Source organism: Synchiropus splendidus, chromosome 5 (assembly GCF_027744825.2).
Source record: "Synchiropus splendidus isolate RoL2022-P1 chromosome 5, RoL_Sspl_1.0, whole genome shotgun sequence".
Taxonomy (NCBI): Eukaryota; Metazoa; Chordata; class Actinopteri; order Syngnathiformes; family Callionymidae; genus Synchiropus; species Synchiropus splendidus.
In genome coordinates this window covers 31,965,291-32,220,000 of record NC_071338.1, presented here as the reverse complement: position 1 = coordinate 32,220,000, position 254,710 = coordinate 31,965,291, and the positions used below count along the sequence as shown (strand labels likewise).

Genomic DNA, 254,710 nt, shown 5'->3' with positions numbered 1-254,710 from the left:
AGTCATGTTCTTTGAGTCGCCGCCTGGAGCTTGTGACCACAGGTGAGAGAAGCCACCAACTTTTTACCCCTGGAAATAGTTTTCCATTTCGTCATAAATATTGTAATATATCAGCCAATTCCGGGTCACAGCCGCTGTCAGAAGGGGGAGAAGGGGGAAGACTAAAGCCGAGCACGTTGTCTGGACCTCCTTAAGGTTCTTTCAAGGTCCACCTCAAACTCCTACTGGTCTGACGGTGCTGGGGCGCTGATATCTCCAGTCACTTTTCACCTCATGACGGCGAAACAAGCGCAGGGGGCCCCTAATGAACCTAAAGCGCCGGGGAGAACCCTGGTACCGTCCACCTCTAAATCATATCTGCTTTATAAAAGCGATGACCAGTCGAAGGACAAGCATCACGAGTGCAACCCTCTGCTTTCAGCTCGACCAACATCTGACTTACACAAGCTAAAGGCGGTCAGGTGCACATGACTCGACCCCCCCCCCCTGCACGGAGCCCACGCTCAAGTGTATATTCTAATGGTGCTACATGTCGGAACAGCAGTCAAAGCCCCTCGTACTGGGCCCATCAGGGGCCACAGACGTGGATGTGTTGCTCTGGTTCAAGCACTGCTAATTGGCCCGGTTGCCACGGTGACGCTTTAGTGTCAAGTCGAAGTACATATGAGGAGACAGTGATTTACTTTATGTTGCCCTTTCATCTTCTGAAGCCACATTCCTGCTAATTATCCCGTCCAGCCTGACCTGTGTCGGGGGGGAGGAGGAGGGCGACGGGAGTCAGACTCTCCACAGGCACCTCCGCTCTAGTGCAGGACTGATAGGACTCCTTATTGTGACCTTGAGGTGTCCTTCTCCGTCAGATCAGAGCGACGGCGTCTTTATGCTGAAGGGTTGACGCTTGTGTCTCCAGTTCTTTGATGAAACCTGATCGATCGACCGATCAATGGTATTTTAAATGCTAATGCTCCGTAAACTAAAGTAGACAAATCACAGTGTGAGGTGGAAATGAGTCAGTTATTGGAGACTTGCGCTGACTGACTGACTGTGTTAATAAGGAGCCAATAATGATCCCAAACCGGGTTCCTGGCTAACTGGGACAGGAGGAGGAATAAGTCCTGAATTAATTACAAACTCACCATGCAAACATTGTTGGAATGAACAGAGCAGACGCAGGAATAAAACAGGGAGCACTAGCAAAGCGAGATGAGTGAAATGTAGACCTCCCGGTTACAGCACACTTTCATTAAAATATGAACGTTTGGACTCCGGACAGCTGCACAGTGATGGAGTTTCTTTCTGCATAACACGGGAGGATGAGGCGACGGTGTGTTTTTAGAGTATAATTCATTCAGAACAACAGGGTGAAGCTGACACACGAGAGGAAACCCAGAAAGATGGCGCCTGCTGGGAGAAACGTGGGAGAGCCGCCGCGACTGTCGCTCAGGGAAAGTGAGAGTTTGAACCGCAGACTGTTTGTTTTGGTCCGGTCTAGTGTTTCCAGGACGAGCAGCGTTTGTGTTTGCACTCAGAGGGAGAGTGTTCAGGTGCTCCCATCATGTGCTCCCTCTTCCCCCCAGCAGGACTCCGTGGTTCTTGAGCTCCGACTGGGTCGTCCTGTTCTGAAGTCCTTCTCATCATGTAACAGAGGCTCAGTCTTATCATCGGTCCTTCATCACATACGCAGTCAATTCTCCTGTAGATTTCAGGTCCTAGGTCGGCCCGTGGGCCTGTTTCAGCCCGTAATATAATTTCATGTGGACCTCATGTGATGAGGCTTCATGAAACAGTGTCCCCCTTTTCAGAGCTCAGTAGGTGGCACGCTCAGTTTTGAAATGATGTGAGGTTCAAACCCAATGATTTTAGAGAGGAGTGCGCCCTCTAGTGGCTCTGAAAATGAGGTTTTGTGAAGCCTCATCAGCGCATCGTGACCCTCAGCCTCTGTGATCCAATATATTATTTGAGTCTTTTAGATTGGAACACAACTTCTCCTCTACTGAATCCCAACAGCTCAGCCACAATGGTTCCTATGCCCATCTCAACATGTTGTGATGCTTCTTTCGCAGCGATTTTATCTGACCCACCATAGGCCCCGGGGCCAAATCTGGCCCTCAGAGTCATTCTACACGACCGGCCAGAGTTATTCTCGTAACTGGAAACTAAATAAACACGAACCACTCGATCAACCAAAAACTAGATGACCACAGATGTGTGTCAGTGTTGCTCATTATGGTTTGTGTTCAAGCTTCTCACTCTGACAGACCAGTGGAGGCTCCAAATGACTCAAATGAACCTGGAAATTAGTTTAAAAAATGAAGAATAAAGAAAGAAAAACAAAGCAGAATAGAGTGGAAGAGTTGTGAGTGGGTGGTGATGACAGTTTACACAGTGAGAGGCAGCACAAGCTAAACTTAGCCTTCAGCGTCGGGATGTTAACATCACACTCTGTGTAGCTGAAGTCAGTACCAGATCTGAAGGACGATGCGTCATGGAGACCTGTCGGAACAAGGCTCTCTCCGAGTGAAATCCAGGCTCGATTCTGAGTCCTGGGCCCTGGGCCCCTCTGCGTCTGGACTGTGTTGTGCCACTGAACCCGTTTGCGCCACGTAACTGAACCGCTGACGTAATTCTTCACAGACACGAGTCGCTGCTACTGACGCAGCATGTGCAGCAGCAGGGACCTGAAGAGTCTCCACGCTTCCTGTGAGCAGTCCAGGTCACCGCAGATCAGGGACGGATCCCGGACGGGAATCACGAGACACAATGACTCCAAACAATAGAGAGTCTTATTTGTTTGTCAGTGGCAACTTTTCTGCTGTTTTAAATGTTTCTCAATCAAACACAGACTTGCCGGCTCTTTGGAGTCGGCTCTCCTTTCTTACCACCAGAGGGCGCCATGTTCTGACTCTGACTGATGCCGGCAAAGACTAGAAAATCCATTCTGTTGTGACCAGAGGGCGCTCTCATACAAGTAGTCTGCCATATTTGTTGGAGTTTTTGGAAACCAAATCCAAATTCTGCAAATAATGAGGAGGTTCTTCTCACCGAAGCAGCAGCTGAACGCAACCTTTTGATACTTGACTTTAGTTTTGTGTGTTTTGTTCTATCCTGGTGTGAATGGGCCTCTCTAGTTTCAACAACTCTGTCCTGTCAGAGGTTCCATGACTGTAGTTTGGCCCTCGACTGGTTTGTGTTTGAACTTTGAGAGCCTGATTTTTACCTGAAGAGAGCGCCCTCTCTTGGCAAGTGGGTCCTGAGAGACGCGCGGGAGTTTGTTTCTCAAGACCCTGCCTCAGCCAGAACACATCTGATTCACCAAGTCGCATGAAGACCGTGACAAACGTCCGCCCGGAGGAGCTGTTGAAGCAGAGAGGCTCGCGACTCGCCGCCTGCGGCTTGGGACGTGTGATGGCAGAAGTGACTCAGTGACTCGGTTGCTGAAATAATTAGCGCTTGTTTTGGTGCTTGTGAGGGAAACGTGGGAACAGTCTTGCTTGTTCGTGTCAGTGGAGAGAGGCACGTTGTTTATCAAATGTCCATGATGAGAAGGACGAAACAGACTGTGTCTGAAGTGAATCTCCAGATTGTGAGTCAGTGACTCAGATGAGGCCAACCAAGATCATGGAAGTGAAATGATGAGAAGGCCTCTGCTTGTTTGGCCTCACCGCGGCCGCTCATGTCCCTGATGTCATCAAGGAAGAGTCCGACGGCTCAGCAGGAAGCAGAGATCGCGCTGACCTCAAACCTTCTGTCACCTTGGCCTCGATTGTTATGTGCCTGTCGAGTCGTGCGATTCAGCAAAGTCAGAGTGTGGTGCAAATGATCGGAGGCTCTGAACCAAATCCATAATTTTACATGTCATTTGTGGAGGTTGGATGAAAGAGGCCGATGAGTCAGATGGAATAGTAAAGCAGTGAATCATTCATTTTACGTTCTTTCCTGCAGAGTTCCTCTTAAATGACCGGAGTAAGAGTGTTGAACGTTAATGTGACGAAACAAGTGAGTCAGCAGACACCGTGGAAGTATGGAGGAGTGGTACAGATGAGGAGTCTGTAGCTTCGCTGCGCTAGCTGTGGCTGCGCTAGCTGTGGCTGCGCTAGCTGTGGCTGCGCTAGGCTCAGCATGTGCTGCGCGACAGTTGTCCTTGGAACTGGGAGATTCCCGCATATATATCTAGAAGTTGCTTGTATTCGGCTTGAGAATAGCTTTCATGTCAAGTCGCCATCTTTCTTTCTGACCACAAGCATTCCCCCAGCCTTCCAACTTCCAACCAACGCAGCATTAGCAGTGCAGTGGTGCCTCGGTTTGCGAACGTCCCAGAATTCGAACAAATCGGAGTTCGAACAAAAATTTCGAGATTTTTTTGCTTCTGATTTCCAACGAAAATCCAGAACTCGAACGTCCCCAAAAAAAGCCGGAAAATACATAACGACCAGCTGACCCACGATGCGCTTTGTTATTGTGTATAACGCAGCCTCTGTATGCAGACGTGTCCCGTTAGCTACATTTACTGACTGTTTCTTCATCATATTGAGGTGTAAAACCTTTCCTGTCTCCACACTGGAGCGTGGTAGAGTGTCACAGGGGAGGTGCTCGCTCTCCACACCTCCGAGGCTGGAGCACCTCCACTGTGAAGCTCCCTCCACTATGAAGCTCCCTCCACTGTGTAGCTCCCTCCACTATGAAGCTCCATCCACTATGAAGCTCCCTCCACTGTGAAGCTCCCTCCACTATGAAGCTCCCTCCACTGTGAAGCTCCCTCCACTATGAAGCTCCCTCCACTGTGAAGCTCCCTCCACTGTGAAGCTCCCTCCACTGTGAAGCTCCCTCTACTATGAAGCTCCCTCCACTGTGAAGCTCCCTCCACTGTGAAGCTCCCTCTACTATGAAGCTCCCTCCACTGTGAAGCTCCCTCCACTGTGAAGCTCCCTCCACTGTGAAGCTCCCTCCACTGTGAAGCTCCCTCCACTATGAAGCTCCCTCCACTGTGAAGCTCCCTCCACTATGAAGCTCCCTCCACTGTGAAGCTCCCTCCACTATGAAGCTCCCTCCACTGTGAAGCTCCCTCCACTATGAAGCTCCCTCCACTGTGAAGCTCCCTCCACTATGAAGCTCCCTCCACTGTGAAGCTCCCTCCAGTGTGAAGCTCCCTCCACTGTGAAGCTCCCTCCACTATGAAGCTCCCTCCACTGTGAAGCTCCCTCCACTATGAAGCTCCCTCCACTATGAAGCTCCCTCCACTGTGAAGCTCCACTATGAAGCTCCCTCCACTGTGAAGCTCCCTCCACTGTGAAGCTCCCTCCACTGTGAAGCTCCCTCCACTATGAAGCTCCCTCCACTGTGAAGCTCCACTATGAAGCTCCCTCCACTGTGAAGCTCCCTCCACTGTGAAGCTCCACTATGAAGCTCCCTCCACTGTGAAGCTCCCTCCACTGTGAAGCTCCCTCCACTATGAAGCTCCCTCCACTGTGAAGCTCCCTCCACTATGAAGCTCCCTCCACTGTGAAGCTCCCTCCACTATGAAGCTCCCTCCACTGTGAAGCTCCCTCCAGTGTGAAGCTCCCTCCACTGTGAAGCTCCCTCCACTATGAAGCTCCCTCCACTGTGAAGCTCCCTCCACTATGAAGCTCCCTCCACTATGAAGCTCCCTCCACTGTGAAGCTCCACTATGAAGCTCCCTCCACTGTGAAGCTCCCTCCACTGTGAAGCTCCCTCCACTGTGAAGCTCCCTCCACTATGAAGCTCCCTCCACTGTGAAGCTCCACTATGAAGCTCCCTCCACTGTGAAGCTCCCTCCACTGTGAAGCTCCCTCCACTGTGAAGCTCCCTCCACTATGAAGCTCCCTCCACTGTGAAGCTCCTTCCACTATGAAGCTCCCTCCACTGTGAAGCTCCCTCCACTGTGAAGCTCCCTCCACTATGAAGCTCCCTCCACTGTGAAGCTCCCTCCACTATGAAGCTCCCTCCACTGTGAAGCTCCCTCCACTATGAAGCTCCACTATGAAGCTCCCTCCACTGTGAAGCTCCCTCCACTGTGAAGCGCCCTCCACTGTGAAGCTCCCTCCACTATGAAGCTCCACTATGAAGCTCCCTCCACTGTGAAGCTCCCTCCACTATGAAGCTCCCTCCACTGTGAAGCTCCCTCCACTGTGAAGCTCCCTCCACTATGAAGCTCCCTCCACTGTGAAGCTCCCTCCACTATGAAGCTCCCTCCACTGTGAAGCTCCCTCCACTATGAAGCTCCCTCCACTGTGAAGCTCCCTCCACTATGAAGCTCCCTCCACTGTGAAGCTCCCTCCAGTGTGAAGCTCCCTCCACTGTGAAGCTCCCTCCACTATGAAGCTCCCTCCACTGTGAAGCTCCCTCCACTGTGAAGCTCCCTCCACTATGAAGCTCCCTCCACTGTGAAGCTCCACTATGAAGCTCCCTCCACTGTGAAGCTCCCTCCACTGTGAAGCTCCCTCCACTGTGAAGCTCCCTCCACTGTGAAGCTCCCTCCACTATGAAGCTCCCTCCACTGTGAAGCTCCTTCCACTATGAAGCTCCCTCCACTGTGAAGCTCCCTCCACTGTGAAGCTCCCTCCTCTATGAAGCTCCCTCCACTGTGAAGCTCCCTCCACTGTGAAGCTCCCTCCACTGTGAAGCTCCCTCCACTATGAAGCTCCACTATGAAGCTCCACTATGAAGCTCCACTATGAAGCAGATCCAGTGTTGGAGACAATGTTTGAACATGCCTTTGTCATCCACCCGCACCGCAGGGTGGCAAATGTGGCGCAGCTGAAAACAGCACGATTGAAGCTCCAAAACTCACAATCAGACCCACTAACACTGGGAGACCTCATCAAGTCATCTGCTCGGCGGCGCCCCCGTCAGCTCCGGACGCTGTCATTAAGTGGAGAGAATATCCAGCAGAGGGCAGCCAGGCCGTCAGGCCATTCATTATGAGTGATGTGTTGATGGCTCCTCAGAAGCTGTGTGAGTGCTTGGCAGGGCCTCATCACGCCACACCTCTGGGTCGAGCTTCCAGACACTCCGTCAAATGAAAAGGGATTTATTGCCATTTCTTCCATGTTTATCGTCTGGCACCATCGGTAGCTGTCGATCAAAGTCAGAAGCTGGAGCTGTTCTGGAGTCGCTCAGATGCACCAGGAGAAATGAGAAGCCTCATTCGGACATGATTCATGCATTAAAGGAACATGTTTAATAGTGCGATTCAAGAGGAAGCAGCTTCTTGATGTCAGAAGAGAATCCTCACATGACTCTGTGGGGACACAGAGACACGTCGGGACGCCCTCTGGACTGATGTCGTCTGACGCTTTTGCACATCACGTGCAACAGTGGGAACAGCGGGATCCAGAGTCAGAGTGAAGCTTCAAGCCAGACACGTTTGTGCCAGTGTTCGGGCACCAGGGTTCTGGAGTACAGAGCACGGCCCAGTAGAAAAGACCAAGTGTTGGAATCGTGACCACCTTACCCGAGAGAAGAGCCAGGTCTGAGACCAAACTGACTGCCGAACAATCTACTAGCAACATTTCTGTTCGTGATTTATTTTGAAAAAAATAAATACACTCTTCTATTGTCTGTGTCCACACCCGCCCTGGAAGTGACCTTATTTTTTATTTTATCTTGAGATCATTTTTATCTTGTGATAATTTATATCTTGAACTGTTATCTCAGCATAAAAATAATAACAATAATAATAATATAATGATGCTAAAAAAAAAGCTTTGCGGGAGAGACAGTTAGGCATGTGCTGAGATAAAAATTATCTCGAGGTACGAATTATTATGAGATAACAGTTATCTCCAGATAAAAAGAATAAAGTTATGCATGTCACATCCAAGAAATAACCAAATAGTCCTCTGGGGAATTTAATTCTTATCCACATTATTATGCTTCAGAAGTGTTTCCCTCGTTGAAACCCATCCTCACTCCCATGGTGCGACATGTTGATGTTGGCAAAAGTGGACTTTTGCGTCCTAGACTGACGCCGAGGGCAGCATTCAGCGCTGGATGTTGACACCCCCAAACCCCCCCACCATCAAGCTGTAGACCAAAATGTTCCTGTGCGAATCCTTCTCAAGTGAGAGCCCAACAACGACAGCACAACACAGCTTCCTTTGGTGGCCGCGAACACACTCTGTGTCTCTCACTGTCCCAGAAAAAGTTGTTGATGCTAAATCATGGCAACAGAATCCAGACACATCAGCAGCAACAAAGAAAGCCACACAGATTCCATCTGGCAGTGTGTGTGAGCGCATGGTGAGATAAGGCAGAAATTGAAGTCCATCCTCAGCAGCTCCAGCAACCTCGGAAGGACAGATTAGGATTATGAATTGGCCGAGGCTGCGTCATATCTCGTCCCCCAGACCCCCTGAGGGGACCAGCGACTGTATGTTGGGAGGATATCTGCACATTATAACAATGTTTGAGGTGAAACTCACTCGAGTGTTTGTCTGGAGCAACTTTCTGAAGAGATCATTTGGATTGAAACCTGGACTGCAGTTCGGTTCCCTGGCTCTTTTAGCCATAAACTTTGGTCCAGTGTTTGGTTTCATATGTTGACGTCTTCTCTGGTGATGGCAGGACGCGTTCTTTATGAAAGATCACGAACGGACGATCTTCTTCCTTCTCCTCTGTGAGTTCTCCATCACGTCCTCTGCCTTCACCTTCATCCTCCGCTGGTCACGCCTCCATGTCCTCCTCCTTCATCATCAACTTCACTCTCCCTCTTCTCCATCTCCAGCATCCTTGGTCCAACTCTGTCTCTCCTCTCCACAAACCATCTGTTTTCCCTAACTTTTTCTCCAAACTTCTCCTCATGTCCTCCTGATCTTCTTCTTCCTTCCATTGACAGTATCTTTTGAGTCTTACTCTGGATTCTAGTGACCTCGACTGTCCTTGTAAAGTCGTCCTCACCTGACCTGCACTCTCTTCTTCACCTCCTTCATCTGTCCATTGACCCTGACCTTCATGAGCGCCTCCCTTTGCTCTTCCAAGCCGGTGCCAGACCTGGCACCTCAGGTCTGTTGAGGAGTATTGACGAAGCCTGATAGGAGCAGAGAAGATGAGGGATGATCATGACAATGTAAGGGCAGGATCACAGTGAGGTGTTCAGGGACCGTCACCCTGGAGATGAGTGTCAGTTGGCAGGTGATGAGGAAACGGCCGGATGTTTTTGAAGTCTGGAGCAGGGCTTTGACTGAAGAGATCTGCCTGTGGCAACATGGACGTTTGATAGATGCTTCTATTCTGCATTCCAGAAGCATCTTCATTTCTGAAAAGGAACATTTTTGTCTGCTATTTTAATGCCCTGAAAATGTCAGATTTTCACATTTCCTTCAGGTTTTTTTGCATAAAACTGTAACTCCACTTCTCTGATTTTAACTTCTCAGAAACTTTAGAAGATTTAACCCCTTAGGTGCCACTGAGAACTTAGAATAAGCACAGCTGATAATATTTTAGTTGCTGATAATGTTGACTGAAGGGAATTCAAAGTCCATGTCGTTTCTCATCAAATAAATAACCATCCTAAAATATTTTTCTCCAGTTATTAAATAAACCTTTAACTCCGCTCCACCACCACTATGTACGCAATCCTTTTCAAATATTTCTATATACGTTTTAGCGCTTTGGCGCCTTTATTCATCCCAATGCTGGTGACCACGGTGTAGCAGTAGCAACGTAGAAAATCAAGAGCTTGTTTTTCTTGGAATCACTGCTTGGTCCAGTGTTCATTGACTATCACAATGAGCTTTTTCCTTCATCATTACAACCATTCTCTTCTGCATTCATGGGGAGAGGCGCCCATATCTCCCTCATCCCAGGAACCTCCCGCTCTACTGAGACTCCACTGAGGTGTCCCAGGTCAACTGAGGGACATCATCTCTTGAGTGTGTCCTGGGTCTGACCTCCTGAGAAGATGCCTGAGTCACCTCACATCATTTTTAAACATACAGCGCCACCTACTGAGCTCTGAAAATGAGGACGCTGTTTCATGAAGCCTCATCAGCCCATCACTTTTTCAAAGGAAGGACCCCCTGCAGGACCGCCGTCCTTCTCCTGACCCTTTTGGCTCAGCTCTGTCCTTCCATCTGACTGACCCCTCCCCCTGGGGGCGGAGCTGATCTCCCACCTGTACAAGTTCCACTGAACACAGCTGAGACTTCTCGAAATCAGTGGTTCACAACTTTCAAAATAGTTTTCTTGTGAGTGTTTTAATCTGGATTTATGGGTTGTTTTGCTGCCCTGTGTTTTTTGTGCAAGTCAGCTGAGACACTGTGGCTATTTAGCATTTGAAAATGTCTCTGGAGCCGTTATCTGGACCCACAGCGCAGCTGCTGGACTTTGTTTGGACGGCAGCGGTGAGATATAAAATCCTTGAAGATTTAAGGCAGAAAATAAAGCCCCTCCCGTTCGGCTGCTGGGGTCGGACGAGGCAGCTGCTGTTTCAGTTCGGCCGGTGAAGCTCCGAGGCAGTGAGTCAGACGCTCTCTGACCATATGTTTAAATCTGTGACCAAACCAAGCATGAGATGGTGCACGACATCAAGCCCTGCCGCAGCCTCCCTGCCCAACTCATGCGCTCTGTCACGGAGTCAAATGAGGCGGTCGCCATGGTAGCGTGACGGCCCTGATCCCAGCGCTTCCTGACACATGTCCACTCCTGATCCAACCGTCTCACCGTTGGTTCCTGATCAGCACTTGAGCTAATTGTTCATTTAGACTATCTGATTGCATCTCGCTCAACAGAAAGCCTCTTAGCTAATTGTCCCCCGTGAATCTCCCTGTGACATCTTTGCTCTCACATGATCCCGACGGCCGATACACACGGCAATTGGATCAGTTTGGAGAGGCCTCACAGGGTGGTCACTAATGCCATTCAGTGAAAACAGGACAAATATCAACGGCAGTTTCAGCTGCCAATGGCTCCGATCTGACGGCTGCGATTTACTCCCGACGTGATCCGACTGGACAAGGTCTTGTTCGTGAGTTTAAAGATAACAGGAAGTGGGGGTTTTTTTTGTCTGGGCTCCTGTCATCCAGCAGAGACTCAGTGAAAAGTCCAGGTGAGATTATACTCCTCTGGCATGAGAACGTACTGTGACCCCTCAGTACAACATTGGCCAAGTAGAATTCCTGTCCTGTTTAGCATCTTCACACACTGTTAATATTTGTCATTCTCACCCAGACTGGTGTCACCTGTTCCGCCCTGCACCCGCCTCATCTCCTCCTCTTTATATTTCTGCTCATTACTCTAAGATTAATGATGAAAAATAGGGATTAGTGAATGTACAATGGTGTCTCTTGTTATTTTGTAAAAATTGTGGCAGGTACTTTGATGAAAAAGATTATATTCCCGTTTCATTTATCGTTTTTTATACGATTGAAGTGATGTGAAACGTAAGGGTTAAATGAGAGCCAATCCTGTAGGGGGCAGCATTGCGCCGGCGCGTGTGTTCAACCAGGCAAACACGACGAAGAAGAAGCCAGGCGCCCAACTTCAAAACACAGTTGTTTCCGTGAGGAGAGCGTGAGTCTCTTTCACCTCTTCCAGTAGTCTGAAAGTGCTACTTCTCGAAGATAATGCTGCCGCAGCACAGCGGGTAAGTTTGTTGTGGCGTGGTCGAGGTTGAAGCTGACTCGCCCGCCGCTGCAGGATGAGTGTCGGGCGGACTCTGCTGGACTGTACCGTTCTCTCTCTCCGGGACTCCTCCGTCTATTATCCCTGCTGCAGAGGCTGCTTCTGCAGAATCAAGCCAGACTTGCGGGACACGACCAGGTACCGCCGGCTCGGTTGCTCCTTGGCCGGCCGCAGAACAAGCGCTCACCTTCCTTCTCCGTGGACTCAGATGGCGGTGCTCCAGATGCGGCTACAGTTGTGCGAGAGACCTGGTGGACTACAGGTACCGGCTGTCCGTCAGAGTGACCAGAGACCAGCGCATATTTGGGATCACTGTTTTTGGGCCGTGTCTCAACCCATATTTTGGCATCCCAGCCTGCGGTTTGAAGAGGTAAGGGGGTGTCATCTAGTAGTGCGACGTTTACCCATTTGTTCCTCTGTGCCACAGCTGATGGTTGCCCTTGAGCAAGGCCGATATTTTGGACGAGACTACTGGCAGTCTGCTGTGTTTGGAGTACAGAACTTTAAAAAACCCCTGAGAAAATGAAGACCTTTTCTGAAAGACATAATTCTACGTCGGTTCCTGCTCATGTGTTTTGAACTTGAAGTTTTAATATCCCAGATGTGTCATGATAAGATGTGTGTGTGAATGAAAGGGAGGAAGAGTGAAGAGGCAGAGGCAGTAAAAACAGTTTTGTGCTCCATGGACTGCGATGAAGGAAGGTGAAGAAGAGGAGAGTGCCGGCAGTGTGGAACGAGTGATTACAAGTGTGATGTGTAGCTTTTTAGGACCGCAGTCGCCACTGTCTCAGAAAGTCAGGAGTCAGAGTAAGAAGACTCAGAGCTGAAGATAGTGAGGTTGCCGTTGGGATAAAGGGTGGGATCATGAATGAGTCTACAGACGGACATATGGAGATGTTTGGAGATGACGTTAGGGAGGACAGATGGTTTGGACACGTGGAGAGGAGAGACAGAGTTGGACCAAGAATGTTGGAGATGAAGTACAGGACGACCACTGACTTCATGATGGTGACGCTGGAGGAGCAGCTGTGGCAACACGATGGGAAATGACTGAAAAAGAAGATCTATTGACCTTTTAACTTCAAGGCTGTGGTCTTCACAGGTTGGTGGAGAGCCTGGAGGGTCCATCAGAGGCGACGATGAGATCCACCGTGTTGGCACGAGCCGTTGAGGACTGTTTCATTGGCAGGTGTTTTTTCTTTGGAATAAAGGTGCGGGCACTTGCATGTTTGATTCATGTTGAAAGATGAATGCCTGGTGAAAAAGAATATTTATTAATGCCAACAATAAACACTTTCTGGTCTTGGTCCTTCAGGGGACTGATCCAGGAGTCATGCCTTGGTCTTCACCTCTGAACAAAAGCAGGGATGGTCCGGTCCACCTCACTGCCAGCCAGATGATTCTTCCTGTGCCCACTGGCCTGAGCGGCTGCTCTGTAGTCAGTTACAATTGGAGGCTGTTCCAGAAAACAGCAGAGTTTGAGCTGATATCCGCTGACCCCAGCAAGTCCCTCAGACGTCCTGTGTCAGCTCTCCTGCTGACTCCTCAATCTCCACATCCCAACGCCTTGTCCGTCTCCAGCCTCGCCTGCTCGCTGCCAAGGTAAGGACCTGTGAGACACCAGCAGTGACACTGGGATTAAGGTCCATGTTGGGCTGTGTGAGCGGAGACTGACGGATCTGGTATCTAGGGCTGCTGCGACTAGTCGTGACATCATCGCTCTCTCTGCAGTAAGATACGGGTACGGGACTAGAGCTGTTGAACATGATCGTGATGCAGACATGAATGAAACGGAATCAAACGGGACGTGATCAGTTTTGTTATTATTATAGGGATGCACCAATCCCGATCCTGGGTCTCATCTTTAGGGTATCGACCCGATCCTGTCTCTTAATGTTGGATCGGGTATCAGTGAAAAAGGGTCGATCCATGAAGCCGATCTAGGCATTTAAACTCGATGCTCAGTGCTCACGTTGATGTCACTAGCAGCAGTGTGCAGCTAGAGCAGATGCTCATCCGCGTGGAAACATTTCACCACTTTACAACTGCAACAGTGAATGCAACACGCAGGTGGACGTTCTGAGGGGTAGGACTGGCCCCACATGCATCATCACCGACACCTTACCTGAGGAAGCACCACCGCACACTGACACGTGAAGTCAGGTTTGCCTTTTACTCAAAGCATGACCAGTGGCAAGAAGGTCAATGCTTGAACACCGGTGTCGGGTCGGTATCAGTCGATGCTCAAAGCCCAGGTGTCAGTATCGGCTCAAAAAAAGGTGGATCGGTGCATCCCTAATTCATTAGTTTATGTTACTGTCAGCAGGCTTCAACTGTCTAGTCCATGCACGCCATCGTACAGCAAACTCATTCGTGACATGAGCCACGGCTTCACTGCAGCCGACCCAAACCCTGACGCTCCCACTGTGCTGAAAGAGAGCATCTGGACTCTTTTCGGATTTTATTTTACTAGTTGAAGTTGACAATGTGGTGTGGAAATAGGCATCTCGCCTAAGAAAACACGTTAGCTGTTTACAGCCAGAGATGCTAACGGTAGCAACTGCTGCTGGCCTAGTGGAACCAGCCCGAACAGCAATAGTTCTTTTATTATTATTATTAAAAATGACTGAGTGTGTGCGCTCGCAAAGGATCTTCAGTCTGTTTGGCTCGTGGGAAAACCTCAGGTAAGACATGAGAGCCGTGGAACTCGCTTGCATTCCTCACAGAAGGTGTTTTACCTGTAGTGTGCAATGAAGCACAGCTTGCAGTGGTGTTCTGGAGTTGGAACTAATATGCTAACATGCAGTAAGTGATGTATTTCTGTGTGTGAGATGGAGACAAGGAGAGATGGAAATGTACTACTTGCTCATCTCCGTTCATGCAAAAGTAGGTTTTCTGTTACATAAGAATTCAGGATGTAAAGTGCTTGAATGAATCAGGATTCAAATTGTAGAATAATGGTTAACGAATCTTGACACCAATGAAGGTGCACAGGCCTCATCGCGACCCAAAAGGTCCAATGTATGGGACCATTTCACAGTGTCCGCACCACATTTTCAGCAGTTACAATTCACTATTTAGCTCTACACAAGTGATGAAAAGACTTACTGTGTATTATTTGGTTTATGTTGACATGACATCTATTCTACTTTGCTTTGACAATTTGCTTGGGTGGAGATGCAGCCTGCTCTGTCCTTCCTTCCCTGGAGAGCAAGTCCCAGATGCTCTTCTTAAGTTGATGTGAAATTTCATCCAGTCTGACTGTGATCCACTTTCTTTGAGAGGTTTTTGGGAGTCATGAATGTGTGACTTACTGTTGCTTCCGTTTGCTAACCAGCTTGCAGCATCACAACAGCTCCCTGTCCTCCACGTTACCATGGCAACAGTCTCCAGGGCTGGTGACGTCGTCTGCAGAGAGCAGCTTTGAGGACTTTGTGGATCGGGAGCGTCACCACAGAGCAGAGACTCGCAGTCCGTCATTTATCCTGGAACCTTCTGATGAATCTGCTCCTGAGCACTTTGGTTACCGAAACTCTGCCCTTGAATTTCCTCCCAGACTTCCACCCAACACCTCAGCCGGGGATGAGTTTGCGTTGTCAGAAAGCCTCTCTGAGTTTGTGGACCTCCAGCAGCCTGCTGAACTTGGATCCCTGCTGCTGAAGTGCAACAGGTGGGACAGAAACTCAGCTGCATCAGTGGATCTCACCAACACTGGACATCACCACGGCGACAGGTCTCCGTGTGGATGCAACAGTCTTCCAGCTTCCTCTGACGTTCATGAGGAGGACGTCTATAATTGTTCAGCTGACTTGTTCAGTGAAACACCGCTGCTGGATACAAAGAGACCCACCTGCTGTGAGACACCAGCAGGTCGCTCACCGCCCGACTGGCCTGACGAACACAAAACCCAGCCGACACTCAGCCCAGCTCGGAAAAGACTCAGAGACCTTCGTACCGATTCACGCACGGACCAGACGGCTGCTCCGGGTTTGTGTTTCGACTTCCTCCCTGCTTCCCAGTCCACCCCGATCGTGGTGCGAGCGGCTGCCTCCAGCTGCAGGACTAAAGTTCAACTCCCTCTCAAGGAAAGGGTCGACCCTCGACATCACCTCGGGGTGGAACCATGCAGGATGCTCCTCCAAACATCTCAGCCTGTGAGCGAGCTGGAGCACCCGCAGAACTCGCCAGGTCTCAGGTCACCACAAACAAAACGTGTCTTCAGCAGAGAAGCGCTGAGTGAGGACCTCAACATGGGGAGCTGGAGTGAATCAAGCTGCTGCTCGAGCGAAGGTGAGGCTTGTGATTGGTCCAGAGATCTCTTCTCTGACTGCTGACGAATCAGGGGTCCGCTCCAAGAAGAGGGTTCACCAGAGCCAGTGGGGAAAAAAAGCCTGTGTTTGAGGGCGTCAGAAGGCCTCATCAATGGAGCATAGATTCCACGATTCAACACAAAGAGTGGATCCTCCCCACGTCTCCTCCGTGAGATGGAATCTTCAAGTCAAGTGAAGTGAACACATTAAAGGATGAACCATCAGTGAGATGGGAAAATTAATGCGACAGTTTGGATGAATGGAAAGTTACTGGTGAAGGTTCCTCCTTGTTATCAGAACTCTGAGCGCAGACTAATCGTCTCACAGATGCTCCAGGTTGTTGCTACATTCTTGCTTGTTATCTTTAATGTTGTTGTGTCACCCCGCCCGTCCAGTGATAAGCGTATGCTCACTAAGAATTCCTCAGTGAGAGTGTCAACTTCATGCCGTGAACTTGTACTCTCACGCTCTTTGCAAAGAGTCTTCAATAAATATTCATAAAAGACAATTCTCTAGTGTAGTCAGGAAATTCCACAACACGGCGAGTCAATGAAGTTTTATATTAAGTGTTTGGCGCCCCCTACAGACGCGAAACGCACTTATCTGCAGCGAAAATGAAATGTGCTAAACCATGTCAAGGCATAACTGAATTACAACCAAGTGTGGTGATGTTCCATCTGACCTCATCAAACAGCGCTCAGAGAACACAACTGCTTACTCGTTTATTAAAGCAGCTGTGATGGACGCTATAAACATGTGTTTGATTTCCTGCTTTTCACTCGACCACCTTTCTGAAACGGACCCCAGACATTTACTTGACTATCACGACCAGATAATGCTCCGATTGCTTTTGTCTGTGTCCATCGCTGGTTAGTAACTGCATTTTGTCATGACTTGTGCGGATGGATTTAAAATCTGAAATAAAATATTGAGCTTCATGACTGGCTTCTGTCGCGGTGTCTCATATATTCCATTCTAATTTGGTCCCCCTGGTTCTGTCCAGGGCCCGGTCATATATTTGCCCCGCCATCGAGTTCTTCCACCACTGCTTCTGTGTTTATCTTTCAAGAGTAAAGAATACCATGCTGGAAGCTACTTTGAATATGAAAATAACTGCAGTAGCCTCCAAACATTTGCATGTCAACCACAAACCCATAAAAATCCGAAATTTAACTCTGCGTGAAGTTGTTTGAAATAATGGAGATTGTTGAGCAAGCTGCGTGATGTAGTCCTTACCGATCTCACGCAACCTCGCGAAGGATTAATGGCCTTAATAAGTGCACCATTGTTGGCCAACTAAGACAGATATAATTCTAGTATTCAGTCCGCAATCCTTCTGTCAGAAATAATTCTGGACAAACTTGTTGCTGAGGGGGCGGAATCTCTGCGTGTCACGTGACGAGCAAAAACAGGAAGCGCTGTTATCGCTGTGAGCCGAGTTCAAGTTCCGAGTTCTTCCTTAAAAATCCCGAATTAATGCCACGGCACCCTCGGAACCGAATGTTGCTGAAATGGAACGCACTTTTTTGATCTTCGTTTTGACGGTGTTTTGCTTGACGCCACACGTAAGTGGGTTGAACTGATTTAAAAAGACGTAAACGTCAGTTAGCTTGAAGCTAATCAACCGTGTGCCGGCGGTTTACAAATCTGCGAATCCGATTCTGTCGATGTGATATTTACATTTTGGGTGACGAGTGATATTGAAATTAACTTCAAAGATCAGTGACTTATCTATTAAACCTATGGCTACACTTCCACTTTCTGTTTTGCTCACTGAACTATTATCGCACAAACTAGTAAGTTCTTATGTATTAGTTCATATAATCTTTGTTTGTTTTCTCTATGTCTATCATTGTTATTCGCTCTGAGCGACAGATAAATATTTGGGAACTTTAGATTCATGTTAACCAAGTCATGGTCTCAGTTGAACTTGGAAAATGACCAAGTGTTTGCATAACCTTGAGCATCTTTGGTGAGAGGATTTGTTCTGTTGTTATTTGGATACTGAGATTTCCTTGGTGACGCTCCTAAAACCTGTTACTTATTATCATTATTTTAATCATTTAGTCTAGTGCGTTGTGTTTTCCGTTAAATCTGTATTGGTTACCAACAAGAAAATCTTTAAACCTTCTGATATTTAAACTGAAAAAACCCATAGAGGTAACTTCTTTAACAGGAAGCCTTACTTCTCCAGACAACGCAAGTGAGGAGAGAGTCCGAGGGATCAGATAATGGATCAGTTTTAGACACCTGATAAATATCAAAGAAAAAACAAGAAAACTGAATCCTTTCACCAATTCTGATAGTTTTCTCTGTCGGTCTCGACCGGTTTTGAATAGAAATCCCGAATCCACCCAGTCTGAGACCGAGACCCTAAAAGTTTTTTGGGGTCTCCAGTACGGCAACACTCGTGGCTTGGTGCGAGGCCATGGAAGCACTTGAACACAAAACGAAAGCATTTTGAAATGGATCCTATATTGTACAGGGAGCAGTGTAAGGATGACAAAGTGGGAGTAATGTGGTCATGTTAGAAGACGGCAGCAGCATTTTGCACCAGTTGTAGACGGGCGACCCATAATAAAGTGCGTTACAATAGTCCAGGTATGCAGTAATAAAACCATGGTTGAATTTGTCGAGCTCCGTCCTTGATGAGACCCTTTTTAGTTTTGCCTGAGGTGGATGAAACTCTTCTTTCAAACCAAGCTAATTTGCTGTTCACATGTAAAAAAGTAAATCCATTAAAACACCAAGGTTGGTGACAGACACTGTTAATAATGGAGACACAGTGGCCAAGTGGAAACACTTCTGTTTTCTCAGCGTTAGAACTATGGCCCAGGGGAAGCATGCACAAAGGGAATCGTAAGGGTCCCAGAATGGAGCCTTGTGGTGCCCCTGTGGAGCCCTATGACGCCGTTGCCAGAGTCGGTTTCCACTGAATGCCACCCTCAAAAGTGCAGTTTTGGTGCTGTGCTCCTTTTCCATCCCTCAGATCAGGTTGATGATGAAATGGTTTTTGTTGTATTCATGTTTTGATATGCAATTGAAATCAACATTCATTCATGTGAAGCGATATTTTCACATGATGGGAGCGCGAGAAGGGAGGACTGATCTCTCCGTCTCTCCATTTAGTCATCCAATAATGAAATACACAACTGGATTGTCACTCAAAATATGCCTCAAATGGACTCAGGAATCAGTGTACGAAGAAGGCCTCTGTCTTCTCTGAGTCTTCATCTTTTATTCCTGTGGTCTTTTTGCCGACAGATAAGCTGCCAGGAAGCTGTGCTGCGCATCTCAAATGGAAGCTCTTATCTCGAGTACTGTCTCCTCTACAACGGCTCCTTGACTCCGCTGCCGCCTACAGTTGATGCTGCTGTGAGTAACTCATTACACCCAGTTGGTCTTGAAAAATAATATTTTGGTTGAGTGGAAATTAAAAATAATAGTCGGTTACAACATTACTGAACTCGTAAATCCCTGCATGACAGAGGTTATATTGCATTGCACATTTGCCACTTTGATGGCTCTCGATTCGATTCGATTCTGGACTAGCACTGTTGTTGTTGCTGATGTTGCAGAGGAGAAACCTCACATTGACGGACAGTCAAAAATACTGCAGCGAACTAAGCAAAAAGTAGAAGCTGCCGACTGGCTGCCACTCTTACAGGCGCCTTTGTTGCCATCTTAAATGAATAATTAAAAAAGAATGCCGGTATAAATATAACTGCAAATTTCGGAGGAGAGAAATCATGAATTCAGATCCGATCGAGGAGTCTGGCACTGAGTCAGAGAGCTATGGTCAATGTCAAGTTTATATCTGTCCTCTGCAGGTCAGCACGACCCAATTGCTTCACACTAAGCCAGTGCGGAAAGGCACATCTTTAGCCTGGATTTAGTGTCCTGGGCAGCTCTGTTGTCTGGAGGGAGACCGTTCTCGAGTCGGGTCGAGCTTAAGATCTGAGGTCTCCTCCCCAGAGAGAGTCGTATGAGTCTGGCTGAGCAAGCGGAGCATTGAAACTATAAAATCTTGGACTGGATCCCAGATCCTGACAGGAAGCCAGTTTAGTGAGGCCAGCACTGGAGAGTCCGGAGAGAAACCCCAGTATTTTCTCTGAGGTTCTCACCCCCGCTGTGGCTCTTTGCATGACTGAGATGTCAGAATACCCATGGCATTCTGAAGGAAGGTGGCTTCCTCCTCATGGCTTTCCTCACTAACTGGAGCGTGGAGTGTTGCTGTGTCGACCTTGATTCTTTTATTTCAACACTGTAACGTCTGGAATTATTGTGATCAGCATGTTTGTCCTGCAATGACATCACACATCGTCACAAACTTACTTGGCCTTTTGGATGACATTCCTAACACCTGACCGAAGTACATGAAGTAGTAGTTTACAGAGAGTAGTACAGTGAAGTATTGATGAGCAGACAAGGCACTGTGAAACATATATTCAGAGCCCACTAGATGGCGCTCTCTGCTATAAGGCCTTGGGTTTTGAACAAACATTTCAATGAATGAATGATCATTTGCGAACTGAGAGCGCCACCTACTGAGCTCCGAGAATCAGGATGCGTTTTCCCAGCATGTTATCTTGGTGCTTCCAGGTGCAGATTCTGCTGGTGAACCTGACGTCCAGTCTTCTGTGTGACCCGTCGGGGGTCAGCCCCGAGTTGGTGAAGGGAAAGGCGGTGGTGGTGATGAGGGGGGTGTGTGAGTTCCAGCAGAAAGCTGTGGTGGCTCAGAGTGTGGGGGCAGCAGCTCTGCTCATCGCCAGCAACACAACTCTGGTGAGAGAGTGGCTTTCCTTTCCAACGATTGCACTGAAAGGTGAACCTTAAAAACCAGATTGTTTTCATCCAGTTCACTCCCTCCTTCAACGAGTCAGAGTCTGAGAAGATCCAGATCCCTGTGGGACTCATAAGGCAGCGGGATTTTCTGGAGGCCAACCAGGTCTGATAAGTGTCCTCGGTGCTTGAAGCACCTGTTCCACTGCTGTCCTCATGTTCACGACCCTTCCAGGTGTTCGGCGAGTCGATGGAGGTGAGGCTGTACGCTCCGGTGCAGCCGCAGATCGACCCCAGCATCTTCGTCATGCTGCTGATCGCCGTCCTCACGGTGGCTTTGGGTAGTTACTGGAGTGGTGCCAGTGAGAGGTGAGATGAATTCAGTGGACCGTTCTGTGGAGAGAAGGGGACCTTTCAAACCTTCAGCTGAAGAGGCTTCATGAAACAGTGCCCTCACTCTCCGAGCTCAGTAGGTGGCGCTCTTGCTTTGAAAATGACCTGAAGTTTCATTGACATGTTGGTTGGTTCACATCCATCGATTTTAGAGCAGAGAGCGCCATCTAGTGGCTATGACAAGGAGGACACTGTTCCGTGAAGCCTCGCCAGGCCATCAGTTGCAGAGGGAGATGTTCAGAATCAGATTTATTGCTATGGTCAGTGAGGAATCCACCAACTAGGAAAGTGCCTTGGAAAATGTGCAGTCATAAACATAATAATAAAATGAAATAAAACAACACAAGTAATGAATAAATTGACCTGCTGTTGTCCTCACCGTGGAAAGGGACCGCCTGAACGAGGGCCCGCCTCTGGGAGGAAGTGGAGACAGCAAAGCCGACAGCAGAGAGCTGTTCGTCTACTCTCCGCTCCGAGTGTTGATGATGGTCGCCGCCATGTGTGGCATGCTGCTGCTCATGTACTTTTTCTACAACATCCTCGGTGAGTGCGTTGGAAGAGTGGAGCCCGAACTAATGTGTGGCAGCCTCTGAGAGCAGGAGTTCAACAGAGGATGGATAGTTAACAAACAACACTCCTCCCTCACACATGATTCGTCTTGTTAAACCACTCTTTTGAAGAGTCCCAACACACGTTTCTTAGCAAATACATCTTTCAAAGACATGTTTTGCTTTGCTTGACTATGTTTTACAGATGTTTTTGTTTGAATGTTTCCCCATCATGTCACTCATTTAGTGTCAGACTCAACTTTGATCATCAAGCATGTAGTGAATGAGAGAAAACGGCTTCTCTTCCAAACAAAAAGCTTCTAGTTTGCCTACTCCCCCTTCGTCATCATCATCATCGTCTTCATCTTCTTGCCCTGGGGTGGATGTTTAAACTTCCTGAGGGGCCACATTATATAAGTGAGTACTGAGAGGGGCCCAAAGTCTGAAGGGCAGAAGAAAAAGAGTCTTAAATTGAGCTTGGGATTTTGCTGCAGAGATATTACAGATACAAGATAAAGATTCTTCATGAAACAACTGTGAAAATTGTTTTGAGGAAATAAACTGATAAAATGAGCTCAAATCGAAGAATTCAATATAACCTTTTAGAGAGGGAGAAACTCAACCTTCAAACCTACAAAATAGCTGTTAGATCATAGTTACAATTCAAATGGCAATTAATCATGAAAAAATGCTGAAATACAGGTTAAGGAATTTGCTCCCAGGCCGCACCCTGCCGGCATCATGAACCTCAGTGGTTGACTTCCTTCTCTTCATCTCAGACCTTCCTGGTCCAACTCTGTCTGTCCTCTCCTCAAACCATCTGTCCTCCCTCACTTTGTCTCCTAACGTCATGTCACTCTGACAGACTCTGATCTTGTCCTTTCTCCCTATGGCATCCTCAGTATCTTCATCTCTGACTCATCTGACTCTGACCTCTGCGTCTCTATGGCAGTGACCTCTACTCTGAAGCTTCCCTCTGTCTGCTGCTCTGACGTCACTGTCTTTCCCACCCTGCCTGCACTCTCTTCTTCTCCTCCTCTGATGCGTGTTGTCATTATGAGACTGATGTACTGTGTGTGACACCTTGTGTTCCAGTGTACTTCTTCATCGCCATATTCGCGCTGGCGTCCGCCACATCTCTCTTCAGCTGCTTCGATGCAGTGCTGGATCTGCTCCACTGCCCCAGAGGAAGGTGAGTCTCCTCATGCGCTCAGCCGCACACACACGTCATGAGAACCACAGCGATTGATGGACAGGTGTTGAGACGTCTGCTTCGTTTTCAGCTTCTCCGTCCGGAGCAGGAGCTTCTCTGTGAGGTCCCTGATCCTGGCTGCTGTGTGCGTCAGCATCTCGGTGGTCTGGGTGGTCTACAGGAACGACGACAGGTGCTGCTTTGTTTCCGCTTGCTCTGATAGTCCTCTCATCTGAGCCAGGTTAGGTGCAATGAGGATGTGACCCTTCCCACCAGCAAGCTTCTCTTCCTGGTGTAGTTCTGAGACACACAGCCCTGAGTCACAAACCCCATCCAACTAATGTTTGAAACAGGTCCAAGCTCTCATTCTTCCAGCTCTCTGAGTGATGAGGAGGGTCAGAACTGGAGGGCTGTGGTGCTTCTGGTGACCCAAATGTGTGATTGTTTATGAGAACATGATGTGTGTTTGCCTGTACTTCTCACACTACAGTTATACGCTATGTAAGCTCTGCGCCTCCTACTCAGTCCTTCAGCACACATTTAAATCCCGGTTTGTGTGCTTCTGTTTGTGCAGGTGGGTGTGGATCCTTCACGACCTCCTCGGCATTGCCTTCTGTCTCAACTTCATCAAGACCATCTCGCTGTCTAATTTCAAGGTGCCTCAGTCTGTCTTTCTTTTCTTCGGACCGTCGATGTAGCAAGGTCTAACATTTGAGAAACCACCTCAGGTCTGTGTGGTGCTCCTGAGCCTGCTGCTGGTGTACGACGTCTTCTTTGTTTTCATCACTCCCTTCTTCACCAAGGTGAGCGACACTATCAGTTTGTTGCTGTATTTTTTTACATTTTTTAAAATGGAGCAACTGGAAACGGTGCTCCACGGCAGGGTTGGTACCTTCACCATGGCTCTACAGTCGCTCCCCCGACTCCTTTTGACTCCAGACCTTTTGTTGTTCTTCTTGCTCCATGGGGTCAGGAGAACTGGACCATGCAGTCCTCCTGCTTGTTCAGCTCAGTCCTCTGCTGTCTCCACAGGACGGTGAGAGCATCATGGTGCAGGTGGCGCTCGGCCCAGGCGCTTCAGGAGAGAAGGCAAGTCCTCCAGCATCTTCTGTGCTTCAAGCTGAGCTTCCGTGATTGTTTGATCTATTGATTTGCCCTTCTCCTCCATGCATTTGCCTAACAACAACAGTGTCTTCAGTACAGTTAGACAGAATAGTTTGGTGGAACTCTGTGTTCTGGCTGTTGCTGCTTCACTAATAAGCGTTTTGTGTTGGCGGTTCAACTAACTGTGGCCTGGGGTGTGGTGAATTCTGTGACAGGCGCAAGGTAACACGGTGGAACTGCCTGCTGAACCCCCGGCGCCCTTGGAGAAAGTAAGGACCTTTTCTGTTCGCTCAGGAGAGAGTCAGGTTTTGACTGAGCTGTGTGTCTTTTACTTCAACGTGATCACATGAGTTTTCTCAGTGAGGAACTTCAGTGAAGTCGTAACTGAACGTGTGCTTCAGATATCCCCCTCACCAAGCCCCTGGAACCTTCCTTCCTCAGTCACGCAGTTGATTCATTACTAGCAGTGTTCGTGTCACACTGGTGACATCTGAAGGTCACGGCTTTATGGAGCTGACAGCTTGTGAAGGGATGATGAGGCTTCATGAAACAGTGTCCTCATTTTCAGAGCTCAGTAGGTGGCGCTCTCTGCTCTAAAACCTTTGGATTTGAGCAACCATTTCAATGAAACCTTACATGATTTTTAAACAGAGCGCCACCTACTGAGCTCTGAAAATGATGACACTGTTTCATGAAGCCTCATCACTACTGTCAGAATGTTTTCACCTGCTCACACACACACATTAGATCCTCATAATCAAGTCCTCTTTCCGACATCATGACGCCCAATCGTAAATCTCAATGAGCGCAGCAACTCTTTAATCACTGGTTAAATGAGAATCAGTTTTATTGACACTTCAGTGTGAGGGACAGTCATCACTCAGATGTTTACTTCTGCAGCTGCCGGTGGTCATGCGCGTCCCACGGTTCACCAGTTGGCCACTGCGCGCGTGCGGCATGCAGTTCTCCATCCTGGGCTACGGTGACATCATCGTTCCAGGTGAGACCTGTCTGTGTGACGCAGTGCAGTGTGTGGCAGGAGCACGCGCTTCAGCTGGTTTGTCCCTCCTGGTCCCACAGGTCTGCTGGTGGCCTACTGCAGCAGGTTCGATGTTTGGATCAACAGCAGGCGGAAGGTCTACTTTGTCAGCTGCTGCATCGGTAAATCCCGGTCTTCTTCCCTCACTCCATTCATCCTCAACTAAACATCATCCAACCAACTCACTTTAAACTCAATATGTTTTACCTGAGAGAAACGTGTTTTTATCTCACATTTCAAAACAATGTTTTTCTTGGAGGGTGACTGTCCAAAATGGGCTCGGTTCATCAACTGTAGCCCATCACGGGCCTCAGAAATATAGAGTCTTAGGACAGAACAGACCCTGAGGCTTCTCAAGGCGCCCGACCACCAAGTGGCCCAACATGTTTACACTTCTGTCAACACTTGAGTGGCCCAAAGCTGAACGCTCATTATGAGTGCGTGGCCTGTTGCGTGACCTCTGAACCCCGGTCGTCCTGCCTGCAACTAGCGTGTGATGACATCATAAACTGGCTCAATACCCTTTGACCTACTTCCTGTTCATGTATACACAAATATGGATCGCAATAATTTGAATTGAAGTTATGTGATTCACACACACCTGAACCACTGCCCTGGAGGGGGTCGACTGGCCCGGGTCAGGAATTGGTGAACCTTTTTACCAGCTGGCAACACCTGTTGGTGACGATTCATTTTCCCTGTGGACTGACTTGCTTTCACTTTCTGAAGTTCACAAGTCATTCATTCACGATGACAGGTCCACTCCTCTTCTGACAGCCCGTCATCGATCCCTCCCTTCATGTGGCTGAGGTCCAGTCAGACGCTAGCTTTTCATGGCATTGCTTCACGGAGGCTCCAGGGAGAGACAATAAAGCAAGTGTCAGAACTCCAGATTGACCCCTTTATCACACTCTCGTATCACGGTGTCTTATTGACCCAGAGACCCGAAGCTGGGTCCAAACCCCTAAGTGTTGCCCAGGAGAGCGTAGCAAACGAATGGTTGGTTTGTTGTTGACTTTTTGACTGGCTGAGTCCGACCTGTGGTCTGTGTGAGCAGCTTACCTCCTGGGAATGATCGCCACCTTCGCCGCCATGCTGCTGTCCGGCATGGGCCAGCCCGCCCTCCTCTACCTGGTGCCTTTCACACTCATCACCTCGGCTGTGGTGGCGGGGTGCAGGAAGGAGATGAGGCACTTCTGGTCCGGAACCACCTACGAGGTAGGACACGTAGAGCTGCTTTCTTCATGGATGACCTGTGTGTGTGTGTGTGCGTGCGTGCGTGCGTACGTGCGTGCGTGCGTGCGTGCGTGCGTGTGTGTGTGTGTGTCACAGGGTCAAGGACTGATGTTGGGCAAAGGGCTCTCACACACACACATTTGATTTGGATGCGGAAACTCTGCGTCTTCAGTGGGAGCAGATCACTGAATTAGGATTCTTGTTTTGATGAAGGTATTTGAAATGTCAAATTAATTCAAAAATAGAACTAAAAATACCTGAAAAATATAATACATTACTTACAATCATTAACATCATATAGATGGTTAAAAAAAACATATTGTATTACAATCAAATAAAAAACACCCCAAATAAAGTTATTTAATTAATAACAGTAAGAGTGTGGGGGGGGAGAATGAGAAAAGGAAACCTCAGTATTATTTTGAAATATTATAAAAGTAAACAAAATATTTCAAAAATGATATAAAATATATAAAATGAGAAGCATTTTATATGTGCAATCTTGATCACCTGTCAATTATTTTATGAAGTAGTGCAGAATGACTGAGGAAGAGGGGAACATCTGTTAAAAGCAGGGCAGGGGGTTGATGCCCGAGGCAACTGTGGGTGTGAACCAAATCAGTGTGGAGGTGATATGTATCTCTGGACACTTCCTAGTCCAAAACCCAGAGACGTTTGTGGGCCTGCAGGGTGACCCCAGCTCTCGCCCTGTGACTCCACTGAGGCACGAAGCAGAGGGGCCTGACCAGCAGTGGAAACACTACAACCAGTCACAGGCTGCTGTTTCATGCTGAGAGGCATGAGTGCATGAGTGGAGGGAGAGTGAGAGGAGAAGGACGGTGCAGAGTCAAACATGCTTCTGACTTCATCTTCACCAGGTCCTGGACTCACCAAGGGAGCCCTTGCTGCCAGGTCTGCCCTCACTTCCACCCAAACGCATCCCTCCTCATGCTTGCAGCATGCTTTTCATCTCCTGTTGATTTTGACCCGCGGTCCCCTCTTGAGCTGTGAGGGTGCTGTACATCAACTAACCACTGGGTGTCCCAGGTGGATCACGTTCCTCAGTGTTGGACAGTGAAAGCTGCTGACCTCAGCATTATCCCTCTGCTTATTGAGTGGGATCTTCTCATTAATCCGAGACCGTTACTTCTTCATTACTCTTCGTGCAGAACAAACCAGTTTGTGTTGCTTCTGCATGCTGCTAACGTGGAATAGCTGTGATGTTTTTCATTTCTCTCTAGAGTCCCCTGGTGCATGTTATTTGCTACCTTTAACCCTCCCCGACCTCTTCGTTGTGGTTCTGCAACACTAAACTGAGTTTCTTCTCTTCTGTCTCAGAGTGATCTGACGGACCCGTAGGAGCACATGCTGACTAGATGCAGAACCTCAATGCAACTCCTGGATCTCCCTGTTTTTAAAAAGGCATTTTCAGTGCAGCCTGATGTTTGGAATCAAAAACATAGCTTGATTTTATGATGGGGTTTGAGGTGAAGGTTGAGAATTACATTTTGTAGGTGCCTGGAAACTGTCTGGACTTGATCTTTCACACTCATGCCTTCGGTGATGCCACGGATGGATGGATCGGACCTTAATCATCACGTGCATCAGTTTGGAATGGGAGGAGGCGGGGGAGTATCCCATTGGTGCACTGTGTTTTGGTACTTTTTTGATATCTGTTTTGTGCTAGATGTTTGTGTAAAGTAATTTTATTGATTCTAATAAAGTTCACTTGGAAACCTGGAGTAATTTGAGTTTTGTTACAAGACAAATCTGTAGAAATGCAACAAAACAGGTTTAGTCCTTATCAGCTAGTTCAAAGGTCACAGAAGGACGAAGAGTAGAGTGAGTCATTCTGGTTCAAATGTTGCATGCACAAACTTCAGATCATCAAATGAGGCTCATTTTCTTATTAAAGGAAAACACGGAAGGCTCACATGCGGATCTGTCCTGACTGGGCCCTGGACCCCCACTAGCAGACAGCCGTGGAGTTTGCTGTGAAAAGACAAAAACAATTCTGACATTAAAGTTTTGGAACTTAACTAATGCCGTGCTAAGCCACAAATACAGTTGATGTTGTTACCTGTGTGTTCAGAGAGAAATACAGCATTAATACCATGAGACAACTGTCAGAAATCCAGCCTCAAAAAATGCACTTCAATAAACGTGCTGTATTTTGTTATACAGCTCATCAAATGAATTTTTTTGTGAAAATAAAATTTAAAAAGGTCAGATAATGAGGCAACAAAATGGAAGTAGTCCTTACAAAAATAAATGTTATGAAACACGTGTTTTTCAAGGTCAATATATTGGTGAATTATTGATGCATAACAAAAGAGAAACACGAGGATGATCTTAAAAGTGAGTTGACCAACTATCCTTCTATATTCTGTCACATAAAAAGAAAAAAAAATTGTGAATATTTTCAGATAAATTCAGCTTTTTTGTCAATTTGTTCATTAAAATTGCATTTGAAAGGTAATTCCTGTCATACATTGACCAAAAAACATATGTAACTCAGTAATTTCTCATTTTTTATTAATCGTTATGTAGATCTGTGGGAGTTTCTTTATGTATGTGCTGGACGGATGCTGACAAGAACGATTTAATTTTTTCGTCACGTCATGTCTGGGGCTCCGCACAAAACCGATGAATGTTTCGATGAATTTAAAGACCGAAGACATCCTCACCGGCGTGACGTTGACAGCGCGTGAATGAGGAAGTACAACAAAGCGCCATGTGGCCGCTTGGCTCCGCCCACCCCGGGTCACGTGATGCGCAGGCTGACTCAGCCGGCCGTCGCGCAGCGTCAGTCGGGAGTCCACAATTATGAGCAAACAACCCTCCGTGGGAGCTGCAGCCGAAGCGGATCTCGCCAGCGTCCACCCCCGGGCTTTCCTTCCAAGGCTACCAGAGAGCACCGCCGGTAGATGGATAGAGGCCACGCCGCGGCGCCTGACTCTGAACGGTGACGAGAATGGTGCGTTCTGCGAGCCGCGTTTTCTGACTTGTCGTGACTGACCGGGGTCCGCTTCTGCTGGCAGCAGCCGGTGCACGCTGCCGCCCGCCGCCGAGACGCGGCCGATAGCCCGGTGCTCTCTTGACACACCCTCGGTATTTGATCCCCATAAGTCAAGGACACGCGCATATAGCGAGAGAAGACGTGTGGACCACCCAAGCTGTGTGGAATTAGCAGCAGGCTACATAGCTAGCTGCTAAATGCTAGTAAGCTAGCTGTGGTTAGCTGCGGTTCCTGTGCAAAGACACGGGCTTCTAGGGGAATGTCACGCCAAGTGCGTGGATTCTGGTGCTCTGTAGCGCCGGACACACGTGTCGTTGCCACACACCTCGGAACTTGGGTCAGGGCTGCCGAGGACCAGCCACCTTTGGTCGGTTGCCGCTAGTTCACAGCCAGTGTGTCACGTCAGAGCCAGAGCTCATTTCGACTCCCACTCACTACAGTGGATCCGACCGTAGACTTGGGTCGAGAAAAGGCGGGCTCTGTGTTTTTGCGGTTGAGTGTCTGTCATGAGTGAGAATTTTGAGTAAGTCTTTTTTTCCTGGGGATCTCCCGAAGAAGGGGAACCTGCCAGAATGTGACTCAGGCGAGTGTTAGCACACATGCAGCTGGATCTCGGCGACACTGTCTCGTCTTTAGTGGGTTTTCCAAGCCGCTATCTTGAGTTTGTCATTACAGTTTCATTCATCCGGCTGTGTTTTTTTAATTGACCGACAGATCTTGTTTTTCCCTCTTCAGTAATCCAATCTCACTCGCTAATACAGTGGCATCACATCAAAATAACATCTGTACTGTTTGTAATTTCAAAGTTAGATTAAGGCAAAGTTTGTAAAAATGGATGCCTCACTGAAAACGCTCCTCAAAAACTACAAAGATGGAGCTTGCACTGTACTCTGCCCATAACTCCCTTCCCGCCTCAATGGATCACAAACCACCGAAACATTTAAAGCAGCTGAAACAAACCCGACTGTTATTAAAACTGTTATTTTGCCGAGACGTTTGTTGCTGTATTGCATGTGGCAAAATCGCAGTCTTCACTCCTGCAACTGAATCGGGGAAGATGATTCCCACATCAATCTTTGGATCCAGTATGGATCTGAAAAAGCCCATCAACAATTCCAGTCCTGCAGCTCCTCATGTCTGTCAAACAGACCTCTGTGAGTTCGTCGGCAGCAAGGCTGCAGTCGCGGCTGCTGAGAGGGAGACGTGCTGCTATCTTATCAATCCACTGAGCCACAGTGTTTAGAAATGGAAAACACATGTTCCTCCCCCTCAAAGAACGTCACGTCACCGATCCCATGATTCCTTCATGGTCAGTTGGACGTGTTTGTTGAAGTCACAAACCCAATTCTAACGTATTGCATAGGTTTAAGTTACACAGAAATGGATGAACATAGCTCTTTCACTCTCACAGCATCAGTGAAGGTGGCCCCTCATCTTGCTAGCGCTATATAGATAGCTCTTAAACCGTGGGCAACCCTACATGTCTCCTTTAATATTATTGTATGGGTTAGATCTTTCAGTCACCTGAACTGATTTGTGTTTTGTGTATAGTCATGCTCTTAACTGTCCCAGTTTGGTTATGTTTTAGGGAGAACGCTGTCGTGCTGAGCTGAGCTTCGATGCGTAATTGTGACTTCAATATGGCGCATTACAAATGACCTCTGCTCAGTCTGGCTGAACTAAGATTGGAAAGCTCGTTGCACTCTACTGACCAAACTTGCCACTTTGTGGCGACAAAATGGCCCCTGACATTGTTTTTTTATTTAGCCTCTGTTGTTTGTGTGGCCACAGTGGCTCTTGCACAAGTGTTTTCTGCTGCACGCCCAACCTCATCGAGAGGCACTTGAGGAGTAGCACTGACTGCCTTCATTCTTCAGAATCCTCTCCACACTGTGCAGCGTTCAAATCGATCTGCCGGTCAGAGAACGTGGAGAGTATCCATAGCTTTCCTCCACCAGTCCGTTAAATAATGTTGCCTCACAAATATGGAATGAATTGGTGGATAGACATTCAGTGCTGGCTATGACTGTATTGAGAGCCTTAAATATGGACTCCATTAATGCGCCAATAATCTTTCCCCCTAAGCTCCTCAGCTGTGCTTGTGTCACAGGTGGCGTCTTGGCTTTAACAGGAGCGTCTGGCTGTGTTTTCCTAAATGGAGTTTTTTCATTCAGACCCACATCATCTTATTATTAGATTCCCCAACGTCTTTTATCCTCACTGTTTGTCGAAGCAGAATTAAAAGTTGCCTTGTAAAGAGGTTGAATTTGCTGTCAATGAAGCACTTCCTCAATCAAGGTGAACACGGTAGGTGAGCTCCAAGGAAGTGGTGTCGATGTTTTGATTCCCCGCCTGACGTCGCAGTCTAAATCCTGTGAACAGTTTGTCCTTCCAGCTTATCCTGAAGTTGTAAATAAGGCTCACGGAAAATTACTCTTCAACTTTGGTTCAGTGTTAGTAAGCAGAATCTGTAATGGGGCGGTTGACCTTTGACCTTGTCGGGTCACTTTGGTCTTCCAGCTGGGGGTGAGGTTTGTGGATCTCTGGAAACAGTGCTGCAGCCAGTCTTATTTTTATTAAACACTGTGTCACTGAGTGACATGGCAGGCACACAAGTGATGCAGATTTGGGCCGAGGCAGATGACATTCCAGTGCATCTGTGATTCACTTAGGGTTGTTTTCCTGCAACAGGCGCACCAGGTAAGACGTGTTTACATTCCACCCACTTCTGCATTAGCACATTCTATTGTAGGAATTGCTTTGCTGTTGTCACCAACACACATCTGCATATGAATGATTTTGAATTGGAATGGCGGCCTGCTGTTCAAATATCTGGGTTTGTTCGAATTTAAAAGCTCTCCAAGACAAAAAAAATCCACGGTGCACTGAAGAAGCCAGTCGCTGAGTCTACCCGGAAACCTTTGCCTAACAATGGTCTGGTTTGAGCTTTTACATTTACTGAAGAGTGGACTGGAAATGAGATAAAGCAGAATGAGGCTGTTAAACCCAGGTTCTGCGATGAAATGGAACAAGACTCTGGGTTGTTCTTCAGGTTGAGAGTTGTGTGTGGGTGAATTTATATCCCAACCAGACTGGTGCAGCCTTGACTGCCCCAGGTCAGTTGCTTATCTCACACCGAGCTCGCACATGCTGCTGGTCACATGAAGCAGCTTACTCCAGTGTGAGTGTTACTACTGAGGCCTTGCTTGATACATTAGCAACATAGTACCGAAGATGTTGAGGGCATTTCTGGATGTCAAAGTTGCTGGCATGATGAGTCATTCAAATCCTGGTGGTTGATGGCTGTTGCCCTTTTGTGTGCTCAAGTTGGGACGGCAGGAGTTTGGCACACGCTTCTCCTGAAAGACTGCTCTTATTTGCTTACAATTGTCTCTAACAAGGTAATGATCCAACGGTAAAGGAGACATCCCCGTGTGTATCTGCTTCCTGGTTAGCTGGCTTTAGATCAGTGTGTTGTCCTGTGGGCACAGCAGCTTGGAGTGAACCTGCGTGACCTGGAGAGTAGCCCACAGGGATTGATCGGTCAATCCTAGCTCAAGTGGCTTGAATACATGTTTTGCAATCCCTGTCCTTTGGATCAGGCGTGGGCAATTAGAATTCCTAGAAGGCCTTATCGTGTTGTGGGACAGGACTGTTGTGAGGGGCCATCGAACCAGTCGGCCTCAATGAAGTGTTGTTTTTTCCACACATTTTAGTTCATGCTTGTTATTATTTGAGACATGTATTGGCTCATGTCTGTGTTCCAAATAACGTCCAAAGGAAGGGGGTACATGTGGTAATGTGTCATTGGAAAATCCCAGTGTAGCCAGTGAAATCCTAGTGTAGGGGGACAAAATCCCAGCATAGGGGGTCAAAAACCAAGCATAGAGGGGCCCTTAGATCCGCACACAAGTTATGACCATAGTCCATGTGACGTTTTCTTCAGTTCACAAAACCATGGGAGCCAGATGTTGGCGCGTGTGCTGTCACATGCTGTGTCTGTGACGTGATCCAGCTGCTGGGATGTCGACCTAAAATGCCAATGATCTGTCAGCTAATCCTGCTGCCCAGGAGCAGAGTTGTGAGGAAGCGTCACGCTTTGGTCTCATGACTGCACTGGCTGCAGTTCAGCATGCTGCCTTCCAGGAATATTAGACTTCCTGTCTAGTGCTGGCTCAGTGCACTCATTAGATATGAGAGTTCCACCACAAAAAAGTGGTCCTATATGATATGTGGACTTTAAATATTTGCCCATTGTGAGAAGAATAAAGGCCTCTGTCTTCAACGTTTCCCCTACCGCTCTTCAAAGTCTTGAGGTGTCAGCAGCCGAACGTAGTTTTGGGACTGGATCTGTGGTGAAATTACAAATCAGAACTTGAAGATGGAAGAGAATGAAAGCGTTGAGTGGCCGGCTACAATTGCGGTGCGACGTAAATGAAAGGGCACTTTGGCTGAGGGAGGACGACAAAGTTGTGGCGTGAAGGAAGCGCGGCTCATCGGACCGTGTACGGCGCCCTACTTGGAGCTCCGTGCTGCAATGCATTAATGCCAGGGTTTTATTTCTGTGATCTAATGAAGGCACTGTGGTGAGATTTCAAACCCACACTTGTGTATTTTTGTGCATTTAATTGTAGAAGTTTCCTGGAATAAAGTTTTATTTGGTCCTTTTGAGTATATTCATTTGTTAAGGTTTGCTTACTTTGAAGTCGAAGCAAAGTGTGTACACTGGGTGGGATGTGAGTGGAGAGGTGTGTAGAGGATCAAAGTTGCTGACCAGGTCTGCGACCCATGCTGAATAGAATTGTGTGGTGGGATGTTATCAGAGCTGGAACTACGTCAGGCCAGTTCTGAAGAATGGCAGCTTGACCAGCGGGGTGTGTCACATTGTTGGAGGAGTTTTCAGGTGTCGCAAGTTGGAATGGTCTTCTCGTTGTATTGGACCACAGTCGTACACACGGGTTCCAACAAATTACACACTCTGACATTCCCAAAAGCTTATTTGTTAATGAGGTGGACAGTTGTGTCAGTTACAAACTACATAAAACTCTAAACCCACACAAAAAGAAAGGAAGCGGGAGGGGAGCAGGGAAGTGAGGGACTTGAGTTTGTGTGTGTGTTTTTGGCAGGGACTCTCCAGTTTAAGTCTTTTGTCGGCTGACATTCTCTGGTGCCATGGCAACAGTCAGCCAAGTGTTATGCAGCTTTATCTGCTTCATTAATATCCATTCGTTTTTTACTATAAGGAGCTGCATGGGTCAAACTTCAACTGGACCTGCCACCTGTGCTAGTTTGACCTACAGTGTATTGAATGGTTCAATTTCTCTTTGTCTTGACCCTGTGTCTCTCTTTTCTACTGTGATTTTGACTGGTCTCGATAAGATTACCACTTTATGGATCATCTAGTAAGTCAGCAGAGGTGATATCGTTGGCAGAAGCTTTGAACACAAAATAAGTGGCTGATAACATCAGCGTTTACGACCGTTTCCATCTAACAACTATCTGAAGTGATTCTTGTGAGAAGCGTGTTGTTATGTCACCTCTGCTAAATTACAGAAATGTTGAGTGAAAGTAAGATAAGCTCTGAAAAACAGAAGTTTACAGCCTGTTTAATCAGTCATCGCTCTGGGCTGGCCCGGTGATGAAATTGTGTCGTAGTACCGCGTTTATCAGCGCCATATTTGAAGCTCAGATTGGCCGTTAGGAAGCCGTGAGTCTTGGGCTGGTTAGCTTTGTTGTGGACAACTGTCCAATTACGTACGTTATGAGAGCTGTTTACCTCACATCTCAGGGTCTTTTCACACTGCGGACTGTGTCTTGAGACCTGGAGAGATGCACCTCGGGGGGGCTTCTCTCTTCCGGTGACTTGGTGCTAGATGCTGGAAACTACGTGTACAGTGCGACTCCACACACATGATGGATGTCTGGGCTGGCAACATTGTTTAAAAACAACTTCGCAAACGCTGAGGTGTGTAGCCGCAGCTGCGGGAGACTGATGTTGGGCTGCGCAGCGGTCTCGCAATGTTTGCAGGTGTTTGATAACTTAGGTGTTGTCGCCTTTATTAGGCTGATAAACGTTTGATTTCTGTTATAGCCGCGGTCGAAGTCCATCATAAGTTAATATCTGATTTGACAATCACTCAGAGTGACAGAGAAACAATGTGGTCAAAGCCGATGTTTGGACTCGCGTTGCCCAGTTGATGACGACTGCCTTGAGACACGCTTCGTCCTGGGTCACAAACCATCTATTTTGCACAGAGCGCCGCCAGCTTGGAAGGAAACAAAAGGACATCACCTGAGGTGCAGGGGTGCACAACAGGGGGCCAATCGGACTCCGGCCACCGGAAACAGAACCTGCAGTGTGAAAAACCTTTCTGAGGGGCTTTTCACACTGCATGTTCTGTTTCAGGTGGCCTGAGTCCGATTCGCCCCCTGCTGTGCAGCCTTGCACCTCTGCGCCTCAGACCATGCCCCTTTTTTCCTGCTCAGCTGGCGGCGCTCTGCGCAAAATGGCTGCTTTGTGACCCAGGATCAAGCACGTCTAAAGGAAGTCGTCATGAGCCGCGTGACAACCTATTTACCACCATCTAGACCTCCTTATTTCTCTGTCACTTCTTAACATTACGAGTCGTTCTCACCTCAGAACTGTGTGTCTTGATTGATCCACGCTGCTCTCACAACACGTTGAAGACAGTGAGAGAGATGACTGACGATCAAGAAGGTTTTAATCAGTGAAGTACAGTCAGGTGATCTTCAGTAACTTGAGGAAAATGGATGCCGTCAAAAGTAAAACGAATGTTTTCAAGGTAAGGCTATATATATATGTAACACTGTATTTAAAGAAAAGGTAAAAGTATTGCCATATGTCACAATATTGTGATATCGCAATGTGTATTGTGAGGTTCTTCCCAATACTCCATTAAAAAAGCCTCACATTTTAGGGGTAGAATGTATGAAGGCACCAATGTTGTGTAAAAAAATGACCAACCAATATGTAAGCGGCAGAGGTCTGCTTTTCGAGTTCTTTGCTTGTTCAACTTAGCTGAATATAAATCAGGAGCTAGCACGCTGAATGAGTACTTTGAATTTTAAAAAGACTCTGCTTGAAAACTTCACTACAAATAGTCCTTTTTTTTCCACACTTGACATCAGTGCAGTCTTGCGGTGCTACTGCTGTCATTCGGAAATGAATTTGGAGAGACAGCGGAGAACAAATGTGTTGGAAGAGGCTTTGTGTGTGTGGCGTGAATCACGATTGGTGGTGCTTCCCTGGTTGACACACAGGTATATATCACTGAGGCCTTTGCCTGTCCACTAATCCTCCCCCATTCCCCCGCCTCCCGTGTCTCTTTCTCCAGAGCCCAAGTATAATATCTAGTTTGTCTCAGACACATTCATCTGCCCTCGCGGTGGCTTCTTCTTACAGATTAACACCTGATGGAGGCTGCTAGCTGCTGCCTCTCTCTGTGATCACTTAACTTTTAACTTGGACCGGACGTGCTCGGTAACGGCGTTGACTTTGAGACCAATGTGGTCATTGCGTGTGGTGCTTAAGAGCGACGGTGACCGGGAGAGGCAAAACGATTTGTTCGTGATGATCCAGTGGTGAAGGTCAGCTGTGGTGACTGCGGTTTGTCCAGGAGATGCATGACGGAGCGCTGCTATGTTTCTTTACAAAGCCCTTAAACACAGAGATGAAGAGGAGGACGTCCAGGTACTCGCAGTGGTCAATATCACTGACCGTCTGATGATGATGTGTTTGTTGTAGGCTTCACTCAACTCTTTCCAACTGTGGCTGTCGGTCCTTTAATCTCTTCTTTCTTGTACAAGTCATTTTCTGCCACCAGTAGGGCTGAGGAATGGAATACATATTGTGTTGCACAATTATTATGTTAATTGTTTGTCTGTGTGGTGCAAAATTTGAATTTTCGATTAATATATAGTGATCGTAGGTTCACTGTTTTGGAGCAATTACTTTGTGACCATGGAACTTGCTGACATCAAAGTCGACCTATGTGTGCCAAATTTGTTTTTTTTTTTTTTCGATGGAGTGTATAAAATGTTAATGTGTTTGTCTTATAAGCCTTTAACATAATATTCAGGTAATCTGTCAATCATGGTCAGTGAACTTTTAAAGGAATCACTGTTTTTCCCATTTGATTTAATAAACTTTAATAACCTTTATGATATTTCCATCTTTCTGCTGGGAAGGGATTACGTGCGCTAATCGCCTGCAGGCCCATCTGAGCTAGGAAAGTATTAATAAACTCACGCTGTTGTAAGTAGGCAGGCGATAACTCTTTGTATTTGATGAACATAACTGGTTGTAAAGTTGTTGTAATTGAGTGTAATGACATTCCCGTCATTGTGTTGACTCTTGGAATGTGAGATTAAGGGAGATTAGGGGCTCCTATATTTCTCCTTTTTATCGTTTCTACTCAGTTAAAAATGATTTTCTCTCCCTGCAATCCGTTCCCTAAAAACTAAAAAAGCTCCCAACTTGATGACTGACGCTCCCCGTTTCTTCTCTTCACAGTCCCAGAAACCCTGGATAGAAAGCACGTTCACCAAAAGGGAATGTGTGTACATACTTCCAGTGTCAAAGGACCCCCACAGGTATGTGTTTGTGCTGCAGTGGGCAGACTTGGCCATTACCACGGCAACGATGTAATTGCATGGTATATGTCAGTGGTGGTTTAGATTTGTCTACAAAACCCTTTAACCTCTACTCTCCAGCTGGTAAATACATTGCTTTCACATAATTTCAATGTCTGTGTGTCACTGTAATTACAGTTTTGAGGTGAAAGGTAGTCAGCGTGCTTAGAACGTTCAATAGGGGCTGCCTTCTTCTGCTTCAGACCCCCTGCTGTACTGTTTTTGATCCGGCTTATTCTCCTTCAAGTGCATTTCAACACCATGGCCTCTGAATTCGGTTGGGACGTGTTGATTGATGTGTGTATCTTCAGTACAGCTGTACCCACTCTTGTAGTTCCTGGTAGTAGCTCTAATGTTACCAGAAGTAAGGAGTATCTCGCCAAAACACAATCACCGAATCAATCATTCAAAACTGAAATAATATCCTCTGAAACTTTTCATGCTGACTTGCGGTGTCATCTCATCTCCTCAAAAGCATTTTGTTTTCTCTTCCTCTGTCTTTATCTGTTTGTCATCTGTTGTTTGCTGATGACACAAATTTTATCAATAGGGGAGAAGATCTAAAACAATTAAGTTGACACTCAAAAGAAAATGGATCTGTTACAGAAGAAGGATGTTAGAATAATGTACAAGGCAGATTACTGAGCGTACTACGGCCAATGTAGTTTACTAAAGCAAGATAACTCAAGATGATTGGGCCAGCAGAGAGACGAACACTGTTGGTCAGGTTTAGAGCCAGAAATGAGCTGCGACCGGATCATCTCCAAAGACCGTTTAACCCAAATCCTGATGAGGAGGAGCAGAGAAGAGGGAACCTCTACCAACCATATGCTGGAACCACACTGAGACAAGTGTACACGCAGTAGTGGGAGGGAAAATATGGAACTCGCTGGCAAAGGAATGGAAAAACTAAATGGCGTGAGGGAAAATGTATCTGACACAGAAACAGCTAGATCACTCTGGAGAAGAGAATTCAAAGAGTAGAAGCGACTGACAGTAACATGCAACACAGTTCCTCCCTCTGCTCCTCTTCAATCTCACCATGTTACAACAATGAAGCCGTATAATAAGGTGGTCAATATAGATTCTCTCTCATTCCTGTGAAAACATGAATCGTATTAATTGATGGGCCATAGTAAAACACACTGACTAAAAATGCAACATGGGCATCTGAGGTTGTTTTCTCGTACCTCAGTCACAGCCAAACCTCGGTTGATAACACCTCGTCCATTTATGTTTTGTCCTTTGAGGCTTTGCTACACAATACACCTGAAGTATCAAGCGATCAGAGAGTGCTATGGTAACAACAGTGGCTATTTTGGGCAGTCTGACTTTAGGCCTTGTGTAATGAGATGCTTCATGTGTCTGACTTAATTTCCTCTGCTTCGCTCTTATAGTTATATTTCTTCATTTTCTTTTTAATTGTGTTGCTCTTTGGTGTATTACAAGAACATCTGCAAACGCCAGATCGATAGTTTTCCTTGCTGATGCCGTCCGATCATGAAATGAATTGGTGGCCAACACACCGAGGCAGCCATGTTGCCCTCTTAGTTAAAACGTTACGCCAGTGTGGGGCATCAAGGTTAGGGCTGAAACGATCAGAATATTTAAAAGCCTTTATAAAACCTGTTTCTCCGGTTTATTTTGCCCAATGCAGGGTTAAGGATGTAGACGGAGTAAATTTATCTCATGGTGTGCCATCACCTTCAGGAGCAGCAGCTGCGGATTGCTTCAGCGTTTTAGTTAAAAATATATGCTTTACATCCATTTCAGGTTCTAACTGACTCACAATATCAATAATAGCTTGTGTATTTACTGATTATGTGCTGGCCTGCATCTCTGTGGGAGAGTTTAACCCCAGTTAAACGACTACCTGCTCCATATTTATTGTTTTAAACTCAGTAAATGGACATAATACGTGATAAAACATGAATTGATGGTTAAGAAGTATTTATCAGAATCAAACTACATTTCATCTTTTACAGATAAAAACAAAAATGGTTGACACAACTTCCATAGTTATTCATAAGACTGTTTAACGTTGTGTTAGCCATCTGCCCTTAATGCACATTGGGCTGAGTTACTGTTTCCCCTCGTGTTTTCTTTTCGAACAATCATTTGCTGCAGTCTCTTCTCCACTAACCGTCAGTCGAGTGCGTTGTTGGCGGACAGACACTGTTGGAAGATTGGGATCTAATTGAGACGGGCAACAACAGGTTTCAGGCCTGATCAAACTTGGCTGCTCTCCCAAATGACCAGAGTTTCATGACCCACCATAAAACAATCTTTGCAGCCCTCACATAGCAAACGTTGTATATTTGGATATGTTACAATGTTTAAGTAAATAGTGCTGAATAATTAACTGTATTTATGTTGGCTTTCTTCCAGTTGCCTTCCAGGATGCCAGATCTGCCGACAGCTCGTCCGGTGAGTGCTTCCTTTTCTCCCTTTTCTCTTTCATTTGCCACTGTGCAGGATAAGCCTGCAACAAGCTTCTTCACTCACTGTAACCCAATTCCCCCACTGGCCCTTGCTGGTGTTGGGTAATTCCGGGAATGTCGACCGTCCTGAGGAAACGATTAACTTCCAGGCTCTCCTTGTCAGGATGCACATTCCCATCTTGGAGTGACTGAATAAGCCGGGGCGGAGGGACAGTGGTGAACCTGGATTATTATTTACAAAACATGAACACCATGACACAGATGTTCACGCCAATATTGCGACGACCGGCATTTGAAATCAGTCGGTCACATTTTGGTTTCCCAGACGTGGAAATCTTTCTGACTAAAATGTGAATTGGAAAAACATCGTTTCGAATAAATGAAATTGAGAAACAGCCCATGCTCAACGTGTATACTCAACGATTGTTTTCAAACTCGTAATTTTTTTTACATCCGCAATAAATGCACTCATTATTTTTGATATTCTGCTGAAACCGATGATTCAGCTTCATGTGTCAGAACCGGTGGGCTCCTTTCTCCCTTTGTGTTACTTTAAATGTTATCTGATCGGCAGCGCTGGAGTTCTTTCAGTGTTTGCTGAAGGATTTTAGAGTTACACAGGGGAGTGGCAGGCCTTGCTGCGGCCCGACAGGCCTCAGATTTTGGTGCAGCGGCGGACGGCTGCATTTGGCTGTAATCAAATCTCCACCAATCCTGCAACAAAGGCTTGCTGGCCGATGATTTCACTGTCGTGAGGAACCAGATGGGGTGGCCCTTAGTTAGTTAGACACCAGCGTACGCCGAGAACTTCTCTCTTGTACCCTCTTATTTCCGCTGTTATGAAGAGTGTGAAAGCCAAAGAACGTACAGAAGCATCGGTATCTATGTATTTAATGGGTTCCTGGACTCGGATGTATATGTTGGATATATTTCATGTTCGATGGAGGAGGAACTGATGACACTCTGGCGCTTGTCTTTGAAGGTGCTGCTGTGGGCGATTGATTCGCCAGCACGCTGGCTTCTCGGCCAGCTTGGCCACAAAGTACTCGGATGTGAAGCTGGGTGAAAATTCCAACCTCTCCTTGCCCGAGCTGGAGGAGTGGTCGGTGGAAAAACACACAGAGGGGAGCCCCACCGACGCCTATGGTGTCATCAACTTCCAGGGAGGTTCCCATTCGTACAGAGCCAAGGTAGGAGCGTGACGCGCAGACGTTTTGTCTGCATAAAGAGCAGTAAATGGTTGAAAGTGCTGCGCACATTTATGAGCTTCTTTAGTTCCCTCTTTAAAATACGCTGATGCGTGCAATATGTAGCTGACTGGTCTGCTTAGTGTGTGGCTAATGAAACGAATAAAATCTAAAGTTGCATATGGAGGTTACATTTTTTTAAAACTGAATTTGATCAAAATGTCAGAACAAACATTATTGTTCAACTGATGAGATCTTGATTCTGCAGATATTTGCCTTTGGTGTTTTGGTTGTTAATGATTTCTTTCTTCACCCTGATGTCATTTTCAGTATGTGCGTTTGTCTCATGACTCGCGACCCGAGAGCATCCTGCGGCTGATGCTGAAGGAGTGGCATATGGAGCTTCCAAAGATCCTCATCTCTGTCCACGGCGGTGTCCAGAACTTTGAAATGCACCCACGTATCAAGCAGGTGGTGGGAAAGGGCCTCATCAAAGCTGCCGTCACCACGGGCGCTTGGATTCTCACAGGAGGGGTTAACACAGGTATGACATGATCACATTTGAGGCCTGGCCCTGTTGTAATGAGAAACATTGAGTGCTCAGTGAGATCATGAACGACATAATGCATGTGCCTGTCTTTATAAAACCTTTAGAGCCAAGTAAGTTCTGACTTGTTCATTCAGCTGTTATTTATGGAGGATGTTTGACTCCAAACCTCTAGCATGTCTGCGTTTCTCGGACGTCTGCCTAATGGTGTTTCTAAGTTCAAGACTGACATGTTTGAGCAGCGACTCCACAACTACCTCCTGAGCCATGTGCTGATGAAGCAACATCTTTAATAAGCGGGTCACTTGGCAGTCAGTCGTGGCCGAGGCGTGTCTGCAGCCACAGCACAAAGTTAAGATGGTGGTCTGATCATAGTGTTTAAGTCATTACTCACAGGGTCAATTACCCAGACCAGTGATTACTTTTAATGCCCATTAGTCACCAGTTGAGCTGCCCCCTCTTCAGCTGATGCTACCACCGTACTTATGATAGCAGGGGAACAGACTCCTGTTTAACACGTGATTGATATTGAGCTCATTTCATGGATTATCCTCGTCCTGGTCTTTGTTGCCATCACCACCTGGCAGGCTGGGTCTCTATGCATCCAAAATCCTGGTTTGGTCAAAAGGCTCATCTCTTCCTATCAACGTGCAAAATAAAGTGCTGATCAGTCATGACGTTACTCATGTGAAAGTGAGTGGTCTGGTGCGCCACACGTCTTTTTGCAGCATTCTAAGAAATAAAGGTGAGAAACTTGGGCAACATGTGGCTAATACCTGAGGTGAGCGATCCAATTGATGAGCCGCTGGTGTTGATAAAGATGGTGGAGTCCCAGTGTGTCGAGGACCGGGCTGTGTGGGAGCTGAACACATTCATTTGTTTTCCCCGCAGGTGTGGCAAAACATGTTGGTGATGCGCTCAAAGAGCACTGTTCACGATCATCCAAGAAAATTTGCACTATTGGGATTGCACCTTGGGGAGTCATTGAAAACAGGAACGATCTCATCGGCAGAGACGTAAGGACTCGTCTGCCACAGACTCTTTTTGTATGTAAAAGAGATGCTAATTCTCCTTTTCTCTTCTGTCTCTCCTCACGGCAGATAATTGCTCCTTATCAAACACTTCTGAACCCGCTCAGCAAGCTAAACGTTCTCAACAATCTCCATTCACATTTCCTGCTGGTGGACGACGGCACGGTTGGGAGGTACGGCGCAGAGGTCCAGCTGCGGCGCGACCTTGAGAAACACATCAACCTCCAAAGAATACACGCACGTAAGGAAACCTTAGAGCCGTACTGACCTTTAGCATAAAGACAATCCAGAAGACTTCCCTGATATGGTTTTTTATGTCCTTAAAAGTCAGCGACTCAAAATGTGGACCAGGGTGGATGTTAAAGTGCTATTTACTTTTTATTTACTCAAGTTCTTGATGAGCTCTGTTTCTCCCAAAACAGCACGGAGTATAGCCCCGGTCATTACAGATCTCATCACTGTTGTTTGCAGAGTGGGGCACGTTGTGATAACGGCCAGGGGCCTGTTATCGCCAGAACCTTTTTCAAACTGTCATCTGGACGAAACTGTATTTGTCGGCTGGCTCAACTGCTCGTGTACAATAAGACCTCACATTTCGTCTGACCCTTTTTCCCCCCTGCGTCTTTTCAGGCATCGGCCAGGGGGTCCCTGTGGTGGCTCTGATCTTTGAGGGCGGTCCAAATGTGATTTTGACCGTCCTTGATTATCTTCAGGAGAGCCCACCTGTCCCAGTGGTTGTGTGCGAGGGGACGGGCCGAGCTGCAGACATTTTGGCCTACATCCACAAGCAGACGGAGGAAGGAGGGTAGGAGCAATGACATCAACACAGCTGTGTCTGTGTGTTGCTGATCTGTAACTCTCATTTCTCATTGACTTGGTAGTCTTTGTATTCAAAAAGTCTGAAACGGGAGACATGAAAAAACATGAAATTTTGATTCTATAATATTGTAATATCATTGCTATTTCAGTCCAAGTTTTAAATCTACATTAAATACTGCTGTTTGGCAAGTTCAGTGAACTAGCAGTGTTGTCTTTTTGTTACTGATTCTCCACTATCTGACCCACTTTATTGGACACTGACTTCTGCCATTACTTAACTTATCTCCACAGCAGAACGAAAATTGCTAGATAACTGTCTATTTTGTTCCGACTGGTCAGTGTTTGAATTGAGTGTAATCAGACAATATAATGCAAGTATTGAAACGTCTCTGCATATTAGCTGAACAGTGCTGTCTCTCTGCAGTCGCCTTCCAGATGGAGTGGAAGCTGACATCATTGCAACCATTAAGAAAACCTTCAACTTCAGCCAGAGTGAAGCCATCCACCTTTTCCAGACGCTCATGGAGTGCATGAAGAGCAAAGAACTGGTGAGATAAAAACTTCAAGGTCTCTGGGATACCATGAAAACATGGCAAACATAATGGATTGATTCGTTCAAAGTATACACTGCAAAAACTCAAACCCAAGTCTGTTAAAAAATTGAATGCTAGTAGAAAAAAATATATTGTTCAGGAGACTGATTTCTGGTGTAGTTTTCCAACTATTAAACCGTATTGGACCAGGCCCAAGGTAAAGCCAGTGATGACGATGTTATCATAGCAAAGTTTGGTTGCTTATTTTAAGATGGGGATCGTCTTATTTGCGGATCATAGTGGTGAGTTTTAAAATGATTGATGATTGTATTTCATTGTAACTCAAAAGGGCCCTATTGTGTGTTCCTTCTCCTTCAGTCATCAAATCTCACATTCAACAGAAAAGCTTTGTAGGGAAGCAAAATTGAAAATGTTTGAATTTCTGAAGGTGTGTCTGGGTAATGTTAAACAAAGGGCGGCCTCACTTCAGATACTCACTGTTATGAAAGCGTGTCAAAGGGCTACAAAAATGGCCAATGGCCTAACTTGTTTAGTTTCAACTGATCAATAATATCAATCATCAAGACATGTAAGGCATCTTAAATGAGTTTAAAAAAATCAAAATTTGTCTGCCAAAAGTGAACCATGTCTCTAGTGCGGTGCTGGATCGATCTCATGATCCTTGTATCGGTTACATGAACAAGGGTCAATTCTAGTTACCAAATTAAATCTGTTGGAAAAAAACGAATGAGCAAATGGAATGTTTTGTGTAGAGGCATATGTGTTATTTTAAAAAATAAATCCAAAAATACTTGTTTTTGGACGTTTTTGCACTTTCACACTTTTTTTTATTCATCTTCACTCTTAAAACATGAGAGACACAATCGTGAGCTGGGTGGACAGATGATCTCTCTGTTGTTCAGCTTCGTTCCACGACCCACTAAAAATGTTAAACATTTTGTTCTGTGCTTAAGCTCCTCAGTCTTTCTTGTTTTGTCTGGTATGGGTAAATTATTGTTGGAAAGTATTTGTCTATGGTGGAATATTTCTGTGTCGTACATGTCCACGTGGAAGATTTAACCGGGCACGTCTCTCTAAAACAGATTACCGTGTTTCACATCAGCTCCGACGACCACCAGGACATCGATGTCGCCATTCTCAAGGCTTTACTCCAAGGTGGGTGGATTTCATCACTTTCACGTTTGCCTTTTTATGAGCTAAACTTCGAGCAAATCACTGGATTTATTAAGTGTTGGGTTATTCTGGGAAAACAGCCTGATGTTATTGGCTGAATATACGATTTCAAGACTGGAGTTGTTTTCATTCTGATATTGATATGTTGTGAGAACAGCTTCTCTCTCTGTGCCCTTCTTGCTCTGCTGCTGAGCTGATTATGTTTCCTGCCTCAAACTTGGCCTTCCACTTCTTAGGCTGCCAGTCGTTTCTCTTGTTCTTTCCCAAGACTGTTTTTTGAAAAGCAACGATGTTTTTGTTTGTCGATTCAGGTAGTTTTTTATGAAGAGCTGCACAGATTATTGTCGTTATTCAGCTTCGCACAATCACAGTCTCAACTGTGGCAGATCATTTTCGTCTATATTGGTTTGGTGCCCCTTCTAAGTTTAAACGAAAACAATGGCCACTGTGAATAAGTTGCTTCTGTCTGACCAATTATTTGCTCGTCTTGGTGTCATGAAACAGTTCCTCATCATCAGTTGGACAGGAAGGCTCTCGCTTTTATTATCGTCTGGGCGTGACATTTGGAACACGAAGCATATTTCCCAAGAAACAAGCATTCATTTCGCCGAGCCAGATGAGCAGCCTTTCTCAGGTGTCGTTTTAAGACGGAATCAACCGTGACCGAATCCGCTGCTGTTTTGTGTGTGTCCGTTCGTGGTCCACCACCTGAATCTGAAACTTTTGCAAACATCCAGAGTGGGAACATTCATGAAAGAGGATGAAGACAGCTGCTGCAGCTGAGTGCTCTCCCTGTCTCTCAGAGCATCCCTAGTCTAAAGAGCATCATGCTGGCAAAACTATTGAGCCTCGTCACATCAACGATCACATCGCTAGAAGTGATCCTCATGCATTTTCTGTGGCACAGACAGCAACAGTGCACCCGTGGCTTATGTATGAAAGATCTGTTTTCCTTCTTGGATGAAAAAGGTCTATTTTCCTTCTTAGATTTCATGGGTGCGGCTAATATTCAGGTACGCTCTATAGTCCAGAAAATACGGTAGTCACAGCCGAATTGCTTAGACCAGAGAATGTCTGAAGACCGCAGTAGTGATGGCTTCCTTTGAGCAACATGTGAGTGTGTGTCAAAGATTTCATGACTCGTATACAGTAGCTTACCTATAACGTCTGTCTCGTATGCAGAACATACGAGTCAAACTTACTCAGATGTATACCAACGTGCCTCTATGTGCTCTTTCTTTGCCCTTAACTTCATTGTATTGCAGTGTATTTGCCATGTTGTGTTGTCATGCTGTGACTGGGCCTGACGTTCCAATTTTCTCCTCCTCCTGCTCCTCCTCCTCCTCATCATCATTAGAAATTATTTGTTCACACACGTGACTTTGTCTTCTTCCAGGCACAAATGCATCTGCCTTTGATCAGCTGGTTCTGACTCTGGCCTGGGACAGAGTGGACATCGCCAAGAATCACGTCTTTGTTTACGGCCAGCAACTCCTGGTACGACTTCTAACACTCTACGTTCAAATATTGAATCTGTTTCTGACCATTTGTTTCGGGCATTCTAAAACCTACATGTGCATCGACGCCATAACCTGGCTGATATGATAAGACAGGACTGGGGCTTTCACCGGTCTGTGTGTGCTGTGTTGACTGTAAACATTTGAAGTCACTGATGACTTCCCACCGACCACACTAGGCAGCGGAAGGAGCCTTGGGACTAACTGGGCACCCCGCCATGAGCATCTTGTCCTGACTGTAACATGAACTTTATTACTGTGCACTCTGTGGTTCTGTTTATTTTAAAACCCGGTGCTTCCCTGCTCACTGAATGGGGGCTTCTGCTGTTTATTTACATTCTTATATTGGCAGAGTCAGTGGTTTTGACAGTGTATTTTTCTTTCTGTTCTCGCTTTGTGACTCAAATGCGAATATAGGTGAGCTCTTTGGAACAAGCCATGCTCGACGCCCTGGTGATGGACAGGGTAGACTTTGTGAAGTTGCTCATCGAAAACGGTGTCAGCATGCACCGCTTCCTGACAATCAACAGGCTGGAAGAGCTCTACAACACGGTAAACAAAAGGAAAAAAGTCAGATTGGAGGAATAAAATATTTATCTCTGTGTGTTTCGCTTCAGAAACAACCTCCAAACAATCCGACCCTCTTGCACTTGGTTAGAGATGTCAAACAGGTATCTGCCACACAAACACTTGTCTACAACTGGCTGCATTTCTTCCACGTTGTTAATCATTCTTTTAATCGCAGAGCCATCTCCCTCCGAACTACAAAATCACTCTGATCGACGTGGGTCTGGTGATCGAGTTCCTGATGGGCGGGACTTACAGGTGCAACTACACCAGGAAGCGCTTCAGAATCATTTACAATAATCTCCATCGGAATAGCAGGGTGAGTGAATCACCTTCTATCATCCACATGTGTGTTTTGAACTGGTCTGGAGTTCCTTTGATCTTATCTTATTCCTGAGAAGAGATGTGAGAATCTTGTGCAGCCCACTTGATGACCTTTGAGAGTCACATATGCTACAGTAATCTTCACTTTAGGATATTTGTTTGGCTGATCAATCTGGATAAACTTGACGTGGCAATTCTTCATACAACAACAATGAACAATCGGCAATCTTCATAATATATTGGATATGTTTAAGAAACTGATAAATGAAGCCTGAAACGGTTGACAGTTGTCACTATTTAATTCATTTCACAAACTGCAGCCTTCGCCTTTTAAGGACACTTTTGTTGTAAACTAATTCTGGAGCCTACATTTTTATAGTCATTGGATTGTTTTAAAATTGTCAACAGAGGTCTGGTCGGCACACGACGGGCTCGCACCAGAGATCCAGAAATCACGAGTCGTTCAGCATGCAGGCAGACAAGAAGGAGAAGACGAGACACAATCTCTTCATAAAGACGGCTCAGCCCTACAAACCAAAGGTAAACTACACCTTGTCTTGGAGTAGCGCTTTATTTTTTAACATGGCACTCTCTGGTTGGTCTCTATAGCTGGAGACCACCACGGAGCAGAGTAAGAAGAGGAGCAAGGAAGAGATCGTGGATATAGACGACCCAGAGACAAGGAGGTTTCCCTACCCCTTTAATGAGCTGCTGGTTTGGGCAGTTCTCATGAAGAGGCAGAAAATGTCTCTGTTCTTCTGGCAACACGGGGAGGAAAACATGGCCAAGGCTCTGGTTGCCTGTAAGCTCTGTCGGTCCATGGGCTACGAGGCAAAGAAAAGTGATGTGGTGGACGACACTTCAGAGGAGCTCAAGGAGTACTCAAAGTAGGTTTTGTCTTGACGAAAATATTGAACTATTCGGCAGGATGCCATTACAAGCTGTGCTCGTGTTTCCTAGTGAGTTCGGGACTCTGGCAGTGGACCTTCTGGAGCAGTCGTTCAGGCAGGACGAGACCATGTCGATGAAGCTGCTGACCTACGAGCTGAAAAACTGGAGCAACATGACGTGTCTGAAGCTGGCTGTGTCATCACACCTGCGGCCCTTTGTGGCCCACACCTGCACCCAGATGTTGCTGTCAGACATGTGGATGGGACGGCTGAACATGCGCAAGAACTCCTGGTACAAGGTTCATGTTCCCTCTCTATATTTTGTTTCTTTTTTTATTTTTACTCTCCTGGGGAAAAAAATCAAAACACCTCCCTTTGGAAACAAACCGCTCTACATAAGAAAGTTGACGCAAAGACTCCAGGTAACATTAAAGAGAAAGCATTTCATCACCGACAGGAGTCCACAAGCAACACGCCACGTTGTGCCGCTCTTAAGAGTCCCTGCACAGATACCAGCTCCAAACAGTCCAGTTTAAGGTTTATTCCACAGACGTTTCATAAATGATTCCACACATTATTCCAGTCCTGTGCCAGCTGTCAGTCCATTGGTGTTGATGTTGAGAATGAAGTTAAGATGGCAGCAATGATGCAGGCACTCGGCACAACACCAGCAGAATGTGTCTCCCTCTCCCAAATAAAGGCTTCAGGTTTGGGCACATCCCCGTGTCCTCAAATGAGTCTCATATTGAGAAATATCATTAACCATAATGTGTTTGGAGTGAAACGGCATCCATCTCTGTGAGTGACTATGCGTCTCCCTCCAGGTGATTCTGAGTATGTTGGTGCCGCCGGCCATTTTGCTCTTGGAGTACAAATCCAAGGCAGAGATGGCTCACATCCCTCAGAGCCAGGACGACCACCAGATTACCATGGAGGACAGCGAGAACAACTTCCCGAACGTTGCTGAAGACATCCCGATGGTGAGAAGTTGTTGGAAGCTTACTGAAGTTCTCATGCATGTGTTCATCGAAATAGTTGAGCTATTTTACTCTACTTATAAAATTGGAATAATGATCCCTACGTTGTAAAATTTGTCAAGTCAACGTGACATAAAAAGCTAGCTTACTAGCAAGACTTACCGAAATGAAATTCTGTCATCCTTAACTACTTTTCCAGTGTATCTAAGCAAGGTGTTGCACTCATAAAGAACTGTAGTTATGCCTCAAATAGGTGTAATTGTACATAGTAGTTGGTAGGCAGGAGAAAGTCGCCTGATCGAGCTAGAAGTGGACTGTTGTGAGTCTGGTCGGTCAGTTCCAGTCGTGAAGAATATATGAAATATTTTTTGTAACTAAGCTGTTGATGGCTGGAGACAAGAGGTACGATGGATCAGTATAAGCAAGACAGAATACATGAGTGTGACAGTCCAGTGCTTGGGAGGAGTTACACAGAGTGCTGGACAAAGTTTAATATTAGAGGTGAAGAGGAGAGTGCAGGCAGGGTGGTGCAGGTGGAGACATCTGTCAGGGGTGATTTGTGACTGAAGAGAGGCAGCTCAGGAGAATGAGAAGCTCTGCAGTACACTTGTGAGACCCGCCATGTTGTTGGGTTCAGAGACAGTAGATTTGATTCAAAGAGTTAGGTGAGACAGAGTTAACCATTTTGGAAGAATTGATTCAAAGCTACATTCCATTGGCTGGACCAGACATGTTTTTTTATGGTGTGCTACATTTTATGTTGTGATGTTGTGTTAAATCAGCATGGAAAGCATCATCATCATCGTCATCATAAATGTTCAACAACCCTGCATGACATTACCGTTCAGATTTTTGTTCAGAATGCTCATCAAAGCCCTGCAGCCCAATAAGTATCTGGTGGTTTTCCCCCTCTTTCATATTCGGACATGTTTTTCTCCCCCCCATGCTGTTTTGAGTTTATTCACCTCTGCTCTCCCTCTCTTTACGGACTCCCCTCCAGTCTGTGGTCTGTTGTCTAATTTTGGTGTTTTTGTCTCTGCAGGATGTGTTCAAGGAGACCCGATCCCACGACCTCGGGGAGGCCAAGTCTGACACAGAGACACACATTCGCTCCAGGAAGCTGCCGCTGACCAGGAAGATATATGCCTTCTACCATGCTCCCATTGTCAAGTTCTGGTCCAACACGGTAGGTCCATGTCCCTGCTGCAGGTTCCCTGAAGAATATCACAGACAGCCTTGCCGAGCTCGTGCCTACGTTACATGACTGCGGCGACCTGTCTTCTCCCACTTAAGTCATTTTACAGTCTCTCTAGTTTGAGAACACAAATCAGCTGGGATCTGAGTGAGGCGCATTAAGTAGCCTCCATGTGCTCCACTTCCTTCAGTTCTCAGGCCCTCGGCAGTTTCTCAGGAGCTGGCTGCTCAATGATCGTATCAGTGGCTGACTCAGCCTGTTCCTGAGCTTATCTGCACCTGCTTAACCTGCTCCCGTCTGGAAATGAATGCGTCTGGGAGGCACTCGGAAGTGGCCTGCGTGTCCGATGGTTGTCTTAATGCCCAATTTTCCAGCACTATAGTTTAACAGTTAACCTTATCTGGACTTATTTTTGTGACTGTTTATTCCCTTTTCTCACATTTGTCTGGACGGTTTTACAATTTCAAGCTGAGCTAACATGAACTCTGGGCTTCAGGGCTGGTTTCCATTCAACACACATGCATTAGCACTTTGACTCTGCTCCAAATGAAACGGGTTTGCAGTAGCTGCTGTGCATAGTTCTGAGCCAGATGAGTTGGTAAGGCCTGTTGGTTCTATTCACATGTTAAATCACTTTGCTCTGAGCAGTATAAAACCCTGGTTTGTCGCTGGACAGGTTTACTTATTGCAGCCTAGATGACACAATGACCCGGACAACACTTTCTCTCCAACTGTTGTTAATAATAAACTCTGACATAGTTGTGGATTGCTGCCACACTGCAGCCTAGTGGTTAGCACTCTCACCATGCAGCAAGATGGTTGGGGGTTCGATGCCCACCTTTCTGCGTGGAGTTTGCATGTTCTCCCCCGTGTGTGTGTGGGTTTTCTCCGTGTTCTCCGGTTTCCTCCCACAGCCTAAAGACATGATCACTGGGTTAATTGGACACACTAAAAGGTGTGTGTGTGTGTGTGTGTGTGTGAGCGCCCTACGATGGACTGGCGACCTGTCCTGGCTGTATTCCCACCTCTTGCCCAATGACTGCTGGGATAGGCTCCAGCTATCCTCGCAACCCTGAACAGTGGTTAATTGACAATGTATATGTGTATGGTTGTCGATCGCAGAGTGTTTGAAGAGGACATCTAAGGAACACGGCGTTTGTCATCATCTGCTAGACTTGATGTTCCCTGATATTTGCTGTTCAACCAGTTCACTGAACATTAAATTAGGTTTGTCTGAATGATTGTGTGCAACCTGCGGTGCCTCTTAGTTATAAGGTCTTGATTTCCTGATAATTCACCACAATGATTTTCTGACTGATGAATTCAGCTTGAAGTTTTGTTGCCCGAGACGGCTGTTCATTCCAGATGTCCATGTCTAGCATCTGCACATGATGCCCTTCAATTCTGTATAATTTGGCTAGAAGACTTGTGATGAGGACCAAATACAGATCAAATCAATTTAAGCGTGTCTCTCTCGAGGAGCATGTTTCAGAATACATTTCAGCAATGGTGTCGTCCCGACTGCATTATTACCTTAATCATCTGCCTCCTGTCTCCCTCACAAATTGGATGAACAAATGTCAGTGAAACTTCTAAGAAATGTTGATGGTGGGACATGGAACCGATGGTTCAACTTTGGAGTTCCAGACTATGATCTGGAGCTTTGAGAGATAGCACCCATGCTGACCTCTCTACTTCACTTCTTGTGTTTTGTTGTGTGACTTCTGGAATTCTACTGCCACCTGCTGGCCCTTCGAGCTCATTTGAAATTGACTATTGCTCTCAGGAGGTGATCATGGGGCTCACCTGGTGTTCAGTCGTGTTGTGTTTTATTTTTGTGTTTATTTTTGTCCTCAGCTTTTCTACCTGTGTTTCCTGATGATCTACTCGTATGTGGTGCTGGTGAGAATGCAGATTCAGCCTTCTCCCCAAGAGTGGATCGTCATCCTCTACATCTTCACCTCCGCCATAGAGAAGATTCGAGAGGTTAGTGGATTCGGAGCTGAGTTTTTATAGCAAGGCTGTGTCTTTAACATCTTCTTTTTTCCAGATGTTTATGTCTGAAGCGGGAAAAATCAGCCAGAAGATCAAAGTGTGGTTCAGCGAGTACTTCAACGTGTCCGACTTTCTGGCCATCGTGACGTTTTTTATCGGCTTTGGTTTGAGGTTGGCGGGAGGGGACGTTTTTGTCCCAGGCAGGACCGTTTACTGTCTGAACATCATCTTCTGGTACGTGCGACTCATGGATATCTTGGCTGTGAACCAGCAAGCCGGACCCTACGTCATGATGATCGCGAAAATGGTGAGTTCTCCGACTGGCCTTCTCAAAGGTTTTGACCATTGTAGGATAATTTCTTTACCAGAGCTAATCTCAGATCAACGTAACCGTCCCTGGAGCTCTGGTTATTAATGGACGTCGTCTTATTTGGTCATGTCTTGGAGAGCACTAGCTATCAGATGATGGAAACAAACCTGATCCACTTGTTGGTCTAAATTCCAGGCCACGACTTGCAGCAGACCAGTGACTATTTGACAATATCAAGGTCTTAAGAAAGAAAGTTAATTCCACTTTTGCTCATTAACCTTTTTTATTTTTGTTATATGCATTATTGCGGTGACCTTTTCGTCAAACATCATGTTTAATTTCTTATGTTCATGTTTGAGCAGCACGTCATTGCCTTAACCAGGTATAGTTGAACCACACTATAGTCCCTGATCAGCCCTGTGGTTTGACGTCAGCCCTCTGTGTCTATGCTCTGCTTGTATTTCATGTAGCGTAGGAGTGGTGTGACAGTGTATGGCGTGACATTGATGAATGGATTTAATGTAATAGAACTGTGGTTGGGATCCTACAGAGTCTCTCCATCCCTTTTCCTTGACTGTCTGTCATCTAAGTCTTTTTAGGCCTGAAACAGGTTGTGGAATGAAAAGGCGTGTCTTTATTTTCAGTGCCCTCTTTTCAATCCTGTCTGAAACACAAATGGGTTTTCTAGTTATGAAAATACCGAATGCAGATTAATGCATTTTAGTAAAGCAGGGTACACACATTAAATATTTTTTTTCCATTTATTGAAAAGATTTCAGAATCTGGCATTGATTGTTTTAACAAAAAAGAAACATTGCAATAACTTAAAAATATGACGCACAATAAGATGATGGTGCTTTTAGGTGATTTTCAACAGGAAAATCAAAATAACCGTAGCGCAACCACGATACATGGAACGGAGGTCACACTTGCTCCATGGAGATGAGATTTTCTCCTCGGGTTTTAATGCTGCCAATTCAATAATCATTAATAAAAACTACATGCATTCCATGGCACAATTCAAGTTGAGCGCAAGTGTTTGCTTTAGAATTATATCTGTGATGAGCGTTTCTTCAGCACCTGACTCCGACTCTCTTGCAGGTGGCCAACATGTTCTACATTGTCGTGATCATGGCCATCGTGCTGCTGAGCTACGGCGTTCCCCGGAAAGCTATTCTCTACCCGTCTGAAGACCCGAGCTGGACGCTGGCCAAGGACGTGCTGTTCCAGCCGTACTGGATGATGTACGGCGAGGTGTATGCCTATGAAATCGATGGTAAGGATGATGAGAATCATGAGGGTAAACTGTAGTTTCAAGTGTCCTGAAACCGACGATGGTGGATCGGCTCCAAATCTGTGTCAACAGTCAGAAGTTTGTTTACTAGCTGGGGCAACACAAACCTCTGCTCAGCAGCTCATTTTACTGAAAAACAGCGTCCAATCAACTCAATAGAACGGTTGTTGTTGATGAAAGTTTAATCTAGATGAAACCTCTCCATTTGGTTTTGCCACTGCTCTGAACATTGCATGTGTCTCTTCAGTGTGTGCCAACAACAGTGAAGTGAAGACCCTGTGTGCGCCTGGCGTCTGGCTGACCCCTCTGCTCCAAGCTGTCTACCTCTTTGTACAGTACATACTCATGGTCAACCTCCTCATCGCCTTTTTTAAGTATGTGCCTCTGTGTGCCTGCTCGTGGTGGTGAGCGAATGCTGACGCTGTCGTTTACATCCACAGCAATGTGTATATTCAAGTGAAGTCAATTTCCAATCTGGTGTGGAAGTACCAGCGCTATCATTTCATCATGGCCTATCATGAGAAGCCTGTCCTGCCGCCGCCCTTCATCCTGCTGTGCCACATCTACTCGCTCTTCTGCATGTGCAGGAAGAGGAAGAAGGAGAACACCTACGGACCAAGTGCGTGCTCTGCTTTCCTGATGTTGGTTGGCTTCAGACGGACTCGCTGTAGCGTCACAATTGTCCATGATTGCAGAGCTGTTTCTCACGGAAGAAGACCAGAAGAAGCTGCATGACTTTGAAGAGCAATGTGTGGAGACGTACTTCCATGAAAAGGATGATCAGTTTCATTCGGGCAGTGACGAGCGCATTCGGCTAACCTCGGAAAGGTGAGTCCTGGTCCTTTGCTCCGTTCAGCCGTCGTCATGACAGAGGGGAAATGTGACACACTTTTCTTGCTTGTAGGGTGGAGACCATGTGCATGCAGCTGAAGGAAGTGGGCAACACGGTGAACGTCATCAAAAGGTCCTGGCTCACGCTGGACTCGCAGATCGGTCACCTGCAGGACCTCTCCGCCCTGATCGTGGACACGCTGAAGACCCTGACGGCGCAGAGGGCGTCCGAGGCCAGCAAGGTCCACAACCAGATCACCTGGGAGCTCAGCCTCTCCAAAAACGTGGTCCCCAGCGTCGGGCCTGTGCCGGCCGACACCGGTCCCCTCTCCAAGTCCTCTGCGGTCGGAAAACCTCAGGCTGGACTCAACATAGCAGATTCTCTTTTCGGGGCTGGAGCAGAGACTGACAGGAGCCAGAAGCCTGTGCACAGCCTGGGGAGAGGGCAGGTGCTGGACCTCAAGGTGAATCCAGAGCGAGGGGGGGTGTTTGGCCTCAGACCCTCGACCATTGAGGCTGGCTCCTCGGGCAGTGCCGGCTCTAGTGCCTTCGTCCAAAGTGCTGTGGCCACTTCCCCTCCAGAGCTGCGTGCACGAGGCCACTCTCTCACTCGGAATAAGCTGACCCGTCCACAAGAGCCCATTTATTCGGACTCACCGTCGAGCCTCCCCAACGTCCCCTACCCCGGAGCTCAGTTCCACATCAGCACCCCCTCCCAGCCCAGTGGCTCCAGCCACCCTGAACTGACACTGGCGGGGCCGCACTCTCCGCCGGACTGCACCACGGTAGAGTTTGGGGCCTTCATCGGTAAGTCTGACAGCGAGGGAGAGTGTGGTGTTGATGAGAGCGAAGCAGAGGACGAGGACAGTATGTGTGTGTATCCCACCGTTGTTGTCATGTCTAAGACTCCAGAGTCTGCGCCACCTGCTTGCTTTCCTTCTGCCTCTGCAATGTCTGGAAGCAGTGAGGGGGCGCAAGGGGGGGCAAAGTTCAGAAAGTGTTCGGGTTATGTCAATGAGGCTTTTTGTGACGATGAGGGCGCGTCCGGTTCGGCTGGTACACGACAGACAGACATTCCAGCTCCGCAGACCTCCGAAGCTTCTGTTCGGATCAGCGTCCCAGCAGAGGGCAGCTCGGACCGTGGTCCTGCTGCCCCACCCAGGAGACCCCCACCCAGGGGCAAGGATCCAAGAGCTTTAGGAGTGCCAGCTCCTGCAGTCAACCAGGGTCAGAGAGGGTCAGAGGTCAAATCAGACATGAGGAACCTGGCAACACGAGGTTTGAGTCTGAGCCGAGGTTCAGGGCTGCTTTGCTGGGTTCTGATTCTGTCCTTCACCTTCCTCCTGCTGCTTGTGTTGATTTGGAGAAGAATATTTGACAAACACGAGCATGTCGTTCTCATTCAGACTGTTCTGATCAGTGAACTTGCTTGACTCTTGGTGCGTTCCGAATGTCTCGGTGCCAATGAAAGATCAGTACTAACAAACTTGACTCTTGTGTCTTCTGGTGAGGTGCCTCCTCTCTCTGCTTCTTCATATGCCTTCTCCAGTTCTGATGTGACTGATGCAATGTTGGTTTGGATGAGATTTGGACAGCTGCTGGGCAGAATTTTCTTGTTTTCATTGTTGGTTCAATCAGAAGCTGTGGTTGTCAAATTTGCTGGGAAATACTCGATCACATTTTGATCCTGTCAAATGACAATGTCCTGCGACGGTCTAACAGACTCGCTCTCTTTGTTTCAGGACATAAAGAGAGTTCAGAACTCCAGCACTCGACGCCAAAGGAAAGCTTCACGTCCAGCAAAGAGCAGAGCCCGGTGCTGCGCTCCAGAGCCAGGGTGCGTTCTGTGCCGCCTCATTTGAGCCGCTTCATTTCTTACCCTCTCATCTCGATCTCATTGGATCTGCTTCCAGGCCGAGCATGAACCTCGCGGTCTGATCAGAGCCGGCAACTCGTATGCAGGGTTCACCGAGTTGGACAAGAGTCCGGCCTTCCTTCACCCTCAGTCCAGTAGGTGCTCAGCAGAGGCAGCTGAAGAACCAGGCTGGAGTAGTGAGTCTTTGTTTTCTTGTCCTTCAGCTCTCACCAAGAGGGAGAGGAATCGAGTCTCAGCCGAGGACATCCTCATCCACGAGGACCCCAGGGCTGCAGTGCTGGTGAGAGTCTCAATCTACACTGGCTTTGGTCAGCGCCCCCTAACACGTGTTTGCTTCTTCAGGAAAGAGTCCAGGTCAAGTCAGCTCAAGCCAGCAGCCTGTAAGTGACCGAGTGTGTGTCAAACCTGTGCCTGCTCATAACAGGTTTATTAACATCCGCTGCTCTTCTGTCTGACAGTCAACCGCCCGCCGAAGATACATTACCTGGTAAGATGCCTTCAGAGTTGTTGGTGAGCTTAGAGAATCCAAGAGATTCTGACTCCGGGAGTCCACCAGTTGTTTTCACACGGCATCATGTGTGTGTCAGACAATTTTATCATCAGTCGTGGAGTCCACCACGATGTTCAGAGAATCAGGACTGAGAGTTTAGAAGAGTCAGGGTGTCACGGGGAGCAAGGATGAGATCAAGATCTGAACACTGTGGTGTTAAAATAGAAATAAAAAAGTTTTAGTTTAGCAGTAATAAGCTGAAACATTATAAAGGTCTTTCCACAAAATTCCATGATAATACTTGAGATGGTGTCACATTTTTAGAGGGTCTGAAAAAAAGTGAGGATCTTTGTGAAAAAAGGTGACTGAAGAATCATTTGGGAGAAATAAATGAATGGGAAATAAACAAGTGTCAAGTAGATGATTGAGAGCTGCAGTGTGGAACCTGGGTGGATTGTTTGAGAAGAGTGAACTTCAAAGCAATAAAGTCCACGTTGAAGCCAACAGCAGAAAGTTAACAGTAAAAAGAGGTGAAAAGTGAATGATACCATAGTACGTTATGGAAACAGTTTAAAGTGAAAATGCATACAGAAGAATGCACATTTCATTGTCTACAAAAGTGAGTGAGAGGCTGGAGGAAGAATGAAGATGAGCTATCCAGATGATGGACATATGAAGGAGGTGAAGATGAGAAGCTTGCCAGGAGAGCAGGGCTGAGAAGAGTCGAGTAACTGGAAAGGAGCTGAGGAATGAGTCTGTCAGAGGGACGTGTGGAGAGAGTTGGGAAGGACAGATGGTTTGGGCCAGTGTAGAGGAGGCAGTGATGAGGTTCATGATGAAGGTGGGATTAGAAGAGGACTTGATGTCAAGTGTGAAAGCTTTGTCTGCTCTTGTGGTTCCAGCTGTCCCCCACTACTCGCCCCGACACACCCACCTGGGGCCCAGGAAGGACTGTGAGTACCAGCCTTTCACTCAGAACAGGTCTGTGACTCGCCTTGTGTCTTGACTCGTGTCGTGTTCTCTCCAGCCATCGGTTCACCATTCAAACCCATGGAGAGCTACCAGTACTCGGGTGAGAGCTGCTGGTCCGGCTGTGGTTCTGTCCACTCTGCCTTCTGCGCCCTCATCTTCTTCCTCTCCACTCCCTCAGCTGTGGAACGAAACAACTTGATGAGGCTGTCCCAGAGCATTCCCTTCACTCCAGTGCCACCCAGAGGTGAGCATGTGTACTTGTACAGCCTGTGTGCGTCTGAGTGGCCCTCGCTGACTCCCTCGTGTGGCCCCTCAGGGGAGCCGGTGACGGTGTACCGGCTGGAGGAGAGCTCCCCCAACACCATCAACAACAGCATGTCTTCCTGGGCCCAGCGCGGCCTCTGCGCCAAGATCGAGTTCCTCAGCAAAGAGGAGATGGGTGGCGGCTTGCGGCGGGCCCTCAAGGTCCTGTGCACCTGGTCCGAGTACGACATCCTGAAGCCAGGCCACCTCTACATCGTCAAGTCCTTCCTCCCCGAGGTGGTCCAGACCTGGCAGAGCATTTACAAGGACGACACCGTGCTGCACCTTTGTCTCAGGGTACAGCACGCACACACGCACGCACGCACACAGAGGGCTTCTCTCACCACTCGCTTGGCTTCCTTTGGTGTTTTCGTCACACTTGGATATTTGTGTTTGTCTAAGTAGTTCATGTTAGTCGAAACAAGCAAACACAAAAACACAAAGTGTTTGTGGGGAACCCCCACAAACACTTTGTATTCCTGCCTCATGAGAGGGTTAGGAGCATGAACCCGTCACCAGGGCTCTGCAAACTGCTCTGCTCCATGTTGCGTTTTTTCTGCTGCAGAACCCAAGCTCTCTTCAGTCTGAGGTCACCACAGATGGAGGTTCTCCTCCAGGTTTCTTTGTTGTACTGGGACACACACATCACCCGAGACGTTGCACCTTTGAGGTTTTTTTTTTTTTTTTTTTTTTTTTTGTTTGGTCTCAGTCTCTTTCCCATCACTGAGCCGGGTGACACCTGCTCTTCTGGATGACTGGTTGCTGCAGTCTTGGGGTCAGAAGGTTCCACTCTGTTCGCCCCATGTGTGGCTCATAGCTCTCACAGAGATCCCTCAGTCTCAGGTCAGAAACGTCTCTGGGAGTCCTGACAGCCACAGTGACTTCCATTCATCTGTCCCAGCATGAGGTCCAGTTCGTCGACCTTCTGCTTCTGCGTCTACTTTGGGTCCTGTGGAAGAAAACTGTTTTGTGTTGATCTGAAATATTTAAGTGGAACAAACTCGCACTAACAAGTCAGGAAGGAAAAGCTTGGTGTTAATGCCTCCAGCGCTTTGTCCTCACTTTATTACAAAGTCCAATTAAAAGAGCAGATGAGGCGATCTTGACTTTGACCCCAGTCTCACGCCAGAACGGACGAGTGAGTCATGACAGCCTCCTGCAGCTGCGTTACTGCCCACCAGGTGTCGCCAGAAACCCTTTATGAACCTGACCATCCGGTTGTTCAGGAAGTTCTCCTGTAACAAAGTCATGAAGCCATCAGGTCCAGAGCTGCTGGTGTTTTAACCCTCTACCTGCTGAAGTGTCTGCAGCTGCTCTGTGTGTCTGGTCACTCCATTGCTCCAAGCATGTCAGCTGACTGTCACAGCACCTGCTCCAACCTCATCCATGCAAATGTGGTGTCCTCCTCCAGGAAATTCAGCAGCAGAGAGCCGCGCAGAAGCTGACCTTTGCCTTCAACCAAGTCCGACCCAAGGCCATCCCGTACTCGCCCAGGTAAAGAGGGGCTTGTTTAGTGGGGACAAAACACTATCCTTGTGAGGACTGTATGACCTTGTGGGGACATTTGGCTGGACCCCACACGGTACAGCCTCAATTTGAGGGTAAGGAATAACTGGCTTTCAGTCTGGTTCAGAGCCCCAGTCTGGTTCAGGTGATCAATGTGTTCTGGATGGTTAGGTTTTAGGGGGAGAGGCTGGGGAAAGGGTGATGGCCAGGAGAGGTCCCCACAAAGGCAGCAGTACAAACGTGTGTCTGTGCGTGCGTGCGTGTGTGTGCGCGGGGCGTGTCAGACAGTTTCTCTCCTCAACTTCCTCTTGTCGCAATTGCTCAGTGAGTGAAATGAGCTGCGACTCTGGTTCTGACCTTGGGTCCCTCAGCCAGAACATTATGACCCCTGAGCTTCAGAGATCTGTGAGCCGCCAGCAGGGAGCAGCACCTGCTCTCCGAGGTCCACAGTTGATTCCTCTGACTGGTGAAAAGCAGGCGGCTTCTGTAGTTAAACTGGTTCCTGCTGGAGATGAAGCTCGTCCAAGACTCTCCCAGACAGAGAGACAACAGGAAGTGCTGGACTCACTCACTGGTTCTTTACCGTCAGACCTGAGGAACGGCATCATTTCTGCCTTCTTTAATTGTCTCACAGTAACTGGTACATCCAGTTTCATTCCACTCCTCCTCTGACCGTGCAGTGTTCAGTCGTCCTTTGTTTACTGTGAGGGAGGCTCCTGCACTTTATGAAACATCCTGTTGTGTTGCTTCACCATGAAGCGTTGCAGCAGAAGTGATCATCTCTGCCGCTCCTTCCTCAGACCACAAGCCCAGCCAGAGAAGTGCCGTCCCTTTTCCTGGGAAAATATCATGGTTGATCTCAGCAGTTGTTACTTCTGACCACACAACACACTGGCGTTGAGCAGTTAAACCAGACCGGACGTGAGTCGCTCTGACTGTGTTTCAGTTTCACTCTGACGCTGGCGTCGTTGACCGCGGGCCAACACTCTTGTGAAACACTTCCAGAGAAGAGTCGCGGTGAGACGCTTCCAGACAGCAGCGCCGAGCTGCCAAGAGCAAACCTCAGGAATGGAGGAGGAGTGGCTCTGTCTCTCTGTGTGTGGGCTTGTTTATCGTGCCTTGTGGGGTCCAATTCCACACAACACTATCCTTGTGAGGACTGTATGACTGTGGAGACACTTGGCTGGACCCCACAAGGTTAAGCTTCAATTTAAAGGCTAAACTTCAGGATAACTGCTCCAGAGTCCTGGTTGAGGCTGGGTTTCAGGGGAGAGGCTGGGTGGTGGCCATGAGAGGTCCTCACAAGGATGGTGTGACAAACGTGACCCCTCTCCTCCCCAGGTTCCTGGAGGTCTACCTGCTGTACTGCCACTCGGCCGGTCAGTGGTTCGCCATCGAGGAGTGCATCACCGGAGAGTTCCGCAAGTTCAACAACAACAACGGCGACGAGATCGTGCCCACCAACCTGCTGGAGGAGACCATGCTGGCCTTCAGCCACTGGAGCTACGAGTACACCCGGGGAGAGCTGCTGGTGCTGGACCTGCAGGGTACCTCCCGCCCCTCCGCCCTGGCTCGCGCCCCACTCGCCCCCTCTAACCTCCACCTCTGTGTCCAGGTGTCGGAGAAATCCTCACCGACCCCTCCGTCATCAAGAGCGGAGAGAAGGGGTACGTACGGACGGACGCACGCTCTCCTGGGTCCTGGGGGTCCTGGCTCGCTGCTGCCCCCTGTTCTTTACTGCAGACTTACACTCATAAGAAACAATAGTTTGTTCACCTTCCTTCATGAGTTTTATTCTCTTCCACATAGGATTTTCCATCCCTCATTTTCGGGACCTTTTTAATGCTTTTTTTTTTTAACTTTTTTTAATATTAATTTGATTTGTGGAAGAAAGAAGCTTGAGAAAATGATTGAAACGTTATTAACCTTGATATGTAAGCTGAATCAGGCTTTCCTCACATAGTCAGGAAAGGTAAACGTGTAACATATAACAATGTAAGGTAACTACACTGTCATTCATTTTTGCAGAGTTTTCTTACCTGCTTTGGATGGATCCATTAATTACATGGGAAATGCAGAGATTGAAATATTTACTAACCGTTCTTATTTTATTACTTTGTTTATGATTTGTGTGCTGCTATTGTTCCCTACAGTGTCATTTATATAAGTTTTAAGCTTCACCTTGCATTTTTCAGCGAAGAATTCTCATGGTTTTATTCATCAGTTTTGGATGAGTTAAAACGAAATATTTGAAGATGAACAAGATGGAGCCAAGAAATGTTATTTAAGAATTAAACATAGATAAAATAATGAAAATTATTTGTTTTATTATTATCTGTATGATTGGGAAACATGTTTTGTGGTGATTTTCCCAGACAACATAGTTTGACTCAATATTTTTCATTGATATTTAAAAAGTGCAGTACAAAAATACAGCCTATTTTTTAGGCTTTGTTTCATTGTTTTTTTTAGTTTAGTTAGTTTTTAATCCCAACAAGGAGGTTTTTCTTATCTTTAAAGAAAAATTAACCATAAATCAAGTGTCAAGTTTTGTCCCTCTGACGTCATCATTTTGAGTGAAATCCCAACAGCGCGATGATTCACCAGCAGGTGGCGCCAGCCTCTCAGTGACTGTCCTCTGTTCCAGATCCTACGATATGATTTTCGGGCCGGCCAACCTCGGAGACGACGCCATCCGAAACTTCCGTTCCAAACATCACTGCAACTCGTGCTGCAGGAAGCTCAAGCTCCCAGGTGAGACCCGCCTCCTCGTGAGCCCCGGGTGTCGCGGGAGCTCACCCGCTTCTCTGCCTCCCTCCAGACCTGAAGAGGAACGACTACACGCCGGACAAGTGAAGCCGCCGCCGCCGCTGCGAGTCAGAGCCAAGGAGCCCATCAACTGGAAGGACGGTCGTCGCCGGAGCATGCCGACTGTTGCGCAACACCTCTGCTGCGTTTTAAAGTTTTTAAAAGTTTTTAAATATGAGCGGATGAAATGGTACTTTATTGTCGCAGAGATTTTATTATTTATTATCCAGTTGCCTTGTTTGAACCTGAAAACGCATTTTATCCGTGTGTGTGTGTCGTCCTGAGTTCGTAAAAGATGGAATTGAAATGGTGTTTTTTTTAAAAGAAAAAATGGGCAGATTGCAATGCAACTTTTACTGCAACATGTTGGTGATTTTCCTTGTGCGTCCCCCCGAATCCTCGCTGACCATTTCTGTCATTGTTACAGAGGGACGGTGGCTCTCTGTCGCCCCCTGCTGCGAGAACAGACTAGTGTATCTTATAGATACTGAGCGGCGGCGGGCTCCAGCGCCATCTCCTCGTTTTATACCGAACTCTTCTTGAAACTAATAAAACCTCAAAAACAGCGACTGTGTTGTGGCTCCGTGGGTTTGTTGATGTGGCGTCATCGTCAGGTGACTGTCGCGCGTCACACAGACACAGGACCGGCGGTGTTTAAAGTACACACGCACGCGCCTCCCCGAAACTGCACTCGGTGCCAAGCCTCCGCCTCTCTGTCACGTGACGGCCCTTTAAAGGGGGGCGTGTGCGTGTGAGACGAGTATGTTGTCCAACTGGTGTCGCTCTCCCAGTGTGTGTTCGCACTTGACCACAGAAGCACGCGCATCTCCAGCCGCCCAGACTCGCCTCACTGTCCCGCCATGCCTCACGTGCGCATCAAGTACTGGTGAGTGTTGGCGCGAGCGACTCGTTGGTTTGACGCGGAACACCTCTGGAGTTCGGACCTGACGCGCTGTGTGTGTGTGTGTTTGCTCCAGCTCCGGATGAGGGTCCAACAGGCACTTCAAGGAGCTCAAGCGCAAGCTTGAGAGTATTCCTGGAGTGACGGTCAGCCCCGAGAGCGGCCCCTCAGGTAACCGCGCGCGCGCTCCCGTCACTGTCGGCCCTGGACGGGGCTCGGCCCCAGAGACACGCTGGTGTCTGGCTCCACCCGGTGGACAGTGGCGGTACTGCTGCTGCTCCTCCGTATTCGGATCAGTGAATTAGTCATCATGGCTCCTCCTCCCTGTATGGGCGTATAGTTTTCTACCTCAAATATAGAAATATATGATCATTTTTAATTTTAAAACATTCTAGTTTTTTAAATGCCCCGTTTCAATGTCTTTTTTTTAACATTTAAGATTATATATATATATATATAATACACTCTTTATTTTAATACTATTCTAGTTTTCTACCTCAAATAAATATAGAAATATATTCTCATTTTTAATTTTAATACCATTGTAGTTTTCTACCTCAATACAAATGTGTCCCATTTCAATGTCTTTTTTTTTGTTTTTAATATTTAAGAATTTAATTATATATATATATATTATTATTATTTTTTAAATACTATTCTAGTTTTCTATCTTTTGTTATTTTTTATTTTTTCGAGACATTTCTTTTTGTTCAGCCAATGTATATTTTTTTTCGATGCCAATGTCAGCTGTCCCTGTCTCGCGCCATGTTCCCTCCATTATCTTTCTTGGTTCGCCTTTAAGTTCTTTTTGTTTTCTGCGCTGGAGCGGGGAGCGTTGATGCGCAGCGCCCCCTAGCGAGCGACGGAGGGGCTGGACAGTGAAGCGCCTGTCTCACCTCACGTGTCCCGTCTTTGTCTCTCTCTCCAGGGAGTTTTGAAGTGTCCTTGGACGACGAGCTGATCTTCTCCAAAGTGGCGGAGGGGACCTTCCCCAACCATGACAAAGTGAGTGCGGTCACGTGACCTCGGAGCCCACGCGTTGACTGACGACGCGTGCGTTTGTCTCCCCGCAGGTGGTGTCACAGGTGATGCAGCGGCTGTCCAAGGCCTAGATGTCACATGACCACGGTGGCCCGCGCTGAGGCTCCGCCCACTGCCGCTTCTGCCTATGACTGTTCCCACTGAAACCTGGAGTGTGAGCACGATGTTCCCCAGAAGCGGTCGGTTCCGCGGAGCCTGAGTCCGAGCTCATCCGTGGCGCCTCGTGTCATCCACATAATCCCATCCCTCCAATAATCCACAATTCGCCTCATCATCATCATCTCCAACCTGCGTCACGAACATCAGCGGTGTTTCCAACGAGTGGTTCCAGCAGGCGGTGAAGTGGATCAGAACCAGATCCGGATTCACCTGGATGAACACGTTCAGACACAATAAAACCACATCTGATCTCCAGCCGACTCTTCCTCTTCTGTTGCCCGTCGACCTTCATGCCGTCGTTTAGGCTTCAACTTATACGTTTACCCCGGGTTCTACACTTTTGTTTTACCATTTCAAATCATGAACGCCGTGTAACCACTTTTATACGGGGAAATATAAATGAGAACTAAAAAAAATCCCACTGACGCTTCACGCCAGACCGATATCGGATCCAAAACGGATCGTCTCGCTGGCGGGTGACGACGGTCGGCGCATCATACCAGCAAACGTTTATTTCTCTCATTGCTTTCAGCTTTGACATCCATTGTTTTGAATTGTGTCGCAAGAGGAATCATTCAGAGGCAAATCATAGAAGTGAGCACGGAAGGATCCGATTCTTCCGTGCTCACTTCTATGGTTGTTTTGATTGACAGTCTCTGTGGAAGAATGATTTATTTTCAAACATGCTGCACATGGTCAATGTAATGCAGGAGCTTTTACATACACTAGTCCTCAAACTTATTCATACGCTTGCGATTTTTTTTATTTTGTGATGAAATTAATGATTTTTTTTGGGTCAAATTTCTGTGTCAGTTATAGGTGAATTGAAAGAATGACAAAAATACAACACAAAAACTAAAAATATTTATTACCGGGGTGTTTTATTTCTGGCGTCCCCAAAAATGCCATGTTCAAAATGATTCATACCCCAGACAGTCAACAGAAATGTGCCAAATGTGGTCATTTTTGTCCTGTACTGACTTCAAGATGTCACAATGAAGTCAACGTTGTAAACCTCGGAAGCTCAGTAAGAAACATCTGTCAGCTCGCCTGGCCTTTGGTAAACATCATCTGAAGCACGATCTCTCACTGAGCAGCGGCTTCTTCCGAGGTTTACGTCCATGGAGACCTCCTCTGTGCAAGACTCACCTTTGTCCCTGCCTGGTCGAGTGTTTCCATGAGGGCCGTGGTTGTCCTCTCTGGGTTGGTGTTGATTTTCCTCGCAGGTTTGGGGGACACCTCACACTTCCGTCCACAGCCACTGAGGTTTATAACGCTGTGGAACCTCTTGTACTTGTTGATGATGCTCTGGACAGTTGAAACAGGGACATCACACTGCTTGGAAATAGTCTTGTAACCTTTGCCTTCACTGTGGCTATGAACAAGACGCTGACACAGGTCCTCACTGAGCTCCTTCTTCTTGACCATGATGACCAGAAACGAAGAATGACCTGAACACTTTCCCCCTATTTATACTGTTCTGGAAAGATGTGTTTTTTCATTTTAACATATGGCCAACAGTGTTGACTTCATTGTGACATCTTGAAGTCAGTACAGGACAAAAATGACCACATTTGGTACATTTCTGTTGACAGACTGTCCGGGGTATGAATCATTTTGAACATGGCATTTTTGGGGACGCCAGAAATAAAACACCCCAGAAATAAATATTTTAAAAGAATTTTGTGTTTTTGTCATTCTTTCAATTGTTGGTCGCATATAACTGACACATAAGTTTAAAAAAAAAATCATTCATTTCATCACAAAATAAAAAATCAAAAAGGTATGTATCATTTTGTGGACAAGTGTATGTTATCTTAGTTATCATTTTCCGGTACATTGTCTGTCTTGCTGTGATGTAAACAGTCATAATAACATATTCAAATGCACCGCGACTGTGTTTGTAAGGTCTCGTTTCTATTCATAAGGGGAACTGCACCACTTTATCAGGGGAGTCACTGCCAGAGGCTGACAGGTTTGGGAGAGAGCTGGAGCTGAGGAAGACGATGGTGCGAGATGAAGGCCGAGGCCCGGGCGTCCTCCTTTTCAAAGCCACTAGGTGGCGCGCTCCGCCCGAAAAACTTGGCCTTCGAGCCACCATTTCAACGAACCTGCCTTATTTTCGAGGCGCGCCGCAATGCTGAGCTCTGCTGGAGCAGACTCGTCACCCGAGAACCTCGCGACTCTTGTTGACGGGGATGTCGAGAACACACCCCAGAGTACAGGCTGTTTGCTCGACGTGAGTCAGGCGGTTGTGCAACACGAGCTTGGCGTGCCGGGTCACATGAGCGCTCACGAGCCCGGGCAAGCTCGGACACGGCGGGAGGTCAGAGGTCAGCCGGTTCACTCCGCACTGAGAAAGTGTGTCAGTGAGCCAGTGGACGGGTGTTTTAAGCTGTTTACATGTGTGTGTGTGTGTAACCCGCGAAGGGCAATAATCCAGAGAGCAAGACAATAACAAAGAGCTTTGTGTGTTTGTGTTGCTCAGCTGCAGCAGTGACACACAAAAACAGTTACAGGAAGCAGAAGTTGTGGCTCTGGGTCTCAAGTGTGTGTGTCATGGTTTGTTCCGGGGGAGTGTGTGGGCTTGTTTATCCTGCCTCCTGGGGACCTGTCTTGACAAAACACTGTCCTTGTGAGGACCGTATGACTTTGGCTTCCAGTTTGGTTCATGTGTTTTGGAGGGTTAGGTTCCGGGGGAGAGGCTGGGTGATGGTCAGGAGAGGTCCCCACAAGGACAGAGAGAGACAAACGTGTCTGTTTACTCACCACGAGTGTGAGACAGAGGTGCAGACGCACTGACCTCATTGTGACATCAGCTGACGACAGAAACACCACACAAACTGAGACGCACCAAAACACACGTCGGTTCCAGGCTGGCAGCAGGTTTCATCATGACAGAAGACACAGACGGAGCCGGGGGTGAGACTGTGAGCCATGAGTCATGAGACGGAGGGAAAATGGAAGGACGCCTTGTAAAAATACACAGGGTCCAACAGGAAGTGAGCATCTCACTTGGCCTGAAATAACCTGCCAAAATTCCACCAGCGACTCGAGTGTGTGTCTCACTTCCGAGTCTCACACACACACACACACGAGGGCGGCTCGGGGCGACTCAATCGTCCACGACACAGACTCGCACTCAGGTTTTCATCTGATCCAACTTTTATTACAAAACAGCGAGGAAATAAATAAACCAAAATGTAAAAATAGAACGTCTGTCGGGAGCGCTTGTTTCGTTCAACAGTTGAAGTTGGTCCCTGGGAAACTGCGGTTCAGCTCAGCTGACCGCAACATCGCTGCAGGCGAGGTGAGGGGCGAGGAGCGCGCCGCTGGCCAGGTGGCGCTCTCCTCCTCATAAATATAATATATTACTTTGTCGATTGTACAGGAGAAGGCGGCGAAAGCGCGGGCGACGCACGAGACGGAGAGGCAGATGAATCAAAACAAGGAGAGCATCTTCCACCTCGTGGTCGCAGCTGCACATTTGAGAGAAGGAACCAGGCGACGTCACTCGCTCCCCAATTTCTGAAGGCATTGAGATGATCGGTACAATCGTAAGGAGCAAAGTGACCAAACGTGTCAGGAGTGTAAACATTCAGCCCTGAAGTGCCGGCGGCGGCGGCCGCTGGGGACCAGTCAAACATCGCACCGACGTGAAGTGGAGAGTGGCGCGCCGCGCTAGCGCACCAGCAGGAAGGTGAGTCCGGCGAGGCCGACGCCCGCGGCGGCAAACAGCGCTGTCTTCACCGAGGACTCCAGACTGACGCTCTGGACCTGGCTGAACTTACAGAACCCCTCCTGCAGAGAGAAACCACAGTTCAGAACAAGGAAAACACATCAACACCCCCCTCCCCGCACTGGTGAGGCTTCACGAAACAGTGTCCTCTTGGCCCACTAGAGGGCACCATCCGCGCTGAACAGCCGTTTCTATGAAAACCTCACCAGAGCGCCACCTGCTGAGCTCTGAGAACAAGGACACTGTTTCACGAAGCCTCACCAGCACAGGTCTGAGAACGACGGTGGTGATGCAGAGAAGGAACTGACGTCACTGTAGTCATCCCATTGTTTATTGTTAAACAAAATACTTTCAGTTGAAAAACAATACTTCAGATGTGATGTCAGAACAGCAAACATATTGTGCTGCATCACCTGACGGCTCTAACAATGTGATGGTGAAACAGTATCACAACACAATCTCAGTGTACCGTGTCACCGCTCCTGCATCGTACGGCCAGCCACCTGCCACAACACAGCCCCATTATTCCATGGTGTTCAATGAGTAAAGTGAACCAGCAGTGTGATCCAAGTCACAAGCAACAGCAGGGATCTGAAGGAAAAGCAATCGCACCCGAGCAGCCATCCAGCCAGATGACGCTCAGCACTCCACCCTCCACTAAGCTCTGAGACTGAGAGGCACAAAAACACTGCCTGCTTTTTTCCATTGTTCATAGCAAATTCCACGAAATTCACTTAGAATTTTATCATTTTAGGGATAACAAAATATCCCATGATGGAAAAGCAGAATCTTTGATTCCAAAGCCTGGAGAGACACGTCTGTTCTCACGGAGCTTTTACAAGGCGTTGAGACGGAAACATCTGCAGCTCTGCTGTCGAGTCAAAGACCCGAGTCAAAGACCTGCTTGGCGAGGCGGACTGGTCGGTCCCTGCTGGATCTAGAGGTCCAACTGGTCCAAACAAACATGTGCAGCGCTGGCTCAGCGGAATGGAAGGCGAGAACATGCCGAGTCATGCTGCTGCAGTCAACACCCGAGTCCTGGCGGTGGCAGCGTCAGCACATTGCATTGCCATGACGAGCACCAGACCCGCCCGCAGCAGCCGCGGTCAGAAGCACCTGCTCCAGGTGCTCCACACGCTCGGGTCCTCCACTAAAGTCCATCTGGCTCAACGGGCTCCACGTCTGCTGAGAGCAGCTGGCGGCTCCACAGAGGAGGGGCGGCGCGCGTGTGCGTGTGTGTGTGTGTGTGTGTGTGAGGGGGAGCTGGGTGGAGGCCAGGACACAGACGCAGACCTTCAGCTATTCATTTACTGGGGGAGGCAGCGCGGCCATGCCTCTGATCTGCTGCCAGGAGCGGAGAGAAGCCACACAAAGGAGGTCTGGAGGACCTCAAATTCCATAAACTGCCCGGGTCGCCATGGTAACTAAGACTCACAGGAGGACTACACTTTCTGGGAAAACGTCTCCTTCTCATGAAGCAACTGTGAACTCACTTGACACGAGGAACTTCCTAAACTGTACACTTCTGAGGCTTCACGAAACAGCGCGCTCATTTTCAGAGCTCAGTCGGTGGCGCTCTTGGTCTATAAAGGAGGCGCGATTCCACTGAAAAGGTTCAAATCCAAACGTTTTAGTGCCATCAAGTGGGATCGGACACCAAGGCCTGTTTCACGAAGCCTCAGCAGCACATGACAGCTCATGGTCACCTCTGAGGCAGCGAATCCTCATGACCATCGGAGGCACTAGATCGACCGATGAGGATGATGATGATTCAAATGTCTCGAAGTCAGGAGAGCAGCGAGCGCCAGGACTCACCCAGCCATCGTTCTCCAGCAGCCAGTCCTTCTTCTCCTCGCCCAAGTAGTCTGCTATGGTCTCAGCCAGTCCCTGATGGATGGAAGCTTCCTGCCCGAGGACCAGCCCCGGTTTCTTCTGCTCCCGCAGGAGTCGGACCAAGAGCCCGGTGAAGGTGAACAGAGACACCACTCTGCCCCAGTTCAAGTGTCCATCGCCCACCATCTCCTCCATCACCTTCCTCAGGCTGGAGCAGAGGTCGGGCCCGCCGTGCGTGAGGAAGGTCTGGCAGATGGACAGGAAGCTGGCCTGGTGCTGGCGCTCCATGTCCTGCGCCAGGCGCCGCATGGTGGCGGCGGCCGGGCCGGGAGGCGGCGGAGGGGCCCCCCGCGGGCCCCAGCTGCACACCGACAGGTAGTCCTCTGCCACGGCCAGGGTCTCTTTCCACAGGCCGCACGGCATTTTCTGCAAACAGATCCACAAAGACTTCATGAGTGGCGGCACCAAAAATACCCTAATTAGATTATTCCAGATTGACAAATCTCATTTAATCCCGCAGGACAACAGAGCAACGTTTCATCACAAACGTTCTCAACCCAGTTGGTGTGTGTGAGCGCGTCACATCTAAAGCCTTTAATACTCCAGCATTACACTAGTGTTATTGCAAGCACTCCAGCGTCAGCGCACGTCACTCATCCAAGCCACCCTTTAACTCAGGAGGGCCGACTGAAGCAGACCATTTTCATTCTGCATCGCTGTTTTTTTCCCCATAAAATATCAGACGTGCGTGTCTTTGACCTGAACACTGTGTTCAATGTTAGCCAAAAAGCTAACGATTGAGCTCCTCAAACTGAAATCTACCGCTCACGCCCGAATATTTATAACGTGAAATATAATTTAAAAACAAGTTCGAATCATACATTATTCGCTGGGACACGGTCCACCGAGAGGCCGTGAAGCCGGTGAGCAGCCGGGCGACACAAAGGACCGCGTCCGTCTACGAACCCGAGCTCGGATTACGACTCCTGTCAGCCGAAACACGGGCATTTCACTCCACTAAACACGTGGACTCCACTTCAGACACACATTCACAGCCACATACGACCAACACCGCCGCCATTTATGGAGAATGAAACGGTAAAAGACCGGACTTACCCTCCCAGCGACACCGGACTGCGGACTGATCGTACGGATGGCGGAGGGAGACATCGCTGCGAGTAGCTGCTTCCTGTCAGCGCACTGGCATTTAAGAGATCACTCCGCCTACGCGTCGCGCTGAAGTCTCGCGATAGTTTGGGCGTAGAAACGCGCAGTCAAGACTCCGGAATAAAAAGTAAACAAACAACCATTGAATCCTAGCGCGATCTAAAGCCGAGGAAATGAAGGCACCGTATGATGACAACAGCCACTTGGCAGACGGTGTCGTGTACTCTTTTGATAGAGTGATATGGCATCGGTTTATGGTGCAGTTCAGCAACAAATGTGACGTGACTCTCGATGACTGAAAGGAACAAAACCGAACACTCGGCCTGACCTTTCAAGGTGCGACTCTCTACTTGTTAAACGGAGCCTGACAGGAAACGAGAGAACTACTTCTACATTTCCTATCAACACTGGCTGAGCGGAAGGAGGAGGAAGTCAAATGACGTAGTGAGAGCAGGCTTTTTTTTCTTTCTTTTTATAATTTGCGTGGCAAATTTCCCTTTAAAGTTGCGTGTTTCAAGGCCGCCGGTGGGTTCCCCCCTGCGCCCCCGAGCCCATGACAGCTGTGGCTGTGGTGGAAGAAAACCTGTGGTCTGGGTTTTCCAGGTGACGGGTCCCGGAACCGAGACACCTCTGGCTCTCTTTCATGTGAGGAGGCGATTTGACTGTACGGCTGAAGCTCCTTCATCAACACCCACTCCTTCAGATGTGAACTTTGACAAGTGATGACAGGACACCAACTGTGGTCCGTCACATGACCTCGGAGACGAGCTGTTCTGGACTTTGGCTTCCTTGATGGTGACGATGACCTCAATTGACTCCAAACATGCAGAGTGATGAAGAAAAAGGAGGCCGTGAAATGAAAACACCAGAGGGGAATTTTCGGCTCTTTCACTTTCAGATAAAACAATGTTTTATCTCCTGCAGTTCACATCACATCGTGAAGATTTGGGACCAAGCCTTTGGGGTTGGATACGGGTCGACCTGAGGGTCAAACGCTTGAGCTGATCATGCGATGAAAACATCGTTGAAAAGTGCAGTGAGCCACCAATCCAAAGGGAGGCGCTGGAGCATCCATTTTAATGAAAAAAGAGCTGAGCTAGAATAAGCTAATTCATACTGGGGTGCAACCACCAGCCCAGCTGATGTTGCAGCTGACGGATCTGGGCCTCCTGGTGGCTGCTTACATTCTAAAACCGTCACTTTGAAGTCGCCACCTGAGTGGCTCAGTAAAGGTCACCACCAGGTCACGTGACTGAGAAACAAGGATTTCCTGATCCGTGTTTTGATTGCATAAATTACCCAGATGAATTTGACTGTAATCACATGCAATGTTCAGAACATGCTGTCTTCTGGATCTGCTGTGACCCGGGACAACACCCAGGCTGAACACAGAGGGAGCCAGAAGAATGCTGAGAAGGCACTTCTGCCGCGGCGCCGCCCGCCCGCCGGCGTGAGAACATACCGGGTCTGCACTCCGTTGCGACAGCCAACCATCCCGCGCACGTGAAGGAAGTCCAGGCGTCACACATTCCTTGGACTAGAAAGCATTTTTGCCTGTGTTAACATGAGGCAGAGATTTATGATTATACAGCCGACTGTAAAGATTCATTACTCATTGCTCATCTGTGATTAGATCGACACTGAGTGACACCAGGGCGGGTTTGGAAACGACATGTTCTGGGCTGAGTCAACGTACCAGTGAAGGGCGTGAGTGCAAAACCCAGGCAGCACACAGGTCAAGGAATAAGCTTAAAATATGCTTTATTCTCCAAGCTACAAAAACACTCATGATACGAAAGTGACAACGCTGATAAGAGTTTTCTGGCTCACACTCACCTACTGGCTGGAACATTATGACCTTTAGAGTCCAGTGGGGTGGGTCCTGAAGTGAAGTGGTCATAATGTTCCAGTTTATCTGTGTGGGTTTGGCCATTATGACCCACGGCGTGGTGACGTTTGCACCCCGGACACGCAGAGACCAGACACTGAATTGGACTGACATGAGGGTTCTGGATTGTTACGTAAACCTGAGGTAGAAAAACTGGCCTGGACATGAGTGAAGCCCCTGAGTCATCTACTTTTGTTCCAATAAATCAATCGGCGACTGGAAAACCAACCACTGGTGGATGACACCGATCACACTGTGCTCGTAATTTAGGTCATGGGTTACAGACACCCTTCAGCAGCTGGTCTGATGTCAGCAGACTGGGACGTCCACTTCACTGGATCACAGCAGCTCTAGGCCCACACCTGTGCGAGAGACAGAGGAGAGACATGTCAGTGACCTGGGAGACGGGTCAGTTCAGCCCTGCTCGAGACAGAAGCAGGGTGTGAAGAGGAAGCCTCCAGGAGAAGCTCTGAAGCGGCAGAACCAGGCCAGAAACACGACAACAATCTGGGCCGTCACCCACATGTGGGAGCGCTGCTGCGTGCCCGGACCCATCAGCACCACCCTCTGGTGACGGACCGAACTGCACCCGGACCGACTCGGATCTCGCGCACACTCATTTCTCTCAGAAGCCCGTGGATCAGTTCCGGCTCCTCAGGTTGTTCTGATGACTTCAGCAAGTCAAACCAGCCGTCTGGCAGCCGTGTCACCTGACCCTGTTGAGAAGGGTCTTTCAAGGACACGCTCACCAGGATGATGTAAACAGTCTCCCTGATCTAACTTGGACCATGATTCCAAAGCTTTAATCCTCACAAAGCTGAGCCTAAAAAGCTTGACCATGACCCGCCATCGCAGTGGACAGTGGTTCTCCATGGCCCAGACACATCAGGATCATTCAAGAAATGAACTCAAACATATAGTAAACAGAAGCACGTGCAGTTTGAGCCTCACACGCGACAGATCACAGCAGCTAAACTACAGTCCAATAAACTAAAGCAGCCTCTCCTGTCTCCAGCAGCACCGTGTTTTTGTTTTGGAGGCTGCCATGCTGCAGTAGGTGGCGCTCTCTTGAGCGTACACAGCGGCCCGGTATATAGGACAGGATCTCCCGACACGATGTTGAGGCACAACTCTACTCCCCCCACTCTAAACATCTGAACCCTAAATCTGGGACCTGCTTGACCCCAACACAAAGGCATAGCAGACATCAGCTAGTTGTCTTTAGCGTTCATTGTTGGCACGATTCAAGAGTCAGACTGCAGAAGATCCACCCATCAGTTGAAGGCACTTTTGGTTTCGTCCCGCCCTCAACCTTTACTGAGGAAAATACGGGACTTTTCAGAGAAAGATCATGACAGGAAGATGCTGGGCTTGATATTATCGGACGCTCTGAACTGTTTTGATCCGACATTGACACGAGGAAGACTGTTGTCGCCTCCTTCACCACCACCTTCCTAACATGGCAGCTGTCACACGGACCTGTGTGGGGACCTTCTCTCCTGCCGTGGACCATTAGTAACTATGATGATAAAAGCGTCCAACCACTGACCAGTTTGGCCGCTCTGTTGCCGTGTTTGTGTGTCTGAGTTCAAAATAAATAGGAAAGTTACGGACCAAATTGGATGGATTTTTTTAGGAAATATGTGAACTGGGACTGGGAAGGAATGGGGCAATTTTGGGGGTGATGCGGATCACGTCTGTATCCAGGAATGTTTCACAGGGGTGGACTGAAGCTGCTTGGTTGTTATTATGTATTTGTTTGGTTTGTAAGTTCTCATTGCTTGGTGTCATTTATTTACTGACATAATTCAATAGCTGTGTGCCTTCGCTCACCCGCAGAGTGTTGTCCCAGGAGGCGGAGCAGAGGGCCGTGCCGTCGGGAGACACTCGGACTCGGCTGATTCGGTTCTCATGGCCGAACAGGATGGAGACTCGAGTGCCCTTCAGCACGTCCCACACGTTGATGGTGTAATCGTTGTAGCCGGCAAAAAGCAGGCGACCTGCGGGCGCCGGCCGCGGAGGTGGGGGGGGATTCCAAGGAAGTCATGAGATGCAAGGAGGAGGAGGAAGTGGAATCAGAGAGGGAAGACTTGTGAGCAAAGTTCAGGCTTTTTCCTACTGCGAGAGAATGAAAGGAAAGAGGTTCTTGGTGAGAGTGGCGAGTCCTTACCGCTGAGAGAGAAGTCCACGCTGGACGCTCCAAAAACAAGGCTGTCCTTCTGGTAGACGGCCACTTCGCGGTCGGCTCGCAGGTCATAGAAGCGACACTGAGGAGCAACAGAAACCAGTGGACGTGAGCACTCTGGGTTCACGACTCAAACACGGGCGACACACAGGCGTCACATGCGCGAGGACTTACGGTGGAATCGTCCGAGGCAGAAGCGAAGGCGTCGCCGCTGGGGTAATACCTGAGCACAGCCAGCAGGGGGAACGTTAGCTTCTGTCCCGTCAGCACGCAGCACAAACACCCGCGGCGGCTCAGACTACTGTTTAAGTTATGACTTCACTCCTGTTCCTCACTGAGCGCCGTCACGCAGGGCAGCACCACTGAGTTATGCGCTGATCTCACAGAAGGGCTTCAGACATGACACAGGAGGAGAGATTAAAGGGCGGTGGACTCCACAGACGCCTGAGAACCTTCATTATCCCAGGACTGATTCACCCCACTGTTCCCACTGACTGTGAAATCACCATGTTCAAGAGGACAGGAACGATCAGGTTGTTGGAACATGACGGAGGTGTCTCTGCGTGAGATCAGCTGTTCGGTTCTTAAAAAGGCGGCCTGCCAGATGATGGAGGGGTCATTGGGTCGACCCGCACCACGGGGAGGATCAAGGCAAGTTCGCTGCTTGAAGCTTGCTGAGGGGGTGAGAGGAAGCCAGGTTTGATCCGGTCTGGCAGAATATGAGGCTTCATGAAACCTCACTTTTAGAGCCCACTAGATGGCGCTCTGTGCTCTAAATCTTTGGACTTGAACAAGCATTTCAATGAATCCCTAAAGATCATTTTCAAACCAAGAGCACCACCTACTGGGCCCTGAAAATTAGGACACTGTTTCATGAAGCCTCACTAGTGCACCACTCAGAGCCCACTGACGTCTCATTCATCTGAGGCGCAAATGTGTCTCCCTGCAGGACGGAGGAGGAGGAAGCGACTGAAGCCGCCACCACTGTGTTCTTTTGAGAGCGGAGAGTGGACTGTGAGGCCAGTTCGCCTTCCTCCCATGTGTTACTGGGAACTCACTTCACACAGTTGACGTCGGACTCGTGGCTCTCGAAGGACTGAATGTTCTGACCGGAGCGCATGTCCCACACGTTGGCCTTCTTATCGCAGCCCTGACATCACACAAACATAGACACACACATTCAAAGTTGTAGCCAGCAAAACATGACTTTCCTTCAGCCCACAGAGGCACAGCTGTCTCACCCCGGTGACAAAAGTGTTTCCGTTCTCAGAAGGAGCCAAGTCCAGCGACAAGACATCGGCCGTGTGTCCATGGAAGCTCTGCAGGAGCTGAGCGCTCTCCACGTCCCACAGGGCACAGGTGCCGTCGCCGCTGCAGGTCAGCAGCTACACACACACACACACACACACACGCACGCATGCACGCACGCACGGATCGGTGAGGAGGAAGAGACGTTCGAATGAATGAAGTTTTACAAAAGGATCCATAAAAGTAAAGTCCCATGTTGATACTAGCGTGAGTCATTGCATCGTCTTGCTTGTATTTTTATCTTCCTGATCTTATCTAGCCTCATTCTTTCATTCTTTCTTTGAGATGATGATGAATGATCGTTTGATGTGTTTTATTTCCTGCACCTCGCTGTTATTGCTGCTGCTGGCAGTGACTGTGTCGACCGAGCTCACTAACGCAGCTGCCCCCTGCTGTCCGATTGAGTGCATTGCACTCAGAATATATATATTTAACCACAATTAAAAAGAAAAACTGCATGTGTGAGTGAGTTTTCTCATTTCTTTGTTTTTATTTTATATGTTATTTATGTATTAGTGTAGGAGAGATTCTGCTGTGGCCTGGAACAGTTCAGTAAAACCCTGGAGGCGAATAGCAAGAGAAAGAGAGTGACAGAAAAAGGGAAGGACTAAATAACAACTTCCTTCTTTGATGAACATCATGAAGTGACTGTTGAGAGTCGCCGACACCAATATCTGACAGCTGGAATATAATAGAGCAAGGAGATTCACCAGGACAGCAGACGTGTCGGCAGCTGCATCACAAAGCCTTCAGCTGTTGATAGCGTTTTACACTCCGAACCACTGTTCGGTCCCAGTGTGTGATCATCCACATCAGCTGGAAGAGTCTGCTGACCATGTGTTTTCTAGCAAGAATGTACTTGATCTGCATTTCAGCTCTCACGCAGACACACACAGCAAGGGTCAGTGAGGTCAGCATCTCTCCATTAACACTCTCACTGGGCTCAGAATTTAAGAGACGTGAGCAGATTACCGGGCACTTAGAGACACGCTGGGGCATCAGAGACCAGGCTGGATTAGACAACACACACGCCTTTGTATCTCTGTCTTGGTGGGGACCTCACATGGCCATCACCCTCACCCCAGCCTCCCACCCGAAACCTAACCCTCCAAAACACATGGTTCACCTGAAGCGTGGCTGAAAACAAACTTAAATGGAACTATAATGTCCCACTTATTTTGAAATGTTTTTCCTCAAATTGAGGTTTGACCTCAAGGGGACCACAACAAGGTCCCCACAAATAGCCCCAAATAGAGGGGTGTTTCCAAGAAATGGTCCCCATAAGTATAGCTATACTAGTTCACACGCTCTTCTCAGCAACAGCTTGAACACAGTGGGAGACTTTCAGATGAGACACGACCAAGGATGAGATCATTTGACGGGACGCTGTTGATGTTGTGAGTGTCAGCAGCTGCAGTCGCAGCAGCCTGTCGGAGGAAGAGGACGTGCAGGCCGGCAGCCACGGAGGGCATCACGGTTGGAATCATCATCCACTGGGTGAGGTCCCACAGCCTCATTGGAGCGTTATGGAGGAGTGAGGGAAACAACACGCGGGAGCTACACAACAGTCCGATGTGAGTTTGAAACACAGTCCACTGGCCATCAATTGATGGAACTTCCACCTTTATGGGAAACTCAAGTGTAAAGGAGAGTCCAGCGTGACAAGCCTCCAGCCACAGGCCAGAGCCCACTTGCTGTTCATGAATCCTGAGTGGCTTCTCTGTGGGCTGCTTTGTTCCAGTTTCATTCACCAACTCATGGATCCAACGCTGCCATGAAAGCAGGACTCTCCCGTCCATTTATGGGTGCGTATCACGGCGACACAAGCGGTGGAAGGACCCAGGTCCTTGCTCTGTGGCGCACAGATGAGAAGCAGAGGGGCCCTTCAAGCACCGGCTGAGTGAGCGACGTGTGTGAGAGTGTGTGTGTTAAATGTTCTGCCCTCAGGTCGCGGATAAAAGCCTCTTAGCGTCTATAAATACCCTGCCAACGCAGTGACACCCCGGTGTGTGTGTCCACTCTTCTACCCTTCCCTGACATGCAGAGTGGAATCAGCCACTATTTCAGTCTTCAAGTAGTCAGTTGACTGAACGGCCTCACACACATACTTGTATTACTGTCCTTGCGAGGACCTCTCACGGCCATCACCCTTTCCCCAGCCTCTCCTTCTAAACCTAACCAGCCAGAACACATGGCTCACCTGAACCAGGACTCAGGACCAAACTGAGAGCCAGTTATTTTGGCGTCTTCACCCTCAAATTGAGGCTTAACCTCATGGGGTCCAGCCAAATGTGTCCACTAAGTCATACGGTCCTCACAAGGCAGGATAAACAAGCACTCACACACAGCCTCACACACTGGCTATTGTTGCATTATTAAAACTGGTTTACTCAGTTTTAATAATGCTCAGAAATAACAACACGGCACAAGGGTGAAGTGGTGACAAGCCCCGCCCCCTGCGCCCTCATGAGCGGTAGATCACTCCACATGCTTATGGAAATTTCAACCACCTACTTTCCCTGCACGTGAGAGGAGTTATGGACCAGAGCAGAATCAGCAGTGTAAACCAGAGAGGACTCCACCAGTGGGCGTCTCAGACGCTTCCAGAAAGAGAAACTAAAAGCACGGCGTCAATAAAGCAAAAGAAAAAACAAGCATCTTACAGTAACGGCAGGCTTTTACAGAAATGAAAGAAAAATCATGAGGAAGATGAGTGTCGCCCTCATTTCAAGGAAATCAAGTTCCATGAAACCGAGGGTTCGGTGTGGCGGCGCATGAGAGGGAGATTAAATGGGATTAAAAAAGTCACTTGTCCAGGAGGTAAAAACTGACTGAGTTAGAGCAATGAATAGGTGACAAAACCTACCATAAGAATGATTATTGAAAAAAAACATGACTGGTCACAAAAACGTCCTTTAAGTTGCTTTAGAACAGATACAAAAAGTGTGATTCGTGTGCGATTAATTACAAGTTAACTACATCGTAAGTGCGATTAATCGCGATTAAAATGTTTAATCTAAGCTAAATCCAACCTTCGACGAAGTATTGCAAAAAAAGAGGCGTCTGACCTGGAAGCTTTTGCATCTGGGGTCTTTCTCCAGTCTCACCTGCATGTCAGAGTTGGTGAAGGTGCAGCCGGACACGTAGTTGGTGTGCATGGCCACCGGCTTCCTCTTGGCAGACAGGTTTTCGTTCCTGTCCAGCGACAGCGGCACCACGGAGCAGCGGTTGTCCAGTCCACTGCGACAGGGGACAGAACGGGACACATCATGAGTGGGGTGGGAAGCGGTCGCTGATACAGTGAAGCAGTGAAATGAGAGGCATCCATTAAAAGAAAAAAAAGTCTGTTTATTCTCCAGACAGACACAAAAGGCTAAAAAACAGGACTGAAAACCCAGACGCAACAGTTGAGGGGCGTAGATCAGCACTTGGAAATAGAGGTGGACAGAAAGCTTTGCTTCATTGAGGAAGGAAACAGAAGAAAAAGAGAAAACCCTCCGCAGCACTATCAGTTTATGATCTGGATGCTAGATGAGATCTGTTTTCTGAGGAACTGAGGTGCGGCCCAGACACTCACCCGCAGGCCACGGCACAGCCGGAGGGAGAGTAGGCGCAGGCCATGACCCAGGTGCAGGGCAGAGACAGCCCGTGCTCCTGGAACGACAGCAGCAGGCCTGTTACCGCGGCGCCACACATTCAGAGGACGGATAGAGGGATGAGCTCCAGCACGCTGACCCCTGACTCAGGCGGCAGCGGTGCATTTGGACACCAGCAAGGTTAGTTCTCACATGGCTTCTAATGCACCTGCTGCTGCTGCACAGCTGCCCGTGAACAACAACATAATGCAGGAAGTTCAGGTGGCTAATGATGAGCTGGTTCATGAAGCAGTGTCAGAGCTCAGCAGGTGGCGCTCTTGGTTTAAAAATGAGGTGAGGTGTCGTTGAATTTTGAGCGGAGAGCGCCGTCTAGTGGCTCTGATTCTGGCGACACTGTTTCATGAAGCCTCAGAAGACCGTCCCTACGTGTCGCTAGGTTCCTGCACACAGTGCAGCCGACCCGTCTCTCACCTTATTGAGGGTGTAAGCATCCCACACAATCACCTTCCCATCCTGGAGAGAAGAGCAGAGCCAGCGCAACACATGAGTTTCAGTTCAACCCAGGAGCAACATGTGGACCCCCCTGCTGTCTTCACCTGAGAGGAGCTGACCATCCGGCGCTTGTCCTTGCACCAGTCCATGCACAGAACCTTGTTGGTGTGACCCTTCAGCAGGCGGCGGGACTTGATGGAGAGAGCTCCGACGACCTCCACCTTCTCTGCAACCTGGCTCACTGCACAGACAGACGCACCCCTTCAGTGAAAGGAGGAGAAGCTCTGGAGCGTTCAGGCCAGCAGCTCGAAACCAAGGTACAGAACCGCTCCGGGCCAATAAACTATATAACTCAATCCACTGTCATGGCACCGATACAGTGACTCAATGTATGGTCTCCATTCATCTTAATAAATGATAGGAACTGGATCCTCTTCCCTCAGCAGTCGTTTGGTCAGGTCTGCTTTTCACCGCAGTGTTAGAGCAGCAAGACCAAAGCAGAGGCCAAACTGGATTCAGAGTACAGAAGCATGAGTCTATGAGTCATGCAGACACGTTTATTTCCAACAGCACGAGAAACTGTGGTCAGTTTTTCCGGACAAATCAAGAACTGAAATTGTTTAAATGGTCTTGGTCTTGACTCAGGTCCTCCAAGTCTTGGTCTCTGCGGGCTGGACGGTGTCAACTACAACACTATTTCACCGATGGTCAACTCGGGTGACACAGAAGGCAGAGCACTGGTGGCTGAGATGTGTCAGCACCCGGAGCCACAGCAGTGACTCAGTCTGGATTTGAACTCTACAACAGTCGACCCAAGTGGCGACCCATTTTTATTGGCTTGTGTTTACTAGATATTTACTGGTCTCTGAGCTGGTTTATATGTGCACAAGTGCTGATACGGTGTTCTGAAAGAATGAAGCCTTAACAATATGCTGTTTTTAAACCGATGCTGAACAACATTTTGTTTAGTTTGCTTTGGTGAGTATCTCATGTTTTGAGTTCTTACCTCAGAAAAACGACTGCCATCTGCTCTTCAGCAGTCGCCTGCTGCACCGGAGAGACAAGCCCTCACGGCTAACACTGAACAACAAAGAAGTAGGGAGCCTGGTTCAGTAAGACAGCGCGCGACCCTTGTGAGGTCGGAGCAAATGCAGAACTACGATTTGAATTCTAAACCAAGGGTTTTATTATTATGATTGTTATTCATTTTATATTTTTTAGAAGTTTATTTTCTTCTTTTCTTACGTCTTTCTGAATTAAATTAGATTAGACTGCCTTTAAATTCTTTCTTTTCATGAATTATTTTAACATTTTGTTCCCTCAAAATAAATAAAAACATTTAAGAAAATACTGTCTCATAAAATCATATTTAGTTCTTTTGCCAAGACATTGACCATTTAGAGGTTTTGTGATTTCCATTGAGAACACTTAAATAACGTATTTATGCCACATAAAAGTCTAGTGTTTTATAGCACATAATGTCATGGCACCATTACACTACGTTTTATTCAGGGTGAACCATCCTGGTTATAACTGATTTACACAGGTTTTTCATCGTGAAAATGATCCACATCTGTGTCGCTGAACACTCGGACTCACCAGGTACTTGCGTGTAACTCTGCCCATTGAGCACGTTACGAGGGCATTTTAAATAGATGAGAATGTTTTGACGATATCAGAAAGTTCGAGCAGGAAAAGTAAACAAGCAAACCTCCGCTGTGTGACGTCATCAGACGGCAGAGACCGGAGAGTAACACCGCGCACTCTGAGGAGCAGATGTGCTTCGCCTATGGTCGGACACTTACGCTCCACGTCGCTCAGCTTGCCTCGCTCCACCTCCAGCTTCTTCTTCAGGCTCTCGCTCTCCCTCCGCAGGGACGCCAGGCTCTCCCCCTTCTGCAGCTCCTGGTAGGCCATCTGCGGGGACGGGACACAGCTCGCTGGCGGACATGCGGGAGGCTGAAGCTGACGCTGCAAGTGGCTTCCAGTGATGCTGATGGCTCCTGCGGCGCGCTCCCGTGAGGCAGGTGCACGCAGCAGAGGGCAAGCCCGCGCTCGTGAACGCGCATGTCGGCTGCTGCGCCCCCTCAAGCAAACGTTTTATTTATATTTATTCCGCCTCAGCTTGGCATAATAACTGGAGAATAAATACAAGTTTATCCATAAAAAAAAAACGCAATTAATTATGAGTATCAACGGTTCTTCATTTAGAGGCGTGTTATACTGTACTATTGAATTGCCATATTGAGCTTTAGTGTTGAGACAGCCTTATTTTATTTCAGAGTTTTATTTATTTCACTGTATTGCTGTATGTGTTTGACATGTTTGAAGACAGCTTTATTGTATTTATTTCACTGTATTGCTGTATGTGTTTGACATCCTTGAACCATGCACCTGGCCTCACTGCTCTGTGGATGTGCTCGACCTTTACCTTTGGAGTTCATTGATGAAGCACAGTTCAGCAATAAAACACTGGATTTCAAATCTTCTCTTCTCACTGTATTCAACTGACTAGTCGTGCACTACAATGTTTTAATATCCTAGAACTCACATTCTTTATCAGGAGACCTTTAGCAGATATGACATAAAATGTGATTAATTCGATTAATTAATTCCTTAAATTTTTATATATATATTTTTATATCCTTAAGTTAAGTCAACAGCACCTGGGTGCAGCTGAACTGGAGGTCACAGACACCTAGAAATGAGCCAGTGATTTCCACCAGAGTCCAACAGAACCAGGCCAGAAGGCTGAAGGTGGCGGGCGGTGTGTGTGTGTGTGTGTGTTGCCGTACCCGCTCCACACACAGGGAGCAGTAGTTGATGGCCTCGTTCTTCACGTAGATGTTCATCAGGGGGCTCGGGGTGGTGCAGTTGTCGCACGGGCCGAAGGTGGCCACCACGAAGGTCTGGTCACACATGACTGCAGCAGATCACGGACACACCTGGGCCAGGACACACACCTGTCAGTTCCTTCCTGTTGACCTGTGCGTGTGAGTCAGTGGGTCTTGGTAACACTATGGCGGGTGTGTTGTGGTGTCACAGTATGTTGCTGTGTATGTGCCTGGCACCTTGCTCCCGGTCCCCACTAGTTTAAGCCTTCAATTGAGGATTCAAACTTCTAGAGCCCTGTTTCAGGTGAGCCATGCGTTTTGGATGGTATGGTTTATGGTGGGAGGCTGGGGAAAGGGTGATGGCAATGAGCGGTCCCCACAAGACAGCGGTACAAGTGTGTGTGAGTGTTAGTGAGTGGATGAGTGTGTGGTGCATTATCAAGTGAATGAATGAGAGCAGGAGTCTGTTGGTGTGTGTTTGTATCCTTGTGGGGACCAGTTCCCAGAAACACACCTACCTGCAAGGACATTTAGCTTTGTGGGGACAATTTGGCTGGACCTCACATGTTTAAGCCCAAATTTGAGGATGAAGAATTCAGAATAAGTGGGTGATTCTCGCTGGGTTCCAGTTTGCTTCAGATGAACCACGTGTTTAGGTTTGGGGGGGGAGAGTACACGTGTGTGTGTGTGTGTGTGTGTGAGTGAGAGATAAGAAGCCACAGTAATCTACTGATCCCTCTCTGAGAAAAGCTTCACTGCTATTCCGGGAACCGTGCTACCACAAGCTGTGGCTTATATAAAGATAAAGAGCGAAAAAAATATCACAAACATATTCACAACATTTGCAACAACTTCAATGAACTCATTGCACCTCAAGTCTAGGCGTGAAACCGTTGTTTTGGTGCCGAACATGAGCTGAGGATAGAACCCTACAGACTAACAACATCAATGGCTCCATATTTTTAAAGGAAAACAACCAAATGACCCTTTAAATAACAAAACAAACAGGTACAACAAGCCTCACCGATCGAAGTCTCCTGTTTGCTACATTAAGAAAGGGTTTCCTACAAAAGACAGGCAGCAGTAACAGTGAAAGAAAGACATCACCTCACGACGTCCGTCAGCAGGTATCAGGTCCCTGAAGCTCCTCACTGTAGAGGATTGTGGGGAGCGACGGAGGAGGAAGAGTAAGCCTCTTAGTGAAGAATAAACTCACCTGGGAGGACGTGGCGCGGCGGCTGACGTGGTCACATGACGTTTCCCTGCTGGTGTGGTGACAGTCGCAAGGGTCAAACGGGATATGAGTCAAATATGGCGGTGCGGTCATAATGTTTCCAGGGCAGCAGAAAAGAGAGGCCAGGGCCGACTTCAGGTGCTGGATCAGTTTATTTGACTCACAGAATCCACATTTTTATACCAAGTTTATTTACGGTGAACACATTCACGAAGCTACCAGAAACTAGCAACAGTCCAGTTTGTACACGCGGGTCGGCGCCGGAGCGACACCTCCGGACGCCACGCTGACGGACACCTAACATGTTGTGGACTCTCCTGAGAGCGGCGGAGCGGTGTTTGACTCGGGGAATGTGGTGAAGACAGGAAGCCAGATCAGCGACATCACGAGAAAACACGACGGCACCGGTCCGAACACACGTAAGGCTCCGTCCACCATGTGCGGCTAAAACCAATAAAAACATTCGTCACGGGATCAGTTCGCACCTTCATTAGAAATGAGTTGGATTGGGGGTCAAATAAGGTTGAGGAGAGGGAAGAGAGGCACAGCAGGAGTCAAAGCAACAAGGCAGCGGGGGCGTGGGAACTTCCTGCGAGAGCCGTGACGGGCGGCTGAGCGTGAAGCGAGAAGACTGTGCAGCAGGTTGGGCTCCCCTTTGTTCTGAGCAGTGTTGTGGAAACTCTCTGCTCACGACGGTGGCCACGCTGAGCTGCAGCAGCCTACAGAAGGTCACGACCTCTGAGCAGGTGGGAGGAAGACACTCCAAACTGATCGGTGAGAGGGAGCCAGCCAGCTTCTTCATTCAGTCCAGGCGACTTGAAATCTGAACCTCAAGTGCATCCAGATCTGTCGCAACGGTTGTGTTGTGACTCACGAGTCCTGTGTCATTCAGCATGGTGAAGCCTTCAGCTCAGGCCTTGGCGTTGTAAACATGGATTACGTGACGTGAACTAGAACATGAAGATATGGAAAAAAAAAAGCTGCACGATAAATGACTCTGACTCACCAGCAAAATGATGTGAGACTCCTTCACACTCAGCAACCGGGGTTGAGTCAAAACAGCATGAGACTGTCACATACAAGGCTCAACCGGCTGAAAATGATTCATCAGTGAATGGACGGATGCAGAGTCAGAGACTTGATCCACATTTTCTGGTTCTGCTACGTCAGAATTAGCATCGGCTGAACCTCCAAAAATGCTTGTTGATGAAAGAGGAGTAGAAATGAAGAAGCGGAGTGACATGACAAGATTCTGCTGTTTTTTTCCCCCAACTTTCTGGAGTGGCTCGACAACAGAAGAAAGATTTGAGTTCAACAGCGGCTCTGAGGTCGCGCCGAGGGCCTCGCTACATGGGTGTGTGTGTGTGTGTGTGTCAGCCCACACCAAACATCAGGAAGGCTCAAGAGGCTTTTGCTTGTGAAGACAGAAAATACTGCGATAAATTCTTCTTAAAAAAAGAGTAAACAAAAGTGCAAAACACAGGAATAAGCAGCGTGTGTATGTGTGATATGCGGCTCTACTTCCTCCCGTCACTCGCGAGCGACACCCCCAGTCTGGACTGAGACCCAATGATCTGTGGGGAAAAGGCTGGGCGCCTGTACAATAAATAAAGTGGATGATCTGCCATATATTAGTCTTATTTATAGCTTTATTTATATATGTATAAATAATATGGTACAGACGTGGGCGAGTCGATTGAGCTGGAGGATGGAGGAACGAGGACGAGGCTTTCAGGGAAGTACACAACTTGCTAATGGAGGAACACAACTAGAGGAGAGCTGCAACTACGCGGGGAGTTTTGGGGATCAGGGCGGGCCTTTGTACAAAGCCGTGAATGAAGTCAGAACGAGCGCACTAAGTTAAGAGAGTTGATTCTTGACGTCAGTCACACGACCCCGCGAGGACGGCGGGAATAAATATATGGCTCTGCTCACTGAACTGCGGGGACACGGCGAGTGTGTGTGCGTGTTACGGTTCAGACGCGGGTGAGGAAGGCCAGGTTGAGCGAGCCGGGGATCTGGATGGTTTCCAGGGCCAGGCTGGAATGGTTGAAGGGGAACGTGACTGGATAGATCATCTTCGTGTCCATCAGCAGCTGAGGCGTCTCGCAGCGGTCTCGCAAACGGGTCTGCGAGGGAAACATGGCAAGCACGGCGGTTTGTTAGACTGACTGCACTTCTTCATTCCACCACAAGATGACAGCCCGGTCACTTAACCAACACCGAACCAAACCACTGACATGAAACGAACCCATCAACCGGGAGCTCCAGATTCTTGACCTTTAATCCCGACCCAAACTGTCAGGTCCTTCTCAACCCACAGGAGGATCAGATTAGAGAGGTGCATAATATCAAGCCAAAACACTAAACCACCCTGGTATTGAAGGTAAAAGGTGAATAACTGTATTTAAACTGTGTCAGACGATAGAAGTGGACCAAATCTGCTCCATCATCTGACTGTATGAGGCTCGCTACAGTGGGGAGTATTGTGAAACAATGAACTCCCAAAGACGGATACGGTGCTACAGATGGAAGGGAGGAGAACACCTGGAGTTCCTGTGAAGAGCGCCATTTTGACACAAACAGATGCTTTTTGATAAAAACAGTCTTCCAAGAATGAAAAAGGGGAACTGATATTGCATTCTGGTTAGGTCCTGGTTAGAGATTGACTCATTCACATACACAGTTTCAACATCAGTGTGCAGCAAAAAAACTGTTCAAATATTGGCCTGTTGCGTTGGACACGCCTGATGAAAGCGGTTTCAGGTCATTCTTCACATGACCACTCGAGGGAAGCAAAAGCCCCGTACATGGTTGAAAAGTAAATCACTTTGTTTTCAATTATTCATGTCAATTTGATTCATTTGGTTATATTTTATTAAAGCCGCAGTGTTTGATCTTATGCATGAGAACTAATCTAGGCCCATTGGAGCCAAGATGACTCAGCAGTCCCTCCAGGATTACTCTTTTCATTGTTGTTGTAGATTTAAAATTTTTTAATGACGCTAAAATAAGTCCATCTTTTTATGATGCTGTTCCTTGCTGACGGCGTGTAGTGAGTGCTGGTTATTTTGGGCGGGAGTCTGAGAGGTAAAGGTGGGGAATGTTTGTGTTCAGCGTCTCATTTAAACAGTGGTGAGGTGTTGCGCAGGGTCGGGATGTAGAGGGTCAGAAACAGCCTGGAGAGAGATGGATCTGGAGGTCGGCCATGTTTGTTGACGTCCCCATATAGTGTTCGGGTGATGCTGCACTAGTCACTTCCACTTTTGACTTCCCCCTATTCTACATTTCCATTATGGCAATTTGGACATTTAGGATTCAGGATCCTTCAATATCTCAACAAGGAGGGAGAGAACATGATGATTCCAACATTGCCATCTGCTGGAGAGACTGACCCCGTGACGCTAGATTCAGACCACAAGTAAAAAGAGTGCGTCACCTGAATGGTCCTGATGAAAGCGACTGACACTCGCTCCTCAAACTCGTTGACAGGGGTGTAGAGGTTCAGGATTTTTACAATCTGGAGAGAACATTGACACAAAAGTGAGTCACATCAGGCGCTAAACACAAAACAAACATTTCCTCCTGACACAATAACATCAGGCGGATCAAGTGTTCTGCGCTGACCTGAGCCGTGGTGAGAGCCTGACACATGGAGCAAATGGCTTCAGCGTCTTCGTCCGTCTTCTTCTTCACCTGCAGCAGCTGCGCGGCCTGGATCAGCGGCTCCAGCGTCTCCTTGGCGCCGCACATCATCAGGCCTTTGTCGCGGAGCCACTCCTCCAGCTGGCTCACGTTGTACCTGAAACAAGGGGTCACGTGACGCGGAGGACGCAAACTCCGCCCCACACCCGGGGTGGCTGTCTCACCTGATCTGCACGCCCTTGCTCCAGGAGCACATGTCCTTGCGCAGCAGCAGGTTGTTGAGGGTGACGGCGCCGATGATGTAGAACTGCTGCTTCACCACCTGCCTGATGAGCTCCGGGTCGGCGCCGTGCTGACACATGATGGAGTGGAAGGAGCTCAGCTGCCTCAAGATGGAGTCCAGAGTGTAGGTGCCCTCGTCTGCGATGCTGGACGTGCGCTTCCGGAGTCCGGTGGGCTTCACACCCGACACCCCCTGGATGGTCTCATGCTCCAGCATGCCGGACACTGCCAGGGTGAAAGCAGCAGTGAACGCCAACCCTCCACCACCACGAGAGCCGGGCGGAGGCCAACTGACCGATCATGGGCTGCAGGATGTACTCCATGCACTTGATGAGCTGCTGATAGATCTGGATGGCCAAGTCGCTGATCACCTGTCTGTACTCGGCCAGGTCAAAGTTGGACAGGCAGTGCTCGTTCTGTCTGGAGGTGTTGTGCTTCATGAAGGCCTGGGACGGAGCACAGAGAGGGACGGAGAAGTTTAGGCCATGGAAGCCAGCCTCCAGCCAGCGCGGCGGTCGCTCTCACCGGGTCCCCGCTGTACTGCTTCAGGCAGTGCAGGAAGCGGCAGGTGTTGGCCAGCCAGAAGGAGACGCTCTCGAAATCGTCGCCTCGTTTCTGAGCACAAGACGAGGTCGGAGGTTAGGGAGAGGGCGGCTTGATCCTGCGGCAGCGAAACACTCCGGTACCAACCTTGAGGATCTTCTTAATACTGTTGATGGTGGAGGTGAGCAGGGTTCGCACCTTCTGGTCATCGTTCAGATAGTCGGCGTGCCTCAGGCACATGAACAGGATGTACGCCGGCAGACCTGGGATCAGATTCACCGCCACGCCTCGAGGCTTCAGCTCTGCAGAGCGAAAAGACAACGGCGCATTTCTGAACCGACCCACATGTATTCTCCCGCTAAATAGCACCATCTTGTGGCCGGTTTTAAGATTGCGCTCAGTAGACTGGGAAGAAAACGACTTGACCTCTCTGAATAGTGAGGATTAAGATGAAATATCAGCGTCATCTCTTTGACTGAAGGGCAGGTCGGCACTCAGCGACAAAGCTAAACATTGAAGAGTCATGGTGGAGGTTTGCAGCTCCACCCTGAGGTCAATTCTGAGTCAACGGCGTCTTTTTAATGCTTGTTTGAAGTGCCACTTCATGACCTGAATAAAAGAATAACAGAGGAAACACATTCCCTGGTTCTCAAGTGGATCCCAGTGCAACTCATCAAACCCTTACTGTTCTCTTTCAAGTGGGGAGCGGCACAACATCAGGTGGAAACTGACGTTCACTGGCCCATCCCACAGTTAAACTACAGGTGCCACGCTGCATCTGCAGCTGTATCAGGAGGTCTCGGCACACTTTGCAACTCCAGCAGCAGCTCCAGTTCCTACCCAGGATCAGGTTCTTGACCAGCTTGAGCTCATCCTCCTTCTTGTACTCCAGCATTCCCTGGAAGTCTTTCTCCCGACGTGGAATGTTGACCGGGTGGATGGGCTCGTCCACCATCTGTCCCGGGGACGTCTGACCCTCCGTCTGACCCGCTGGAAAACACCATAGTCTCAAGTTAAAGACAAGAACATCTGCCCAGGAGCAGGCGCTGTCTCTCGTACCGCCCATCTCGCCGATCCTCTTGGAGTAGACCTTCAGCTGCTTCTTCAGCTTTCGGATGGTTCTGTCCTGCTTCTCCAGCTGCTCCATCAGATCCTAGGACAGCAACACAGCAGTGAGGACACATGCAGGGCAGACGGACAGTTTCACTCTGGTTCCAGCAGCGAAGCAAAGACTGAAGACAAGAGCAGGTTCAAAATGGAGTAGCAGACAGTGTGAGCTGCGAGTGGCACGCGGCGTGAGTTAGTCCTGTCGAGAGTTAGAGATGCTGAGCACCATGGGTTAGACAATGAGCCATGCACCCCCCCCCCACACACACATGCTCTACATACAACCATCCGTCGTAATATGATGACTCGGGCCTCTCGAGATGCTGTGGGGTCTGCAGCCATGAGTTCCTGTCAGGTGAGTTTTATAAATGAGGGACAATGTGGAGCGATGAATGTCCACCATGTGACCATGAGTGAATGAACGAAATGGCAGTACAGCATGTACAGGTCAGGTTTGAATGGACAGCTCTTGGTTACGGCCTGGATGCTGGACCACGTCGGCGCTCGTACCAGGTTCTCGTTGGTGAGTCGGGTGATTTCGTGCTGCAGACTGGCTTCGATCCTGGCCTCCGGAGGGAGCTGCAGGTTCTGCGCCAGCAGCTGCTGCTGCCGGTTGTTCTCCTCCTTGACGTTCTGCAGCTCGCCGCGCAGCGCCTCCACCTCGCTGTCGTAAGTACGCCGCTGGGTCTGCAGCTGCTGCTCCAGGAGTCTGAGTGAGGGCGGGACAGAGGAGAGCTGCAGTCAGTCAGGAGGCAGGTGGAGACATGAAGGACAGTGTAGCCAGAAAGACAAGCCCAGAAGTTCCTCTGTAGATGAAACCCAATTTATTGTGAAGAACCAGACTATGACAACAACACTGCATGAAAAACACTATGACCACCTGCCAAATATTGTCGAGCTCTTCCTGTGGACCCCAAACCTGATTATATTATTGCACACTTTTATAAACTCTTACACATATACATCTGTCAAAAATCCTACAAAAGAGTCAGTGTGTGTATCACGCACAAAACCCGGAGCTCTGTTAACACAGCAACGATAATGCACAATTTCCCATTGCAGCATTTGCTTACATCACAACGTCACGTGTCCAGTGGCAATACTGCCGGCACTGACCACTAGTGGCATGTGAGGCTTCATGAAAGAGGGTCCTCACTTTCAGAGTGGTATGATAGTTTAAAAGTACAGTGAGTTTCAAGACCCTTTAAGTACGTCGACTGGGGAAACAAAACAGTCGTAAGATGTAATTCTACAAACAGCAAAGAATTAGAGACCAGGGTTGATAAAACGGCAGTGACATTGGTGGGATTGCTTTGACTTTTTCTATCGAATTTAGTTCTTCTGTCTGACTTGTTTACTACTTACTTTATGTATCTTTTGTTCCATCTCAGTCATCATTCATCTTGTTTTCATCTTGTCTCTTTTTGTATGATGCTTGCGCAAAATGATTTTGCCTTATTTCATGTGTCTTGTATATTTGCACTGCCTGGCACTCAATAAGAATATTTTGAATTAAAAACCAAAAAGGTACTGTGAGGTTTCATTTAAATGGTTGTTCAAATCCGTAAGTGTTAGTGCCACCTAGTGGGCTGTGAAAATGAAGATAGTGTTTCATTCGAGCCTCATACGATGTCCCTACTGACCACTGCAGACTGGGAGCTCGAGTGTTGCAGCAGCCAAAACAGGACAATATTGGGCGGGTGGTCATAATGATATGGCTATCGGTCAGCGACTGATGTTGCTCTTGTTCCAGGCCGATATAACCGTTATCAGCCGTAATGACTAAAGCAATGCCTGAGAGAAACAGATGTGGGAGCAGAGGAGCATTTTCTCCACGTCAGCGACACCTGATGGTTTCTTTTAAGCCCTGATTAACCAGCCACAGCTCCCCGTCCTCATTCAGCTTATGGAGCTCTGGAGCCGCAGATCTGACACAACAACACAGGAACATGAAAAGCACAATGAACACAACACGAGAGCAAGCAGGGCAGGTGAGGGGGGCGGGGCTACATATGAGGCAGAGGGAAGGATCTGCGTCTGTCAGAGAAGCCGTTCTAAAGAGTAGAGCGTCTGAAGTCCAGTTCTCACATCACTCTGAATCCACCAGGATCTTACTGACTCTGGTAAAGTGGTTCCATCGCTTGAGCGCCACCTATCTCAACATGAATGTGAGGAGTGAAGCAGGACATGAGACAAACAATGAAGCAGTTTTCCATGCAGGTTTCATGCCACTGAGCTGAGATGAGAGGCCACTTTCTCTCACTAAACCTTCCACTTCAGGAGCTCAGACATGCGTCATGCTCGACACTGTGCAGTTCTTTAGTCACTCCAGAGACTCACGTTAGTTCCCCATGCAACCGCATTAGAATTCAGGTCAAACCTATAGATAGGACTGCACAATATGATCAAAGGAAACTATGCCGACCAAAAAAATAAAAACATTTAAGATGGGTCTCATTAAGAAAAAACTTCCAGGAAGTAGTTTAGTGTTGTGTACTGACATTTGATTTTATATTGCACCTTGTTGAAGTGTCTATATTCGTGACTATATGATTTTTTTAAATTATTGTTTTATTATTAGAAGCTTGACTACTACAGAACTTCACGTGACTGTGACGCACACAGTCACAGCCATAACTATAATGCACTAATAACTGGCTAACTAAACTAAATGGCTTTACTAAATAAATAACTAAATAGTTTTTTCAGAGTTTCGCTCTCAGCCAAGAATTTTTCAGAACATTTCAGTGCTTTGCTATAACAAACAGCTCACAATACTCTGTTAGACAGGTAGGGACCGTGGATTTGGGCTCATATAACTGTCATTACTGCAGCTCCTAGGACAGTATAATACAAAACACTAAAATGGCAGACGTGTCAGTGACTGTGTTCAAGTTGGAATGGATCAGAAATATCAATTACAAGTTAGAATAGTCCGTGTCAGGAGATAAATCCTAAATTTCAACTTCAAAAATGATCAAAACTATTCCTGAATCAGTGTATATTCTCTTTCTACAGGTTTAAACTCAACTTCCAGCAAAGCCGTTCTATTTGGCAGTTTATTGAGTTGTGTGAGCTGCAGTTATATTGATGTGTTTCGTTCTTGTATATGATGACACTGTTCAGCCAAGAAACACTGATTCATGTTTAGTTCAGAGAAGTCAACAGAGACTTCAGCCTCAAATAATTGGATTTTTTTTCATCAATTATTCAATGGTTCTGGGGTTAAAGGTTGAAAAATTCAATAGAAACAAAGACAAAATCAGCACTTACAAAGATCCCAATATTCAGTACTCCATGCGCTGTGTTTTCTATATTGTGCAGACCCAAACATACTCAGAACTATAAGCAGAGCTGCTCCTGGACATGCTGTTAGCGTCCAGCGGCTAACACAGCTAACGCTCACTACACTGGGTCAGAGGCTGCTCCCAGTGAAGCCACTGACCCTGCGGCCATGCAGCCTCCTGCTCAGTGGCCCGTGGACCACAGCTCCCAGCTCCAGGTTACCTGAGCTTACTCAGCAGTTCGCTGACTTCCAGCGGCCTACACAAGAACCTGCACAGGACAAGGCAGCATTCACATGTCTGGCACCACGTGAGGCTACGACGTGGGGCCTGGGGCTCTTTTGTTTGAGGGACGGAGGTCTGATGCCACGTACCTGTTGGTGTCCTTGAGCCCCACGTAGGCTTGTTTGATCTCATCTGCATCCTTCAGTTTGGAAACATCATCCACGTACACCGACGTTTCAGTCATGGTCTCCTGCAAGGTCAATCGCACGGGAAAACATCAGGCCAAAGCTGAAGATCTGGGGACATTATGTTTAACTTAATTTGCTCTTTATATTTCTATATTTGTCAAATGTGAATTGTGATGAGGAGCGTTCACTACACTTCAATTGTATTGCTGAATGAAAAAACAAAGGTTTGGCAGACAGATGTTAAATAAACAAGCAGGATGTGACTGTACCTTCTCATCCTGGGGCAAAGCGTGGATGAAGGGGAGAAGGTGGAGACGAGAGTTAGACACAAGCGCAGCAAGAGTGGGAAACAGACAAACAGTCGTGATCAAACATTGGTCGACACACAGAGCAGACTTCCAGGGCTACGATGAACCGAGCAGAATGGGAAACGAGACGTGAACAACAAGGATGAATGGAGAGAAATTGATCTGCCATCTGTACCTTGTGGTGCATCGCCTCCTTCTGGCTCACCAGCTGCGAGCGCAGGATCAGCACCTCCTCCTTACGGACCTCCAGCTCCTCACACGAGGAGTTGAGCTGGTCCAGGAGCACCTTGTACGCCGGCGAGCCCGGAGCTCCAGCACCAGTCGCTGCGTTCCCCAGAAGGCTTTGCCTCATCTCGGACAGGTCGTGCTTTAACTTCTTGTTCTCCGACTCCAGCTCCTGACGCTGCAGCAGACACAGATTTAGATCATTAGAAGAGTCTTCAGAGTCAGTAGCACCAGGATGGGAAGAGAAGTTAGGAGTAGGTTAGATGAAGGTGTGCATGGGGAGGGCCTGAAAAGGACGTGACGTGAGTATATCAGAGGGGGAGGAGATGTGTGGACCAGTGGAGACAGCGTTGGACCATGAATGTTGGAGCTGATGAGGAGGATGACAGCCACTTAGGTGGGACAACAGCCAACTGACCTTGAGGGACTCGTACTCCAGCTCAGCGCCACGGGCCTTCTTGAACTCAGCATCATCCTGAAACACACAGCAGTGGTTAGAACCAAGATCCAGACCACAAGATCATCTGAAGAGCCTTTGCTACAGTGTAAAGACTCTTCACACCAACGATTCTCGTGACCAACAACTCAAGCTCAAGTGGGAGTACCCTGGCTCTAGCCCGCTGAAACTGCTCCTCTTTGTTTTCCAGCTCGTTGCGCAGCGACTGCTTTTCTTGCTCCAGTTCTGTGAGCCGCTTCTGGAGCTTGAGTGTGAGGGATGTGTCCATTCCTCGCGTCACGTCCTGTCGGGCAGACAGAGGTCAGGAATGAACCTGTGGGGTGGGCTGACTTGGGTCAGTATGTCAGCGCGTACTTCGGCTGCTCGGGAACCTTCTTCCAATTCGGCGTACTCGGAGTTGTAGGTGTACTCGGATTCGTTGCTGCTGTGGGTGGAGTCGGTCCTCCTGTGGCCCGGCTTGGAGTGCTGTGGAGAATAATTGGACCATTTAACAGTGAATTATATTTTGTTATATATGTTGATAAAATGTGAATTTGATTTAGTTTATTTAGTTTTCCTAATAATTTGTGGGTAAAACACCTAATGTGTTCGTGAACAAAAAAAACATAAAATGAAAATAAAATGAGAAAAATGTGACAAAATTGAGACAAAATGCCGTAAAAGTCAGTAAACAATACCTAATTATTCAAAATAAATATTTAAATTGCTTGTGTGCAAAACCAGAGAGAAAGTTTTCACGAATATATACTAAAAGAGAAATATATTAGTATACAATAATAATACATAATAAAAGAAATGTATTGAAATATGCAGTATACGAAAACGCAAAAATAGAAAAAAGAAAAAGAAAAAAGACAACGAGAAGAAAATAAATACGTGACACAGCAATTAAATCTGGGAGAGAACTTGGAAAAAAAACAAAACAAAGAAATTCGGCGAATTGTCCACTAGAGGGCGCAATATATCACACGCTACAAGCCTCACGAATGTTGGTCACGTCACTGAGGTGGAGGACTTACTCTCACTGAGACCATCTCCTCCTTCAGGTCGTCGTACTTCTCCTCGAGGCGGAGGTGTTCCGTCAGGAGATTCTGATATCGAGAGCGTTCCTCGTTCAGATCCGTCTCCAGCTGATGAGTCTCCTGTGCTACAACACGGGCCATTTTCTCTGCAGGGACACAGCGGTGATGAGACTTCAGGAAGACAAGACATGACTGTTCTGAGCTGCGGCACACGCACCGGTCATCTGCTGACTCTGTTCCTGAATCGACCTGTTCAAGTCGTCCTTCTCCTTCTTCAGACATCCATTCTGGTCCTTTAGTTCGGAGACCATCTACACACGCATCAGAGAGACAAGAGAATCATTCAACACTTCAGTCCTCTGGCGCCAGGACAAATCCAACTTTGTTAATAAGTTCTGGTAAAGCAGCTGACCACCACAAGGCTGGGGCAGCAAGAGAGCAGAAGGCAAAATCAAGCCACGGATTTACACGCCTGAGTCAACTCAGATAACCTGGGTGGGGAGGCTCTCCATTACGGAAAACCAGAGGCAGGTCAAATGGACAAGGGACCAGTGAATCCTACACATGAGATTGACACCTTCGGGACAGAGACCTGACTCGGTAAATCCACATCCTGCCAGTCACTGTGACCATTTTTGTGACACAGGAGAGAATCACAGGAAGCCTCCGATGTCGGATTGGACCCGTGTTGCTCAAACTTTTGACCAGGTTTAACATCCTCAACAGCACAGCAGTGCTGATACTAGAAAAACACCACCGCATTTCTACTCTTTTACCTCTGAAATACTCGGCGAGGACCCACAAGCTCATAAACATAGCTCCCTCAGAACCAGGGTGAAAGTGAATACACAGAAAGATTCAGGGACAGTTCACGCTGATTATCAAGTCCCTCCAGGAGATGGCGATGTTGCGATCACAGCTATAAACGCAATTCCAACCCACCTCTGTTCTGTGAGGCCCTGCAACTTTGTCTAATCACTGCAACTTTCCTGCCAACTCCACCAATCCCTTTAGTCTGCGGGATGTGCGCATCATATTACCTCCCTTTGCCTTCACCTCTCAGACCCCGCCCATCCGAACCTCCATAAGACTGTGCCCTTGTGAGGAACTTTGGAAGAAAACAACCAGCGCTCACTACACGCTGTCAGGCCGGAGACTACTCATGGAACATCACCATGAAGAAGATGTTCTTATTGTACTATCATTTTTCATTCAGCACGTACATTTATTTGTTCATTTACCATGTGTTCTTTGCACTTGAAGTAATCATTGCTCTTTGCATATTTGGTTAAAATCCTTGCAGCCTAGAGTTTTCTCTAGGCTAAAAACGGACACTATTTTTTTACAAGCTCATTTGCAAAGGTCCTTATTCCCCGTCATGTTGTTCCAGAACCATAAATGATGGTCGATGATGATCGCAACTTTCACTGCAAAAACAATCTGCAGCAAAATCAGGCATTTTTGGCTGCAATAATCAATAGAAGTCCACAAAATCCTGGAGGGACTCTCCAATAGAATACAAAGAAGTACGGACCTAGGCACTATCATAACACCAAATAAAGAGATTTCAGATAAACATGAATCCAAAAGTAGATCGGAGTTCATCAGCAATCATCACCAACTACCTTGCTGTGGCAACACCACATATACTGAACATGTTTGTGACTACAGATCACTTGTCTAATCACAGGAAACAACGCTAACACACAGACATGGGTGTCACACACACGCCTACACTCCAGTCCCTACAGAACCTGGACACTGTGCTCACCTGTCTGAGAGCATGTCAGCCCACCGTGACCCCACATACCCTCGGGTCTCTGAGGCTCCTGAATTGGGAATGAGAGTGTATCCCACACAGGTTTGCAACAGGTAGAATATACTGGGATGAACAATCCTGATTCCAGTCAGAGGGTCGAGGTCAGTTTAGACTTGAGCTACTGGGGCTGCTGATCCCAACTAGATCAAGCTGAAGGGTCAGTCTGACTAATGTGTGGGGACCCATGCAGACTCCAACATACCTTCTCCATTTCGTCCCTGTAGTTCTTGGCCCAGTCCTCGATGGTCTTCTTCTCCTGCTGCGTGGCGCTCAGCTCCTTCTTCAGCCGCTCCAGCTCCTCCTGAAGTGAAGTCACCTGGTTGCCCTTGACTTTGGCGTCCTCCTCGGCCCCACGCAGCCGGCTCAGCTCGCCACGCATGCGCTCGCTCTCCGTGGCGTAAGTGGTCTCCAAACCGCTCAGCTTTTCGTTCATTAGCCGGTTGTCCTTGTTCTGATGGGGAGGAGGTGAGCAGAAGAAAACACGCTCAGACCGTCTCAGCTAGAAGAGCGAAGCGGATCCAGGAGTGCGCCGCACCTGCTCGTCGATCTTCCTCTGCAGCTGCATGATCTTGTTCTCCATCCCCTTGTTGAGCTTCTTGAAGTGCTCCACAGACCGGGCTTCGATCTTCAGCTTCTTCAGCTCGCGCCTGGCTTTCATCCGGCGGGTGCAGCACTGCAGGTAGACGATGGCGCGGAGGCAGCGCTTGTACCAGCGGCGGGCCAGCAAGCCCCGAGCGTGCTTCTGGAGGACCACCACTTTGTGCTCGCGCAGCAGCTGCAGGCAGAGGCAACACTTGTAGGTAAAGCAGTGACCTGGACAGTGATGAGACTCAGAGGCCACAAAGGCGTCGTGGGCCAGTAAAACATGAGTTTTCAGAGCTGGACGCGGCAGTTTCAGTTGATTGGTGGTGACTGGTGGTCACTTACCGCCTGGTACTTCTGGCGAGCCATGTACGCCCTGAGGACCGTCTGGATGGCGAGGGCGGCGGCTTGCTTCTGGCGGTAGCGTTTCTTCGCCACGTACATCCGCTGGTACTTCTGGATGACGGTGGCTGCCTGAGTGCGACGCATGAACTTGACCAGACTGAGGAGAGACGCAAGGACAGTGTTCACATGACGAACAACCAACCAGAGTTTAGCTTGCTCATCTGTCAACCCACCAGCGCGCCTGGTAGCCGCGGGTGAAGCGCTGGATGGTGATGGCGGCGCTGCGCTGGCGGAGATACTTCTTGCGGGCAAGCCAGCAACGGATGGTCTTCTGGATGCGTATGCAGGCGGCCCGCAGCTTGTCTGCGCGCAGCTTCTCCAGGTAGGCCACCTGCCCGGCTCGGAAGAAGATCTTGGTCTTACCAAACTGGTATTTATCCTGGTCCTGAGTGGAGACACCGTCACGTCAGAAAACAAATGAACAAGTGAAGCGAAGATGAAGAGAATACCTGCACAAGTTTCTCCAGGACACCCCTGCAGGTCACTTTCTTGTCGGCAAGAATGTCCTTCTGCTTCATGAGCACCCGGTACCGGCTGAAGAACTCCTGGTACGTCCACCTGAAAACAGACGACAGGACAAACTGTTCAGTAATTCAGGTTGATATTCTGGCACATGAAAAGTTTTGTTTTGTCCCAACCATTTAACTACACATCAGGTACCACAATTTAAAAGCCATAAATCATTGTAAAAATGTTATTTAACTAGTCATCTTTATACACCAAATAAAAGACAAAATGATACACATATTATACACAACATATTTTTTCCAAATAGGGGGCAAAATACAGAATAAATGCAGAATATTTTATAAATAGGATTTAATAATTGCCATCAATCTATCATAATAAAAAAATAAGTAATGCACACAAAAATAATACAAAAAGAAATAGCATAAAACAAACTATGTGGAAATGTATGTCATGTGGACATATGTGGAATATTTTTTTAAAATATAAATCAATAAAAAAATAAAGGATAAGGAATAGTAATAATATGGGCCATAGTATTAAAAAATGCTTAAAATACTTTTTGTTCATAATAAAAAATTAAGCAGAAAAAGAAAAACTGAGGGGACAAAAAGTAATTACAATTTTTTTTTTTAAACTAAACTGGCTTTAAATTGTCTCTCAGCCGGGCCAGTAGGAACCTCCGAAATATCACCATGATCCAGACTCTCAGATCATATTACCCATCATGATTTATTTGCCAGTGATTCAAAGCTTAATATCTTGAAGAACACCTTGAAAATATCCAAGATCCAGACGATGATCCAGATCAGCCCCAAAATCGAATCACTCCTTCATTCTTCAGAATCTTCCCATAACTAGCAAAACATTACCCCAACCTCGGCAGACGTAACTATTCTGAATAGTAACCGGCAGAGTGGCCGCATTTATCCAGGTACTTTAAGGGGCTTTGAATAAATCAATTGAGGACTGAGCTCCACTCGCTTGCCACACACATTATGAATGTATGATGATTCATGTTTGGCAGTGGAGAGCTGCGACGGAGCGGCGCTACCTTGATGGGAAACCTGCTGCAGAGATCCGGATAGTCTCCAGGACGCCGCAGGCTCTGAGCTGCTGCACCGCTCGCTTGGGATCGAACCTGTGGGGAACAACAGAAGCAGGATCAAGGCCTCAGCGTCACAGCAGGGGAATCAGTGTTCCCGCTATTATACACATGGTTTCTTGGTCAAGAGGTCCAGATCACCATCAAGGCTCTGAGGGGTCCTTACACACAGGACATGACACCACACAGACAGAAGAAGGGACTCACGTGAACGCCATTTTAAAGTCATTGGGTTTAATGCAGCGGACGTAGTGTGGCGTTGTTGCATTCAAGGTCTCCATCAGCATTTGTAGAGAGTTACGAAACTGCAGGAGGGAAACAGGACTCAGCACAAACAGACAAATTGTAACCATGCATTTCAGCTGCGCTGCTCAGTTTTGGCTGCACTGCCATCCCCGCGTTCCTCACACCCACCTGGCAGCCCACAGTCTTCTTGTGCTCCTTGCTGCTGGTGTCCTGGTTCTTCATCGGTTTGACGCTCAGCCGCGTTCTGCCGCCGGTTCCTGGGACCGGACCTGTGGGGCTGGTCGCCTTCCCCTCGTCCTGGAACAGCTCCACCAGCAGGTCAAACTGGAAACAGCAGCGGCACCAATCACTCAAATATACGATACATGCAGATGACATAAGAGAATTTGAGAATCTGTTTAACATGATTAAGTTAATGAAAACTGTTGGCGGAGCTCATTGCACTGTTAGCTGAGTTTGAGTGGTGAGTACGAGTTGCTGCAGTCGTTGGTTAGCATTGGTTAGAGAACTCATCAGCCCTGATAGGACATTTCGGTTAGGCTTTTGTACATTATTCACTTCACTCTTGGCAAAGAGCAGACGGCCACGCCCACCCCAGCGCGTGTGCCACACAGCCAGCACATCACAAGAGGATGCTGTTTCATGAGCGCTGCACCTCTCCAGCAGCACGGGCTGCTGGAACACGGCATCCCTCTGGAAAAAAAACACTCCCCGCACTCCCTCACCCGCTTCTCACCACTGCACCGCCAGTGTTTGTCATGCAGAAAACAGAAAGTTAAACCTCCAGAGTGTGGTTAGAGTGAAACACGCGGTGTCAGAGAGACAGACAGGATGAGTGAGAGACAGGCGAGCGTCGTACCAACGCTTGGGTTTACCTTCTGCTGGCAGGGAAGGGTTGTCATGATGAGGACAGAACCAAACATACACGGACAACACGGACACACAGTGACAAAAAACACAATGATGATTCAATGGAGAAGCCATCTCCAACCCAGTTGCAAAAGGCAGACACAGAAAATGAACAATGAGCTTTTAACAGGACGACGAGGGAGCTATTGTTTGAAGGGGCACGTTGTTTAATCTGTGAAAACAATGGACCTCTTTATTTGGTGTCTATTAGTCCAGTAAGTAAAGGCTAGTGGGTCACATCATTATTCTTTAATAATTACTAAAAGGGACAAACACACCATGTTTCAAGGGATACTAATGTGCTGGTATGCTACACTGAGCACAACCTCAAAAGATTTCAAATGAGGTCAAAAAAGACTTTATATGGAGTAGGTCCAGGAACGTTAGCCCAACAAATACATTCATTTGACTTTTCAATTCTTCAAGATTTATTCAATGCATTCAGCTATGTTTAAACAAAATAGACAATATGCAAAAATGCAAAGCACAAAATTTCATTGATTTTTACAGAAGAAATAGAATAATAATTTGCACAAGGAGAGTCGTGATTCGAAGAGAGTGAAACTAAATATTGAGATTAGTTTAGCTTTTTAGATAATAAATACGACTTCTGTGCTGAGCATCTCGCGATGACTCCCAACAGCCTATCGAAAGCATTTTCTAAGAATTGGACAGATAAATTATAGTTTTACCTTATTGAGCCGGAAAACTACAGCTTTAAGCAGTATTTTTGGACATAGATTGTTTTGATCGCTTGTGGCACTCCTTCCATCCATAAATGAACTACAAGTCATTAGTGAAACAGCATGGAATCAGATCATGAAATGACTTTGACGATGAAAAGACGGGAACTGAACATGAAGGCAGCAAATTTGGGAAAATATTGGCGATTCCCAGTGAGTTTGCACGTCGAGCACACTCTCCTAAATGAAGGTCGCACCACAGGATGACGCTGGTCACCCCCAGGACAAACCACACACCCGTCATGCAGAAAACACTTCAAAACAAGGGATCAAACAGAAGATAAATTTCTTGACGGACCAGCTTTGGAATTTGGGGAAAATAATCGGTCATTTTCAGCAATAGAGGAATTTAAAGGTGAAGAAATACTTGTATATATATATATGTTAATTCTTCTGCCTCATAGAACCTAAATGGAATGATTTTGGGGGAGAAGATGACATTATTGATATTACTGGATTCAGTTAGCCGAGTCAATGCAGAAAAAGAGGTTATCTATAAATGTACGGCAAGAATGAGAGCGACACAGGCCTCATCATCATCATCATTACCATCGATCATTTTAGTTGCGTGTGCTAACGTTAGGTGTTGGAATTACAGGTTACAGCGGGCAGGATTCTGACTCTTACCCAGCTCTCTTCCTGTTTCATTCTAGAAGAGATACAGTTTGAGAATAGGTCCAAGTCAGGTCAAAGTCACGGCGTCAGTGTTGACAGTTGAATATGGATGTGAAGATATGAGGATATGAGGATAAGACATAAGGTAATCCCTCTCCTTCACACGTGAACAACACGGTCTGGAGTCTGGTGTTCACATGCGCTTGATTACTTTTTATGATGTGACCAAATGGCTGTCTAGTAATATGAAGTGATTCCTATCAGTCCATGGCAGCATCAAAGTCTCCTTCTGGCTGACTGAATCTAGCAGAGACGGATGTGTGCTTTGACGACTCACCTTGCTGGCCTTCAACACATTGATCTGTTCCTCATTGACCGTGTCCTTGTTCTTCTCCAGGAAACCGTCACACTGGTATTCGACCTACAAGGGAGGGAGTACAGAGAAGGCATTTTCAAGACCAGTTTAATGACCTTAATCAAATTCTTCTCAGGCTATAAAACCAAAGAAGCTCCACATAAAGTGTGCTGTCTTCAAGGAGACTGACTCTGAATGTGCCTACTGTCCTTTGCACAGGATTGTGAAAGCAGATGGCCTACATTCTAAGAAGCGTCAAAACAAAGAGCATAAAGAGGGATGAGAGTGAAAACAGATTTTACTCAGAGAGTTATGAGTATAAAACTGATGAAAACAGAAAGAGTCACCATACAAAAAAGATTATCATATACACTATGCTGCCAGCAGACAAGGTTAGCTGCAGCTAGTGCATCAGTGACAGAGAGTGGGTTCGGCAGAAGCAGGGAATGAGTCGAGGGCTCAGAGTCGAGTCACAGCTTCCACCACTCGAGTCTAAACTGGCTATCCTGCATGAAGTGACTTCATAATCTGGATTAAATAACTCTGACATTACATTCCCGGACACATTCCAAACCCAACTGTAACACAGAACCGACGCCATAAATCAGCTCAAACACGTCAACCACTGTTTTTGTTTTGCAACTGAGGCGATAAAGTCAGAACATCTCTAACAAAGCAAACCCAACCCCCTCCTCTCTCACCTTATCAGCGAAATGTTGAATGATGAAGGCGCGGTTCGACATGCGCGGCTTCTCGAAGAGCGAGCACGTCTTCAGGTGGGTGTTGTACAACTTCTGAGCCCAGGAATCATCGGAACCTCGAGGCATCTGGAGAAGCCAAACAAACGGATTAAAGACTCATGTTTGACCAGGGCACGTCACTGAAGGTTGCAGGGTTCAATGTCAGCTTTGTGGACCACCTGAAATGTCAACACGTCATAAAAGAAGAACTCAGAGGGATGAGTCACCAGTCTGTGGCATTCAAATGGAACAGACACTGGTTTTAAACAGATTATTCCAGGCCGCACTTAATATTAGTGGTGCAAGGGATCACCACAGATCTGTTCAAGTTTGGCACACACATGGTCCGCTCTGTGTTTACTGCCACAGACATGGTGGAGCCAAAGTTCCATCCTGCAACTTAAATTAATTTAATAGCGTTTTTGAACTGAGTTATTGTCTTGTTTGTATTTCAGTCCGTGATCCGTTCTATAACCAAGTCTCATAATGCGCTGCAACAGTAGATGCATGTCACTACCTAGCTCGTGATCGCAGAGGAAGAAACTGCGAGAGCATATTTCAAGAAAAATAGCGATAATAAAGTGCATACCAACTAGTACCATCAGTACGTTAAGTCAGCACAACAGAAAAGCATGAGAATGGATGGCTTCATCAATGGTTAACTGGTAAGCCAACCTTGCACTCCTCATCCAGGAGGTCCAGGATCCCCATCTTGGCTTCGATAAGGTTGATGCAGGGTTGATTGTCGTAGAAGTCGATCAGCGTCCAGGGGATCTCCTCCCTCATGTACTCCTCCTGCTCCAGTTTGAACACGTGCTGCAAACACACGCGTGACATGACATTTTGCATTTGATTTCAACCAAGACCAACTGTCTCATTTACACATGAAGAAACACCTTACCATGTTGAACTGCTGCTGCAGTTTCTCGTTGGCGTAGTTGATACAGAACTGCTCAAAGCTGTTGATTTCAAAGGTCTCGAAGCTGCAGAGAAACACGAGAGTGAGTCAGCCTCGCAGTGCGGCTGCCTTTAAACGACGTCAGCGTGTGTCTTCACCCGTAGATGTCCAGGACCCCGATGAAGGAGTGCTGCTTCACGTTGGTGACCAGAGCTTTGTTCACATGCTCCACGATCCAGTTGAAGAGTTTGGCGTAGATGTGCTTGGACAGCGCGTCTCGAGCGTTGGTGGCCTGCAGACGAGGCAGGGTCTTGACGTAGGTCTCGGTGGCGGTCTTCAGCTTCCTGTGGCACAGCCAGTGGGACATGTCCTGGTAGGTGATGCCCACCAGGTCGCAGAAGGCCGTCAGGTGGGCGTTGTTGGGCTGAGGAGACAAGACTACATGAATCAGACACCTGCATGGCCGATTCCGAGACATCGTCGAGTCGGTGACGAGACTTCTGCGTGACAAATCCAGGAGCAGAGTGAGGGGGTAACACTCAGTCACACTCTACACAACATGTCGAAACATCCTGTAACATCATTCTCTCATCTCGGAGAGGCACATTTCAGCTCAATTATCTCTGAGTTTACAGCAAAAATCACTGTCCATCCACCAGACTTAAGACAAAACACAGGCTCTTTGATCAACAAAGGCACATCTGCTCCTGATTTTTATCCAAATTCTCTCTCTTGGACTGAATGTTTCTGCTAGAGAAAGTGACAATTTTGGTGTCCGGATATGATCGTTTAAATGGCCATAACTTTTCAAGGATTATCTTTATCTTATCATGAAAAGTCAAGCACCACATGTAAACAGATAACTGGTGCTTTGCGTAGACATAACCACCATTATAGTAGTCCCCTGCACCGCTGCACTAAGACCTGTTAAACACAGAGCAGATTCATGGGTGGGTCCCCACCACGTGGCCCATGACCTGCGTATAACTGCAGCAGTGAGTTTGACGCATCTAGACTTTACTCCGAGACATGAAAGTATTTGCCAATAGACATTCTACAGCCAAAAACTGACGATATACGTCACACGCTTGAGTGACAGGTCCAATGAAGAGAAAAGCTCACAGCGATGATGCTGCTGTCGGAATCCCTGTCTTTTATTTCCACGTTTCCCAGATGAAGAATGGCAGCCAGCACCTGGAACAGCCCCATCTGATAGGACTCGTTGATCCCTGCGGAGGATGAACACAGAGGCAGGTGTCAGAACTCAAGTGGCCAGTGATGTCACTGATGTGTGTGTTACCGAGCAGGGAGAAGGCGTTGCGAGTCGTGCAGAGCTCCTTGGAGTCGTCCACACCATCGATCACCGGGCTGCGACCCTGCCTGGTGTACAGGAAGTCGTTGGCCTTGCCTGGCAGGAAAGAGGAAGGTTTTCAAATTCATCATTCAGCAGATTTGCAACACAGCACTCTGATTTACAACGCGCTATATAAAATACTGACAAATGCTCTACAAAATGTGTTCAGTAGGTGGTGCTGTTTCACACACTGACTCTCCACTCGTGTGGATGATAAAGGGTCAACTGTGGATTTGATTGAGTCAAAACAAGTGAGATTTGTGGCTGCAAATAGAGTCTAATCCCATCATTTAGATTAGGTGATTATTAAATTCTCCGTCACATGTGACTTTTGGAGACGGCAGCAGACCCTCAGACGATGTCTGCAGGTTATTGGGCTGAGGTGGAATCAAGCGAACATCAGTGTGACAACAATCGGTTCCTTCATCCACGCTCTTCTCTGAACTGAAGGCAGTGGCTGTTACCGGGCAACCAGGGGCACCGCTGCCCGTGACAACCATTTCATTTAGAGAGTGCAGGACAGCAGCTGTGTGTGAGTCAGGAAGAGGTGGATTTCAACCAATGACTGGCTGAAAGTGAGTGCCAGCAGCACGTGTGAGTGAGTGAGAGAGAGAGAGAGTGAGTGAGTGAGTTTGGGATTAGCATGAGCAGGTGCAACTCCACAGTGGGCGCCACCACATGAGACAGTATCACAGGAGCATCATCCAGTGATCACACAAACCACCAATATTTTGAAGTGTGGAATGATTTCAACCAGCACATGCTTTTATGCTTCTGTTCCACTGTATTGTGTGTTCTTGTACTTCTATCTTTGTGAGACAATTTTGGCTGGTCCTCACTTATTTAACCCTTATTTTGAAGGTTAAAACCTCAAAATAACTGGGTTGTTATGACTGGATATTAGTTTAGTTAAGTGTAAAGGTTAAGTTTAGCCATGTGTTTAGGATGGTTAGGTTTAGGAGAAGAGGCTGGGGAAAGGGTGATGGAGACAAAGACAATGTGTGAGCGTGTGTGTCATCACATACTCAGCCTCAGATTCTTGAACTCGGGCAGATGCGCTGATGCACACAGTTGATAGAAGATGTGATAATTCCTCTCATCATCTGCCTAAAATGCATGAAACACATTTTAAACAGTAAATATGCTTCAAAACACGCAAAAAGAAAGGTGTGACATTAAAAGTGCATGATAGCTGCAGCATGTGGTAGAATATTTGGGTAACATTTCATTTTTTGAACCAATCATTCTGTATCTTCTCATGCATCTGAACCCCATTACATAAGTAATATTGTGAAAAAAGAGAATACCCCATGTTTTAATGGACCACTGGGACACACTAGGCAGCTGACATAACCCCATAATCCAATAATAATATCATATTGGATTATTTTTCTGTTCCATATCTAACACAGCCAGGTTTGAGCCACTGTTTAAACTCACCGAATTTGACTTCACAATTGTACAAAACGCGACACGACAGGTGGAACAAGAGTCAGTCGAGGAACAAGATTTTAATTTCACATCCTCATTCCCACAAGGTGAGCTGATGACAATGTAAAGGATGAAGGCACTTGTGTTTCTGACTGTTCTGTGTTCAGTGAAATGAGTGCAGGAAACCTCAAGTCTGGTGATGTGACATGGCACGGCTCATCAGGAGAGACAACCAACTACTGCTTTACAAACAGACCTTGTGATGACAGTCTGACAACAATGACAGAGATTGCATCGGCTGTGTCTCTCACCTGAAACACCACTCTGGACTTTTCCAGCAGATACGTTCTCATGTTGGCGCCGATGATGCGGTAGCGGTTGTCAAAGCCGATCTCGATGTACTTGCCAAAGCGACTGCTGTTGTCATTGCGGGTCGTCTTTGCGTTCCCAATAGCCTGTGTGAGGAGAAAAAAACGCTCAAGTAGGACCTTCACAACAATCACAACCACTGACTCAGAGCTGGAATCGGCTCCTTGGTTCACCACAAATACAGCACAGCCTCTAGTTCAGTGAGCAGTCGCACGCTTCCTTGTGCCCCACAAACCAAACACCTCGCGATAAACCATCGTCTTAGGACGTGAAGCCCTGTTGGCTTTGACAGCTGGTGAGGAGCTGAAGATAAAAACACGTCTCTTATTTCTGTTGGACAGAACGTGTGAGACAGACAGACGGCCACAAAATCTCAGCCCCAATAAAAACAATCCAGGAAGTGTGTGTTTGTGTGGTGGGCGCTCAGACCCGAGGAGGCAAGAGGGGAGCAAAAACAGGACACACAACAACCAGATCAATATATCCTTGCCAGCGTTTGCTGCAGACGGAGCCGTACGTCGGATTAGAAACTGCATCTTCACAGCACATGTCCACAAACACGTCTATGCGGCTTAGTTTAAGGAAAATAATATTAATACACACCAACGAGTCTGAGTGGGTTTGGTGTGTCAGCAGACGAGTAATCGTGGAGCTCTGCCTGCATCAGCCATTTAAATTTAAACACACACACAACCCTTGTGAGGACCTCACACGGCCATCACCCTCTCCCGCTAAACCTAACCATCCAAAACACTAACCAGGACTCTGAACCAAACTGGAAGCCAGTTTCACCCTCATATTGAAGCTTAAACTTAAGGGGACCAGCAAAAGGTCTCCACATGTTCAGCTAAACCAGATACACACACACACACACACACACACACACACACACACACACACACACACACACACACACACACACACACACACACACACACACACACACACACACACACACACACACACACACACACACACACACACACACACACACACACACACACACACACACACACACACAATCTGCATGCTGAAAAGGCTGCTGACTACGAGCCCAGGCTTTACGGCTGCTGTGCCATCAGTGCTCAGATTGAAAGCCTTCTATTGAAGCCGCCGGCTCGTCTGTGATTGGTTGAGCCTGTTCAAGAGCTGATGGGGGAGGAGAAAGACGCGAGTGGAGCAGCAGTGGATCACAACCGTGAGGATCTGACAGCAAAGAAGCGAGCGGCCGGAGACTGTTTAAGATGTTGGCTCCTCCTCCTTTGTATCACAGGGTTAAACCAAGGCAACAATCCAAGAGAGTCGTGTGTGTTTTGCACTGTGGAGCTATGTACATGTCCTCTGAAACTGGGCTTGGCTCAGAGGGACTAGATGTCAAAAGTCGGCGACACAGTCACCTCTCACCTCCATGATCGGGTTGGAAGCCAGAACCTTCTCCTCCACGTTGGCCTCGCTGGCGGAGCCGCTGACTGTGGCGAAGTATCTCATGGCGTATTTGGCAGAGACCGTCTTCCCCGCGCCAGACTCCCCACTCACAATGATAGACTGGTTCCTCTCGTCCCTGAAAGAGTCGGAAAAGAAAATTGCTGGATTTAGACGAGGGTGTGACGAACAAAAGGAGGTCATGTGACGCTTGTTGGAAGTGTCAATGAGCATCTTCAGGAGCAGCAGACTGAAAAGCGGAAGCTGTCATGCGCTGCACAATCATTTCCCCTTTACCATCTGTGGTGCACTGGCATCCAAAAATCCTACACAATAACGTATGAATGAAGGATAATCTTTAATATATTTATTTATAACTCAGAATAAAATCTAAATCTATTTTGACCTTGATCGTGAATGATAAGACACTAAGACCTTGAGTCAGAGGTGAAACTGCAGCCTCTGCCGAGTATTTTGTAAGCACCGCTGCATAATCCTGTTCTGTTATTTTGGAAAAACACACTTTGTTCTTCCCAAACTTCAAGCTCAGAACAAATGGAACACGGTCAAAAGTTGACTGTGACCTGATTCTGAGTTTTCAGCTCCTAAGATCAAGTGGAACACAGAAACTTCAGACTGAACTTTAAAAGCTGCTTACGCAAACGCCGCTGTTTTCTTTTTTCCAACCTAAATGTCTCTCTGTAACTCCTTCAGATGGTGGGGTTTTTCTCTCAATGCCTTCTTTCATGACTTCCTTTTCACTCAGTGGTCAATGGAGACTGCTGCAGTGGACTTCAAGCTGTAATCTGATGATCCGTACACAGAAATCATAAATTTAACTCACATGAGGCGAGTCAAGTTTACGTCTGAAATAACCTCCAGTGAGGTCAGCGATACGGTTGAGAGGTGAGACATGAGGGCTGTTCATGTGGCTCACTGAAGCAAATTAAAGGCACTCTGTATCTGTCACAAACAAGTGCAGACTGAGTAATGAGCTCACTGACTCACACGTCTGCCCACATGCCGTTTTGAGTCGAACGGTTTCTAATATTTGATCTCCAGCCCTGATCTACCAGTGAACCATGTGGATGCTGACGCGCAGCAGGGTCATGAGGGTCTGATCTGAAATGTTGTACACATGTTTGAGTCCCGGCAGGGGTCCGAGACGACCTACTGCTCCACTCATCGTGAGAGCCTCCATGTGGGAGTTATTAACAGAGCGTGATACCAGACCACCGACGGGCTATTTCAGTCTGCAGTCTGACCTACAAGCCTCCAGGAGAGGAGGTGGAGTGCTCGTCTGACACACCTGGCCATCTGCTTGTAGGCCTCCTCTGCCACCGCGAAGATGTGCGGGTCCATGTCTCCCATGTTCTGCCCGCTGTAGGCGTTGATGATGTCCGAGCCGTAGATGGGCAGCGTCTCATACGGGTTGATGGCCACCAGCACGATTCCTGCCAAACAAAAGACGAAGGGGATCGAGGTGAGCAACAACAAACACCAACTAAATAGGTTCATAATGAGAAGTATGAAAAACAACAACACAGACGAGCCAGTCTAGCAAAGGTCAAAGGTCGCCCCTACTCATTAACCCTGCCTGTTTGAAGTCCTTAGTAATAGTACACAGTTCTACAAAAAAGAGTTTCATTTTCATCCTTTAAGCAAGAAGCAGATGCTACTTTTGCTTTATAATTACTGAACCACATTGTTATGGAGTCAAGCAAATGTAAAGAAGCAGGGATGACCTTTGACCTTTGCCATACAGGATCATGTTGTGCCGTCACTGCCATCACTACTTCATTATTTACACAGTTTTCTCAGACTGTTTTGTGCATCTTATGTTATTTATTCACAGAGTTGTGCATAAAATTAGGCACAATAAACAGTGTGTAACTCGGCGACAGTGCGCGTGCCTTTTCATGATGTCACTGCAGTTCCACACCACCATGTTTTCATCATTAATGATGGTAATAATTGCTTTAAAACCTTCAAATGAAGGTTTTAAAAGCAATTATTAGGACACATGAACCACCTCTATCCAAGAAAAAATAAATCCGGCCTGGAAATATGTTGTCTGTTGATGCAGCAACAGACAACATATTTCAAGGCTGGATTTATTTTTCAGGTAGATACCTAAAATAGAAGAGTACTCAGCAGTTCTCCTGTCACCATGGAGCCTACTTCTTGCAGCCTACCGAGAGGTTCTCCTAACACAAGATATATCACCGTCTTACCGCAGTAGGTGTAGATGAGTTTGGAGTCGGTGAAGCGGACTTTGAGGTTGTGCAGCACGGCCGGCTCGTGGAGGTAGCTGAGCGCAGTGAGGTCATTCTCGCCGACCAGGATGTCGGGGTTCCGCAGGTGAGGCAGGTTCTTCGTCTTAGGATCCAACTTGTGCTCCAGACTCTGAAGAAGAAGAACAAGGTCTGCATTCTCAGCCTACTCACATGGTCATCCTCAGCCCAGACCCAGACCTCAGGTCAACAGGTCAAGCCAGGAACTGCTGCCCTTCTGTCAGGCGTCAACACTTTGATTTGAGATAACGTCAAAGCTTCACTCAGGTGACTCATGAGTAGCAGTTACTCATCTTACATTTGACACTTTTACCATCCGAGTGACTCATCCATCCCACCCCCTGACTTCTCTTACACTATATTGAACACAGACAAACCGCTAAGCACCGATGGCTGCTGAGTTTCCTCTTTATTCTGAGACACTGAAACATCATCAACAGTGGCGAATAAACCTCATTAGCAAAAGGAGTTGATGAGACTTCCACAGATTTGGTTAATCATTTTGACACAGCCATTCTAGTTGAATATTCCTGTGTTGTCAGACGACGAGAATGCTGAGGGAGGAAATCAGATGATATGATTATAGAGATGATGAAAAGCATCTGCTCGTCCTCCCACTCCACAGAATGTGTGGCGTTCTGGACCTCATGTGAACCCGGATCATCCGACTCGCAGTGGCTTTGTGGAACAGGATATTTGGGGCGGCTGTCTAGCTTGAAAGCAGCCCGATGCTTTGGAGAATTAAGAACCAAAATAAACATTTGTCATAGTATTTATTTCCTAAACAAATAATCTATGATGAAAGGACGCAGGCAGGCGCCGGCTTTCTTTACGACACTGCACACACTGGCTTTTATTTACTGACCATGCTGCCTCCTAAACACAGTCGTCCTGAAGCTGCCTCATTTTTCTATCATCTTATTTCATGATCTGTATTATTATCATTATTATTATAGTGCCTGCCCACTTGACACATGCCTCTGAGCTTGCAATCCAACAGGCTACTCCCCTGAAACATTATAGAACCGCGGTGTTAGAAAAGATGGGTTACCACCACCCCGGCCCTTTGAGGACTGAGTAGAATAGAAGACTCCTGCTCCTCTGCCATGAGCCAGAGCTTTAGTTATGCATACCATTAGTAATGAGCTCAGCTTTAAGTCTAGAGAATCATCCAGTGTGTCTCATACGCTTCATCCTGTGATCGACATGTGCGTATGTGGGGTCCGAGTGAGATCAGAGTGAGGTCATTTTGGCCTGGTCCTCACTTATTTAACCCTCATTTTGAGGGTTAAAACTTCAAAATGACTGGGTTGTTATGATTGGGTTTTAGTTTGGTTAAGAGTGAAGGTAAGGTTTAGCCATTTGTTTTGGTTGGTTAGGTTTAGGGGGAGAGGCTGGGGAAAGGGTCAATGAGAGGTCATCATAAGTATAGAGATACAAGTGTGCATGTGTGTGTGTGCACCATGACCATCCTCAAGCCTGCTGTTTGGCAGTAATAGAGCACAGATGGAAAATGAGATCCACTTTGATGTAGTGTGCAAAATGGGGGGAGCAGGGATCACACAGAAGTATTTAAACTTTGTAGCCAAGTATCTTTCCTACATTCAGAAAGTCAATGTCAGCATCCTCTGTGTTAAAGCGTCCTGTTCTGGAAACATTCAAAGCACCACTGTGAAAGAAGGCAGCTCAGACGCAAGACCCCCTCCTCACCGTGCCATCTTCCAGCTGGAGCTGCAGAGAGGCATCGCCGACTTTGTAGTCCTTTGTCAGCTCTGCGGATTTCCACACCTCCTCAGCGTCCGGGACCCAGACCCGAGCTCGCTGCGGAACAGAACAGAGGGCAGAGAGGATAAGGTTAGATGAAACAGCATTCCTGAACAGACAGTGTGAAGATAAAAGCTCAATCATCTGGGTGGTTTTGCTACCCAAATGAACCACAGGATCAGCTCAGAGACAGACAGTTCATTTTTCATGAACCTTTGAGGCAAATAAATAGTAGAACAGAACCCAGTCCACCACAGGACACACACAGACAATTGGTCGCACACAACAACAGCCACTTCAGAGTTGGGCAATTATGTTTTAGGGACTGTGGGAGGAAACTGGAGTGAGAGTCACCAACAGAACACACAGCTTCAGAAGAACACCACTTTCAGGCTGCCGCATTAACCACCTTCTGAGTCCTTCTGAGGCACAATAGTTGTCAAAAATTCAAACACACAAAAGCACAACATCCTCTTTGCTCTCCCACATTTCCAAACCAGATATTTCCAGAGCTTGACTAAAGAGTGGAACCTTCTAGTTTAATGTGGCGCTTCCTTTTTATTGTTGTCAGATCTGAGCCGGCAGATCTCGTGCACAGCCGATGAAGGTCGCAGAGACCACGTGGACACGAGGGCTCGGACCATCACTCTCCCACACACACACAGAGTTGGGTAACAAAGCGGTTCCAGGCATCAGGACTTGTGACCAGAGGTGATCAGCTGATCACAGAATGGGAAAAACAGCGAGTAGCACTGCCGGTCACATGGCTGAGGAATCCAGCTCGCAGTTAGTGCTCAGATTCATCCACTTGAAAAGCTTCTGCTCGCAGAGCTTTGCTGGACTCGATTGACAGCAGCAGAAACTCAACGTTTATCTTACTGAAGTTTGATCCTATTATTCCAAAACATTCAAAGCTGAACCTGCAACACAGTGAAGGGGCGGAGTCAGAGGAGCCTGGTTTACTCTTCACTGAGGAAGCGCAGATCCATGTTTTCACAGTTTAAATGACATTTTCTCATTCACTACTCAGCTGTGAACAAGTGAATCTACAGTAATTCAGCCACGGATAATGAAAAACAAAGCCTGACTGAAGGCCCAATGACCCTGAGCTCCGCAGCGGATGTTATGGTCGGACTGATTAAACTGACGTAAACTTCATATGACCATTACGCAGCGTCCAGACAGAAAGAGCTTATTGTGGAAGGGAGCACTGAAGAGGAAACTCTGATTTGGTCAGCTGTTTAACCACCGACGGGTCTGGTTCGTGACATCATGGTCACACCACTGCTCAGTCTCTCGCACTAAGAAGAGTCGTGTGAACCGCAGGCCCTCGGGGAATCAAAGAGGTGAAGGAGGAGTGAAAGCTCCACCATGTTCTCCTTCACTTCTGTCAGTAATCCTTCTCTGTCCCAGTGCCAGCAGGAACAGCAGCAGCGTGTGATCCCTGCGGTGGGGATGTGAGCGGTGGCCTACAGGTTTACCACACAGCGACAGTCAGGAGAAAGGCATCAGCAATCCATTTTGAAACCTTCTTTCTGAATACTAATAACGGATTGAATTAGATTTTTCTCTTGCTATATTAGGCATGAAGATAACATGACCAAATTCCTCCAGTCATCCCTCCATTTGAGACCAACTCTGTATCAAGCAACAAAACATTTATATTCAATTCTCTCATACGAATCAGATCTTATGAAAATGTCTAACAACTGGAAAACACCCTGTGGCCTCACTTCCTGAAGAGAGGCCATTATAGACTTTAAGACTAACCAAGAAGCACCACTGAAGGAGGGATGGCAGTAACACCAAGTACAAAATGAGACAGTGCGAGACGATATCACACTGAGGATGAAACTCAACCCTGTGATGACCAGCAGTTATGCATGTCGCAAATGACACATTACATTTCCACCAGTGAGCAAGTGTCAGATGTTGCCATGGGAAACAATCTAGTTTCACCAAATTTGGCCAGAGATGGAGGTGGGTGATACGATGACTTTACGTGACCAGCTACCGACGCGAGGAGATCACATGGATTCGGTCACATTCTGTCTATACACTATAGATCTATGCTGATGCGACCCGTCCATCACTCGCAGCCCACAGTGTTCTTCTTCCCACACACACTCACAGCAAAGAAGCCGGTCATATGCGCAACTTCCAGCTGTTTTTAAACCTGATGCACCTCTGACGTGACCACACACCTTCAGGACAGAATAATGGAGTGATCCTTGTCAGACCCGCGATGCCTAAGACTGTCTGCTCCACAGAGTTAACAGAGCTACACAGCTACTGGCTCGCGTGACGTCTCCCTTCAAAACTTTGACACTCGTAGACTATCAAAGTTTAAGTTCATGGCCTAAAAGGGGGCTAAAAAAATAAATGCAGAACAAATTTGCTTGAAAATGTGAGAAAGAGTCAATGTTGTAATGATATAACTGAGGCCAAGAATAGTAACGATTTGTCTTAAAATTCCTGAACTAGAAAAAACATGCAAAAGAGCTTGGGATAAAATTGAAACAATTATTGAAAATAAATAAATAAATCATGGTATATTTCGCCATAGTGCCCACCGCATTCTGGAGACATTCTAAACAAATGCATTTTCTGCAATGTGTTACTGCAAATAAACTAGGTGAACTTCAGCAGCTACAATTTTATACAAATTAAAAGGGATTTTCCACTTAGGCTGAGGTTCCTTGGCAGGTGAGCCTCTGGATTTTTTTCAATGAACCAAGTGTGCTGCTGCTTAAATATGGTTGGACACTGCATGAAATGATACAGGTGCTGAGTGAAACAGTGTCATCACTTTCAGAGCTCAGTAGGTGGTGCCCTGTGATTAAAAATGATGTAAAGTTTCATCGAAATGGTTGTTCAAACCCAAAGATTTTAGAGCACAGAGAGCCATCAAGTGGTCACTGAAAAGGAGGACGGCGTTTCGTGAAGCCTCATCAGCCTGTGGCTCACTGTGGGCATGAACTCGACCACACCAGGACACCTTGCATCGGCAGAGAGAAACCATCGCTTCCCAGAATGTGCTGTAGTTCAAAAAAACTGTGGCTTGATCTTGACATCACATGACTGTGTTTTGTTCTTCAGAGCAGCACAGTGAATTAAACACTTTGTCGCATGATATAATGAGTCAGCAGCACGGCGACCAAAATAGTCAAGTGCTTTACTCCAAACAAACCATTAGTTTGTCGCAGCGAACCTCGGCCACTGTTTGGCTGGTGAGCTACTCGGCCACAGCGGGAGATGCTCTCATAAAGGAGGTGAGAGAGGAAGAGGAGGACGGCAGCCAAAAATAGAACTCGCCAGTTTGAGCGGCTTGACACCTCACGAGGGCGTCTCTGCACCAACGATCACAACAAGCACGTGCACTCCTCACACATCGGGAGGTGTCAAACACAATTAGCACAGAACAGAAGCATGACTCCAGTCACTACAATTGGCTTCCCATCACAACCCACAGCTCCCTGGCTTCACTGGAGGGGAAGGCTGTCAAAGCAGAAGGACGTCAGAGCCGTGACATCAGCAACCACATGACCCCAGCGCCTCTGCAATGAGCTCATCCTGCATATGCTGCACTGCATGACACAGACCTAGCACAGAGTTAATGGCAAGTTCTTTCCACCCAGTGAGTGACTCTAAATCAGCAGGAAAGATCCAGTTCCATACCTGAGTGCACCAGTGTGTCTGACTGAGGAGCACAATAATGACCGTGTGAAAGGAGCCACGGTCCATCATCACATCCTGAACTGTCCTCACATTGTCTCACCTCTCCACCGTCTTGCTCTAAACCCCTCCTGTCATCTTGGCACCAAGTCGCACACTTTCTTTAATTCCTTAAACACAGATTACAAGCAACCTTGACAAGACTGTCACTGGAGCAGGAGTATCATCTACACTCTGGCCTCGGGCGGGAAAATAAAAAGCCCAAACTTCTTCAAAACTGATTTTATTCCCCCCAAAAACGCTATTGTGGGCGGCAGCTTGCAGTGAGCCTTGTATTTACACTGATGAAGCAAGATTTGATTTGACAGACAGACAGATCTCCCTTCAGATTTACTTACTTATATATTTAATTTTTTCATTCATATTTTTTACGGTTACTGATCTTATGGGGATGTTTTTTTCTTTGTAAGTGAGACACGTTTCCCATTTCCTTTTCTTTTAACTGTTACCTTATTTATTGAATTATATCAATCTAATTGTTCAATATAAATAGTTTGGACAGCCCATGAACCCAGCCATAGAGACAGGGAAAAATAAAGTTTTTGGAATATCAGTAAACAACCCTCAGTACACACTCTCACTCAGCGGGTCTGCTGGTTAATCCTGGTTTAACTGAGACCCAGGATCAGTGGGTGATCAGGTTATCTCAGGGTGTAATGACGGCTAATCTTGCTCAGGTCAACCACACCAAGCTTTTGTTGTAATCGCCTACTCCAGAGGAAACGGTGATTAAAAATAAACCCTGGAGTATGTTTACAAAGAGGCAGCTCGGTCACAGGGGCAGCTCTTACCCCGGGTAGAAGCTTCTTAGCTCTCTCACCTGTGGTACTGGGCCCTACTGGGCAGGTAGATAGACCCACCTGAGTCGATGGAACAATGGCTGTTAGACAAGGCTTGGCAGCTTTAGAAGCTCTGAAGAAAGTGTGGTGAAGCTGCAACAGGAGGTACAACCCACAATAGCAACACAAGTTCAACACAAGGTGACAGGGAAAATATGATCCTTAAACAGCAGCCGACACATTCAGATGTTTAGAGTCCAACAGTAGCAGTAGAAGAGCAGCGCGAGCTCGACTAAAGTCAGATTTGCTGCTCTGACAGAGAGAGACAACAGGCAGCACAAAAAGTGTTGTCGGCGCTAACCAGGCTAATCTCATCAGAATCATCATCAGCAGCAGCAATCCAGACTCCATTTCACATCCCTGATATCAGCGAAAGTAATTGTGTGTCTGAGGCCACGGCTTGTGGGCGGAGCCATGTCTGAAGAGAGAGTTTGTAAATCTGCACTAAGTCAACAGCAGATTAAAAGACTTCACACTGCTAATGCCGATTTCACGCCGGAGCAGATGCCAAGGCCTGACGTGACGGTCTTTAGACCTCCACACCGGTGCGTGGAGGGTTCGACAGAGGTGAGTCAGATCGCGGGGGCAGCAGCTGCAGGTCACCTACAGACACAGGCTCCTTTGGTTTCTGGTGGGATTTTTTGAAACAGTGGCAGAGCCCATGATTTGTGTCCAAAAACAAATGAAATTGCAGTTAGACACACTCCTCCATGACCAGAGCTCCTGCCCAGAGCCAAAACTAATGCTGAGCATGGTTTAAAAATGATGACAACAAACTTCCACACAAGCATCTGTGCATCAAACTGCACCACGTATAAGCCACGGCTGCGTCATGAATTCCTGACGTCACCTCCACCACAGGAGCAGCAGCTCAAGTATGTGAAATGTGTTTACCGCGGGCCCAGCCATCAATGGAGTCCCAGACTGCGGAGGCCTCGTCACATGATGAGCCTCATGTGAGAATGGGCTGTTTTTCTGCTCTGCTAGGCAGCTGCAGCTGCAGATTCACAGCAGGTTTGAGGAGACGCAGCTCTGCGGCTCTGGTTGGGCTGAACTGCTAGCTTCAGCCAGATTAGCGACACGTGTGAGCGGAGATCGCTGCAGATCATCGTCCCCCGACTGAGACGCGGTTCCCTAAGCAAATTAGCTTTTGTTGGGTCTGTCGGGACAAATTTATTTATGGTTGTTTACTTCCAGAGACCTGTTGTTGGCACCAACTCAGTCCCATGCCGCCACTAACATCATCTATCGGCCAACATGAGTGTGGGATCTCCCTTGCAATACGAGCGGGCGTGTTTGTTATGTCAGCATTTCCTGGCATTCAGTAAAACAAAACGACACCACCAAGATGGCGCTGGTAGGATCTCCTCCACTGCCATCTTTGTTTTGGTCGTTTCCGTGAGTGAGAGTGTCCAAAATGGCCTGCGTGGTGATGTCAGGACATCGAGCTAACGGATTTGGTTATTGTTCGAAAATTCCATTTTGGGACATTTTAAATGGACTCTGAATTGTAGCCAATGAGAACCGCAATACTTGTGTGAGTCGATTTCTTTTGCCTCACCCCTAGTGATCGGTCGAGTGATATAACACATTCATGTGAAATAATGGCTAGTACTGCATTTGGAATTATTGCACTCGTGAGTCAAACTGAATGGGACTGACCTGTAAACTTGAGGGGCAGGCACCTGCACAGATGTTTTTTTGGGGGGGTGGGCAATACTAATACTGGCAATAAGGGCACCCATCGATTGGATGAACAAAAGATATAAAGCAATGTGCCATCGAACCACTGAAGTGATCAGCATCACTTGATCAAAACGTTAGATTTCATTACACAGTAGCCTAGTGGTGACAGAACATCCCAGAAGGTTTGAATGTGGTGCACTTTACCGTGAACTCAAGCGAAATATTTGACGAGAAGGTCAGGGTAAGGGACACTTTACTTAGTCAGGGTAAAAGGGCTGATGCTCGAGCACCACAAGGGTGCACTTGAGGAGACCGAATAGTCGGAACTTCTCACCACGGAAAAACACAAACATCTCAGATGTTTGATATAATACTCTCTCGGAACTTTAGGAACTTGGGAAGGTGGCAAGTTGTGTGAATCAAACCTTAAACCCTTAATTATTATTCTTTTTTTCAGCCACACATTTCAAGAGTTCTGACCACAAGATACCGGTCCAAGGCTCCAAGAGTATATTGAATGCGTTCCTAAAGTGAATGCGTTCCATTGTGGGAACAAGGTTGCTGCCTGGGCTGATAACAAAACTGGATGCTGCCAGTTGTTCAGTGGTGAAACATCATTGAAGGTGCAGCCCAGCAAGTGAGGTGACCTGCAAGAAACTGGGTCACCAGGTGTTGCTCCAAATGAGCACATCACCTGGTTGTCCTCCAGTCAAGATTCTCAGGGCAACTGGGAACAGACCAGATGGAGGGATTACTTCTCTAATCTGGCTCCCCAATGTCCTCATTCGGAACTACCTGACGTGGTGGAGGGAGGGGAATCGCAGAGCGAGTCAGTTGAATGGTGGCAGAGCACACTTGGTTTGGTAGGTCACCACGCTCAGGTTGGCCTTCAAGGGTGCAACAATAGACAGAACTAAAGAAGCTGAACTGGAAGGAAACTGCTATCTGAAGACGCCACAACGCTACACTGATGACAGTTTATTCAGTCGTTTGTGGTCGATTATGTCGAGTCTGGTCGCAGCAAATTTGAGGACACTTTGTCCCTGAAAGCCTGGACTGTGTGCTGTGCTGGTGCTGCCACAGTGTTTAAGAGCAGCACACGGTGCTCTCAGCCAAACACTGCAGGAGGTTGTAGCCTGATCACTCCTTCAGACAGGCTCAGATTAATGGCAATGGATTTGTCCTGGTTAAGATGTTCATTTTGGCAGCCCTGATTCAGCCCTACTGAGGTGAGATTCTCCAGATTGGAACTGATGGCAAGAGCGAGGGATGTGGCGATATATTCAGAAGTGGTGGAGAATGACTAGATCAAGCTCATTATAGACAAAAATTATCCAAGACACAAGAAACCACGACGTTCTGGTCACGTTCCAACACAAACTCAGGAAGGCATGTAGGAGACCAGACCAGAGTCACGTTCGATCACGACTATCCACAAAAGGCTGTAAGAAAGAACACAGCACGGTCCAAATCTAACAAACCCAGGAAGAGGTGGAGGATGCTCATCTGAGCATGACCAATGGCACATGAGCATGACTGAGGAGAATAATGCTCAGCAACCATCCTACAGTCATGACACATCGTTGCTCGGGTGAAATCCTCCGCTTAAGGACTGAACTTAAACATTGCCCATATGGGGCGGACGTAAACAATCATGGCCGACCTCCAGATCCATCTCTCTCCAGGCTGTTCTGACCCTCTACATCCCGACATCAGCAGCTACGGTTTTCATTGGCTGGATTAATGAGACGCTGACAACGCCGCCCACCTTTACCTCTCAGACATCCAAACCTCCGTCAGGCTCTGCCCTTGTGAGGAGCTCCGGAACAAAACAGCCTGGAGCTGGACTTATTTTATCATCGGTTTTTATTTAGCATCTATATTCATTTATTTATCTAGTGTGTGTCTGTTCTTTGCATTTGAAATACTCATTGCTTTTGCAAATAAAGCATATTGTGCTTAAAATCAATGCAGCCTGGGGCTTTTTTTAGGCTAAAAACTGTTCTTACAGCTCATTAGCAAAGCTCCGTATTTCCTGTCAAAAGCATAAATGATCGTAACTTTCATTGCCATTTTTTTGGAAAACATCTGCAAAAAAATTTGGTTGTTTTCAATCAATAAAAAACTCCTGGTGGTTCTGAACAATGAGCAGAATCAGAACAGCTCCTTCAGATCCCTCCATAAATGTATGAGGTAGCGATGCGACTGTAAATTAAATATTCCCTATCTAAACTGGGGACGCCACAACAGGCCAAACACGGCGAGGCTGAAGGCCAGAAAGGAAGAGTTGTAAGGGGCAGAGTTGCAATCCTCGGCTCACGGAATATTCTTTTTGTTACATAACTTATCAGGTTATTTTTGGGCTCAAGTGAATTAAAACGGTTCTGTGGGGACATCACAGTTGATCTGTGCTGGTTTGTCTGTCAAGTCAATCCACTGCAGAACCCAGGTCAATGTTTATAGAGAAGAACTGAGAACTAGAGCGGCATCCTTTTTTTTTTCTTTACATCGTACCACATAAACAAGTTTATGCGGCACATCAGCACAGGAATCATAAGGAAGTGAGTCCAACCACCAAAGGCAGACAAATAAATTGGTGCTCAAAACTCGGTCACAGCTTCGTTTCTGGACTGTAAAACCATCTGAACTCAAAATCAGGCTGTGTCTAAACGGATGTCATCCAAGATCAACCCCTGACGCTGCACACAAGGGTGTGTCTACTCGGGACACCAAGTTCTTGATGAATATTTCACCACAAACACACCAAACCTCCACAGACGAGCCAGGACAGCAGCAGAGTAGCCAAGACGCCAAAACTAGCCGCCAAACTTACATCCACATACAAATACTCCAGCTCCCAGTCCATCTCCGTCGAGCTCCTAGTTCATTCTGAACGGAACTGAACCTTCTGCTGCTCCTCTGGACGCCTCCAGCTACACAAGACCTTCACCAAAGCCGCACTGCTCCACTGCGCTGGATGAAGACTTCCCATTGTGTCCGCAGACATCAGCAGAGCCTACACATGTTAGCCTAGACCCGACCACGGTGACAGCTCATTGGCCGCTCCAGCTGTCCGTCACACAGCCTGTCCTCCTCCCTAAAAAAATCACATGAGCGCTGACACAGGAGAAAACACACAACCCGACGACACAACACATGACGGGCGTCGACAACAACAGGGAAGGGGGAAATCTCCGTGTAAATTGGGATTTTATTTAATTTGGTAGTTGCACAACAGGAACAGGAAGTGGCACCTAGTGGCCTGGTGGTGAGACGTCCACGGGCTGGCCCAGTGAAAGGTCATGTGACTTTATCTGAAGTGATTTATTTGCATTGGAAGAAGCCTTGTTTCCTTATTAAGGTCTATGGAACAGGCTTCTTTCAAAAAAAACACCACAAGTCACAACACTGATGTCTGGCGTGGTCTTGAGGCGTCCCATCATGCATCGCAGGACTGAAAGGGATTTCACTGATTTGGTGGTTTTGCACAGTAATAAAGCTGCTCCCAAGGTAAAAGCCTGATGTCATCCGTTAGTGAGTGTTTTCTAAACGTATCACTTTGGACCAGAATAAATTGCTGCCCCCAGTGGCGGGCCGCAGAACTGCATCCTGAAGGCCGCACATGGCCCACAGGCCTTAAGTTTGAGAACACTGCTCTACTCCCCCAACACTTCCACAAGGAACTTTAAAATACCAAAACACTTGAGGAATAAAAATACTCTGCATGAATGTTAGCGCACAAAAAAGACTTGTTGCTATAGATCCACGCCACCAAGACAACCACCACCATCAGGTGACAACTGTCAATCAACTTAACAGCACTAGCCAGTTATTTCAGGTCACACTGCCCTTGAGCAAGGCTGCTCTATCGTGAGGTATGGTTGTGCCTCCGGTGTTTCTGTGTGAATGAGCTCTGACTCATCAGCTGCTTCAGACCCCCCACCCCCACCCTTCCTCTCGTGACAAAACCCTCCCTGTCTCCCACCACTGATCTGAATTCATATTCCCCACTGTTTACCTGCCGCCTCCCTCTCTCGCTCTGTCAGCCAATCAGAGGTGCCCTCACCCCCGGCTAACCTCTGCACCTCCTGTCAACTGGGACGCAGCCGAACTTGTATAGGATCAGAATCACATATGGTGTGTGTGTGTGTGGTCCTTGTATAGCTGTACCAGAGGGGACCAAATCTTGGAAACACACCTCCATGTGGGGACTTTTGGCTGGACCCCACAATGTTAAGCCTCAATTGGAGGATGGAAACATCAAAGGTAACTGGGTGATTCTCACTGGTTTCCAGTCTGGTTCAGAGTCCTGGTTCAGGTTAGGTTTAGAGGGAGAGGCTGGGGAAAGGGTGATGGCCACGAGAGGTCCCCACAAAACATAAACACAGACTGTGTGTGAGTGTGAGTGGGGGTGTCATGCTAACCACAACGTGCTCAATAGGCTTCTGTGGACGCACAAGTGCACAAAGAGGCGTGTGTTCTCTCCCCCGGGACATCACTGGTCCACTTTAAACACACTGACACAAACACTCAAGTCATTTTAAACAACACAACGATCAGTACAAACACAAACTTGGGTTTGGGAGAACGTCTTACGGGGTCAGGAACTGGGCTCAACCATGGTTCGGCCATAGTCAGCAGTCGGTTGCTCAGTCGTAAGACGGCGTTGTGAACCAACAAGCTACGGCTGCGCTACGAATCCAAGCACTTGAACTGACTTTGAACTAGTAGCACAGCAACGTTAGTAGTTGAACTACACCAGTCCCACTGCATGGAGAGGGAGACTTCAGACACTACGCTCTCATTAGCCCTTATTTTAAAATGCCTCTCAGAGTCTCAGAGTAAATACCTGTGATCTGCACTCATCAGTAAAGTATTCACCACCAACTTCCAGATTTTCTTCATCTGCTTTTTAATAAATGAGTGGAAATCTGATTTTAAAAATGTTTTTTTATCAGTGGGCAGATACAAAAACATAATCCTCAATAACATTTTTATTAATTTATCTGAAAATGGTAAGAAAACAGTCAACAAGGTTCACTTTCGCTTTCCAACGAGGCATTCCTCACAGAAAAAACAGCTTCTCAAATGGTAAAATAATAAAGTGCAGATTGACCAAACACACTACCTGGCAACTAACATTATATTGTTCAGTCTTCACTGTTTTGACCCTTGCAGTGTGATATTGGTTATTTTGATCTGCGCTGATGACATCATCACGCTCACACAGATTCATCCGTGCATCCTGGTAATAAACATTTCTCTTTGGGTTGGATCACATGACTGACAGAAGAGCATCAGTCATGTCAATAACAAGCCCACCTGTGTCAGCAAGTTAATGTGTGACACCTTTTTTTATATTTGACATTTATGGGCTGGGAAATGATTCAGGTAAAACATCAACAAGGCCATTTAACTGTATTTAAAAAACATTTTTGTGGTTAAATTACAGTCAGTTTCAGCAGAGACCTGCGGAGAAAGAAAGTATTATGTTTCTTTGCTTCCCTACTGTCTACTGAATTAGAGTCAAGTCCAGTGTCGAAAAGGAGACGGAGATGTGCTACGATCTGGACCCCGTTCTTTGACCCGGCCACCCAGAGATCGACCCCCTCCTTTACCTGTCCTCATCCTCTAGTCACCACCTCATGTCCTTCCTCATCACTGGTGATGTCCTCCTCCTCCTCCTTTAGGTCCAACTCTGCCTCTCCTCCTGACTTGGTCTCTGAACTTCTCCACATGTCCCTCTCAGATCCTCATGACCTTGTCGCTCCTGAGAACCTATGCTCCTTGCGGGGAGCTTTGGGCATGTTTGAAGGAACAAACATGGAGTGTGCGCTTCAGGACCTTCAGCGTCGGCTATAAAGACACATCGGTGTGGGGGTCACTGGCCGCGGTGGGACGTTACGACACCACTGGTCAGTAATGGATGGGCTGTTTTGAAGGCCAAGACAGTCCCCTGGAGAAGCTAAAGGAAGCTTATTAGCACAGCATTCAAGGCACCAAACGCCGGTGAGAGTGCAGCTGTCAACGGAGGGGGAAGGGCAGCTCATCTCCTCGCACCAAAACACAACATCTATTTATAGAATTGGGCAGAAAAGACAGAGGATTGTGTCCTTGGAAGGGTCTTGAGAGTCCATCTTTGGCGGTGTGGAGGCCGCGCAGCAACATCCGCGCTCGTCTCAGCATCCCGACCTGCCGCGGAAACACCCGCATCCATCCCCGCAGCGACCATCCGCACCCTCGACACCGCGGCGGCTCCGGGCTGTGACCCGCTACAGGTCGGTGTTGGACGGTGGAGCCGGGAGTCGGTGACGGCTGGCACCGCCTTTGCGTTAGCCAGCGGAGGGAGGATGATGTGGAACACCGAGGTAAACAAAGCGGTGTCACCTCAACATCATGCTCCGCTCTCTGTTAACAGAGAGTGTTTTTTCTTTTCCAAACTACTTCATCATCGATGCTTTGTTTTCTCACCCGAGAGCATCGGCTCTCATGAAGCACCGAGGACCTTCCCATTCATTCACCGCCACCACACAGAAACGCTGCTTTTGACGCGAGATTAGCGCAGCTATAACGGCTCTTCGACGGTGTGGTCTGAGGTTCGGCGTCTAGTTTTCGGGGTAAGAGGGTGAATGAGGTGCCGCTACAGCCCGGACACACGTACCTTTGTGTAGAGCTCGGACGCTGCCATGGCGGGCTCGACGTCCTTCAATCGCCCGGGCTAAACTCGGGAGCTCTCCGCTGCTGTGGAGGCGGCGCGGGACAGGTGGTGGCGAGGAGCTGCAGCGGTTCAGCGGGAGGATGTGGCTCCAAGCGCCATGATAACCTGTCGGGCTCGAGGCTCCGCTGGCTCACGCTGCATTCTGGGTATGAGGAGAATGATTCAGCCAAGTGGGGAGCAGCGGGGAAACTACGACATCTGGTGGCGAGAGGGGGAATCACATCAACAAAACCCAACAACCCTGTTCTTTTTTCCATTTCACAGAAAAACGACATAATAAGAAATAAAACATGCTGAAATAAAAACATAAGACATCTTCCATTCAATACATTTATTTCCTAATTATGCAGGCATATTTAATTGACATGCTTATTCATTTACATATTTCTTTATTTTCATTCGTTTTGTATTTTTGAATTTTCACATTTATTTCTTTGCAAATTTCTGTATATTTTAGTCATCATTTTATCGACCGATAAATCACAGACAAATCGCGTATAAAAAGCGTCAAAAGGGAAGGGAGATTGCACTGATGGACGGTAGAATAAAACACGGTTAGAAGGACAAAAATGTCGAAAAGATTTTTTATTCTTTTGTGGCGCCTCAATATTCCCGAGGAAACCTCCCAAAACTATTAATAAAACCTATCCATATTTCATGCAACAATGAAAAAGAAAAAAAAAAACTAGAAGAAAGTCGCAATACTACGATTTTACTCTCAGAATATTACATGACATTATAACAAACAATGTCAATCCCTTCAGTGTATTCATATGCATATTTAAGAGGCCACTAAGTGGGTTTTTGGAAATAAGACGACCCGCCATCACAGTGTCACACGTGACCTACCAGAGCTCTCCAGTGATGTCTCTCTCTTCCCCTCAAGCATCAGTTGTTAGCTCAACTTCCTCTCGACTCATACAAAGCAAATGATAAGAGAGGTACGAAAAATAATCTGCGGATAGACGGGAGTCATTTTCAATGCTTGGACTCAGCTGGTAACTGCTGGACTCAGCTAGTTTACTTAGCAAGTGCAACGGCAACAGACCGAATGACGGCAGTTCAACAAGCAGGAAATGTCCCGGACAAAGTGACTCACTTTTCCTCTCTATCTTTCTCCAAGGAAAGTGTCTGACTCCCGCCTCCTGTCCCTCCTCAGACCAGTGACCGCTACCTGCGCTTCCCCCGCCGCTCAGGACACGCCCCGCCAGCGGTGAGGGGGAGGGGCGGCGACGCTGACACACGCCGCGTGGCGCTTTCAAAGTAAAAGCGAGTCAAATTATACTGTATATACACGCCAAATATGTCCCTATTTTCGGGGGTAGAAATGTAAATCGTTTTGCATTGGGGGCAAGTATATCAGAAAAAAAATATGTAGAAAAATTGCGGTGTGATACAAACGTCAATAAGAATATAAATGACTTGAATATAACCCATTAATTCTTTCGACACTAGCAGCCTGAAGAATGTACCTGTAGGTATTGACTGGCATTTGCTACATAACATATCGTAGCTTCTTCGCCTCGGCCGCTAAACTGTTGAGCCAGCCTTTGTTGTCCATTTATTTGATTTTATTTTTTATTTTCAGTCAGTACTTTATTTCAAAACACTCCGAGTTGATGGGATCCCCACTGACCATGGCAATAAATGTGATTCTGATAACCCTTGGTCCTTACCTGTAAATGCTCTTAATTTCACCTGTGAGTTGGAGGACACGAAAGTGGACTTCCGGTATGGCGCTGTTGAGCATAGAACCATGAGTTGTGGTTCTAAAACCAAATATGCGAGTTAGCGTTGTGGTTATGATTCAAAGTCGAGTCAGAGGTAGAGAGCCACTGCTACCGTTGACCAGATGATGTGAAGCTATTGCGACTCTCAAGAGATGAGGTGGTGTCAGGATGCCAGCCGAAGGAGACGGTCTGAGAGTGTCCAGTGTGAGGAGGCCCCGGGGCAGACGCAGGGTGCACTCTGAGGATGTTCCTTCAGAGGAGCGGGAAATGTGTTCTGTATATTTTTATACTTGTTATGAAGGGTGAGTTCAAACGCTGCAGTTACTCTCCAACACAGTGGTACTGCATCCAGGAACACAGCACTGAAGGCGAGCGAGCTTTCCGAGACCCGGTCGGCTCTCTACAGTAACAAAATGGAAACCAAGAAGCAGAACATCAGTTAAACATTTGTGCAAAACTATTTTATTTACAAAACAAAATGGCACAAATCGACAGCAGGGCAGCCATATACATGCACAGCTCAGACAGATGTAGTTTAGCTTGAATTTTCCACACGGCAGGTCAACGTCGTTCAGTCAGTAAGGACCTGAAAGCACTACACAGTAAAGCTGCTTCAGATAGAAGTGTGAAAATGACCGATGAGCCGAGAGCTGCTCCCAGAATCATCTCCCCACAGGACTCGGGATCTGGTCCGTACTGACAGAATTAGAAGGTTGCCTGACTTCCGTAGAGCGGGGCGGCGCTCCACTCGTGGAGACCTGGCGATGGACGGAAGAGGGGGCGCCGCTGCGTCACTGAGACAGCAGCCCTCCTCCTCCTCCCACACCTCCAGGACGACAGGAATGGAGCCCCGGCCGTGTTGAACCCGGTGCGTTTGTCCGTTTATCTCATCACTGTATGTCCTCTGGAGCCCTGTGGTCACACGTAGCGTTTCAGCATGACACATGGCTGCCACCATGTGGTCGCCTGTATACGACAGTCACAATCAAAGTCTTGACACCACTGCACGGGCCCTCGATGACAATATTGAATGATTCGTTCAGATACCGACAGCTTCATTTAGAATAAGGAAATACAGTGAGCGATAATACAAATCTGTTGTAAAATGTTAAAAGGCCGACTGACATCTGCCCCCTGTGCCAAACCATATGTACACTTCCCCACACCGAGTCGTTCTGATCGCCGCCATAAAGCCCTCAAACCATATTTCGCTGCTCGTTACATTTGGGTGGCCGGCGGGCGCCGAGGCGTCAGCGGCCCGCCACTCCGGCACACGCACACTTGATGTCCCGACGTTCAGTGTATCTTACATGGGAGTAAAGAGCAAAACAGAGGAGCATGAGAAACCAAGAGGACAGTGAGAAACAGGCAGAAAGCTCAGGGAGGGAGACAGAGACGGGGGCCAGATGGGGTGAAAACAAACAGGTTGGAGGGGTCAGCAAGCCAGTTCGCTGGGCGCTTGTGAGGGGGTCCAGACACTGGGAGGGAGCAGGGGAAGGGGAAGCAGAGGACAGGTGGTACTGTGAAGGAGGGAGAGGTAATGTTACAGCTCTGAGACTCGAGTGGACAGGGTGGGGGGAGGGGGGACGGGTGCATGCTTCAGCCTGCCAGTTTACTAGCCACCAGAGAGGGTTTCCTCTGGGGCAGGTCTTGGGGGGTGGGGATGTGGTCCCCCGTGATCTCAGTCTTCTCCGGTGCGGCCGTCGGCAGCTGCTTGTTCTTGACCTTGGCCTTGGCCATGTTGTAGTCGCCCGAGTCAAAGTACTTTTGCTGAGGAGACAGAAGACGGACAGGTTTCATTCCAACTCCAAGACATCAGAACAAAACACAGGCATCCAGGGAACGAACTATGAGACGGACAAAGCCAGATGAGACCAGGAGCCGATGAGACTGGTGGGGGAAAACTCCAGCCAGTTTGGAGCGTGGCCCGGCTAGACCCCATTTGTCCAGCAGAGAGCGCTCTCGCAACCAAGTTTGGTCGTGACTCTGGCTTCTGCTACTGTTGTTCACATATAGTGAGTGAAGTTGCAGTGTGAATCACAGCTCAGTTCCAAATATCTCATCGCCCTCGTGCGCTGCTCCTTGAACGCAAGGATGGGCACTTCAGTTCCCATGATGCAACAGGAGCAGCAGTAGTTAGAAATGTCAGTGCAAAGTCTAAACGAGAGTCCAATTCCCTTTAGAGGTCAGTGTCAGGATGCAGATGCTTGAAAAGGACAAAGTTGGTGCCGGAAAAGTATATTACAGAGGATGAAAACAGATAACTGATTATTTAAAAAACAAGCTTATAAATAAATCAATAAATACAAGAGAAATTTGCCGTTTGGTTTTTGACAATAATCTCAGACTCTTGTGCCACAGTAGTCCAGGTCTGTTGCCTGAGGAGTATTACATCATGTTTGTGTACAAATCCCTCTTCAGGACTTCAACCACCAACCTTCCAAACCACAGTCAGCATTACCAGGTCGAGGTAAAACGCCGAGTCAGTACAATCAATGAGAATCAATGACGACTGCTGTGGCCGAGGAACGTCTTACATCACCCGGTGGAGCGGACCACCCAGGGTCCTGAGAGCAGGGTCCTGAGCGCAGGGCCGAGCGACCCTGCTTTAAACACAGCCGCTGGTGCAGCTTGCTGCCAGTCCACATGACAGGTAAATGAAAACAGTCAGTGTAGCTGAGGACTTGAGAGAGCGACTCCACATGAGGCCACTGTTGTGTGCAGAGAAGCAGCAGCAGCAGCTCAGACACACCTTCACCTCAAGCCTGCTGTCAATGTCAGAAGATTAAAAAGAGTGTCTACAGCACGCAACAAACCTTCAAAGTAAAAGGTGTTTTTCAAACAAACCACAATCTAAAAGTTCTCCATCTGAGAACAATAAAACAGGTGCTTTTATTGACAGTCGCTTCACAGAGTCGCACCGTGTCCCTGCTTCAGCTCGATGAAGTCATCTTGATCACCAGTTCATTCCTTGATGCTGTGATCATCCTAGTGGGTGAAAATGTAGGTCACAGCAGTGTTTAGCTCGAGAGCTGGTTCAAGTGAAGACGGTGACTGAGACCTTGCAGCGAAGGAAAGCCAGTCCCAGGAGAGACCCAAGGACTTCCTGTGAGGAGCTGCTGACATGTGAAGTGGGGACCCAAACGTATCAGCATTGGCTTAGACAGAATGAAACACTCGTGTCTCAGTTCATGCCCCCGATGCCCACCAGTCTCTGCTGGCTGTCGCGAGCCAACTCTGTCCATCCACACGACTGCTAAGACCTGGTGGCAGGATTTCAGGATGGTGAACTCCTTTAGGGCCATAAGGGCAACACAGAGGAGGTGCAGGTGGTTGATGGGCTCACACCTCCACAGGTTCATAGTAGAGAGAGTAGGACTCACTGCGTGGAGCATTTCACAGGAGTGATCTGGTGAACGATCAAATGGCAGCCTCTAACAGCCAAGTGGGATTAGCAACATGCAAAGTTCATGATGCTAATCCTGGAATGAAGTTAGATCACTAGAATTACTGATTCATTTCAGCTTCATCAATCAAACTAAGGCTCTTGTACACTGCTCTGATAAAGGACTGTTCCTCTGTAAACTGTGACTTTTTCTGCTTATATGGGTTTGGACTAGCAAACGAACATCATGCCGCCAACATATTGAGCCTTGTCACATCAAACTGATGACATCACAAGCATTTATTTATTATCAGTGCTGCAAATGAGCCATTTTCGCCCGCATGTCAATAACAGATGTGACACGTGAATTATATTGGCTGCATGATTCCAGTTCAGAACATTGTCGAGTTTGTTTTGTGAACCAGTTTCAACGCGGGACCCCGTTTTCACAACTGGCTAAGAAGTGATCCTTGCTTTGTATGTGGAGATCACTGACCTTTCTACAGCTCAGACAGCACCACTGCACCCGCGGCCTATATAGACCAATGTACGGACAAAATCAACTTTCCTTCTTAAACTTAGTAAATTTTGTGTGGCTTATATTCTGGAATTGTATATCATTGATGCCTTGCAAGATGTTCAAAAACTACCCCAGAACAAGGTACATGAGAGGACCAAGCCTCATCTTTACCACCACACGCAGCCAATGAATCCTATCCTGAGGGCCAGCTTCCAAACGCTCTCACTTTGAAAGCAAAGATTCTGTGCATTTATATTCTCAGACCACTCAAGTTTCCTGGCAATAGAATCGATAGTGTCTTCTTCTTTGAACCACTTGACCACAGCTGAACTCACATCATTTAGCTGTAATTTCTTAGTGTAAAATGGCCTCCTTAAACATGCACAAATATGAGTCATTGTTTTCTGACCACAAACCCCATCTCCTCATCATGACACCAGCCATGGACCCCAATCAAACAGCATTAACCTGAGGCAGCAAGCTACTGTGGCCAATACAATGTCTTGTTTGACCATGTCTCCAATCAGGCGTTTGGCTAGGATTTTGAAACAGGGCGTCCAAAGCCATGCCCCCATCCCAATAACCCCGCCCATTCCCCTGCAGACACACCATGTCAACGACTGACTAAATAACTTGCTTTGTAAGAAAACAAGCTGTATACATCTATTTGTACAAAAATATCTTAAACATCTGAGTGAAATAATGGTTGACAGAGATGAAGGATTCTCCTGGGCAGCTGTTTTCCTTAGCTGACCCCGTTTAAAAAAAAAAAAAAAACAACCCACACATTTGGATTTTTAATTAACAATTCAAATATTGCGACCGCGATGGCCAAGCTACGGCTGCAAACTAAGGCAACTAAGGCCACTAAACATGGCGTAATTGTAGGGCGGCAACAACATAATCGAGGATTAGTGGTGACATCATTGCTCTCCCAGCAGCAAGCAGAGGCTACAGGACTGTGGCAACCTAAAACGTCTAATTTAAAGTTTGAAATCAACATTTAGCACTAGCATGTTTACAACAATTGCCATGTTTTTTGTTTTTTTTTTCTCAAAATTACCGTTAACGTTAGCCCACACGCCCACATATGCAGACTTACCGTTAAGGAAGTCGACTATCCTAAACAGTTGTCGGCTGCAGCCCTGCCTAATAACATGCTTGTATTTAAAAGCAGCCGTTATTTGTAAATCAACTAGGTGAAGTTTGATAAGAGTCACACATTTACTTCACCAACAGGACACCAAGTTATTCTTCCAGTTGAGGAACTCACCCCCTTCTGAAGGCGCTTGCGAAGCAGATCCGAGCCTCCAGGTTTGTTCCCGAGGTTTGGGTATCTGGCTTTCAGCTTCGCCTCCTCCGCCTTCTCAGGACTGATCATCTTGTCCTGACATTCCTGTAAAACACCGTCACCATCGTCATGATCTTCAAAGGTGCCCAACACAAAACGCTTAAGAATATAATGTATCAAAGACAAGCGCATTCAAGTGCACCAATAATTTCACAATCACTTCTCAAGTTCTTCTGGTCATGTGCCAGGTGAAACGGTCTTGTGACTTCTGCAGTAAGTTGACCTCTTCAGACCAGAGCGCTTTGCGTTTTGGGACATAGGAATGATCTAGGAGGAGTAATAACTGAACTTTGTCCTGTAGGGAAGGTTGTTTCTGCCAAAATATGTCCCCGTTTGTGGACAATAACTGTTATCAATGCAGTTATCAATAACAAGGCCACCGTGACTCCCATGTCATGTGAAGCTGGAGACATGATTGCACACATTAATGTACTCATTCTCAAAACTTGAATGTTCTGTCCTGCGCCGTTTTCTTTCAGGAGACACACAGGTCTTGAGTGTTTGTATGTACTTATGCTCCTTGCATCCTTTTCTCACTGAAATGGCTGCCCCCACCCCCGACCCCCTGGGGGTGAAAAAGTCAGACAGAGAAACAACAAAGCAAAGAGCACAGTTTTGACATTTACTGACTTGGAGTCTCCAACCTGCAGCCATCAGACTCTTCAGATGCCGTCTCCACTTAAATACCATGGACACGTTCTTTTCATAAAGTTATGACTGTGTTTCTTTCCAAAACTTTCTATTAAATGTCCCAAAAACCGGATGCCTACATTTATGTATTTTTCTGTCTGTTCCAAATAAACAATAAATGCATAAAACAATCTCCACTAGTGACTCCAATTGACTATTGCATTTGTCAGGTTAATTAAACAGGTTAATTAGTCGATGAGTCATGATATTGTATCTCAGTGGGGAAAAACAATGCTTTCATAAGCGTCTTCACCACAGCTTTAGTTTGATTTTCAATGGAAACTTGAGGCACACCAAGCCCAATGACAAGGGGACCATTTCACACCTTGGTTTGAGCAAGTATAATTGGTGTATGATGTTCAAAACATGACATACTTGCTATAAAAGTGTTACACTTTACACGTTTTAAAAGCTACAGTCAAAGATGGGGCCGTGTTCGTCAACCAGTACACATGGGTTTAGGTCAGACCTGGGCAAAGTGCGGCCCGGGGGCCAAATGCGGCCCTTTGACTGTATTTATGTGGCCCTCCTGGAGTCAGAGCAAAACTATAAAACTGACATTGTTGTTGTCTCTGACATTTTGTCTTATGGATTGTTTTTTGTTTATTATGACGTAACTGAAACATAACCTTCTTGTTTAATTATTTTTCTAAATCTTTTCCGTTGGCTATTTTAGTAGGAGTATTTCGTGTCCCTTAAAATACATCAGAATTGAAAGTAAATTTTGAAATGTATGAGCCACATTGACAATCGTTAAATGGAATGTGGTTTAAATTAAATAAAACACAACAAACCAACAGTTTCTATGCATTTTTACAGTGTAAATTCATAATCACACATTATTTTTATTTTCAATTTTCTCTTGTCCTCCTCTCTTTGTGTTTGACGGCCCTTCTCAACGGTCACAACATATAACCCGGCCCCTTGGGACATTTAATTGCCCACCTCTGGTTTAGGTAGTTGGTGACTAGCCGACTATCAAAAGAATGGTTTGACGCTGCCATAATCTGCCCACACGTGGACGGCGGGGACCTACGGGGTTAAAGGAAACAAAGCCCTGAAGCGCATTTAACAAAGACAAGTTTGGTTCTTCTAAATAGGGGCTTGGGTTTGGAACCTTCATGGTTCAAACCAACCATGACTCCAACTATCAACTATCGAATTAGATTCCCTTCCTTTCAGGATTTGGCTGCAGTCTTGTCATGAGGGACGCGTGTGGCGGCGTGCTCGGCTCTCAGGAGCCCACAGGGCCCACGAGCCGGCGCTGGCCTTCACTGGAAACCATGATCCACCTGAGAGGAACCTGCAACTATCAGTGGGTGAAAGATCACCAGCACAGAGCTAAAACTCAGTATGGAGATCATGAAGGCACCAAGCTTGGAGCCACAGTTCAGCAAATACTTGCACAATAGATATGGATCGGCAGCAGATGATCGAGGCAGCTATGAAAACACTGCTGCTTGTTCATGCCAATGACTTCAATAAAAACCGACCTCACCCAGGCGAAAATGTGACACTGAGCCTTTTCTCTATAATCCAACACTGGAATTCCCTTCTTGTAGGATATAAGAGTGTTCTTGGTGAATCTAATCTTTCGCCCTTCTGTCCAACCGGGCAGCAGTTTGACAGCAGTCCGGTCTGTTGGCTACTTGGACCGACTGGCGGCTAACTTGGTTAGCCTGGTTAGCTCGCTCCCAGCGCCCTCGGGAGGCTCGCGTGGGCGCTGTCGTCATCCGTCCACACCGTCACGGGCTCGGGCTGCAAATAGACTTTTAAACCCCACTGGAATGTTCCAGCTAGTGACGCGAAGAGCGGGTTTGTGGAGGGGTTCGGGCTCGGCTAACGGTAGCGTCCGCGCTAATGTCATGACAGTTGGTTAGCTTCCAATGCTAAGCTAATTGTTGCTCTGACATTCAGCGAACCCCCCAAACCCCGAGCTTGATCTGACACGCGCCGCTTCAGGGGACACATGAGACGGGCCACGGCTACAGTGGGCCCGGCGATTGGAAGTGGACCAGGCGAAGGTTTTGAGGCCGACTCCGCTTGATATGTCAACAATAACGAGCGCGGGCGAACGAGCTAACCCGCTGCTGCTGCTCCGCGTTCCCCGCACCGCCGCGGTTTCTCCCCCCGCCACCCGCCCGCAGCTCACCTTGTCGTCCCCGAGAGTCTCCTCGGTCGCCTGAGTCTCTTCGTTGTCCCCCGACATTTCTTTAAAAAGAGATCGTGCGCTCGCGGACCAGCTCTGACTCTCCGTAGATATACGACTACGTCACATGCGGAGACTCCACGCGCGCTCTCGCCCGGGCTTTCTCGCCGTGAGCGCGCACGCTGAGCGGGGATTGGGGAGGATTTGACATTACGCAACGTCCTGATCAGCTGTTGGACCCACGAGCTGCGGCTCAAATCCACACTTCATCCAAGTAATCCCCGATCTGGAGGGTGATCGAGCGGTGACGTCGGCTTTATTCGATGCGCCAAAATCCGGATTTAAATAAAAAAATAAAATTGAATTAAATAATGTCAGTGAGTTATTCATGAATTCATTTTCAGATCAGCATTTTATGACCTGAAGGTCAAAGTGTCTGAGGGATGCGAAGGAGAGAGTGAAGGTGGAACTGGCGGAGTGAAGCACAGCATCTGGCCTCGGTCAATAATAATAATAATAATAAGTAGCTGCTTGTTCCAGCGGTGCTAATCCCAAATTACTGATCATAATTCAGAACTAAAACGCCTTATAGCACAACTCCATTTTCCCTTCAAATACTGGACTGCAGCGGTCGGATGTCTACTTGTTCAGGATCTTGTTTTCACCTCCATTATATGGTCTTCACGAGTGTGTTTCATCACCAACACCATCTCAGAGGAAACTGGCCTTTTCAAAACACACGTTCGTGTCCCTTGGAATTTGACTGATGGCTGCATGACAGATGAGTGTCTTCATTGAGGAGAGACTTTGGAAGCACCAGTCCTTTGAAGGTTTTGGGTGTCACGTTGTGGGACTGTTTTGACAGGATTAGAAGGAGCAGAATTGGATTTGTATTTTTCCATGTTCCCACGATAACACTTCGTTGACAGCTAAAGTCTCTATTTCAGCTCGAACCAGGGTTGAGCGCATGTGGGCTAAAGGTTGGTGCCTGAGAGGATTGATGGGTGGATCCGATTTTAGACATAGGCAGGTTGCCATGGCAGCCTTCCATGAATCACAGCGCTGCCGCACCATAAAGAAGATCCTGCATGAGTGGTGCGTTTTGAGGCTTTGCAAGAAAGTTTATCCAACCGCTGGATTCATTTAGTGTGAACAAAACTTCACGTAAACAACAGGCTTTGTTATTTGATCTCTGTTTACCAGCGACTGCTTGAGCAGAAGATTCTTCTGGATCACTGAGCGCCAGTCACATGACCCAGGGCTGATTCAGGTCCACAGAAGGGTGGAGTAATGACCTCTTTCTTCGGTTTAATCCTGGGTGTGCTCAGAAGTTTTCCTTGCACTTGACTCATCACCCATCTCCTGCTTGGATATTTCAATGACACACACAGGCCAACGGAATGTTGTACTGGCTGAATGCGTTCAAACCAGTTGGTCTTGAATGTTGCACACTGTGATGGGCTGATGAGGCTTCACGAAACAGCATCTTCAGTTTCAGAGGAGAATGGGTGTTCAAATCCAGAGATTAGGAGCAGACAGTGCCATCTAGTGGGCTCTGAAAAGGATTATGCTGCTTCATGAAGCCCCATCGGCACAATGTGCTTATGAGGCTTTGTCAAACAGTGTCCTGTAAGTGGCGCTCTTGGTTCCATTTCATGGAAATGGTTGTTCAAATCCAAAGAATTTAGAGCAGCTCAGTTTCATGAAGCTTCATTCGGCCAACACAACCTTTGTTTCATGTGGTGAACATCTCAACCACAGACCTTTCTCCAGTGTGTGCAAGGACAGTCGCTTTTACTTTCAGGGCCCACTAGATGGCGCTCTCTGCTCTAAATTGTTTGGATTTGAATTATTTCACTGAAACCACATATCAAAGAGCGCCACCTACTGAGACACTGTTTCACGAAGCCTCATCGGCACATCACTACCCACCACCGAGGACGGTCAACATTCCAACCGCTCAGAGACTCAAGGTCATAATCTGAGATAACCAAGCAGCTGAATCTTAATCCTGATCAAGGAAACACACCGGCGACAGGGTCGTGTCCTCACTTCACAGTTGGATACACACAGGTCAGTTACACCAATGAGACGCAGAGTACAAGAGTGCTTTAGAAGATTTATATATACTTTTTTTTAGATTTGAATATCCATGTCAAAAATACTATGATATACATGTTGCACTAAATCATGATAGCATGGGCCATGTCACGAGAAGTAAATGAAATATTAATTTAAATATTAAATAAACTGACGGTGAGTGTGTAAACACGATACTAAAATGTTATTCTGTCTATTGCAACACTTCCATTAAAGTGGTCTGGTAACAGTACAAAAGCATTAGAAGATGACTAGTTCCTGTTTTGTCTCCAGCTGTGATGCGAATAAAAAGGATCCACAGTGCACATCTGGTGTTCGGCTGAAGCCCGGCTGATTGCATGTTCGACTTGTTTGAGTGGTCCGCGGCGCGCGTCTCCAGCTGACTAGAAAAGATCCCCCAGGATCCTGAAAAATTTGGAGTCCCGAATATGCCACTCTCATTCATGTCACGCTGAATCGTTTGTTTTTTTTTTTCTGATTGAAATAAATAGCACAACTCTGTGGAGAGTCCGACTTCTCTCCTGCCAGACGCTGGAGGGGCTTCGCACACGACAGCAGGAGGAACATCTGCTCTGGACGGGCCTTCTCCACCAAGAGTTCTGTAAACTGTCACGCCAGAGGACATGCACTTAGAGTTCCGCTTCTGATGAGTCACTCGGCCTCTTGGCCCCCGTCTGTCAGTTCTGGCTGACGCAAGAGTTGACCACTGTCGTTCAAGTCAATCGCTGGCACGGAGGCGTCGCTGCCACCAAAAAAAAGAAAACAAAATATCTGGGGCTTCAGCAACGGGGAGAGAAGGGCGGGTCCATAGGCGACTCTGTGAAGGACTGGAGCTCGTAGGCGGCTCCACTGTCCACCTCCATGGACTTCCTGGAGAACAGCAGCCGAATGTCCCTGTGGAGGTAGATCTTGCCAGACTTCGAGCTCTGGAACCTGGTGAGGAGGAGGAGGAGGAGACATGAGAGCGGCCATCTTTAGCCTCAACCCGGCGAAGACAGCCGTACCTCAGGTGGATGAGGTAGCGTAAGGTGCGGCCCTGACCCAGAGTCAGGGGTTTCCTGCTCATCTGATGGTTGATGTCGCGACGCACAGGAACAGAAAAGGTCCTCTGGCGGAGGAAGGTCTGGTGTCCGGCGGGCATGCTCCGTAGGTCGTACATCACCACGAACATCTTCACCACCGTCTTGTTGGGGTTGAATAAGGTCTGCGTGCAAAGGACACCACACGTCAACGCCCTCGCGCACATGAGCTGCCAATCACGAGGCGCCCAGCAGCGAGTCTCTCCCCACAGAACAGCCTCCATGGCTGGTCTACAGCAGGGGTCGCCAACATGGCGCCCGCAGAGACCAAGGGAATCATGAAAGAACCATCTTATTATGTTTGATTATTGTGCTGATATTGTGCTCTGCCTCTGACTTATCTGCATCTGTTTCTCACAGGGAAGGCAGGAGAACCGTAACTGGAGGGCTTTGACTTGTTTAGGGGACAAACAATGTGGCTAAACCGCTGTGTCACACCTGCTCACACACTCTCCAGCATGTTTGCCTGCATGAGACGTGAACAACCTGTTTGTAACCTTCGACAACTTTACAAGGAGCGCCGACTTGGGGAGGCTTTTATGAGAATTCCTAACGTTTGGCAGCTGTTTTCTGATCACTCCAACGCATGAGCTGCACGACACCACCCTTGGGAACCGTGTATCGGAGGAGCGGAGGTCACGTCTCTACGAGGAGAACATGCTGTGATGGCAGCGCTTCCACCTGGGAGTTGTTATACCACACCCCGCCACCAGGGGTCTCCCTCCGCCTCCCGCGGCTGGTGGCCATGCAACTCTTCAATCATAACAAGTCCAACATTTAATGGGACAGAAAATAATTTACCACTTGAATGGTTCCTGATGGAGGCACGCGGTAGCCTCGCTTCCCCAGCGACTCCAGGTTGATCACACCCTGCCGACCACACACACAGCACCGCGTCAGACAGACAGAAGGGTTTGGAACAGACGGATGGTCGCCGCGCTCACCATGTATGGCGAGGGAGCGTTGTCGTCCGAGACGCTGTAGAAGGACACGTCCACAGGTAAGGTCAGGTGACTGGGGCAGAACGAGCCGCTGGCCCCCACCTCGGCGGCGAAACCCTCGACGGTCCCTAAAGGCTCCAGGCGGTAGTTCAGCACACATTCCTGCACAAACAGGACCATTACAGCAGCCGGCTCTTCTCAAACTACCACACAGAGCTGATGGCAAAGGCCTTGGACGTTTGTGAGATCTGAACACAGTGCGATCTGACAGGAAATACGACCGCCATGTTGTGATGTCAGCAGAAGGACACGCTGCAAATGGCCTACCACCACAACACGCGGTGGAAGGGTTAGCAGCAACAGAAACATCTGACCAGGTGGTGAGAGCCAGGAGACGATGACAAGAACACACACGCTAGTGACATGGTAATTACCAGAGACAGTGTTGAGGCGCTAGTTTGTTCAAATGCTGATGAACAGGTGCTGTTTTTGACTGCAATGCTACACTAAAACTTGAGCTCTCACCTGCATGTGATGCATGGAAACACCAAGTTTGGGTTCCGACTGACTCACAACAGAAATGTTTAGTCGTGCAGGGTTGATGAGGTTTCAGGAAACAGTGTCCTGATTTTCAGAGGCCACCAGAGGGTGCTGTCTGCTGTAAAATGTTTGGATTTGAACAACTAAGTCAATGAAGCTTCACATCATTTCTAAACCAAGAGCGCCATCAAGTGGCCTCAGAAAATCAGGTCACGGTTTCATCAACCCTGCAACACTGTTTCATCTCATCCACCCATCACTTATGTCTAGATACGTCACACAAACAGAGAGTCAAAGCTCAGTCAGATGACAGGACTGTGACTCTCATCAGGAATGTAACAAACTCTGGATCTGTTGGACAAATCAGAGCGCGACGTCGGTGAGTCAGACAGGACAGCAGCAGCCCGGACGCAGGGACAGGCGGGATAATGTTCATCCACTTGTTGTGTCTTTAGGGGAACTGGAAACATCCCAATCAGTTTTTGAACATAAACCTGCCCCACATTGCAACAGGATCCTAAACTTCCAAGAAACTTGGACACCGTCGCTGCAAAGCTTCTGTGTTCTTGTGAACTATGTGGCTTATATTTATTTATTTAAATAACTACTCAGATCGTCCAGATGAATGACTTGATGTTTTGCCAAACATGTCATGGGCACTTCAAATCAAGACTCAGCCTCCACACATCATGAGGGATGAGCAACACACAACGTGATCCCAGTCATCGTGCGGTACCTCAAAGTTTCCCAGAAGACTGAGGCTGGCAGGAGGGGCGCTGGCACTGAGCAGCTGCTGGGACTCCTCTGTGTACGCCTCTCTCTTCGGACACACTCTGAGGCGAGAGCAAAGACAGTATATTCAGCTTGACACTTTCCCAAGCAGCGTCAACGTTCATCTTCCACAGTGCAATCCCGGCCTGTTGAAACATCTGCTCTGTGAAACCAGCGCGGAGCTCACACCCACGTGTGTGTGCGTGTGTGTGTGGGTGCTGCCACCCAGCTCGGCCCGTGATTTACTGCAGCAGTGCGAGTGTCATGGCAGCACAGGCAGGTGGCAGATGAGAGGAACTGACAGTGGACAGGCGTGACCGGACCTCAGCAGGCTGAACAACACCTGCATTGTCCGAGCGCACAATGCTTCCACTGTTCACCCCAAGCACAATAGAGGGAAAACAACATGAAGTCCACACATCATCTCAGCTGATGAGGTTTGATCGGCACTTTGAGCTATTGATCCTAGTGGGCCTGTAAAGCAGAGCCGTTCTCTCAACAACAGTGTCCCAGAAACGGCTTTCCTCAGACACTCAGAAAGTGGCATCACTTTCATCTGAAATCAAAGCACAACAGAAGCTAATGAATCACCTTTTTCCAGAGGCCCACGGCAAAATCCCCTTGTAGCCGGCCAGAGACGAGTCCAGGTCGAAGCAGCCGGTCTGATTTTTCCTCTGAGGAACCTGAAGCAGTCAAAAATTTGACATTTTAATATTTTTAAAAAAGGAAAAGTAGACCCTGATGATGATCAAACTATAGACTTGAAGACTTGAGTTCAGCTAAAGGCCACTGCTGACATTGTTAACAGGACCAAAGCAAAGCAAAACTCATCACAGAGGTCGACAGCTCTAACTTCTAACTGCATGTTTCAACTCGGACTGAATATCTTGCTGCTCGGGGGAAATAAAGACACTTGCCAACTTGTTTTTGGAGCACCTCTGTGATCACATGGCCTGAAACTGTGGTATGTTCCTGCTCCATGGTGTAATTCATCTGTCGGTACGATGGTAAACCTGTGTAGCTGTTGCAGGTTCCAATAAAAAGTGTCAGTAGACGGTGCACCTTGCCAAATGATATAGTTTCACAGCACGTTTTATGGCGGCTCTTTCTTTTCACTCTTCTTCCTATCTCACCTTTAGCTATCTGACAAGGGGACAATAAAACAGAATTCAAAGTCTGTGTGTGTGTGTGTGTGTGAGTGCTTTGTTATCTGTTGTAGTGGGGAGCGATTGTTGACAAAGCGCCTCCTTGTGGGGACATTTTTGTTGGTCCCCACGAGGCAAAGCCTCATTTTGAGGGTCAAAATTGGGTTTCAGTTTGGTTAAGGTTGAGAGGCTGGGGAAAGGGTTATGGTAATGATGGCCCTCACTAAGATAGAAAGACAAATGGTGTGTGTGTGTGTGTCGTACAGGGCTGGAGAGCAGAGGCAAGCCAGTGCAGGGGTGAAAGGCCTTGGTCGCCGTGGCGTCTAATGAGTGTCGGTTCTGCTTCTTCCAGGTGTTGCAGGGGTGCAGAGGGGAGGGGCTGTGTGTGCGCTGCAGGACATGAAGAAAGAGAATTTTACTCGGCGCGGGAAAGCCATCACACTATGAGCGCGCTCAGAGATCATCGTACCAGAACAGTCACATGGGGAGCGGAGTCCGCCGCGGGACTGCTGGGACATCCAGACCTCTTGGGCGCCTGGTTTTCATCCCGGAAATCAGGAGCTTGACCCGATGGACACGCCTGAATCTGGGACTGTGGATGAGGCTTACTGTGGTTGTGGCTTATGCTGGAGTTGGACGTTAAGCTGGAGTCGCTGCTCATCCAACTGCAGATTTGAGCGGCTCTTGGCCGGCGGTCAGGTGGAGGGGAGGCCGGAGGGCTTGCATGGCTGCTGGTTGTCTGGACTAAATGCTTCTCCCAGGTGGGAGTTTGTAAACGCTGACCAGCCTGGAAAGGTGACCGGCCTGTACATGAGGGTTCTTCAAGTGTAAAGTGAGCACCATTGTGGGCCCTGGGAGAAGGGCCATCAGTCTCCGCATCAGTCTGTGGCTCCTTTGTGCAAACAGGCAAATGTGTGGTGTGCGTGTCCCGAGGAGGGTCATGGCTGAGCGTGTGGCCGTTGGAGCAGCCGTTGGAGGCGGTGGGGGAGTAGGTGCGCACCGTGTGGGTGACGGTGGTGGTGAGCGTGTGGTGCAGGGGGCTGCCGCTCCTGCTGTGGCGCGGGGACAGTGAAGGGACCGAAAGTCTTTCCTGAATGAGTCGGGTGATGTCCTGGACCGCCTGAGCGATGAGCGAGTTCTCCTTGTCCATCTGCTGCTCCTTCTCCTTGGCCTTTTCCCTCTCCACGTTCTTCTCCGGGCCTCTCTCAGGGGCCTCGGTCATCTTCAGCTTCCTGCAGGCCACGGGTTTCGGGGAGGAGCACTCTCGCTTGTGGAAGGAGGGGTCCGCCACCGGGGTGCTGAAGGGAGTGGGCCACACTGACCCCACGGAATCATGCTGCGGTACTTCAGGCTCTTTGGTTTTACTGGCAGTTATGTCTTCGTAGTGACTGCTCCACATGGCTTTGGGGGGATTCTCTGAGGAAAAGAGTCCGGGCGGCAGGGGCGGCGCGGTGGGGTCGCAGAAGTTGAGCCTCTGTGCGATGCGGGCAATAACTTCCTGCCGCTCCTGCAGCAGCGAGCCAATCAGGGGGTTCGTTTCGCTCGCAGCTGGCCGGGGGGAGGGGCAGCGAGCCTGCTCGGCCAATGAAAACGTCTTAAAGGCTTTCAGGGGCTCAGGGATAGAGCCCTTGGATTTCTCATTGCAATTGGTGCCAGGCCCAAAATCCTCAGCAGGATCAGATGAACCATTGAGGGCAGTGTAGAGCCACTTCCCTGCTTTACTGGACGGAAGGGGGGAGGGGGTGTTGGAGCACGAGGGGGTGGGGGAGTGACAGGATCTACGAAACAGTGGGGAGCCAAGCCGCTGGGGGGTGTCGACCGGCGGAAGCTCTCCGTTCTGATAGGAGCTGTTTTCAACGGGCTCCTGCACCTTCTTGGCGTAGGGCGGGGCCGCAGGGGGGTGCGGGACGCTGTTGATGGGGATGTTGTTGATGGGGAGGTTCGGAATCGGGAGTCCATTGAGGAGGAGGCCGGACATTGTCCCGGGGCTCTTGGTAAAAAGGCTGGCATTGTGAAGGTGGTTGTCTTTACCAGGGTCCTGGTTCTTCTTGAGGGTGGGCAGGCCACCGTGGCTGGTGAGGCTGGGGCTGAGGCCCGGGGTCTTGCTGTAGAGAGGAGGCAACCCGGTGTGGATGCTGCAGGCCAGCGTGGGGTAGGTGGGCTGGCGGGGGAGCGACTGCACTCGGACCTGCAGCGCCACACTGTGCGACACGTTGGGGATGGGGAACACATGTTCAGACGGCGGCTGGGAGAACTTCCACTCAAGCTCCTCGTCAGCAGCACTGATCCTGTGAGGGACACAGCAAACCTGGATCAGTTCTGGGAGCAACGGTCCGATCACACGACCTATGAGCGCAGATTCAAACCGCTCGACAAGCCAGAAGCCAAACTGGGTCTGAGGGAAACCATCTCAAAGTCACGGGCCATGTCTGACCTGTAGAGGATGTTTCTGGGGACGATGCCATGGGAAGCACTGAGCCAGGCGCTGAGCTGGGAGAAGAAGACGTACGAGCGCACGGCCAACAGCAGGGTCTTCTCCTCGATGAAGCGGTCGCCGCTCCTTTACAGAAACACATGAATGAAAACAAGTTGTGCCACTAAGACAGGTCGGTGAAACTAAAGGTGAACCAGTGGATAAAATATACTGCAAGCTTAGCATCATCATTTCAGAAGGGTTTCTCAAAAAGACAGTCATCTCTACAGCCTTTACTGTCGTCGCTGTTGCTCTCAGTGTGGCTCTTACTGTCTTGGAACCGGTTGCAGGGTCCATCTCTCCAGCAGCAGAGCATCTTGTTTGATGACCGGGTCGCTGATGGGGTCACTGGGTGGGCACTCGTCGCCGTAGCAACAGTCTGGCAGGAGCATGACCTCGATCATGATGGGGATGCTGTTCCTCCAGAGCAGGATCACCTCTGAACGGGTCCGCCGAGCCTGCCGGCACTTGACACACACACGCAGGGACAAAGGTAAGTCGGGTGACTGTCCCTCTGTAAATGTTAACAGGAGACATTTGACACTACACCGTTGGTGTCAAGGATGAGGCCCGGAAGAGCTGCACAGCTGGCAACAAGCCATTCAGGTCACACCCCAGACAACAACTGAATTGATCCCCTATTGTCTCGTAGAATATAAACTCAATTAAAAACGGTTTTTCAATATTGTCATCTGTCTTGTAGGAAGCATGAATCCATTACAAGCGAGAGCCTGTTTACTTCAGCGTGACTTTGTTTTGCCTCCTTAACAGCACAGCACGCCAGCGTTAAATATTAATGTCGCTTCTAAACAGCTCCTCAGAAAGACTCCAGCGAACATCCCTGGTTCAGAGAAGGTCCTTGTTTCAGGCCAGAGGTGCATTTATTACAGTTTCGGCTTTTAATTTTCCCCTTTATTTTGCCAAGCGGTGCCATTCTATTAAAACCCGAAGCACTCACTGAGGGCTATATTTTCTCGATCAATTGAAATTCCCCAACACACACACACACTTTTCTATTTGAGTCTTACTCCTTAAAATATTTTTTAAAAGTTTAGTCATGTGATTACGGATTGAAACGGTTTATTTTTTGTCTCATAAACTCCACTGCTTCAAGGACTTCACTCCCACTGAAAGTGCAGCTCAAAGATTAAACCCCCTTCACTAGGAGACAAAGAACACCCTCTTCTTCAGTCATCCTGTCGGGACACAGACAGATTTAAAGAGACACTCCACCATTTTAATGATCTACTGCTGGGCTACCTGGGGCACTTTGTCGCTGCATTCGTGCTTGTGGAGAGGCGGCATTGCTGACTGAGCCGGTGGACAATGCAGCCCCTCAGTCCTGCCCTTGACGGAGTATTCCGGGGTCCGTCCCTCTGTGATCAGCAGGGTCAGGAACACCAGGAACTCCTCCGCATCGTACTCGAAAAACTCCTCCGTTGCATCTGTGGAAAGCAAAGACCAAAGTAGGACAGTTGGTGAACCCAGAGGACGAGGAGATTCTGCCGAGCAGGCGAGTCGGAGACAAACTGAATCAATTCAAAGAGCAATAACAAAGTTGATCAGCGTGTGACTGTGAGCATGTGAGCCGCTCATGTTGATCATTTACGTTAGACGTGGTCGGCTTGTTTAGGGAGGGAGGAGGGGAAGCTAGAGGCAGCTGGTGACAGCTTCTCCAGTTGACTTGGAGCACACACACACACACCTTCTGTCACTTTGCTGAGGGTGAAGTGAGTACTCGAACTACAGGAAGAGTCCTGTCTGTCACACCTGTCCTACAGACCTGGCAGGGCATTACCAAAGTGCCTCACTCATTATACTGTTATTACACAACAAAGACAAGCGGAGCATTGAATGAACAATGGCTTCTACAAAGCCATTTAAATAAAAAACACACAACAAAGTTGAGGAAAACTTGGTAAAAAGTAACTCATTTTACGCTGATCTTGTGTCTCACGTGTCTTCATTACATGTTGACAGTTGTTGACTTAACTTCTACTAGAATAACATGACAAAACCACATGTGAAAATCAAACTCAACTATTTTGAAACGATGTTCAACCGGAGCTGTAACATAGGTCCTTTCCCCTGAAAGAACTTTGTTCCACACAGAGCTCAGTGGGAACAAGTATATTTAGGGTAAGATTGAAAAGCCCAGTCTCCAGTGCTCCTCTAGAGGAAACTCCCAGAATCCCACAGGAGGTCAGCTGAGGCACACTGGATTGCAGTCTCAGATTTTTCTACAAACAGAACCAGCCAATCCGAAGACCGTGACCTACCTTGTCACCTCTCAACTCAGTCTTGCCCGTTTGGTTTAATAAAATCTGGCAAACAACCGAGCGTCCCATGTTCTCCCCCCGAGTTCCAGTCCCTCATAAGACGAGTGGAAAACACGTCACCCTCCTCCCGTCAGGGTTAAAGTGCCAGTGACATAGTCCCACTCAGCTGCAGGCGTGTGCGCCTTGACCCGCCCCTGCTGTATGTATGTGCATGTGTGTGTTGTCAGCCAGCCACTCACATACATTCCTCTCAGGGAACTCCTCCTTCATGCCTCAGAGCTGCAGCAGCACGTGGAGAGAAGTGCAGCTCAACACAAAACATGAGGAGGGAGAGAGGGGGTCTGTTCGGCAGCTGTAGGCTGAGAGCGTGAAAGGGATGGAGGGAGACGCACATAGAGGACGTACTCCTTCATGTGAACAGGAGCAAAAACATTTGGAATTTTAGATATTTCACATCATTCGCCTCACTGTAGATTCCTAAACCGGTGTGAGAATGTGGATGTTCTTTCCGATCCCGTCCTCTTTCCTCAGAAACCCCAGTCATCTATGCCACACTAGAGTTCAAGAACATATCATTAGTTTGGTACAAATGAATATGAAAACCCTTTATAATTCACTGCCTTGGTCCAGGATGTGAAATCCTTGGAAGAAGTATGGTGTCACTGAGAGCTGTGGGGACACAAACAATCCATCCAGCTCTAAAATGGACACATGACTTTTTTCCGCCCCGTGTGCCTCGCACTAACTTATTATGGCCATGGGCGAAGGCCAGGACTTGCTTTTACAAGAGGTGAGAGCAAAGCGTTTGGTCGCAGAGCCAGCTGGATGGAGGATTTGGGTAAAAGGTGAGTGACACCAGAATGTATAGAGCAACTAGAAAAACAAGGCAGTGAGCGGTGTACATGCCTCCTTTACACACACACACAAACAAAAACGGTCTCAATCGTGACAGTTGTCAAGGTGTCGAGTTGCTTTCTAGGAAAGGAAGAGCAGGGAACCCTCCACCCTTAAGAAGAAACCTATAAGACACTGAGGTTCACAGCCATGAGCCGAGTGAAAACGCTCAGTGTACACACACACACACACACACACGTGCAGAGCAGGACAAAGGAGCAGTGATGGCTGCTTTGGTAAAGGGGCCCAGCTTGCAGTCGCATAGATGAGAGCTGTCATTCTCCAGGGCAGTGACTGAATAGAACATTCCTACAAAGCCTACACACACGCACGCGCACTGTAAAACAAAGCTCAGATGAATGCGGCCAGGCGATCAAGATGCAGGGCAAGGCGCAAGGGTGGAGAACTTTCCATTCGCCTTTGTTTTGATGGGCGATCAGAAGTTGGACGGTCATGAAGCCCAGCATCCTGATGTCTCAAGGCTGCACTGTTTCCACACAGAGCTGCGGATGCCGGAGTGGCTTTCTATGTTAACATTCGCAACTACATTTTCCTGCCGACTTGATCAGCACTTTTACGACAACCATCGTCAAGATTAAACAGTTTCAGTTCAGGAAAGTTCTGAACCTCTCTTGAAAACAATGTGGGCCACATATACTGTACATGACAGGTACGGTTTCTTTTGGACAGAACTGTTTTCTACACATTTAAACATATTATTTTCACTGACAGATTTTCGGTTTTAGTGTACTAGTTTCCCTGCACGGACACTAACTCACTGAGGACGTGACCTTCAACTTGCTGGTGCTATAAGTCCTGAAAACAACGTCTAAAGGTATGTTCAAAAACAAAACACGGACTGGTGGAACTTGTCTCAAAGCCTCACATGACTTTTAAACCGAATGCGCCCCCTACTGAACTATAAAAATGTGGACACCATTGATGAAGCCTCCTCAGCCCATCTGTACCTGAACCTCAGGGTTGTTGGTTCCCGGTAGTGATCGGTAGATGAGGTATCATGAAACAGTACTGCAGGGTTGACGAAACAGTGTCCTAACTTTCAGAGGCCTTTACATGGCGCGTTCGGTTTAGAAATGATGGGAGGATTCATTGAATTCGTTGTTCAAGTACATTTTACAGTACAACAGCACCATCAGGAAACGGTTTCACGAAACCCCATGGAGCCTTCAATACAGTGTCATGAAACCTCATCTAGCCATCACTAGCTTCCGGAAACTACACGACTTCTGCCAGTCTCAGAAGTAGCATTTAAACTGTCGGGGGTGGGGTTAGATACATGTCCGTGACACAGTTCCTCTTCTTCCTCGCCAGCTCTCTGACTGAATACACAACTGCCACTTGCTTCATACACTCTTTCAATCCTCACATAGTATTCACCTAATCAGCACAGACACTACACTAGCTCTAATAAAAGCTTTGCCGGCAGCATGAACACCAGTGGCCCAAACCAGCAGAGAAGCCTGTTTATCTTCTAATCTCAGCAAGGTCTTTTCAGCCTCTGTCCCGGGACAAGGGACACACCGATGCTAGCAACCACCACGATCGACTTCGCTCCTGTTCTGCGTGTTATTGGTGAATTTACCACTTAAGTCGCAGTAAAATCTGGGCTTTTAAGTTCAGCAGCAAGTTCAGGCTGCAACTGCTACGTTTGATACTCTGAACATGAAACGGACAGAAGCTGTTGCTGTAAACAACACGTCTCTCTCAACAGTCATGCAACAGTGTGTGTCGCACATAATCGTGCCTTTAAACTGACTTAAATCCACAAGCAAGTTCACTAACAAGAGAAAAAGTTACAGGTACAGCAGATTCCATTTAATATTTGAGGCTGAAAAATACTCAAATCTACAGAAGAAGTAGCCGCATGTGAGATCTCAGTCATTACTGCACTTTGTTTGAACAGATATCCTCACTTTATCGTGACACCAGTGTAAACATCTGCCAGACCAGGTGGGTTCAAGGTTCAACTTGTCCTCACTCCTCCACTTAACTTTTCACAGCCCCAAAGCAGTAAAGACCTGCCAGCACAGGAGTGTTGAAAGCCTTCACTTTTCCCCCCTCCGTCTCTGTTTACTGTGACGGAAAACTAACTTTACCCTCTCAGGCAAAAAAGTAATTTAAAATGACAATTTCTTGTCGTTTCTGGCTGGGACGAAAGCAGCTAAAAGCCCTGCTGGCAGAAAACAAACAGAATGCATTTCCATTTAAATCGGGAATAATCAGCTTTAGGTTTGCGTCTTTAATTCAAAAGGGCGGCTCTCGTACCAAGAGCTGCACCAGATAACGTCCACTCAATAATCATTGTGCTTCCAACAGAATACAAACAAAGAGCAATTTAAAATTCATGTTAATTTTATCTCATTCTTTGTAAACTAATGACAATAGAGAGGCTCTCCACAACATCAGCCTCAGTGGAAAAGTTGCTGTGCGAGTCGACCCTCGCAGGAGTCGTGTGACATCAGCTGGTTACTTAGTTATCACAGACAAGGAAAGGTAACCATCCATCTTCCAAATCGGACGGCCGTGTTGAGCAGCACGTAGGTGTGTGTGTGCGTGCGTCGTGGATGAGAATGAGGGCACCGACACACAAGGGAAACGGTAACTTCATCTGGAGTGTGACCTCTGCTATGGTCTCTCCACAATGTCAGTGTGAATTACGTAACGGTGGAGATTTAGATGAAGGCATAGTATTATTAGATCTGTGACTGGCTGCCACCAAGTGTTACTGGAGTGCTGCCTGCAGATCAGCTGGTTTGCCCTCTAACACACACACACACACACACACACTGACGCACGCACACCTCGCGGCTGTCTGAGGACAGCAGCTCTGTGAGTAGCTATGTGGGATGGAAAAAGGCCTGCAGGGGAACAGCAGAGGTGTCAGCCCTGAGCAAACACACCAAAACACACCGAGCGGCCATTCGTCATTGCGTAACGCCGGCTAGCATGGCACATGCGAGCAGCCCCGGGCCTGGCTTCAGCTATTGTGTACAGAAAACAGTCCGCTCGGTTTTGCACAAAGATGATGGCTCCATGTGAGCAGGGACAGATGGGGCAGAAGCAGGGGGAGCGAGCCAGAGTTGGAGATGAGACATTTATATAAGCCGACCCATTAATCTGAGCGCGGTGACCACACAATCGCCGCGCTGGCTGGTCCTCTCTGCGGAGCCTCAGCTCGCCACGTTCATGTACACACACGGCTCATTTAAATGCTATGCCAGTTCCCATATGGCAAGAACCACCCATCCTCCGCTGCTCAGCGAGGAGGGATGGAAGGGTGCCATTTGTTGATGGTCACGTACCGCTGCTTCCTCCATATGACATCCATGCTTGGGCTCGCAGGAGACAAAGGCCAGAGAGAAATGACGGGAGCACCACAACGATGAGCTCATCCGCCTTCAACGTGGAGGTTATGACAGACGGAGGGAGTTTATTGGGTGAAAGGCAGCAACAGGAGAGCTCACAACTGTCGGCGGATATTGCAAGACGGAGGGGTTTAAATAACAACAGCAGGGCTGCACTTTGCTTGAAAGACCAGGATAAGTCGATATGAGCCGATGTTCACCGCAGCTAAAGGGAAAAGTGAAGCTGCCGTCCCTCAGCTGTGTTTATGTAAAATCAATCCAAATGTCAAACATAACACTGGGAAAGTGTACTGGATTTATTTTTCCACTCCACGTCCCGGCTTTCTTCCACTCTGACGGGCAAAATGTTGAGCTATGAACTTCACACAACGATCGGGCGGAAGAGAATCTCAGGATAACAGCACTGACAAGACATCGCAATATAATAACTTCATGTTTGTGACATTGAAATACAGGCACCACTGGAAAACTGCAGGAATATTTTGTTGTGGCTTAAGAAATAGATCACAGTCACAAAGTTCCCTCCTCAAGTTTCAATATCTGAACCGAGGCGTGAAAGCAATTCACCATAAAGCAAGCATCTCTCACCAGTCCTCAAAATAGGGCATTTTTGGCCACAACAACCAAAAAAAAAAGATCCATGAAATCCTGGAGAGACTATCCTGGTGCTACTTCTCATTGCCAAATGGGCCCAGTTGAGGTGATCCATACATTGTGTGAGGATGCCACTCACTCTGCTGTCTTCCTGGAATGTAAAGCCAGCTGAAGACGGCTCGGCAGATCAGGACCAGGTGGACAGATTACACCCCCTCCGGCCCGAGAAGGTCTCAGGATTATACTGCGAGAGCTGGCTGAAGGAGATGCTGAAAGGTAGACCTGCAATATCCTGTTTGAAGTTTTGGCCTATTGAGCTAGCAGCGATTTTCACTTTCATGATGAATGGCAGATGGAAAAAAAAGTAGGGCTGTCAGCAAGTTAAAAATGTAATCTCAATTTATAGCAGAAACAATGAGTTAACTAATGATTCCTGGGAAATATCTTTGTTCTAAAGATGTTGTTAACACCAGAGGGACCAGTCCAATGTAACGCTCTGTCAGCATGTTGTTGAGCCTCTTCATTCGAAAGAACGTTCTTGACAGTATCAACAAGTTGTGTCGGGCTGTTGGAGTACGCAAATGTTAAGATGAGGCAAGCACTTTCTTTAAGCTACATTAAGAACAGATAGAAAATGTGTGATTTATTTGTCATTAATCGAGAGTTTCAGTGCCATTAGTTGAGATTAAAATTCTTAATCTATTGACAGTCCATTCGACAGCAAAAGGTTTCAGTCTTCTCGGTACAGGATTGACACACTGAGGACATGGGCACAGTAGCAGGCCACAAACCCAGATGTGCGGCTCAATGACAGCACATTCAAATGACACCCATCTACTGCCTCATTTCACAAAGAGGGAAGCAGAAAGAAACAAAACAAACTGTGGAGGAAACCACCAACAATATGATGCAGACAAATCATTTCCGACTTGGGGTCCTGCAGCAGCAGCATTTTTTACCTGCAGACTTTCGCTCCCCTAAATGCAAAAACAACACAGCAACATTAATCAAATACTAACCGCACTTGTGTTCACGAAGACACAGATGCTGAGGCACCGACTGTACAGACGGGTCCCCGACACCAGAGCAGCCCAAACTGGGACAAATATAGACAACTTTGCAGCTCCAAATGTCTCACGTGTGTTGATTTCAGAGAGCGGGTTTCTACTATCAACCCTCCACAGGAAACAGCTGCGTTGTAAAGGATTATTGCAGCAGACATCTTGAAATCCTAATTTTCTAAACCATGAGTGAAAGCATTTCAGTCTATTGTTTTAAATCCTAACTAGACCATGAAAACCCACTGATGTCTCGCAAATGGAACCGTGATTTGAAGCCTCATCCGGCAACAATTTCATAGTTGATGGAACGACTGGCAACAAACAAACCAGTTCGCTTCAAGAAGTAAAAACCCTGAATACAGATATGTCACTTAGATTTTAAAAATAGACCTCCCTTCAAGTCCCCTCCCCACCTGGTTTTGGCAGGAACAGAAGTAAACAAAGTGGCAACGACAACAGTCTAATACAGAATTTAGTGTGGGTTTACTGCAAACAGATCCAAGTTGTTTAAATCAAGAAATTCTTAGACAAGGACTGCAACAAACATCTGTGTTTTGAATTGAACATGATGGCAGCTACGATATCACAAGCGTGGGGCCACAAAAGTAAACCTGAATCTGGCCTCCGCAGAGAGGAAGAAGGAATACAACAAAAGGTTTTATTGGGCTGTAATTTGTTGTAAAATAAAAATCAATATCATTAAGAAACGTGTCTCACTGACACAGTTAGAATCTATCGAGATTAAATTAGCAAGTTATTTACATCACGCTGGACCTGAAATTCATTCTTGACTTTCATCACAGACAGAGGGTCTTTAAATGGGTGGTGGTGAAGACAGCAGTGGACGCGAATCACTGCTTCCCCCGGAAGATTGCGGTCGGCTAATATCATTTCCCTCGAACAAAATGTCTTTTTGAGATTTTGTCTTCAGCCTTCAAACGGATCAAACGCTCTGGTGGTGAAGCAAGTGGCAGTTCTGAAGCGTCGGCATCTTTTTCAACAGAATTCCTAACACCACTCCGGCTCCTCTCTTTCAGAAGGGATTGCAGTATCTTACGTTTGTCTTTGGATGGACAGTAGAAAGACGTGGCAGAGTGACAGAGGTGATGAAATTCTCATTTTAATGACCAGCCGTGAACTGTAGTTTTTTCTTCCTACCTCACTGGGTGCGTTCAGTTTTGAATATTGTTCTATTGCAACATATATCACAGTTATGACAGATATTGACGCAGTGGAATTGCCGCACATATACATATATACAGTAAGGAAGGGGCAGGGTTTCCGCTACATGTAAACTAGCGTGGCACACTAACATGGTGTGAAGTCTCACGTGGTCAACGGCATTTAAACGCAGTGGACACATCGATCGAGGACAGCACGTAACGCATCATGGAGGCGGACAGGAACATGACAAGTGGAATGTTCTGAAGGGAACAAAAATGTTTTTTGTGGTGAGGTTCAAAATAATCCTGACACAAACGCTGAATGGGTTTAGATATTCCAGTGCAGCTGATATTGTGATACACTGCCATGTCATCGCTGCAGCTCGCTGTCCAACACAGCCGGTCAGTACGTATCAGGACCTGGTGCGTCATCACAAATCAACGCAGAACTTGATACATGTTAAACACAATATACAGGCAACAATTTTACTGAACGGACAGGATGTTTTGGAGCTGAATAAAAGGCTGATGATGGAGCGCAACCCTTCTGTTATCTGCCTTTCACAACACAACGGAGAACCAGAAGATGACGCTCACTGACAGGTTGTGCAAGTTCAACGACGATACACAAAGAAGATGAGCATTAGTAACGTCTCCTCCCTCTCATAATTAACTGGTAGGATCATCGCACCATTTCCGCATTTGTTTCCACTAAATCATCAGGAGACAATTCTTCAATAACACAGCGTTTTGAGATGTTGCTAGTGGGTAGGGACGGGCGATAACTTATCGTGCACGATATCCCGCCAAACACAATCTCCACAACGACAATTCTGCATCTCAGGATAAATTCGCTAAACACGTGACACACTCGCTGCACTGGACCTGCACACGTGAACAGGAGGGGACCGAGCTGACACTGGCGTGTGACAGTTGTGGAGAGTGTGGTGGACTTTGGTTCACCATGGTAGTTTTAAACTTATTTGTAATACAGGGAACCTATGATAACAACACTGGTCGACTCTGAGTCTCTCTATTTTATTAGATGGTGTCGTCCTCAGAGGTTCTCTGACGGGCTCCTCTGCCTTGGTTCACATCAACACATGCAGGTCTCCTGCTGTGCTGGTGAAAACAGTTGGATATTGGCGGCGGCGTCCTCTTCCGCGTCCCCATTAGGCTTCACTGATCATGGACACACTCTCACAGGCAGTGCTAATGCTACGAGCCGCCATCAGTTAGGGACCGTCAACAAATTCTAAAGCGTCAAAGTATGAGTGAAATCTTCAAATGTGCCGATGAAAAACAAGCATTTTAGGAGACAGAATTGTCAAAAGGTTTTTCATCACACGAGACAAAGGACTGACAGTTTGTATCATGATTTGGAGATCACTTCTTCACCTGATTTCTAATGTTTCTTCAACAGCATCTGGGAAATGTGTCCAGACTGCTCCATAGTTAAAGTCAACTGTTCAGAGACATGAGATATAGCAGACAGACGGCTCAGTTTAACCCCTAAATGAAACTGGCACAGCAGCCTGTCAGACACCAGCGGCTTCTACCAGAGACCTGAAACATTGAGTTTCTCATCTCTGCACTGAGTTCACTGTTCTATTGAGACATCAACAAACCATGGTGTTGGAGACAAACTCCACTAATAAGTTTCATCATAAAACTGTTTCAAGAGAGACTGTAGTGTCCAACAAGTGGAAGAGAAAGAAAATGTATTTATCATGATAATTATCAATATCAACGGAATTACATTTATCGCAATAACTTTTTTTGTCCATATCGCTCGTCCCTACTAGTGGGTTGCCTCAAAAGCCCAAACTCTTTCGTCCCTCAAACAACTTAACGTGTCCTGCCGTTTGAAAGACTAAAAATAAAAGGACAAGCCATAAATGACTTACTGGATGGAGGACTGTGATCAACGATCAGAACGTGCAAGAAGGGGGAATGGAAGACAAGAGTAACCACGGCAACAGAAGCGTTCCGTTAAACATGTCCGTCACGGTGATTGAAGAACGTGTGTGTGTGTGTGTGTGTGGAAATGAGCCGGAGACGGTTGCTGCGGTTTGACGGGAGAAGGTAGACATGTATTCAACTGCTCAGCCGTCAAGGCCACAGCGAAGACAGCAGTGTCCACCGAGAAGCTCCTGACAGGCCAAAGACCCAAAGATAGCATCTTCTCATCAGTTCATTTAACAGCAGCAGAAGCCAGAAAAACGGTTTAGCTTCGGGGATAAGACGCTGCAATACGTTAATTCTGAGCAACTAGAAGGTCTGGTCCAGCAACAAAATGGGATTTTCCTGGGAGTGAGGGCAGATCTGTGAGGTTTATTTAGATTTACGCTCTCATGGACTCGTCTCGTGTTCTCGGTCCGAAGGCGACGTATTTATGAGCTGCCAGATACAAATCAACTCTCTGCTTTTACAACATGAAAAATAAATATCCAGCTCCATTCCGGACTACAAGATCGTGTGGCGCTCACACACACCAAGTCACGTCGCACAGCAAACCAGCGTCCCGTCACAAACTGCACCGATTCCTGCCTTCGTCTCGGCCAACTGGGAACTTTATCTGAGGAGAGATTATGATCGAGAAGAATGCTCCATACCCCCACCTCATTCCCGCTCTGAGATACGCCCTGCACTGCTCACACAGGCCTGGGGAAGAAGTTAGTAGGACATTGGTGATGAAACCTCTTTTCTTCACCAACGCTTGTCATCAATAACAAGTTGACTTCCAACACCCTGGATATAGAGTACATGGCCATCAACAGTATTTCTTCACAGGTGTGGAATTGTAAGCCTCAAAGGCAGGTAAAACAGTATTACAGTATAACAGTTTTCACTGAATCCCTTGGTGAAAAAAACTTTATACGTTGACCTGTGTCTGTATCAGCATGAGTGTGAAATTCAGTAGCTAAGCTTCAGTTGTATAACACCTCTAAAACAAGTACAACAAGATGTTGCCAGCTCACCTTTCCTGTTTTTCTCAACTCTGTTCATAAACAGTGGAAGTGGCCATGAAGTCTGCCAAGAATTCTGCATCGAGTTTTGCCATATGAGAGCGAGACACAATTGTTGAACACACTTTGAAACAGTGGGATGAAGGAGAGGAGGATTGGCATTATCATAAATAATATTCATTTCTGCAGTCTCCTCTCAGTTATTCACATTCACCATTTAAGAACTTTTTTCTCCTCTCTTCCCCCTCACCTAACAAGGAAGCCCTCCATAACTGTCACAGGGAGGCGAGTGTGTGTGACCCACTCTGCAACACAAAAGAGCAGACTCGCAGCCCTCATGGCAACAGACTGTGATTGGCTGGAGTTTTTTTTTTTTAACTCAGAGGCCCAGCTGAGACAGACCCTTCCTCCGTTTTAATCTGCTCCCATTCTCCTGTAAAACAAACAGGCTTAACCTAGAGTGTCACAGCGCCTTGTCCGCTCTCACACACCCGCTGCTGTTGGCCTTAAACAAAGGAGTTGTTAAGCAGCTGACACGCATCACATGGTAAACAAGCTGAGAGCAACTGGAAAGTTTTTGTCATCAGAAGACCACAGCTCACCACAGGTGACGAGGAAACGCTTATAGCCAACGTTCCACTTCAGTCGTCTCAAGTCCATTCTTGCTCTTGAAGGAAGTGCAAGTGTGTATATACCCTGAAACATAAACTACACTTTTACACTGCCCTCACCGCTCATTACGACCAGTAGGTTCCAAACTACTGATCAGCACTGTTGAACACACTAGGACACATTTTTGTGGTCCATATTTCAGTCCAGTCCACCTATGTAAACACAAGTTCAGATATAGGGAGAAGCCAGTGTCTAAACAGATGAGATGGGTGAGGTCCGGTGACATTTGCACAAAATGGTACAAAGAATAAGGCGGCTTGAGACGGCCGGAAATAGAGAGTTTCACAACAACATAAATACCACAAGATGGCTGCACCTTAACCCTCTCTCTAACCCTTCCATAGATGGTCGCTACAGGTCAAGAGAAGCCATGTTGTCACGCTGACAGACACCAAAGGAAAGTCACTCTGAACCAAGTATTATCTTCACCGACGGACTGGTGAATAAATACAGATGAATTTATGATGCCCAAATGACCCCCATGATAACCCTGGAGAGATGAATGAAGGTCCTGGCGGATTACAAGCAACACCTTTCTCTCTCGTTTTCAAAGAAGTGCTGGCAAAAGTGCTTAGAACTTCTCATTATTGAGATGAGCAGCTCGGTGCCGGAAACTCGACAGGTGCACTCTCACTCCTCAGGCTACACGGGGTGGAACCAAAGAGCAAACACCTCACAGCGAGTGTGTAAAAAACTGTTTGAGGTGGATGTTGTTTTGCTTGAGGCGCATGTATACAGTGGCTGCCTAACCACAGAGCATCAGGCGACGATGAGGAAGATGGTTTGATGCTCGTGAATGACAACCAGAATTACAAGTCTTTCTCTCATATCCAAACAAAGGAACTTTACATTAGTAAAACACAAAAGACCATAACACTTCCAGCCCATGTCCTGTCTGACTAGGCCAAGCTCTTCAGTCCAGCAGGTGAGAGCTTAACATAGCGGCACACTGCGACAGCGAGGTGAGGTGAGGTTACAATCGCATCATCTTTTTACATTGCATTTTTTAAAGCTAAATTTTCCATGATACGAATCTGGGACACCGGCACAGTTTAGATTCCAGGCAGGCGTTTGCTGATGGGTAGAGGACAGTGGGGCAGTGGGACAAACCAGTCACTGTCCGTAACCAGAGCTAGCAGTCCAGGAGGAACGCAGCGGCCTTCTGACCTGACATGTGACGGCCGTGCCAATCTAAAGAAAGGTGAACCCAGGCGCTGGAATCTGAGTCCCTGAGCTCCTGTATCCATGTGTTAAGTGTGTCACTTATGTCCGAGTCCTTGGCAACTGGAACGCGTTGTAGGCGATAACAAGGCCAAACTCGGAAGCACACGCTCTCCTGGTAAGATTTACCCCCCACTGAGACTTGCGCCCTCTTTGGGGACTCTGTCTGAGGTCTCATTCTGAGAGACTGTGATGAGAATAGAATCTGGGAAGAGATGAGGCATTGGAGAGAGAATGTAATGGGAGAGCAGCAATCGGTGTCAGATGAGCAGAGTTAATAAACAATGCGGTTAACGCCTCCACCATGGGCCTCTGAGGTGCCCTGGGTTAACAAACTGCGTGTCAGAGTGTATGAAGCCTCTAGTTTGGGGTTCAAGTCATTGTCGGCCCCAGACGAAGGAGCATACCGTGGAGTAAGGAGCAGATGTTGTGTGCGACCAAGCACATGGAACCAAAGATGGAGGCGGTGTTGGATGTCAGCTAAGTGCAGGTTAGCATTCTTCTGATCCACTATGGAGTTCCATTTGCACATTAAGACACAACTACAGATGGAGGGATCACTCACACGGAAAGAGTCAGGAATTACGAGGAAGCAGACAACGTCTTCACTGTTGCGGATTCTCTAATATTTTGAGCTCAACTGTTTAGAACGTGAGCCAGTCAAGAACACAAGCTTCAGATCTACACATGGTTCCATCTACTGCCTTTAACGTTTATCCTTCCATATCCCCATGATGTGGGGTACGTGACTCACCCCTGCGACTGAACCAACTCAAGAGTGAAATTGCTGAGTGGACATGTGCGAGCCAGTCCCTTGACATGCATCGGGAAGTCGTGAAGTCGCCTCAAGAAACACGCCTCACAAGTCGCACTGACAGGAGCAAACTTCTTCAACAGTCAGATATAAAGTACACTTAAGATTGTAAAAGTCATTATACTGCATCTAAACATATTTTACCTCTGCTAACTACAAGTGTTTTATGATAGTTACATATTCAACACACAAGAGCGGGAGGGGTTTGTCAACTTAAATGCAAGTGTGTGCGGTGAGTCGGACCGAAAGCTCTCCCTGATCCCACCGATGACGGACTTGAGTGTCTGCTGACCCTTGCCGAACAGGACAAGCAGTAAAGGACGGATGAATGATTCAATTAATAAACTGCTTCTGTCAAGATTTTGCGTCGGCTAACAGACCTCCAGGGCTTCGCCGCACCAAAAATAATAAATAGGCTTAAAAAAATAATCCCCAAATCCTAGTCCTCTGACACATTTCAAGGACTTTAACAGTGTAATTCTTAGATTCTCCTCTGTGCGAGTGCAGCTACGGAAGAATTCAATTTGTGTCTCAGAAAATGAGGAGAAGACTACGTACACAATGAGCAGGCCATGTCCCTGTCAGAAGCGCTGCGACAGCTTCGACCTGGTGAAGCAAGTCATGGCGAGTAACTTTAAAGCTCACTACAACTCAAACAGTTGCTACATATCAGTTGAGCTCGGTCTGTTTTTAGATGATGCGGCGCAGGGTGAGCTAAAAGAGGAACAAGCACCATAGTTTTTCCTCTTACCTGCAGGTCTCTCCATTTCTGGACAGCAGCAACCTCTAAACATGAAAAATAACTTCTGGTTTGAGGCCACACAAAACTACTAAATATCAAAGACTCCCACCTTCTGGAGAATGACAAGAGTCATTGGCAACAAAGAATCAGGATTAAAGGCTAAAGATCTTAGGGGCTTGACTGTGATCACAGAGCAACGTCGACCACTGTTTTCATCATGCGAGGGTGGCAGAACAAGCGCAACAGCGTTAAGGTCCGGCTACGCTCAACAAGCGGATCGATCCAGATCCAGGCGGAGGCTTCAGTCCGTGCTCTGCCTTAATTTCCTCTGTATTTCGGCAGGATTCCACTGAGCTTACGGATGCGGACCAAACAGAGCAGTACCACCGGACACCATGGGGGGCAGTGTTGCTGTAACGTAGCTGTAAACATAACAATGGGCGAAATTCTCCATCCCCCAATCACCATATAGCTCTTTTGTGCAAGAGCTACATGATCAATGCTTCTTCCGCAGTCGCCATGTTAGTTTTGGAGTTTGTTGTTGTCATAAACTTTTGACTGTGGGCTGCTCCCCCTGCTGGATATATGGGTGCAATACCAGCGTAAAGAAGGCATGGAAGCATGTGGTCAGCAACGGTAACGGACGGGTACATTTTCATGGATAAAGGGGGCATTAACTGTGTTTCTACAGCCCATGGTAAACAGTGAAAATCTAAAAGCTTCTCAACACTTGAACAAAATAATCGTCCTTGATTTTAGTTTGACATAAAGGGAGACCTGCCGTGGAGAGCCGCCCGGTCCAGATGGCTCTCCCTCTTCAAGCTGAGACGTCTGCTGGACTAGAAGAAGTCACAGTGGTGGGAGGATGTGACGAGCACACGGGGAGTGTGTGACGTCACTGGCACCTGGCAGCAGAAACGTGAGCCGTGGTGCGACTTTGAGCATTATCCAGTCAAGTCGGGGTGGTGTATTTCTGTCCCTGCGCTGCCGCCGAGGCCTTAACACAGAGAGGTTATTCACAAGCAGGGCACCACATTACATGTGTGAGCTTGCATCGACCTCGGGCTTGATCTGCCTCTGTGAGCCACTTGAATAATACCTCAGAGTTACGCAAGAGTGTTACTGATCTGGGAGGACTGGGTGACCAATCACATGCAGCCAACACAAAAGGACTAGTGTGCTTACACGCCGACTCACAAAAGCATCAACTCCAGCAGTGCATTGAAGAGGACAGGAGAAGTTGGTACTTTATGGCGACACAGTGTCCAAAGAGAAAAGGAGGACAATGCAGAGTCAGACATCTTCGTGCCGCCGAGTCAGCAAATAGCGATGGTGTTGAACCAAAAAGCTATATGTGGAATGATTTGACTAAAACAGGCTCCTGAGTCAGGAGCTTCACGGTTGCACAATATGTTGACCCAACTATTTTCACACAACACAACTGAATACACCTATTTATTCGTGCGAAATGTTTCACTAGACAGTTAGGAAAAAGATTTTTTTTAATCGTCAAAACAGCAGACGGTTGCCTTAAGGCCTCTGGGGAAATAATTGTGCAAATATATGTACTGCAATTCCGGAGAATGTTTGACTATACTGTCCATGAAAGTGTGACCACACAAGCAGCGCATGAGAGCGCTGACTACAGGACACATTTATTCAATTTAATTGGTAGTTGCTCCTCTAACCACTGAAAAACTGCTCATAAATTGTACAGGATCCAACGGGGTAAGTTAGAAAACAACAACAGACAAGATTATTTAGCCAACAAATGAATCTGACATGACACAGTGGTATATACCAACGTAAAGTAAGCGTCTTCAAAGTAAGAGCGATACAAAGAAAGACAGGTAAAGAAGCGCCACCATGCAGCATCACCTGGGTTGGGATCTCCAGTGAGAAGGACAGCAGATCATGAGAGGGACTGGAAGCGTGTGGGGGAGTGTCACAGAGGAGAGAGAGCAGCAGTTGTTGTTGTGCTGAGCCCCTGCTACGGGCTGCACGGGACGCAGAAACAACAGGGAGAGACAGGTGCTGCGAGGGACAACGGTGTCCGTCACTGGCTGTTATCTTGGTCCCCGCTCAGTGAGAGTGTGTACAGTGGTCCACGTGTGTCAGACTGGGACGTCTCAGGGCAGCTGTAATCTGGCTGAGCCCGCAGCAGAAGGCAGCAGTGGGGGTGAAGGCCTCCGTCACCGCTAATGGATCCAGACAGTGAGAGCCACCGAACACCACCCAGAGCGAAGGGGGTGGGGGGGAAGCAGCAGATTTGGGGTTGAGGTTTGTCAGCGGAGAAGGTCTCTGGGATATGACTAGGACTGAGGTCATCTCTGAGTGAGCAGCTAAAAACTGGCCTGGAAAGAGTTGCGGTTCAGGGTGCAGCGGAAGAAACACTTAGTCACCATCTCTTTGTTCCACGACAACACCACCAGTCTCACACACACAAATCACGGCTCCGCCATTTGACCCGGAGAGAACCAAGCCGTAAAACAAAACCACGTCTTTAGGAATATGAAGAAAACAGAGGTTGGCCACCAAGCAGATGGAAGGCGGCTGAAGAAGCCCAGCCCTCCCCGGCTGCTGTAAACAGAGACTGTCCTTTATGGGACCTGTAAAAGCTGTCAGTTGAGCCACATGGCTCAACTGTAGAGCACTTATTGGGGGCAACAGCAATCTGTTGCATACTCGCTGACACTCAGTCACACATTATCCTGACTCACAACAGGAAGAAACACGCGAGGGGGGGGGGGAGGAGAGGGTCTGATGCAACTGACAAGAGCATATTAGAAACAACTACTTCATCTGACTCGAGAATACAGGTGTAAACACGACGCCAACCGTGTACTTTCCACACTGTTCGATCATTACTACACCGAGCCAGAAGCAGCTCCCTCTGATAAATGATGAAACGTTTCACACCGTAGCCACACCCACTTCCTCTGAAGAGTTATTCATGTCGTGTCTGGTATTCAGCTTTTGTTTCTTCATAATCCAAGTCGTTGTTCTTCTAATTCCTCTAACACCTCACCTGAGTGAAACAATAGTCGAGAGAATAGAGGAGAGAAATGACAGGCAGATCTTACCCAGCTGGGCCAAACCAAGTCACGTGACTCCACCGATGAATCAGTTTATCAGGTGTATGGAGTCAAAGCTCTCTGACCTGGCTTCACTGAGCAGCCCTGACTTTCCTCGGCGGTCACTAAGAAACACGCCTGGACTTGTCCAACGTGTCCGCCCGAACCTTTGGGTTTCTACTTTAGCCCGGGAAAACAAAACACCCTTTGCAGCGTCATGCTAACACAGTACATGCATATGAAAGCAGGCCATTCCAACCTGCAGAGGTCACACTGTCAGTGGAGACAAAGGAAGCGCCTGCATTAGAATGAGAGGTTGTCTCACCTGCTGAGTAGGCGACTCCCAACTGGGCTGTTTTAGTGGCACATTGCTGATGGATATATTCACAAGAGTGAGTCGTGGTATCTTGAAGCAAAGGAAGTACGTATCCATTCATGTGAGACAACCACTCGACCCTGAACTTTGACAACTGAAATGAACCTCGCTGAACTTTAGAAACAGCTGGGCTCGACATGGCAAAACATCTTCAATCCGTATCACAGGACCACTAATAGGCAAACAAGACGAGGACTGTCAACAACGGCAGGCTGGGCGGCGAGCAAACTCACGTCAATCTAGTAGTTAGTGCAGTGGTATGGTCAAAGTTCTACTGCAGAGTATTTCAAACAAATGTGCTTGTCTGAAAAAAACTACACCAGTAAGTACAAATAAATATATACATAAGTCACCACTTTTTAAAATTCATACTTCATATAATTCACTTAAAATTCAAGTCACTATAAACGCAAACCTTGACCTCCTTCTCTCATCTAAAGAAGTGAATATACGCTTTGGGTTTTATTTCACGTCTCAGCTCCAGCTTTAGTTTGGTGTCCAAGTATTTATTCATCTCTATTTTAATAATGGTGTCTTGTAAAATTTCCTGGTTGACATACTGATGGTTATCTGTATTTTTCTTTATTATTTTTTGTCCTTTACCCCTTATTTTTCTTCTGATGTTAAGCACCATCCTGTGACTGTGTCCGCACGACTCCATTCTCTCCACTGCAAAACAAGCGTTCGCTTTGTCAAACATTAATAATGAAATTAGGACATGAAACGTAGAGGAAGACGGCTCTGAAATTCACAGGACCTCAGACACGCTGCGCATCGCGGCGTGAGTATGTGCTCGCGCTGACCCTCACCATGCCACCAAGCAACTGCTCATCTCAGTCAGTGACAACGAGGCAAGAAGCCGAGGAGCAGTCGGACGCCCCTGCCACATAAGCTGTACAGTATGTTCCCAAAAAACCAGTGGCACCCAGCGTCTGCCTTTCATCTCCGGAGCTAGTGCTGAGGACCGGCTCCTGCTAGGCGAGCTTTCATAATCACAACATGACGGCTCACTGGCCGACCAGACACGGCGATAATCCTGACGGCTGAAGAATGGACCAGCACAAGAGAGGCGGCCCGAGCCCACGGCTCCGTGTCCTGGGCTCCAACACACTCATTATCCTCAATACACGTACACAACATACTGGCACGGCTTGTAGCTGCTTGCTGTCCACACTTGACCCCACAGGCCTGGCAGTATTAACAGGCTATAATTGAACTGTACAGTGATGTAGAGAGCCTTTCATACACACGTCTGAGGACAATATAGACCCCCCCCTCCCCTCTATATGATGGACCCCAAGCAGGTCCCCTTCCACATAGTGCAGGACGGGGGTCCTATTACCAGCATTTCATGCTCTACAAACAGCCAGGTCAGTCATCACCCTGATGGAGTTTGATAATCTTTCCAAACAGTGAGACTGTCCTCAGTCGACCGCAGCCGCTGATCCCATCACAGCGGCGCTGCGCCGTGTTGGCACAAACAGCCGCTGATATGAAGTGTGTCAAGTGAGTCCACGGAGGAAGTGGGACAGCCGTGACCAACTCTCGGATTCGTCACTCAAACAAGGCTCGTGTCATGGGGAGGCATGTAAACAGGCTGCACTGCAAACACTTCTGTTGACAATGGGAGTCGGGCATTTTGCGCATTTTGAGCCTCCTGATCTGAGGGACACACAGCCACCGTCCCACAACGTTCGCGTCCCCGTTTGGCCGGGTCAGGCGCTGTTGATTCCCAGTGACCAGGATGACCAGCTGTTACATAACTCCTGGCCTCATTCCTCTCGCACCAAGTGCTGCTGCCAGTGCAAAGGCAGGCTGGCAACTCCTGTCGGTGTGGCGTGTTGCACATACCTCTCTCGGGCTTCATGTTGTCCAGTGTCATCAGGTGGCCTTCTGGGCTCTTCTGTCCCTCGGACTCGCGTGTGTGTGACAATCTGGATCCTCCTCGACGGTGACCCGCGGTGTTTACCGAAGCCGCGCTCTCAGCTGCGCTGGTGGAGCCCGTGTGTCGTTGCCAGCTGACCCTATCCAACCACAGAGCCAGGCTTGGTCAGCCCGCGACTGTCCGCTTCCATCGGATCGCACTGTACTGTTCCAGCGACTGACACGGAGACGGCGGGCGAGCGAGCCTGCTGCTCACTGAACTAGCTTTGTGGCTAGAAAACACAGCCAGCGTGAGAGCCCAGCAGCCGCGCCACGGTGACGTCACGGTGCATGTCGGCGTCTCGATCACGACGCCGCGCTGTAACTAACCAGCTCCGCTGCTGCCGCCGCTACAACAACATCCCGCGGCGTCGCTCAGGCAGCCGCGGCGACACGGCGGGGCTCGGGCGGAACACACCGGAACATCGTATTCTACTCACGAACTCGCGGCACCGGAGAGAGGCCACACACGAACACTGGCGGGCAACTTTTCCTGCGTCGCTGTTGAACAGGCGACTATACGGGAAGTAGACTCGTCCAGAGTTTGAACGGAGCGGAGACTCTTGGCCGCGGCGCTTCCCGTCTGCCTCGCTCCCTTCACCCAGCGCTTGTCAAAACAGCTCGGCGGCGCAGCTCCAGTCACGTGTCCCAACAACAGCCCCCCTCGTCACTTCCCTCCGCGGCCAGCCTCGCGTGAACTCGCGGCCATAGCAACCGTCAACTCCTCTGCACCTGGGACCGAGTGTCCGGCGCCGCGTCACTCCAGCGCTAGCTCGCTAACGGCTTTAGCTTCGGCGGCGGGTCGCGTGAGCGAGGGACAAAAACATACAGAGTCTCCGGACGCTGATTGGTCGACGGGAAATTGGGTGCGCGTTCACGTGCGCACGTGAGGCCCGTTTTTTTTCTGGTTGTTGAACATTTTGTTCTGTTTGAGCTCAGAGACCCAGAGCGTTGAATGTGTCACGGTCGAATCCAGACTCCGCGCTTCAACGAGGCGACTCCGGAAGCGTCCGCGGGGGAGTTGACGCCTTCAGCTTGGATGGTGGTTTGGTGACTGGTGGTGAGAGTGGAGGACACAAGGATGTGGAGGAGGAGGGGGAGTGGATCTGGACAAAACAGGACACGCACGCACTGAAGATGAAGGAGGGAGGTGAGGAATAGAGTGCAGGCCGGGTGGATGTCCTGTGGGGCCACGTTAGACCCCTCTACTCTTCCCACAGCTAAGCTCAGTGAAGATCCCGCCTGCTGGGAAAGTGCTTAGGAACAATGTGCAACAATGAACAAAACATAATAATACAATTAAAGAAACAAAAATGTAATTTAAATGAATAAAAATAAATACAAATAGAAGTAACTAATAAATAAAAGACCCATAAACAACAACCAATTTCAAATGGCCACAGCAGCCATGTATGAAGGACGAGCCAGAGACCACCTGATAAGATGCCAGTGTCACCTCTACTGGCTTCTAATGGAGGAGCAACGTCTCCTCTGATCAGCGAGACCCACACCCTTGTTTGAGGACCTTTCACTTCAGCACGAGAGTCAACTCAGTTCGGACCAGGTCCCAAACAATTCTCCAATCATGAACCCGTTCCTCAGTAGGACGATTTACTTCGAAATTCCTTACAAGGATCAAATATATGATATAAAAAAATATGATATAAGACGCAAACAATGCAAGATATCTGCATCGTGTCGTCAGGAGTTTCCTTTGTGAGCGCACGCTGACGTCACAGAGAAGCACTCGTTTTAACAAATGTAATCCTCCCACCTAGTGGCTGAACGTGGTATTGCAACACTGCAGCGCCAGTGAGTTGGACGCTGAACCACACTAATAATTCTGTTGAGCTGCACTGCTGTCATTAGATTAGATTAGATTAGATTAGATTGCCACTGTTCTTCTCTCAATGAGGAAAAGACGATCACAAAACGCCGTAATAATGATAAATAATTAAAATAACTATGGTCGTGTTGGTTCACCTCCTTGTTTTTTTGGTGCCCCCTGCAGGCTCACTAGTAAAACTACATGGTGTAATGTGAAACGCGCCATAACGTGGAAACGCAAACACGCAGTCTTTAGAAGAACAAATGAGACCTAAAGCTGAAGGATATGTTCCTCTAATTTAATGCATTCGTCGTTGAGTCCCAGGTTTGGGAACAGATCATTGGGACTCGGGACACCAATTCATATCCATCAATTTAAATTCCGAAGAATTCCAACACAATAAAGAACTGTAGTTACATCTATTCGTCAGTAGATGGCAGTCTTTGATGCCACAGGATGACATGAAATGAACTCCGACGATTTTCTAGCAGAGCGCGCCATCTAGTGGCTCACAATGAGGCTGTGGTTGAGAGGAAGCGGCCCAGACCCCCCTCTGCTTCTGGGTAGACAATGAGCTCCTCATCCTGGAAGGTTGGATGGTGAAAACACAATGCACCGTGTCTGGTGCTTCCTCATCAAGTCCTCCACCTGACCCCACCCTCAGGGGGTCATCTTCATCTGGATCCAACTCTGACTCCTGAGTCACTGGAGCTCTGTTCTGGCTTCAGAGAGCTACCCTCCACTTCACAAAAAACTCCATCCCCTTCAAAATAAAAGCATTTTTTCTTTGCTCAAAGACCCACGGAACACTGAGCACTTTTGGGTCGCGACCCTCCAGCTGATAATCAGTCACTCTTGCTGGCAGTGACGTTCTGATGAAGCTTCTTGAAACAGTGCCCTCATTTTCAGAGCCACTAGGTGGCGCTCTCTTCTCTAAAATCTTCAGTTTTGAAGAAAGGTTTCAATGAAAGCTCACATCATGTTTAAATCGAGAGCACCACCTACTGAGCTCTGAGACTGAGGACACGCTTTCATGAAGCTTCATCTACACCTCCTCCTCCATCTGTCCCTCACTGATGGATCGACTCAAAATGTAAATATTTTCCAGTGATGTTAAAGTGTAACCCCCAGAAAACTGCGCCCCTCCCCCATGAGGACGAAAAACACGAGCTGGGACTCAGAAGCTGGAAATACCAACAGTTTATTTTCTACGTTTTTGTGACTACAGAAATGTTGAAACATTTGAACACTGAAAAAAGCTGGATGACATCATCACTTGCTTCTCAATTTTCTTTCCTTTTTTTTTGTCATTTGCTTAGCAATCACAACAGATGATATTGCACGGCACTGAGAAAGCGGCAGCAAAGCTCTGGAAACAGCGATGACAAATCAGGTCATGACATATGGAGGTTTACATCCGAGAGGACCAGGCCTCCCTCCGTCTCACACACACGCACGCACGCACACGCACACATTTGAAACCCGAAAAGCTTTGGAATTTAGCAGGAAACAAAATAAAGAAGCAGGAAGTGGATGATGGTTTGAAGTTGCTAAATGTTGGTGGCAATAAATCTGCTTGTTTATCAAAACCCTTCAAGCATCTTCATTTGTGAGTAGCTGGAGGACCCTCGTCCGCGGGTGAGAAACCTTTACCCCCCAGCGTTAGAGATCCAGATGATTGTCTTAGGCGCCGCCGTATTATCATGAGGCTCGTAGCCAAGCTAGCCACGGTGCGGGGAACTCCTGCTAACCTTCACGTCCACACTCTGCTCTGCTCACATGAAAACCCAGTATCCACCCAAGATTTTGCCTTAAATGAGAAGCTCTACTCCGAGTCTTGGATGACGTTGCAGTAAGGGAAGGTTTAAATATGAAGTTAAATCCAGGAATTTGCTACAAGTTTGACAAATATCCAGTCATCTCTAGAGCGTAATGCACTGGCTCCCCTGGTGTCCAAAGACCGCAATGTCAAGAATTGAAGCCGAATCCTGAAGGATGAGCTGCTCTTGTGCTTGGCATTGTAGCGTCGCAGGGGCAGCTCTCAAGTCCAAATACACGCAGCGGTACATGTGTTTATAAACATATCGTAAGAGGTTGCTGAGAATATTTTGGGTGGGCGTGACTTGGGTTTTAGAAGAGCGGGATTTAAATTTCGGAACGCAACCCCGGGCATTGTGAGCGAGCAGTTTGGCGTGAAGAAACTGGGCGACGCACAAAACTCGCCGAACAATGACGACACACCACCACATGAAATGCAATACTTTTGTATTCTGTAGTTTCGTCTCACGCTTACATGTCGGACGGGTGACAAACCCGATCTATCACATGATTAAAAAGATCGGAGTCAGGCAGCGTCCCCTTGCGGCAACAACGTGTAACAACAGTCTTGCAATGGACCCAAGAGTGCAGCCTAAGACACATTTCTCTGTCCCACCCAAATCTGATCCAGCACATGATTAAAAAAAGACCAGATTTGAAGGCTCGGACAGCGCCACCACTTGAGGACGGATGAGAGGAAGCGGGTCGGAGAGCCGCACCCCGCGACTGGAAGAAACATCCACACGCACGCTTCGCTTTCTTGGTCATGTTCGTAGCAGGTTTTTATTAGACTTTGCTGGGGTTCGTTACACAAGTCCGTACCAAAAGAACAGATACTGGATGGGGCGAGGCGGCGGTGCCATGGCAACAGACCCAGCTCCGTGGCACGGCCCCCGGCAGACCGGCTGCCCGGCCTCCACTCCACCTCACTCCGTGTAAGAAACAGCAAAGTGGAGTCGGGACTTGCAGCCCCTGATTCGAATGTTTGGGATTGTACATAGAGCAGGAGAGTCCCCCTAGTGGTTAGCTTGTCTACGTCGCCCTACGCCTTCTACATTCTATACCCGTGTGAATGGCAAAAAAAAAGAAAAAGAACTACGTCACAAATGCCAGTGCTTTTCTTAACATCATACATATTTTTTTTTCCAATTTTTCCGTTTGTTTTAAAAATCTTTGGATGTGCAGTAATACCCATAAAAGAACTGTATAGGCAGATAAAAAGAATAGAAACACACAGTCACTCACTCTCTCTCTCTCTCTCTCTCACACACACACACACACACACACACACACACTGCTTTTTTTGCCAGCAGTTTAACAAAGTAGCTCCTTGATCACTTTGTCTGCATCGGAACATCAACTGTCTGGGTCTGTGGCAGTGTTCAGAACACATTAAAATGCCGGCTGAAGAAGACAAACTACACCTTTCGCGGTGGTATCTAAGCGTGGGAAATAAGGCTGGAACGTAAAACCGTCTTTTTTTCTTTTGTGTGTTTTTTTTTTGGCCCCTCCCTCTTCATCCCTCTTACTATGTACAAATCTAGAATTTCTACATAAATTAAAGCAGTGGTTAACCAATATAAAAATGCAATTAAATTAAAAAAAAGCACAACACAGAAGTCGAGAAACATGAACACAATATCACAGCAGTTGGTTTTACCCTGTAAAAAGCAATATGTCTAAACATCGTAACCCAATGTCTGATAAAAAATATGTTTCTCCCGCCATCCCGCTAGTTTCATACGTCAACCCTGAAACTCAATGACTTCTGCACCTCCCAAAATAGATACACCTTTTTCTTTCTTTTTTCTTTTTTTTTTTAACAACAACAATTACCACACAAGAGGAGTTCTGCCTAACTTACAGATAGACGTCTCAATGCAGAACTCAAAGGAATTATTACTATGAGGTATTCAGAGACATTGGTAAAGACATGCACGGCCAGAGTGCTGGACCTTCTCTCGCACACGCACACGCGCACATACGGCAGGGGGGCGGGGGCAGGGGGAGGGGGCGGGCCAGAGAGAAACAAAGAGCTTTGGTTTGAATCTGCAGAAGTGGACAACAGAATTTCCTTTGGTACGTTTTCATTGCATGGTTGGCGAAAAAGAAGCACCGCGGCGTGATTACAGAAAGGAACGGAAAAATCCTTGTTTCGTCGGTGGCGGCCCGTCGACAGGCTGAGGTATTCACAAAGAGGTCAACAGCGGTTTAATACTTTGGTTCAAGCAAGGCACTCGTCCTGGGAGTTTTAAGAAAGATTGCAACATGTGGGGAACATGTCGACCTATCGTGGAGTTCTGACCGCGGCGACGGGAGAGGCCGGCCTCCGAGGCTGCGTCCACACTGGAGCGCAGACAAGGCTGGCGCCGCTGGACAAGGACTCGCTTCAGGACTGGTTTACATGAGCAGCAACACCGAAATCAGGAGATGAAGTTCCAGAACTGCCGACCACTAACTTGGATCCACTCATGATCCATGGCCCGGATGGGCTTCAAATAATGGCCTCCGCTTTGGAGGGATTCTCAAGGGTTCCCAGGCCGGAGTGGAGGGGAACCCAGACGGTTTTTCATCACGTTCAGAGGACAGACAAACTCACATGACGCGACTGATACAGAGAGCTGAAACAGATGTAGGAGAGTAGTTCACGTTAACTGTGATGTAATAAAGACAAACACACAGAAGTGCATGGGTTGACTGGAATTGTCCTCAAATAAAATAAAGCATCAAGAGTGTCTTTGTTTGATGGCAGAAAGATTAAATATTAAATAGTTAAAATAAATCATTATAAATAAATACAATAAATAAGTGATAATTATACAAAAATCTTTGGAAAAAGGTATAAATAGGTTTAAATTGCTTTGTCGATTGTATTTATGATTGGCAGGTCAAAATAAGTGCAATAATGAGGAAGGAAATGGTGGTTAAATTTGCGTTTCATACCCCAAATGTTGGGTCAGATGGAATCACTGTTCGTGGTTCCACCACTTTCAGCCCACTTTAGTGGCGCTACGTTGACTGGGACTTTCTGTGGCCTCATGAGGCTCAGGCTCCTGCCCTCTGGCTCAGCTCAACTTCCAACAGGACCCCGAGATCTGCTGCACCCTCAGGATTCCTCGAAGAGTCTTACTCTACGTGCTGCTACACGAGAGGAGCCTAAAAAAACGGAACCTTCAACAACCGGACGCTGCTATTTGACTGTGGCGCCAGAGGAAGTGCTGCTCATGTAAACAGAACCAGGACCTTGAAGCGTTCGGGGTGGTGACGCAGCCTGAGCTCACCGCAGACACACACACAGGCCGGCCCGAGTCACGTGGTGGGACTGAAATCCGCTGGGCCTGAAGCCACTGTACTGGCTTCACAGCACCAGCTTGTGTGTATCTGCAGCTGGATCAGCACATCTGCCTATAGCTACATCAGCACGACTATCTATGGATCTGTAATCAGAGAGTCCAGATGAAGCAGGCAGAGCCGGGGCGCGGGGGCTGAGTGCAGGTGGGCGGGGTGGGGCCGGGGAGGGGAAGAGCGAGAGCGAGGGGGGGGAGGGGAGACACACAACATCTTTGAACACCACTCGTCGAGGCCGTGCAATGTGACAAAATCTTTGGTTTTCTTTGGTATCATCAAAGTGATAGAAATCACGTATGGAACTTGAGTGAGGTAGCATCTTTGGTTCACACTATAAAACATCATCAGGTCTTTACACAATTGTTTTTGGTTTCTTGTCGTCTTTTTGGTTTTTTTTTTCTCCCCTTTTCCTCTCCAAGCAGTTCTGTCTGGGCCCCGCCTTGTTCTGGCGAACCCCCTCTCCGAGCCAAGACGACGGCAGCGGGCCAGCTAATATATCTAATATGCTACGCTGACCTCCGCTGGCCTCCGTGTAGCGCTCTCCTCCTGCCGCTGAGATGCATGCAGAGCTGGGGGGTGGGGATCGGGAACAGGGAGGGGGCTTCTTGGTATTCAGGTGATGGGCTGAGATGGCCGTGCAGGGATCTGATCATTGATATCGTCTCCTCGGCTGAAAAAGGAGATGAGATGAAAACGGACTCACGGATGTGATAGCAAAGGCTGTCGGCGCATGAGAATGATTTTATGGATTAGAATCGAAAAATGGTGTTTGGGTTATTGAGCAAAAAGGGAAGAGTCGAGTGGAACTGGTCAAAATGTTGACGCTAAATTCGCGGGGTGAGTTAGCGTTAGCTGGCCAGCTAACTGCAGAGCTAACGCTACATTCACACCACAATAATCTGGATTTAGAATGTGTGAAAAGTGTGACCAGTCAATAAAGCTACATCCGCACGACTCTGCTTCCGTGAACAGTGGAGAACAATGGAGCCAAATTATTGACCTTGAATATCAGATTTAAAGGCCAAAGGGCGTCGACTAGGTTTTGATTGTAGTGAATGTTGGCGCTTCACAGAGGTTTTTGAATCAGAAACGAAGTGCGACACTTGGGATTATCAACTGCACCACGTCATCTTTGGTCTGATTTCGTCTCTGAATTGCGCGGTGAGATTCGGGGCTTTGGAGTTTGTGTCTTGAAAGCGTGTTGGAAGAAAGCGCTACACGTCTGGGCTCTGGTTCGGGGGTTAGCGCTCTTTGATCCGCTCTGTCTGAGGTGTTTGATAGAAAAACAGACAGCTGCACAGACAGATAGTTCATCGATTCAAAAAAAAAAAAAAAAAAGAAAAGTTGCACAACGATCCGGACGCTCCAGTTGGGATTATTTTTTCTTCACGTTGATTGGCCAATCCCAGCGGAGCTCCACATTCTGTCCAGGGCTGCAGACCAGACTGCCAACAGGCTGATTAAACCTCCGCTTCGGTCTCCATCATTAGAACCAACCAATCAGATTAAAGAAGGGTGGTGAACGATGGATTGATACTGGGCTGGGAGGTGGTGAAGGGGGGGGGGGTCGTAAAGCTAGAGACCAGTGACGGTGACAGAGTGTGTGGGAGTGGGTCAGACAAGGGTCTTTTTGCAGTATGTTACACACCAACGTGTTTCTGGAACAAAAGCAGGTCAAAGTCTTTGGTTTGTTTTTTCATCTTTGGATACTATAAATATCAATATAGTACAGTTTTAAGGGCAACACTTCAAGTTCTTTGTAAGTTTCTCTTTAAAGCTTTTCCACCGAGAGTGAGTCAGTCCATGAGTTGAGTGGGGTCAGGCTTTGGTGCAGGCGTTGGGGTTGACCGGGTGGCCGGAGCCGTCGTCCACCCACTTGTCCAGGCTTCTGCGACGCGCATTCATGAAGAAGTTGCTGACGGTGGCCAGCTCCAGGCCCAGCTGCTGCGCGATGGTCAGCTGCAGCTCTTTGGAGGGACGTTTGTTCTCCTTGAAGATGGCGTGAAGAGTCCTTCGCTGGACGTCAGTGAAGACCAGCCGGGGTTTCTTGGTCACGTTGCCTCGCTCGCTCCTGCCGTGGTCCTGTTCCTTCCGCTTGCACGCTGCAGAGAATACACACACAGCAAGGGGGAGAGGTTAGCGCCACCTTGTGCCACGGGGGTTATTACATGACATTAAGATCAACACTCCACTCCAGACCAGGAAGCAGACAACTGCACCAAACAACCCCATCACACACCACAGGGTCCTGCAGCAGTAAACAATAAAATACCACACACACACATATCAAACTACAAAGTTCTCCTCCACGGATTCAAACTTTTCTTAACCTCACACTCCTCAAAATGCTTTTTACAGATGCTATAGTACCACAATGTACCCTATCATAGTGGCTGTAGATGTCCTGTATCAAATTATATGTCCTGTATTGGTCCCACAGTGTGGAAATTCAACGTGTCACAGCAGCCAATGCCATACTGTACCTTCCAACTGTACCACTAAATTGTGCTCCAATTGGTAAATGGAATCAGAGCACATGGCCCAGGATCCTGGCAGCTGATTGGCTTAGCCCACAGGCATCAAATAACCACCTAGCGTAGCATCCCACCTTATTCATCCGTCTGGCTCTGTTGTGATGCTGGTGTGAAATTTGTTTCAAGCCCTACAATCCTGCCTTCTAAGAGTTGGGGCTCCGATATATGACCCTGTAGTGATGCCTTCGGCCCCTCGAATGGGATACATTGGTGTTGGTCGAATGAAGCTTCATGAAACAGTGTCCTCATTTTCAGAGCCCACTAGATGGCACTGTCTGCAGTAAAACCTTTGGATTTGAACAACCATTTCAATGAAACCTCACATGATTTTGAAATCAAGAGCGCCACCTCCTGAGCTTTTAAAGACTTCAAATATATACAAAATGATCCAATAACCTCCTTTGACATGGATTGTCAAGGACACATGTGGAAGGAGCCATGGATTCCCATCTAGTGTACCATTTTGTGACATAACATAGCATACAACTCATGAGACACTACAAAGTAATATCATCTGATGTTGCACAGAACAGCCAGCTACCATACAAGACCAAGTACTACCACTTGTCACAAAAGGGGATCCAACCATAAATACCGTGATCTATGTTCACCTGGCCCCTAAGTGTAATACCATGCGTCCAAACAACAGAACACACGCTTCATTTTCACTTCAGCTTCTGAGTGACCAGTCTCTCTTGACAGGCAAAAACACACCTCTACCACACAGAAACAAAACTCAGCCAGCAGCTTTACTGTAACAATAATCAATACGTTTTCTCTCTATCGCTAGGTGATCGATCGGTCGCCTCGCCAGTCAGGTTCATGAACTCTCAGGACCCCTGGCGGGCGACTGACCACGGTGTGAACACCGTGAGTCAGCAGGGGGGCGACCGTCGCTGTCTGTGGTGCTGAAGTTACAGCATAGCTCAGTAACACTTCAATCAGCACACGGACCGCCCTGCTGCTCCATTTTATTTTCATGACAAGCTCTGATTTACTCGCTCCATGTTAGCCAGGAGGGGGCAGACTTGGACTGCAAGGTCAGTCAAACCTTGGCAGGACATGCATGTAGGTGGCAGGCTTATCATCAAAAACAGAGTTGAGTATCAAACAACAGAATTCAGTGAGGTTACACATTCAGTCCTGAACTGATTCACTGTAACTGTTGCTAATCCTGGTTAGCATTGGCGCAGTAGAACCAATGGGAACACTTCTGGAAAGTCGAGCTTCTGTGATGCCTCTGAATTCACACACTGCTGCTTGAGCGTGATCTCTAGATCTATGCCTCCACAAGCACAACAGTGATGCAAAACGTTCATGAAAATAGTGACAAAAGAGTTGTGTGTATAGATGATCAACAGGGACTTACATGGTTGAGTCATAACATTAGAACCACCTGCCAAATACTGTCCCTCTTTTGCCGCCCAAAGTGCAGCGGGTTGTTCCGAGTCTGCATTTGTCCATGGCGGAAAAAGCGGAGAACCGGAATGGGGGTCATGGGTGGCCATTGGCGTCTTCCTGGGACCACTTTGGATAGTGGATGGTGCTGACCACTGCAGACCTGGAACACCCCAGAAAAGTTGCAGTTTTGGTGGCAAAAGGGGGACTTGAACAAGATGTGGTCATAATGGCTGGTTGATGTGTGTGAAGCAGCTTTGGCGAATGATGGAGCATCTTTGTCATTTATGTTAACAAAAGTGACTTGAAAAGTACTTATTATGATTGGTGGGAAATTAAATAGATTGTTAGCATTAAAATTATATCTAACTGATTCACACAAACAAATTCAGATTAACTTATAATTTATAAAGTACCTTCATCAACATCATTTGGACAATGAGGACAGCACTCACTAAAGTACTGCTGTTTTTCAAGATTTGTCAACATAAAAACTGAAGTGTGAATTAAAGTAAAAAGTGTGTAAAAAAAACATGTAGCCACATTTCAGGAATCATTTCCAACGAGCAGCAACTATTACCCTCGTTATACAAGTGTAACGACCCATTCATGACCTCTTCAATCCATGAAATTGATCTCCAGCTAGGCATCTATTTTTATGACGGACACAACAACACATTTACACATGAAGCACATACATGTAGATAACACGGCTATATTCACTCCGACCTGCGAACACGTATTGAACCGCATAATGATTGCAATTCAATCAACATGAAAAATGATATTGCTGTAAAATAAACAATATAACGACCGATGGGACTACAAACGTATAAAAAAAAGGTTACTGCTGTTGACTGGAAAATCAGGCATTGAATTGTGAACAAAAAGCAAGCTCTGTCTGTTAAAATGTTTTCAATATGAAGTGAGTAAATCCGTGGTTTAGAGGAGAATATAAATAATCACTGCACCATGTTTATGAGATCTTATGGAAGTATAGCTTTTTATATATAACTTTTTATTCTAAAAAAAAACAAAACAAGTGTCTTTGAAAAAAAAAACGCTCGCGTTCCCGTCTATAAACGTGGCTTATTGTTCACCATGTTATAACGCAGTGGAGGCCGAGGTTCCCATGGACCCTCGCACACACGCACACACACACGCACGCACACGCACACTCACACAAAGACAAAAGCCACTGTCGGCTAATCATTACCAACGGATAATCCCCGATGTGACGTCACCGCGGCGCTTCATCGTAAGATAAACGACCCATAAGTCGAGGACAACAAACAAGATGCATGGAAACATGATCAACACCGAAGACAAAGTCAGGTGAAATGAGGACTTTAAAACCTCAGGCATCCACTCCATCTACCTCCGCCATATTCAGCAGGATAATTGAATACGTGGGAAAAGAGAGAAAGGGCTGAGATTAATTCCTGAAGCCTGAAATCAATAAGCATATCACGTCTACTTCAGATCACATATCTGCTTCACCTAGAAACGGAGGGATCGATAAGATGGCGGCCTGCATTCATTCGGCTTCATCAACTGTACACACAGGCACCGCTTTACAAAGGCTTTAGTCCAACACGGGTTGATCAGAAATCATCTTTAATAGACGTTAAATGTTGTGTACGTCAGCTACCGTAATCGTAAATGTAAATTGAAGCGAGCTCGGACGAGGACAACAAAACAATGATGCGCCACTGTACAGCGTCTGAAACATCAGCATTTCTGCCACCGTTACACGTCATTCTGCTTTTAATAACGGCCTCAACCTGAACACCACGAGCCACGCCATATAGCCTTATTTTCAAGCGAGAAGTAAACGACAATAGCGGGTGAAATTATACATGTATGATCAATGGAGGGGAGATATCGACGTTAGCTGGCACGTAGTTTCATTTGAATAAATAACTGCTGATGTAGGCGATCCATGAATACATTTGGTTTGCTCGTTTGAATAAATAAACTAGCAAAAATGATGACCAAGTGTTGAATTGAAAACTCAGATCCATATTAATGCAATATGTTTAGATCAGAAAAGTACAGTCCATTCCATTAGCCACATTTTATTTTGCATTAAGCGTCACTTCAGAGTTATTGCTAGTAAAATTATCCTAATTTATTTATATAACAAAATAAACTATAATAAACGTAGTATTAAATGTTTCATACGCTTTTATAAATGGACTATTTGAACAGCAATGTGCTCGAAAATCTTTGGGATTATATTTAAATGTCAGACTGTCTGGCTGAAGCTTTTGAAGCAGGCGACGTATTGAAGTATTTTTTCTTCCTCAGAATTCTTTTTTGTTATTTTTCATATTTAAAACATAAGGAAATACCTCATAAATAACAATTACATTCAAGTTTATATATACATATATTTCTCTTTTTTTTGTATAAAACAGACAGCACCATATATATATATATATATATATATATATATATATATATATATATATATATATATATATATATATATATATATATATATATATATATATATATATATATATATATCTAGTATATCCAGTATCTTGAATATTTCCTTTGATTTAATAAAACAAAACAATAACTATTTAAAGCCTCACCGGAGACGAAGTAAAATACGGTGGTATACAGCAATAAATATCATGTCATTTTTATCAAAAATATCGAAATGAATGTACTTCATGACATGATGTTATTATAATATTTTTTCCCAGCCAATGAAGCCATAACTGAAGGACAACTTGACACTAACATAACACACCCACCACTGAATAGGTCAAAAATATGCAGCGATTTAAAAAAAAAAATAGGACGGAATGTGTATGTGGCATTAAAATGCGCAGTCAAATTCGTTTCGTCAGCTGTAAATAAAACAAGTTCGCACACACTTAGCACTCAGCAGCTTGATGAAAAGCCAAAAAGCCCATTTGTAGGCCATTGATTGGAGCCTTAAAAATCCATTGGACGCTTGTTTACGCATGCGTGAGATCCGGGCCTCCTCTAATTGACTGCTGTTGACCCCTGGGACAAATTAATACAGAGGTCTATCAGTTAATTAGAGATCCCTCCGCCAGGGTGAGTTAACACACACACACACTAAAACCTAAACACGTTATCTCCAACGAATCTCCGTCCTGGCTGTGGAGTCCACTTCGATTATTCAAATGGACGTCTTTATTTTTCAAAAACACGTGGCGCTCTCGCGACGCTCTTGTTGAGCGACACACAAAAACGGGCTTCTTCACCAAAATACACACGTTCGTAACGATTTTCTGGGTTCAACTTACAGTGCAAGGCGGTCGATAGTTTGAGGTAAAATGACATGAGCTGGCTTCACACACACACACACACGCACACAATCAGTGTAGGGACATTAAAGTGATGCCAGTGACAGTAACAGGAGACATGAAGAATTGTTGATGCTGGATTTGCAAAACAAAAGCACATTTCCATCCAAATTTTACAAATGTATGTTTACAAAAATGATCTACAGTGTGGGCTAAAACTTAGTATCTGAAATACTTCATAAATACAGTCGTTTAGTACACTTGAAATGAAAGTACACAAACATATTTTTATATGATTACAGAAATGATTCAATGTAAAATTATAATTCAATATATATTTTTTAATAAAGGGACTTCATTTTATTTTAGTATTAGTATATAGAAGTAGTAGTATACAGATTATTTTATTAAATGAATATATTTGAGTGTGATCTGACTAGAATTAAAACTATGACATTCTAATCGTTATTTTTAAACCACAGAAGGCTGATGTTGCTGGAACTACTCATACAATGGAAAAATATAATTAGAAAAGAATTGTCAGTTTCTGATTAGAAGCTTGAACTAACTTTATTGACAAATATGGCGTGTTAAAATCATCACAGAAATTGAAAATTAATGGTCAATTATGACAGAATAATTTCCCATATTATTTTAGGGCGAAAATAATAATGAAGCGCATTTAAATATGAAGAGCAGTGAATGTGTTTAAAAGGCGCAGAATGTATGGAAATGACAACAAACGATGCCAAAATCTATCCACAGTTGAATCCACTTGACCTGTTAATTGATTGGTGACTGATCAGCATCCAATTACAGCCAAAAGCGATCGATAATTTGAGGTAAACCCCCAAATCAGCGCGGGGACATGGCAGAGCAGCGTGCGGGAGTGTGTTTTTATCACCAAATTGGTTTCGTTTCACAGCAAAAGTGATAAATCACAGAATGACTGACAGGACGCGGAGAAGGGGCATCACCTCCGAGTCCCGCTGAGAGTGAGACTTGGGTGTTGGAGGACCAATTGGGGTGGATTGATGGGCGAGTGTTGGGGAGCATTCGGAGGTGATGTCCCACTCTGATCACACATTGAGAAGAGAAAAAACAAAAAGGGGTTTTTACCGAGGCTTCGCTCACCTGCGAGCCTGAGCGCACTCATGCGCTGGAACTCAGGCTCCTGCAGCCACTTCCACATCCGCCGGAACGTCTCCCTGCCGGACTTGAGCTTGGACCAGGGTTTGGGGTTCCTCAGAAGGTCGGACAGAGTCCCCTGAGACCTGCACAGGACCCTCTGGGCAAAGATGGCCTGAGGGATGCTGTAGCGCTTCAGCTCCGTGGTGATCCTCTGCGCCACTTCTTTGGTATTCACCTCCTCCATCTGTCCTCCAGAGACGCCGCCTCCTCCTCCTCCACCGGCGCCCCCTTGCTGCCCGAGCCCGGAGGCCTGCTCCCGGCTGCTGCCCAGCCCCTGGCCGTGGCCCTGCGCGCCGAGGTGGGCGTGCGGGTGGTGGTGCAGGCCGTTGATTTGGACCGAGCTCATGTGCTGCTCCGAGTGTCTGCCGAGCATGGCCGGGTGGTGAGCCTCGAACCCGCTGGGGGTCAGCATCTTCTCCCCGGGCATGGCGGCGCCGGGGTGGGCGTAGGGGGGGATGCCCGCCTGGGTGGTGTGTATGCTGGCCAGACCGGAGCCCGACAGCGGGGACAGACTCTGGCCCATGCACGGGTCCTTGTGATGGTAGGAGGAGTAGAGGCTGTTCATGGGGGCCAGACTCCGGTCCTCGCGCATCAGCGTGAAGCTGCCGCTGACGTTCCCGGGGATCCTCTGGTGCGAGTGGGGGTGCGGATGATGCGGATGGTGATGGTGGTGGTGGTGATGCGGAGGAAACTTGTCGGACACCGTGGAGATGGGGGGTAAGGGCTGCAGCGGCGTCAGCGTGGTGTAAGTGCTGCTCGCGCTCATCCCAGGCGGGGCTTCACACATGCTGATGGCGGGGTGCAGGTGCCCCGGGTGTCCGGGGTGATAGTCTCCGCTGTCCAGCAGGGTCGCCATGCCCATGGCGCGGTGTCCGAGCCCGCGCGGGCTCAGGCGGGAGTGCAGCTCTCCGTGGCCGGACACCGACTCATGGCTCACTGCGTGCAGGTCTCCGATGTTCTCCATCGACAGCTGTGCGTTCATGCTCGCGGCCGCGCTCGGGACCAACCATCTATGTGTCCTGCGCAGATGCAGAAGTGGTCACAAGTTCAATGCTCTTTTGTTGCTTCCCTCCTCTTGCTGCGGCAGCGTCCAGGTCCGGGATCAGTCCTCAGCTTTGATTCTCCGCGGATAAACAAATGGGAAAAAAACGCTCTCCAGGACTCCTCGCTTCCGGATTTTGTTGCTCTTTTTTATTTTATATCTATATATATTTCTTTCTAATTGACGCCCCCCCACCGCCATCCAGCTGTCCTCGCGCTCCGGTCGGGTGCCATCTCTTTGGTTGTGTGTCTCCAAATCGTCTTCCACCGCAGCACAGAGCGACGCACGCACATGCGCACTAGCCTCCTCCCCCTCTCTCGCTCTCCCCTCTCTCTCGCACGACCGCTGTGACGTCACGTTATTAAGGACGGTAAGAAAACACCTGCTGAAAAAAAAAACAAATCACCGCGCAACACGCAGCGACTTGAATCCACCAAACGACTCACCTGACGCTCGCGAACGAAACACACACGCGCCAACAAAGCAACCGTTTCAGAAACCGTCTTTTCCTCTTTAATCACGCGCGCGTCACCGAAACCCTCCGATTTAATCAAGTGGGGCTTAATGATGTTTACCTTCAGTCCCCCTTAAAACGATCGGCGCGAGCGCGCGACACTTCCGGGGTCATCTGGAGTTGATCGTTCACCTCGACAATGAAAACACTGTTAACCCTTGAGAAGCGCGGAGCTCGCAAAAGTGTGGCGGATCAATAGCGTGATTAGTAGTTTTACAGCTGCCGGTGAACTTCACATGTACAGATCGGTGCTTTCATGATGAGTTCAGACCCCCCCCTGCGCCCCTCCCCTCCACGACACCCCCTCTGCGCCCCCAAATATGTGGCGGTTTAACCAAACGAGTGTAGTACCTTCTCTTTTGATAGAAAACGATGAGCAGATGTGTCTATTGTTCAAACCCTTGAGCTTAACGAACCAAGCGCAGCAGTAAGTGTGCGTGTGTGTGCGTGACAGATCTCACGCACACGTCCGTGGGTTCGTCCAATCCTGGTAATTTACACTTCAGAAATGTACAACAAACACTCCACTTTATTGTACTTTATTTTTTTTTATTTCAGATGACAACATCAACAATTTCTAATAATTTCGTTGGAAATGAACACATTTTGTTTCTTTGAAATCTTAAACTGAGCACATATATGCTTCACAAATCCAAATACATGCAGGAGAGTGACAAATGAAACTGCAGAGGTCAGCAGAAACATTTGTCCAGCAGAACCATTGTTATCTTGGCAGCTCATGTCAAGAGGATGAAGTGTATGTGGGAACTGCAACAGTGTTTCACTCATATTCTGAGTCAAAAGTTGTGGAAGTAAATAACAGCTGGTTCACCATAGAGTGCAACGTATCTGACCTTACTTCCAGAACAGGAAGTAGATCAGTAAAACCTAAAAAATCTCTCACACTTCCTTGCTAACTATTGCATGCGGACTACAGCTATAAGTTGGGGTGAAGTGCGTCCTTTATGTGTGGAGTTGGATGTTCCACCCATGCTTGCATCGTCACCATGCAAACATCTCACTGAAATATCCACACAGGACACTGACTGAAGATTTGTTAGATATTTGTTTCATCTGCCTGATTCTATGATTCTATGTGCAGTGTAATGCTGGTCAAGGTTGAGAAAACCTTGTTATTTCACTGCCTATCTCTGCTGCTACAAAGATGCTGGGGCTCATCACTGATTTCATGGCTGGCTTGTTAGCGTGCTCGCTCCGCACACACTGACTTTTGTTGAGCTTTAGTTTAACATGACCATGTCCTCTTTACTGGCCAGAATTGAGATGAAATTTCAATAGTTTATGACTACAAATTCATTGATTTATTAGTTGAAAATTGAAGTTGAGTTGAAGTTGAAATCACGCCCTGAAAACTGGAAAAAGATGAGAAAATATTGCACATTTTTCAAAGAATAATCCGGTAAAGGGTTGCTGAATAAGCAGTTTTACGGCGCCGTATTGCAGGCCGGCGATGCCTTCAGGGGTCTCACATTGGATTAATCCATCAGGAGAAATAATCGCTCATATAAATGTTGTACAGTCACGAGTGATGCATTCAAAGACCCTTCCTCAATAGGAAATGACATACTGACACACACCCGGCGCCCCAGTGTTATTGTAGAGCATTATCCCGGCCGCGAGTCAAACCCGTGTTAACAGGCGGCCCCTGCTCGTGTGTCAGGGGCCGTTTATCCTAATATAGCGGCGGAGCAGGGCGTCCTCAGCCGGCCGAGGTGACAGCTTGTAGCGGGCCAGTGTCCTGCTCGACCCCCTGCTGAATGGGGGACATGTCAAAGGTGACGCTTCAAGACTCCCAAAGCCAACATCTGCGGGGGCACAGATTAACCTTTCAGACTTTTCCCTGTCCTGGACCTGCTAGGGGCCCCGCATCTGTCAGGGTCCCCACAATAGAAGCAGCACTCGCTTGAACGAGTCAAATAAAAGAAAAGAAGAGGCAAAAAAAAAAAGGAGAGAAGAAGTTAAACTGTCTCTGATGTGAAGTCAATGTCAACGGCGTGTGTGTGACGTGTGTCCAGACAAAAGAAGCCTAATTCCTGCGAGTGTGGCCGACCAACCGTGCAAGTCGGCCCACATAATGGACTTTCAGCGGCAGGCGCACAAACAAAACACCCGGCGGATAATTAGGCCTACCACCTCAAACACACCCGCAATTAACTGTAATCAGCCTCATCAGCGGCTCGAGTTGGAGAAAAACTGAACTCTGCATCACAACCTTCTGAGCCAGAGACACTGCTTTGGCCTTACACGGCATCCACACGTTCTCATAGGGATCGATGGGCGGCTGCCACGTCTGTGTGCGCGTGTGCGCGGACGCTCTGTGGCCATTGTGCCGAGGAAAAAGGCCCCGGTCTGTGGGAGCCGCTGACATTTGCCTGGCGGAGAACACAACGAAGGAACAGGCATTTCTGAGAGAGGGGTTCACTGCGAGCAGAATCCAATCATGGAAGCACGACTGAAATAAATACCATTCATACATGAGCAGAAACATGTCGAGTTGCAATATGACTGCGGACGCTGAACAGGGCAAGCCATATCGACGCACGTTTTCTGTGCTCGACAACTACAACGTAGAAGCTGGTGACCGTGTCTCTGCCACTCGGATGACACGACCAAGGCAGTGCACTCAGTCACCATCAATACTTCAAATATTTGCCCATATAATCCGATAAAAAACATTCACACGCCTGCTCAGATGACACTTTTCAGGTCAGTCGTTCTCTGAGCATGACCACTTGAGCAGCATAAAACAAAGAAGGTAACCATGGTAACACTTAACATGCCCTTTGTCCTGTTTTAGTCTACACATTCAGACCACAAGAGAAGAACAACAAATGTTTCAGTACAACCAATCTGCTGTCAATAATTTCATGCATGGCAAAATCAATTCTTTACAACTGACAATGTTGCGTTCATGCCAAAATATGCAATATTTGACAACATCCTCTAGATAACTACACAAACTGTGAGGGGAGAAATATACTTCATTGAATAATCATTGTATTTGCGTGCTGCTTGATCAACCTATGTTCAGAATTATGTACCTGGAAGTTAGTGGAAGTGTTAGCGACAATGTTTCATAATTCAAGTTAACAGCACAGATTTTAATGAACTTGCTGCTCAGTTTATAATATTTATTATTATTACTTTTTAAATGTTTCAGTCTTTGGCTCTAACCCTCTATATCCCCTGTCAAAGTTTGGGTTATTCACTGGAGAAAGCAGTTAACTAATGCTCAAAAAAATAATAATGAAATTATAAATATATAATGAAAAATAAGCAATTTCCAAATTTTATTTTTGCTTAGATAAATGTATATGACATCACACTGATGCTCGATCATACGCATCAGGGTGAGTTGTCTAATGATCACATCTTGTGTTAGTCGTCGTCACTTTAGTTGCGGAGAGAACTGTACGTATGATTCATTAAGCAAAGTACATTATACGTATTTATTTTAAGTAATACGTGGATGACCCAGAATTTACATTACATTTTAAATCTTGTTTTTAAATCAGTGCTTTCCACTGCGATGTCATTAAACCAACTGTGCTGCGGCGATGTTTGCATTGCTCAGTGAATCAAAACTTGTGTTGTGGAACACTGCTACGACATCATTTATCCATGCGGCCACCTTCTAGCTCAGCTCTTTTTCACCAGCTCACCGTAAGTCCTCCTACACTTAAGTCTCTGTGCACAGGCTTGTGTTCACCTCCTGTTCACCAAGAAGAGATTCAGAGGTGTTTAGCCTCATCTCCTCACACTTCCATGCATACAAGCCTAAAGATATACATTTATGTCCCAGGACACAACAGTTGAAAACATTTCTGAACCATACCAAGTGTTCAAACGGGATAAAAATCACAGAAACCAGCCCCATAACAGCTCAGCTGGAAGATAGAGTTACTGTCTTCCACACACTTGTACAGCCTTTCCCACAGCCAACATGTTGACAGTGTATGTAAAACACAACACAACCGCGCTTGAGCTGGCACCCTGTCGCCACAGTGATAACCTGGGAGCCGATATTTAAAAGACAGATCAGACTATTCCGAACACATAATCCACTTTCCCGGAACACAAACCCAACGTCCCATCATGGATGCAGAGCACAGACTCACTTGCTTAAGCAGTCTGGAGACGAGCATCACATCCTCTCACTCAGGGTCACCACTTACGAGTCCTACAAGGTCACACAAATATTTCCCATCTACCATCCTGAAATCTCCGAACTTCAAATGACAGACGACTCAACAAATGTGTTTGCCAGTTCTGTGTAGGTCTAACAGGGTTCTGATCTCCACTGCATGTTTTTGTTGCTTTGGATGTTATGTTTGTTTGGTTTGTTTCAAGAAGATTTAATCCTGATTCTCAGGTGATCCGTGAATGCACCTCTGAATGTGTGGACCTGACGTGGACACGGAAGTTTTTCCTAGGCGAGTTATTAGCCAGAGGCGGCGTGGTGTTTGTGAACCTAGGAGACAACCGTTCTTTTTCAGTATTTTCCCTGGCGAGTATTAAACATCGAGAAATACAAGTACAATCGCTAAGTAGGGAGTTGAGTCCCACACATCTGACTGAGTCGCCTTATCATTGGCTATTACTCTGCGTTTTAACCAGGTCTAACCTCCACACTTGCTTTTCACTTATCAATTATAAATAAATGTTTCTTAAAAAAAAAAAATCAGTCATACAGACTCTTATTATGATACATCAGCTGCAGAAGCCGGAACTGACGTCAGTGTTGATCAGCTCCAGCAAAATCAATAAAAGAGGAATATCATTATTTCAACATTATAAAGCAGGACTTTCCCTATTATTAGTAATAATAATCATCCTCATAATAATGAGTCGCGTGACTTCCACCTCCGCAGACGCTCCTTGAAATGAGTGACTGTATCTTCAGACCGGAGCTCTTCCGCACCGTGGTGGCTGAGAGGCAGCAGCCAGTCCGGCCGCGCACCGGATCAATATTTCCGCGCTGTGACACAAGCAGCAGTATAAATGTTCCAAATGTCAATTACGGCTCCGAATTTGTGCAATGACATTTTAGACTTAAAAAAAAGCAGACTACTTGACTTTGTCCTCGATTTGAAGACGTCTTAATTAACCTCTTTTTCTATCCGTATGCGGCACATTTCCATCTTATTTAAGTTTATTGTTGAGTTACCAGCGAAAATAGATAAAACAGTTTAAGCGATCTTTCCAGCGGAAAATATTTGGCTCGGAAAATAAATGTGGACCGCAGTGTTGTTGGCCTTTAGCGTGGATCCGAAGGCCTTGAACACACACACACGAACTCACACGCACGCACGCACACACACAGCCGATCAATACGGAATAAAATTATAATTCCTGGTGGAAATGGAGGATTCGATTAAAAACATACAAGCTAAATGGCAGAATACGGTTAAAATAAGATGTAGGAACTGAAAGAAATAAAACGCCAATGTTATAAAAAGCAAATAAATAAGAAGTTCTTTTTTTTTTTAAATAATTGAAGTCAACCTTTTAAGGAGAGAAACAGTCGCGCCTCCTCTCTTCTACTTGATTGAGGAATTTTCATTATCACTAATTAAGGAAAATGCCATCATGGCCCGAGCAGCAGATGCCCAACCTGCTGCTGCCTTGCTCACGGGTAGATCAACTGCCTCTTCGCTCGCGTTATTCCGCGTCACTTGCTCTGATGTGCGCGCTCATGTGAGATGAATGAAGCATCACTTTACATTACTGGCTCCATATGCCGCCCAATTACCGCACTAACTTTGGGCAGACTCCAATTAGGACAACAAAGAGTGCAACTCTTGACTCCAGATTCGGAGGCCTGGTGCCACTCGTGTGAGTTCAGCATTTCAAGTTGAAGAGAAGGAAAAAGAAATACATGTAAGAAAATAAAGTTCTCTCCTTGTTACTATCATCAGGTTATTTCATTACAAAAAACATGATTACGTTGAACTTTAAATTCGAAATAATAGCGCAGAAAATTGACATAAATCAAATTAATAAGTGACAGAATACAAAGCAGAAAATATAGAAACAAATATCATTTTCAATAATAAATGGCGAAAATTTAAATGGGAAAGCGAAATCCGAAAATAAAAAAACAAACAAACAACCGAAATGCTTTATTTAACGAATATCTAAAATGCCTTTTAGTGTTTTAAATAAATGTCGCCAAACGCCACGTCATTTACCGCATCCGCCATTTTGTGCTGCAAATCGATAAAGTTGGATCAATTCTTGTCTTCTACTATAAACCCAGCGTTTGAAAATGCTTAAAACCGACACATTGGTATGGCGGAAAACACGTATTTTACTGTCAGCAGTTGACATCACACCAGCTGTTTAGTTTTGTTTTTAAGTTAAATATATGCAGAAAAACAGCATGACGTGGTGGTATTCGCTGAGTGGCGTTTGAATGGAGGGCTAAGAAACAAACGGTCGCAGTTCAGCAGAAAAAGGACTCAGATACTGCGTGCAAAATCTGCATTTGTAGTGGACGAAGGTTTCATGGTACGTGCATTAAACGCATCAAAAAGAGGCGTGGACACATTTTGGGCTCGGAATTAAACTCTGAATCTGAAGCAATGCCCTCGATCAATTCAAACGTGCATTAATATGAAATATATTCAGGACATTCCAGAATGAATGAATGAATGAATGGCGTCAGAAGCAACTCAAATTGAGACCCGATGACCCAATCTGCGGGAACAGCCGCAAAAATCCAGATTACACGTCACTGATAGAGTTTCTAAAGCGGTCAGGTGACTTTTTTGTGTCTTCCAACAGTGCGCAAAATGTCCGCATTTCAACTCCTTCTGCGCCACACATAGACGCGCGCACGCACGCAGCGCACGCACACACACAACAGACACACACGCTGACACACACACTGGCAGGTTTTCCGCAGGGCTCCAGATCCAGAACCGGCTCAGAAGCACAACATCATTTTTCACTCTTTCACGCAGAAAGCAGATCCGACGGTCTCCTCGGTCCTCGTCCTTCTTCGGCTTCTCTCGGGTTCCTCTCCCGCCGCAACCACGAAGCCCCGCGCCGAGTAAACATCCCCCGCACCGCGGTCCGATCGCAAATATCCTTCATCCGGTGTTTTAAAAGTGAAAAGCCGGTCCGGGTCCTGCTCCGGTGCTGGTCTGCTCCGCTCGCTGGCGCATTTGAATAGCTGCTCGGTGTCGTTATGGATCCGTGCGCACTGCGAGAGAATCAGTATGCAAATTGTTTCAGTATCAATCGAAAGGTTCGATCCGCCTGAGCGTCAGCCCCTTTGGCACAGGAGGCTGCTTTGGCTGTTTAGGATCAGCAGATTAGCGCACACGCGGACCACGAGTCAACATTTGCTCGAATTATTGCGCAAACTTCATTTCATTTTAAGGTAAATAAAGCGTAGATCGCAGGATGGCGTCATCAGTAACGCCTTTATGTCAAAGTTAAACACGAACATACGTCTTTTCCTCTCGTTCACTGGGCTGACATGACCTTTCAACACCTGCCTTGTGGCCAGGAATTCAAAAATAATAACACATACACTGGCTCTGATTCATCAACCGGGGCAAAAACGAAAAATAAAAGAGTAAAGACAGTCATTTCAAGGTCAGACTAAACGTCAATTTCACTAAATAAATAAGCACGTTCCCCTTTTCTTAAACAATGTTATTTTTTTCTATAATTACTATATTATATATAATACATATAAAAAAAAATCTCGAAAAATATTGTGTTCTTTTCCAAAATCAGACACAAATTAAGTTGCGCCTCAATCAATGAAATTATTCATGAACCAAAAAAATACTTCACTTGTAATATTAGTACTTACAAATTAAAAAAAAAAATCAACCCAACATATATATTTGCACAATACACTTATTAATAAATATTAAACAATTATAGTAGCAGACAAAATAAGACATACATAAAATATAACATAAAATATACTCCAAAATAAGAGATTGCATTTTCGACAATAAAATGTTAATTTAAACAGATCAGAAGTTGTTTTTAGTGTCTCTGAATGTGAAACTATTAATTCGACAATAATTGTTAAATTCAATGTAATTTTATGAATATTTACATATATATGTATGGAAAGTTAAATCAACCAGAAAACAAATGCAAATATTACATTTTACCACATCAAAGCATGGATAAATGGGAGCAATGAGATATATATATATCCCTGCCTCTTAAATAAAATATTGTGATGGATTCAGCCATGAGCACTGGAGCTCCAAATGTGAAGCTGAACCTTTAGGCCAAACTATCCTGATAAAATATTGATAATAAAAATCCTGCAGTCCTGTCAGACAACTACAACTCAATATGGAAATTCAAAAACACATCATGTCAGGTTGTGTCACGCCATCGCACATCATCTCACCAACTACCCACCCAAGATTGCGACCTGACGCTGTATTGATTATCAATATTCCCACGATGACCAGATTAGTCACCGGGAGCCTCGTTGCCATGTAAACGGCATCAATTTACATTTCAAATTCAATTTCAAAGCCAAGCAGTCATGAGGAACACAATAATTCAACAGATATTATTGATCATCTTCGGCGACATATTTGAATAAAACAGTTTGTAATAACCAAGTCATGAAACCTTCATCCAGAAGATCGGAGCAGTTAATGTCACGTCGGACCATCAGGCATCGGAGCTCGCTCTTTTACGTCCCCGAATTCTGGCAGAGCTCCTGAACGAACGACTTTCCATAGTTATTGATTTTCATTAGTGTGACATCAATATTCCCAGGTTAACTGGATTAGGGCCATATTCTGACCGGGGAGTCGCTGTCATGTAAACAGCATCTCCTGACGACCTTTACCTAAATAAAGGTCACAGTGAGGAAAAGCAATAACAGGACAGATGGAGTTTTCCCTTCTTCATGGCCTCATGGAGGTGATGGACACAGAAATGACATGCAGGCACCGAAAAGCGTTCGTGGCATTAGCTCGCCGTCAAACTGAAGGTGAGGTGAGTGTGAACCCCGGATGCTCACAAGTCATTATTTTTGGCAAGTCCAAGTCAGGTCTCGAATCGCTGGTCACAAGGTCAAGTCAAGTCTCAAGTCATGGGTCACAGCCCCAAGTCAAGTCTCAAATTGTTGGTCACAAGTCCAAGTCATGTCTTCAGTCATTGGTCACAAGTTCAAGTCAAGTCTCAAGTCATTGGTCATGAGTCATGGTCAAGCCCAAGTCGTTGGTCACAAGTCCAAATTTAAGTCTCATGTCCTTGAGTCCAAGTGAAGTCTCGGGTCGTAGGCCATGAGTCAAGTCAAGTCCCAAATCAATGGTTATGAGCCAAGTCAAGTCTCAAGCCGCTGTCACGATTCCAAGTCAGGTCTCCAGTGCTATCCTATGATTTGCAGCCACTAACCAGCCTATCAGACCACTGCATTTCAAGAAATCAAAGCATGAACTACGACATCATCATCAGGAGGCGTAATGACAGTTAATGCGTTGATGTTGCAGACGTCAGTGTTCACAATGCTACGTTATAATGTTACAATGGAAGAGAAGAAGCAGATTTTAGGTTAATCTTTACAATAAGCGGAACAGCAGCAGCCAAATGAGCAGCACTCTGTAGTCGGATCTTCCTGAGGTGGCGGCTGTGACGACAGACTGGAAACACAAAACTGATCACGAGTGGTCGTGTCACAAATCACGAGTCTGAGTCAAGTTTCAATTCACTGTTTGGCACAACTTAAGTGCAACTCAAGTGTTGCAACTAGACAACAACTACAGAGTTCAGGACCAGTGACTGGGCAAAGGTGCGTGTAGATGAGTGCATTCATTCTACCTTAAACTGGCGTCCTTTACGTGGTTATCATAAGATATAGCAAGGTCACGTTGGGACGGCCTGGACAGGTTACCGGGGACGATATTGGAGTGCCCAAAGAAAACCATAAAAACACGAGCTGAACAAACAAAAGAAAGGTCCTCACACCCACAACCAATTTCCCATGTGAACGTCAGAACATGTCAACATTTGACCCCAAAACTACATGAGGTTTCTCGCCTACAGATGATTTCACGTTAGCGCAGAAGAAAGATGTGTGAAAGAGTTGGTGCAACACGAAGCAAACATTCTAGCTAGCTAACGTCCTGACTAGAACGTTAGTGGCGCGTTCTTCCTGTCAACAGAAACAAGATCCTAAAACTGTGATACGGGAAATGTGGTGATGCTGAGAGGAATTCGATTCCCATACAGGGCTTTAAAAGTAAACAGAGCGGCTCAGAAGGGCAAGAGAGTCCAGCATCAACTCAGGTGACGACAAAGAAGTGAGTGGACAATCAAAGAGGACGGACAGATGCAGAGAAGCAGCGATGAAAGGAAACAGGCTGCAGCGAGGCCAGAGGAGAAGGAGAGTGTGGTCAGGGGGAGATAAAGCCTTGGCTCCGTTATCCATCTGTCCCGGGGTGAGGGTCTGGCCAGCTGAGCGGGGAGGAAGGGTGAGGGGTCGGTGACCTCGTGGCCTGAGGGCTCGCTGGTCAGTGAGCCAGCAGATCCACTCCAGGGACGGGATTATGAGCCAAATAAAAAAAAAAAAAAAAAAAGAAATTGTGTCGGGGGGAGGGGAGGTGTTTTTCACCACACAAGCAATATCAGGATCAATAAACAACATGATTCATGGTGTAAATAAAGACAGACAGCAAAACAAAAAAACATTGCTACGTTTAACCCAGCCACTTTTTAGCAGCATTTGAGTTGGACAAATATACTTAAGGGAAGTCAGAATTCTGGACTTTCCCAGAGTCTGCGCGTAAATTCAACAACTATTTCATTACACAGCTAAGTTCAAACTCTGTCAACTGGTAGGAAAATGTGGAGCTAAAATCAGCAGAAGGCAGCTAGCTAGGATCAATAAATACCTTTACTGGGATGGAGAGGGTCTATTTTAACAAATGTATTTGACATTTTCAAACCAATATCGAATCGATATCTCCAAGAGAACTTCACAATGGTGTCTTGACTGAAAAGAAGCTTCTCTAAAGGTCGATCGCTGACCCAGTCCAGACCACCTAACCCAGGAGTTGTGACTGAGACCAAACCGAACGACAGCATTTCACTTCTTGATTTACTTGGAAAACTGACTGCAAAATAAAATGTGTCTCTATAGGACTAATGAACTGGTGCTTCAGTCTCTTCTTCAGTCTTGGGCTGGATTCTCTCTGGTGCCAGTCTCAGGTGAGGTGGTCTCCACTACAACGCTACTTTTCATTCCTGCAGTCAGAAAGGTGTATTCATCACAGACAAGTTCTTTGCACTTCAGAAATTCATCCCACTCATGACTCCTCCATGATGCTCATCCAGACAAGCCCGATGCTGAGAACCTCACCCACCGTGTAGAGCCGATCCAGGAAGCGCTAACAGCGCTAGATATGATTGCGGTGACGCAACCTTCGATGGTCATAGCTCCCACTTATTCACGCTTTGATGTGGGAATCTGAAAGACGTGTAAAACACCAACTCCCCTCACCTCTGATCCGAGCCGTCTCTTTTGATCAGAACTTCCAAAAGAATCTGGAAATCACAGAGCATGCTTTTATTCCTCTTCCACCACATCAATACAACTGCCCCCACACTCCTGAGTACCGTAGCCCCCCGCTCCGTCCAACCCTTCTGTACAGGTCCGTCTTACAGCCAGAATTTGACTGAAGAGACCAACATCTCACCTCAACACACGCACTAATAATTCATCAGCTCCCTCCGTGTTAGATCACATTTTAATGGCCAATAAAATTCTTTATGGGTCTGTCACCTGTCTTCTCTGCAATCTGAAAGTCTGAGCTAAAAAAAAAAAAAAAAGCCAGTCGACTGTTAGGAATGAACTTCGTTTAACTCAACTCAATTCCCTCATCAGTGCTATTTTCATCATCTCCTTCATTGTTCGAGGTCATTTTGAAACTGACTTCACACATTTCATGGCAAAGCTCCATATGACTTGATAGTGAATGAAGGTCATGTTTGAGGACCCCAGTGCAGCATGGTGTGTTATGATGAAGGGTGAGGCAACTCTGCTTTTAGGATGGGGCGTTTGTATGTTCCCCCGTGCATGTGTCTTTCTACCAGGCACTCTGATTTCCTCCCACAATCCATACTGATGACTCTTGACTCTATAGTGTTGGATGGTGTCTGTGAGTGGTTCTCTGTCTACATGTCCCCAGTGTCCTGCCCAGGGTGTCCCCCATTTTAGAAAGAACCCCTCCGTGAATCCATAGTTCGGTTGCAGTTTTGGGGAACATACGATCTACGACAGCTCGCAACTCATTCTCAACACGAACAGAAGACCTGTCTCCTTCCATAGATAAGGATCAGTAAGTGAAAGCTTGCTGGAGTTCAACTCTCATGAAAAAACATGATCTATTCTACTTATTTGTCTGGACCTTTTTAGCATTCTGCAGTCTCCTTGGGCAAAATGAAATTCTCAAGATAATCTTGTTAGCAGTTATAAGCAGGGCTGATGAACTAAAATCTCCAATTGCAGTTTTAGAATTTTGCTCAGGGACTGAACTATGAGGCTTCACGAAACAGTGTCCTCATTTTCAGAGCTCAGCATCTGGTGTGAAAGGTACAGGAGTGGCAGAAGGGATCTGGGTTGTGATAGGACTGTTAGGTTTTGCTGATACACACGGAATCGTACTCGCGCACCAATTAAAAATGACCATTGCATGGAAGTTAGTTATTTCATTATCATAATGGAGCCACAGGGCGGTGACTAGTCCAGGACTGTATGACTTTGTGGGGACACTTGGCTGGACCCCACGAGGATAATCCTCAATTTGAGGATGAAGATTCCAAAATCACTGGGTCATTATCACTGGGTTTCAGTTTGGTTCAGAGTCCTGGTTCATGTGAGCCATGTGTTTTGGATGGTTAGGTTCAGGGGGAGAGGCTGGGGAAAGGGTTATGGTCATGAGAAACCTCACAATGTCCCCACAAAGATAGAAATACAAGCATGTGTGTCGTGTGCACATCGTGCTGAGCAGTGAGGTCAAGGATTGCCGTCCTTTACTCGTGCCAGAAAATCCATGTCTCACAACACAGGATTATATCTTTAATGTCAACAAGAGAGTGTTTTTTTCTTTGTGTGTTTGTGGCGCAGCAGCTTACGCACAACAGGTCTCAAGGTGCTGCTTGTGAGTGTGACACTGTGCGCGCAGATGAGGAGGCTTCACTCCCAGACATGCAGAGCTCAGTATTATCAAAAGAGTAGGTAAAGTAGTGGGTCTCATACCGAAGAGACACTCTGAGAACTTCTGCTCTGAAAACACTGTGAAGATCACACATGTCTAAACGGTGCAAAGAAGCAAGGACGACCTTTCAACTTGTTTGGCAGGACCATGACTTTGCGTTGTCGCTGTACTTGTATAGCAATTCTTACAGATGCGCAGGGGAGCTGGACTGATGCATCCCCACTGCAGGGTTTGCATTAGACGGACTAATCAGAGTCGGACAGGTTGTGTTTTGGGGCTTGAGAGGATTAGCAGGGAAAGTGTCGGGGTTAGAGACGATGATAGCTGCATCTAAAAAGAGGATTACACAGGTTCCATCTACCTGCCATTATGGGATTACTGACAGCACCTCCATCCTCCTGCAGCACAGGGCCTTCTCTATACGTCCGGACCACAGGACACAAGGGGGAGGGAGGGAGGGAGAGGGTCCTGCCGAGGTCAGCAGGTAGAGAGCTGTGCTGAAGCTGCCAGTAGAACTTCAGAGGGAGTGTGGAAGTTTGGTGTCCCACCGCTTAATCCCAGATTAGATGGAGCTTCTTCATGTAGAATGTGATACCCTGACTTTTCAAGCGCTGATAGTGAGGAGAGCAAAAGTGCTGAGTGTGCATTGGAAACTTTAGAAGACTCAGTGATTTGATGGAACACCAAAAGTGCAAACAATCAAATCCTGTTTTAACTGCAATACAAATACTTGTTGTAATGAGGAGGCTTAAATTGTTAAAAAAAACAGAGAATTTTGCTAATATCGTAGTAAAATATGATGGTATATCCCCTACGTTTAGAAAGAACTGTAGATGGATTTGAGGTGGCAGGAATTGGGCCAACTCTTGATGGAGCTTCACGAAACTGTGTCCTCATTTTCAGAGCTCAGTAGAGGGCGCTCTCCATTTAAAAACGATGTGAGGTTTCACAGAAATGGTTGATCAAATGCAAATATATTAGAGTACTGTGACAACACTGTTTCATGAAGCCTCATCAGACCAACACAGCTGTCATACACAAATTCACTCAGGCAGTTTCATTGTCATGGAACTATCATCGACCAATTGTGAAGAGGTGAGATGTGAGTGGCAGCTAACGTGGGGCATCTTGACATGGGAGACTATAAACAACTATTAAATTAGTCACAGACGGTTTCATGAGTCATGGCGTCATCGTTCTCCTCCCGATCCGCAGTAAGAAGAGCAAAGGTAGAGGCTACGGGACCGATTCAGGAAGGACACATCAAAGGACACACACCTTTCACACCACATTTTGAGCAACTAAAATTCAAATATAAAGTTTAAGCACTTAACACGTAACATACATGTTAAGTGTTTGTTCAAACTGTTCACACTGTGTACTGACTTGTTGACTAACCGTTAAGGCAGTCTGTGACTAGACCACTATAAAAACAAGCGTTACAGTCCAATAAAAGGAGCGCAGCACCGTAGGAACTCAAGTCGTTTTGCATTTGGTTACAGTACATCAGTGCATCACAGCTTTGTGCAGACAATATCTGTGTTGTGCACCTGTATGTGTTTCGGTCTCTTTCAGTGGAGTAATGAAACAGGTTGTGAAGAGGTTCTTGGTTTGGACTACCATCCAATCATCAGGAGTAAAAGCAAAGAGGATTTCTTAAAGCAAAACTCTGATATGATCTTCTAATATATCGTATTATTCATCTCTTCTGGTCCTCTAACTCGCCTCCAATACTCAGCAGCGAGGCTTCCCACTGCCCCGCAGGTATGTGGACCTTTCAGGAGCCCACTGGACCCTCAGATCCTCAGGTTGCTCCCAGTCCAGTGGTGACGAATGCTTCACATTAGCGCACCTTGTCTGTAATGCTCCAAAAATTGGTCAACAGGTTCCTAGGCAAATATTTCCAGATCTGTCGAGATGACCTTCACATATTGACCTTTAACTAACTCCCGTAAAAGTTGGAGGAGCCTGCTGCCAAAGTCAATTTGATGAACGCCACTGTTCGATTGTTTTACATCACAAATTTTACAAAGTAATTTTCACAGACTAGTATTTTATGATGTCATCCGGGTCCAAACCCTGACTGCCTGTATGTACATTTACACATACGTACTAGTCTATGCTTTTATATCCCTCCCTTTAAAACAACCTTGTCTCTTGTATATATGTGTATGGTCTTCATACATTAGTGTTTTGTTTACGCCTGGCCTGTAAAAGCACTTGAGGAACTGCGTTCCGACGACTGTTTTGTGTCAACAGACACACTTCCCTCTGCTCGTCTGTACCACACATTCAACTTCATAAAATCCAGACGCTGTGGAACAAGACATTTTCTTTGGGGATGAATTTATGATGCTACACACACGCGCTTACACAAAGCCACAACACCGCATACTGATCTGGCACCGTCTCTGGCAAAACCTATTGTTCATTAGTCATTGTTATTCTGCTTTGATGTAGCTGTAATGGGCTTTCGATGTGCGGACCGGCTCCATAAAGACCCCTGTTTAGTAACGGCCACAGTTTAAATGCTCTTAATGTGCCGCTGAGGTGTAGGGAGGGGCCAGCGGCGGTAAATCACAGAAGGGGAGTGGAGGTGGAGGTGAAGAAAGGAGCGATTTGAGAGTGGAGGGAGGAGGTTCAGGGACAGTGGAGGGGGCTGGAATCTGTGTGTGTGCATTCTGACGAGGCAGAGTCTCTCTCCGAAACTGCAGATGTGTTTACACAGCACAGGTTCACACAGCCTCTCGCTCTCTCCGACACACACGCATATGCATGCTAACACTGGCCACAGCGGACCACACCAGCCTGTGTGTGTGTGTGTGTGTCCCGTTCCCACTCAGCTTAGTGTAAACACGGCCAGGCCGCTATCAGCCGCCCCATTGTTTTCATCTGATCACTAATCTTCAATGGTTCAATCATTATCCAACCAGAACCTCAGCCAAGGGCCGCGCAAACACTACTGTCACCGAGTGGCGCCTCTTCTTTAATATGTTACCATCGCTCGTCAACACAAGGCCACACACCAAGAGAGTAACCCTGCAAAAATGTTCACTTGAAAACAAGTTCTAGAGGCACATTCTTTCAGCTGTTTTCTGTTTGGAGATAATCGCCATGAAAATAGCAAGAAATGGATGGAAGCGACTGTCAACAAGTGTTGCGCTAATGGCTACATACAAGAAACGCTCGGTGCTTAAGGCTCCTCGTTCTCTTTCAGTGCTGTCCTTCCTCCCTCACTTCTTCACAGGACTGTTCAACTCTCATGAAGGAAGGGGAAGGAAGGGTTTCACATCCTGCATAGACAGAACATTCCACCCTTTTCTGACTGAGAACCCCGGTCTGGTTAAAAAGCCTAGGAGCCATATATATATATATATGTACAGTATATAGCCCTTTACCTGGTTTTACCTCATGAATTCAGAGTGAAACTATAAAACTAACTGCGTCATTCATGGTGCTTTTCATACAGAGCTTTATCATTATTAATCCCACAATTTACACTCCAAATAGATTGATTCTTAATGCTTCCGGATTTCAGACAGAAGCATTGTACTAAAACGTTTATTTAAGGTATTTTTATTTATTTTCTTTTTCAGCAATTAAAGTAGTGAATGTATTTTCCCCACAAAATTTAGACCGCATCTTTTGACAATATATTCATCAATTAAATCATTACGTTTGCTAAAATGGAGAAAAATAACAGACGTTTTTAGTTTTCCTTTCCTTTGTTCAGTTCATCATGTTATGGCTTATTTTTCTTTATCCTTCAGGTCACAACATTCCCAGTTTCTAATGTGACCCCTGAGGAAATTGAATTTCCCACCCCTGACTTAGAGGAATTGATCCTCATCCCGGATGGACATTCCTAACAGGGCCATCTTTTGTTGCCAGATCTTCATATTTAAGTTCAGTGCCCCACTTTACTTAGCATTATAATTTAACGTGTGAATTGTTGTGTAGTTCAGTGTGATTGTGTAACTGTAAAAAACACTGAAATCTCACCACAAAAATCCCGCTCATCCTTCTTCAGCCTAAAACAACAGCCTAAACATCTGTCAACACACAATGATACAAGCTCATAGGTTAAGCACACACACACACACAGAGCAGAAGTTGTTGCCGTCTCCCGGCCCGAGTGGTCTCTATCATTCCAGGGGCAAATCTAATTGCAGGTAAATGTACAGTGCAGCTGTGGAGACGGGCGGAGAGGCCGGCGACATGGTTAGTATTGGTCGGGATGACTGATCAGCCGTGCTCTAACAACATTAGACTGTGGAGAAGTGGCTGGCTGCCGGCCCCCTCCCCCCTGCAGCCTCTTCTGAAGGGGGCGCTGGGCGTGACTGGACCCCGCTGCTCTGTCTCCCACCTATGGAGAAACCAGTACTGCGACCCAAAACCAGCATCTTCACTTTCATGGTGAATTGTTGATGTGGCTCTTTTAGACTTTTTTTTATGTTCAGCTGGGCCACGACTAAATTATTGAAGCTCAGTATATTAGAAGGATAACTGGGCAACGCCGTGGTGCAGTGGGATGTTAGGCAACTTGTGAACACACCAGAACTCTGGTTCATTCAGAAAAAAACGTACGTTAAAACTTATTAAATTATGGTCTTTTTCTCTGGTCTGTGCAGGAAATAGAGTGGATTCACACTGAGCTGATTTATTGAAGGTTTACTTGTCATATGCACTAAACTTTCTTTTGTATTGGGGTCAATATTCACAAGAAAAATACAGCAAAATAAGAAGGAGCAAGGAGGGAAAGAATATGGCTGGACAAAATTTTAGTAAGTTGTTTAGCCTGTCTCCTAAAGGGGGTATAACAGCAGCCATATTGCAGAACTATCACCCCTCGAGTTAACACCAGTGCCAGCATGAACCGGAGTTCTTTAAGAGCGGCACACGGCAGGTTCGAAATGGAACAAGTCCGAGGGATCTCAAGATCTGATCAGAGGTTATTAGCAGTAAAAAGCTGCTGTGGTTGAGGGGAGGAGAGACGTCGTTTACAGGGTCAGCGCCTGGCCACACGGAGCACTGAAGAAAACACACACACACTCTGGACCGTAAAGGGCAGCTCATTACTCAGTGAGAGCTCAGGTTTCCAGCGAAGACCTCTCCATTAGGCCCCCAGTTAGGAAGAAATGAATGGCTGGAGCTTCTCTGCACTCATAAACCATCCACAGCAGGAGAAAATGAGATACAAGTAAAAGGAGGGAGGGGATCTTCCAGGTTGTGTGTGTGCGTGCAGGACAGTCCTCGGGGTCTTTGAGATGGAAATGTCCAGCTGGCTGACCGTCTGCTGCCTGACCCCGCAGCTCAAGGTCAAAAGCCAGGGCCCCTCCAACCAACCGGCCGCTGACCAACACACTCCGCACAGCGTCCGTGGGCCACTCGTGTTTGCTCCTTTTCTTTTTTTTTTAAGGAGACCGAGAGCGTGTGCGTAATTGATCATTTAATCTGCCTGACATCATAATCCCATGCGCGTGTTTAACTAACTGGCTGACGGAGCCAGGGAGCGGAGTAATTATCCCGTCTTGATACATTAATAACGACGCATCACTCACCTCTTGTGGGCCCGGATCAATCGCCCGAACGGTGTTTTTGTGCACGTAAATGCGTGTATGCGAGTGCTTAGCATGCATGTTGGACACACGGCGTCGGCCATCACACGCGCAGCCGCGACCTGCAGTGGGGATAAAATGGAGCCTGCGATGACTCTGCAGCGCCGATATTACACCCAGGCTCTATAAACCACAAATTGGAAAGGAAACAATCAATGAAGATATTGGAGCGAATGCGAGACGTGCTGCGCATCGACGCGCACGCATATCATCTAAAAATGGAAGTGCACATTCAAAACCAATCGCAGGGAGGACGGCGACGCACACAAACGCCAATCAAATTAAACTGCAGCTGAAACAAAGAGACCTGAGCGTGCGTGAGTGTGTGTGTGTGTGTGAGAGAGTGAGAGAGAGAGAGAGAGCGTACGTGCATCTTAGGAAAATTATTGCTATTGATTGAAGGCGGAGAAACGTGGAAATGCTAGCAGATGGGACATTTGCTGTGAGTGGCTGCAGATGAGTCGAGTCATCCCTGAAAGGTCGCGGCAGCTCAGGAGCCAAACACCAAATGTTTCCCGGACGTCCTCCTCCCAGGACTTAATCACCCCGGGTGTCACTGGTCGCCTCTGCACATTAAGGCGCCGTCAGGAGAAGAACTTCTTCAACTAAAAGACACTTATTATTGTGCTGACATGAAGAAAATGGCCTTTTGACTGGAGTCTTATTTTAGCGACCGCTTCAATGGAACTGATCGGAAAGCTGAATTCCTGACGACTCACAAACGAATACATTTTAAATATGGAATATAATGGATGAGAAGATCACTTGACATCAGAGACACATTTCAAGCAGGCTGTCTAAGAAGACATTCTATTGGCAAACTTCATCTCTAGAATGGTCCACGTCCAAGACTTCTCACCTTCATCAAGTTTCTACAGCGATTCTCGACCAAGCAAGTCAGGTGTAACAGCCGTCTCCTAGTGGCATCTGCTCAATCTGTGTCCACTGTACTGAACCACCGAGTGATTTTCCAGACTTGATTCTTGCTTAAGGCTCATTTGTGTGTATAGAAATGTTTCTTGGGCAGCAAAAGTGGCTTTTAAACCTTCATTTGGTGTGTTAAAAAGGCGAAATGTGAGAAAGAGGAAAATCTAAAAAATGAATACCATCCAATCATCATGTGACCTCCCTGTTGTGAGACCAGAGCACTTACTGTGCCACACGACGACGCTGCTCTTCCAAAAGATTCAACCTACAAGGAGTCATGCTAATATCCTCAAGATCATCCGAACTGAAAAACCATCTCCATCCAAAGAAAACCCAAGCATTTCCTCACATAACACCCATAAAATGAATTCCATAATTCAGTTAAGTCTACAATTAAAGAACCAGTAAAAAGCTCGAACACTATTCTTACTACAGATCCCACAATGCACTGCAATAGGTGAACCTCTACCCTTGATAGATAACTTATCTAAACAAGCTTCCTGAAGAAGGTTAATTGACAAAGTATATTCTGATGAGCTTGTACCACATTCCATCAGTCTGTCTTCTAATATGTGTCCTAGGATTGAAAGTCAATTCACATCAAGTGTCCAAGGTATTATCCACTCAAGAGTGTCAAATTCATCGCAGCTGACATCTTCTTGTTTTGAAATGCAGTTGAGTCAAGTTCCACAGCACAAAAAAAGGGAGTTCTCAAGTGTCCCTGGACAAACATCTGTCTCTGAGAGCAGCAGGGACGTCTGTCTCCGTGTCCACTGATGCCCGTCTGTCTGATCTGATTCAAGTTAGGAGCCTCAGTAGTCGTTCACATTACACCAACAGCTCAATAGAGACGCTCCGCATCCTCGAGACACACACATCACACACACACACACTCACACGCAAGCAAGCTTTTCGCTTTGAGTCAAGTATTTAGAGCTCTGAGACATTGGATTCAGAAAATGCTGCCATTAATATGTCCATTTCTGATCACTCCCAAAACAAACTCAGTATCTTCATCTACTCGGCTTCCATTTCACTCCAGCAGCTCAAATCGATATAGCGACAACATTGTCACAGAATAGTTGACACAACAACAACAACGGCAGTGTCACACGAATCAACACAACCATTTTACTACTTCATATACTGTATATTTTAATTAAAACAACAAGAAAATACAAGGAAACTAAAACACCCTGAACTGCAAGAGATGAAGATGAGGAAAAAAAAGAAAAAAAAAATCATCAATAAAGTTAACTCAACATATAACTTCAAGCAGGTATCGTTTCACTCAACTAATCAACAATTTTCCAGGTATGTATTTATGGTTTTCATATTAGAGGCATGACGCTGAAGTCTGACGCCACTTACTGGTCAACAGACTTTGCACTGTGGGAGGAAACTGGAGTACCTTGGAGCAAAACACAGGAAGGACCCAGGTTCTTAATAAGGCCTCCAGCACAGAGACCCGACCTGGTACCCTTCCAGTAACAATAACCACTGACCTACTACACAAATATATTTACATGAACACAGAGACATGCTGGAAAAACATTCGAAACGTTAGATACATAGCAATGAAAACAAATGACCTCCATTCCAAACACGGCACCATACTGTACACACATGCATGCCCACGCCGACACACTAAACACAGGACCAGGTCATAGGTTCACACAGAAATCAAATATACACACATGCATGTTTGTTTCGCTATTTTTGTGAGAACCTCTCATTGCCATCACCCTTTCCCCTGCCTCTCACCATTAACTTCCCATAACAAATGGCTAACCTTAACCAGGACACAGAACCTGACTTACACACAATTACAATAAACTACTTTTACTACTTTTTAACCCTCTAAACCTTATGAGGACAGGTCAAAATGTCCTCACAAGAAGAGGGCTTGTGAAGACTTGGTCCTTACAAGTACGGCAAAACACACACACACACACACACACAGACTCACACACGCACACACACAGACACACACACGCACACACACACACTTGAATGTGTGTGCATAAGAAAACAGAGTAAGAAAACACAGAAATGGAGATGTCACAATGTACATCAACAAATATGAAAATAGATAGACCCAAACACACAAAGCAGAAACAAAGGCGCACACACAAACACACAGTCAAAACGGCAGCCTGGACTTCTTCAACTTAATTTGACACTAAATCGATTTGATCCCTCGTCATCTCAATAATGATAGAAAAGATGTTAAATGCAATAGAATCTCTGAAATCTAATATTTTGGGGTCGAATCGTTTAATGAAGAGCAATCTGACTCGGGACTTTCACTTTTCCTCCAGTGCGCGATCAGTTAGGATGCTGTTGTTCCAGATGCTTCTCTGATAACGCCGAGCTCGGGTGAGTCACCAGAGGCAGCCGGCACACACAGGCGCACAACTGCTGCTCCCACACATCTGCTCTTGAATTACAGCCCTCGGTTCGTGGGTAAAATAAAGGAGCACCTTCTGAAATGTTGATGGATCCAGGGTGAATCACTTTGATGACTGATTTAATGTTTCATTTACTTAACCATGATCGGATACAGTTTTAGTTTACTTGTGCTCCTCCTTGCATGTTGCAAATACAGAGCACAGACCTCACCGTAACTCACATATTTTACAAAATAAGCACACACTGATGAAAATAATCAGAAATAAGTCTTGAAATGACAACTCAAACTAAAATCCACACAACTCCAACTTTAAGGTTTGGTACTTTTATATGTTTAGTCATTATTACTTTACACCCATGTGTTAACACATATTTCTTCCTACTTAAAGATAGGATTTTACCTCGTTTTAAAACTGTCAAAAATGTATAAAAAAATCTTGCAACTTTCAGGTTGAATCTACCTGCATCTGCAGTACATCAAATTGCTGTGAAATGGCCACTTAAAAAACACCATAAAATAACCATCCACAGGGGAGTTTAACATCAACACGGCCATTTTGGGCCCAGATTTTCTCAAGAAAAAAACAGCTCAAATGTAATTAATTTAAGGACTGACTCAAGAGTCTTCTCAACTACAGGATCCTCTCTCTTTACTTCAACGTTCTTACTTTCCTTTCTTGTGAGATACACTTTTTTCCCCACATACAATTTTGAGTGGAGTGAAGTTACACCCATTGGTGGCCTGAGTCCAAACGTAATGTGCTGCACAAGCTGAATTTTCCCAGTGAATTAACAAGTTCCTCCTGTACAAATCACACACAATCAGAGTAGCAGTAACTTCAGACATTGGACATGTATTTACAAATCCGGGCCGTCAAAATTGCTGTGTGACAGAGGATTAATAGTCTTGATTATTTTGAGCGAGTTATTTTGAGGGGTCACAAATTCTGTGGATCTTGTGAAAGTCTCATACCTGACAGCACAAGATTTCAGGAGTGCAACTTAAAAAGACACTGAGGAGGCTCATGTGGAACATTTGAAAGAGAAAAGTTGGATTACTAAATCACAGTGGACACACTGAAATGAAACATCTGCGTCCACGTTAGTGACCTCATTAAACCTCATTAAAAAAATCATTAAAACTATAGCTAAAAAGGTATATTATAGCCTCGGTTCAGGGCATCCTGAAGACACCATCAACCGGAAAACATGAGAAATGGGACGCCCCAAATTTCCGATCATTTCTGAGTGTGTTCCTATGTGTGGTAATTTCGCCAAATAAGATCTAAATCCGCTGATTCTCATTCCATCACAAGCGCCATATTTGTTTTCCGGTGGAATCTTGCGGTTATCCACATCGTGATTGTTCGACACAGGATGGAAAACCACTGTTATTGATGGGATGACCCCCCCGCCTCTCCGGTTGACGGACATTTGGATGTCTGGAAATCTGAGCTAAAAGAATCTTCTTGAGTGAGGGGCCAGCAGTACTTTGATCCAAGAGGAAAAAGATGATATAGACACACAAAACGAAGCGTTTAGGACTTTGTCGCCGACCAGGCTGTCACGGTCAAACACACAATGAGTTCTGTCCATTCAGGCTTTGTTAAGTCTTTGACTGTATTTTGTTCAGCATTATTGGAATATTGATTGAATTCTTGCAAGGTTTGAGAGACGTGTGGTATTTATTTCTTCCACACTCAGTCGTACAAAAGAAACCATGTTTTCACCACCGAATGAAGCCGCAGCGATTTCCATTTGCTGCTCTGAAAACCAAGATTGTGTATGCGTGTATATATTATTTATGACGGTTGGTCAGAAACAGAACTTGAGACAACAACTACTCCTGTTGGGGTCGATATCAGCTGTGATTGTGCGCCTAAGCTTCAGCTTAGTGAACAGCAGCTTAGACTTGTTTATTTTCGCGAGTATACCTTTAACTTACATGTGAGAGGTGTGCGGCAACTCGGGTGCGTTTGTAGGTGTGAGAGATTACCCATGCTGTTATCAGCGGCGAGCTGCCATTCACTCCTCTGAAATGAAAGGTTTTCCTCTGTCACAAAGCAGTTTCTTTGTTTCCATGGTGCTATGATTCTGTCAAAATCCCAGGGAAAACAGAGGGGGGGAGCGAAAAAAAAATCAATGCCCCCCAACAGCAGCAGCAGTCTCAGCTTAGCAGGCGGCCGCCGCGCGAGTCCGCACGCCAACACATGCATACACACCCAGCGACCCTGCTCGACAAGGCTTTTGTTCGCCCACTTCTGAAACAACAACTTGGGCGAATGTCAGCGGGAATAGTTAAAACCGAACCAATCCTCAGAGCTTAAGCTAGTTTCCTCGCTGTTTTTCTTTCTGGACATATAAACCAGATCATATTGGCAGGCGCCCGCGGTGAGTGAGACGAGCTGGGAGTGTAAATTACTCTTGCACCCGCGCATCCCACAGTGTTGTTTGTTAAAGATTGTTTCCGGTAGACGAGAAAGGAGGTCAACAAAGGATTTCTGGCCAGGAAGTCAGAGCTTCAGGTCGAAAGAAATGACCCCAGATTGATGCTATTTCATAAAGACCCTACTGAAACACTGGCTTAAAAATAGCAATGAAAATCAACAGAAAAATGGAGTAGAGGTGGCAGTGACCCAAAGTACACACACAAGGATGGCTGTGACCAGAACAGCTCAATGGTCATCCTTACTTCTATGCAGTTTTCAGTCAAACTTACAACACTACATCTTCAACCCCTGTTCCCCTATATATAATAGCTATAGGCACGAGCAAGATCTATGTGATAGTACACAATTGTGGACAAAAGTGTTTCACTTTAATCATTAAAGCAAGAAGGAGACGCCATTTGGATGGTTGATGTTATGTGGACAATGCACCACATTGTCCAGGGGTTTTGGAGGTGTAAAGAAGCAACCTACGAACTTTGCTGATCAGGCTCACCCGTGCTGTTAATATTGAGTCTCTTATACACACTGAGCAGTGCTCAATACAGTGTTTCAGCACAGCCATGATGAACTGTGTGTAACTAGACAACAAGTGTGTGTCCCCTCCTGATGACATCACTATACAGTTTTAAATTCAACTTATACGCCACATGAAACATTTCTATCCACAATAAGATGAACCCGAATGGACCTGGACAATATATTGCTTGTTAATGACTCACTCCATGGTTCAGTGTGAGAAGCAGTTTTATCGTTGTCCATTATTTAGACAGCATTAACCTTTTATACCACAGTATACATACTATTATCATTGTCCAACAATTAAAAAAAACCTTTCATAATGTTGTTCAGATTATTGCACCTCAAATTCTTAATAGCACTTTTTTTCCCCCAGTATTTGTCAATATCTGTATCAATATATCAGGATTCCCCATCTTGGCCTGGACTCTGGGAACAAAGTGGCCAGTGATGCACTGGCGCTGCAGCGCTTGGGAGTTCCGGAACCTCTGTGCTTTCTATCAAACTAGCCTACATTCATGTCAGTAAAGGTGGAACCTAAGTACGAGACACTCAGATGGAAGTATACAACACCCCTGCCTGCCGAACATGAAACCTCACGCATTAGAATTCTCTTAACTTGGCAGGTTCCACACTTCCAAAATTCCAAGCACATTTGAGGGTTTTCTGCACCTTGAATTTAAGTGCAGTAGTCCAAGGAAAAACTTAAATGCCATCCAATGGAATTAACTAACACAGTGCTTTCTATACATCCCATTTTGGACTAAGAGTGGGTTCACTGTTGAGGCATCACCCGTGCTAAACACAGGCACCCAGTGGGGGGCCACAAAACTGCATCCTGGGGCCCGCAAATGGCCCACGGCCCCAAGTGTGAGACCCCTGATGTAAAGTATGACATCACTGGAATGTCCAAGATCACCCCTACTGATAGATACATACTATAGTTTCCATAGTTTCTGTGAACAAGGAAACAGCAATGTGAGCCAAGTATGAGTCAAACAAAGGCGTCTCTAAGGTGTTGAGTTTTGTGAGCATGTATTTCATGAGAATCCTGGATTGGAGGCCAAGGAGTGCGCTGATCACTGCAGGGCAATGAGAAGTGGGCCCATTGAAGTTGATATGAAGGACCGAATGGAACAATTTAACCAGTGCGTGAGTCTGAAGAGACGTCATGTAGCACAGTGTGAAGGACCACTGGATGTGGCACAAGATTGAGTATGCAAACACTCCTTGGTGTCCAGGTCAATGTTAAGTACCTTGCAATTAAAGAGCTCATCAATGAAGACAGAGCGATACAGCAGTTGTCAACAATAACAGCTTCATTTCCTGCGCTACAAACACACCTGGATTGGTTGGAAAGTATCACACTTCAACTCAGGCTGCCCTGCAGGTCAACAAGTGTCTGGTTTACTTGTCGCTCATGAATAAAGCAAACGAGATGAAGTAGAAATACAAATTGAGTGAGCAGTTTGAATGCAAGGAAGGGCCAGCAGCATTAGAGATTATCAGCCGCCTCTTTCCATAACAGCATCTTCCAACTCGGTGACCTTTGTAGTCGACCTGGAGCTGAATAATGTGGCACCAACTACCACTGTTTCACACACACAGTGACCCAGTGAGTGAGGACCGGCTGACACACAACAAAGAAGGATCGTGGAGAATCTTAATTTTCCGTTCTCTGATCAAAGACGTCACAGATGTGGGTCACATCAGACCCCTCTGAAGGAAATCATGGCCAAAAATACTTTTTTTTGTGTCAGACATGTTGCATTTAATGTCTGCAAGACATGCACTCTCAACAGCCAGAAATGTTTTGGTTTTGACTCAAACAAAAGCTCACATCTACAAGTTGCATCTATGGTGTTTGTAAGCCGTTCAAAAGACTTTAGAAGGACCTGGTTTGCGGCTTACGCCTCTTAAAAAATATTGTTTGGGGGTTTTGAAGCTTTACCACTGCTGTGAAGAAAGAAAGTGTGTGTGTGTGCAGCCTCCGATGGATAATATGAGGCCATTAGTGAGTGTGTTTTATGTGTCCTTTGAACCTCTTCATGCTCCTCAAGAATCTTCAAGGCTACAGACAGACGCACAATAGACAGAGTGAGGTCTGTGTGTGTGTGTGTGTGCGCGCGTGCATGCGTGTGCACGGTGATGATAAAATGCCACTTGCTGGTGCTCAGCCAGAACGTCACAACTCTTCAAAGTTGAATTAGTACACATCATAGAATCACTTCATCTGAGAGCACATATTCACGAAAGGAACCATCCTAAAAGTTGCTCCAGATTACAAAAAATAAAATAAAATTGAGAAACTCCTTTCAGATCAAATCCTAAAAAATGAACTCACGAGTGTGGCAAGGTGAAGAGAGTTCAACTGGAAGCATGAGCTGAAAAAAATTTATCTCACTAACTCAAAGGTCACACTGCACTTTCAAATGTCCCGATTGCTTGAAGATGTTTTTGATATAGCATTGGATTTCTGGAGAGAACGACACAAAGCCAAGCAAGAACACCACAGATGGTTTTTTTTTTAACAAGATGAGTGGAAAAAAGTGGCGGTAGAAAGATGATTGCAGATTAAAAAAAATAGATTTTCATCATGAAATCAGTGCCTCCTGGTTTGTGGTGACTTTTATGTTTTTACGCATCCGATTTTAACAAAAATTACGGTGAAAGGTATCAACTATTTAAGTAATCCTTTATGGTTCTGGGGGGAAATATAACATGAAATAAGGGCATTTGTAAATTGCCTTGTGTAAAACTCGTGTCAGTTTTTGGTTTGGATGGGCGGAGTCTGAGAGGTAAAGGTGGAGAATGTATGTGTGACCGGAGTTCGTAAGTTTCTCATTCATCCTGCCAATGAAAACAGTAGCTGCTGATGTGTTCCACAGGGTCGGGATGTAGAGGGTCAGAACAGCCTGGAGAGAGATGGATCTGGAGGTCAGCCATGTTTGTTTACATCCGCCCTGTATAGTGTTCGGGTGACGCTGCACTAGTCAGTTCCGCTTTTTACTTCCCTCTATTCATTTCAATCATGGGAATTTGGACATTTAGGATTCAGGATCCTTCACGTCCGAATCGTGACCCCTGGCAGCAATATTTGTGGGCGAATGTGAGCGTTTCATCTCGACAAGCAGGGAGGGAATATGATGCTGCACATGACGCTTAGAGGGGTGGGCGTACTACTTAAGCTGTCTTCAGTTTGGTTTTCAGGTGAAACATTGTTTTTGATGACAGAGAAATGGCAAATCAATCACTTAAGGAGCAGATGCAAACAAATGTCGAATTAAAATCTTGACAAGTAAAACTTGGGTCAACTTGTGCAACTTGTGATGTAAAAAAAAAAAAAAAAAAAAAAATATATATATATATATATATATATATATATATATATATATATATATATATATATATATATATATATATATATATATATATATATACAGCTAACATTTAACAAATTGCTAATGCTAATGACAACTTTGGTTAGGAAGCCAAAACGTTAAAAAGAATACAACCAACATTGTAATATTGACAAAAAGTGTCAATTTACGAGTACAAGTGAAGCAGAACTAACATAACATAGCTCACCACAATAGCATGCTAACTTGCGTGGCAGACGTAGCTTCGCCCAAGCTGAAGCTCCACATCCACCGACAGCCAGCAGACAGGCAGATCTAATAAGCATCTCAGAGGTGGCTTCTTCACCATTACATCAATGCCATAAATCTTGATTCTTCACATTGATCACAAACATTTTCTGCAAATACAATCTGTGATATAAAAGCTAATGCACCAAAAGCTTAAAAGAAATCAATTTTTATTCCACTAGAGCGACGCATACCTCCCGAAAGTAGAGAAAAATCAAAGCCGATATATACATTTCCACATGAAATCATTCCTTTTTGGCCTAACGAAGTTCGGGAGAACATAAAGCGCAATAGTTTTGGGGAGGGATGGCCATGAGATGCAGGAGGAGTCTAGACCATTAGATTTATTACCCAGGGGCCACACGCCAGAGTGCATGATGGGAAAGTGAAGCAGCCCATCTAAAAGACATTAGAGACAGGCGAGCACTCCTAGGTGGGTGAAGTCATAACCCCCTGCAAACCCAAACTCTGTGGAAGACCTCCAGAACACAGATCAGTGACATGAATTATTAAAGTTACAGAAATTCACTTTTGTCATCGTTCAAGGAGTTCTGGAAAAAAGTTCAGCCAATAAATATGCGCCTCAGCCTTTGAGGACTTCAAGCACTGGAGTGACTGAAAGCAGGTATGTTTCTCTGCACTATTCCGTGGAGGATGAAGTCAAGGCTGGAGGATGACATCGCCATCAGGCACGTCTTGCTCAAGGACAATCCACACTTTCTGAGATTTGAATTCTGATCAGATTCAAACTCCTTTTCTGAAAAAAATATTGAATATCATATCTTACACATTCCTTAAGGGCGAAAATAAATTATTTCTGAATACACGCAGCCTTATTGAATTATAAAACTGTTAAAATATGTGAGTGGGTTTTTATAATGCATGTCACTCATACTTTTAAATATGTTTGGGAAAATACTGATCATTCTGATACTCTTCTGATACACTTATAAGGGAAGCAGGCAGGTCAACTATCCCTGGAGGAGGAGCTCAAGTATCTTGTGAGAGAAGGATGAAATGAGAGATTGACAGCTGGATCAGAGCAGTATCTGGTGAAGAAAGAGCTGAGCCAGAAGGCTACATTATCAGTGAATATTGCACTTACAAGCAGCTGAAATGAGTTTCTGAGGCTCGGTCATCCGGGTGAAACTCGAAGTAGAACCACACCGCCACGCATTTACAGAAGTGAGTCGAGGTAAATCTTTCATGGATACCTCCTGGAAGAACTGGGTGGAAGCCACGGTGCAGACCCAGCACTCGCTGGAGAGTCTCTCACTCAGAATACTTCTGTCAGTGTTCAAACCAGACCTTTAGCACCATATGGGGAATGTTTGTCTTGGTCTTGACACCAGTCAAGGAGCCCTCCTTCCCTAAAGGAAGACTGCTAATGAGGACCGTTAAGGGCTTACGACGCCCTCTACTGTTCTCCTAGTCAATGCCGCTGTCAACGCCCTAACACTCCCTGACAACCGCTCTGCAGACCCCATACACTGAGGAAAAAATCCTAGCAAGAATGTTGTTGGTATTCCCACAATATGGAGGACGTTTTTCGGCATGGAAAACTGAAGACTTTAGACTTTAAGTAATTGTTTGAGAAACGTGTATTACCATATCTACATCATACAGCAATACATGTATTCTGTGATATTTTGATTTAATGCCAATGACATGCATTTATATTGTACATAATAATGAAAAAAGGATAAATATTACTCCCACCTGAGCTCAAAGAAAAGACAATATCATCATTATCATCGATCATTATTTTGTGGTGTTAAGCAAAAAAAAAACAACACTCTCAAAAGGGCCAAAGTTGATGAATTTCATAACTAAAACTACAAAACCCGTCCACCGTTTTCTCCCTTTTAATATTTCACTGCCATGAAAACATTTTCCATCCGTCAAAATTTGGCTTCATGAGATGTTTTCCAAATTTGAGGAATCAATAACTGAGTTTTCTCTGAAGAAATCATTTATAAAAGGAGAACTTTGTGTGGATTTAGTTTTCTAATGGATGGTGTTTAGGGGTTTTGGGAGTAAATAACAGCCTTTCATTAGCTTCAGCTCAGCTGCTGGAGGCCTTGAGCTCTGAACGTTTACTTCTTTTGCAGTGTGTACAAAAGAGGAAAATGAAAGTCACTGAAGAAGAGTTACGAGAGTGGATTTTATACTTTTGACGAACGTGAGCAACTATTCAAGGGTCAAAAAGGCAGTGGATTCTTTTAGTGACTTTTTCTGATAGCTCAGACTTTAGGATGCCAAAACGTTCCTGGACTGGAGTAGGACACGAAGCCAAAGGGCACGAGTGGTGTGACAAGATAGAGGCCCCCTTTACACTTTACAGACTACTACATTCCAAGGCTCACTCACTGCTTCACGCGATGAGGCGTCTCACTGACATAAACTGTCCACCTCTGCGAGTATGAATGCAGTGGCCAGAGTGAGATGGGGGTCAGTGGAAAAATGGTTGTCAAAAAAAGCGATATGAAAAGACGGATCCAGGGAAGGCGGGTGGATATTTGTGAAGTAGAACATGGAGCCAAGATGAAGGGCGACAGACAATGAGGAAGAGAAAGATGAAGACTGAACGAGGGCGAGAGGAAAAAGAGGGACAGAGGGCGAGAGAGCCAGAGTATTGATCGATCAGACCTGTCGGCAGCCAGACAGCCAGGGAGACGTCTGTCCTTGTGCTGCCACTCTCTGGCCTGCAGACACCTAACCCCCTGCTCCAGTGGCGTCAGAACAGGGCTCCGCGCGTGTGTGCCGGGGAGAAGCCCATTACTGTCTATGTGGCATTTAGTGTCCGCGGCATTAGTGTGAGTCGCCAGTGGCCTGGCTGGGCCTCAGGTGTGGAGTGTCTTCTCCTCTGTGGAATTAAGTAGGTTCCAGTCAGGAAACTAATCTCACGCTCCCTTGTCGTACACACACTATGGATTTTATCAATACAAGCAGCGCCGGCTCTGAGGCGCGGACGGCGCTGGAGCATTTCTCCAGCACTCTCATTTGGGATTTTCCTCCTCATATCGAAATCATGTTTTTCCTGGGTGTGAAAAATGTTCCCAGAGAATTTTGTTTGACAGAAGAGACACACACACACACACACACATGTGACAGTCATCACAGCAGAAGGATGTCAAACTAAGATTAATGTTGTTTACATTGACAAGATAACCCGATATGGCTGTATCTGTAGTCAAGATTTACTTCTGTGTCATGTACAGTCCTTCAAAAATTCACCATCCCAACCATTCATTTGTTCAATATTCAGTAACTGAATTTTTAACTCTGAGATTGAGCCAAAAATACTTTTCACTTGACGTTGACGGACTGCTCTTCACAGATTTTTTTATTGATTCCGAGCAATCATCTCTATTCCCACGGAAGGGGAAAATTCCATCTGACACAGATCCTTCCTGTTTCTTATTATGATATTGTTTTTATTAATTATGATTTTAATGAACTTTTACAAATGAATAGATCAATTAAAATGAGAATCCTGTGAAAATCACAATGTTTTATCACAACTCCAGGTGGGATGTAAAAACTTCTTTGCAACCTCATTATTTCAGGCTCTCTGACACCGTCACTGTCCTGGCTTTACACTAATAAGGTGTTCCTTGTTCATTATTCCATCAAAATCACAGAGCAGGGAGGTCACCAGGATAACCCTGTGACCTCGCCTGCGGGTGGAGCCCGCAGCCAGATTTAAATCCCAACCGTCTGCATCATGGTATCCTTGTTACTGACTTCATATTATCTTATTTTTTTTTACCAGCTACTGACCATTTACCTTGTGGATAATGTGGTCATCCAATCTGTTCTTGCACACATGAAGATTGTCTGAAACTGGACCACAGCAAATTCCTTGTGTCGCCATCAGTGGATGGCAGAAACCTTCCAGATTCTCATGGTAATGACCGACTTCACAAAAGTCAATGTATCTTACACACAATTTAATTCAAGTTATTGATCAGTTTTGGCTTGAAAAGAAAAACTTTGACTCCAAATATTGAACTTTTGTTTCTGACTACCTTCTCTATGAAGTGCATCCCACACCATCCGTAACACTTTCAAGAGCACTTTCCGATGTTAGTCTGCAGCTCATTATAACGACAGAGGAGATAACCTTTTCAAAAAGATCATTTTTCCACTGTTGTGACGTTAGGCTTTTTCCTGTGAGAACAAAACGCTGGAGGAAAACTGGGAATCCCAGCTACAAGAGTCTACCATCATCAAACGACATGCATGCAGCTGAGATTGAAGGCAACTCGGACTAAAAGCAGACTCATCTATGTGTTTTCCTGGTCCAACAACGATGAAGACAGTGTGCTTTTGCTCTTCCTTCAGTTCCATCACTAACATTTTTGCCAGCTCACGTGGTGACCTGATCAGTGCATAAAGCACATGCAGTAGACTGAAGACGGAACTGGAGACGGCAGCAGCGTCACAATGGACGGATTTCATGAATCAAAGAACAATCAACAGATGTGCACTGACTATCATTAGGAACTGACTCATTGGACGCAAACATTGGACAACCCTTGCAATTGCAAAAAAAAAAATGGCAAAGCAGTGTTGATGTTTCAAATTATGACTTTCACTTGACAAGAATATATTCCTCAGAGTTTAGCTCAACAAATATCATTTGCTGTTGCGAGGAGGGGTCAATATCACAAATCCATTCGGTTTGTACATGAACCCAAAAAATTATGGGAAAATTGAAGTACCACTTTTTAAAAATATGAAAACCAAATTAGGACCCAAGTAACATCTACGTCTCATGTTCAATTGCTTCATGTCCTTGTGTAAAATAAAGGTGTAGAACATACATTTTTGTTACTTCAACCACTGGCCTCTAGGGCTGTGTATTGGCAGGTACCTTGCTATACGATACGTATCCCGACACAGGAGTGATGATACGATATATTGTGATACTGTTTCAAGAATATATTGTAATTAGTGACATCATTTTAAAAGGAATAATGAACACAATAAGATGTGCATGAAAAGGAAGAAACAGGAAGTTTATTGTTATGACGTCAGTTCAGTTAGACTTTCAGGTGAGTTTTGCAGACCAAGCAAGGAATCAATTGCTCCCTTGATCAATAGAACAACTCCAGCGTACAAAAGAAAATGTTCCTATGTCTCAAATGAAGCAGCATGTCCAAGCGTCTGTGGATAAAATATTCATATTGCTGACTAAAGAAAATCGAGTCGAATGTCAACAAATCAAGTCAGAGCCCATAAATATCGACACAATATCGGCCATCGAGTATCGCAAAATTTGAGTGTATTGATGTTTTCTTACACTCCTACTACTATTTTTAAGCGTAGAGGGTTTGAATGCAATTTTGGCGCAGCCTCAATGATTTGTTGCGATAATCCAATGTGGTTATTGGATCTTAAGCCTCAACAAATGGAAGGTCCTTCAAAGTAAGATGTAACAAACATTTGTTTGTGGTTCAAGGAGAAAAAACAGTTACACCTCTATTTTGATGATAAAACAACAGGTCTTGTAATCCAGTAAAACCTTGTTCATAATCGAGGGGGTGATAAAAAAAACCACAATCAGCACATACCGCAGCACTGTTTACATCGCACTCACCAACTACATATCTAGGTTGGTAAAACCGCCATGTTAAAAGTGAACTGTGAACTCTTGAATGTTCAAACCAAAGCTGCAGCCTCAGCAGCCTCTTCAATTATCCAGCTTCCACCACAACAGCATCTCGGTATTAAATGAGCTCGTCTCTCAGGCAGAACGCTGGAAGGGTCCGAGCGGACCGTCCACTGATCTGCGGGTCACAGAGAGCAGCTGATTATATGACCTCTGGGGTCAACTCTTCCTTCTCTGGGTTTGGAACAAAAGGATCAGCGGTAATGGATGGACGGACAGAGTGACAGAGAGAAACGAAAGAGGACGAGAGGAGGTCGTGTCGCCAATCTATCAAATTTATCGGGTAATGGCTTGATCCTGCTATTTATTTATATACCTGGTCATATCTGCGGCCATGAAAAATGTATGGACACGCACACCTGTCACTTTCAGTGGGACACGAGAAACATTCTCATCAGCAGTCACTCGTGACCTTTTTCTCCGACGAAAATATTTGGATTTTCTCAGCCGCTACATGATATACGCACAGCTTTCTACCCTGCATATACATTTGAGCTTTTGGGCTTCACACTAGCTTCGAATTCATGTAGGTGAGGGCGTACAGGAGCTAATATTGATTTGTGTTTAGCCTCCCTGGTGAATATACAGGGGGTCCAAAAGATCTCTTCCACATTTAACAAACTGATAGCAAACGCTTTGAACACAATCCACTCAAACCTTTTTGTTTCATAGTTCTTATCTGACTTCCTGTTAGCGTTCTTTAACACTGTAGATGTGACAAACACCATCATACGTCAAGCACCTTAGTCATTTTCCAGCAGCTCAGTGAGAACATCAGAGCTGTTGGTATTTGAACCGTGGTTAGCTTTTGTTGTTGCTCTTCTATTTTGTTACAGCTCATTAAGCTTTGGAGTCATAATTTGGACCAGGGTTTTTGAGTCTTTTGGCTTCCTGTAAAAATATACTGTTTTTAGCATGTTTTTTTTGGTGTTGTGTCTTCCAATATGAGGTTTTTCACGGTTCAGTTTTCACTTTACTCTGGGATATTGTGACCACGTTGAGTGTTGTGTCTCTTATTTCTCACAGTTGACAGGGTGTTGGATTCTGTGTATGTTACATTGTCAACTCATCATCAGGTTTGTTGATGATGAGTTTCTGTAACTTGGTTTCTGTTTTGCATCTTTGTTTTGAGTGTCAATTCCACTGCTAGAAGTGTTTTCATTCAACAAGAGGAGTAGCGTCTTCTGCCCTGCGATGTTTTTAAATTGAGATTTAAATGTACATTTTGTTTAGTGAATTTTCTGTCGATACTAGAAGTTTGCCATCTGTCCCAGAATATACCAGAGAAAAGAAAAACTACACGTGATCCGGTCGAGGAGACTTTCAAAGATGCATCTGTCCATAATTTAACGGATAGACGGATGTAAAGGATGATGTTTGCTCCCCACCTGACCTGCACTCCAGCTGATGACCTGCAGAGAGATGTCAACGAGATATTTCGCCGTGCTGGAGTGTTTGAAATGCGCTGGTTTCGAAAGCTTTCTCTACTTTAAACATAACACGGGGTTGTTTGAAACCTGCGGCGCTCTGCAACTCACTCTAATTTGCTAAAGCATCAGAAGGTAAATGGAAAAGACAAGATGATAAAAGCAAAACCGCTAAAAAAAGGAAAACGAAGAAGATAGGAAAGTGATAGACGCGAGAGAGAGGGGGGGAAAAATGAGCGTAGGAGAAGGTGAATCCGATTTCTTCGGCTAAATTGGACTCTCCTGCTTTCTCTAATTCATGTTTCAGAGCTGCTGCATCGATGGGGAGATGGAGAGGGTGAGGAGAGAGGGAGAAGAAAGGAGGGGAAAGGGAAGACAAATCCATGCAGGGGAGAGCAGAGGGAGACTGCGGCCGCTCTCCCACAGGCAGACAGCAATCAATAAATCAATAGGAAACTGTGGTTGGCTGGAGAAACGGCTGGGGCTGGAAGGATGGAGGATGGAAAAGAGAGAGACCTGAATCAAAGTAGCTCCAAGATGGATGAAGCGAGGAGAGGAAAGGAGAGGAGGAGGGATGGGGTTTAATAGAGGTGGAGTCAATGAGAAGGATGCAGGAAGGAAAGATGGTTTAGGCAGAAGATGTGAGAGGAAAAAAAAAGGTGGAGGTCCAGGATTTCAGGTCCCCTCCCACCCTGTCCTGCCTGCAGCACATCCTGCATCAGTGTAGCAGTGATTGGGCTTGGCACTGAGCGGTGCCCCGCTGTGGGCAGCCAATGAGCCCAGTGAAGCGCGGCTGTATCAGGGGCCGGGGGAAAGCCGTAGGCCCCCTCTGCCCGCTGGGTGCAGCCTGGTTGTTGACCGGCTGCCTGCCTGCTGGCTGCGTGGCTGGCTGGACATCGATCTCAGTGGGCCGGAGAGTACAGCTGGACGCACACAGAGAGCGGGGGCTAAATCTGGCTCAGGCTCAATCAACGTTTGCACCTGTCTTTTCCAAAGGGAATTAAATGTAGTAGATAAAGAGAAAGAAAGAGTAATGGTGTGTGTGAGCACGCGTGTGTGTGTGTGAGTGAGTGTGTGTGTGTACAGGTCCAGTGGTAGTTGATGGTTTGCAAGGAAGCATGTCAGAGTGGTCATTTGTAAATGTTGCGTTTACCTTCAGCTGTTTTGTTAACGCTGCGAATGTCACATAGCTATGATAGGTAGCCTTCTCCAATTTAACCCATCCAGAGTTGCACCCTTATGTCACGGCCACAACAACTGCTTGTCTTCTCTTGTCAAATACAGTTCACTCAGAAAACACCAAAAAATAAAAGCACAAAAATGGTGTGATGCCTATATAGTGTGAAGAGAACCTTTGGGGGCACCATACATTACCAAACCTGATGGATACATCTGGGCTTCAAATTGTGGAGAATAAAGCACAATCTGATGAGACATCAGGCTGCTTCCCTCACTGCAAAAGTCCAGTGTTTTGAGCCAATTTGGTTTCCCAGTGGATCAGCAAAAAATTGAACTTTATTGGTGAGGAGATGAAAATTGTACTTCATGGAACAAAACTTCAAGCCAAACATTGAAGTACTTCGACTCATAAGTAACAATGCGGCTTAGAGAAAATGTTGCTATGATCGTCAATGAATTTTAAAGAACATTCATCTGTTGCTCTGAAAAAAGTACTTGATTTTGTCCTCCAGTGTCTCCCAAGTCGTCAACAATAGTTAGGCGGGAGTGGACATGCTGGTTTTGGAATTCACTTTTACATCTAATTTTGACATAATTCTATAATATTTTTTAAAATTTAGATCTGAAGTCAAAAATAACATTTATGATTGGCATTTGGTTAACAGCATTTGTTCGACAACATTTGATCCAGTTAGTAGTTAGTGCTTGTCTCACACATTAAACCTTGCAAGTCAAAGTCACATGGTCGCAACCGTGAAACTGCAAATGGCGCTATTTCAGGGAGCATTGTGATCTTCTTTTGCTGTATTTCTATTTTATCTGCAGAGAATGCCTGACTCAGCATTGCTATAATACCCACAAAAACATGAACCTAAACTTTCTTGCAACTCCTCCACGTACTATTCAGCTCTGCAAGACTTCAGTTTGCAGTTCACAAGAACGTCAGTAATCTTATAAACGCTCAATATATCTGTAATTCCCTGGGTAGGTTCACAGTTCAAAAACGATTTTATACAAACATATAGAGCGGTTTTTCAGACCAAGTGTGGCTCTATTTGTGCGATGTGTACGAACAGAGTGAAGGCAATCAAGGCATCAGAAAGTGGACAAACTGATCTCGGTTAACTCGTCCCCGGAATCAATGGGAAGCTATTATCAATAGTCATTGGACAAATAGGCTGTTTGCATTGATAGCCTGAGACAGGGAGAGTCTTTAAAATGCACTGAGCTCCAAGACTCAATCAACAACTGTAAGTAAAATCTCAGACGGCTGTTTGGAAGCTGATGACGTTTGTGGCTCCGTCCAGGTGTTGAGTTTAAATCTGACCATAACAAGCACACAAGGATCTGGTTTAGGCGTCATATTATGGAAGAGTTTTGCAAAGTATTCGCGTCCGGATGTCACAACTCTGCAGTGGCTGGGAAGCAGTTGCTGACAAGGAGCCGAGGCTGCATCATCGATCACCATCATTGGATTCACCAATGCACAAAGCTGGGTCTACAAACCACTCACACACAAATGTATTGTGATTTGCTAAATTGTGTGTCCAAAATGTGAGATCAATCTGGATCTGTTTGTTTGATGAGGCGAACATCCTCTGCTTTGTACACACGCACACCAGATTCCCAGATTCAGTTAAAGTGATTGCATCATCCGCTAATAAACAAGTTAAAATCATGGAGACAAATCAATACGGTTACTTCAGTCACATTCTTGGGTAACACGCGTGGTCATACAGAACAGATTTAAATGAGATATCAAGGAAGACATTTAGGGTATCATCAATGTGGAGACCCTCTTCAACAAATATTCAGGCAACCGTTTCCTGTGGTGTAGACACTATGAGAGCCAACATGCTGTACCTGTATTCATGCGAGCCAGAGATATGTGGCGTCCTAAGCAACCTTTCTCAATGTCAGTCTGATATTTATATCGGGGGTCTCTCTCCCAAACACACTGCTGCCCTCTACAACAACAGTTGCGGGTCAAACCGTCTGCAGCGGGAACTTGAGTACCTATTGATCTGAAGAATGAGTTTGGAAATGTTTTCAGGACACAAAGTTGCGGTCAGCATGCGAGGAGACAGTAAATGGCAATGTATGTTGGGGTTAGTTTGGGGGGAGTGTTCTAACACAGAGAGGAACTAGAAAATATTTGTACCTAGAGTAATGGAAAGAAGAAGGAAATGAGTCTCAGTGTATATGTGTTATGTAGATAATTCCTTCAAAACAGAATGAACACTGAAAAATACTACAGATCATATAGGGGTGGAGGTTGAGAGAGAAATGATCCACACATAAATGAGCTATACATACAGACTATATATATGGTGACCGATATTAGTCTGAAGGGAGGTAGTCAAGTGAACTAGAGAAGGAAAGAATAGGTTGGCATGAACTAAAAACTCTTCCAGGGTCCAGTTCTGATGACAACGGCAGCCTTCACCGTTCAATGGGTTACAGCGTTCCGGGCAGGAACTGGGAGACATACAGAAACTCTCTTCACTGAATCTATTTGGATGTCAGTAGCTATTTATAACCTTTTACGTGGCTCTCCTCTTTAGTGGTCTTTTAGTGGTCACCATGTTTTAGTCACTGTGACTAAAACTTTTGGCTTTAAATAGCAATTGACTGTTTATTGGTTGTAGCAATTGGTTGTTTTTGGATACTCAAATTGATTTCCTGCTATTTAAAGAGTCCGACTTAGCACAATTTGAGGAGGGAGTAGGACTGAATATAAAGTAAAGATTTACTCTTTCACGTTAGACAGACCAAATCCCGCGTCAGGCTCCAGCGTTTCTTGAGAAGGGCTTCTTTATCTTCCATAGTGATCCACGATGATGTCAGATATTCTAGTAAATCACAGAAGCACCTGTTTCACAGAACATCCGACTGCTGAAAGTCTAAACATCGCCGTCAGAGATTCTGGGATTCCAGTCAGCGGCGCAGCCACGATCCTGGCGATTGAAAGCGTCTGCTGATTATTGATTTCCCACAGAGAAGTTGCTAAAAGTCTTGCAGCTAATCCGGGCAGGCTGGACGAGCTGTTCATAATGACGCGTAATGAGCTAATGACTTGCTGAAATATTTAGTAGCGCCTCAATAAGGTTGCACTATTAGAGGTGGGAGAGGTCATTAGAGGAAGGGCTGTTCGATTAGTAACACCCTGGACTCTGTCAGTCGTCCAAGGCGCGCACACACACACACACTCAAGGATGACCACACAGCTACGCACACACACATGCAGATGCACACACTTGCAGCTAAATGCATAAAAAAAAGCTGAAAAAGCATGGCCGCTGGTATTAGAACTTGGACCATTGATCGGTCAGCTTTTAAGAGAGTGACCTTTTGTAGAGGGCTCCGCTGGCCTTGATAAATCTGATCTGGGGGCCATCTGTGTCTGGGTGGGAGCAGCCTTTCTGGGATGGGACCCCAGAGAGGAGAGGAGAGGAAAGGCGAGGAGCAGGAGAAGGATCAGGAGGGTAGGAAGAAATACAGAAGAGGGGAAAGGTCAACTGGAGGAAAAAATTGAAGAGATGAGAGAGCAGGAAATAAAAAAAACTGAAATGAAATGAAGCACAAGAAATGGAGGACAGCATACATAAAACACACAGTTGGAGGTATTCTTAACACAATACGCATCTTCAGATTGGGACGTGGCTTTCATTTAGTGACTCTGCTGGTTATACTTATCACACTGTAGTAGCTCAGCAGCCGACATAACAGGGTTCTGCCCTACGCTTCAGCAACATGGGGCCCCTACGCTCGGATGTCACCCCTTATGCTGGGATGGAATTTTCATCTTTTTTGTCAAAATGTAGTGAAATCTGACCCTAGTGTCAACGCTCCCACACCGTCAATCGAGTAGGACTTTGCCTTTTAAGGTAGGACCTTAAGGAGGACCGTGATAAGTATTTGTGATAATGGGTTTGTGTCCCCACTACGGGGGTCCATAAGAAGTTGTTGGCTTTAACTAAGAAAGACAAGTGTGGAGGCTCATGGTTATACATGGGTGTGAAGTGACTTGGTGTGACTTTGATCGGGGTATCTATAGGTAGCTACTAGAGGTCAAGGCATGATGGAGTGACAAGTGCCCTTTTTGCCTGATAGCCCTTCAGATGTGGGAACACTTCAGTGCATGTGAACATACCAGCAAGGGCACCATGTCAGTAACCGCAACTTCACTTCACATGGAAGATCAGTGTTGTCCATGACAAGAACGTAGACATGATCAGAGGGAGGAAGAGAACATCACAGAAACTCAGCGCTCCACAACTCATCTCCACATCTCAGTCGGTGGGATGTTGCATTCCATTTCCAGATCACGAGTTGAAATGCAGCGGCAAACCTCTGATTGAAGCAACACGTAAGTCAATGTTTAACACTAGTAAACTTGTCCTACACTTTAAAATAATTTTTCAGAGGGCAGAAATTGTATTTTAACCACCACTATTTCACTAGAAACATTTAGCCAGTTTACAGAGTGAGTGAGTGAAACAGGAAAATGATATTAAAGGTGAACCGAGGTGCAACTCTCTCTTTGACTATTGCATCAGCTCATGTACGGCTGAAGTGTTCAGTCGCACAATGAGCGAGTCGGCATCAGGAACAGGGATATTCACTCTTGACTTTGTGTTTACCAATTTACCTGAGAGCCGTCGCATTATGCTCTCAGGCCACAGGCCAAGGATGAGTACCGAGGCTCTAGTACCTGGAAGAGCTAAAGCGTGCCGTCTGGAGTGAGACCAGCGCTGTTTGAGGCAACCATGAAACCTCTTTGACACACTTTCCACGGTACTTAACAATGGGCAGGGTGTGCGTGGTTAAGTGTGTGACTAATTTCTTTAACACAGGGGGAGATTGAGGGACTCAAGGCCAGAGGGGGGCGGAGCTGCTACTTGTTTAAAAGGTCACAGGTCAGCTCTGCCTGAAAAGACCTAGAAATCCCCAATTAATTATGCAAACACTAACACACGCTCCTGCATATGTACGCATGTACACATCTGAGAGGTCTATTATCAGCCAGGACGTTTGTTGGTTGGGGCCATGCTGCACAACAGAACTGGATATCTTTGTGGCAGTGAATGGATCCGTCGACTACAATCCATCCGTGAACACCGCTGGGAACATCCACACCACTTTGAAGGCTCAATCAGGACAACAGTGTCAGTGTAAACCAGCAACTGAAGTACGCTTCAACTCACTGACCCCAACCTTCGCATAACATTATACAATGTTGGCACTATACAGAAGCTGCAGCAGCGCACAAGTCTGCTATGATAAAGGATCTTTATAATGAACCTTCTCCACTGATTCAGATGTGCTGCATCTAACGACGCAAATATATTAAGATAAATGGATGCAGAAGCAACAGTTCTTTTCAAAATGGAAATTGGTTGTACATAAAGGCTTACCTAGCAACCTTAAAACTGAATGTCCACATTTTGCAATTTGTACGTTGTGTACAATGAAGCTGCTTTCTGTTATTACTTTACACTTTATGAACAGACCAGCACACGGGAGGCATTCTGAAGCCATGGTGAATAACCATTTGAAGCCTCTCTGGATGCAGATGGATCTCCAGATCTCAGCCGAAATATAATCTTCCTTTTCTTGACCCATTGTAGGCAGGGTATAACAGGCGGGGTGATCTGATACCAAAGAGTAGCAGCGAGAGGGAAAGAGAAGCTCTACAGGACAGTAGTAAGACCCACCATGATGTGCAGTTCAGTAGTTCTGACAAAATGGTAGATAGCAGAGTTAGAAGAATAAGAGCTGAAGATCCTCTGGTTTTCATAGGAATGATGGAAGGGGAGTGTTAGGAAACAGTCTATCAGAGGGACAGCTCATGGAGAAGTTTGGAGACAAAGCCAGAGTCAGATGGTTTGGAGACAGAGGTCAGACATGAACGGAACCCGGTAAGAGAAGAGGAAGACAGTCATTGATGTTCATGGAGGAGATACAAGAGGACATGAAGAGGACATGTGTGTCTCGGGAGGATGATCAGGACATGTTAAGGGGGAGGAGAATGATCTGCTGAAAGAAGAAAAAAAGAAGATGAAGAGGCATATTAGATCAGTATTAAGTGAACGATGAACACGTTGGGAGAAACGACTATAAATGAAACCCATTTCCTAAAATAAAACACTAGATTATTGCTAAGTCTGCATCAAAATCATTCAAACAGCTGGACCACAATGATCACTTCAGATGTGTCAGTTCCAAACTGACTTAGTTGGTGTCTTTTGGAGCCTGTTTATAAGCTATGAGTATCCAAATGAAAAAAAAGCCAGAGATTCATAAAGAACCTTTGCCAATCGTTTTTGTGTCTCAGACACAAGTACAATAAAAAAAGCATAAGAACGAGGAACGAAAGCTCTTAAGAGACATAGTCCCATCGCTCACTCGCCTCACCTCTCCCTTCGTCTGTCCGGACAACAAGTGGGACATTTGAATCAGCTAAAAGTTTAAAAGCGTCATTATAAAGAGGAAACCCGATTGCTGCTCTTCATTCTGCCCTCTTATCCTCTGCACCGTCCATTTAGGCAGCAGGAACATAAGTCAGCGTAACAAACGATCGTCCAACCTGAGAAATTAATAAATGCGATTTGATCTCAGATAAGGTGAAGCGGCAATCAAGTAGCGCAAACTAAATTGAATCAAAACCCTTTTACCTTTTGCCATCGATGTGTTTGGAGGAAAATGCCCCTACAATCAATTTAAAGGTAAATAGTGTTCTTCAGGAAATCCTATTATGCTTTCTTGCAAAGACATTTTTATTTTATTCTTGGATTGATTTAGTGGGTTTGATAAATATTAAGTGATTTCATACAAATGTCACACAGTCGCTCTGCTGACACGACAGCAGCACTAGACCATTGACCTTATTCCACACTGATGCATTTATTCACGTGTGATTCTAACAGAACAGTCCATCAGTAATTCAGTTTTGGTTATTGAATCACCTCCATTTGAATCCCGGACCCCGTATGTGCGAATAAAAAGACCCGGTCTCTAAGAGTCATGTGCAAATGCAACAAGCTGGGAGCATCTGCATCGTCTACTTCCACACAGATCTAATAACCTCATGTTACAGTGACGCTGCGGTCAGAAGCAGAAACGTTCAAGTACAGGTAGAACACACCAGCGGTTGTCTGCAGCACTGAGGACACACTGGGCTGAAACTCCACTCATTAAAACTGTGAACAAGACAACATTAATCACAAACTCGAGCTCAACTGAAAAAGGATGACTTAATGAGCTGTCCGCCTGCCAAAGCTCAAATATTCCACTGCCAGTGCTGCACAAGCAGGACTTCAAAATGAGCCACTCCAAAAACAAAAATGCACTGAAGCAAAAACTACACCGACTGTATGCAAGACAACATATGAAAGTGCTGGTGAGACAACAGGCAAACAAAAAGAGCCGAGCCAGAAGACAAAGATCGTCCCTAAAAATGTCTAATAAAATCAATGTATTAGTAAAATTCAGACAGACAATCAGATTCAGGATTCATAAAGGTTGACCTCAGCTCTACGCCTTGCTGAAGGGAAACAATGAAAACTGATTGGTAAGTGTATCAGTAATGTCTATGGGAATTCACGGTTTAACTGCTCCCCATCCTAAATACGTGCCAAAATAAAGGACTCAACTGTTTTCTGACAGCTCAGCAGCATCTTGATTCATCTGCTTCTCACACTGTTAGCACTTTCTGCTAATTATAACAAAACAGACCGAGCCACGCCCTCTAGTTATCACTCACAGTTTGAAGCAATTTAACCCCCAAATAAAACTGACGCACTTATTGATGTCACCAAGACAACAATGTTCATGCTTGAGTGCAAGCATGTAAATCAGGGCGCCTCCTTTTAAGTTGTTTGTGAGAATACAGGAAGATATAGCGCCACTTTCAGGACTGGCACGTGTGCTACATTACAGTTTGTGAGCACAAAAATAGGCCCAAACCTGTTTGCTCATGCTACGGAGTCAGTTCATCTTTCAAAAGGTGCAAAGTAGCAGGAGGCCTAGATCATACTTTAGTGGCATTTCTGTGTTTTAGGAGTACATTTCAACAAGTAATTTGCCACATCACACTTGAGGCGATCATTTTTTTTCAGCATGTTCCAAACGCAGGCGTGGACAAGCGGCATATGTAATATGGCAGTGATTGTCGAGAGACTTTGCGTCAATGAAAGAAGACGGTGAATCATTTGAAAATCTGTTTTTTTAATCAACACAGCGCTCCATTCTCATGCTAACAAAACAGGTGGAGTCACATGTTGAGGCAAAGCACCCACACAACTCAGACGTCCAAATGTAATCATGCATTTTTGTGGATTTTTTTCATGCTTCATGTGACCTTTTACATTTATACGGTCTACAGTTACTTGCGAGTTACTCGTGTGTGAAAAGCATGAGAATCCATTTCCAGGTGGGAAATAAATAACAGACTGAAGCGCTACTGTGTGCGTCAGAAAATCCTGCATCTGGGACTAAAAAAACTGGTTAAGTGTGAGATGTTTATAAGAGAAAATGCAAATCCTCCGAACCCACAGCTCCTCTGGCCATCGCTCTCCCTCTCGCTCTCTCTTTTCCTTTGTGTGTTCCAGTCTGGATCCACCCTACCAACATTTCACATCCTGATTTATTTTGGTCCTGGAGTCATGTGACCCTAAATATTGTAACTGACCCTGGGCGTATTGATCTCCTCGCGTCGGCCAGCGCCGCCACTTCCTGCCATACAATTTCATGACCATATGAAATCCTCTGCTATCCATCGTGATCATCGTCTTCTGGGGGAAGTGGTGAATCTCCGTCTGTTTTTAAATTGTGCAGACAACTGGTGCCTCCGCATCTCCGAGGGCATCTACATCCGACTCAGCTGTTTTTTGTGTGATCTCTCTGTGTGTGTGTGTCTAATGATGCTATTTCTCTGGTGCAGAGCAGAAACCCCTGTCACCATTGTAATGAGGGGTATTTATATCAGTTACCTGGCAGTAAGCCACTCTGATCTCCTCTGCTCATGTCTCATTCCCAATGGATTCCCAGGTGTGTGTGTGTGTGTGTGTGCATGTATTCTTGAGCAGCTGTGCAAGTTTGTTAAGATTAGTTCAGGTCGTGGTTCCGACAGCAGCAAAGCCAGCTGATGCTTAAATGTGCGAGCTGATGAGTAAACTTTTGACGTATGATGTGTGTGTGTGTGAGGCAGAAGGGTGCTGGGAGAGACAAAGAGGGTAAATTGAAAGGAAATGATGAGCGATGAGTCTGTGTTGCACATTAGTGATTGTCTGTTCTTGGTTTTTTTGCCCCCCTGCATGCTTCCTCCTGTGTGTGTATACGTGTTTTACCTTGCCTCAGGCTGGAGTTTTACCCTTATCTGTAAGTCCAGGAGTGTGACACGTCTAGAAAGGCCTTTGGATATTCCAACATCTTTTGACCAGCGGCCTCCTGTGTGTGCGCACATTTATGCAGTTTGTGTGTGCGTTTTGCCAAAGGCTACTTGGCTCGGGTGGTAAACGTATGTATGTGTGTATACGTGTTGGATGGTGGAGCGCAATTGAGGGAATAGAGGTGGTGGTAGTGGTGGTTGGGGGGGGGGGTGAGGCTGTAACCATGGTAACAACCCATCGCCACCCCCACTGGGCCCTAAAAGACAAAGCCTGACACACACATACACACACACTGAGCACTACAGGGCCAGCTGAGCCAGATCAATATTTCTACCCATTTAAAGAACAGAATTCAGAGAATAGCTGTTTAGCACTCAGACTGCAGCCGCACCGGTAGACCTTGTGCTTCTTACACGCCAAACACACACTTCGCTAAGTGGCGAGGCCTTTTGCACCAACCCAAAAATATTTCTGCCCTGAATCTTTCCCTTTTCTGTCAGACCTCGACCACTGATTTCAGTTCTCCCGCCTGCCTCCCTTGTGGTGTTGTTGTCGTCCCTTTCTGGGTGAGTGACGGGGTCAGATTGAAGCTGACCACGGCCAAGGTTGATTCTGTGATCCCCAGTGTGGGTCACAGTCATGTTTCTATGGTGGAAGAGCTGGAGTGGCACGGGTCCAGAGGCCCTGCTGACCGCCTGGAGGCTGGGGAGGGGGGCCTGTGGTGATGGCGGGGAGGAGGGCTCCCTCTAGCTCGGTGAGTTGGAACAACATCAGAATGACCCCAACACAACTTAAGGAGCATTCTCAGCCTCTGTGTTGTGACCAGAATACGACTGACGGACGTCTACAGATTTATGATGTACAGTTTTCATTCAAATTACCATCAACAGCAAGGATTATAATAACAATAATAACTCACAGTTGTGACCATGCAGTGACAGCAGTCACCTCAGAAGGTCTCGTAGGTCAGCGTCGAGACAAGATAATGTCAAAAGAAGAAAACAGAAGAAGTGATGAGGAAGAAAGGGAGTTTCACAGAAAACAGGTGGATGTTTGTGGTGTTTATATATACCGGATGAACCTTGACATCTCAGTAAATTTCAGTCTGTACATTATACAGCCATATCTTTTCTTAGTTTTTCTAGATCCCGGAAATTGTATACACTGTATAATGTAATTTCTATGTTTGGGCGTCAAATACATTCTCCCCCGGAGAACAACGAAATTGCAATGAAGATTATTTCCGTATTAGGTTCCTACAAAAAGTGTGAACCAAACCTGAACACTTCCTTCTCACAAGTTGCGATAGTGTCTGCTTTACTAAGAAGTTATTGTCATTCAAAATGTGGATTTGCCCGAGTCCTGGTTGGAGAATGAAAAGGATGCAGAAGAGCACTGAAGTGCCGCTACAACTGACTGTAAAATCACTGTAAATAGAGATTTCCAGTCCATTTAATAAATATTTATACTCAAACAATAGTGAAGTAACTAGAATCCTGGTGTCAAACTCAAGGCTCGAGGCCGAAATATGGCCCACCAAGTCTTCTTATTCAGCCCATCAGACATGTGTACGTGAGGGAAGCTGCCATCTTTTATATTCAACCATGGAAAATGTTTTTAGACACCTTGTGTGCCAGTGGCAGGACTACTAAATATTGATGATGTAGTGGTTTATTTTTTGTTCAGATATGAAGACATTTTTAGTTATTTGTTGACTTTCATACTGACAATGATGAGAACTGACATTCAAAGTGTCAAGTATTTAGCTAGGCTACTTTTTCTTGTAAGAAATAAAGAGAAAATGTAAATTTTTATAATTTATTTGTGCCAGTACAATATGAGTGTGAAAAACAGATTTTTCCAAAATGTTTCATGATAATGTTTGAGATTGTGTCAAATTTAAAGAGTATGTTTAAATCAAATGTACAGTCTCTTGTTAGTTCAACAGACTCAGCCCGTCATAACTCACTGGGACGAAGCCATGTTATTTTCAATAAATGTGGATGTGAGAAAGAAATGTTTCCATTTTTGATCATTATGAAGGATGAAACATTCTCAAATATTGATGCTAAAATGGAGCACAAATGGAAAATGCTTGTGTGGGAAAGTGCGCATGAAACTATCGAAGACGGTGGAGGAAATCAGAGTCCAAATATAGATCGTGACCAAGTCAAAACTTTTTAGAAGCCTTCATGTCAAGCGATGTAGGTCACCACATGCAGCAGATCAATTAAGCCAATAATTCATGTTAATGATGAATAATTACAGCCTGTGAAGCTGATGAAATCCGATCATTTTAAAATCAATTGACAGAATAATATTCTCTAATTAATTCTTCTGCGACAAGCAACACTCGCAACAAACTCACAAAGACTGAAACACACCACAGACGCTCCACACTCTGACACAACCAGATGCACAAACATGCATAAGAGAATTGCCCGAGGCGAACTGGAGCGTTCTGATTCTGAAGCAGCTGTGGGAGGTATCCCAGGCCTCTCTGGTTCGATATCCTGACAGCCCTGATGCGTGTGAGCATTTTGAGAGCCTGCATTTCATTAAAGGCATCCTGCATCGCGGGGCGTCACACTTCTTCTCCAAACAGAAAAATTCATTATTCCTTTATGTTGTTTGTTTGGAGTCTTCTCAGTCTCGCTGCGCTGCCTCTGAGACCGTCCTCTCGTCGGGAGAGAGACGCTAAATGATGTCTTCCAGCAGAAAGGCGACCGGGCCACTCTGAGCAAAGTGAAAGATGGAGGGGACTTTATTCGAGTGGCTCCAATTTCTACATAATCCGCAACAATCATCCTCGGGTTCTCACTGTGCTGCCGGAGAGCCGGTGTGACACATTGAAGATTACTGAGCGATGCTCTCATTAGACGTTAACATTCAGTGACCTGTCAAGTGCTCTCCAACAAAGCTGTGGCAGACAGAGCCGGCACTAATGAGGGAATGTTGATCCTGGCCAAGAGTCAATCACGTCCCGCGCTCACAGGCTCCTACGTTTGGGATCTGAGGCTAACTTTTCAGGAATAACGGCTGTTAACCGTGCGCCACAGCTTCCACTGACGTCGGACAAATTCTTTAACCAGTGTTGTAGCAACACGATGATGACACATCTAATATGAAAACATGTAGTACATGAGAACATTTTTGTTTTGTTTTTGCAGAAAAAAATGCTGAAGAAATTATCGTTGTGTGGCTTGAAGAAGTAGTTGTGTAATGTACAAGTCTTTGGTTTTTCAATTGTTTTCGTGGAGACCAAAAACAACAATAGAGCAATGACATTCACTCTTTGTATTTTAATATGCAAACTAGAAACCTAGGCAAAAAGTCAGTCTCACTTTCTTCACCTCCAGACTGTATATGAAAACCTTCTCATTGAAGTACAGATTAGAATGGTGTGTTTAAAGTTGCATAGACAGTTGCAGTGAGTGGGGTAAAAAATTGAAGCCTAGAGCATTGTGACAATACTCAGTCTAAACTACACACTGGAAAGTATTTTAGTTCCTCCCCTAAAAATTAAAGGTCAATGTCTTCATATTTATAAAATATTTGAGTCAAATGTTTGGATACATGGAGAAGAGACGTTTGGTTCCCTGGTGGGCTGCACAGCAAGGGTGAATGGTTCTTCTTCAGGTGGTAGTTAGAGCATCTAACTTGACGTGATTTCTATGTACTTCATGTTCATTAGGCAAGAAAATTCCAATAAAAATCATTTAAAAAGTGAAAAGTTAATTCCCCGATCTCATGAAAAACGCTGTGTAGTGAAGCGAAAATAAACGACAAATATAAAATCAAGCAAGCGATGCTGGACTGATCTGATGAGGGATTACTGGGATGATGTAAACAAGGAAATTTAAAGTCATGGAAGTGTCTGCAAACTTTAAGGTGCAGCTACATCAAAGTTCTGTTTCCTCTTATGTTAAAATCAAGAGGAAGCTGATGCCAAAACACAAAATCCCGCAGATAATGAAAGTGAATCAGGGATTGATTTTTAATAAACAGACTTGTAGTTGAAGGAAATGCACAATGATAGAGACAAAGCTTCAACTGAATTAGTGTTTATATATAGGTTTATATTTCAGACCAATGACAGATTTATAAATAGACAAAATGTCTCAGTCATTGATAAAAAGCTAATATTTTAGTACCGTCTTCTGAAAGTCAATATGTTTAAATTCTCTTCTATATCTTTACTTTCCTTCAAAGAAGACCCAGGAAGCATTAGTTAAACCCTGATAATCGGGAGGGGGCAAGAGGAAAAACAACTTTTTGAACTTCAGTTCTCATGATGAGGCACATCATGTCTGTTCTCCTTATGGTTTCTCCCCTCACGACACGTCTTATTTGGGTCTCTGTCTTCAGCTACAAAGTGTTCCGTGAGCGTCTGTGGACGAGTCTGTATTCCAGAAGGCTTCCACACAAACAGAAGGGGAGAGCGAGAAGGGAGGAGGTGCTGCTGGAGTGGCAGGCTGTGGGGACAGAGTGAGGTGGGGCCAGGGGTGGTGTGAAAAGCAGACAGGGACATGCTGTCAGTTGTCAAGTGGCTGGTGTGTGCGTGTGTGTGTGCATGCACATGCTTGGAGGTGAAGCAGGCACCTTGAGGTGTGTGGAAGATGAGAACCAGCTGCCAGTAAATAACACGTCCTGAAGCAGAAAATTCAGACGACTGGAAAACATGAACTGTACTGACGTCTGACAAAACCACGACACTGTATGTTGGGTTAAAAAAAAGTTTGATTGCCTCAGTCCTTTTATGTAAAGATATGACAACATTGCTAAGGATTGTGTTGCTACAGCCAAAGACAGGCCAGGAATGGCTAAAACCTGGTGACATGGTGGACCAGTGTTTATTGACGCGTGTGGTTCAGAACTCACTGTATTGGGGTTTGACGTCTTTGTTGTTCAAGCTCTGAACCACACATACCTCACTGCACTGGATGAGAATAGACTCAACACATACTAAACCACCCACTTTCAGAAGGTTCTGACCACTGCTTAATATGACGGCCATAAAACAGTTGCAACTTTAGCTGTAGACTGTGCTTCAAGATAATATTCAGCCAGTAGTTCATTTCAAAATATCTCATTCACATTTCAAGGTGGATGAGTGGTACCAAGACCCTCACAATACAATACACTTCATGATGGCACACAATATCACAATTTTGTGATGGTCTACATGGTAAACTAAAAACCAACTTAAAAAATTAAGTTGAAAACTAGTGTCCCTTGTCAAATACAAATGTTACACGTATAGACTTTACCCTTTGGGTGCCAAAGTTGCAAAATTGCAACACACAGCATTGTAGCATTTGAACAAGCCCAGCTACAAATCTGTCACTTTGATGACAGCAACATCTGTAAGCATGCTTCTATCAACTTTTGTTGCAAATAGAGAAAAAAAAAATATAAAAAAACACCCGGTTGAGGAGAAGAGGGAGGCTGTGGAAGACAAGATTTGACTGACTCAGATTCTGAAGAGGAATATTCACCCTCTGATGAAGATCATGCAGTGAGACGGAGAGTGAGGTGCAGATTTCACAGAATGCCGTTTTAAAACCTTTTAATAGTATATATAGTACGGAATAGTTCAACTGTGGCATTAAAGTAATTAAGCTAAAGAAATTACAATTTTGTTTTTCCTACAACATGCACTGAAATCATGCAAACCTGCAGCACAGAAGTTGGAGGTTAAAGTATTGTGATATAATGCTACGTAAATATTTTTCACGATGCATGTAATCTTTATTTTAACTGCAATGTTTCTAATTATAAAACACATCTTAGATGTGCAAATGAATAATTATATAAACTGTAAAGAATGCTGCGATGAAAACTTTCTTTCTATGGCAGCAACAGCATCGTCAAAGATCATTATAGATATCAACCTCTTATTAGTATGTGCAGTAGAAGACAAAGCGAACATGGTCCAACATCGTGGATTGATTCAGAAGGGCGTGACTACACCTGAGGGGCCGTTACTAGGATGTTCGTCCACAAAAAGACAAGTCAATTGGGGCGCCATTAATCTTCAGAATTAAAGACTATGAAGAATTCATAACAAGGTCCAGACAGCAGGAAGATCTATGATCACATGTGTATTTCCATTCATCTGCTTCTGCATTTGTGTGCCCAGCATGTAAAGACATAAAGAGGCGACAAAATGTTATGTGAGCAGAAACAAACATTTATTGCCACCTGGAGGCAAAGCAATCACATTTCATTGTTTTATAGCTCCCAAATAAAAACATGATTCATTTGGGTTCCTAAAGTGCATTGTCTAATGATATCACTGTGGCCCGTTTGTGCCTGCGTCGGCACATTGCAGCGGCCCGCGCATCTGTATGCAGGCGCCCAACCGTGAGAAACCAAGAAAAGAAATTTGGAGCGTGTGAGTCATTGTTATTCTCAAGCGTGTGCGATTGTAAGTGAACGCTGGTTGATTAAAGTGCCTCTGTGAGCACAGAACTCCAGAGACACTGCAGCATCACAAACCGGATTTACACACCCAGCGGCCCTCGGCAGATGACGACTAGGTGTCAGTCTCTCTAATAAATCAAAGCTAGCCGCTATTCTCCAGCAGCAGTCATCATAATTCACTCCGGAAAAGAGCTCAGGCTCAATATCCAGAATGTAAATGTCTACTTCCTGTTTAATATAGTCAAATATATACAATAGGAGCGAACTGCTACGAGAAAACGAAACACTTTAGAGCATGAAAATCCAATTAAGGCGTCTGATTTCTGAAATGGAGCGAGCACTATGTCTGGCACCAGATATCAGACCTCGTTAAAAGTTGTTTGGGTGAGACGTCTCTCTCACTTTTATGTTTATGGGTCTGGCTACTCTGTTTGCAAGCAACCGTCTGAGAGGTTGTTGTTTTCCCTGCGTCTGTTTGGATGCATGTCAGTGATAGAATTGCAACTCTGTTTTCAGCGGTAGCAAACACCCAAAGACATTATAAACCATATTGAATTATTCAATGAAAACCCAGGGCACTTTTCTTGTTGGACCTAGTCTGGGATCAAATGCTTGTCAGATTCAGGTTAATGGAACAAAATATTCTCACACAAACTACAACTCAGACAAGAAAATCTCAGCAGAGGAAACACAGGAGGTTTCAGGTTTGATACCAGCGTAAACACAACACTAATCGACAAAATGTTCCGGGTTCTTGATTGACAAACAGGGATGTTCATGAGCAGAAGTGCCAATCATCAGGAAAGTGTGAGCAAAATAAAATTCATTACTCTTTTAGAGATGGTGTAGTTTTGCAGGACATGTTCTGTTCTGGCTGGAAAGGAAGAGATAAAAACAGATCAATGGCAGTGAAAAATAACGATAAAGATCCCAGCAACATTTCTGTGGTTTCTGATCTAAACCAAACTTGCCTGTGTTAAAATGACAATTCAGATTTTTTAGTTTGCAGATTGTCATCTTCAGAATGAACATCTACTGTACCATGCCATCAACAAACATTTAACTACACTGGTGAAAAGAATAAACTTTCAATTCGAAAGCTTAACTATTTCAGAAATAAATAATTACATGCAGAACACAGCACATGTACTCGAACAAAATCAGAATTGGATTATGATCCTCCTTAACCAAAACAACATACTTTTATTTTTTAGAGAATCCATCTCCAGGTCCATATGCAAGGCAACCACTCACACTAACGGATATAAGATATGAAAGAGAATCAATAGTTTGCTGCAAAGCCCAGTTGAAATAAAAAGGAGCCAGTCTTTAATGTAGCTGCTGTCTGTCCTCGACTTCCATTCAACAGGAGCTTTCAAGTTGTAATATCCGACATGCGTTGGCTTGCAGAAATATTGAACGTGACTGTTTATATTTTAGACCTGTAGATAAGAAGGAAGGACCTGAAGGACACATAATGAGGAGAGAAAGCTAAGAGTGTTACCCCAAATATGATAAAGTTTGAATGCTGTTTCAGCACTTGTTAAAAGGTATGAGTGGCTTTTACCTGGGCATCTGGGGGTGCACTAAACTCAAAATATCAGAAATTGGATGCATTCTTTTTCCAGTGGAGCGCCCTAAATTTCTGACTCTGGTTTCCAACTCATGGGTTGAAATGCAGCAATAAACATCTAAACTGATATTGCTGATGAGAACGAACAACACTGACCATTTTTGCAGTCTTTTCTTTCAATGTTAAACAGAGATTTTCGTGCAAGGCAGCCATTTCGAAATCTTAAAACTAAATAACTTGAAGCTACTTCATGAGTGCTTTCCATTTGACTGAACGGAAAAAACAACAGCAAAATAAACAGAGTTGAACTTCAGCTTCATATGAAAAAGTTAGCATGGTATAACAGTATTACCAGAGTGGAATGTTGTGTTACTATCATCTTATTTTGCATTTGCAGCTCATAAACGTGAAAACACACACACACATCTAACTTGTACTATAACTACATTCCTACAAACAAATAATAAATGCAGACTTGTCCTCACATTCAAAAGTAAGAAAGTTACATATACACTATATTTCTTCCACACAGTCAGCATAATGAACTGAATTCAGTGCAAAGATCACTTTATTTGACATCTCATCACAGCAAGGACTTCCAACACAAAGTGTTGAAACTTTAGAGGCTGCCAGGAAAGCGTAAAAGCTCTTTGAAAATGGTTCCATAGGTCTCTTGAGGACGGAGAGTGATGGATGCGTAGGACGAGGGAGCTCGTGAAGAACAACGTAGCTGGATTGAGATCATATCACCAAAGTTTCACAATATAGAATTTCCATTTAGAAGCTGAGCATGTGTTTGGCTGCAGCTCCACAACTGATTAATTAAATGGACTAATGTCATTAAAAGCCATTGTTCCTCCTCTTGACGTGGCAGTAGGTGCAACTTTTCTTTGCTAGCTCACTGCTGGTGATCTTCTTCATCGTTCAGGGTTCACATCAGACCTTGTCATTTGAATAGCTCCTTAAATATGGGCCTTGAGCTCATGCAGTAGCTGGAGTGTAATAGGAAAGTTAGCACCCTGGACAGTTCCCTGACGAACGCAACATAGGGATCAGGACCAAGGACAGCACCACAGTGGAAGCGCTACAGCAGTGGCCTAGTCAGCCTTCCCTTAACATCATCAACAACAACAACAACGCTACAAAACACTTATAACCCACAGTGTGATCACAAGCGCACGATTAGTGAACCAAAGAAATGGTCTATAATGATCTTTTTGTTGCGGCCCTTCCACAGTTATTCAGTGAAACATCAATGTAACCGTGAAAATGTGTGAACCGCTAATGTTAGGTTTTATTTGGGCTGTTATAACACTGTTTTGGTTGACCAAGGAGATATAAGCTCATACGGAGAAGAGAATTGTCCTGACTAATACAAATGTGAATCCTTTGCAGCTAGTTTCTCACTATCAAATAAATTAGCATGTTATGTTAGCATGCTGTGCTAAAAGAAGCACAATCTATTTAATGCCAAAGGTCAAAAATCAACCAACTGCGAATCATCCCCAAATATCCAACATGGTGGTTTCATTTCGACTTTGATTTGACTTCCTGTTGAATCAAGTCAGAATATACAGTACTCAACACCGTCACGATTCATCCACAGTATTCCATTGCCTCTGTCCAATAAAAAAAAGGGTTCCACAGGTATCTGGTGGTGAAGATTCCCAGAGTCCAAACTCATCGACTGGTTTTGTCTCATTACTTTCTCTGATCTCTATTCTGTCATTCCACTTCCATCTCCCATACATCAGACGCTCTCTTTCTCCCCGGTCCTCTCTCCTCTCCCCCACCCTCACTTTCCTGCTGAAACAATCATCAATTACCCTCATCCCCCGTGTTATCCTTCCTTCAATCTCCCTCCACCTTCCCAGCACATCCAGCAGAGTGGTTCCTCCTGGTTGGCTGCAGGCCACCCAACCCCGTCCCTGTCTGTCACTCTGCTCCCTCTAGCATGAGCACAGACTGACAGCTCCATGAGCAAATCAATAATAATCTTCAACCAGTGTAATCCTATACCTGAGGATATCCCTCGCAGCGCCTACTGCTTCCTCGTTCTCCTCCTTTATTATCATTAGCATTTAGGGTGTGAACAAAACTCCACCAGGACTGTAAATACAGGGCACACGTAGGGGCATGTTTATCTCCCCTCACAGCACTCACTCGCACACAAACACACACACAGTGTCCGTCCAGACTGCCACACTGACTAAGGTCATCTGGTTTGATGTATGAGCAGACTTTTATGACAACCTTGATATAACTCCAACCTCTTTCCTTCCCAAGAAAATTAACAAGATCAGCTGAAGGACTGAGATGAAAGCTAGATATCGCTCATAAAATATACACCTGCACTGGAAACACAGTTCGTCATCCAGCAAAAAGTCACCGAACCGAGGCTAGCTGGTGAGATCATATGGCAACTCTATCCTCGGGATTTCATAATAAAACTGGGAGGGAGATGATCTGTTTTTAAGGGGATGGATCGGAAGCCCAGAGGTGGTTTGTTTGGCTGGGAAGCTGCCTGTGTGGAAAGCCAGGTGAGGTCAGGGCGTCGAGCAAATAACCACATTTTTAGATTGGAAGTTTGTTCGTGACTGTTGCCATTCAGCTGTGAACGAGCAGTGTAATCAGGTTAAGTTTCCAGAGATAGAGAGAGATTTCAGATCATTGTTTGCTAGGGATGGGCGATAATTTATCATACACAATGTACTGCCAAACACAATCTCCACGATGACAATTCTGCATCTCACGATAAATTCCATAAACGCACGGCTCACTCGCTGCATTGGACCTGCACACGTGAACATGAGGAGACTGTGACGACGCGCCGCGCTCTCCTGCTCCGCAGCGTTTGACAACCGACAATGGAAAACAAGCATTTTAGGAGAGAGAATTGTGAGGTTTTTCATCACACAAGACAAAGGACTGACAGTTTGTAAAATGATTTGGAAGATAGAATATGACTAAATGATCATTTATTCACATGATCTCTAATAAATAGCATCTAAAAATGTGTCCAGACTGATCCATAGTTAAAATAAGCTGTTCAGAGACGACTCCATTTAACCCCAAAATAAAGCTGGCAGAGCAGCCTGTCAGACAGCAGCGGCTTCTACCAGAGACGTGAAACACCGAATTTCTTATCTCTATACATAGTTAACTATTATATTTAAACATGAACAAATAATGATGTTGGAGACAAACTGCACTAATAGGTTTCATCATGAAACAGTCTCAAAGGAGACCGTGTCCAACACATGGATTAGAAAGAAAATGTATTGATGGCGATAACTTTTCTTGCCCATATCGCTCATCCCTATTGTTTGCTGATTAATACAGTTCTATATTGTTATTATTATTCATGAATTCGCTATATTGAGTTTCAGTGCAGTAGTACCCAAGTACGGCGAGTCGGCAGTCCATACATCCATGACGTTAAATTATAGTGTCTTGTGCTTTTCCCCTTCCTCAGAGAAGAGGTGAAATGTTCCCTGTGAGAGTCTATGAAAGATTCCCATGAGCTACCGTCTTGGGCTTCAACTCAAAAGCCTTGAGTCAGCAGGGTTTCAGCTACACGTAAACAATCGTAGCGCACAGAATGAAAAAGAAAGAAAGCTGCCATGCGTTCACAATAATGATACATGATACTTCCCATGAATAGAAACAGTGTTTTATTGTTGCCAATTCATCAAATTGAATTGCTTCCTCGTTTCTCTGTCGGATCGCTTCTTCATTGGCTGCATTCCATACCGTTTATTTATTCTAAATAGCCCTGGTAATCCTGATCAGTGTTACTAAAACTGCAGACATGACTCATGGGTCAATTTATAGATCAAGGTCAAATGCTTCACCACGATATATATATATATATATATATATATATATATATATATATATATATATACACATACATTTGCACCAGGGATAAGCACTCTGCCACTTCTTGTTTGTTATGGTGATAGACTGTCATATCTGGTGAGAGAGGAACCATGAAGCTGGAGAGAAGAGGAATGAAGGTCAGTAGAAACAAGACAGAAAATGCAGTGTCGCGGGAGGGTGACCATTTGACACTATGCGTCAACATTGGACGCATAAGTCTACTTGACCGAATAATTGATATGCAATGCCCCAAGAGTGAGAATACGTTGTAAAAACAGTTCTAGCATTTAGCATAAATAATTCAGAGCAATGGGCAGACATGAAAGGAAGTGAAGAAGAGAGTGCAGGCAGGGTGGAGACAACTGTGATATCATGAGGTCACTGTAATGATGAACTGTTTAGAGACTCTGGAGTCAGACAAAGAAGAGTCAGAGATGAAGGATACTGAGGAGTGACTAGAAAGGATGATTAAAAATGACTTAGTTCGTAGTAGTTGGTAATTTGGGAGGCCAGACGGTTTTGATGCTGGGGAGTTGACTTGCTGGCAAAGTACAACTTCTTCCAAAGACTAACAGAGCTGATGGCTCACAGTAGAATCACGCTCATAGTTTCAATGGGAGGAAATAATCAATGACAAAGTAGACTTGATCATTTTTGGAATGGATCACAATGCCGTTATCAGGGGAGGAGCACTGCATATAAGGCTATGAGTGATTATGACATATTCCTGGTCTGTTTGATTTGAAGTGGGAACAATTTCAGTAAATACTTTTTTCAGCAAACTAAATGTATCTAAAGTCAAGGTGATATTCCAAACCACAGTGACACCACAGTGACACCACATTGCTGCTCTACCGCTGCTCTCCCACTTTCTATCCGTGGAAATAACCGATACAGGTTAAGAATTCATGCGCAGGTTTTTGATTAATTCGTTCCAGACAGCGAGTGGCGACCTAATTCTCATCAAATCAAACCTTCCTCCAAGGACAGATAACAGTAAATTGCTGTGTGCAGGCAGGTCCGACTGGAACGAGAGCTCGGGGACCTCCTATCTGTCTATCCATCCATACGCAAAGCCATTCCTGCTTGTTCTAGGGTTAGATGAGAATTTAGTGGCCGCCTCAATCATTTAACCTGTGTGCCATAAAATATTAATAGAGATGATGAATATCCTCGCTTGATGAGGAAAAATATATTTAAGAGTAATGATGCTTTTAAAATTATTGACTGACACTTCTGACACATGGTGCTGTCGGGTTGAACATGGTTTTACTGAGGACCTTTAAGTAGTGACGTGTGTGATGTGTGACACACAGGAGCCCGAGAGCCGCGTGACCACTCGGCCCTCCAGAAATGTGAGCCAAGGTTTCTTCTTTTTAATTCTATCAGAGCGTGTACCACTGTCATTTCCGGACTATATTATTTGAACCCCGTGGCTTTTACAGCAAAGCAAAATATTGAGCCCCGTCACATCAAACAGGTGAAATCACAGACGTTTTATTTAACTTAGACCGCTCAAAATGCTCCACCTGCAAGAGCTGATTTCCTGGAGGACAGGACACGAGAACCAGCAGCTGAGACCGGCTGTGGTGTTGGACACGCAGGCAAAAACAGTGCATTTTGTGCGCTTAAATGTCAATAAAAGATGTGAGGAGTTCATTATTCAAGTTCAGAACATTGCTGAGTTTGTTTCATGAGTCAGTCTCCATGCTGGGCCCAGTATTCAAAACCATTTTAGAAGTGATCCTCATGCATTTTTAAGCTGGGTGGATGACTGACCTTTCTACGGCGCTGACAGCACCACTGCACCCGCATCTTATAGACCAGTGCGGCTCATGTACGAACAAGATCTATTTTCCCTCTTAAATGTTGTGGGTGCGGCTAATATTATGGTGCGCTCTATAGTCCGGAATTTACGGAACTCAGGAACCAGCTACCCAAGTCCTCAAACTGCATCATTATCATCATCACTATTGACAGAGACTTTTCTGGACACCGAACTGGCAACATTCCAGTATCAAAAACAGCCATGGTTTCCTTTAACAGCCTTCACTCGAGAGGTCAAAAATAGCTTCAAAACATTAATTTGAGAGAAAGTTGGCAGCAAAAACCACTTGTGTTTCTGGACGCAGCGTGTCTGCACAGCCCACACCAGACATGGGTCCACTTAAGATAGGGAGATAGTTGACTACCACACAAACTCCTTCCTCCTTCACACCTCTTCTTACTCTTGACTTAATCCACTTGGTCTCACTCTGCTTCCCCTGTGTGCCGGTCCCTCAGATACGATCTCCATCTGCTGTAATTATAGGGACCCCCACCCCCAACTCCCTCAGCCTCACAAACACACACAAAACACACTGCCCACTGGTGTAATTCATGCTGCTTAGGGGGTCATGGGAGATTATGAGCAGGATCGATCAATGTGATGGTTCACACACACAAATACTCTCACACACACGCAGGCACAACCTCATCATCGATGAGGGCCTCCTTACCTCCCCTCTCCTACTGAGGGACATCCTGCAGCTAATGAGGACACACAAACACCGTCAACCCTATCGACCACCTTCGCTTAACAAGGTACTTCATATATGGACCTGGTGCAAGACCATCAGGATGAGGACGCCGTGCTTCACCATCGGAAAGTCTAGTTAAAGATACAATTAGCACTCAGGGAGCTTTCACCGCCTCCCACTGATACCTTGGTATTTTGTCTTCCTACGATGAATGATCCAGTCAACAACTTCATTAATACTTAAAGTTGAAGTTCCACCTCTTTTTATTTCCCATGTGTTTTTAAAACAATTACAGTGGGAAAAAGAAAATTATATTATTTAAAGAAAAGAACACCAAATATTATTGACCTCAATACAAAATACTGTGTGCATTGATATTTTAGGGCTAGTATTTGATGTAAGGTGTGTAATGGTTGACAACAGGGTTCAGTTTCTTCTATCTGTGCACAATGATGTTGAATGAACTTCACGGTTAAAGATAAGGAGAAACATTTCTAGTTTCAAGTCGTCTCCTCAAGTGCATGAGATTAGGATTAGCGCTGGGGTTGAGAGGCATTTGATGAAATGTTTTTGCATTGAAAATTATTCCACTGTTGTTTAGCTATGAATCAATTCCAGCCGCTTTGACGTCTGAAGAAAGGGCTGGTCTGATGATGCTTGAATGGTCACCAATATCAAGTTAACCTCCAAATATAAGTAAGAGTGGCGCACCGTCATGTGACTCAATGAGAGTCTCCAAGCTTTCAGAAAAATGGCCTCTTTTCATAGATGAAACCTCACATGATCAAACGTATTTAAACAAAGTGGAAACATTGAAACCAGCGGATAACACATAACACATCATGGAGGTGGACATGAACATGACGGTTTACACTGTGTGGAAAAATCCTGAAAGAAACGTTATAATGACTCAAGTCTGTTGATCACAGAACTCAAGTCGCGCACCCCGCTGGACACATGTAACGTGCGTGTGAGGTCGGCTGCAGACAGGAGAGACTTCCATGGTAGCGCTTTTATTGTCAGCAATTCAGTAAAAGTCAAAACTAACCCTGAGCTTCAATGTTTCTCGATCGCTTCTTGCACTCTGTGTTTTGTTTTGTTTGGTTTCGAGAGGCTCTGCCACAATTTCAAAAAAATGTTGGCGATTTCCACACAGCATCATTAAGTTGTTGAGAAAGACGAGTAAGTTAATGTAAACAAAAGACTTATTTTCATTCAAACCACGTCGTCCTGGAAGCGATGGTTTGCGCTTGTCTGAGGAAAAAGGGTCAGACGCCGAAGCGTTAGAGTCGGCCCCATACCAGTGAATGGTCATGGAGCTTCAGTTTCACACAAATTATTGAACGTTCTAATTCAAACAGACCCAACTTTGTAGATCACACATGATCAGACGGCGTATTTATGGATAGTTCCACCGCCATGTTTATGACCCTTTCAGAAAGTATGTTTCAACCCACTCGAGCACCATATTTAAACTTACTTTCCCAGAATAAAGGGAGCCAAGATGAAGGTGTGTGTTTGTGGGATATAACACAGTGATGCTCAAGACAGATATAATTGCATTCATTATCAATTCACATCTAAAAGTCCGGACTGTGTGTAGCCAGAGAACAAAGTTCATTAATACCCTCAGCAAATTTATGATGCTAGCATGAAGGTAAACCTGGTTCTCACAGCGTCCCTCAACAACACAATCATATCAGTCATAACTCACAACGACTGTGCGTACATTTGAATGTCAGAGAAAATGACATTTAAAAACAGGTACGTACAGCACGGTGTTGTCGTGGTTTGTGTTGCAGCCCCACAGCAAGGCAGTTGAGTCGGGAGTGGGTCTTTGTCCTTCTTCTCATGGTTGTGACGGTCTGCAGTTTCCTCCTACAAGCAAAAAAACAAATAGTCAGCTAATGACTCTAAATAGTCTGTGTGTGTGAAGTTGTTTGTCTGTGTCCAACTGTGGCAACTAGTCCAGTGTGTCACATGTTTACCACCCCAACTAACTGGGATATAAACCAGACCTCATAGTAGCACCACCTGGACAACACCATTCTTTGTATTCAGGGGGTTCGTTTTGGGGCAGAAATGTAACAGAAGTTCATGAAACATCAATAGAGAGAATAAAAAAATATAAAACTTCAGCTGTAATTGTCTTGCTAGAGTTCAAAATCCAAGCTACAAAATGCACATTGCAAAGGTTGTAAGATCAGAACACTCCAGTGACACTTTCAGAAGTGCACTTATATAAGAGTGTTATTTTAGTCCCCGCGAGTGTGTGATGTATGGATTACGGAAGCTGACTACTGGGGTCCGGTGCAAGTGTCAGGTGGCTGCTGGGAACATGAAAGTGTCTCTGAAGGGGAAGGGGATTGGTCAGCAGACCTGACCTACAGAATCAATGTCCTTATAAAAGAGCAAATGACAAGATCAGAAGATTCCAAAACATCAGGTGGTTCCAAAGGACACTGGCAACCACTGAGGAGGAAGTCATCGCCTGCCCTGGCCAGAGTGCAACACAAACATCTCACCCTGAAGATCACTTAGCATCCCAAACATTAGTCAAAACGAAAATCCTTGCTTCTGAATGAGTTGCGATCAATGAAGTCCATCCGGACCTGCAGCAAGGCTAAAAGTGGTCAGCCGCCACACAATGCACACAAAAGAGCATCATTTGAAGACGCTCACAAAAAGACCTACAGACCCCAAGTGTGCTCATCTTCACCATGCTGGCGGGGGTCCACTAGACCACTCCTCCTCTCCTATCGACATTGTGTGGCCTTTCAGAGCTCCCCCACTACTTCGGTTCTCTTTATCGCTGGCTTGAACGGTTCTGCCGGAGCCAGCGGGGTTCCTTCTCTACACGAGCAGGGGCTTTCTTCACCTAAAGGTCAGCAATGTAGCCCAGAGGCTTCCAGGCTGGATTGTGTTTGTCTCCAAGTAGGATGTCCACTTGGTGCATAATGAGGTTCTCATTGCCAGGGAAGAGTCAAGACTGTCTGAACACGGCTAACTGCGGGGAAAATGCGTGAAAGGTTTTGCTCATTATAAACTGTTAAATAAGATGCAACATACAATATCAAACAACCCCATTGACGATGGGACTAAAAAGTTCAATCTAACAGCAAAAGCAGTCCTGCGCTGACTAACGTGGAGTAGAAACCCACTTTCCAACCATAATAAAAATTCACCCACCATATTATTCATTTTATAAAACAGACTACTGACGCTACTTTCAAGATAATTAACGCGTAAATATTTTGGAAACTAAATACTGCAGACAACTCGGCAAAACAGCCACTTTATTTAACATAAAGCTTGTCTCAAATGCATAAATTGGTGGACGGCAAAAACTCAGACAATCTTACACATAAAGCGAAGAGAATGCTTTTTACGTTTTGGCATTACAAGGCGATTAAACAGAACTTCGCTATGTGCTAACGTTAGCCAGTTAGCAACGATGATGCACTTAACACCAGAACAAACTGTTCACCCACCTCATCCTTCAACTAGAATCACATACAATATCGCAGACAAAAAAAGTTTAACATTCGAGTAAACTGAGTAAAGTAAAAACAAAGAACGTACCTTGACGTCAGTCAATAAAGCAGGTTTAGCGTCAAAACAATGAGACGTTCAAGTGCCGAGCGGAATATAGGAATTATGAGCTACCTTTAAAAAAAAGACAGTAAATAAACTGTTTTTATTTTGACTTTATAGTTCGTTTTTCTTATCAAGTGATTAGGGTGTAAATGTAAAATAGTTATTTAAACATTGCCATTTGACACCTCTTCCAAAGCTACTTAGTGCACTGTAGTTCTGTCCTTCATTATTCCTTCATTATAATTTTTGAATATTGAAAAGTTATTGATACACATGTCTTCGACGGTGGCATCATTTCACGTTAAACTTCAATAAAACAAATTAAACACTTGCAGATATTGGGAGATATTGGACACACACTCACTGAGACAAACATAGTGATAAATAGTGCATGGATACACACATCTTCAGTCAACCACTGCTTAGTCCTGTTCAGGGTTGCATCGCAGCTGAAAACACATTTCCTGGTAGACAATTTCACCTCGGAGTCGAGCGTCATATGAACCACTGACTATACTATAATGCACTAGTCTCAGTGAAGATGCAGCAAAGATCTATTGTATCAGTCGAACCGCCGACGATCTGGCTCACGTTTTTGTCACTACACATGTGCCATTCATTAAGTACATCCATTCATTCAAGTCTTTTTCTTTCATTCACCTGTTGCATGAACGAAAAGGCACCATCTGAATGCTGATGAACGATTCAACATGGATTTGTTTGGGCTGTCTGAGGTCCAGTCCGTGCCAGGCGAGTGTCGCAGGGCAGCCATTCCCTGAAGCGGCACCAAAAGGAATGTCAGTCTACTGGAGAGTTAGAGTGCTGGTCAGCAATCGGGACAATCGGATAAAGGTGAAATACAAAAAAGCCTTGCCATACAAGTGTACGTCCCCGCGACGCCTCCGCCGACGTCCCCTCAGTCAAACCAACACAATGTGTCTGTGAACTAATTACCCTCAGTGAATGTGTGTCCACAGTAATAGAGAGGGGAAATTGGCAAACGCGGGTGGTTTGGCATTTTGCAGGCGCAGCAGCCATAATGAAACTGCATAGTTAAGCGAAGGCAGCTGTAATGAAGAGCGGTGATTAGCGAGACAGGCCTTAACGAGGGCGTGTTTATGGAGAGGCGGTTGGATGGAAGTGTTGCTGAGCGAGTGAGAGACGAAGGCAAGAGTGAGAGAGAGAGAACTTATAGGCTGAGTGATGGTGCCAGAGCCAATTCATTACGACTGCAGCTCTGTCAATCCCTGCTCATCTCCAGTAGCACTCGACCACTAATGGAATTAGTCCCTGTCTCACACACGCACACACGCACGCACAGGCACGCACGCACTGAGCGAGTGAGACAAATGCACATACACAAACACACACTGCATTAACACAATGGGTCCTGCAGATATACTATCCCGGTGACAAAGCTCTCACACTTGCAGCCAATAAATCTCGGGAGGTCAGCTACACACACATACGTGCGGTGCTCACATTTTTCATAAAATAAGTGTGTACTAATAAAAAAATATTGAACGGTGGAGGTGATTTTTTTTTTTATTGGTGTTGTGCTCCTCTAAGAATGTGCTGTATTATGCTTATCACTGGTTTCTGTCATGGTTACTACATGCAGAAGAATGTCATACAACACAGTACTGGGGAGATTTGAGAAGAGATTTTTCAACTATGGAGCAGGTATGAACTGTAATTTTATTTTTTATATATTTTTGCAGCAAAGTATTTTTTAATTATTGCAGATTATATTTCAGCCAATTGTAATCACGGTGCATTTTATTCCTTTCTCATTGTTCAATAGTAGACTCCAATACCCCTCCCATGCGTCTGTATCTACTATCTTTGGCTCATTCAAAGGGCCTGTGATGAGGTTATGGAACTATGTATAAACATGGCGTATCAAATTATATTGAGTAATTGGTGTCAACAAAGTTGGTTCTGTTGTAATGAAACGCTAAATGCAAGTGCAGTGTTGCACAAAATGGGGGCCAGACATGACGGTAATCTGGCTGTTTTTGGCTCCTTCCTGACCCAGGACATGGGGAACACCTGTTTGCCTTCACTCCTACCAGATTATCCTATAAAATAATCCAGTAACACTTCACTTAAAGTTCTCATCTATAACCAATTATTACCATAATGCATTTATAAGGCTTTATGGGGCTATAGGTCTATAACCACAACCCGAACCCTGAACCAACCATACAGCATCATATTATTAGAAATAAGAATTCTGCACCTTATAATACTTATTATCAGCCTTATAATACTAGTTATAAATGCAGTATAATGTCTTATGAATGCAGCAATACAGATGAGACCTTTAAGTAAAGTGTAAGCGAGAATCCTTCTGTCTGGGCTGTGTTAAGAGTCAATTTGTCCTGAAAATCCTTATATTTGTGGCTCCGTAAGTGCGATCCTGAGAAGCACACAAATGAGCCGACTGCCATTACTGCAGTTTTCCAACAAAAACAGGAGCCTGGTGATGAAAGCGATCTATTAAAATGGTGGAGGTACCAACAGCGTCGGAACTCTCCTAGAAAAGAGTAAGTCCCCTTGATTATGTTTCAGGCTATGATCGCGGAAACTCAACAAAAAAAGAAAGAAAATTATGATTTCTTTTCTGTATTTTTAGTGTTGTTATTGCATCAGTCTGTGGCCCCACAAGCATTGTATTTAAGTATTTCATATTTATATCTTTTACCATTAAGTATTTTGGAACCAACTGATGATGTCTGATCTGTCAGACATCTTCTCTGATATTGTTCGTAACTTCAGTCTGCTGTGATAGGCTCAGCCCTGCTTGTTTACAGAGTTGGTTCCTCTCTCCACCCACCCCACTTTCTCCTATCTCTCTAAGTCCAAGGCCATGGTTCTCCTTCAGGGACAGGGTTGAATTCCATCTTTCTTAGATGGGCTCCTTCCTGAGTTTGATGAGTTCAAGTATCTTGCCATTTTGTTCATGAGTGACGGAAGGGTGGCACTTGTGATGGACAATATCTTTGGTGATGCCTACTTGAAGATAGAGCAGCACCTGAGAGCAAAGTTCTCTGGGTGGTAACTGAAAGAACAAGATGCAATCTGGACTCTGGACACGAGCTTGGCCATGATGGAGAAGATTCAAAGCAGAACATCTTCTCCTCCTTATCAGATGAGCATCTTGTCAGCATGTCCCGTGGACGGCTGCAGGGTGAGATGATCCGGCCATATCCACGGGGGAGAAGGTCCCACGGTTGACCCTGGCGAGGCTGAAACCTCCGTATCCCCCCAGAAGAGCAGGAAGCTTTCTAAGGGACTCAATCTGACTCCATCCATCTCAGAGAAAAGGGGCTCCCATCTTCTGTGCACAGGTCCAGATTTTATAAACGCGTCTCTACATAATTCAGTCTCAGAGTTTCTACCATCCATTTTTATTTCTGCTCTACTATAAAGGATCTTTTAAGGAATTGTTCTTGGGTGATGAAAGGTCCGGATGCAGGCGGAATAGTAATGCGTGTCGGGTCTTCGGTGGCACGCGACAAGACAATGCCTTTGACTGAAAGCTGGTTATCTGATTTGATTGAATGGAGGTCAACACCGGCCGGCCAGTCCAGAGGACAGAAGACCACCCATCCCCCTCCCTCTGAACCCCATCACCCACCCCCCTTATGTCCACTCTTCCTCCCTCCTGCTCTGAGTGAGCTGTCATTAGATTACACCAACGGTCATGACCGTACGGATTCTCCATCACTTTCCAGTAAACTCTTTTTTCCCCGGGACTGGTGCGGCACAGTGGGGGAGAAGAGGCGGCGTCTCAACCTGAGGGCCCTCCAGCTGCTGAAGACCGGCTTGTCGCACTTATATTTTCAGTTGGAGCTCTGTGCTTTGACAATTTGCACAGATCGCACTTTCAACTTGCTGATCCTGTTAAGCCCACACACACACACACACACACACACAAGCTGAGGCTTGTCAGTGCCGGCTGTTGTGACAGAAACCCTACAAATCAGCCATGATAGGCCAACGCTATAACATATGCGCTATCACAGCAGGGGGGTGATGTTTTTATGGTCATCTGCCCCCACCTCTGTAAAGCCCAGCCTGCCTCTCTCCGCCCCGAGCACAGGGTCAGCCAGGGATTCTGAGGGCGCCCTGATTGGTTGGCTTTGACGGGATAACCCTTGGGTTCAAGGGTGACTGACCCCACAGGGCCGGTGAAGAGTCAATTCTCTCCAGGTCAGGGGTCAACAGCCCTTCCCCCTGGCAGTAGCAGGTTCAGGGGCATCTTCAGGATGAGCTTTGCTGTCTCTGGATGCTGCGCACGATTGGACGGGAAGAGGTGAGTGTTGAGGGAACGACTGAGGAAAGGGTGATGGGAGGAGGATCCACAGCGGAGGGGGGTGTTTGGTCCTCTGAATGCCTTTGACCTGTGCACTGACCTCCACCCCCTCAACCAAACGCACTTCGCATTGACTGATAGACAGTAGTGATTGCACTTGTCCATCCATCTATCCATTGATTTTGCATCACTGGACAGAGAGCTGAACCTTCGACTAAGAAAATTCACCGGTGATATTTCAACTCATATTTTAGACCCCAGTTTACTCATCTAAAATCACGGCAGGAATGACAGGGATTAAATGTATTCAGAACATAAAAATAAACATAAAAAAACATAAACACAACCTACATAATATTCTGCTCAAATGTATAGTCAGAAGAAAACTGGAACATTCATTTGTTCTTAATGTCGCAACAGTAGTTCCACTTTTTCAAGTCCGCCTGAGGTGAACCTTGCTCTTGTCTTTGTTGTGTGTGGTCTTCTGGACCATGCAGCTGCATTCTCTCTCGTCCAGTGAACTGCTCAAGGTCGTCTGATATTTGCTTCCTCTGGGCTCATGCTTCCGCTCTTGAGACGCTGTTTGGTGAGGTGACATCTGCCATCATGTTTTCATGCATGGCTTTTCAACTAAACACTGAAAAACAAGGTCAAAATATTCTGATCGTAATGGACTGGTTCGATTTCCATCCATCTAAAAGGGGAAAATCGACTTGAGTCTTGGAACTAATTACGTCCATAAACCGAGGTTTGACTGAATGTATAAAAGCCTGGCGCATGTGTGGGGAAAAGACAACCACTCAAGGCCACAATCTGATGTCCAGCCGGGGGCCGCAAGATGTTATTTTGCCGGCCGCGACTGGCCCTCATGCTACGGGTTTGGCACCATCACTCTAATTTTCAGGTGTTAGTTTGGGAATTAAATATGGGACGAGCCAGCCTCCTGTCCAGTGTGTCCTGTTGCAGCTGACCCGGAAGATGATGGACGATTGGAAGCTTATTTCATGAAGTGTCGTCCAGCGTTAACACCAAACTGGTGATTTTATTCCCACAGATTGTGACACGCAGCAATAATTGTTGGCTGTTGACTCCAAAGATTAAATGCCTCCCGTATGGTTCAGTCATTCGCTCGTGTTCGAACCCTTCAGAGGTTACAAGGTCAAACAACACCAAAAGCTGGGTTTATTATACAACTTATTTTTGACAAGACCATTGGGAGGAAACC

General features: G+C 46.3%; 8 protein-coding genes across 24 annotated transcripts; 2 read left to right on the top strand and 6 right to left on the bottom strand.

The window, feature by feature from the left end:
- Positions 1–17,348: 17,348 nt before the first annotated feature.
- On the top strand, positions 17,349–27,979 carry zgc:123258 (uncharacterized protein LOC641502 homolog). 3 transcript variants are annotated; one of them, XM_053866682.1, is made up of 17 exons: positions 17,349–17,515; positions 19,215–19,325; positions 20,553–20,735; positions 20,809–20,898; positions 20,968–21,101; positions 21,514–21,668; positions 22,769–22,865; positions 22,957–23,058; positions 23,440–23,521; positions 23,594–23,668; positions 23,898–23,954; positions 24,185–24,238; positions 24,870–24,969; positions 25,050–25,130; positions 26,066–26,226; positions 27,123–27,156; positions 27,583–27,979. In XM_053866682.1, the coding sequence occupies exons 1-17, from the start codon at positions 17,462–17,464 to the stop codon at positions 27,585–27,587; spliced, it is 1,575 nt and encodes a 524-aa protein (XP_053722657.1). In that variant the 5' UTR covers positions 17,349–17,461; the 3' UTR covers positions 27,588–27,979. The 3 variants fall into 3 exon arrangements, with proteins under 3 accessions (XP_053722657.1, XP_053722660.1, XP_053722658.1); XM_053866685.1 differs by lacking the exon at positions 24,185–24,238; XM_053866683.1 differs by lacking the exon at positions 27,123–27,156.
- A 1,087-nt stretch (positions 27,980–29,066) lies between these two features.
- trpm7 (transient receptor potential cation channel, subfamily M, member 7) lies at positions 29,067–63,711 on the top strand. Of its 4 annotated transcripts, none has more exons than XM_053865103.1 (40): positions 29,067–29,221; positions 37,797–37,876; positions 40,304–40,342; positions 41,339–41,546; positions 41,874–42,087; positions 42,982–43,106; positions 43,191–43,362; positions 43,752–43,926; positions 44,365–44,488; positions 45,577–45,649; positions 47,064–47,164; positions 47,602–47,736; positions 47,802–47,855; positions 47,930–48,070; positions 48,484–48,615; positions 48,685–48,962; positions 49,036–49,264; positions 49,790–49,945; positions 50,985–51,128; positions 52,995–53,123; positions 53,188–53,439; positions 54,544–54,718; positions 54,984–55,110; positions 55,177–55,355; positions 55,432–55,564; positions 55,641–56,374; positions 57,310–57,404; positions 57,481–57,577; positions 57,647–57,723; positions 57,786–57,823; positions 57,902–57,930; positions 58,836–58,886; positions 58,961–59,005; positions 59,084–59,149; positions 59,222–59,505; positions 60,620–60,702; positions 62,056–62,261; positions 62,330–62,381; positions 63,362–63,468; positions 63,536–63,711. In XM_053865103.1, exons 1-40 carry the CDS (start codon positions 29,219–29,221, stop codon positions 63,568–63,570), a joined length of 5,577 nt encoding a protein of 1,858 aa, XP_053721078.1. In that variant the 5' UTR covers positions 29,067–29,218; the 3' UTR covers positions 63,571–63,711. The 4 variants fall into 4 exon arrangements, with proteins under 4 accessions (XP_053721078.1, XP_053721080.1, XP_053721081.1 ...); XM_053865107.1 differs by lacking the exon at positions 29,067–29,221 and adding an exon at positions 36,232–36,974; XM_053865105.1 differs by lacking the exons at positions 54,984–55,110; positions 55,177–55,355; positions 55,432–55,564; ... (13 more) ...; positions 63,362–63,468; positions 63,536–63,711 and adding an exon at positions 53,805–53,824 and having other exon boundaries at positions 54,544–54,712.
- Positions 63,712–68,663: 4,952 nt separating this feature from the next.
- Positions 68,664–72,387, bottom strand: bcl2l10 (BCL2 like 10). Its single transcript, XM_053865110.1, has 3 exons — positions 72,312–72,387; positions 71,178–71,621; positions 68,664–69,424 (listed from the first exon to the last, which is right to left on the bottom strand). The coding sequence occupies exons 1-3, from the start codon at positions 72,363–72,365 to the stop codon at positions 69,305–69,307; spliced, it is 618 nt and encodes a 205-aa protein (XP_053721085.1). The 5' UTR covers positions 72,366–72,387; the 3' UTR covers positions 68,664–69,304.
- Positions 72,388–74,097: 1,710 nt separating this feature from the next.
- LOC128758776 (guanine nucleotide-binding protein subunit beta-5b-like) lies at positions 74,098–85,905 on the bottom strand. Of its 2 annotated transcripts, none has more exons than XM_053865108.1 (13): positions 85,773–85,905; positions 84,627–84,776; positions 83,637–83,748; positions 81,936–82,072; positions 81,811–81,852; positions 81,321–81,397; positions 80,851–80,983; positions 77,677–77,820; positions 77,494–77,585; positions 76,610–76,658; positions 76,421–76,517; positions 76,084–76,250; positions 74,098–74,612 (listed from the first exon to the last, which is right to left on the bottom strand). In XM_053865108.1, exons 2-13 carry the CDS (start codon positions 84,750–84,752, stop codon positions 74,601–74,603), a joined length of 1,188 nt encoding a protein of 395 aa, XP_053721083.1. In that variant the 5' UTR covers positions 84,753–84,776; positions 85,773–85,905; the 3' UTR covers positions 74,098–74,600. The 2 variants fall into 2 exon arrangements, with proteins under 2 accessions (XP_053721083.1, XP_053721084.1); XM_053865109.1 differs by having other exon boundaries at positions 85,690–85,785.
- A 1,912-nt stretch (positions 85,906–87,817) lies between these two features.
- On the bottom strand, positions 87,818–123,952 carry myo5aa (myosin VAa). 5 transcript variants are annotated; one of them, XM_053865102.1, is made up of 42 exons: positions 123,798–123,952; positions 114,651–114,761; positions 112,881–113,052; positions 111,956–112,100; positions 110,629–110,785; positions 109,167–109,310; positions 108,450–108,531; positions 107,371–107,478; positions 107,193–107,299; positions 106,229–106,494; positions 106,074–106,155; positions 105,848–105,988; positions 105,134–105,259; positions 104,415–104,498; positions 101,979–102,134; positions 101,772–101,869; positions 101,514–101,600; positions 100,441–100,549; positions 100,165–100,376; positions 99,932–100,088; positions 99,540–99,779; positions 99,207–99,455; positions 97,403–97,496; positions 97,183–97,331; positions 96,518–96,628; positions 96,312–96,446; positions 96,125–96,181; positions 95,657–95,884; positions 95,135–95,235; positions 94,984–95,031; positions 93,324–93,404; positions 91,987–92,185; positions 91,759–91,824; positions 91,429–91,522; positions 91,210–91,359; positions 90,517–90,671; positions 90,352–90,441; positions 90,122–90,272; positions 89,769–90,051; positions 89,527–89,701; positions 89,339–89,419; positions 87,818–88,028 (listed from the first exon to the last, which is right to left on the bottom strand). In XM_053865102.1, exons 1-42 carry the CDS (start codon positions 123,828–123,830, stop codon positions 87,876–87,878), a joined length of 5,667 nt encoding a protein of 1,888 aa, XP_053721077.1. In that variant the 5' UTR covers positions 123,831–123,952; the 3' UTR covers positions 87,818–87,875. The 5 variants fall into 5 exon arrangements, with proteins under 5 accessions (XP_053721077.1, XP_053721073.1, XP_053721075.1 ...); XM_053865098.1 differs by lacking the exon at positions 93,324–93,404; XM_053865100.1 differs by lacking the exons at positions 91,759–91,824; positions 93,324–93,404 and having other exon boundaries at positions 123,798–123,951.
- A 5,899-nt stretch (positions 123,953–129,851) lies between these two features.
- On the bottom strand, positions 129,852–137,677 carry arpp19a (cAMP-regulated phosphoprotein 19a). Its single transcript, XM_053866601.1, has 3 exons — positions 137,511–137,677; positions 134,591–134,713; positions 129,852–131,182 (listed from the first exon to the last, which is right to left on the bottom strand). Exons 1-3 carry the CDS (start codon positions 137,565–137,567, stop codon positions 131,012–131,014), a joined length of 351 nt encoding a protein of 116 aa, XP_053722576.1. The 5' UTR covers positions 137,568–137,677; the 3' UTR covers positions 129,852–131,011.
- Positions 137,678–139,099: 1,422 nt separating this feature from the next.
- On the bottom strand, positions 139,100–168,587 carry atosa (atos homolog A). 2 transcript variants are annotated; one of them, XM_053866795.1, is made up of 12 exons: positions 167,653–168,587; positions 147,817–148,001; positions 146,827–147,023; positions 146,518–146,643; positions 144,553–146,371; positions 144,348–144,473; positions 143,530–143,621; positions 142,904–143,000; positions 141,631–141,789; positions 141,488–141,556; positions 140,612–140,811; positions 139,100–140,540 (listed from the first exon to the last, which is right to left on the bottom strand). In XM_053866795.1, exons 1-12 carry the CDS (start codon positions 167,681–167,683, stop codon positions 140,387–140,389), a joined length of 3,255 nt encoding a protein of 1,084 aa, XP_053722770.1. In that variant the 5' UTR covers positions 167,684–168,587; the 3' UTR covers positions 139,100–140,386. The 2 variants fall into 2 exon arrangements, with proteins under 2 accessions (XP_053722770.1, XP_053722769.1); XM_053866794.1 differs by lacking the exon at positions 167,653–168,587 and adding an exon at positions 162,361–167,646.
- Positions 168,588–170,770: 2,183 nt separating this feature from the next.
- Positions 170,771–249,286, bottom strand: onecut1 (one cut homeobox 1). Of its 6 annotated transcripts, none has more exons than XM_053866796.1 (3): positions 183,060–184,372; positions 178,622–178,813; positions 170,771–176,820 (listed from the first exon to the last, which is right to left on the bottom strand). In XM_053866796.1, exons 1-3 carry the CDS (start codon positions 184,111–184,113, stop codon positions 176,537–176,539), a joined length of 1,530 nt encoding a protein of 509 aa, XP_053722771.1. In that variant the 5' UTR covers positions 184,114–184,372; the 3' UTR covers positions 170,771–176,536. The 6 variants fall into 6 exon arrangements, 4 of the variants coding, with proteins under 4 accessions (XP_053722771.1, XP_053722772.1, XP_053722773.1 ...); XM_053866797.1 differs by having other exon boundaries at positions 183,075–184,372; XR_008414610.1 differs by lacking the exons at positions 178,622–178,813; positions 183,060–184,372 and adding exons at positions 247,340–247,445; positions 249,150–249,286 and having other exon boundaries at positions 176,704–176,820.
- Between the last annotated feature and the right edge of the window lie 5,424 nt (positions 249,287–254,710).

Excerpts from the sequence above, each read along its gene's own strand:
- zgc:123258 (XM_053866682.1), top strand. The coding sequence starts at position 17,462 with ATGGAACGCACTTTTTTGATCTTCGTTTTGACGGTGTTTTGCTTGACG. Across the intron at positions 20,736-20,808 it reads TCGCCAGCAACACAACTCTG|TTCACTCCCTCCTTCAACGA; the intron begins GTGAGAGAGTGG and ends GTTTTCATCCAG. Across the intron at positions 22,866-22,956 it reads CTCCACTGCCCCAGAGGAAG|CTTCTCCGTCCGGAGCAGGA; the intron begins GTGAGTCTCCTC and ends CTTCGTTTTCAG.
- trpm7 (XM_053865107.1), top strand. The coding sequence starts at position 36,924 with ATGTTTCTTTACAAAGCCCTTAAACACAGAGATGAAGAGGAGGACGTC. Across the intron at positions 41,547-41,873 it reads CCCATTCGTACAGAGCCAAG|TATGTGCGTTTGTCTCATGA; the intron begins GTAGGAGCGTGA and ends TGTCATTTTCAG. Across the intron at positions 59,150-59,221 it reads CACTCCAGTGCCACCCAGAG|GGGAGCCGGTGACGGTGTAC; the intron begins GTGAGCATGTGT and ends GTGGCCCCTCAG.
- bcl2l10 (XM_053865110.1), bottom strand. The coding sequence starts at position 72,365 with ATGTCTCCCTCCGCCATCCGTACGATCAGTCCGCAGTCCGGTGTCGCT. Across the intron at positions 71,622-72,311 it reads AGTCCGGTGTCGCTGGGAGG|AAAATGCCGTGCGGCCTGTG; the intron begins GTAAGTCCGGTC and ends ATCTGTTTGCAG. Across the intron at positions 69,425-71,177 it reads TGCTGGAGAACGATGGCTGG|GAGGGGTTCTGTAAGTTCAG; the intron begins GTGAGTCCTGGC and ends TTCTCTCTGCAG.
- LOC128758776 (XM_053865108.1), bottom strand. The coding sequence starts at position 84,752 with ATGTGTGACCAGACCTTCGTGGTGGCCACCTTCGGCCCGTGCGACAAC. Across the intron at positions 83,749-84,626 it reads GCTCCCTGTGTGTGGAGCGG|ATGGCCTACCAGGAGCTGCA; the intron begins GTACGGCAACAC and ends CCGTCCCCGCAG. Across the intron at positions 77,821-80,850 it reads TCACCAACTCTGACATGCAG|CTGCTGACCTGCAGCGGCGA; the intron begins GTGAGACTGGAG and ends GTGTGTGTGTAG.
- myo5aa (XM_053865102.1), bottom strand. The coding sequence starts at position 123,830 with ATGGACTGGGAGCTGGAGTATTTGTATGTGGAT. Across the intron at positions 109,311-110,628 it reads CTTCCAACCCGATCATGGAG|GCTATTGGGAACGCAAAGAC; the intron begins GTGAGAGGTGAC and ends CTCCTCACACAG. Across the intron at positions 96,629-97,182 it reads AGGAGATGGTCTCAGTGAGA|CACTCCAAGCCGGGCCACAG; the intron begins GTAAGTCCTCCA and ends TATTCTCCACAG.
- arpp19a (XM_053866601.1), bottom strand. The coding sequence starts at position 137,567 with ATGTCGGGGGACAACGAAGAGACTCAGGCGACCGAGGAGACTCTCGGG. Across the intron at positions 134,714-137,510 it reads AGACTCTCGGGGACGACAAG|GAATGTCAGGACAAGATGAT; the intron begins GTGAGCTGCGGG and ends GGTGTTTTACAG. Across the intron at positions 131,183-134,590 it reads GCAAGCGCCTTCAGAAGGGG|CAAAAGTACTTTGACTCGGG; the intron begins GTGAGTTCCTCA and ends CTGTCTCCTCAG.
- atosa (XM_053866794.1), bottom strand. The coding sequence starts at position 162,403 with ATGTTTAGAGGTTGCTGCTGTCCAGAAATGGAGAGACCTGCAG. Across the intron at positions 148,002-162,360 it reads AGAAATGGAGAGACCTGCAG|ATGCAACGGAGGAGTTTTTC; the intron begins GTAAGAGGAAAA and ends TGCTTTCCACAG. Across the intron at positions 144,474-144,552 it reads CTCCCCATGTGACTGTTCTG|CGCACACACAGCCCCTCCCC; the intron begins GTACGATGATCT and ends CATGTCCTGCAG.
- onecut1 (XM_053866796.1), bottom strand. The coding sequence starts at position 184,113 with ATGAACGCACAGCTGTCGATGGAGAACATCGGAGACCTGCACGCAGTG. Across the intron at positions 178,814-183,059 it reads CGCAGGTGAGCGAAGCCTCG|GTCTGCAGTGGTCAGCACCA; the intron begins GTAAAAACCCCT and ends GGGGTGTTCCAG. Across the intron at positions 176,821-178,621 it reads TAATGTTATGACTCAACCAT|CGTGCAAGCGGAAGGAACAG; the intron begins GTAAGTCCCTGT and ends TATTCTCTGCAG.